This window comes from Sorex fumeus, unplaced genomic scaffold (genome assembly GCF_029834395.1).
Source record: "Sorex fumeus unplaced genomic scaffold, SorFum_2.1 ptg000010l, whole genome shotgun sequence".
Lineage (NCBI taxonomy): Eukaryota > Metazoa > Chordata > Mammalia > Eulipotyphla > Soricidae > Sorex > Sorex fumeus.
The window spans coordinates 29,757,088-30,041,589 of NW_026606067.1; the positions used below are offsets into that span (position 1 = coordinate 29,757,088).

The following is a 284,502-nucleotide window of genomic DNA, read 5'->3' on the forward strand; positions in this document are numbered from 1 at the left end:
TCAGCCACAGGGAATGATTGGACTGATATCTAGTTTTATGCTTAATATTTATGCTATGTTCCCACTGTACTATAGCTAACCAAAATAGACACCTTTTATGAAAATGTTTTATTTCCCCTAGAGTGGTTGTGTTATAGCAGTGGATCGTGCTCGGTACCCTCTTCCTATTACTGTCTTCTGCCCAACACATAGACTTTCCTTTGTTCTCCTCATCCACACCTATACCTGTGTTTTACTGTATTTTACTATGCTGTACTATAACAGGAAAGCACTTGAAATTACTTGAAAAAGACGTGCCAGTAAACCATAGCCTAACATCTTGGAATGGATTTTGTATGAGAATTGAAATTTAGATTTAGCTCTGACTCTAACTAGTGCTATGACTTTGGGCAAGTCACTTAACTTTTCTGGCCTTCTAGTTGACTTCATAGACTAATTGCGTGAGGTTAAATTGATCTTCCAATTCAATTCCAACATTTAACTTTCTGTTAACACTCTTTTCTCCTCTGTCAGAAGTATGATTAATGAACAAATACCCTTTCTAACCTATTGGTCAACTTGGAAATTCTGGCAAAATGCCTGCCTTAAAACCATTATTTTTTGTTTTCCTTGGTCCAAGTTCAATTATTTACAGTCCTTGAGCATTTATAACATAACTTCTGTTAAACTCTTGATAAATGTGTTCTTAGTAGCCCCTATAAAATTTATATAGCCTTATTAACTGCTCTGCATATTAACTGTGTGGCAATAAAAGAGGACAGATTCTCTATGACAGCTATTCCAACGTTTCTTCTTAAAACACTAAGAGAAGAGAAAATAACAGCAAGGGAGCATAAATTGGTAGCATTTTCAATGCTTTAAGCATTTAAACCTTATCCAGCTGTTCAGGTCGATCCGATTGGCAGACGTGCCAACAGGAGGGAACATAACAGATGCGAAACAAGATATTATCAGGCTCAGCTCGAAAGCATGGCAATTATCAGTACATTATCTCCACATCAGGAAAAGACTGGATTCCCAATAAAAACTTGAATTAACCTATCATGACCTTCCAATGCAAATAAATTAAAAACATTTGACTGTACTATATCCATCCAGATTTCTCACAAGTAAATTGATTTACTTATTCCATGCATTCTTTTATACATTGGCATGCTAATCATACCCCTGTGCTACAGAATTATAGGTACAATTTTGAATGATTTCATATCAAAACAACATCTAAACTTAATCCAATTTCCTAGTTAAAATTATCATGGTAACAGTTATTAAGTTTTTAGTCCTGAAAATCTGATATGGAAAATATGGTATAAATTAAGTATACAAAATATTTCTATTTTAAGTTTGTAACTTGTATTGCACCACTTAGTTCCCATTTAATATAGAACATGACAGTCAACTTTCAATTATTTCACTCTGTCTTTCTCTGTTTTTCTGTCCCCTGCCATAGTCAATCTGTTTTCAGATGTTTCTGAAACATTTTTCTCCTTAGAAAATGCTACTGAGCTACCCTAAGAAGCTAAAGATGGAGACAGATAGTACAGGGATAATTCAATTTAAAAGAGCAGACAGTAGTACAGCCCCCACACCATATATAGACCCCCCTATCCCCAAGTACAGCCAAGAGTGGCCCTGAGAACAAACCCAGGAGTAAGTCCTGAACAAAAATGGGTGTGTCCAATCCCGCACCCCAAAGAAACTAAAGAGAGTTACCATATGATAGATCCAACCATACCACTATTGAGTACCTATTCCAAAACATGTAAAGAATATTAAATACATAAAGTCATGACCACATTGAAACATTAATTAGAAAATCTAAATTATAGAAGCGATCAACTGCTCTTCTATTGATGCCCTGATAATGAAAATGTGGCCTCTTTATACAATGTAATAAATACTATGCAGGTTTAGAAATGATGAAACACTTCCATTTAACAACAGAATGGTTAGTGCTCAAGGTAATTTTAAAGTATAAATAAGCCAGAAAAAAAAAGAGAAGCATTATACGATTTCTCCTATCCTTGCCACACAAGGGTAAAAATCTAATAAATAGATCAAACAAAATAAAAATAACAAGTCTTTTCAATGGAATGAAGATTACCCGAGGAAAAGATAATCAAAGAAATAAGACATAGTGTTTAAAGGGGTTAATAGAATTAAAACCTGTATAAGTGAATGAATAAAATTAATTTATTTTATCATCATATATATGGTTCCCTTCACAGCACATATTTCAAGAAGATAATGAATTTCTTAAAGCAAATTTAAGCATTTATAAGAGGGGAAGAGGGAATCAGCTGCAGAGATCCGCGTTGTGATTACTGCTGCTTCACCATTGATCTTTTCTGCTGCATTGTTTCAGCAATCACTTATTTCTTAAACGGTAGCTACATATTGATTGCATTTCATAACTCGAAGCAAATACTGTCACTTGTTTTCACTTTGCTTAAATGCTAAGAATAGCCATTCTATTCTTGTTTTTAAGTAATTTATATTACTTATAAAATAAAAGAGGACAAGGTTAGGTAAGGATAATACGACAAACATAAGCTCTAATGCAGATGCTGAAGCCTCTGAAACACACAGACTAATCCCTTAGTATATGATAAATGAGAGATCTGAATTTGCCCATTGGTCTTCAAATTTGTTTGACTCTCATAGTGTTTCAAAATGTTTTACATCTCTCTGAACATTGTGCATTTTCCAGCTACTGTCTCAGTCAGGATCAATTTCACCAAAACATCAATGTTTAAGTCAGTGTGTCTGGAAACCCACAAGAATAGAAATTCTCTCTGTGACAGCATGATATCCGATGAAGTGTGCTTTTATCAAAACATCAAGAAGTAAATCCAGAGTTTATGGAATGTCAGATTTTTCTCAGGTGCTAAAACCAGGAATTGTTGCTTAGATTTAGAAAATTACTCAGAGGGGGCACCTTGAAGATGTTTTTGTCTTGTTTTGTTTTGTTTTGTTTTAGAGATATAGTACAATGAATGCCCCCATCAGGACATGTTGCTTGTAAAGAAGAATATAAAGTAGACTGTTCCCCACAAAACTTCCCTAGACATGGTACTAACCATACAGCTATACATAGTAAATTTAGCTATGAGCGATATGTATCAGTAAACTGATTGAATTTATTGAACTTCATAATCCCTTAGAGATTGAGCCTTCTTAAAATTGATGATCGTGATGACAAAGATGGACTCAGATTTTTTTCAGACTTCCTGATTTCTCAGTATAAGATGATTTTCTGTAATGTCAACATGACCAGGTTCAGATTTTGATATTTAGCTAATACATTAATATTAGGTAATATGTCACCTCCCTAAAAATACCATTTTTCTTATGAGTAAATTAATAATCTAATAATTTCTTTAGATACTCAGGATAATCAATGATGAGTCATGTTTAGAGTTGTGAGTAAATTTATCTCATGAGATTCATGTGACTTGGGAAAGTTGAAACTATTGGTTATTCTCTAGTGATGAACCACAGGAGCAGATATAACATTTAGCTACATTATTTCTTGTGACATTCTTAGTGATTCTCTCCAAAACAATAAATATATGCTTGAAATATTTGAAATCATCTGCTTCATTTTTGCTAGCTATATCTAAAATGCGCACAGATGAAAATTTCTTGAAAAAAATAAAATTCCTTGAAGAAAAACAAGGAAAAATGTTGAGAAAATATTCCAAGAGAAAATATTCATGTTTGGAATACCCAGGGAACTCCAGGAACACTGCCCGCCCGCCAATGTATCCCCCAGTACCCAGGCCAAATGGGTTCCCGGCAAGCATTAGTACTGCATCAGAAGTGGGACTTTAATTCTGCTCGGGCACTGCTGTGGCAAACTCTATCACAGGTACAACTTGGCAACGTGAAACATAGCCTCTGGGGCCGCAGTTATTTTCTCTCTTCCCAGTGCTTTGCACTCACGTCTCAGCCTCCACTACCTAATTCTGAGGAGAATATTCTAGCTATTCTAATCACATTAGGCCAACTGTCCAGTAGTCTCCTCCAATATCACCAAAATAACAGTGAACACAAGAAACTGAACAAGTCTATTATAAAAGAACGCACCCTGTGAAGATTCAGTAGAGGCTTCACATAAGTCACAAAGGAGCACCAAAGAGGAAGGTAATATTCTAGAATGGGAAATAGTGACCACTATCGACTGAGTTCATCCAGAATCCTTCCTGGCAGCGAGAGGGGTACACTGGTAGTGAACTGGAGGATCCCACCTCCACACTACCACAATGATATGAAGCAATATCGCAAATCTGGCCCACAATGAGTGGATGAAGAAAAGAGCCCAGCAGTCTCAACAGGGATGACCCAAAATATGACTCTCCAATAAAGAATTCAGAGATGAAATGTTGAGGATAATCAATGAACTCAAAGCAACGGTGGAAAAGACATCCAGTAAATTAAAGGAGGATATGAAAGAAACATTGGAATGGATAGCCAAGAAAATACAGGAATAAAGGTAAAGGTAAAAGGTAAAGGCCCTCCCGTTGATCGTCGATTTGCTCGAGCGGGCCCAGTAACGTCTCCATTGGAGACTTTGTTGTTACTGTGTCTGGCATATCGAATACTCTCGGTAGCTTGCCGGGCTCTCCGAGAGGGGCGGAGGAATCGAACTCGGGTCGGCCATGTTGGCCGCGTGTAAGGCGAACGCCCTACCTGCTGTGCTATCGCTCCAGCCCTAAATGAAATCATAAATAAGAAAACTACAAACAAGTGTCACTAATAAAATATTTCACTAATAAAGATTAAGTAAAAAAAACTCAGTGGTTGCCCTCAACAATAGAATGAATACAGCCAAAGATGGAATCAGTGAGCTTGAAGATGAGCTGGAGAAAGGACACAAACAACAACATACAATGGAAAACACCTCAAAATAGCTCTAGGGAAAATCAGAGACCTAAGAGATGAATTCAAGAGGAAGAACATAAGAATCATCGGAGTAGCAGGACAGAGAGGCAACCCCAATGAAAAAGCAACAGTTAAAGATATCATTGCCAAGACGTTCCCAGAGCTGGGAGAATGCGGGCATTCAGATCCAAGTAGCCCAAAGGGTGCCAGGTTAAAGAGACCCTAATAAAAGACTCCAAGACATATCATAATCAGAGCGATGGATACCACAGATAGAGTCACGATACTACAAGCAGCAGGTCAAAGAAGGAAATCACAGACAAAGGAGCACCCCTTGAATTTACAGAAGAATTAGGTATGTGGGCAATTGAGTGATGCTATAAAAGAGATCTGAGTAAAAGTCATGGATAATCATCTCCATTGCCCTTCTGGAAAACGTAGTAGATCCATCATGATGTCATAGGTCAGTCATCTTGGTTTTGTAGTTGAGAAGGACAGTCGAGCATTGAGAATACTTTTTCTGGCTTCTGCCTCATCCATCAGACAATACTGCTGCTCTTTTAACTTTGAGGTCTTCCTTTATTGATTCTCTGTACAGCTTTGCAAGCTGGAATGTTAGCTTGTGATTGCCTGAGGCTTGTGCCAAACCACATTGGCGAATGAACTTGAGAGTTTCCAAAGACAGGTGTCTGTTAGGGGCTTTCCCACTCTCAGCATTCTTTGTGCAGTGATGGAGGTGCTGAACCAGTTGATCGTATTCCTTGTCGATGTTGTAAATGATGACATCTTCCCATGTTGCCGCAATAGTGCCAAAGAGCTCCCAGTTGGTGGTCATTCTGGGAGTTCTCTTCTTAAACTTTGCAGTCCTTTCTCCCCACTTTATGAAGTAGAATTTTGTACGAAGGAGATGGTTGTCCGATCCTGTATGGAATTTTTGGACAATGGTGACATTAGTCACACAAAACCATCAATTGTATATGACGGTTTTATCCTGGCTCAATGGAACCTGGAAATGCAGATCCTCAGCCTGCTTCCACCAATCCCCAGTGACCCAGGGATCACACCCAGAAGCCCCACCCTGCTGGTGTCAGATAAATACCTCAGCCAACCTCCACTACCTCCTCTACCCCACCTGTATTACAGAGCCTGGCAAGGTACTCGTGGCATATTCAATATGCCAAAACCAGTAAAAACAATGTGCCTCATTCCCCTGACCCCAAAAGAGCCCCTAATACATCAGCATTAAGAAAGAGGAGCAAGGAGAGGCTGATAAAAATCTCAGGGCCAAAATGAAGGACTAAAATGACTGTCTGTACTTTCAATGCATATACACTGGCATCAGAAGCATGCATTGACAACCTGATAGTCCAAGTGCAGAAGATCAAGTGCAACATCATTGGTCTGACCGAGACGAGAAGGCATCAATCACATTATGCCATTTTTGATATAGGAGAAGAATTGTTCCTGAAAACATGCGACAATAGAGGTGTCAGTGGTATCGGTGTTTTCATCAAAACAAACTTGGCCATGAGCATTAATTTATTCAAATGCCTAACAACCTGAATTGGATGATTACACTTTAATAGATGTGGCTCACTGCCAGTAGTTTCTATCTTCGTTGTCTACGCACCAACATTCAACTATGATTAAGAAGAAATTTAAAAGTTCTACATGGAGCGGGAATAGTTCTATAAAGAAGACCACACCTTCTAAAAGATCATTGTTGGTGATTTCAATGCCAAGACCAAGAAGGTCTCCCGAAGAACTCCACATCAGGACCCATGGCCTAGAATGGAACGAACAGGGTGAGAGACTCTCTGAGTTCATCATATCAAACAAGACCATCCGTGGTAAATCACAGTTCCAGAAGGCCGAATCTAATCATTGGACAATCAGAGGTTCTACTATACTTTACCTCTTACTAAAAATTATCAGGAATAAACTCCAGTCAATCAGAAATGGATAGATGCCATGAGTTATATTAATTTACTAATTTTAAGATGATGTTGTTTATGGGTTGGAGCAATAGCACAGTGGGTAGGGCATTTGCCTAACACGTGACTGACCTGGGTTCGATTCTTCTATCCTCTCGGAAAGCCTGGCAAGCTACCAAGAGTATCCCACCCGCATGTCAAAGCCTGGCAAGCTACCCGTGACATACTCGATATGCCAAATATAGTAGCAACAAGTCTCACAATGGAGACGTTACTGGTGCCTGCTTGAGCAAATCGATGAACAATGGGAGGACAGTATCACAGTACTACAGTTGTTTATTGTTTGTATAACTATTCATATTAACTAATGCAATATCAAACACTTCTTGTTTCTTTTATATTTCTAATGACAAGATAATCTAAAATTTATCTGCTTTATAGTTGAACTACTTTACTCAATATAATGTTTTAGAAAAAAATGTAGCATATGCACTAACAGAAAGTCACAATGCAGTTAATATGTAAGTATGTGGTAAATGCAGTTGTGGATGCTACACTGTTGTGGATGCTGCTCACTGTAAAATAAGCATAAAGAACTCAACTATTGAAGGTAGGAATTTCTTTTTTTTCTTAATTTGCCTAACTCTGGCAAAATAATAACCTGCCAAGTATACAGATTAATACTAAGTAAATGTAGTACAAATCCAAATGAAGTAAATATACTAAAGCACATAATTTGCAAAATTTTCTCTACCTCCTAATATAGAAGAAAGGTAATTCTTCTCTGAATACATTTGGGCACCTCCCTGACCTCCACTGAAACGCATATTGTTACTCAGAGATCTTTATACAAATTTACACCTTGTGCTTTAAGTTGCACTAAGCATCTATTCAGTACTATTCCATTCAATTAAAACCAGCCTTAAGAACTACTTGTTTCTTAAAATAGTGTGATTATAAATAGAACAACATTATTTAAACTTTGTTATTTTGAAATTTTGGGTGTAAAAGAAAATCTTACCTAAAAATGCTATAGGGAGTTTCTGTAACTGTAATTTACCATCCAGGGTCGTTTGTGGAGCCACATTACTTCCCTAGGCTAGAACTTGAAATGCACACACACATATTCCTTTTCTATGTGTTGGCTATATGCTACATGTCACAGTGCATCTGGTCAATAGCTAAATAGATCCAATTACACTTCCCTTATTCACAAAATAAAAAAGATAGCAATGCCTCTATTTCTTACTTTATGTGAAGTCCATTGGTGATATCTGTTTTTGTTTGTTTGTTTTTGCATTTAGGAATTCAAGAAGATAGATGTGATAATAGGTGTTAGATTTAGTAACATGCTCTGCTATGTATGATTCACATTAGCTCTAATGATAATGAAGCCCTTATGATAATGAAGGTCTTCCTAACACATTTTCTATCCCATTGCCACTACTTAATATATAACTTGAAAATGAGCTTATTACTGCCTTTCCCTTTATGTCAGAATATCATGTCCCTAGAACTAAGATCATACTGATTCCAATGGCAAAATTTAAGATAATCCTAGTATACTGCCATTCAGAAACTTCCATCTTCAATCCATAATTTACCTGAGTTTCTTCTTTCATTTCTTTTCTGAAATGAACATCAGTTTTCTGAGGAGAATGTCTTTAGAGAATAATTGAATACCTGTCTGTGAAGTATTTAATATCCCTTTCTCTGCGAAGCCTTGCTTAATTCAAATATCAAAGGGCTAAATTAAATCTGCATGCAGTTATTTGTATGTATACCTCCTCTATCAGACAATAAATTCCTTGAGTCAGAATACATAATTTATTCATTTATGCCCCAAAACCTACTTCAGGGTTTAGCACATAATGAACTATCAAAACTGTTTAATACGTAGTCAACACTATCTGTATAAATGAAATGTCACAGAGTTGTTTTGTAAGCAGCCATAGTAGGAAATGAGATAATCAAAGTGGTATGAAAACTTATAATCAAGGACAGTCTACTTCCACCTCTTCTCTAATCATGCCAATCCACTGAAAAAAACTAGATAGTATAACTTTAATAAAAAATAATAACTATAATGACAAAATTTTAGATATTATCTTTTATTTATATTTAATTTTGATATTTTATTCAAATATGACACTGAATCTGCAGTTTTGAGGACAAGTTAGAGTTAAATTTTTCAATTATAAGGAAACATGTTCTTAGAAATTAAACTATTAATTACCTAGCACAAAGATTATGATCATTTTTATGAATATTTAACTTATATTTTAAAAGTTTACTGATATGAAAATATCTGGGAAGAAATAACTTACATGTTGGCATATATAGAAAATTGGAAAAACTGTACTGTATAATCCAGCATTCACATTAACTAGTCTGGAGGAAACTAGTGAAAAATGTGAAGTTCTTACTATAATAATAGTGAGGGGAAAACCTGTCTAAAGGTAAGTGGTTCGTTCAGATATAGTGATCGGTGAACATTTCTCTGAGAAATATCCGAGGACCAAATCTAATATTGGGAGCTATAAAGGATGTAGAGGTTAAAGGTACTCAGAAAAGGATATATATGAGGACAGGAGATAGGTTAAGGGTATAGACCCTGGATTGAGGTAAGAGCCTAGTAATAGGCTCTGGTTTTAGCTTTAAATATAATATGAAACCAGTGGAGAATTTTATACTGCAAAAGCATGTAATCTCATCTGCATTAAAAATTAATTCTCAAGCTAGAAAGATAGTATAGCTGTCAAATCACGTGCATTATACCCAGCCAACCTAGGTTCAATCCTTGGTACTGCATTTGGTCACCAGAGCACTGACAGGACTGAACCCTGAGCACAGAAATCAATCTCTACAAAAGCTGGGCATGACCCAAAAATCAAGCAAACAAACATTCTGGCTGTTTCATGAAGTAAAAACAATTATTTAGTTGAGAGAAGAATCAATTTGCTTTGCTAGGAGTGGTATGGCTACCCATGAGGCATTCATTATACCAAACACAGTAACAAGTCTCAAGATGGAGACATTACTGGGCCCGCTCGAGCAAATCGATGAACAATGGGAGGACAGTGTTTGTTTGTTTTTGTTTGCAGGAATGGTACTAGCAGTTAGAAGAAGGAAATTGGTAGCAGGTAATACAGGACAGGGAATAAGGTACTATTATTCCCTTGCTCTACTCTCTGGCAAACAGGTTTCATCCTGTTACCAATACCGTAAGCTTTAGGCCCCTGAGAAGAAATTCAGTATAAAACCTGAGCACCATAGATGGTGAATCAAAATGCCACTTCTGCGAATATATCCCGAGGATGCAAAAAAGCACAGTAGAAAAGACATCTGTACCTATATGTTCATTGCAGCACTGTTCACAATAGCCAAAATCTAGAAACAACCCAAGTGCCCTAGAACAGATGACTGGTTAAAGAAATCTTGGTACATCTACACAATGGAATACTATGCAGCTGTCAGGAGAGATGAAGTCATGAACTTTCCTTATAGATGGATTGACATGAAGAGTATCATGCTAAGTGAAAAGAGTCAGAAATAGAGGGACAGACATAGAAGGAATGCACTAATTTGTGTAGTATAAAAAAACATAACTTGAGGCTGACACCTAAGCATAGTAGATACATGGGACAGATAGATTTCTCTATAGCTGGAAGCCTGCCTCATGAGCAAAGGGGAGAAGGCAGCTGGAATAGAGAAGGGATCACTAAGAAAAGGATGGCTGGAGGAATCGGTTGGGATGGGAGATGTGTGCAGAAAGTAGATAAAGGACCAGACATGATAACCTCTCGGGGTCTGTATTGCAAACCGTAATGCCCAAAAGTAGAGAGAGATTATGGGGAATCATGTGTACCATGGAGGCAAGGGAAGGGTGGGAAAGGAGGGGGTATACCAGAGATGTTGGTGGTGGAGAATGTGCGCTGGTGGAGGGATGGGTGTTTGATCATTGTGTGATTGTAACTCAAACATGAAAGCTTGTAACTATCTCATGGTGATTCAATAAAATTAAAAAAAAAAACTAAAGAAAAAATGTAAAGGAGATGAAAGAAGAGGTATGGATAGTACAACGGCTAAGGTGCTTATCTCACATATAATCAATGCAGGTTCAATCTCCAGCATCCCATATGGTTCTTTGAGCACTTCCAAGAATGACTCCAAATGCAGAGCCAGCAATAGCACATGGTCAGTGCCAGTGTGGCTAACCCCTTCACCACAAATAAAGGAGAAAAGAAGATGGAGAAGGAAGAGGAGAAATTTTCAGGATATGTTTTTAAATAGTGTTAATAGAAATAACTTCAAAACAAATATCTCACTCTGAAGAACAGAAAGATTCAACACAAATTATTAGTTTCCTTGACCTGATCAGTTAGATGAGCAGATGTGTCATCACAAATATGGGATACTCAACAGTTTTCATACTGATGTATGTAAGCTATATTTCAAAAGGAAATTTAAAAAATCAGGAGATACCAGCTTGTGAAGAAAAATTCAGAGTTCTACTTGGGATATATCAGGATACTGATCTGAAATTAGGTGATTCTTTTTTTTTTTTTTTTTGCTTTTTGGATCACACCTGGCGGTGCACAGGGGTTACTCCTGGCTCTGCACTCAGGAGTTACTCCTGGCGGTGCTCAGGGGACCATATGGGATGCTGGGAATCGAACCCGGGTCGGCCGCGTGCAAGGCAAACGCCCTACCCGCTGTGCTATCTCTCCATCCCCTAGAAGGTGATTTTTAAAGGTAAAAATATGTATTTCAGATTCAATAGGTTCAGTTGAGGAAACATAAAGAGTTCATGGAATTGTGTCCTGAGCACATAGGTATTCAAAGGTTAATCAAGTAGAAGAAACTTCAGACATTTTGAAGGAGCCACAGTCAGTTAAAAAGAAAATCATAAGCATGAACTCCCTCTGTATTTGTGAGTATTACATTTAGGGCATTTGCCTTGCACACAGCTGACCCAGGTTCGATTAGTCTGCCCCTCCCAAAGACCTCTGCAAGCTAACGAGAGTATCCTGCCCACACGGCAAAGCCTGGCAAGCTCCACAAGCCGTATTTGATATGCCAAAAACAGTAACAAGTCTCACAATGGAGATATTACTGGTGCTGATCGAGCAAATCGATGAACAAGGGTAGGACAGTTTGATGCTACTACTTTGTTGTTGTTAGTGAAACACTATGAGGTATGTTGTAGACTTACAAATTTACATGCTTGGATTTTAGTTATACAATGATCAAGTATTCATCCCTCCACCAGTACCCATTCTCCACCACCAATGATCCCAGTACCCCTCCTACCCCCACTCCCCTCCCACCCCAACCCACAAATGTGGCAGGGCATTCCTTTTGGCTCTCTCTTTCTTGTAGGGTGCTGAGTGGCCAACGTGATTGGTCTATAGTCTAAGCACACATCTCACATCCCGAGTGAGTCCTCCAAATACCCTTTACTTGGTGTTCCTTTCTCTATATATCAGCTGCCTTTCCCCCCAGCATGTGCTGCCAAATTCAAAGCTGTGGAGCAGTCCTCCTGGTACTTATCTCAACTATTCTTGGGTGTTCGTCTCCACTTCTGTTACTTTACATTCCCCAGATGAGTGAAGTCTTTCTTTGTCCTCTTTTTTTCTGACTCATTTCACTTAGCATGATATTTTCCATGTAGAACCACGTGTTTGCAAATTTCATGACCTCATCTTTTCTAAGAGCTGCATAGTATTCCATTGTGTAGATGTACCAAAGTTTCTTTAACCAGTCATCTGTTCAGGCACTTGGGTTATTTCCAGATTTTGGCTATTGTGAACAGTGCAACAATGAACATACTAGTGCAGATGTCATTTCGACTATACTTTTTGCCTCTCCAGGATATATTTTCAGGAGTGATATTGCTGGTTCAAATAGAAAGAAGCTCAATTTCTAATTTTTTGAGAATTGTCCATACCGTTTTCCAAAAGGGCTGAACCAGTCGGCATTCCCACCAGCAGTGAAGGAAAGTTCCTTTCTCCCCACATTCACGTCAACACTGTTTGATTTTGTCCTTTTGGATGTGGGCCAGTCTCTGTGGTGTGAGATGATATCTCATTGTTGTTTTGATCTGCATCTCCCTGATGATTAGTGATGTAGAGCATTTTCTCATGTGCCTTTTAGCCATTTGGATTTCTTCTTTGAGAAAGTTTCTGTTCACTTTATCACCCCATTTTTGATGGGGTTGGATGTTTTCCTCTTGTGGAGTTCAACCAGTACTTTGTATATCCTTGTCATCAACCCTGTATCGGATGGGTATTGGGTGAATATCCTTTCCCATTCTGTAGATTGTTCTTGTATTTTGGTCACTACTTTTGAGATACATAAGCTCTTAGTTTAATATAGTCCCATTTATTTATCTCTGTTTTCATTTGGTTGGTCAGTGGTATGTCATATTTAAAGATACCGTTAGCCTCAATATCAAAGAGGGTTTTGTAGACCTTGACTTCAATGCACCTTATGGTTTCTTGTCTAATTTTGGGGTCTTTACTCCATTTTGATCTGACTTTTGTGCATGGTGTTGAGGTCTAAGCCCTTTCATTTGCATGTGGTTGTTCAATTATGCCAGCACCATTTGTTAAAGATGCTTTCCTTGCCCTACTTCAAATTTCTTGCTACCTTATCAAATATTAGAAGTTCATATATTTGGGGTTGTGTAGAGGGATATTCCACCCTGTTTTGTTGGTATGCGGTTATGCAGTTGTTCCAGTTGTTCCAGTACCATGCTGTTTAAATTGCTATGGCTTTGTAGTAGAGTTTGAAATTGGGGAGGATTCCTCCCACTGTCTTTTTCCCAATAATTGCTTTAGCTATTCATGACCATTTCTTGTTCCAAATTTTAGGAGTGCTTGATTCATTTCTTTGAAGAATTTCGTGGATATCCTTATAGGGATAACATTGAACATATATAGTGCCTTGGGTAGTATTGCCATTTTGGCAATGTTAACTATTCCTATCCATCAACTGGGGAAATGTTTCCAATTCCTTATATCCTCTTTTACTTTTTGGAGTAGCATTTTGTATTTTTCTTTGTGGAGGTCCTTCACCTCCTTAGTTAGACTGATTCCTGGGTACTTGATTTTCTGTGGCACGATTGTGAACGGGATTGCTCTTCTCATGTCTCTTTCTTCGGTCTCATTATTTCTGTATAGGAAGGCCATGGGTTTTTGGGTATTGATTTTATAGCCTGTGACTTTACTGTACAAGTCTATTGTTTCTAGGAGTTTCTTGGTAGAAGTTTTAGGATTCTCTAGATATAGTATCACATCATATGCAAATAGTAAGACCTTGATTTCTTCCTATCCTACCTGGATGCCCCTAATTTATTTTTCTTGCCTAACTGCTATTGCAAATACTTCCAGTACTATGTTGACCAGAAGTGGCAAGAGTGAGCATATTTGTCTTGTCTCTGCTCTTAGAGAGAAGGCCCTTAGTTTTACCCTATTGAGGATAATGCTTGCCATAGGTTTGTCATAGATGGCTTTGATTATCTTGAGGAAAGTTCCTTCTATGTCAATTTTGCTGAGAGTCTTCATCATAAACGAGTCTTGGGTCTTGTCAAATGCTTTCTCTGCATCTATTGATACAATCATATGGTTTTTATCTTTACTTTTGTTGATATGATGGATTATGTTGATTGATTTCCAAATGTTAACCCATCCTTGCATCTCCGGGATGAATCACACTTAGTCGTGGTATATGATCTTTTTGATGAATTGTTAGATTCTTTTGCTAATATTTTGTTGAATATCTTCACATCCGTGTTCATCAGAGATATTGGCCTGTAATTTTCTTTGTTAGTGTTGTCTTTGTTGCTCTTGGTATTAGGGAGATATGTGCTTCATAGAAACTGTTTGAGAGAGCTCCTTTTTTTTTCAATTTCCTGGAAAAGCTTGAGGAGTACTGGCAACAGATCTTCTTTAAATGTTTGGAAGAACTCTGGGAACTTTTCAGCAATGATTTATTTAACCATGGCTTTTTCACTGGAGTTGTCTCCATGTCTTCTGGTACTCTGATGATTCTAATGTTGTTCCTCTTAAAGTCATCCTCTAGTTCTCTGTTTCACCTTAGAGCTACTCTGAGGTCTTTTCCCATTGTTTGTTGTTGCCTGTTTGATTTCTGTTGCTCATATTCAAGTTCACTAACTCTGTCTTCAGTTTAGTCATTCTACTGCTGAAGGCACCCATTGAGTTTTTAATTTCATCTACTGAATCCTTTATTTGTGACATTTCTTTTTGTAGCTTTCTTATTTCTGCTCTCATTTCTTCCTTTATTTTCTCGACTATCCATTCCACTGTTTCTTTCATTTCTTCCTTTAATTTTCTGGATGTCTGCTACATTGGTTCATTGAGTTCCTTGAACATCCTCAGCATTTCATCTTGGAATTCTTTACTGGAGAGATTATCAAACTGTCAAACAAACTGTCCTACCGTTGTTCATCAATTTGCTCTAGCAGGCCCAATAATGTCTCCATTTTGAGACTTGTTGTTTCTGTGTTTGGCATATTGAATATGTTACGGATAGCTTGCCAGGTTTTGCCGTGCAGGCGAGATACTCTCGGTAGCTTGCCGGGCTCTCCAAGAGGGGCGAAGGAATCGAACCCAGCTTGGTTTGGCTGGCTGCGTGCAAGAAAAATGCCCTACCACTGTGCTATAGGATCGTGTTTGTGGGTAATCCCTGTTGAGGATTCGGGACTCTTTTCTTTGTCTTCTCCTCATAGTGGAGATTTTCGCTGCTTCTTAATGCTGTTGTGGTTGTACAGAGGTAAAAACCTTGCAGTTCACTAGCATTGTTCCCTCTTTTTGCGGGAAGAGATTCTGAATAAGGTCGGTCGATGGTGGTCACCCTTCTCCACCTCTAGAATATGTCCTTCCTCTCAGACATTATTCTGTGGTTTATAATAGGCATCTAGTGAAGCATTGAAGGAGGTGCTCTTTTATATTGGGCTTATACACCTTGAATACACTGGTCTTTTGTTTGAATTGGAGTAGGTGCTGGATTATTATCGTATTGTGTTTGAGGCAGTTAGGACCTTTTCCACAGAATTAGGTGATAAATGTTGGGATGTGAGTCAAGATTGCTGGGAGTGAGAAATACAGCTGTGTCCTCACAGAAGGCTACGCCCTCTTTTGAGGATGCTACATCCCCTACAGCAGAGGCCAAATTCTGAGCCTGTCCGGGTGTTGGTCCACAGACCTGGGCATGTGCAGAAGAAAGGTGGGGACTGGGTGGGCGTGCACTGTGGAACTCAGGGGGTGGCCTCAGGGAGCTGTCCAGGTGGCAGGCAATGGGAGCTCAAGGCCAGATGGGATGGGGGAGCACAGATGGACCCATCTGTTCAGAGGAAAGGCGGGGGCTGAGAGTGCTTCTTTTAAGGGTGATGAAGTAAAGTCAACTACATCAGAGCATGCTGAGAGGGTAACTAGTAATTGTCCCTGAGAAATATGGCAGTCACTATGATAATGAATTATTGAAAACAAAAGACTAATTCCCTGGAAGAAAGTACATTCGGGAAAGTGAGCAAATGGAAGTTCCACATAGACAATTTTAAGAGGAATTTTATTACAGAAAAAGCAAAAGATATTGTGAGGGAAATGACTATCATGGGGTTTCTAAAAAATGACTAAACAGAATGTAGTTTGTAAAATTATTTTGTAGGGCCAAAAATATAGTACAGGGGAAGGCCCTTTCCTTGCCAACTCAGGCACCATGAGAGCAAGGTCAGAAATGATTCCCGAGTGCATAATCAGGGGAAGGACCAAGGAATTTCAGTATGCGACACCATACCAAAAACAAACATGTGTCATTATATGTATACCAAATCCCACTGGCCTCTTTTGCCCTCTTTTCTAACCCCTTTGATAAAATCAGTTCTTACTTTAGATTCTAAGGATTTGTTTTATTGAATATTGTTTTCTCTCTTGCAGAAGTTAATTTGGTATTTGTCTTTCTCCTTCTGACTTACTTTTTTTAAATGGACCCTACCAAGAGATATCTTTTGGGCTAGGAATAAAAACTATTGCATAAGAGAATTCTTTTCTCTTTTCTTTACAAAGCATCTCATAAAATCTGTCATGTATATTTTTAAAAGTTTTCATTCCAAGAAATTAATATTTAACTTGATATTAAAATTTTATAGTACATTAAAGAAAATACAAGATAATTTCCTTCTTATGTTGAATATAAATATTTTAGAATATCTGTAGACTATTTTACAATATAATAGTATTGTAGAATCAAAAGGAAAAATCTCTGATTACAATGGAAAAGCTGAAGCATTTCTATTTTTATAATTTGGGAAGTACTGATCAATGAAAAAATTAATCATTTGAGATTGCAATCTATCATTCTACTTTTAAAAAATTAAAATTGTGTTTATTCAAAATAATCTTGGTGATTAAAGTACTCTATATCACAAAATATATTCATATGAAAAGATTTGTCAAAATTGCCGTTTACATAACAGTGCAATTAACTATTTCACTAATAACAACTAAATGTGTTTTTAATGATGTTATAATAAACTTAAAATCTTTAAAGGAGTGATGCTGTCAAAATATAATTGTTTCAAAGTTGGAAAATAAACGACTTACCCCCAGTGTAATGTTTATGTGCAGATAAATGACTTGTGTTCACCTTGGCATTTAACAGAGAGCAGTAGGAAACATATTCTTAGTGAGGTTCTATTATCATTATCTCTTATTTTAATCACAAGCATCTGGTTGCAGATTAGTTCCTTCTCAGTAAAGAAGAAAATGGGACTGTTTTAAGAACCAATAAAGGAGAATCTGTGTGAGGCAGGCTTGAGCTCCTGTCAACATCAGCTGGCACTGAATGCCAGGAAAACCAAGAGAAAATCCTTGACAGTGTTGTAATATTGCTTTTCATAGTCTCTTGGGATCAGTGGAGAGTACTCTGGCCCCAGGGGGATTAAGTATGAAATTTCACTTCATAGCTGTCAAATAGATCAGTCCTGGAAGTGAAAATACATGTCTGATGGACTCATTAGAGAACAAAATTAGAATGAAGCTTCAGGTTATTCATTTTCACCAATACTTGACTATTGGCTCTTTGTGTGATGTGTTTTCAGTGTCACTTCAGAAAGTTTATTAGGGACACCTAATTTTCCTTCCGATTAATGTTACTGGGCCCGTTCAAGCAAATCGATGAACAATGGGAGGGCAGTGACAGTGAATTATATTTGGAACTACTGTGACCACCACATCCATCCACTGGTTCATATTGGCCCTGATAAGCCACCATCCCTTAACAGTAATTTACCATCCCACTTTACAATCTCCTTTAGCTATAATTCTTCTCAGAATTTTCGCATTTATTTGCTGAAAGAGAAGCTTTTAGCATATCACACACACTTGATTTTCCAAAAACTCTCTTAAAGAATATTTCTCAATTACTGAAAATCAGAAATGTCATAACATTAACTTCCATTTCTACACTCTATTCTTCTATGGTAGCTGGGTATGAACCATTAACTGGGCCAATCTTAGGTTATTATATTACCTGACTTGAAAATATAAATTTGATCAAGACATCTTTGAATTTATAATTAAATAAAAAACTCAAGAGATTGAAATAACTCAGTGTAGTTGAGAGGTTTGGTTAACTCACAACAAATTACATCTTTGGGCACAAGCACTAAGTATGAGTCAGTATATGAAGTTGGTAGAAGAAAATAAAGCTAATGCACCCAGGAATTCACAGCCACCCTGAGGGATCTCCAAGAACTCTGTTTCCATGAGTGGATGGACTATTTCTACAGTACTTACTCTTGGATTTCCACACATTTTCACAACTTATTTATTTATTTTGATTTTTATTAATTGAAGTAAACTAACATTATTTTCAGTTTCTTGAGTGTATTCTATGGTAAAACTAGAAGCTAAATAATGAAATATCTATTATAATTAAGTCCATTATTTATACAACTAAAGTCCTTCTTTCAGCCTAAAATCAGAGAAATGATTTTGATAAGAAAGTTAAGTGCTTCTGAAAACCATTGAAGCAAATCCCAAGTGACTGGTTTCAATCACATGTTCAAAACCATACAAACAACATAATATGCATATTTCAAAGCATGAATATGTTTAAGAGTAACAAGGATAACAGCAAGGTTTGGATGTTGTCTACTGTCTCTAGCGTACAGTTGCCAATATCTCTAAAAATATAACCACAATTTTATTCTGAGCAATAATGTACCCACTTAATCAACTCCTATTATACTCTTGCATCTAGAAATACAAACCAATAAGTAGATAAATTATGGTCAATTATATGTAGCCAGAATTGCTGTAAAGGACTCGGAGAGGCCTAAATTAAGACATGTCTGCTCAGAGGTATCTCTATCTCTTCCCCTGATATTTCTGCCCTCTTGTTTGTATCTCAGAACATAAGGGTTAGAGATCTAAAACCATCATGGTTGAGAAATCAACACACCCAGGATAAAAATCATAGAATGCTGCAGTTGCCATACCAGTTCTTAATTGCCTTTACCAACTTCACATAGAAGACAAACTTCTTTGTCAGTCTTCTATTACCTTGTATTTTCAATAATATAAAAAATAAACTACACATCCTAACTTCTGTAAATACAAAAAGACAGCAGCAGTCTATCTCTCCTACTGCCCGCGTTCAGTAGTTTCAGGCCATTTCCCCCACCCCAGGGAGGTCCATGGCGATGGGTAGGTGAAGGAAGGAACTAGAGCCAGGCTGGTTGGTGTCACTTGCAGTTTATTCCAATCCTCTCTCCATTCACTCCTGTCTCTCCTCTGTTCCTGCTCTGTTTCTTCCTCCCCCAAGCTACTTCATTCTCCTCCTCGGTCCCCCTTCATCCTCCTTCTGCTTCTGGAATCTGGATTCCCTTTCTCCTTCTCCTTCTGGAGTCTGGATCCCGTAGCCCACTCTTACAGTCTAGTTATATCCCCCAGTATGAGGGGTTGGGGTAACAATTACATATAGGTGTGGTCACAATCAATAGGGGTAAAGTTCTTCCCCTTGGGGAAAGCCACTTCTAGGACAGATTCTCATTTAGCAGGTTGACCCACCCTGGAATGGAATCCCAGGGTGTGTTTCTCCTCTCATTGTCCAACAACCATATAAGCATTCGTAATATTAATTGTTTTGTATTGGCACAGTAAGAAATACATTAAGCTTATAGAATTGCTCTCCTAGGGCCATCTCGATCTCAGTCTACAGTGCTCAGGCCAGATAGTCTTTCCTATCCCTAGCAGGGTCCTAGTCTCGTCGTTATTTTGGATCATTACAGCATTTTTCTATGACCAAGCTCTTATAGTTAAGAATCATGGCACTTTGGCTTGGCCCATTTCGATGGCAGAGTAGCTCACAGCTTGCCCTGGGTCCATTCAGTCCCTCATCAGGACCCTGCTTTTGGGGTGCTAGGAACTAAGGGCAATTGAGGCCTAAGTGGAGAAAACAGATGTTCGGTAGTGAATAATATTCAAAGCCAATTAAATCCTAAGTTACAAAAGCATAATATTAACTGTCTTCCTGTATCCATACAAAAAGGACATTGCTTTAAAGTAAACTATTCATAAGACATAAGGAGAGAAGAAAGGCAATATTTCACTCATACATATAAAATAATAGACTTCTGAGGAATCTGACCTTACAAGTTAACAGAACCTGATTAGGGGAAAAAGCTGATTAACTGGTTGGGGAGGAGAGCATAGGGAAGAGTTTACAGATAAACACAATGGAATGGAAGTGCCTCAGGAGCACTGTAATAAACCTGAGTTCCTTGTGGCAAGGTAGGAAGGACAAATCAATGTCATCCTACACTAACTGATACAATAACTTTATTTGCAAGATATTCTTCTACCACTGTGACATGATAGCAGAAGAGAAAAATGAGTGTGTTCATTACTTTGAAAAATAAAGTGTGCATCTGTTCAACTTCCATCTGTATTTCTAGATCTCATTTTTTAAGTACAGAAGCTGTTACACTGTCATCATTTGAATGAGCAACAAAATGTTACCCTATAAAAACACAAAAAGTACTTAAAGTAGGTTGAATTATGCCAAAATTTATCATAAATATGTTTCATAATTGTGCTATAGATACACAGTATATAATAAAATAAGGATGAAGTACATTTCCCCAATTGGAAGTATTTCCACGTACTTGTGTCTAAAATACTGTATATTTGTTTTTCAGTTAGAAATAAATACTCATACCACTTACTTGCAACAGAAGTAAACACATGTAACATATATGCATATTTAATGTATATAGTGAAAGCATATAAAAATATAAAAGCATAGTTTCAGAACTGTTTCCAAAACTTTAACTGTGGATTATTTAAACATCCACACAAATAACCCTATCAATCAATTCTTCTTTTTTTTAAATTCATTTCTTTTTTAAATGAATCATCTTGGGAGACATTAACAGACTTACAGACTTTAGCACTTATGTCTCAGTCATACAGTGTTCTAGTGTCCCTTCACCAGTGCCCATTCTCTACCACCAGTGATGGTGGTGTCCCTCCCACCACCCCTACCAACCCCACCTCTATGGGTGTTGTGGTTTGAAATAGAGGTATTAAATGACCATCATTAAGTCTGTCGTCTACTTTCAGAACACATCTCCCATATTTATCAGTCAATTCTTTTACTTTTAAATTCAATTGTCATTTCTTAGAGAATATTAAAAATATCTTTTCTTTTTCTTTAGCTATGGAAGGCATTTATATTAAAAGAGAAGAATCTTTATATTTTTAGAGTTTATCTATGCCTGCTGGTTAGTCCACAGCTAAAGTCATAATCCTATTTACAACATCATAATCATTTACCACACAAACAATCAGGGTGTCACTAACAAAGAGTTATGGCTTTAGGTAGGGGATAAAATATGGGCACAGATGAACTCTAAGGAAATAACGGTAACTCTCATGCAAATGCATCCAGGATAAATAACCGGGAATGAAAATTATGATGAAGCATTGTTTCCTACAAAAACAGATTTCAGAGGTATAAATAGTATCTTTTTAAAATTCTCATTGAAAGTATAATAAACAGTGTTTATGAAGAATCAGTGAAACCTTAATATTTAAAAACTAAATTTACACATGATAAAAATCAATAAGCATGAACAATATTTCAGAATTTTAAATAAATTTATGTATTTAATGTTCAAAAGAAATGCCACCTGTATACATCACACAAACTTTTTAAAATACTTAAACATTTTTCACTTTAGACATCAAATAATTTATGTGGGTCATCTTGACCCTAAGTATACTTAATTGACCCATCCGTTAATATGAATATTTAATAATCATAAACTTCATAAAAGCAACAATAATATACAAAGTAAAACATTTTTCTCTTTCTCATATATTTTTGTATTCATTGCAGCATTAAACATTAAGTACTGGCAGAGAGACAAAGTCACGCGGGTTCCGGGGCCGAGATCTCCAAACCTACTCGGATTTGGGCCGAGCATCCTCCTCCCAGATCCTCCAAATTCCAGTAGGCGGGGGTCACACCCACCAACTGGCCCCCTGGCGCTGTGTAATCCCATCAACGGCCAAGACTCAGAGACTATAAACACCAACTCCCAGAACCAGACATCCTATTATGACATCTTATTATCTCATTCCTACTTTGGACAAACTGGCAGGATACTGAATGTAGCCTGCCCACACGGCAGAGTCTGGCAAACTCCCCGTGGCGTACCCAATATGCCAGATACCAGTAACAATGATGGGTCTCATTCTCCTAAAGAGCCTTGAATATAATCTCAGGGCTAGGATGAAGGAGACATTACTGGGGCCTGCTCGAGGCAATCGACGATTAACAGGATGATTTGTGATTTTTGTGACTGCAGCATTATAAAAGCATTCATTTAAACTAAGCATTTTTCCTACTTCTTAAGGAAATAGTACATTCAAACAAGTAATGTGCTGGCAAGTATGTAGTGCTGACTGATATCCCATGTTCAACCCACAACATATGTCATATTTTCTCTTCTTGGGAAAATTTAGGAGCTGAGATGACTTATTATTGCAGAAATTCCTATTCATTCGTTGATTTGTTCATTCATGATCACTCAATGTGAACTAAGCTTGTATTAATGGCTATCTAGAAGTTAACAAAATAGGTATAAAAATTTTATTAAACATACCTTGTTGAAATACACACCTTGACAAACATGGAATAATTATAAGTGCTATGAGGAAAACGTAAGAGTACACTGAGGAAGAAGAAATATAAAGAAAGGAAAGCAAGTGGTACAGGTAATAATTAGAGAAAGTCTTTTTGAGAAGGTACTTTTTGAAACTCAAGAGATGAGAAACAGAATATGTCCAGGAATAAGATTAAGTTAGTTTTGCTCAAGGTCTTCTTAACAACTAAATTAAAATGATAAAAAGAACTATTGTTGTTTTTAGTTTTTCACAATACAAACATTTTCATCAATGAGACCCATCAGCTATAAAATCGCATAATCCTGAGCACATCAATCGTCCAAGCCCATTTGTTGCTGCCATACACCTGGTGTACATGCCACCCACATCTCCTGTCTTCAGGTATTAACTTCTCTATTTTGTCAAATATAAATTGATAAGTTGTGATGTATACAAATCTCTCACTCTGGAGAAAAATTGTTTTCTCCCTTAAAAAATGTATCTCACCTGACCTCTCTTCTTACCTTTATTTCCCAATAAACTTGTTATATTGTAAAGAAGATGTAAATCTGCTATTTGGAATAATACAGGTAGACATATGAGGCATTGTTTCTTGACATGAGAAAACAAAATAGGATACAGTTTGCTTATATATGGAGAGAACAAACAAACACAATAAATAAAGTCACTGTCACTGCCCTCCCGTTGTTCATCGATTTGCTCGAGCGGGCCCAGTAACGTCTCCATTGGAGACTTTGTCGTTACTGTGTCTGGCATATCAAATACGTCGCGGGGATCTTGCCAGATTCTGCTGTGACAGCGAGATACTCTCGGTAGCTTGCCTCTTGGGCTCTCCGAGAGGGGCAGAGGAATCGAACTCGGGTCGGCCATGTTGGCTGCGTGCAAGGCAAATGCCCTACCTGCTGTGCTATCGCTCCAGCCAATAAATAAAGTAAAATGGAAAATTTTAAGAAGAAATATGATATTGAATATGAAATAAATGGAGTAAATAGAAAGAAGTGATGCCTCTTGTCTTACATCAGCAAAATAACTTTTCAGAAGGATGGAGCAATTAAAAAGAATTATAGAGGGTCCAGTACAGTTTAAATGGGTAATTGCATTATTTGCATGTTAGAATTCTAGATTTTGTCCTTAGCCCTTATCTATCACCTCCAGAGTGCCAACAGGAGTGACCAGAGGTCACAGATCTAGCCCCCGAGAACTGCTGATTTGACTCCCAAACCAAGTAGTTAATTAGAGGAAGGGTAGGGACTTTCAGAAGATGATGGATTAAACATATTAGTTTTTCTCTGCCTTCTTTTCTAAGATCCTACTAAAACAATAAAGGATTACAAATAAACAAACAGTAAACAGCTGCATCAGAAGCATGGGGAAATGAAAAAACTGATTTCTGTTCTAAGAAAGAGATTTTGAGACCATCAAGGAAGACAAAGGGAAAGAAGTGTCAGCCCAGGAGAAACTCCTTATGATGTTAACCTACAAAACTTTTGCCTCCGGGACCTCCAGACCTCTATAGCATTTAGAACAGTGAAAAGAATTGATGTTTTGGCTCAAAACAAAAATAAAAGACGTTTTATTTAAAAAAAAATATATTCTGCAACATTTATTCAGAAAAAAATTCTGCTCACTTCACAAATGAGCACAGCATTAATTGACCTTTTTGTCATTTTCAGTATAGAGCTATACCCAATATTGCTTAGAGCTTATTCCCGCTCTGTGCACTAGGATGAGCTGGGCGCAAGGCATGAAGTTTGACCTCTGCTGTCTCTCCCAGCCCACAGCAAGAGGTCCAGTGGATGATTTGCCGGAAATTCCAGGTGTGTTCAGCATATCCTAAGTGATATAGTGGCGCCGTCAAATATAATTTTATTGAATTAGTTTTCTTCCTGTCTATATCCAGAATTATGATTACAGAATTACTTATAGTTATATCACAACTGAGTAAAACCTATGATTTCTGAACACATATGCAAAAATTGATTCTTTTTCTAGTTTTTGATAGAGGAATAAATGCTAACTTTAGTCATAGTAAAATAGTTGTTATTCTTCCTGTATTTCTTTGACTCGATTTCACATTCAGAACTAGCTTCATGCTTTTAAGAGGGACTTGAAGTTTGAGCTTCCAAATGAGAGAACACATTGAAGCTGCTTCAGGCGAAGGCTCTAATCTTAGTTTTTATTTCCTCATTAGACTAATGGCATAGGAATTAAGGAGCTTTTCTAAATGTGTGGGTCAAATGAAGGCAGAAGGGGGTCTGCTCTGCTTTACCACAGAACACTCTCACGTCCAACGTCAATGTCATATTGGAAGTCAGAGGGCTGATACAGAGGATATTGTACTTTCCTTGAAAGTTGCCAGCCTAGCTTCAGTCCCCATCACCCCATATGTCCCTCAGGTATGGCCAGGAGGAATCCCTAAGCTCAGAGCCAGGAGTAACATGTAAAGACCATCGCGTGTAACCCAACCCTCCCGCCTCCACCGCCGGAAAGAATAAACCCAACAAAGTCAGTGGTATACTCCTTATCTCAGATTTTTGCCAATATTCATGAGAGCCATTGGTTTAATACCTATTTAAAATTTTATATTATGAAAGTTAGGGCATCTTATAAAATTTTTGAGTATGTTTTTAAACAACTCAATCTATAGCTCAATAAACAGAAGAGATAGGAGTGGTGCACTCCTAACAGAGTTTATACCACAACACCCAGTTTGTCTTATACAGTGTTTCTCAGACAAACTTATATTTACACTGTATAAGTCACATTATGGTACAATTTTTTTCTTCATCAGAGGAGAAAAGGAAAAATTTATTTTATAGGAAAATGGAGACTATAGAGTCTTCGACAGGAAAACTAGAAAGAAAAATAATGTATCTTTCCATCTTAGCAGATGAATAAGTAATCCTCTCAATTATGGATACTAAAATCCAGAATGACAGTCTCCTCAGGGACAAGATATCAGAAGGACTTTGGTACAAATGATGAAGATCCAAAAGACTATTGTCTCTATGAGGTTAAGGAACATAAAGTGTGAAATGAGCAATGAAAATTACACAGAGACTCATATTATCAAAGAATTTTTTAAATTTTATTAAAGAGCCATGATTTTTAATTTTTTTTATTAAATCACTGAAATAGACCCTTATCATGCTGTTCGTGATTATATTTCAGTCACTCAGTATTCCAACACCCATTCTTCCACCAGTGTACATTTCCCAGCACCAATGTTCCCTATCACCCTTCCCCAGCCCCAGCCTGCCTTTGTAGCAGGGGCTTTTCTTCTCTCTCAGTCTCTGTTGACCAGAAACAGACAGGGATATAGAGCCATGTTTTACAAAGTTTCTCATCGTTGTATTTTAGGCAAACAATAATTAAACAACAATCCTTCCACCAGTGTCAACGTCCCTTCACCAGTGCAAATATATTCATTTTGAAATTTTTACTTCTAACTTTTTGGCTTACTCGGCTGTTGTTCATTTATTATTTGTGCTAATTATGTTTAATAAAGAAATTTTTATATTTATAACACATAATAGTGCTTTCTTGTTGATTTTTTTTTTGTGGAGGGAGTGGGGCATACCCAACAGTACTTAAGGCTTATTCCTGTCTCTGTCTTCAGGTATCGTATGTTTATCTCCAGAGAACATATGGGATGCTAAGGATCAAATCTGGGTCAATTGCATGGAAGGCAATGAGGCTATGCATTATATTATCTCTCTGTCTTCTTTACAAAAGTTTATTTATTCTTCAAGGCGATAATATATGTAGATGCCTGCACAATTTGTTGATGTGAGAAAAGTGTCAAAGATAAATTTATAATTGTCACAGTCACTGTCACTGTCCTCCCGTTGTTCATCGATTTGCTTGACTGGGCCCAGTAACGTCTCCATTTTGAGACTTGTTGTTACTGTGTCTGGTATATGGAATAAATCACAGGTAGCTTGCCAGGCTTTGTGTGTGGGCACAATACTCTCGGCAGCTTACCAGGCTCTCCGAGAGGAGCAGAGGAATCAAACCCGGCTTGGCTGGGCCGACTGTGTGCAAGGCAAATGCCCTACTGCTGTGCTATCACTCCAGCCCCAAATTTATAATTAACCACTAGTAATCTCATAAATGACTGCTATCCATGATCTCAGAAAAAAAAAGTTTGAACCAAGAGATATAGATATACTCTGGTTATTTTGGCATGACCAACCTAAAATTCTATTTCTACTAAATCAAAAAAATTCACTTCTCTAAAATAGTACAAAATGGCAATCATAGGACTCTACCACATATCTTCTGTTCTTTTTCAGTATCTTGAATTATTAGAGCATGTAAAGCATTGAGCACCTAGTCTCCTCAGAATTTACTATGACTGAAGACTAAAACAAAACTTCTATATATGCTATTTCCTTTTGCTCTTGGAAGAGTGGTTTAAGCTATTCAACAGTATTCTCTAGAGAAATAGAAGTGATTGCAGAAACTAGAAAACAAAATATTTACAAGACATACCAGTACACTAAACATTCAAGAATGAGTTGATACTGTAACTTGAACTCAAAGGCAGCCTGAAAAAAAAATCCTTTTTTTTCCTTGGAGGACCTGAATCTTTAATCTTTCAAATGGATTGAGTGAGACATGTTCACATCATGGACAGTAAATAAACTAAATTAAATCTTAATCTATACAAAAAAGAAAAATTACACAAGCATATAAAATAAAGTTTTTGGAATGTCTTGTTACAATACTCATGTTGACAAATAAAATCCCCCAGCATATTGCCCATTTTCTTCATTCACATGAGGTATTTTGGTGGTTATTTTCAATTTTACTACATTATGCAATAATAATTTCTCCTTATTGTGGGGTTCATTTATTTTTATTTACTTAACAAAAGCGTTTGAAGCTACCAGAACATTTATGAAAGTAAGAAACATTAGATGCATGGCCTGGGACTTGAAAAAGGCAAGGCAGAAACTTTTGAAGGCAGTAGGGGCCCCAGGCTGGCAACAGCTCCGAATTACTGATGAAATTTTCAGACATTTCAGGTTAGAAGGCCAGCAGGCATGGTTTCCCTGAGTGGAGACAACTGACAAGGCCACCATATCACATAAGAACTACAAATTAGCCTCTTATTTGGAACTCATTAGAGCAGCCTGACAACCCCAAGCAAATTAAGCTAATAGTTCATTAGTCCCTAATCCATTCAGCACTTCACCCTTCCTTGCAAAAAAAGGGGGGGGGGAAGGCAACTGTGAGCAAAAGAATACAAACTCAAAGGTCACAACGGTAAATCAATGAATAAATCCACCAGACTTAGGGATTAAAGCGCTAGCCCAGATGACCCAACCAGTTATGAGCTATATATGATCTTTGACAAGGAATTTTGAATGAAACTCTTAAAGACGCATGGGGATCTCAAGAAACAATGCACAACTGATAAAATACAAGAGGATATGAGAGCTAAAGGAGAAAAATACAAACAAAAATACAAGCAGAAATGACAGACTTGAAAAACCTGATAGGTAAAATGAAAACTCAGCAATTACTATGCTGCTGAGGACAAAATCAGTGAGCTCCACGATGAGGTGTAGTGAATCTTCAGACAAAAGCAGAAGCTGAAAATGAGCCTCAAAATAAACCAACAGATATCAAGAGAATATTTGAATGAATTTAAGAACAGCAGCATAAGAATCAGTGGGTTCCAGAGGGGCAGGAGGAAAACCCTGATGAAGAAGCAATTGTTTCCAGAACTGAAAATTGCATACACCCAACTCCAAGAGACCAGAATGGTACCAAATAAAGTAAGTCCAAATAAAACTACTACAAAACACACCCTAATCATAGTGGAAACCATAGAGATAAAATACTGAAAGCAGCAAGATCAAAGTAGGAAAATACTTATGTAAAGGAACAGCCATAAGATTCAAAGCAGACTTACCAGATAAACCCTTTGACCACCAAACAAAGGCAGAATATAGTGAAAAGACTCAAAGAAATGAACATCTCACCAAGAATACCTATCTCTCATTCATATTTGAAGGAACAGTACACAGATTTACAGATAAACAACTCAGGAACATCATAGTCTCAAAACCATGGTTACAAGAAGGAAAAAAACAGTCCACTTATTAATATAAGAGAATTCTCTTTAAGATACCAGCTCCTGAAATAAGATGCAACAATACTTCACAATAATAATCTCTCTCAACATTAATGTGCTTAACATACCAATTAAGATACACAGAGTAGCAAGACGGATGAGAAAATTGAATCCAACACCCCCGTGGCCTGAAAGAAACACATCTGAACATTCTGAGAAAACACAAACTCCAAAGTCAAAGGCTAGAAAACATTTCTAAAAGCAAACAATTACCTCAAAAACCCCAAAAAGCCTGGTGGCAATACCACCAGATATTGAACCGCACAGACTGAAATTTATAAAAGAAAACTAAGATCGTGTATTAATGATCAAAGAATCTGTACATCAGGAAAAACTAACACTCTTAAATGTATATGACCAAATGAGGCATCAGCAAAAACAGCTGCTAGTAGTCTTGATGAAAGGAATTGGTAGCAACATAATAGTAGTTGAGGACTTCAACACAGCTTTTTCATCTCTCCATAAATTAACTAGACTAAACCTCAGCAAGGAAATACTATATTGGAGGGAAAAAATGGAAGAGAGGGCATTAGTAAAATATATATAGGCCTTTTTTTCTTTTTTTTCTAATTTTTATTTTGAGACATCATGAGGTACAGTTGCAGACTTACAAATTTTTGTGCTTGGGTTTCAATTATACAATGATCAAATACCCATCCCTCCACCAGTACCCATTTCCCACCACTACGGATCCCAGTATTCCTCCCATCCCCATTCCCCCCCCATCCCACCCTGCCTCTGTGGCAGGGCATTCACTTTTGTTCTATCTCTCTTATTGGGTGTTGTGGTTTGCAAAAGAGGCAATGGGTGACAATCATGTCTGGTATATAGTCTACTTTCAGCATGCTTCTCCCACCATGGGAGGATCCTCCCAATACCCTTTATTTGGTGCTCCCTTCTCTATCTGAGCTGTCTTTCCCCCTAGCATGTGTGGCTGGCCTCCAAGGCATGGAGTAAAATTCCTGGTACTAATCTTGCCATTCTTGGGTGTTTGTCTCCTATTTTGTTACTTTATGTTCCCCAGATGAATGCAATCTTTCTATGTCTATCCCTTTCTTTCTGAGTTATTTCGCTTAACATGATACTTTCCATGTAGTACCACTTGTATGTAAATTTCATGACTTTGTCTTTTCTAACAGCTACATAGTACTCCATTGTGTAGATGTACCAAAGTTTCTTTAACCAGTCATCTGTTCTCGGGCACTCAGGTTTTTTCCTGATTGTGGCTATTGTAAAGAGTGCTGCAATAAACAAACAATTCATTCAAAAGTTGTATACATGTTCTTCTTCACTGCGCATGGGACGTTCTCCAAGATAGACCACATACTGGGCAACAAAACAAACTTCTATAAAATAAAGAAGACAGAAATTTTATCAACTGTCTTTTTAGACTGACAGGGCTGGATCGATAGCACAGCAGGTAGGGTGTTTTCCTTGCATGCAGCCAACATGGCCGACCTGAGTTCGATTCCTCCGCCCCACTCAGAGAGCCCGGCAAGCTACCGAGAGTATCTCACCTGCATGGCAAAGCCTGGCAAGCTACGCATGACATATTTGATATGCCAAACACAGTAACAAGTCTCACAATGTTATTGGGTCCGCTCGAGCAAATTGATGAAAAATGGGAGTACAGTGACAGTGACATCTTTTTAGACCATGATGCACTGAAAATAGAAGTGAATCACACCACACACAGAAATATGGAATTCAATCTAACACCTGGAAATTAAACAATGCATTATAGATCCGTAGGTTAGAAAGAAAATCAAGAGTAAACTGAAAGATTCCTTGAAACAAATGAAACGAAGGACTCATTTTATCAGAACTTCTTGGACACAACAGATAGTGTTAGGTGGAAAGTTCATAGCTCTTTAACATTTATCAGGAAGGAAGAAAAGGTCCCCATTAAAAACTTAAACTCACAGATTAAAATCTTGGAAAATGACCAATATAAAAGTCCAAAACAGGCAGGAAGAAGAAAATAACAAACTTTAGAGCAAAAGTCAACAAGCTGGAATGCCCCCCCAAATACAAGATATCAACAAAACCTTGAGCTGATTCTTTGAGAAATAAACAAGATCAATAAATAAGACTTATAAATCACTGGCAAGATTAACAAATAGAGAGAAGAATACTAATAAACCTAATAAAATGAAAAGGGGGTCACAAAAACTGCAATAATCCATATAATCATTAAAAATTACTTCGAGAATCTTTATGCCGTGAAACAAGAGAACCTTTAAGAAATGGATAAATTCTTGGATTCCTAAAATATACAAAGCATGAAACAAGAACATTTGGAGTAACAGACCTATTACCATTGAGGAATTTTAAATTATCATGAAATGTCTTCTAAAGAACAAAAACAAAAGTTTCCCAAAAACAGAATTCCAAACCCAGAGGGACTCACTAGTGAGTTATTTCAAATATTTAAAGAGAATCTACTGACAAAAGTTTTCAATCTTTTCCAGGAAATTAAAGAAACAGAAAAACACCCAAACAGTTTATCTGAGGCAAATATCACCCTGATATTCAACACAGAAAGAGCCACCGCAAAAGAGAAAATTACAGTTGGGTATCCCTGATGAACACAGATACAACAAAATACTAGCAAACAATCCAATAACGCATCAAAAAGATCATGGTAAAGAAGGATTAATCCCAGGGATGCAAGGATAGTTTACCGTTCACAGATTAGCACTGCACTGTAGCACTGTCCTCCTGTTGTTTATCGATTAGCTCTAGTGGGCACCATTAATGTCTCCATAGTGAGACTTATTACTGTTTTTTGGCATATAAAATACGTCAGGATAGCTTGTCAGACTCTGCAGTGCGGGTGGGATACTCTCAGTAGCTTGCTGGGCTTTCTGAGAGGGACGGAGGAATCGAACCCAGGTCAGCCACATGCAAGGCAAACGCCCTACCTGCTGTGCTGTAACTCCAGCCCATTCAACATAATACACTATATCAATAAAAGGTAAGAAAATATGATCAAATCAATGGATGCAGAGACAGCATTTGACAACTTCCAGCAGCCATTCATGATAAAAATTCTCAACAAAATAAGAGTTGAAGGAGCTTTCCGGAATATCATCAAATCTCTCTACTGCATACTCACAGCTAATAATATTCTCAATAGGGAAAAAAATAAATCCTTTCCCCCTAATATCAGGCACCAGACAAGTTTGCCAACTCTGTTGACTCCTATTCAATATTGTACTGGAAGTACTTACCACATCAGTTAGAAAAGAAAAAAAAGATATCAAATGCATCCAGCTAGGAAAGGAAGACATCAAGATTTTACTATTTGCAAATGACATAATACTATTTTAGAAAATCCAAAAGAATCTACAAAAATGCTCCTACAAACAATGGATTTGAAAAGTGTCAGGTTACAAAATCAATACTCCATTGACTATGGATTTCCTATAAACAAGTAATGAAAGAGGAGAGAGGATATTAGGAAAACAATTACATTCACAATCTGAAAAAAAAACAACACTGTCCTCCCGTTGTTCATCGATTTGCTCGAGCGGGCCCAGTAACATCTCCATTGTGAGACTTCTTGTTACTGTGTTTGGCATATTGAATACTCTCGGTAGCTTGCCAGGCTCTCCAAGAGGGGCAGAGGAATTGAACTTGGCTCAGCCAGGCTGGCTGTATGCAAGGCAAACACCTACCGCTGTGCTATCACTCCAGCACATTCACAATCATGCCTCAGAAAATCAAGAGCATCTCAGAATCAGTTAACTAAAGAGGTGAAGTATATATATATATATATATATATAGAGAGAGAGAGAGAGAGAGAGAGAGAGAGAGATATCATGAAAATTGTAAAACACTATTTCAAGGAATAAAATAGGACACGATGAAATGGAAATACATCCTCTACTTGTGAATTGGGAGAATTAACCTTGACAAAATGTCAATACTCCCCAAGCATTATACAGATTCAGTGTAGTCCCTATAAGTATACTGATGATATTTTTCAGAAAAATAGATCAAACACTCATGAAATTGATAGGGAATAATAAACCCCCATGAACGTTTGAAACAATTTTTGGGGGAAAAAAATGAGAAGCATCAACTTCCCAAACTTCAAACTGTACTACAAAGCAGTAGAAATTAAAACAGCATGGTACTGGAATGAGAGAGACCTGCAGATCAATGGAACCGTGTTAAATATCCTGACACTAACCCTCAAATGTGTGATCATCTAATATTTGATAAAGGAGAAATAAATATGAAGTAGAACAAAGAAAGCCTCTTCCACAAGTGGTGTTTGGAAAATTGGGCAGCTATATACAAAATACTGTATTTTCTTTTTAAATTTCAGCACTATTCACAGTTTCGAGAATCTGGAAACAACCCAAGCATCCTAGAACGAGAGACTGGTTAAAGAAACAATGGTACATCTACACAATGGAATCACTCTGCAGCTGTTAGGGAAAATAGCATCATGAAATTTGCTCATAAATTGATGAACAGGTACAGTATCATGCTGAGTGAAATGAGTCAGAAGGAGAGGGGTATGCTTAGAATGATCGCACTCACTTGTGGGATTTAAAAACCATAATATAACACTAATGCATAAGGACAGCAGAAACAAGGGCCAGGAGGATTGATCCACTGTTAGACGCCACCTTCACTTGCATGGAGTAGAAGGCAGCTGGTATAGAGTAGGGATCACCTTGACAAAGGTAGTTGCAAATGATCACTCCCAATAATTGTTTTGTTAAAAGTAGGTAAAGCAACAAACATAATAAACTTTCAGTATCTGTATTGCAAATCATAATGCCCAGAAGTAGAAAGACAGACAGAGAGAAAAGGAAAGTGCTACCATAGAGACATGCTATGGACATGGGGGTGGAGGTGGGGGTCAGAAAGGAATATTGGAACATATGTCCTGGGAAATGTACACTGGTGGAGGCTTGGCTGTTGGAACATTGTATGACTGAAATCCAATCATGAACAATTTTGTAACTGTGCATCTCATGGTCATTCAGCAAGAAAAAAAATAAAAACAGAAAAAAACACAAATAGGAAACATTACAACAATCAAAGTGAAAAATGTTCCAGGCTCAATTACTACTATGCAAAGTGTGAACTTGTTGTCAAGCACATAAGATAACAATAATTTAAATCATAATTTATAGTAAAATATTTTAAATGCCCTATGGTAGGTAGATAAAATTATGACTCATTAAATTTACCATTTCAATGAATCTCAATAAAGTTTAGAGTTCGACATACAATATATCATTTGGAAGTAAAACAATAATTTTACTAACTTTATTAATCTACAAACCTTGAAATACCAGTGCCATTAATAATAAAAATCTCTACTATTTAGACAGGTAATCATTTGATTACTATTTTTTAGTCGTTCCCCTTACTCTGGGTACAAAACTAAACAAGTAATGAACAATTGTATATTGACACTTTGGCCACGCTAGTGTGATGATATGTGGCTAATAAAGAAAATATTCCTTTTCATCTGTGCTGCTCTCAAAAAAAATTGTCAGCAAAGACTGAAAATCAGTATCTTTTTAGAATAACTGGAAACACATTTAAAACATCAATACACAATTTATAATACATAGATTTAAACCCTTCATTTGTCGGGTAATCAATACTACATATATCAAAGTCATTTGAGGCAAGTAGATTTGAGGGGGGCGGTATCAGACAGGGACCATAATTTTCAAAGTATCTAATATTTCAAGGTCCTTTTAATGAGAAATTCTCATCATTATCCCTCTTTCAGGAAGCAAAATTTGAATGGAACCAAGCAGAGACTTACTTTATGGTCTCTGGTTGTGTCTTTCACTAATGATTCAGAAGGCACTTCAAATACAAGCCAAGCCATAGGGTCATTATTAAGAACATTTTTCATTACATTGACTGCTTACTAGAGTTCAAATAAATCAACTTTTAAATAAATCAACTCTTTGCATACAGTAAATTAGGACTATGTGGATAGACAGTCAAGATATATATTTAGTTGTTTTATTGTGTTATTTTATTGAACTGGAGGGAAAGCACAGCAGGTAGGGCGTTTGTCTTGCATGCAGCCGACCCGGGTTCAATTCTTCCATCCCTCTCAGAGAGTCTCGCAAGCTATCGAGAGTATCCCACCTGCATAGCAGAGCCTGGCAAGCTCCCTGTGGTGTATTTGATATGCCAAAAACAGTAACAACAAGTTTCAGAAGGGAGACGTTACTGGAGATGTTACTGGTGCCTGCTCAAGCAAATGGATGAACAGGAGGACAGTGTTACAGTGTAATTGTGCTGCATTTTTTTGTGTGGAAAGGTAAGGGCTCTAGCCTATAGGTATGGTAATTTTGGGTGCAGGGTGTAAACAGTGCAGTATCTGCATAATTAGATTTGGGGGTATAAGCTTGCTGGGATTTCAATTCATGTGAGACACTAAATAATATATAGTAAAATATAATTCTGTGTGATATAGGCAAATACTCTGTATTATTTTTATGCATAATACATGCTAAATCAGAAGGTACTAAACGCCAATCTATAGATCAATATAGCCTGGCGATTTTAATTTTCACAGGTTCAAGAAAAAATAATAAAAATAAGAACAAGGTAGTGATTTTTTTTGACACTTTTAATCTTAAATGACTGTGCCTTATTCAGTTACTATTTTTTCCATACATTTTTAGTACAAATGCCCTTTATGAAATTAGGGTGAGAGCATCTGGTGAATTTAATAACTTACTAATGACAGTTTTAGGGGGAAAGTTTCAATCATACAGATATCCCTATTGAAAAATGTGAGTATTATTAGAAATACAAAAATATAAGAACCACAGTTAAAGTATTCCTACTTTCAGAAAAAAAGAATAACAGATTATTAATTCCTCTTCCTGCAACAGTAGACTTCAAAACAATCAAAAGAATTTAAACTCTAGGGAATTTTCTTTTTTTTTATCTCATTCCTGAAGGAGTTCAGGGATCACTCAGGTTTGTTTCCACAAGAAATTTTCTCCTATATCAAAGAATTTCAGTATATAATAAAAGAAAGGCATGATAATCAAAGAGTTTATTAATAAAATTATAATATATTTATTATTTATTTATTAGGCCCTCCAAGTAATGGAAGTAATAGAGACTTAGGGAAAAACCTTAGAAATTCTCTGCCAACCAGTAATGAAAGTTTAAACGCTCAATGCAAGGCATGTAACTTAACCACTGCAATATCTCTCCAAACACCATATTTATTAATATAATTTATTATCAGCTGATCACCATTTCTACTCATCATTACTTTATGTGAAATAGGAGTGGAATGACATAAATATGCTATTATCCAGATTAAATTTCAAGAATCTTCTAAATATTTTATTTTATGAACTTTATTCACAGTGCTAATAAGACAATACTAAAGTTTATTAGGATAATTTACATAAGTAAGATAATTTATTTTCAGTAGCAGAAGAAATACTGAAGATTGTTACATTCCAGATGTCTTTTAATATTTTTTAGACACACACTGTACAGCAGCTAATAATCTCTTCATAGTATAGTAACAACTGTAATAAGCCTTTTACTAAATCTTGATAATAGGTCCTAAAATTGGTTAAACATTTTACAAAGAATGGCCATATAAAATATACACATGAGGACAAGATTTCTTTACATAGTAAAAATAACTCGTTTGAATTCATCAAAACTTTTACAACACACTATTTCCCACATAATCTGTAGACTTTACCTACTGTAGTTCAACTTCACAGATTCTATTTGAACATGAAGTCTTAAAAAAATCTAGATAACTTTTATTATATTCAGTAGAGAGTTGTTGTGGTAACTCCTTTGAGGTTAGGCTGTAAAATTTTTCTGGAGGATCTGAAATATTATACTTCAAGCACTGTCAACACATAAATTCAAGAAACAAACTCGTAGCTATGACACTAAACTTTTATCCACAACACATTGCACTGTTACTTTAATCATAATGAATTTAAAAAAAAAATTCCAAGGTTTAATTGTTTTGTAGGTTCTGGGAGAAACAATTTCACATATAATCTTTTGAAAGTTTAAGATGTAAAACATTTTTTAAATGTAGGAGTATTAATAATTATTCAGCCATTAGTTAGGCTGGTTGAATTGGGCATGTACTCCACCTTACTTTTTTTTTCTCTTTTTTATAAATTTATTTATTAAATCACTGTGAGAGCAGTTACAAAACTTTCGGGTTTAAGTCTCTGTCATATAATGATGAACATCCGTCCCTTCACCAGAGCTCATTTTCCACCACCAAAAACCCCAATATACTCCCTATTCCACAACCTCCCCTACCTGTTGAGGCAGATGATTTCCACATTACGCTCTCTCTACTTTGATTACATTCAATATTTTGACACTAGACCCACCATTATTATTTGGGATTTTACCCCAACACTCGGATCTGCAGAAAAGACAACCATAGACAATTTGTTTTCTGTTTCTGGTTATGAATAACATAAGATGTCCAAGTTTACCAAAAAAGTAAATGGCCAAAAGGTAGGTATGTGGGAGACACACCCACAAACCACCTCCGGCTCAGCTATATAATTGGAGGAAAGGCCTCTCTGGTTCCTGATCAAACTGCTTAACAGCTGTGTAAACTCACACAAAGCGGGCACGGCACTCAGTGGCAGTGGCTCTATCTTTCCCACCGCCCGCATTCGGTAGTCTCACCCTTCTTCCACCCCGGGGAGGTCGATGGCGATGGTCAGGTGGAGGAAGGAAACGAGGGCCAGGCTGTTTGGTATTAGTAGCAGTTTATTCTGATCCTCTCTTCATCTCTGTCTCTGCTCCCCTATGCCCAATCTACAGTCTCATTATATCTCTCTCCAAGAGGAATTGGGGGAACAATTACACATAGATGCTGTCACAATCAATAGGGGTAGAAATCAATAGGGGTAGAAATCTTAGCCTCAGGGAAAGCCGCTCGCTCCTAGGATAGATCCTTTCTCAGCAGGAGGACCCACCCTAGAGCGGAATCCCAAGGGTGTGTCTCTCCTCTCCTTGTCCAACAAGCATATAAGCATATATGATATAAATCATTTTGTATGGATACAGTAAGAAATATCTTAAACTTATAGAATTGCTCTCCTAGGGCCATCTCGATCTCAGACTACAGTGCTCAGGTCAGATAATCTTTCCCACCCCTAGCAGGATCCTAGTCTCGTCATTACCTTTGGATCATGACAGCATTTGTCTATGATCAAACTCTTAACATATAGTTAAGAATCGTGGCACTTTGGCCTGGCCCATTTCGATGCCAGGGTAGCTCACTGCTTGCCCTGGGTCCATTCAGTCTCTCATCGGGACCCTGCTTTAGGAGTGTTAGGAACTAAGGGCAACTGAGGCTTAAGTTGAGAGAGCAGATGCCCAGGAGTGAATAATATTCAAGGCCAATCAAATCCTAAGTTACAAAGCATAATGTTAACGGTCTTCCTGTATCTATACAAAAAGGATATTGCTTTAAAGTAAACTGTTCATAAGGCATAAGGAGAGGAGAAAGGCAATATTTCACTCATACATATAAAATCATAGATTTCTGGGAAACTGTTCTTACAAATTAACAGAGTCTGATTAAGGGGAAAGCCGATTAACTGGGTGGGGAGGAGAGCATAGGGAAGACTGTTTACAGATAAACACAATGGAATGAAAGTGCCTCAGGAGCACTGTGATGTGTGTAACCAGATAATCTGTAACTCCTTGTGCTCCAACAAACAGCCATGATCCCAGTGACTCAGGACCAAATCTCGAAACCAAGCAGGTTTTGGCAGAAATGCCTCCAGATTTAATTGTTAAAATTTCAGATTCCAAAATGCAGGGTCTGGCCAAAGGCAAAGCAGCAATTTTGGGGATCTAGAAGTCTGGAGGCACCATCAGGCTGCTCATGCACTAGCCTCACAGGTACAGATTGACCTGCTGGCATTACCATACCCCTAAGGTGTAAAACATTTTGATTTGAAAATATTTATACACTAAACATGGTTAGCACCAAAAAATAACTAATGCTTCTATTCAATCACATAATTATCATTTATTTTTTGTTTTGAGAAAATGTAAAGAACTGGCTTTTGTGCTTGGCATTAGAAGTCTTAGGGAATGTGAAGAGAAAGGGACTGTCATTCATTGTTGGTTGGAATGCCAACTGGTCCAGTCTTTTGGAAAAGCAATGTGAACATTCCTCCAAAAACTAGAAACTGAGCTTCCATATGACCCAGCAACCACTCCTTGGAATATATCCTGGATATGCAAAAAAAACACAATAAGAATGACATCTGCACTTGTATGTTTATTGCAGCAATGTTCACACTGTCCACAATAGCCAGAATCTGGAAAAAACTGGAGTGTCCGAGAACAGATAAATGGTTAAAGAAACTTTAGTACATCTACACAATGGAATAATATGCAGCTGTTAGAAGAGATGAAATCATAAAATTTGGGTATAAGTGGATGGACAATGAGAGTATCATTCTAAGTGATATTAGAAAGAGAGGGACAGGTATAGAATGACTGCACTAATTTATGGAATATCACTGCATCACTGTCATTCCGTTGTTCATCTATTTACTCAAGCAAGTGCCAGTAATGTATTCATTGGTACCAGTCCTGAGATTTTAGCAGCCTCTTCTCACTCGTCCTTCCCAATGGTGTCTTATTGGAGGCTTTTTCAGGGTCACGGGAATGAGACCTGTTATAGTTACTGTTTTTGGCATATCGAATATGCCATTGGTAGCTTGCCAGGCTCTGTTGTGTGGACGGGATACTCTTGGTAGCTTGCCAGGCTCTCTGAGAGTAGTGTATAATATATATATATATATACATATATATACACACACACATATATATGTATATATACACACATATATACAAGTATATACAAGTATATGTGTGTATATATATATTTCTCTTTATGATCTGTGGTAATTATTGAAAATGGGTAGGGAATGCCTTATGATGTGTCCAGGAATATGTTCACTCATATGTGAGGCTCGGCCCGAGCGTGTGGAAAGCAACCTGGAGCATGGCAGCGATTGGGTAGTGAAGGTCAGCTGCTGGGGCTGTGTCCCTTGGGACAAGAAGGGCTCTCACCCACCCCCCTCTGGGACGCCCCAAGTGAAAACAACCTTGCATGGAGTCTGGTGGCATGATTATGGGGGCTGCATTTTATGCTCCCTTCTGGAAGCCACCATAATAAGCTACCTAGAAGAGAATCTTTGGGTATCAATGTAGAATTTCCTGTATTTCCTGAGTGGCAGCAATGACTTAAGAAAAAGGATGGTCCCTTGGCAAAACTTAGCAAGCTAAGGAAGGCAAAGTTTTGCCAAGGGACTATCCTTTTGTGTAATATAAGGTAGCATAATATGAGACTAATAAAATGAGACTAACATAATATGAGACTAACACCTAAGTTTAGTAGAGATAAGGGCCAGCAGGATCACAACATGGTTTCGAAGTCGGCCCCACCTGCTGGGGGCAAAGCAGTTGGGATGGAGAAGAAACCACTAAGTAAATGATGATTGGAGGGATCACCCGAGATGGGAGATGGGAGCTGAAAGTAGACCAAGGACCAAACATGATGACCTTTAGTAACTTCAACTCCCACTGCACTGAGATAATGCCCCAAATTAGAGACTAAGAAGCATTGTACCTGCCACAAGAGGCAAGGAGTGGGATGGGGTGGGGGTGACGGGTGGGACACAGGGAACAATGGTATTGGAAAATGTCCACTGGTTGAGGGATGGTGCTCGAGCATTGTATGACTGAAACATAATTATGCAAGTTTGTAACTGTATGTCATGGTGAAATAATAAAACGTATCTAAAATAAAAGAAAAATTTTAAAAATGTTCAGAACTACTCTCTTTGCAACTTTAAAATATACAATATACTTCACTTTTCATGATACTCTCTATGTCTATCCACTTATAAGCAAATTTCATGACTTCATCTCCCGGAACAGCCGTATAGTACTCCATTGCATAGATGACCTCTCAGTGTCTTTATTGCAAGCCATAATGCCCAAAAGTAGAGAGAGAGTACAGGGAATATTGTCTGCCACGGAGGTAGGAGAGGGTGAGGAAGGGGGAGGATACTGGGGAGATCAGTAATGGGAATGTGCACTGGTGGAGGATGTTTGATCATTGTGTGATTGTAATCCAAACATGAAAGCTTGTAACTATCTTACGGTGATTCAATAAAACTTATAAAATATATATACAATACAGTACTATCAATTATAATCACTATGATGTGTATTATATCTAGAATTGATTCAGTTTATGACTAGAATTTTTTTTTTTTTTTGCTTTCTGGGTCACACCCGGCAATGCACAGGGGTTAATCCTGACTCTTCACTCAGGAATTACTTCTGACAGTGCTTGGGAACCCTATGGGATGCTGGGAATCAAACCCGGGTCGGCTATGTGCAAGGCAAATGCTCTACCTGCTGTGCTATCACTCCAGCCTCTATGAATAGAAGTTTGTATCATGATTACCATCTCCCATTTTATCCACCCATCTCAGGTAACTGTAGTTCTATTTCTGTAAGTTTATTTTATGTTATATTCTATGTACAATGATGTCATGTAAAATTTGTCTTTTCCTTTATTACTTATTTCATCTTGCCATATTTTGAAATATATTAACCCTTAACTTTCATATTTCTTGAAAATTCACAAAATTCAATAGTGATCCTACCTAAAATCATATTTTGCGACTATCATTTTAATTTTATTATTTTAAGTAATAAATATTTTATTCACACATTCTGAGGTAAAGGTTGTTTTTTTTTTAACCCAGGTATAGTTTTACTGATTATTTCTTTTACTAATCAAATCGCTGTAAGTAAAACATAACATTTTTAAACCTTCAGTATAAATGTAAGCTTTTTTCTTTGCTTTTAATTTTTTAAATAATGTAGGAGTACTGCTATTTGTTCAGCCATTGATTTAAACTGATTGAATTGGGCATGAACTCCACATTACTTTTTCATTTTATTTTATTACCATGAGATAGAGTTACAAAGCTTTCATGTTTGAGATTCAGCCAGACAATGATGGAAAACCATCCCTCCGCCAGTGCACATTTTCCACCACCAATGTCCCAAGTATCACCCCTCTTCACATACATAAACTTCTAGTCCTCACCCTGCCTCTATGGCAGACAATTTCCCCAATACTTTTACTCTAATTTGGGGCATTAATTTTGCTCAAATTTTCCCACCACCATTCAAGCATACGTGCCAGGGGCAGACACTAGATAATATATTTTCCTTAGATCATTTGCGATAGCACAGCAGTAGGGCGTTTGCCTTGTGCACAGCTGGTCCGGCCGAGCCCGGTTCGATTCCCCTGCCCCTCTCAGAGAGCCCAGCCAGCTACTGCGAGTATCTTGCCTGCTCGGCAAAGCCTGGCAAGCTACCTGTTATGTATTCAATATGCCACACACAATAACAACAAGTCTCACGATGGAGATGTTACTCAGGCCCGCTCAAGCAAATCGATGAATAATGGGAGGGCCGTGAAATTTTGAATATCACAAGAGCTCACAAGGGCACAATTGTAAATGTAAATTTCTAGATTGTGAAGTGTTGGGTTCCAGAAACATCTCTGTAGGGCACTAATCCATTTTGGGATTCAATTGGGTAAGGGCTGTTGTTGCACTAAGATGGCATCCAGAGGCAAATTGTGGGCGTGACAGCCAGTCTTCTGGGCAGGTGGTGACTTGGAGAGGGACATCCCAAGTCCTCTGCCCCCATGCGCTCAGAGATGTAGTCCTGGAATCCGCATACCTGGGCCTTGCTTGTGGAAGTTCTTGGTCACCTGGATTCCATCTGGAGTAGGTGGGGAGACTGCATCTGCTCCATCTGGGGTGTCTCGGTGACATTGGTTTGGTATATCCCATCAACTTTGTCTTCCCTGTTTCATTTGGGTAGATAATAACTATTTGTACATGAAAATGAGAAACCAACAATATTACCTTTATGCAGAACTGGACTATGGTGAGGACATACTATACAAACTAAATAAGTACAAGGATGCTTTAAAATACAACCACCAAACTTTCAAATACAGAAATAACTAGCCATGCTTTTATAAAAAGGCTACAATGGGGGCTGGAGTTATAGCATAGAGGGTAGGGCGTTTGCCTTGCACACGACTTACCTGGGTTCGATTCCCAGCATCCCATATGGTCCCCCAAGCACTGTTAGGAGTAATTCCTGAGTGTATGAGCCAGGAGTAACCCCTGTGCAATGCCGGGTGTGATCCCCCCCCCCACCACCACCACCAAAAAAAAAGGCTACAATGTCTTCTTTTCATTATATATAAGGTTTTGGAAGTTTCTAAGTGAGCCCATGATCTTAGTGCACTGTTCTTTCCAGATGAAGAATTATTTTTAGTCTTACCTCAGATGATGTTTTGTTTATTACTGCCTCCAGATCTTATCTCTGTAAAGTTTCTTTAAATTCTTTTCTTTTCCTTTTCAGAAAAAATTATCTAGCTAAAACATAGATACTCCTGCGTCTTCAAATTTCCTTTAGCCCTGGGCTCTCCTCATGAGGCTTCTAAGAAGAGGGAAAAGAAACCTCCGTATACATTTTTGGTATTAGGCTACTAAAAATGAATAAATTAAGTTTACAGGGCTATAACAAAATGACAATGCTAGTTGCATCTGTAAGCAGAGATAAGACTTCTTTATAGAGGAAAAACTCATAAATCTTTATTATACCCATATCTGATACATTGAACCTGAGAGTGATTAGAAAAGTCATTTGGGGGAAAATTTTAGTTTTAAGTGTTAAAACCAGGGGCTGGAACGTTAGAACAGCGGGTAGGGCATTTGCCTGGCACGCGGCTGACCCGGGTTCGATTCCCAGCATCTCATATGGTCCCCCAAGCACATCTAGGAGCAATTTCTGAGTGCATAAGCTAGGAGTAACCCCTGTGCATTGCCGGGTGTGACCCAAAAAGCAAAAAAAAAAAAAATCAAGTGTTAAAACCAGATCTCTTGTTTGCACAACTCCCTTCCCAATCTAATACTTTGGTTTTTCCATTTATCATAGCAACAAGAAGTTCTGTCTCTAACCTTAACCTTGGCAATTCATTCACACACACACACACACACACACACACACACACACACACACACACACACCTCCCACTTGTCCAGTGAAGCTCTTTTTGAAATAACACAAATATTATCTATAGTAGAGCAAAACAGCTTTATGGAGAAAGAATATACATCCTATATTTTTTGTCTTTTCTGGTTATTTTACATCAAAAAAGCAAATGGAGATCTTCCAGAACTTATAGAAAAAAAGTCAAAACCATTGCTGCTCACAGAAAATGAAGTTTTCGCAGGCATGTGAACACATTTACATTTGTATAAGATTCAAATTGTGTAATAGTGATTATGTGAAACTAAATCTCATAAAGAAAATTTTTCCAGACTGTATCATGTGTAATAAAATGTTAGTGGAAATTATATGCTCAATGAAGCTAAACAGAATACAAAAATCTGGTAGAGAAGGCATGAATTTTCAAGAATAGGGCTTGATTTCTCCATAGCTTCTGTTGCAGAAGTTGATTCAGCTGATGTATCCTCTTCTTTCCTCATTTCTTGACAAATATATTCAAGGCTGTGTTGTCATCAAAAATCTATTTTCCCACACAGAAAGAAATGCGATCCTGGATCATGTCTGTGCAGATATTTATTCTCTGTTGCTGGTCCATCATAAAAGTTCACAGTATAAGTTTACCATCATATGTGTATTCTCAAAAATTGCCATTGTGAAGGTATACGATGATGCATGGCACAGGGAAGGCATGGCATGAGGCAAATGATGTTGCAAAAGAAGATTAGTGTTAGAAAGTACTATACTTCATTTGTGAATAATGGAACTTTTCCCTCTATCAAAATAAGACACCATTCACTTTCTTATTAAAATTTCCTAACTTATTGATTCAGCTCAAACCAGATATGCTTCATTTCAGAATTAAGTTTAGTGTAAAAATTACCTCCACCTCTTCTGCTCTATTACTCCTACACCGTGATCTGCTTCTGGGTCCCCAGACCTAGGAAACTTCTACTTCCTGCATCTCAAACTCAGGACACAACCCTCTGGACTCCTGATGTTGATACTGGTCTCTTTCATCTTCTAGGTATATCAATGGCTGTGAACCTCTTTCAGCCCCCCATTGCTCCAGTGCTATGACCTCTTTTTGGATCCCATACACTGAGGAAGCCCCTGCCTCCTAGCCTTTCGACCCCAAACAACTGGGACATGTTAACATTCTACACCTTCAGCCTCATCAACTCTATGGGTTGTTGGTTTTGATATCCTCCTTCAAATATTTCCATAATAACCCTCTATGCAAATGTGAATATTGGATATTCACCTGCATGATCACTGAAATAGCATCTTATAAGGTACAATATTTGATAGGTTAACAGATTATATGTAGTAAAATCTTTCTGAAAAATAATGAAGGAGATCAGATCTCTGATAATTGGGAACCTGTGTTCAAATCTCAGTCCACACAAATCTTTAAGAACAATGGGTATAGAAAGGAATTCAGCTCTTCTGGCAGAGACTCTAGTCCAGGCAAATCATCAGGCTTTCAAATAAAGGCTCAAGTTCCGTTGATGTGGAACTTAAATGAACAATCCATGCAACACCAATGGAAATAAATTGATCACTGAAACAGAAATCCAAAAAAAATCTATCTATTTTCATGCCATGCAAGTAAAAATTAACCACAGAAAAATGATGGAGACCACTTCAAACACTTGGAAGCCAAATAAAACTCTGCTAAGTGACAATTGAATCAAAGATCAAGGAATAAATAAAAGTGACAATGAAGATATAAGCTCTCAGAGCCAACTCAAAGATGAACTATTCATGGCATTAGAGATTCCGCATAAAAGAAACAACTGGAAAGAGTTAAAAACTACAATCGAAAGTGACGGCAACAGAATTCAACATGAGGAGGACCATATCAGTGATGTTGAAGACAAAATACTAAATAGCATAATAATGAAATGACAAAAGGAAAGAGAAGTAAACACATGAAATTGAATATAAGATTTGTGAAAGATAATAATAAGAATAATAATCTTTGAATCATAGAAATTTTCAGAGAGGAAAAGGAGAAAAGGGAAGAATGACGGATGAAAAAATAATAACAGAACTTTTCTATAAAGAGAGGTACCTGCAGCATTTCAAGAAGCCCAAAGAAAATGCCCTGCCACAGAGGCAGAGTGGATAGGGGGGATGGAATGGGGGGATAGGAGGGCTACTGGGATCACTGGTGGTGGAAAATGGGCATTGGTGGATGATGGGTACTCGGTCATTGTGTAACTGAAACTAAAACAGACTCAAACAAAACAGCACCAACACACAAAGCAATAAAAATGTTAAAATCAAAAGACAAAAATTACTAAAAGCAGCAAGGAAAAAGGAAATCCTCAACTACAAAAGAAACAACATAAAAATTGTAATAGACTTTCAACAAGGTATCTACTGAGCAAGGAAAGAGTTGAAGGAATTTTTCAAAGTATTGGATTTTTTTTTAAAAAAAGCAAAAGCCTTCATCCTAGACCTCACTGGATTGTTGGAAAGATACCTGACTCTTCATCCCCAGAAACAAGCCTACACATATATTCTTTAGTAATATAATACATTCTCCAGGATAGATAATGCACTAGGGCATAACACAAACATACACAAATTTATAAATGTAGAGATTGCACAAAGTACGTCCTCATACCCTGTAAAAATAAGGAGAAAGTTGAAAGTCTACACAGGACAATAACAAGTAAGGAAATTGAAATAGTAAGTAAGAATCTCCCTAAGAACCAAAGTCCTGGTTCAGATGAGTTGACTTGGTGAATTCTCTCAAACCTTCAGAGAAGATTTACTACCTTTACTCTCCCCAAACATCAAAGATACGAGAATATTTTCTAACACTTTTTATGATCTAACATTACATAATACCCCAAGTTGACAGAGACAGTTCCAAAAAAAGAAAATTTCAGATCAATTGTTCTGATGGACAATGATGCAAATATCCTTAACTTGTAGGAATATTGTCTGGTTCAGTTACTGTGGGAATTAGTACAGAGATTCCTCAGTCACCTTAGAAGTGAGCTACTGGATGAGCCAGCAATTCCACTTTGATCATCTCTCACCAGGACTTAAAAACATTTATATAAAAGGACATATTCATACCATTATTCATAGGAGCACTTAGTACAATAGATAAGATATAATTAATCTAAGTGTCTGATGGTAGCTAAGTGGATTAAAAAGATGTGAAATACTATGCAGTGGAATAGATGCAGTTTCAGGGAATTATAAACTCATGAAATTATATGCAATGTGGGTGGAACTGGCAGATAATATTTGAGTGAAGTATGCCCCCCAAAAAAGACAAACGGCTCCCCCAGGACAGTCATTAAAATCGGGGACTTGGCTATCTCCATGTAATACACTGCAGGTGTCCTCTAAGATCCTGGGATGCTCACCACCCCTGAGCCTCTTCCTGTTGGTCCCCAATGCTGTGCCCAGTCTTCTTCCTCCCCCAGGTCAGTCATTCAAACCCAGAAATTGGTTTTCCCTGGTACGCGCCCCAGGGGTCCTCTAGGACCGTGGGAAGCTCACCATCCCTGAGCCGCAAGTAGTTTAATCAGAACCAGCAATCTCGTGTAACATCTCAGTCTCCGTACCTTTGCACCAACATGAAGAAACAACACAAATACCCAACACAAGGGGAGGATGATGAAAAGAATCCATAAGCCTCAGTAGGTGCTACTCACCTAAGGGACCTCTCTGGCAAAGAATTCAGATATGAAGTTATGAAGATGTTCAATGAACTCAATGAAACAGTGAGACAGATATCCAGTAAATTAAAAGATGACATGAGAGAAACTATTGAGAAAATACAGGAAGAAATGAGAGCAGAAATTGGAAAGCTGGGCACAGAAGTGTCACGAATAGAATAAGAGATTCGCTAGATGAAATAAAAATCTCAGTCTGTGCCCTCAAAAGTAGAGTGCAACAGTTGAAGATAAAATCAGTGACTGGAAGATCAGCTGCACGAAGCCTACAGGCAACAACAATGGCAAGAGACCTCAAAATAGCTCAAGAGTGAATCGGAGTCCTAGGAGATGATTCCAAGAGGAACAACATTAGAATTATTGGAGTAACAGAAGGTCAGGAAAACAATCCGAATGAAAAAGCCACAGTTAAACAAATCATTGCTGAAAAGTTCCCAGAGCTGGACAATGCAGCCATTCAGATTCAAGGACCCCAGTGAGTGCCAGCTAAAAGAGACCATAATGGATGGGTACTTGATCATTGTATAACTTAAACACAAGCACGAAAATCTGTAAGTCTACAGCTGTACCTCATGGTGTTTCACTAATAAAATTTTTTAAAAAACATATTAAAAAGAAGACAAACATATGCTGCCCTTCCTTATTTGTGGTATATAGAATAACTGGAAGATGAAATGTAACATAGTAAAAGGGAGATTCTTAGAAAAGAAAATAGTCATATGATTTTCATCTTTCCTTCTATTAACACGGTATGTTTTATTTATTTGCATATCTTGAACCATGCTTGAAGACCTGGTATGGATCCCACTTTATCGAATTGTATTTTTTTCATAGTAATTTATCTTAATGAAAAAATAGATTTAATAATATTTAATAAAATAAAATAATAACCTCTAAGGATTGCATTTAATTTTTAACTGTTTAGATAAAAACAAATGAATGATGTCAGATAAAGGTGTATCATAGATTCCCTTCCCTAAATCTAAAACTCATAAAGGTTTTAAACCTAAAACAGTCATCATTTGATCACTTAACATCCTGTTCCGCATCAATATGCTCGAGTAGGCACCAGTAACATCTCCATTCATCGCTGTCACGTGCTTGTGTAACCCAACGGCATCTGCTCATTCTAGGAACATGAAGAGCCTCAAATCGATCTTTCAGGATTTTGATGAAGAAGTCTGACCATCACATAGGAGGGTGGTCATGCAAACTTTTGATGTCCTGAGAAATCCAGTGTGTAATATCTCTAGTCCAGTAGTCATCTCCAAATCTCATTACGTGACCAGCTCATCTGATATTTGATGCCCTGAAAAACAAAACAGCGTTTCTGTTTCTTGATCATTGATGGAGGTCAGAACTCCGGATTCCTTCTCTCACTTGAGTGAAGTGTGATACTCCAGGCATAGCTCTTTCTATTCATTTTTGGAAGATCCAAATAGCATTCTTATCCTGTTTTAATAGGGCACATTTCTATGAGGCATATGTTAATACAGGAAGAACAGTGGAATTGAAGAAATGTGCCCTGAGTCGGAGGTTCTTTATTCTCTTATCTGTTTCTTTGATGCTCTTGAAGGCATTCCATGCTGCTCTCTTCTTCCTGCTAAACTCAGGTACCAGGTCATTCGTCATGTTCGCTTCTTGACCTAGCTACACATAACTGTTGCATTTGGATATGTTCATTCCATTGAGAGTGAATGGAACGTCAGGAACGAGACCGTTTCTCATAAACATTGTCTTTGTGAGATTCAACTGTAGTCTGACCTTTCCACACTCATGGTTGGAGTCAGCCACCATTTGTGCCACTTGGCTAATGTTTGTTTTTATTAGAACAATGTCATCAACTAAACGGAGGTGGTGTAGTTGCCGACCGTCTATCTTCACTCCCATTCCTTCCCATTCCAGTCATTGCATGACGTTCTCGAGGGTGAAACTGAAGAGTTTCGGTGAAATGGTATCACCCTGCCGAACCCCTCTCTTGACATGGATGATCATTTCCTTGTAGAATGGTGAGATCCTCGTAGTGAATCCGCAATACAGCTCGCGAAGGATCGTGATGCATTGAGTTTGAACGCCCTGTTTGGTTAGGGCATCAATCATAACAGAATCAAAGGCATTCCTTAAATCAATGAACGTTAGACAGAGCGGCATCTTGAACACCTGAGAAACCTCAATGAGCTTGGTTATTGTGTGGATATGGTAGATCGTACTGAATCATTTTCAGAAACTGGCTTGCTCACATGGTTTTCCTTCATCTAGTGTTCTGCCAATCCTACCTAGGATGACTTGAGTGAACATCTTGTAGACAACAGACAACAGGCAGATTGGGCGAGAGTTACCAATGTCGTGGATGTCTCTCTTCTTTTAAAGTAGAAAAGTCCTGCTGGTTTTCCATTGGGATGGAAACTTGTATTAAGACAGGTAGCTTGTGAAGAGCCAAGCCAGTGTATTGATGAGTACTGATGGCAGGTTCTTCAGGTTTTCGGGTCTGACCTTGTGTGTGCCCAGTGCTGTTTGCTTCTTTACACACAAAATGGTGTGTCAGATTTTGGAAAGGAGAACATTAGGAAGGGCATATCCATCCTGCGGAATTTGGTATGTGGGCAGGTAGAAGTGCCTATCGAAGAGATCTGAGTAGAAGTTATGGATAATCTTCTCTATTGCCCTTCTGGAAGATGTGATAGTTCAATCAGGATGTCAGAGGGCAGTCATCTTGGTATTGTAGTTAGCAAAAGACAGGTGGGTTTTATGAATGCTTTTCCTAGCTTCTGCTGCATCTGCCAGCACTGCTGCTCTTCTCTCTTTGTCTCTCTTTGAGTTCTTCCTTGATCACTTCTCTGCACTGCTTTGTGACCTCGGACGTTCACTTGTGGTTGCCTGAGACTTGTGCCAGTCCACGTTGGTGAATGAGCTCGAGGGTTTTTGAAGACAGGCATCTTTTTGTGGCTCTCTCTCTCGGTGTTCTTCTCACAATCATGGTGCTAAACCAGTCAATTGTATTCTTCGTCAATGTTGCTATTGACGGCATCTTCCCATGTTGCCACAATAGTGCCAAAGATCTCCCAGTTGGTAGTCATTCTGGGAGTTCTCTTCTTAAACTTTGCAGCCCTTTCTTTCTGCTCTGTGAAGTAGAATTTTGCACAAAGGAGATGGTGGTCTGATCCTGTTTGAAATTTTCGGAGAACAGCGACATCAGTCAGGCAAAACTGTTGATTGAATATGATGTGGTCAATTTCATTGTGGAACCGTCCACCAGGAGACTCCCATGTCCAACATTTAGATTTGGCCTGTGAGTTACCATGGATGATCTTTATCTACATGATGATCTCAGATAGTCTCTCACCCTTTTTGTTCCATTCTAGGCCATGGGTCCCAATGTGGAGTTATCGGCTGATCTTCTCGGTCCTATCTTGGCATTAATATCACAGACAATGATCATGTAAAAGGTGTGTTCTTCTTTATATAACTTCTCCAATTCCATGTAGAACTTCTCGATTTGTCCTTCATCATAAGTGGATGCTGTTGCGTGGAAAATGAAAATAGAAACTGCTGGCAGTGAGCCACATCTATCCAAGTGTAATCGTCCAATTCAGGTTGTTAGACATTTGAATGAATCAATGTTCATGGCCAAGTGCATGTTGACAAGAACACCAATATCATAAATCATAAAATTCATAATTTTATAATAATTATAATACAATCATAAAATTATAAAAGAAACTAAAAAATATAGGAATGTAGATTCACTTAATAAACTTCGACCAGGAACAATAAAAGAAAGGTTTCACTTAGAGACTCTTTTCTGATCAACACTCACACTGAACTAATACTAGAAAAAGAAAGAGTCAAGCAATTACAGTTCTCAATCATGATCATGATTCTGTTGTTCATCAATTGCCTCGAGCAGGCACCAGTAATGTCTCCTTCGTCCTAGCCCTGAGATTTTAAAAAGTGCCATATTCAAGGCTCTTTCAGGTTTAGGAGAATGAGACCCATCATTGTTACTGGTATTTGGCATATTGGGTACGCCACTGGGAGTTTGCCAGACTCTGCCGTGTGGGCAGGTTACATTTGGTAGCCTGACAGGTAGTCCAAAGTAAGAATGAGATGATAAGATGTCGCTTCCGGGAGCTGGGTTTTAAAGTCTCTGGGTCTTGGCTGTTGATGGGATTACATGGCGCTGGGGGTCAGTTGGTGGGTGTGACCCCTGCCTACTGGAAGATGGAGGATCTGGGTGAGGATGCTCAGTCCCAATCTGAGCAGGCTTGGAGATCTCAGCCCCGGGACCTGCATGCCTTTGTTCCTCTGCTGGTACTTTCCTACATGTGGAGAGTGGTCTCAGCATGGTTGTGGCTGGTTCTGGAGGTCTTCGGCTGCCAGAGATTTGGTCGGAGCAGGGAGGGACTCAACCTGCCCCCCTCAAAGGGGCCCCTGCGAGGACAGCCAGGCACGGGGGCAGGAGACTCTGCGCTGTTCTCTTCTGGGAGTTAGGTTTTATAATCATAGTTCTCAAAAATATAATACAAGTATGGAGAAAAGTAAATAATATTCATTTAAGAATAAATCACTAAAATATTTGTAAAGCATCCACTATAATATCAAAATTATTGACCATTCTTTAAACAAGGTACTGTGAAGTTCAGCACTTATATAATCCAGACAACTGCAAGCGTGTACAATTACTTAAAGAAAGCTCTGCCCCAAAGTTTTTCTTTTTTAATTTTTATAATTTTTTTTACACTAGCAGAATATAGAATGGAGTGCAATAACTAACCCATAGTAGTGCCTCAATATTGGTGGAGAGAATTTCAGGGGAAATATAGTCTCACTTTGTCAGAAGACTTAAGATATGAACAAAGATGCATTGTAGCACTGCCCTCCAGTTTTTAATCAATTTGTTCAAGTGGGCACCAGTAACGTCTCCATTGTGAGATTTGTTCTTACTGTTTTTGGCGTATCGAATATGCCACGGGGAGCTTTCCAGGCTCTGCCGTGCAGGCAGGATGCTCTCAGTAGCTTGCTGGGATCTCCAAAGGAACCAAGGAATCGAACTCAGGTCGGCTGTGTGTAAGGCAAACACCCTACCTGCTGTGCTATCGCTCCAATGAACTTAGTAATGCACAAAAAGGACAAATGAACACAAATTAAGAATTGATTGCAGCTAACTGTGCAAACAACTGGAATCCAATAACTCATAACATGAAAAACTGATTAAAAAATCCTATGTGACAATTGCAGTTAAATTAATGTTTAATAAAACATGAAATATAAGAATAAAAGCAGGTGGGGCTGGAGAGTTAGCACAGCAGGTAGGGCATTTGTCTTGCACGCGGCCAACCCGGGTTCAATTCCCAACATCCCATATGGTCCCCCGAGCACCGCCAGGAGTAATTCCTGAGTGCAAGTGCCAGGAGTAACCCTTGTGCATCGCCGGGTGTGACACAAAAAAGAAAAAAAAAGAATAAGAGCAGGTAAGTTTCTTGCCTTGCATATGGCTGACCCAGGTTGGATCCCTGGTTTCCCAGATGGTCCTTGTAAGGGTAAGGGTAATCCCTGAGTACAGAGCCCAGAGCCCTGAGTGTGCTGGGAGTCTCACCTCCAGAAAACGCTGAATACAAAAGAGACAAATAAATATTACATTATATCGGCTTCAGTGGTATTCTCAGTGATTTGACTTCACTATCAAAGAAACAAAAGCAAAAACAAACAAAAAGGACAACATTAATTTTAAAAGTGTCCACAGTGTGAAAGATGTCTTTCTGGATTAGGGCAAATATTCACACTCTATATTTAACAAAAAGATGATATACAATATATGGAGAACCTATCACTTAATCACTTAATCACTTAACTTCCCATTAGTCGTCGATTTGCTCGAGCGGGTGCCAGTAACGTCTCCATTTGTCCCTGTCGCGTGCTAGTGTAGCCCAATGGCATCTGTTCCTTCATGTTCCCGGAGCGAACAGATGCCATTGGAGAACCTATAAAACTTAAAAATAATAATTAAAAAAATCTAAAGGTAGAAAGAATTGCTTAATGGACACTTCTCCAGGGAAAACATCCAAAACATCGGAAATCAAGAAGTTCTAGTTGGAAAATCGAGAAAATAGAACCATATATATTGCTGGTAGAAATATAAGGCATTTCAGAATGTGTGGAAAACAGTAAGGAGAGTTTACAAAGAGGACAGATGGTGGTGAGAGAGAGAACTTTTGCACAGTCAAGTAATGTTACTCCTAGGTATTCATCCAAGTAACACAGAAACATTATTTTGAAATGTGTTATGCTTACCTATATTCCTTTCAGCACTATTTATATGGCCAAATCTGGAAATAACCCAAGTAACAAATGATAAATGAGTGTATAAAAATGTGTTATTTAAATCCAATGAAATACTCTTCAGCCAGAAAAATATGGAAGTTTGCTTTTTGCTACAAAATGAATATGAATGAGAGTAGAGGGTGCCATGCTATGTGAAAATAAGTTAAAAGAAGGGTAATTATTGTTATCTAAAGAACAAAACAATATATAGAAACATTTTCATGAAAAAGTCCAATAAAAATATAATCTTAAAGGGCCAGAGAAAGTGCAGCAAGCAGGTAAGGCTCTTGCCTTGCAGAGTCTAGCTAAGGTTTGAGACCTCTCTTTACATATGGTTCCCCAAACACCCCCAGAAATGATCCCTGAGCATGACTGAGCGTGGTTCCAAACTAATAGTTATAAGTAAAAAGTAGCATGAAAGTGCAGGCTACCAAGCGGACAGGAGATAAAGCTGAAAGGGTCCAAGTGGATTGTGGTAGATAATATTGTCATTTTGATTATGGGTGCGCTGATGTAACAATGTACTTCCAAAGCATTTAAACATATATACTCTTCTCAATTTGTTATCTCCAGTAAAGGTTTTATAAAAAGGCTTTACCATACTGGTGCATGTACCTCCTCTAGTATCTACACATGCCCTGAATAGCATTAACCTCAATGGCGCATAACTACTTGATTGTTCCTGTTCTTCCAGGCAATTAGAGCTATGAAAATAGATTTTTTAATCAAGACATACAAAAATACTCCATAAACTTTCTGTGTAAAAAATAGAAGCATTTCTCAAGAGCACAAGAGTAACTTTAAAACTCAGCAACACATCACTTATAAAAAGAAAATTTATAAAAATGAAAAGCTACCTCTTCCTGGATTGGGTATTATACTAGAATAAAGAACAAGTCACAACCAACATTATTGAGAAAACTGAAGAAAAAACAAAGATGTATATACAAATTAGGGAATTTTTTTTTTTCTTTTTGTGTCACATGGGTGATGCACAGGGGTTACTCCTGGCTCTGCTCTCAGGAATTATCATGTCTGGCAGTGTCATGGAATCATATGGGATGCTGGGAATTGAACCCGGGTTGGCTGCATGCAAGGCAAATGCCCTACCCTCTGTGCTATTGTTCCAGCCATGGAATTTTGTTTTATGTTAAATTAATATTTATAACTTGGTACAGTTAGTTACTGTTTATAACTTGATATGCTGAGGCTTTAAGAGATTGGACCTATTCAAGGGAAATATATTGAAGCAATTTTGGTGTTAAAAGATCTTGATGATTATCATTTCCTCTCAAATGATTCAGAGGAAAAATATAGAATGTATGTCTTTGTATACTTAAAAATAAAAAAATGATTAAGCAATTAGTAGAAAAAATTTTACACAAAAATTCTTTATACTATTCTTGCACTCTAGTAAATTTTCTGTAGTTTTGAAACTATGACAAGCTAACAATTTATAAAAGCAATCAAAGAAACTTCTTTAAAACAAATTTATTTTAAATTAAAATGAATGTTTCTGGTGACCAGCTGAAAACTGAAATCCTGATATAGAACATAAGGCTTAGATAATTACAGTAAATTTATTAAAATTTTACAACTTTAAATACTAAAAAAATTTAAATAACTTTACAATGAGAACCAACATTTATTCAAAATATGTTTCTCTTTAGGGGAAAGTGAAATTGGACAGAAAAGCAATTTAACTCTATACTTTAAAATTTCCTTATCAGAGGGTTTTGATTTTATTTTTATATATTTGTTTATTTATTTATTAAAAAATCACCATGAAATACAGTTACAGATCTTACTCTATAAAATACAGTTACATGAAATACAGTTACAGATCTTACTCTATAAAAGTAGAAAATTTCCTTGAAACTAAAAACTTTTTTACAAACAGAGATGCCCATATTTTTAGAAATGTTAAATTATCAACTTGAAATATAATCCTTCTTCATTTGCTGAAATTCAAGGAATAAGGGGAAATATTGAAATGCATGGAGTCACAGATGAAGTCAGAACCATGGAGGGTAAAGTAAAAAAAATCAAAGTAATCTCAGACTCATTTCCGGTAGAATTCACAAGCAGAAATTTTTGAATCAATATGCATCAAGGTTTAAAAGAAAGGTGATTCAAGAAATTACCCTCAGCATTATTTCACTCAAATATAGAGGTTTCATACATTCTCAATCAAAAAGATACTCGGGCTAATAGAGTTCTACCTGAAGGGAAAAAGAAAAAAACTTTGAAAATAAAATTCAATCTAACAAAAATTAAAAGAGAAATTCTGCTGAATGACCAACCTGCACCTTTTCCTAGCTAGAAGACAGTGCAGAAATATATACTGAATTTAACTAAAAGCAAATTTTGATCCACCCTTTTAAACTAGATAACTTTAAAATCATCCATAAATATAATTAAAGAGTTCAATCAAAATAAAAGTCTCTGTATCTTAAACTCACAGTAAAAATAGCAAAATTCCAGTTCTAAAAATTTAGTCCAGGTTAGATTTAACTATATAAAAGCCTTATAAATAAAAACTACAACATATGTATGATGAGATATATTTAATACTTTGTAGATCACGTGCTTAAAAATAACCCCAATAAATACATTCTTATCGTTCATCAAAGGAATATAAAAATTATGTCTAAAACTAAATCATAGAGTTTAAATAATTGTTTGCTATGCCTTATTATCTAGTTACTTTTTCAAACAACTTTTATACAAATTATTTGTAACTATATAAATTGCCAGTATTTCACTGGTTTTTGTGAGAACCCTTTTCTACAAAACGGCAATTCCACAAAATCAAAAATATCCTATGGTAAAATATACCAAATATGAGATTTTCTTTTGATTTATTTCAACATATTTTTGTAAATTTAGCAAATAAATTTAACTTTTTGTTTTGCTTTGTTTTCAGGAGATACTTGGTGGTACTTGGGAATCATTCCCAGTAGTGCCTGAAGAACTGTGTAATGGGAATCAAATACTGAGTACCAACCTCATGTATATCAACATTTTGAAATAATTCCTTGAACCCTAAAAATAACTTTAATTTTACAAGGCATAAATCGACTTTATAAAAGCTTATTACTGTGTTTTCTTCAAGATTCATATTTCAAACTATATATTCTTGTGTATTTATAATACACAAAGAAAAGCTTATAATGATGCTAAAATGTTTTCAGAGCATTATAATTTTTGTGGGCATCTTGAGCTTCCTTTTCTAGTAATTGTTCATACTGTTTCAATTTTTTAAAACAAAATATATAAATTTTAAAGAATAGAGTAGCAAAAATAAATATTCTTAGATAAGAAATAAAAAGAGAATATTACAAGCGGCCAACATGGCCGACCCGAGTTCGATTCCTCTGCCCCTCTCGGAGAGCCCGGCAAGCTACCGAGAGTATTCGATATGCCAGACACAGTAACAACAAAGTCTCCAATGGAGACGTTACTGGGCCCGCTCGAGCAAATCGACGATCAACGGGAGGGCCTTTACCTTTACCTTACTAGTATTTAAAGCAGGAATTGTTCAATATGTAGGTTCAGAGGGGAAAAAATCATGTTGAGTAAAGTAAACTAGAGTTAGAAAGAGTCATTTCTTATTGAGTGATCTGAATTATCTGTGGTATATGGAACAACTGGAGGAGAAAATGTAACGCAGGGAATGGGAATGCCTAGTTCACACTTGACCTCAGAATTTAGGGAGGAGAAGGGCAGAAAAAGAAAAAAATCAAGAGCAGAAGAAAGATGAGAAAGAGAAATAATGGAGGAACATTAGTCAAGGGACTCAGGTAGGCTGATAATATTGGGAGAATGGTGTAGCTGTATATCCAGAGCATTAACTCAACAACACCGAGAACATGAGATCTAAACTGTAAGCACCCAACATTAAAACGTGCCTGTTAAGGTGGCATGCAGGTGTGGGAGGGCTGGGAGGAGCATGGAAACCCTGGTAGAGGGAAGCTGACACTGGGAGTAAGATGAGAGTTGGAATATTATATGCCTAAGACTCAACTATAGATAACTTTAAAAACCATCATTCCTTAATTTTTAAATAGGCTAATTGTGACAGTAGAGTGGGTACAAGTTTTGGCTTTAACATAGCTGACCATAGCTTTGATACTTAGAAACCCATATGGTCCCTGAGAATGCCAGGAATGATCCCTGAGCATAAACCCAGGAGTAAGTCCTGAGCACTGCTACATGTGACCCACATTTAAAAAAACACCTGATAATTAAATGATAAGTTGATAAGTTAGAATGCCAGGAGTGATCCCTAAGCACAAACTCAGGAGTATGTCCTGAGCACTGCTAGGTGTGACCCACATTTAAAAAAACTGATAATTAAATAAGTTGATAAGTTAATTTGATAGTTTGCTTTATGAATTGTCTAATATTCATTAAGGTTTAGGAAATGGTGTGCACAGGATAACTTATCTTTGATTTATCCATTGATCTGCCAATCAGCAGTATTGTCGTTAATTTGGGTACCTATTATCTAGATAAACCTAGTGTCCACTAGATCTTAAATCAGAATCAGAACTGCATTTTATCAAGATCCCCCAGAAGGTTAAGTTGAAACTCTATAAATTGGGCCTAGCATGTACAAGGCACTGAGTACACCACCAGCCCTCTCCTCCTTCCCTGCCCCGGAACACAAGGACACCCTACACACCACTGCAGGGTATGGCCCGGGTGGTCCCTGAAATAGATTTCACAAAGTCCTGTAGATCATTATTCTGTGGGTTTGTAATAAAGGAAAAATATTTCTAACCCAAAATGAAAGTTATTACAGAATTTAACTGATTTACTAGAGCTAAGGGAGATTATTTCAGGTGTGTCTGGGCACCAACACATTTTATAACGTTTTCAAGATAATATCAGGCGATATTTGGTAAAACAGACAAAAGATTGATAGTCAAACCAGAGATAAAGTAAGTGTTACTTGTTTACTAGCTTGTTTCCTTAAAGTGAGAATATGAAGAATGAGGAAGTGTTTCCAGTATCTGCAGTGGGGTGTGGAGGGTGGTATTACCTGAAAGATTTATCAGCACATTTAATTCTTCTTCTGAAATATCTAAGCTTTGTTGACCAGCAATGATATCAAAGGGAGATTTATTGTGATCCACAATATTAACATACTCAATTTCTGTTACAGTGATTGAGCAGCTGGACTTCTTGAGTGAGGATGAGAGAAGGAAAGGTGACTAGCTAAAGCTTTTATTATATAGTTGGGGGAAAAACGGTTAATATATCATTGAAGTTCTCTGTGATGTCTGACCTAAAATTAAAAAAAAAACAAGAAAATATTAACTCAACTGTTTCTAAATTCTGAAGTACTGGCAGTTAAAAAGATACCAGATTTCTAAACTTAGAGCAGTTATCTTCAGGTAAGAGAGTATATTAGAAAATGAACATTAGATTGTCGTCAGTTTTGATCTGTCACAGTTCGTTAATACCAATGTATTAATAATATTTGTGTATTCTTTTCATCCAAGTTTTCCTACTTTCAATAAAGGCTACTTTAAGTATTAACAAAACAAACCATCTATGAGTTAACTTCCATTTAATTCACATGGAACTCAATAGTCATATGCTATATCATGTTTCTTGAATTTTAAGATAATAATATACAACTCCTTAGGATAGAAAAGTCAAAACCAAGCAGGAAAAAGAAGGCACTACTGCCTACTGAATACTTTTTTAAAATTTTTATTGAATCACCATGAGATACACTGATATAGCTTTCATTGAGCTTCAGGCATACAATGATCAAATACCCATTCCTCTACCAGTTAACATTATCCACCACCAATGTTCCCAGTATCCCTCCTGCCATCCCCAACCCACTCCAATCCCTGCCTCTATGGCAGACAATTTCCTTCTTACTTTAAATCTAATTTGTGTCATTATAGTACTTTGGACAAACTGGCAGGCTACCGAATGTAACCTGCCCACACGGCAGTCTGGCAAACTCCCCGTGGTATACCCAATATGCCAAATACCAGTAACAATGATGGGTCTCATTCTCCTAACCTTGAAAGAGCCTTGAATATGGCACTTTTAAAAAAAATCTCAGGGCTAGGACGAAGGAGACGTTACTGGGGCCCGCTCAAGGCAATCGACGAACAACAGGATGGTCCTCATCTTGATCGTGATAGTTTACTATAGATACTGAAAGGTTTTCATGTTTGGTCCTTTATCTACTTACAAACGATACCTGAAATCATAATTGACTTAGTGGTGCTTTCTCACTCCCAGCTACCTTCTCCCCCAGCTCATAGGGCAGACTTCCAACCAGGGAGGAATATTCCTGGACTTTGTCTCTACTGTCCTTAGGTGTTAGTCTCATATTATGTTATTTTTATATTCTACAAATTAGTGCAGTCATTCTGTCCCTCTCTTTCTGACTCATTTCACTTAGTATTATATTTCCATGTCCATCCATTTATAAGCAAATTTTGTAACTTTATTTTTCCTAACTGCTGCATAGTATTCCATTGTGTATATGTACCAAAGTTTCTTTAATTAGTTGTCTGTCCTCGGGCACTTGGGTTTCCAGATTCTGGCTATTGTGAACAGTACTGTAATGAATAAACAGGGTAAAATGTCATTTATACTGTTCTTTTTTTGCATCCCCAGGATATATTCCCAGAAGTGGTGTTGCTGGGTATATGGAAGTTCAATTCTAGGTTTTTGAGGTATGCCCATAGAGCTTTCCAGAAAGGCTTGACAAATCAGTATTCCAATCAACAATGAAATAGAGTCCTTTTCTCCTCACATCCTCTCTAGCACTGGTTGTCCTTGTTCTTTTTGATGTGTACCAATCTCTGTGGTATAAGATGATTTCTCATTTGCATCTTCCTGATGATTAGTAATGCAGAACATTTTTTCATGTGCCTCTTGACCATTTTTATTTCTTTTCTGAGATGTTTCTGTTCATTTCTTTTCCCCATTTTTTGATGAGCTTGGATGGTTTTATTTGGTATAGTTCTACTTATGTCTTGTATATCCTAGATATTAACTACTTATCTGATGGATATTGGATAAATGTTTGTTCTCATTCAGTGCACTCTGTATTTTGGTCACTGTTTCTTTTGAGGTGCAGAAGCTTCTTAGTTTAATGTAGTCCCATTTGTTTGTTTCCACTGCTTGGTTTCAAAGAGAAAAAAATCCTAATAAACAGAATCAGAAATGAAAGGGGGACATCACAACAGAAACTACAGAAATTCAAAGGATCATCAGAGATTACTTTGAGAATCTTTATGCCATAAAACAAGAAAACATCAAGGAAATGGATAAATTCCGGATTCTTATAGCCTCTGGAGGCTCAATTAAAAGGACTTGGAGTACCTGAACAGACCTATCACCATTGAGGAAATTGAAGTGGTATACAATTGTCTTCTGCAAAACAAAAGTTCTGGCCCAGATGGATTCACTAGTGAATTCTTCCAAATCTTTAAAGAGGACTTACTTACAATTTTTTCAAGCTTTCCCAGGAAATTAAAGAATAAGAAACATTTCCAAACAGTTTCTTTGAGGCAAATATCACCTAGAAACACACAAAAAAATTACAAGCCAATATCCCTGGTGAACACAGATGCAAAGAACCTCAACAAAATCCTAGCAAACAAAAGCCACCAACTCATCAAAAAGATCATACACCATGATCAAGTAGGATTCGTCCTGAGGATGCAAGAATGGTTTAATGCTCACAAGTCAATCAGTATAACACAACATACCAATAAAAAGATGAAAATCATATAATCATAGCAATAGATGCAGAGAAAGCATTTGACAAGATTCATCACTTGTTCATAAAAAAAATACTTTCAATAAAATTGGAATTGAAGGAACTTTCCTCAGTGTTGTCAAAGCAATCTACCACAAGCCCACAGAAAGCATTATTCTGAGTGGGGAGAAACCAAAACGTTTTCCTCTAAGATCAGGGATAAGACAAGGATGCCCACTCTGGTGACTTTTAAGCACTGAAGTTCTTGCATTAGTAGTAAGACAGGAAATGATATCAAGAATTTACAGATAGGAAAGGAAGAGGAAAGAGATCACTATTTGTGGATGACATAATACTATACTGACAAAATCCTAAAGACTCTACTAAAAAGCTCCTTCAAACAACAGAATTGTGTAGTAAAGTGGCAAGCTACAAAATCAACACCCAAAAGTCCATGACTTTCCTATATAAAATAATGAAAAGAAGAAAGAGACATTAAAAAATACAACCATGTTTACAATAGTGCCTCTCAAAATAAAGTACCTTGAATTAAGCTTGACTAAAGAGGCAAAGAAGTCATTTCGACTATACTTTTTTTGCCTCTCTGGGATATATTCCCAAAAGTGGTATTCCTGGACCAAATGGGAGCTCAATTTCTAATTTTTTGAGAATCGTCCATACGGTTTTTCAAAAGGGCTTAACCAGTCGGCATGCCCACCAGCAGTGAAGGAAAGTCCCTTTCTCGCCACACCCATGCTAACACTGGTTGCTTTTGTTCTTTTGAATGTAGGCCAATCTCTGTGGTGTGACATGATATCTCATTGCTGATTTTATCTGTATCTTCATGATGATTAGTGATGTAGAGCATTTTCTCATATGCTTTTTAGTCATTCAGATTTCTTCTTTGAGAAAGTTTCTGTTCATTTCATCACCCCTTTTTTGATGGGGTTAGATGTTTTCTTCTTGTGGAGTTCAAACATTGCTTTGTATATCCTTGATATCAACCCCCTGTCAGATGAGTACTGGGTGAATATCCTTTCCTATTCTGTAGATTGTCTTTGTATTCTGGTCACTATATCTTTTGAGGTGCAGAAGCTTCTTAATTTAAGATAGTTCCATTTGTTTATCTCTGTTTCCACTTGGTTGGTCAGTGGAGTGTTGTTTTTGAAGATACCATTAGCCTCAATATTGTGGAGGGTTTTTCCAACTTTGTATTTAATGTACCTTATGGATTTTGGCCTGATGTTGAGATTGCTAATCCATTTTGATCTGACTTTTATGCATGGTCTGGAGCGATAGCACAGCGGGTAGGGTGTTCGCCTTACAAGTGGCCAACATGGCCGACCCGAGTTCGATTCCTCCGCCCCTCTCGGAGAGCCCGGCAAGCTACCGAGAGTATTGGATATGCCAGACACAGTAACAACAAAGTCTCCAATGGAGACGTTACTGGGCCCGCTCGAGCAAATCGACGATCAACGGGAGGGCCTTTACCTTACCTTTACCTTTATGCATGGTGTTAAGTTGAGGTCTAAGCCTATTTTTTTTTTGCATGTGGTTGTCCAGTTATGCCAACACCATTCGTTGAAGAGACTTTTCTTGTTTCACTTTACATTTCTTACTCCCTTATCAAAGATTAAATGTTAATACATTTGGGGTTGTGTGTACGGATATTACACCCTGTTCCATTGGTCTGTGGCCCTGCCTTTTTTCCAGTACCATGTAGTTTTAATTATTACCCCTTTGTAGTAAAGTTTGACATTGGGGAGGATAATGCCTTGCCACATCTTTTCCAAAAGAATTGCTTTAGCTATTCATGGGTTTTTGTTGTTCCAAATGAATTTCAGGAGTGCTTAATCTATTTCTTTGAATAATTTCATGAGTATCCTTATAGGGATCACATTGAACCTATATAGTGCCTTGGGGGATAATTGCCATTTTGACAGTGTTAATTCTTCCTATCCATGAGCAGGGGATATGATTCCATTTCATAGTGTCCTCTTTTATTTCATGGAATAACGTTTTGTAATTTTCACTGCAGACGTCCTTTACCTCTTTAGTTAGACTGATTGTGAGGTATTTGATTTTCTGGGGCACAATTGTGAATGGGATTGTTTTTTCATATCTATTTCCTCTCTCTTATTACTTGCATATAGGAAATCCATGGATTTTTGGCATTAATTTTATAGCCTGCTACTTTAGTGTACAAGTCTATTGTTTCTAGGAGTTTCTTGGTAAAGGATTTAGGGTTCTTGAGATAGTATCATATCATCTGTGAATAGTGAGAACTTGATTTCTTTCTTTCCTATCTGGATGACTTCAATTTCTTTCTTACTTAATCGCTATTGCAAATACTTCCAGTACTATATTGAACAGAAGTGGTGATAGTGGGCATCCTGTCTTGTCCCTGATCTTAGAGGAAAGACTCTTAGTTTTTCCCTATTGAGAATAATGCTTGCCATGGGTTTGTCATAGATGGTTTTCACTATCTTGAGGAAAGTTCATTCAAAACCCATTTTGGTGAGAGTTTTCATTATAAATGAGTGCTGGATCTTGTCAAAAGCATTCTCTGCATCTCTTAATATAATCATATGGTTTTTATCTTTACTTTTATTGATATGATAGATTATGTTTATTGATTTCCAAATGTTAAGCCATCCTTGCATTCCCAGAATGAATCACACTTGGTTGTAGTGGATGATCTTTTGGATAAGTTGTTGGACTCTATTTGCTAATATTTTGTTTAGCATCTTCGCATCCATGTTTATCAGAGATATTGCCCGATAGTTTCCTTTGTTGGTGGTGTCTTTGTTTGCTTTTGGTGTTTGGGAGATATGTGCCTCATAGAAGCTATTTTTGGAGAGTTCCTGTTTTTTCAATTTCCTGGGAAAGCTTGAAGAGAACTGGAAACAGGTGTTCTTTAAATGTTCGGAAAAATTTACTGGAGAATCCATCTGGGCCTGGGCTTTTGTTTTGGGGAAAACTTTTGATTAGAGTTTCAATTTCCTTGATATGAATGGGTCTATTCGTTATCCCAAGTCTTCTTGGTTCAATCTTGGGAGATTATAGGAAACCAGGAATTTATCTATTTCTTCTAGGTTCTCTTGTTTCATGGCACACAGGCTCTCAAAGTAGTCTCTGATGATCTTTTGAATTTCATTGGTTTCTGTTGTGATGTCCCCTTTTTTATTTCTGATTAGGTTTATTAGTGTTCTCTCTCTTTCTTTGTGAGTCTTGCTAGTGGAATATCAATCTTGTTTATTTTCTCAAAGAACCAGCTCTTTCATAACCCCATGAAATTCTTCAAAAAAATAGATCAAGCACTCCTCTCAAAACTCAAAATACCTTTTGGATTGTTTTTTGGTTTTCCATGTTAATTATTTCTCCTCTAAGTTTTATTATTTCTTTCCATGAGCCAAGTATCGGTTCCTTTTGTTGGTCTTTTTCTAAGATCTCGAGCTGTGAGCTCAGGTTATTTATGTAGGCCCTTTTTTCCTTCCTTAGGAATGCTTGCAAAGCTACACATATTCCTCTTAACACAGCTTTAGCTGCGATCCATAGGTTCTGGTAGCTTGTTTCTTCATTCTCATTTGTTTCCAGTTATCTTTTGATTTTCTCTTTTTTTTTTCTTTTTTAAAAAATCTTTACTGATTAAAGCACTGTGGATTGCAACACTAATGATGGTTTCAATTGATTTTCTCTTTGACTTTCTTTCTGACCCACTCGTTATTCAACATTGAGTTGTTTCATTTCCAGGTGCTTGATTTATTTTTCGATGTCTTGGTGTGATTCGTTTCTATCTTCAGCGTATCATGGTCTGAATATATTGTTTATACAACTTCTATCTTCCTGATTCTATTGAGGTATGTTTTGTGGCCTAGCTCATGGTCTATTTTGGAAAATGTTCTGTGTGCACTGGAAAAGAATGTGTATTCTTTCATTTGGGGATGTAAAACCCTGTATAGGTCAATTAGTCCTCTCTCTTCTATTTTTTTCTTCAAAGCCAATGTTATCTTGCTGAGTTTTGTTCTTGTTGATCTCTCCAGAGGTGATAAGGCAATGTTGAAGTTTCCAACTACTATTATGTTGCTTGCAATGTCCTCCTTAAAATCAGTTAGCAGTTGTTTTAAATATTTAACTTGTTCCTCATTAGATGTGTTTACATTTAAGAGTGTGATTTTTTCCTATTGTACATATCCCTTGATAAATAGAAAATGTCCTTCGCTGTCCTTTTTAATCTTTTTCAACCTGAAATCTATGTTGTCGGATACTACTATGTCCACCCCAAGCTTTTTGAGGAAGCTGTTTGCTTGCAGGATTGTTTTCGTTCCATTAACTTTGAGTCTATGTTTCTCTGTCTGTTCAGATGAGTGTTTTGTAGAAGAATGTTGGTTTTAGTTTCTGAAACCATTTTGCCATTCTGTGTCTCCTGATTGGTGCATTTAGACCTTTGACATTGAGAGAGATTATTGCCATGGGGTTTTGTGCCATCTTTCTGTAGGGGTTGGTTGTACTTATAATTGTTTTCCTTCTTATCTTACAGGAGCTCCTTTAATCTTCTTTTAGGATTTGATTTTGATTTCATGAAGTTCCTGAGCTGTTGTTTATCTATAAAATGGTTTATCATTTCATCGAGTTTGAGTGAGAGTTTAGCTGGATAAAGTATTCTTGGTGAAGCATTCATTTCATTGAGCTTTTTTTTTTTTCACTATATCTCGCCACTGCCTTCAGGCTTGGAGGGTTTCCTCTGATAGATCTGCTGTGAATCTAAGGGGTGCTCCTTTGTATGTGATTTCCTTCTTTGACCGTGCTGCTTGTAGTATTGTGTCTCTGTCCACAGCATCCGTCGTTCTGACTACAATATGCCTTGGAGTGTTTTTATTAGTGTCTCTTTTAGCTGGCACCCTTCTGGCTCCTTGGAGTTGGATGTCTGCATTATTTAACTCTGGAAACTTTTCAGCAATGATCTCTTTCACTGTGGCTTTTTCATTGGGTTTGCCTCCCTGTCTTTCTGGTACTCCGATGATTCTAATGTCATTCCTCTTGGCATCATTCCCTAGATCTCTGAAATGCCTTAGAGCTATTTTGAGGTTTTTCTCATTGTTTGTTGTACCCTATGCGATTTCTGTTGCTCATCTTCAAGCTTACTGATCCTGTCTTCGACTGTAGTCATTCTATTGCTCAGGGCACCCACTGAGTTTTTAATTTCATCTGCCGTATCCTTTACTTGTGACATTTCTTTTTGTAGCTTTCTTAACTCTGCTCTCATTTCTTCCTGTATTTTCTCGGCTATCTATTCCACTGCTTATTTCATTTCTTCCTTTAATTTTCTGGATGTCTGCTCCATCAATTCTTTGAATTCCTTGAACATCCTCAGCATTTCATCTTGCAATTCTTTATTGGAGAGATCATATTTGTGGGTAATCCCTGTTGAGAATTTGGGACTCTTTTCTTCGTCCTCTCCTCGTAGTGGAGATTTTTGCTGTTTCTTCATGCTGATGTGGTTGTATAGAGGTAAAACCTTGAAGTTCTCTAGCACTGTTCCTTCTTATTATGGGAAAGGATTCTGAATAAGGTCGGTCAATGGTGGTCACCCTTCTCCCTTTCTAGAATATGTCCTTCCTTTCAGACATTATTCTGTGGTTTATGGTAGGCAGTGAGTTAAGTGTTGGAGGAGGTGCTCTTTTATATTGGACTCGTACAGCTTCTGGGGTACACTGTTTGTTTGTTTTTTTGTCGAAATGGGAGTAGGCCTGTGGATTATTGTCCTATTGTGTTTGAGGCAGCCAGGACGTTTTCCACAGAATTAGGTGATGAAGGCTGGGATGTGAGTTGAGAGGGCTAGGAGCGGGAACTATAACTATGGCCACACAGAAGGACACACCACTGTTAGGGACGGCCACGCCCTTTACAGTGGAGTACACACCCCCAGCCAGTTCAGATACTAGTCCACTGACCTGTGGTGACCTGTGGGTGGGGGGGTGGAGACTATTTGGGCTGGCTCTGACTACGAAAGTGGAGGCAGGTGCCCCAGGCCTGTCAGTGGTTGTCATTAAGGGACACTGGTCTGGGTGGGGAAGGGGCGCCAAGCAGGCACAGACCTATGGGGTGGAGGTGACAAGTAGGTGGACTGGTGCTCCCTGCGGAAGTTATTTTGATCAATTTTAAAAGCTAACTTAATTGATTTCTTCAAACTGTTTTTTTTATTAGAAAAAAAGTAGTTTAGCAGTTTGCTGAAATAACTAACAAGTTTCTACTTTTTAGTTATGCAACATTTCTTTATAAATCTAGGAATATATTGACTGCAAATTTAGAGTTTATTCCTTTGTTAACATTTTAATTTATTCATTTAAATACTGAAATAAAGAATCTTATTATAAGGTTTCCTTACATTGTATTATTACCAACTGATATTCACATGTATAAAATATTAGATTTTAATAAGTGTCATTGTCATTATTATTAAAAAACCATGATCCATGATTTGATTAACATATTCTTTATACTATTTATACCCACTCCACTGACTAAAGCTTGTTAATTTCAAAAACAAATATACAGGCAATTGTCATGCATAAAAGAATTAGTGATGAAATTCAGTTCGCCTCTTTCTTCACTTAAAAAATATACTTGAATGTAGCTATTATCCTAAGAAGAATTTCAATGAAGTATGTAATTTTTAAGCAATTAAAACTGGCAAAGGTAAGTCTCAAAGGGCAACAATTTTAATGAATATTTCAGAAATAAAATTTAAAAACTGTTTGTTGGAACTGAAATATGAATAAATTAAAATAAAGATTCTGACCTTTATATGCCTATTTATGCTCAGTGAAAAATCTGTAGAAAAATAATTTTCAAAATGTGTCAATGTTTTAAGAAAAATAAATGTTAATACCCCAGGAGATATTTTAATGGCTAGACTTTGGAAACAATTTCCCCTTTTACCTACAGTATGAATAGAAGCTATACTTTTTCTTATTTCTCTTGTTCTTTCTTTTTTATGTTACAAGAATTATAAAAGTGTGAAAATTTCATGGGCACAATACTATCACCACAACAATTCCTGTGTATTATCCATAGCCTTCAAATGAAAACAAGTGTTTTTACCACAGAGGGAAGCAGTGACAAGAATAGCAATGGCAGAATCCCAGGTGAATGAGTCTAACAGAAGATCAACTCTATGTTTCAAGTGCTCTAAATCTGAGAAGCATACTTCTCTGTCTATTATGCAGTATATATGAATATATATTATACAGATTTACATATGCATATGTACATATGTGTATGTATATATTTAACCATACCACCATAGTGTCCATATGCCTCCAGACAGTCCTTTGGACTCTTTCCTACATTGATTCTTCTTTCCACCACCTTTTCTGGAAACCTCAATACTCTGATCTGATTTCATGAATTTTTTTCCCTTTGGCTTTGTATGTACCTTTGTCAAATAAAAATAAAAGGGATTAACCTGTGTGCTTTTGATACCAGTGGATTAAACTAGAGATTGTCATGCTATACAAAACAAATGAAAAGAAGGGAAAATAATTGATAATGTAACTGATGGTTTGGAATATGAAGAATTGAAACAAGGAAATAGAGAATGTACGATAATAATAAACTTTTAGAACATGACTGCAAAGCTGAGGGTACTAGCAGGTAAGGGTATGGATGGAAAGGGAGCTATAGGCAGTAGAAGAGCAGGATGGCACTTTGGCGGTAGTTGTGATATGGTAATTTGTTTATGTAATATAAACACATTAATTTACCACAAGAAAAATGAATGAAAGATTTCATTCATTTCAAGGACAACACTTCTACCTACACTGAAAAATACATGATAAAGAAAACTTCATATAATGTAGATGCCCTTCAGAAAATTCAGAAAAATAAAGGGTCAGTGTGAACACCATCTGACCCCTTATAACAAAATCAAGTTGTCATGGTACCTGAGATTAATTGATGGTAATTGAAAGGAAAAAGAACACATTGAAATTAGTACAATTTTATGCTAAGCATAAATCAATATGATAGACCCATTTTACTTAAAATATGTTAAAATTTCAATTTAAAGTAAGCAACACATAAAAAAGACACAAGAGGCTGAAATTTGGTCATCAATTTTATTTATTTTGTTCATTTAACTATACCATTCCGTCAAATTATTTATACATGATACTGTTAATTTTATTAAAAATTCATTTATGTTGCTTTTATATTTTAAGGTTAAGATTCACAGCAATTAAAATTAACACCCTAAATTATTTCATGATAGGAGCCAGGGTGATAACAAAATGAGCAGAGTGCTTCTCTTGCATGTCGTCGACCAGGGTTTAAGCCCCAGCACCATATATGGTGCCCCGAGCCATGTCAGGAGTGATCCCTGAACACAGATACAGGAATAAGTCATGAGTACTGTCTGGTATGCCCTACAAAACTACACACACACACACACACACACACACACACACACACACACACATATATATATATGTATTTGTGGCCATATGTAAATATGCACATATGTATTAAATTAAAGGGATGAATCCGAAATTAGAAATTAATTACATTTGTGCAATGTAAAATATTTTTAAAGTAACCTATACCATCAAGTCAATGTAATTATAGAAAATTGTAGGTTAACATTTATACGTAGCACTGTAGCAGTGTCCTCCCGTTGTTCATCGATTTGCTCGAGCAGGCATTCGTAATGTCTCACAACAAATCATGAGACTTGTTGTTACTGTTTTTGGCGTATTGAATGTGTCACAAGGAGCTTGCCAGGCTTTGCTATGTGGGCAAGATACTCTCAGTAGCTTGCTGGGCTCTCCAAGGGGGGCGGAGAAATCAAATCCAGGTCAGCCATGTTGACCCCGTGCAAGGCAAACACCTTACCCACTGTGCTTTTGCTCCAATCGTCCTAGTTATTAAATAAAAAGCATATTCTTAATGACTACCAGGCCAAATATTGGGAGATAAAATAGAATAGTACCTTGCATTATATTAATGCGTACAAGAATGTTGATAGACTATGTGTAAACTATGACCCACTTAAATTGCATATAGTAATAATTACTATATTATATATAAACATAGATATTGAATGATAAATAAAGAAACATGTTTCTTTAGGAATTCCAATCATGAAGGATTTAAAAGTTTATCCCTAAATAAGGATTACAAAAAATCATTGTATTTTCATTTTCTTGCCCTATTGTATAGATTACTGAGAACTAGATATATAAGAAAATAGAGATGTATTTTCCAATCTAAGAGTTCTAAATAATAAATGAAACTTTAATTAGTTACATAGTTTAATAGAAAACTTCTAATGCAGGAAACAAGAATTTTATTGTTTTGGCTAACTGAATAAGAAATAAGCTCACAACTTGGGACATGAAGATACAATTCACCTGAAGATTTAAAAGTGTGACCAAAAAATGTTACAAATTCTCTTAACTCTGAGAATTCATTAATAAACACTTCACATCTTTTAATTAAAAGTCAGTTATTACAAACTAAAACTTCTAGTAATTATGTTAGAATCAGGCTGCTCAAAATCATATGAGACAAGACTCCTGAACTTGTGTACTATGGAACTATGCATTCCAAACAAATATATAGCCCTCACCATATCTTCACTCTTCAGAAGCATTTATTGAATGCTCACAATGTTCTGAGCCTAGTTCTGTCACTTAGGATGTACCAAGAAATAGAAAAGGTTGAGTTGTTTCTTTCCAATTAAGAGTGAGGAAACAAAAAAAGTGAATATTAAACAAAATAATTCACCTACTGATCTGTTCTATAAAAAAAATAAAATAAACCTGATTAAGAGTTTCAAGTGACCACGGCTGACTTGGAGAAGACCTCTCCAGGAATAAAGCCTATGATGAGGTTAGATTGAATAATATAAAGAATTACTAACATAAAAATAACTGTGAAATTTTTGTATTAGGTCCCATAACTTAAAGACATTGATTCAGAAAATATATATGCACACCTGTGTTTACCAAAGCATTCAGTACAATAATCAAGATATGGAAACTATTCAAATGCCCAATAATAGGTGAGCATATGAATAATATATGTACATATATTCAATGAAATATGAAGCAGTTGTAGTTAACTGTAAGTTGAATGTGACTGGAGTGTATTATGCAAAGTGAAAGAAATTAGAGGGAGAACAAGCACTGTATGGAATACAGAAAAACAAGACAAGGACATAGAACACATCAAATGATGGGAGTCACTTGGTCCTGGATTACAGAACTGAGAATGCCAAGGAAGGGTCTATTGGGTATGTGTGGAAAAGAAGAAAATGGAATGGACTAGAAGTGAAACAAAGACATTAACAGAGGGTCTTGGACACTATGCTATTTTGTAAATGGATAAAACGAAGGTGGGTGTGCCATGATCTTGGGACATATGCCCCAAGAGAAAGAGGTGAAATGATAAGGGAGCATTAAGAACATTCTCAATAGTAACTAAAAAAAAATACTTCATTATGTTTAAGAACAGAAAGACAGTGCAGTTATTATTTAGAATAAGACGAGGTTGGAAAGATGATAAGGAATAAGTCAAATAATGTGTGATTTTTTTGTAAAGGCTTTTTTTCCTATTTTCACTAACTGTGGTGCATTTAAGCAAGAAACTCACAGGATACAATTTATGGTTCAAATTATGGAAGATATTATTTACTCCAACTGAACTATAAATAATTTTATAAGTATATATATTTACATATATATTTAATTCACTCACTGACAATGCACAGTAAGATTTGGCAGAAACTGAGCATAGCAACACTTTACATAGGTAAAATTGTATACAAGTAGATGACAAACACTAAGCTCTAAGATAATTTTGAGCAATAATAAAACATGGATATGGGGTCAATTTAAGAGGTAAAATCAGAAGAATTTAAAGAATTTAAAGACTGTCTGACATGGTGCATGGGAGACAATAATACCATTCCTGAATTTCAGATATTAATGTTTGACCAGGGCTGGAGCGATAGCACAGCGGGTAGGGCGTTTGCCTTACAAGTGGCCAACATGGCCGACCCGAGTTCGATTCCTCCGCCCCTCTCGGAGAGCCCAGCAAGCTACCGAGAGTATTGGATATGCCAGACACAGTAACAACAAAGTCTCCAATGGAGACGTTACTGGGCCCACTCAAGCAAATCGACGATCAACGGGAGGGCCTTTACCTTTACCTTACCTTAATGTTTGACTAGATAGCCAGAGAGATAGGAAGAAGGAGGTACAGATTAGCATAGTAAATAAGTAGAATCAAGGGGATTGTAATTAAACAGACTTATTTATGATTACACCATAATTTTCATATATGAATTAAATAATATGAAAATAGAATGCATTAATATACTCATGACATTTCATATATATTATCCATAGCTGGGAATTACAAGAATATTTAAATTATTTTTCCGGTCATGAATTTTATTCATATTGTAATTTTTTCTTTCGTCTAACTGGTAAAGGAATTATTTAATATTTGGCTGTAAATAAATACCACTCTCCCCAACTCTAGAAGAAGCCCTAAATCCCTATATTGGTGACAAGGAGTATCAACCAAGGACCATCCCAGCTACCACTGCCAGTCATTAGTCTCCAAATTACAAGGAGGAACCCTGAACAAGAATGATGACACAAATATAGGGACCTATAGGGAACAGAAAAAGTAGCATGGAAGAGGTGGATCTTAGAAATACAGTCTTAGAAAAAGACGAAGAAGCTCAAATCAATTACTTAACCTCACCATTTGAGAAATTAGAAAAAACCACAGACAATGAATTCTAAAGGAAGTAGAAAGTAGAAGAGAGAAAAAATAAACAAATTAAAAATATAAATTGGTGATATTGGAGGCAATGAAATAATACACAGGGTCACTGAAACCAGAAGTTGGCTTTATAAAAAAATTAACTGTGAAATCGTTGGCTAACTAATGAGGACAAAAAAAATAAATTTTATCAGAGAAAAGATAAATTACAATACATAGCTCAGAAATACATAAAATCATAAGAGACGACAAAGAGCAACTTTATGCCACTAAATTGGAGAACCAAAAGTACTAACACTGGTTCATATGTCATCAAGAATATATCAAGGGCTGGAGCGATAGCACCGTGGGTAGGGTGTTTGCCTTGCACACGGCCAACAGCTGGTTCGATTCCCAGCATTCCATTTGGTACCCCAAGCACTGCCAGAAGTAATTCCTGACTGCATGAGTCAGAAAAAAAAAAGGGATCTTACATTAAGATCGAATAGATTCATCCAGGGATACAAGTGTTGTTCAATATAGACAAATAAAATATCACTTAAATACCTGATCAAGATAAAATTATATGATTATATCAACTGATGCAGAGAAAACTTTTGAAAATATCCAGTCATAACAAAAAGTCTTCACAAAATAGAAAAAAGGAAAATACCTCAATATAATAGTGACTGGGACCCCAGAGATAGAACATCCAGGAAGGAATCTGTCTTGCATGTGGCAAGAGTTTGTTTAGTCCCAGTTCCACATCTACAATAATGACACCTGAGTACAAAACCAGGAGAAAGCACTGAACATAGTCTGGTGTGACCCCAAAACAAACAAGATAGCAGTGTCCCTATAACAAACTGCAGGCAATGTCATATTAGTGGAGACTAAATGACTTTGCAATAAAACACAGAGAATTAATTTCTATTTTCTCCACTATTCAATATAATTTTAGAAATACTTGCCACAGCAATGAGGCAAGAAAAAGAAAATTTAAATTTTCTGAGACTAAATGAAGCTGCAGTTATTTGAAAATAACTTGAATATATAAGTAAAACTCAAAAACTCTAAAAAAAAACTCTGAGAAATAAATCAATACAGAAAACTATCAGACAACTAAATCAAGATGCAAAATTGGTTCTATTTCTATTTGCAAACAAAGAAATAGCAGAGAAGAAAATTTAAAAGACAATTTTATTTAAAAAGGTATTCAAAATCATCAGATAATTACAAATTAACAAAACATCAAAGTCATGTATGTTATTTTGATAGAAATAGATGTGAACATCAAAACTAGAAAAAAATTCATGGCTGTGGTATCAGAGAATGTACGTTGTCAAAATGACCATCCTATCTAAAAATTTACACAGAATCACTGAAATTGACAGTAAAATATCTATAGCTTTTAATGCAGAGAGAGAAGGAGATTAGAAAAGGAAGTGCATGGCATAGAGACAGGCTGGAGGATGGGCTGTGAGAGAAACTGGAGGAGACATTGATGGTGGGAAATGTACACTGGGAGGGATGGGTACTGGAACATTGTATGTCTAAAATCGTGTATCTCATTGTGATTCAACTAAAAAAATCCTAAGCTTTTCTTAATGAACTTAAAATGGATGCTATAAAATTTTATCTGGAATCAGAAAGTCCTTAAATAGCCAAACCTATTCCCCAAAAAACAAAGGATTGGAAATACTGCATTACATGATAGTGAATCTTACTATAATCCTAAAATCAAAGGAATAGTACTTGAATGACAAAAGGTTTTCTGACCAATGTAATAGAATAGAGATTTATGGACTCTTTAATAAATGATGTTGGGAAAACTTGATAGTCACTTATAAGACATCTGCATCTGTATTTCATACTAGACAAAGAATTTAAATTCAGGATGGCTAAAGAACTTAAATTTAAACCAGAATCCATAAAACACAATAAGTAAAACATAGACAGATTTCTCCAGGATTTGGGTCATAGTGGTGTCTTTAATGATTTGAATCCATCGGCAAAGACCACAACCAAGACACAAAAACATTCACTGAAAACAATGTATGTTTCTGTTATTCCTTGCAAAACTTAATAATAGGTAAGTTATGAAATCAATGCAGATGTCCAACAAAAGACTTATGGATTATGAAGATGTGATATATATGTATAAATGTATATGTATTCCACACAGTGGAATACATGCAAGGAACAATGAAATCATCCAATTTTCTACAATTTGCTATGATTTGTTGCAACCTGAAAGGAGATTTCATGTTGAGTGAAGTAAAATAGGACATAAAAAGGTCAAACAGAGAGCAATCTCACTAACCTCCATAAATAGAATAGCTGGACAAGGAAATGCAGTGTAGTAAAGGGGGATGATCTAGGCACCCATGACCCCAGATTACAGGGAGGACAGAACAGTGAGAAAAAAAAAGAAATTGAAAGGGAATGAAAAAGATTAGCTCTGCACTGCAGCACTGTAGCACTGTCCTCCCGTTGTTCATCTATTTGTTCGATCGGGCCCAGTAACGTCTCCATTGTGAGAATTGTTGTTACTGTGTTTGGCATATCGAGTGTGTCATGGGTAGCTTGCCAGGAAAAAGATTAGAAAGAGAATTAAGAAGGGAACAGGGGCAGGTTCCTCAAGCACACTGTTAGTATGGGGCACTGGCATTGCTATATATTCCAAATCACAGACTCAACAAAACTGAAAAAATGGATTCAAACTACAACAATGCACCTGACCAGGAGGCAGGCTTGGTCTGAATAGAGGAGAAGGAAACTTGGGGACACTGGTGGAGGGAACTTGGTAGTTATGATTGATTAGTGCTAGAATACCGCATGTCTAAAACTCAACTATCAATAATGTAAATTATGGTTCTTTAAATGCTTTTAAAAGACAGCAAAACAAAGCCAAATAAATGGGATCATATCAAACTAAAACATTTTTGAATGGCAAAAGAAATATAAGTTAATTTTAAATCAGTCCAGATAACAGCTGCTGAAACTTTGTTCTTAGCCACACCCTTCCTGGTAGACAGACATCAAGGCTGACAACTCTAAGACCTTTTAGAAATGGAGGCAGCAGTTTCCTCCACCTTTCAGCTAGGTCCAACCTGACCCTAGTCTTCTGTGCAAAGAGGCTACATGACAGTTCTTCCAAATGTTGTAGTACTCATAGCACAGTTCTAGCATACCATACCAGATTGGTAGGACACATGGAAGCCCTCCAAGCTAAATGAGTGAAAATGGTACTGAAGGGCTCATCTAGCATGTACCAGCTCAGTAAATCTGTAGACAATGACTTTAGTGATACCATTGTGAGGATGTTTAATAATCTTAAATAAACAAATGCACGGGCAGTCAGCAATGCCAGCAAAGTGAAAGAAAGCATGAAGGCTGAAATGAGAAAACAGCAAGTGAAAATGGAGAACATGATAAGTGATAGAAAAGTACTTAGAAACTCAAAGAGCAGATTAACAGCAACTGAACAAAAAAAAAATCATGGTTCCAATATGAGATGGAAGACACCATATAAATACAACAGAAGGTAAAAAATAATTTGAAACAGAAAAAGCTTTCAGCATATCAAGTACTAAGGGATTACTTAAGAAGGAACAATATAAGAATCATCAGAGTTCTCAAGAAGCAGGAAGCCTAATTTGAAGAAGAAACAATAGTAAAAGAAATCAAAGGAGGAATTTCCTACTTGAGGATTACAGGCACCTACATTCAAGAGGGCTGAAGGGTCCCAGAGAAAACAGATTCAGCTAGGAAAACTCCTAGAAACATTGGGCTCAGAATGTGAAAAAAATGAAAAAGAAAGAAGGCAGAATAATAATAACAGCAATTTCAAAACATGAAGACGTATAAGATTCACAGCAGATCTATCAAATGTGGCTCTCCAAGCCCAAAGAGAATGAAGGACAATGTATAAAAATATAGCAAAATAAACATCTTACCAAGAATATACTAAGGAATGATATAGAGCTTCATGGGCAGGAAAAAACTTAGGAATTCGCAAACTTGAAATTTTGTGCAATTTTGTAGGTAGTGCTAAACCATGGAACAAACTTCCCAGCATATAGAACTGAATACGGCTATACAGTACTTATGGTCATCCTCTATTCTATTTTTAAAAAGGTAATTTTACTCCTACCTTTGCTAAGGAAATTTATACATTTTCAATAATGAATTAACATCTCATTTATATTGAACATTCTATGTCAAAGAAGGTTTTGTATCCATAGAGATATTTTATTGCAATCTTTTACTTATTAATGCAGATACTTCAGCACTTTCTCTGATATAATATTTTCTAGTATAAAACCAGTATTTCCTTTCTTAGGATAAAACACTATATTTTCATGGGCTCACTCAAATTTTTTTCTCTTCTTTTTAAGTATTAATTCATCCCCTCTTACTAAAATATCAAAATCATTTTACTTAAAGTAAATTTTTATAAAATGATTTTAATATTTTTACACCCATGGCAGAGCCTGGCAAGCTCCCTGTGGCATATTTGATGTACCAAAAACAGTACCAAGTCTCACAATAGAGACATTACTGGTGCCCACTTGAGCAAATCAATGAATAATGGGAGTACAGTGATATTATTTTTAATATTTAAAAAATATTTTTACAGAATCTGGATAAATAATAGATCATTGAGGGTGATTGCCTTGCACATGACTGACCCAAGTTTGATCCCGAGCACTCAGTATAGTTACTGCACCCGCTTGAAGTGATTCTTGAGCACATAATCAAAAATAACCCCTGAGCACTCCCAGGTGTAGCCCATAACAAACACACACACGCGCACATACACACACACACACCCCCCAAAATACTTGACTAAAATGTCACTATGCCTCTATCTCTAACTATATGCTACCCAGTATAGTGGAAGCTATTTCCTAAAATGTGTAAACACATACCTGTTTCTACCATTAATAGAAAGTACAATCATTAACAAAAATAAAATTACTCACAGTTTATTTTATAAAATTTTATTACACATGGTATAATCTGCATGTTTATTTATCTCTGTAACGATTTTATCAAAGTGTATCATTTTAGAATTATATACATCAGCATAACAGGGAGTTATTGATAGAATAAATTGACATTTCTGAAACTAAATTCAGTTTTAATCAATCTAAAAGTGAGGTAGAAATTTACATTACTAAGGATTTTCAGGTGTTTATGTGCACTCTGACATTTACAAGTATCTGACTGGAATTTAAATTTAAATTCTCAGGCTATAGAGCTAGCTCTCTTATTTTATATTACTAGCATTTGACAGTTTCTGACCTAAATTTAGTGCTCCCATATATTTTGTTACTAAAACAATGATTTCCATTTATTCAAATTTAAATTGAAATGCATATTTATCTATAAAGATTTATCCTAGTATAGCATTTTTATTATCTGCAAGTCTATTTGTTTTAGCAATAAAAACAGTGAAATTAAACAGTTCTTTGGATTGTCGCATTAGGAAGCACCTGAACTTTTATGTAATCCTTTGTTGTGAAAATATGTAACTAAAAGGAGGGCCAAAAACATTATATGTTTTCTACTAAAAAAAAAAACCCTTCATAAATGATAGATTCTCAATGTAATTTCATATTCATAGGTCATGAGGTATACATGGGGTTAAAGTCAAGAAAATTTAGGGAAAGGGAGACATATAAATATTACATATTAGTACAACTAATATTTAAATTTCTGATCAAACTGACCTACAAATGAACACAAACATTTCCTTTAGCTAAGTAATCCTCCAAGCTATTAATTCTCAAAGATCAAGGAATATGACTTATGCATCACTTTTTCCCTAGAATTCAGCCCAGTACTTATATGAATTGTCATTTATCAGATCCCTACTACAACTTCATGCAAAATTCATAATAAAGAAAAACTAGCTTAGCAGGCAATAGCGGATGCCAGGGCCACTCTCTGGTTACGCTTAATCTAGTGATGCAGACCTGATAGATCAGCATGTACGATTCTCCAAAGGCCCCCAGGAATATCCCAGAAGTGCTATGAAACCACCATGTTTAATGCTTTTGATCAAAGACAAGGTTAAACGGTAAGAGGAATCAAACTCAAGACATCATATTTGTTCAACACATTTTTTTCCACATCATCATATCCCAACAGTCATTCTGATTTTAGTAATGCAAAGTTCTCTGCATATACTCAAAAGGAAAAAAGTAAATCATCATTCAACGTGTCAAAAAGTATCTGATTAAAATCTTACAATTATGTGTTTGTTAGGAGATGGTCTTGAGTAACTGAAATTAAGATCCCAGATTAACACATTCTAGGGTTGGGTTTAGAAGAGAGCTTTTTTATTTAACTTGTTAGGGGTATACCTGGTTACGCTCAGGGATTACTCCTGCCTCTGTGCTCAAGGATGACTCCTGACCATACTAGGGATACGTATTGAGTGCCAGTGATCAAACCCAGGTTGGTCATGTGCAATGCAAGCTCCCTACCTGCTGTGCTATCGGTTGGCCCTCTGGAAAAGGGTTGCCTTGAACACAGCTACAAGAAGGAATATTAGCTTGGCATAAAATTTTATAAATAGCTATCATTTTATGGTCCAAGAAAAATCTAGTGTAGTTTCCTGAATTTTATAAAACTGGGTATGTGTTTTATATTTAAGTTATTCCTTTGTAACTCATGTTTTTGAAAAAAGTGATAATGAATCTTTGTTTTAGCTTGTAAAGAAAAATTTCCAAGATAATAATTTTTAATGAATAAAATTAAGAGCTGTACATATGATTCTGTGATAGAACACCTATTTTGCACTTGTGAGGCCCTTGGTTAAATTGCAGGAAGAGAAATTTTATAAAATGATTTACCTAATTCAATTAATAAGTTTAAATAGTGAAACTGGAAAACTAATTTTTAGGTACCTAGTAAACTGATCAAAAAAAAACCTCACAACATAAGGAATCAATATGGTATTGAAGCCTTCTGGTTATTATCAACCATCTTCTTCTGTGTTCTACTTGATGATGCATTCTGAGTGCTCTGAAAAACATCCAAAGCAACTGCATTGTCAGCACATGTACTTATGCTGTGGTCTGGGAACCATTCTCTGTCTCCTGAAAAGAAGTAACAATAAAAGTGATATGTAAATTTTAAAAACGATAAATATGTGTCATTAAATTTATTTCTCACTGAATAATATGTGTAAAATAAATTCTGATTAATTATAAAACGGTCCTCCATTGTTCATCAATTTGCTCGAGAGGACCCAGTAACATCTCCATTGTGAGACTTGTTGTTACTGTGTTTGGCATATAGAATTCATCACGGGTAGCTTGCCACGCTTTGCTGTGCAGGTGAGATACTCTCGGTAGTTTGCCAGGCTCTCCGAGAGGGGTGGAGGAATCAAATCCAGGTCGGCTGCGTGCAAGGCAAACGCCCTACCTGCTGTGCTATCGCTCCAGCCCAGTACGAAATTATTTTATACAATATGACACTATTTTATAATTATATACAAATTATTGTATTATATAGCTTGGGCTAGAGCGATAGCACAGCGGGTAGGGCGTTCGCCTTACAAGCGGCCAACCTGGCCGACCCGAGTTCGATTCCTCTGCCCCTCTCGGAGAGCCCGGCAAGCTACCGAGAGTATTCGATATGCCAGACACAGTAACAACAAAGTCTCCAATGGAGACGTTACTGGGCCCGCTCGAGCAAATCGACGATCAACGGGAGGGCCTTAACTGAACTACTAGGATATCACACATAAACTTGGATAGAATCAATTGTTTTCTAAAACATACAACAGAAAGTATGAAACTTTCTATATAAAAAAATACATTTGAATACATACATATAGAAGCAAGAATTGAGCTATCATAATATATATACCCAGTAATCCAACTTTTATCTGTCCACAAATATAAAAACATTTCCTTGAGAAAACAAACAAATCATTATGAACAGCAGTATTTAGTATCATACCTAAGATATAGAATCAGCATAATCATCTAATGACATATAAATGAACTATGACAGTGTGGTATGTATACACAATTGGATATTGTGCTGCTACAAGAACAATTAAATCACACAATTTGCTGAAACCTGGATGGAATTGAGAGATATCATGTTAAGTTAAGTAAGAAAAAACAGCAGTGGACAAACAGGACGATTTCTTATATACCTGTGATCACAATCACGGTCCTCCCGTTGTTCATCGATTTGTTCGAGCGGGCCCAGTAACGTCTCCATCCTGAGACTTGTTGTTACTGTGTTTGGCATATTGAATACGTCCCGGGTAGCTTGCCAGGCTCTGCCGTGCGGGAGAGATACTCTCGGTAGCTTGCCGGGCTCTCATATAGAATAAATAGAGGAGGGGTTTAAAGTGCTAAAGGACAGATACCTACATCACCCTTGAGCAGAGAGTGTATGAAAGAGGGACAGGGAAGGAAAGATATTGAAAAAAGAGTAAGAGTAGGTACATGGGAAGTAATGGAGGGGGCAGGTACCAAGGCAGGCCTTGGCTGCATCCATGGTGTAGAGGAAAGGCACATTCATTTAACCAATATATAGCTCTCTCTATCTATATATCATAGAATCAACAACACTGAAAGCATGATATTCAATCTACAACACCAAACCTAAAAATACAGCTATCAAGGAGGAAGATGGGGGGGGGGGGGGCGTGTAGGAAGCTGGGACACTGGTGGAAGAAAGCTGATACTAGTGTGCTAGTGGTGGGCTTGATAATGGAACATTGTATGCCTAGAACCAAACTATGTATAACTTTGTAAATCATGATGCCTAATGTGAGGAACAGGTCTAGATAGCTTTTTCAGATCGCCTTACAGGAGCCCGCATTGCAAAATAACTGGTTGTTTTGCCCCTGAGCAAGGAATTCGGATACAAGTACTAGAAGGGTGGGGGTCAGACCAGATAACCGGATGTCTCTCACAAGACCCATGTTGCAAGACCCAGGACTGCCCTAAAAAGCAGGACATTCCTAAGCACTGACGCAAATGCTGATCTTTAAACTATAGGCTAAGAAGTGATGTACCCTTAATTGGATTGGTTAGGAAAGGATCTGTTATTACAAATCTATTGGTTATGAAATGTGCGGGCTCTGCTGTAACGGTCGGTGAAGGCCTATATAAGATCTCCTTTGAAGAAGTTCGGGGTCTTTACCCAACCTGCCAGACCTGTGTGTCTGTGTAGGCGGTGGGACCCTGGCTAGTCAGTCTTACAATAAACCCTGCTTGCTGTTTGCAGTCTCTGGAGTCTCTTTGTCGTCAAAGGGAGATTTCGATCCGCGCACTAACACTAATAATAACATAAATTAGGAAATTATAGATATATCCTCCCAAAATCACAGATTCTGAAATTTTGAGATATTTAACATACTATTAAGGGTGGTATATTACAAGTATCATACTGTATAATATCTTTAGGGGCAGTCATGTACCTACTCTTACTCTTTCATTAATATCTTTCCTTCCCTGTTCCTCTTTCATATACTCTCTGCTCAAGGGTGATGTAGGTATCTGTCCTTCAGCACTTTAAACCCCTACGGCTCTCCCACTCGCCGGCCCAGGCCATGGGGCACAAGGAGGAGGAAACGAGGGCCAAGTTGTTTGATTGATCAGATGCTGCTTATTCCATTCTCCCCACACACCTGCCCCAGTCTCTCTGAGCCTCCCATTCTAGTCTCACACTGCTCCTTATTCCCGTCTCCTTCTGTCTCTCTTGCTCATCTCCCCATGCTCCATCTTGCAGCCTGGGCTCTCTCTCTCTCCATGAGCCTGCTCCTGTATTTTTCTTCTATATCCTTCTATCTCTGTTCCTCTCCACGCTCCATCTCGCACCCCAACTCTCTCTCATCCCTCCAGCTCTCTCCCTCTCTCCAGCTCTCTACCTCTCCAACTCCTCCTGGCTCTGGGCTGACACTGTACCCAATCAGGTAGCAAAATCAACATAAGAAAGCCCATCCTGACTGCCAGGCTCAAGGGCAGAAATACCACCTAGGGGTATTCCAAAGCCCTTCCTCACTACCCAGGGGCAAAACATCTTTTAAGGTGTTTTTCTCCTTTGCTTAGTCCAATAACTCAATCAACATCTTAATATTATTTTTTTTGTTATGGACACAGTACATTGAAGCTTGTAGGGCAGCTCTCTTGGGAACATCTTGCCACAGACTCAGACTACAGCGCTCAGGCCAGATTAATCTTTCCGAACCCTAGTAGGGTCCAAATCTAGTTATTACTTTTTGGATCATGGCAGCATTTGTTCATGATCAAGCTCTTAACTTATAATTAAGCATTATGGCACTTTGGCCAGGACCATCTTGATGCAAGGGTAGCACATAGCTTACGACTTGCCCTTGTTCCATCCAGTCCCCCATCAGGACTCTGCTTTTGGGGGTGATAGGAGTAAGGGGACCTGAAGCTTAAATTGAGAGAACAGATGCTCAGGAGGAAAATATCACTGAGAGTCATGTTACAAAAGCATAGCATATACTGTCTTCTTGTGTCCATACAAAAAGGACACTGCTCTGAATTAACTTTGCAAAGGTCTTAAGGAGCAGAGAAAAACAATATTTACAAGTCAACAGAACACAAAGAAAGAAGTTACAAATAAAAATGGAGGAATGGGAGCACTGTAATGGGAGCAACCCAATAAACCTAAACTATCTGAGGCTATGCAGGGAGGACAAAATGATGTTATCCTATATCATATAATACTTAGCAATTAATTTGATAATTTATTAAGATGAAGTCATAATTTCAAAATAATCTCTCTAGTCCATATTAGTGATTTTATTATATTATGATGGTAGATATATTGGGCTGGAGCGATAGCACAGCGGGTAGGGCATTTGCCTTGCACGCAGCCAACATGGCTGACCCAAGTTCGATTCCTCCACCCCTCTCAGAGAGCCCTGCAAGCTACTGAGAGTAGCTCGCCCATATGGCAAAGCCTGTCAAACTACCCATGATGCATTCGATATGCCAAACACAGTAACAAGTCTCACAATGTTCCTGGGACCACTCGAGCAAATCGATGAACAACAGGAGGACAGTGACAGTGACAGTAAATATATCATTACATTTTATAAATATATGCCAACTCACGTACGATTAATAATTTCAACAGGAGAAAAAAATGACTCTATTGTTGAGTAGAATTCTCAATACTTACTTCCTAAAAATGCAAGCAAACTGTTCATAAAAATTGTTATAGAAAATTCTCTGCTTGATATTGAGATCATCTTATTTCATGTCTGAATTTACCTGCAGTTGTAATCCTAGTACTAGAATAGCTGCATTCCAAGCTATGAGAAGGAAATAAGTTGAGTCTTTCATTTTTGTCAAAGTTAAGGAATATTTCAGCTTCTTGATCTTGATGTTGTTCAGTCACAGACTTACTTCTGGGATATATTTTATGTAACAACTAGGAAACAAAATATTCAACAAAATTAAGTTTATTTCATCAGCACGATGAAACAAATGATTTCGTTGTAACCTACTATTTTCTTGGCATGAATTATTCTGCGCTTGGTAGTTTAGATTCTAACAGTAGAGACAGAAAAGTATTACTGCATTTATCCATAGTAAATTCTGACAGTGTATAAAAAATAACAGAAATTACATAAAAGTTGTCAGAAATCCAAAACACAGACATAAATTGATGAAACAAATAAAAATTTCTTTCTCCTCTCCTTAGTTTTATTCCTTTTTTTATTACCTGCATGTATATTTCTGGGGGAAAAAATTCTCTCATATGCTCTGCTTTTGCCTATGTATACAATGATTTCAAAGATGAAATTAAAATGTCAATCTGATCTGTCCAAAATTGTAAACAAATTCAAGTTAAAATAGTCACTGAGAAGCAGAGAAGATGAAAGGAGGGGAAGGGCAGGGAGGGTAGAAGAAGGAACGTGGGGGCAAGAAGAGGAGGGAGAGGGGAGGGGAGGGAGGAAATTTAGGCACAAATGTGCTAAATAATAGCTGAATATATGTTGCCAGAAATTGCTAGATCTAGGATTTGAATATAGATCTTGCTTATTGACATGTAGGCTAGTGTCACAACGCTACTTTAAAATATTCTTTCATCATAAGGATAAATACATATAGGATTAAAATATCTAAACTTTAGTAAGAAACAGATTAGTGATTCAGAAGTGATCATTTCTGATACACTGCAATTATTAAAGGCCCTCCCGTTGATCATCGATTTGCTCGAGCGGGCCCAGTAACATCTCCATTGGAGACTTTGTTGTTACTGTGTTTGGCATATCGAATACTCTCGGTAGCTTGCCAGGGTCTCCGAGAGGGGCGGAGGATTCGAACTTGGGTCGGCCAATTATTAGTGTCTATTTGCATTAATAGCTCCCAGTGCATTGAATTACAGCACAAATGCAGTTTGTTTCAAGGGAATAAATCATAATGATAGGTTAATGTAACTATTAAAACTCATGGATAATATAAATTATGAAATACAAGCAATTTTTTTTATAAAGTAAAGCATCTTCTTTACAGGCAAATTCAAATCTACTCATGGCACTTTCCCTGGCCTCCTAAGACAATGATCACAACATGTTGAATCTTTTTAGCTTGAACAGAGCTCAGATTTTTATTGGACAAGTGCAAATTGGTAAGAGTTATCTGAACTGTGTTTGGCAGATACAATGTTCAACATGGGTCTGTTTGTTTATTTGTTCGCTGGCAAGTTTGTCTTTTTTTTTTTTAGGCTTTTGCTGGACATACAAAGACAAATGTTGGCAGTTTCAAAACCAAAAGCAAGAGTTTCTGACTCTGAGCCAACCTCATTCCAGTTTCCCACTTTATGAAGAAATTAAGTGTAAAATTAAGTGTAAATTAAGTTTAACAATTAAGTGCAAAATAAACTGTGACACACTCAAAATAGAGGTTAAATAACAACTCCCAAAAATCAACTCTTCTGCCCACTTTAATTTTTTTTTTTTTACAGAAACAGATTCTAAGTAGTTTTGGCTCAGTGAATAACTTCCACAAGGACACAAGGAGAATGGGAGCAGTTGTCTAGACACCACAGATGATAAAGAGGTTATTCAACCACTACTTATAAATTATTGTGTCTTATGACATACAATTAATCACTCATTTTTGTAATAGTAGTCTGAGGGATAAAAGTGATCAATAAAACAGGCCAGAGAGAGAGAGAGAGAGAGAGAGAGAGTGAGTAAAGGGGAGTGCTCCACCTAGCTAATTCCACACTCAACGGTCCCCTGAGCATCACAAGTGCAGTCCTCAATCCCCAAGCACTGCGGTATATAGCATCAACAAAGATGTTTCTGGAAGTTCTTGGCACACAGAGATTGAAGTTCTAGCACAGAACCGCTAGTCAAGGGGGCTAAGAATTCTTGGAAGTTTCTCCAAAGTCTCCTAGACATTTCTTGAAAGAGCCCCTGAACCCAATGATTAATAAAATGTTAAAATTTTTACTTAATCCTGGTTATAAAATGAGACTTTTTAATAACTTTACTATATAGAATTTAAACCCACAGTTTTATTATGGGTTGGAGTGATAACATAGCTAGTAGGGCGTTTGCCTTGTGCCCGGCTGACCCAGGTACGATTCCTCCATTCTCTTGGAGTTTCCGGTAAGCTACCGAGAATATCCCACTCTCACGGCAAAGCCTGGAAAGCTCCCCGTGGTGTATTCGATATGCCAAAAACAGTAATAAGAAGTCTCACAATGAAGACATTACTGGTGCCTGCTTGAGCAAATCGAGAACGGTGCTACAGTTTTATTATTTGGCAATTATGCAATAGTTTGTCAATAATGGAATAATGAGTTGTTTTAACAATATTTTTCTAGGAAAAAACAAAACACCTCTATTTGTTTATTAGTCATATTTCTCAAAGTCCTAAGGTTTACCTTGCATAGTTTATACAACATTACGTCAGAGAAAGTGATGCTATGTATCTACATTTATATCATGTTAGCCAATGAGATGCTTTACAGTAAAAAATACATTTAATATATAAAATTATTCATAATTACTAATTTATAAAATAATAGTATTTTTATTGTCTGGAACCTGAGATGAGTCTTAATGTATTATTTGTCTGGAAAAAATTTACTATCATATAATTTTCCATATTAGAATTTGTTCTCTAAGTCACTAACATTATTTATCTGAGTTATTTTAAACCATCTTGTTTAATGTTAGCACATTGTAACCTCTTTGGGAAGTCGCATTTAAGAATTTATTGTGTCAATATACATTTCTAGTGATGTTTCTTGTTAAATTTTAACAAAATAAACATAATAGACTTACCAGTGGTGACTCTGTAGTTTTAGACTCTTCAATGTTTGGCCTCTCATATATATTACTAATTTTCAAGGATTCCTTGGTATCTTCAGGTAATTTCTCCCTTATGGAAGGTTTTGTTAAAGTTGTATCTTGCAATAAATCCTTTCTCTCATGTAATATGTGGGAATCCTCAGAACTCTGGTTTTCTTTAATATGTATACATTTATCTTCAATATTTCTTTCAAACAATTCATTTTCCTCTATTTTTACAATGGTAGGAGAAAAAAACATCAGGATATATAGAGTTGTTAAAATCTATATTTAAAGTTCCTGTTTTTGAAAAACACATAAATATTTTATAAAGTGACTAAAATCTTCACAAGCCTATTAATTAAATTATTCAAAAAAGCCAAAGCTCTTATCAATGCACACAATTTTACCAACATTTATTTATGTGTATGTGAAGTCAAATAGTTTTATTGAGGGAATATACATATCCTAGAGGTATTGCTGGATTCCTCAGGTACAAAGGAAGAAAAAGGATGCTTCACTCCTCGCAGGAAAAAAAAAGAAGAAGAAATTCAGATCTGAACAATTACAGATGGGTATTCCAAATTGATTGTTTTGCTTTGATTCTTTGGAGGGTTGGGCTCCATGCAATAAAGTTAGAGGAATCTGGGATTGATCTCTGGGCCCAGTTCATGACACACATGTACTCCAGACCTTGGAACCATGTCCCTGGTCCTTATATTTCTTTAGTTTGTTTTCGTTATTAAAAGATATACTAAACAATTTTGATTAATGTTATTGTTTATATACAGTAATCAATTGCTATTCATAAATAAAAAACTTAATGAGTTAGACTAATGAAGACACACAAAAGCTTTGGTTAGAATACAATTTTTATTTATCCCTCTTCAAATTTTCTTGCAGTTTCCTGCTTTTTTAGCCTTGCTCATTCCCCTACTTAAGTTTTACAATAGAAACTTTTTAGGAATAATGAAGAGGGAACCTTATCTCCACATCTCATCTCTTTCATTAATATTCCTTCTGATAAGGAGGGAACAAAAGGACATCTGCCAGATAAAAGACCAGCAACATTTAGGGGCACAGAAACTGCTTAAGCTGGGACACAGGCCTCTGGAACACTACAAAATGAGTAAGATTATATTAGTCACCCAGTCATTATGTCTCCTTTAAATAAATCACTTTTTTAGATCATTGGTTTTCAATCTGAATGCACAATGGAATCATCAAAAGAAACTCTTTAAAATAATTGTCAGTGTACGAGCGTGACCCCAAGCCAATTGAATCAGACACTAAGTATCAGAAACAGAATTTCCCCCACCAAGTTTCCAAGTCTCCAGTTCTCCAGGTTAATATAATATGTAATCGGAGCTGTAAAATATTAGTCTATATTCTCTGTAGCACTGTAGCACTGTCCTCCTGTTGTTCATCAATTTGCTCGAGCAGGCACCAGCAATGTCCCCATTGTGAAACTTGTTACTGTTTTTGGCATATCGAATACACCATGGTTGCCAGGCTCTGCCATATATTGAAAATATTTTTTCAAAAATATTATCTTCACATAGTATAAGGCTAATACTCAACTGCAGTAAAAGGGGCCAAGAGGATTGATCCACTGTTGGTAGCCTGCCTCAAATGCTGGGGGAAAGTTGGAACAGAGAAGGAACCACAATGGCAATGATAGAAAGGATAATTCTAGATAATAACTGCATGCTGAAAATAGGCAAAGGAACAAAATGAACAATCTGATCTCAGTTCCTGTACTGCAAACCATAATGTCCAAAAGGAAAGAGAAAGAAGGAATGAACTGCCTGTCATTGAGGCAGTCCGGCAGGGGAGTCAGGGGGTGGGCAGAAGGGAAACTGAGGACATTGGTAGTGGGAAATGTACACTGATGGAGGGGTGGCTGTTGGAACATTGTATGATTGAAACCTAACCAAGAACAGCTTTGTAACTATGTATCTCATGGTGATTAAATACTACTAATAATAACAAATATATAAGATATGAAAGACAATTTTTTTCACATTGCTTTCTATTTACTACTTTTTAAAATTAGTATTTTTAGTTTTATTTGGGGGCAATATTTAGCAGCACTCAGGGCTTATTCCTGGCTTGGCACTCAGGGATAACTTTTTGCAGGGTTCTAGGGGTTCTGAAGATCCAACTCAGCCTAGCAGTAATTAACATAGGAGCCCTACCCACTGTCCTAATGCTCTGACCTCAACTTCCATTTATAAAAAATAAAATACACTTGGCTTTCCAGACTGAATGCAATTAAAATTAATTACACAATTAAACCTTTTCCAATATATGTCTTATTCCTTTATTTTAAATTGTATTGAATCATCATGAGATAGTTACAAGCTTTCATGTTTGGGTTACAATCACACAATGATCAAACACCCATCCCTCCACCAGTGCACATTCCCCACCACCAACATCCCCAGTATACCCCCCCTTTCCCACCCTCCCCCTGCCTCCATGGCAGACATGATTCCCCATAATCTTTCTCTACTTTGGGTCATTATGGTTTGCAATACAGACCCTGAGAGGTTATCATGTTTGGTCCATTATCTGCTTTCAGCACACATCTCCCATCCCAACCGGTTCCTCCAGCCACCATTCCCTTACTGTCCCTTCTATATCTTATTTCTTTAAACTGAAAATGTAAAGTAGTAAAGGCTATGGTTAAAATAGTCTCTTGAGGTAAAAATTTTGCTTTGCAACCCAAAGACTTACTTGTTGCAGTGTTTATGTAACTAAGCAATTACACATGACATTTAGAACTTCTACTTCCAACAAATCTTAATATAAATTTCTTAAGTTGCACAAGTACTATAAGAAATGCAATAACTTACATGTCAAAAGCTTTTATATAAAAACTTTATAAAGGTTATTAAATTTAATAAAACTTTCATGATAGTACTGTACATTTATTCTATACTTAAATAGCTATTACCCGGTATTTTATTTAATTATTGCCATTTTTATATCTAAATGTATACAACTGACCTTTAATTATTTTTGCAAGATCATTTTGCAAAATTCCAGTAATTGGGTTCATTGATGCTGAAAAAGTGACAATACAGCTTTTCAATAGCACTCAAAGTGTAATTCAGATAGCACAGGAGTGATGCAATTTTGAATTATTTATTGGAATATTGATTAAATTATAAGTATTTGATGTTATATTTCAACATCCAAAAGCCAATTCAGCTAATGCTAATGCATTGACAGGATAAAAAGAGAAACAAATAAGGCTCATATCACAAGATTTGGAAAAACAATTTAACAAAGCCCAAGCTTGATATCTGGTGCAACATATGGCACCTTGAGCACCATAGAGGCCATACATGGAAACAGTACCAATTCCTGAGCATTACTGAGCTAAAATGACTGACCTAAAATCATCCCAAAATAAAGATAAAATAGAACAGAACTTCTCCATCTTGACAAGATCTACAGACCAAAAAACTGTAATTCTCTATTTTATTTTGTTTTGGGGCCACACTTGGCAGTGCTCAGGGCTTACTTCTGGCTCTATGCTCAAGGATCACTCCTGGACCACAGGGGATCCTGGAGATTAAACTTAGGTTGGCCATGTGCAAGGCAAGTGCCCTGAATGCTGTACTATCCCTCACACCCATACCTCCACTAGTAACTTTTTTTTTGTTTTGCTTTTTGGGTCACACCTGGTGATGCATAGAAGTTATTCCTGGCTCATGCACTCAGGAATTACTCCTGGCAGTGCTCAGGGGACTATGGGATGCTGGAAATCGAACCTGGGTCGGCCACATGCAAGGCAAACTTCCTACCCGTTGTACTATCACTCCAGTCCCAACCACTATTATAATTTTTAATGATAAAAAATTAGAACATTTAAATTAAAAATGATAAGGAGCAAGGTAAGTGTTTCCTTAACTTATAAATATCATATTGGAACACTTAGTTTATAGAGTAAGATAAGAGAAAATAAATGACATACAAATTAGAAAAGAAGAAATACATCTGAGTTTGATGAAATTATTATCTGCATAGGAAGCCGAAAACAAGCTATAATAAAATAAACTAATATGTGATTTTATTAAGGTTTTCAGAGAAAATACAAACACACAAAAATATTTTACTACATACCCACAAGAAACAAATGGTTTTTAAAGTTAAAACTACGATAAGAGAAGGAACACATGGAGGGTGCGGGATCCCGGAGGAAAAAAAAAAAGAAAAAACAGGTTCCAAAAAGAGCCGAGATCACCCGCAAGTTCCAGATGGAGTAGGTGCCGCATCCCGCCTCCCCCAGATGGAACCCCGGTGACCAGAAGCCTCTACAAACACAGCTCAAGTATGCGGGAACGAGGACTTTTTCTCAAAATCGCGCGGCCGCTTACACGCCGCGCGACATCTCTCTATATACAAAGTGATCAATGAGAAGTAAACCACCCAATCTTTCTCCCTGAAAATCAGAGTTAAGTTTGGAGCACGGCCACAGCCCCAGAAACACAAGGACTTAATGCAGAACCCAGCAGCTTAGAGCAGAAAAGTTAACGGACGATGCGTTAACCCAGGCCATCATTTCTGCCCAGCGGGGAAAGGGTGTTGCCCCATTCGCCCTCTCTTCTCTGGAAAGAAGGATGGCGGCCGCATGGGAGCCATGTGGACAGCAGGTATGAGCCGGTGGTGTGGGGGGCGACTAAAACCTCACGAGAAGGGGGGCATTCCGGTCCGTCCTTCACGCCCTACCGAGGTCAACAGTTGCCCCACACGAGCGGCTCCCCAGCATGGCCACAGACCCAGAAGCAAAAGGACTTAATGCAGAACCCGGCAGCTTGGAGCAGAAAAGTGAAAGGACTATGCGTTAATCCAGGCCATCAAGTCTGCCGGAGGGGAAAGGGTGTTGCCCTAGTCACCCTCTCTTCTCTGGAAAGAAGGATGGCGACTGCATGGGAGCCTTGTGGACAGCAGGTATGAGCCGGGGGTGTGGGGGCGACTAAAACCTCATGGGTCAGGGGGCGTTCCGGTCCGTCCTTCACGCCCTACCGAGGTCACCAGTCGCCCCCCGCGAGCGGCTCTCCAGCACGGCCATGGCCCCAGAAGCACAAGGACTTAATGCAGAACCCAGCAGCTTGGAGCAGAAAAGTGAACGGACTATGCGTTGATCCAGCCCATCAAGTCTGCCGGAGGGGAAAGGGTGTTGCCCCATTCGCCCTCTCCTCTCTGGAAAGAAAGATGGCGGCCACATGGGAGCCTTGTGGACAGCAGGTATGAGCCGGGAGTGTGGGGCCGACTAAAACCTCATGGGAAGGGGGGCGTTTCGCTCCGCCCTTCACGCCCTACCGAGGCCACCAATTATCCCCCACTAGCGGCTCTCCAGCACGGCCAAGACTCCAGAGCACAGAAACCAATTTCTTAACTATCTGACTTTCAGTAGAAATACTTCCAGGGTCAATAGGTAAAATAGCAGAAATCCAAAACCAACATTTAATTCTTGAACCCAGCTGTAGAAAGCAAATCACTTCACAATTCTTTTTCAGCATGTCTGATTTTGGGGGGGGGGTAAACTCTAAATAATAGTGGTGAATCTTTTATCGAAACAATGAATCCAATCAAAGCAGATAGAGTGTTAACTAGAATTCATCTGCCTCACAGGGACGGGGAGGGGTGGGGGGTGATGTTTTATTGGGGTTCTTCATGGTAAAAAATAAGTATTGGTAAAGGGAAAGGTGTTTGATATTTGCATGACTGAGACATAAACCTGAAAGCTTTGTAACCTTTCCCACAGTGATTCAATAAAAAAAAAAGTTAAAACTACTGGAAAATTTATATATGCAACCCTATTTCAAAATTTTCTGGTTTTGTAAACAGAAAACGGGGAGATGTTGGAGTACAAGGAGCTTAGGTTTGTCAGGTTGCACCCATCACAGTGCTCCTGAGTCATTCCCATTACTAGGTTTGTCTGTAGCTACTTCTTTGTGCTCTCTTCCCCAACCAATTTGTAAGGTCTCATTCTTCTTGGACACTGAACTTGTATTGTAAGTCAATATTGCCTTTCTCCTCTCCTTATGTCTTTTGAATTGTTTACTTTAATGCAAAGTCCTTTTAGTATAGATACAGGAAGACAATTAATATTATGCTTTATATCTTAGGATTTTATTGGCTTTGAATATTATTCATTTCCGGGCATCCGCTTTCTCAACTTAAGCCTCAGTTGCCCTTACTTCTTAAGGCCCCAAGGGCAGGGTCCCGACGTGGGACTGGATGGAACCAGGGCAAACCGGTAAGTTATGTGCTACCCTGGCATCGAGATGGGCCAGGCCAAGGTGCCACGATTCTTAACTATAGGTTAAGAGTTTGATCATAGGCAAATGCTGTCATGATCCAAAAGTGACGACGAGACTAGGATCCTGCTAGGAATAGAAAAGATATCTGGCCTGAGCACTGCAGTCTGAGATTGAGATGGCCCTAGGAGATCAATTCTATAAGCTTAAAGTATTTCTTACTGTGTCCATACAAAATGATTTATATTATGTATGCTTATATGTTGGTAGGACAAGGAGAGGAGAAACACATCCAGGAAATTCTGTTCCAGGGTGGGTTGATCTACTAAATGAGAATCTGTCCTAAAGCAGCTTTCTCGTGTCCTGACTAGCTTGGATGAGACTGAATATTTCTCCCCTTCAAGTGCCTTCAGTAAATAATTTCAGTATATTGTAAGAGACAGCTTCCCTTTTCTCACAGAAACCTAGCTGGTCTTAGATATGCAAATCTCAGGTGCTAGCCAGTCCTGATCTTTGGGATGTGGATTCCTGGTTCTAGCAGGCTAGTCTTTGTGATGCAAAGCTCAGATACTTGTCTTTGGGATGGAGATTCCAAGCTCTAACAGACTGGTCTTTGGGATGCAAATCCAAGTGCTTATAGCTTGCAAAAGGTTTCAGTCTGGTTTTGTATCTTCTTTCCAGAGGCCAAGATTACTGGTCTGCAGATGTAAAGAAAAAATGTATGTTTTGCTGCCTCAATGTTCTTTCTATAACTCCTTTTGATGACATCACTGTATTGTGCCCTTTCGATGTACCATGATCTATTAAAGGAGATTTTCGGGGCTCTCTGGGTGAGCACGTGCTTGAGAGATCCTGGAGCCTCCATGACATACATCTCTTCCATGTAATAAATTGCTACTAAGACCAACCAGCCTGGCCCTCGGTTCCTTCCTTCGCCTGACCATTGCCATTGACCTCCTTTGAGTGGGGAAACGGCCTGAGACTACCGAATGTGGGTGGCGGGAGAGATAGGCCACTGCCGTCCCCTTGCCTGTCTTTTTTTGTGTGTTTACACATCTGGATACAAATCTAGCCAAATAAAAGGAAAGTTATAAAAATATATTGAGAGAAGGGAAGTTATTACCAAGTAGATTTCATAGAAAATTACTGTTAGGATATGTTTTCAATTTGATCTATAGATATAATACAATCACAAATATCAGGAACTAATTGTATGCATTAAGATTAAATTAGGCACAGCCCGCCCCCAAGGGCCTGGGTCCCTCTCTGGGCACGCGCAGCTAGAAACAGCCCCTAGACAGCCGGTTTTCAACCCCTGATCTGCGTGGGACGGGCACAGAGGCCCAGCTCTGGGCAACAAAGCTGAACGGCTCCAATTCCAAACAGGAGACATTCCCAACTCCTCGCCCAGTGCCAGGGACTCTTTCCAGCACTGAAATATTTTCCTACTACATATGCCATAGGAACCATAAGCTAACTTCTTAGATGGAAACTTATCTATTTTAGCTCAGCCACTAGAAACACAGTAGCCAATAACTCATAAGCCTATCTTAACTCACACTGCATATCAAGCAGAATAGTAACAGTGAACGTGAAGGACTAAACCACACCTCTCACAATGGTAAAGCAACGCAAAAGCCCACCAAACTTTCATATTGAAGAGTCTAGCCCAGATGACACCAACAGTACTGTAGTGTTAGACAACCTCTCTGACAAGGAATTCAGAAGGGAGCTACTTAGGATGCTTAGGGAATTAAAAGAAACAATGGAAACCAATGCCAATAGAAGACAAGAGGATCTGAAGGCAGAAATGAGGAAAATGCAATCAGAAATGTCAGACCTGAAAAACCTCGTAGGCGAATTGAAAAGCTCAGTGGAAGGCCTCAGAAGCAGAGTAAGAGCAGCTGAGAACAGAATCAGTGAGCTCGAAGATGAAGTTCAGAGACTCTCCAGAAAAGAACAGAAAATGGAAAAGAGACTCACAATTCGGGAACAGATGGCAAGAGAAGATCGTGATGAAGCCAAGAGGGGTAACATAAGAATTATTGGAGTCCCAGAGGGACAGGAAGAAAACCTCAATGAAGAAGAAACTGTCAAAGAAATCATTGCTACAACATTTCCAGAGCTGAAGAAAACTTGTGACCATATTCAGGAGGCCCGAAGGGTACCAGCTAGAAGAAATCCGAATAAAAATACCCCAAGACACATTCTGATCAAAATGACCAAAACCTTAGACAGAGACAAAATTCTGAAAGCAGCAAGATCGAAGAAAGAAATCTCTTACAAAGGAGCATCCTTAAATTTCACAGCTGATTTTTCTGATGAAACCCTCATGGCCCGAAAACAGTGGTGGGACATAGTAAAAAAACTCAATGAAATAAATGCCTCCCCCAAAATACTTTTCCCAGCAAGACTCTCATTCATAATAGAAGGAACAACACACAGTTTCACAGACAGACAACAGCTCAGCAACTTCATAGACTCAAAACCATGGTTAGAAGAACAACTAAATGGGCTACTTTAAGGCAAGAAAGGCCCCTCAAATACACCAAATTTTAACAGAACAATGGGACAAAATCCCATAACAATAATCGCTCTCAATGTCAATGGGCTAAACGCACCAATTAAAAGACATAGAGTAGCAGGATGGATTAGAAAATTGAACCCAACATTCTGCTGCCTGCAAGAAACACATCTCAATAGTCAAAGCAAACACAGACTCAGAGTCAAAGGCTGGAAAACAATCCTACAGGCAAACAGCTCCCATAAAAAAGCTGGGGTAGCCATCCTTATATCAGACCACATCGATTTCAGAGTGAGGAAGGTCATAAGAGACAGTGAAGGCCATTTCTTATTGATCAGAGGATCTGTACAACAGGAAGAACTTACAATAATAAATGTATATGCACCTAATGAGAGACCAGCAAAGTACTTAAAACAACTACTCATAGATTTGGAAAAAGACATCAATAGCAACACAATACTAGTGGGAGACTTCAACACTGCTTTGTCACCTCTTGATAGATCAACCAGACTCAAGCTTAGCAAGGGCATACTTCATTTGAGGGAAACAATGGAAGAAAGGGACTTAGTAGATATATACAGGACACTTCATCCACAAAAAGCTGAATACACATTCTTCTCAAGCATACATGGAACATTCTCCAAGATAGACCACATGCTGAGCCACAAAACATGCCTCCATAAAATTAAGAAGGTAGAGATTGTATCAACAATCTTCTCAGACCATAATGCGCTGAAATTAGAAGTAAATCACACACAAAAACAGAAAACTAAATCAAACACCTGGAAATTAAACAGTGCACTATTGAACAACGAGTGGATTAGACAGGAAATCAAAGAGGAAATCAAAAGATTCCTAGAAACGAGTGAAAATGAGAACACGAGTTACCAAAACTTATGGGACACAGCAAAGGCTGTGTTAAGAGGAAAGTTTATAGCTCTACAAGCATTCCTCAGGAAGAAGCAGCGAGCACACATAAGTAACCTAACCTCACAGCTTAAGAGCTTGGAGAAGGACCAAAAAAAGGAGCACAACCCGAACAGGAGAAAGGAAATAATAAAACTCAGAGCAGAGATTAATAAGATGGAAACCCAAAAAACAATCCGAAAGATCAATGAAACCAAAAGCTGATTCTTTGAGAAAATTAACAAGATCGATAAGCCTCTAGCAAAACTCACAAAGAAAGGGAGAGAGAAAACCCTAATAAACCGAATCAGAAATGAAAAGGGGGTCATTACAACAGAAACCACAGAAATTCAGAGGATCCTCAGGGAGTACTTTGAGAAGCTTTATGCCACGGAACATCAAAACCTCGAGGAAATGGATAAATTCCTAGACTCCTACAGACTCCCAAGGCTGAACCAAGAAGACCTGGAATACCTGAACAGACCTATCATCATCAAGGAAATTGAAATGGTAATAAAAAGTCTCCCCAAGCACAAAAGTCCTGGCCCGGATGGATTCACTAGTGAATTCTTCCAAATCTTTAAAGAGGACTTACTCCCGATGCTCTTTAAGCTTTTCCACGAAATTGAAATATCAAAAACACTTCCGACCAGTTTCTAGGAAGCAAATATCACACTGATACCAAAAGCAGACAGAGATACCACAAAGAAAGAGAATTACAGGCCGATATCCCTGATGAACACAGATGCAAAGATCTTCAACAAACTACTAGCAAATAGAATCCAACTACTCATCAAAAAGATCATACACCATGACCAAGTAGGATTCATCCCAGGGATGCAAGGATGGTTTAACATTCGGAAATCAATCAACATAATCCACCATATCAACAAAAGAAAAGATAAAAAGCATATGATCATATCAATAGATGCAGAGAAAGCATTTGATAAGATCCAGCACCCCTTTATGATGAAAACCCTAGCCAAAATGGGTATAGAGGGGACCTTCCTCAACATAATTAAAGCCATCTACCACAAGCCTACAGCAAGCATCATCCTCAATGGGGAAAAACTGAGAGCCTTCCCTCTAAGATCAGGGACGAGACAGGGATGCCCACTCTCTCCACTGCTGTTCAATATAGTACTGGAAGTACTTGCAATAGCGATTAGGCAGGAAAAAGATATTAAGGGCATTCAGGTAGGAAAGGAAGAAATCAAGCTCTCACTATTCGCAGATGATATGATACTCTACTTAGAGAACCCAATAACTTCCACCAAAAAACTCCTAGAAACAATAGACTCGTATAGTAAAGTTGCAGGTTATAAAATCAATACCCAAAAGTCCATGGCTTTCCTATACGCAAACAGTGAGAGAGAAGAAAGCAACATGAAAAAAACAATCCCATTCACAATTGTGCCCCAGAAAATCAAGTACCTAGGAATCAGCTTAACTAAGGAAGTAAAGGACCTGTACAAAGAAAACTACAAAACGCTACTTCAGGAAATAAAAGAGGACATGAGGAAATGGAAAGATATCCCCTGCTCATGGGTCGGGAGACTTAACATTGTCAAAATGGCAATACTACCAAAAGCATTGTATAAATTCAATGCAATCCCTATAAGGATACCCATGACATTCTTCAAAGAAATGGAGCAAACACTCTTGAAATTTATATGGAACAATAAGCCCCCACGAATAGCTAAAGCAATTCTTGGGAAAAAGAAAATGGGAGGAATCAACCTCCCGAAATTCAAACTGTACTACAAAGCAGTAATAATTAAAACAGCATGGTACTGGAACAAAGGCAGAACTGCAGACCAATGGAACAGGGTTGAATACACTGACATCTCTCCTCAATCATATGCTCATCTAATCTTTGATAAAGGTGCAAGTAATGTGAAGTGGAGTAAGGAAAACCTCTTTAATAAATTGTGTTGGCATCACTGGACGGCTACATGCAAAAAAATAGGCTCAGAACTCTACCTAACACCATGTATAAAAGTAAGATCAAAATGGATTAAAGACCTCAACATCAGACCAGAAACCATAATGTACATTGAAGATAAAGTTGGCAAAACCCTCCATGACATTGAAGCTAATGGTATCTTCAAAGACGCCACGCCACTGGCCGAGCAAGTGAAAACAGAGATAGATAAATGGGACTATCTTAAACTAAGAAGCTTCTGCACCTCCAAAGAAACAATGACCAAAATACAAAGACAGTCTACAGAATGGGAAAGGATATTCACCGAATACACATCTGACAAAGGGTTGATATCCAGGATATACAAAATACTGGTTAAACTCCACAAGAAGAAAACATCCAACCCCATCCAAAAATGGGGCAATGAAACGAACAGAAACTTTCTCAAAGAAGAAATCCGAATGGCAAAAAAGCACATGAGAAAATGCTCTACATCATTAATCATCAGGGAGATGCAGATCAAAACCACAATGAGATACCATCTCACACCTCAGAGACTGGCCCACATTCAAAAGAACAAAAGCAACCGATGCTGGCGTGGATGTGGCGAGAAAGGGACACTCCTTCACTGTTGGTGGGAATGTCCACTGGTTCAGCCCTTCTGGAAAACAGTATGGACGATTCTCAAAAAATTAGAAATTGAGCTCCCATTTGACCCAGCAATACCACTCCTGGGAATATATCCCAGAGAGGCAAAAATGTATAGTCGAAGTGACATCTGCACTTGTTTGTTCATTGCAGCACTCTTTACAATAGCCAGAAACTGGAAGAAACCTGAATGCCCAAGAACAGATGACTGGTTAAAGAAACTTTGGTACATCTCCACAATGGAGTACTATGTAGCTCTTAGAAAAGATGAAGTCATGAAATTTACATACAAGTGGTACAATATGGAAAGTATCATGCTAAGCGAAATGAGTCAGAAAGAGAGGGATAGACATAGAAAGATTGCATTCATCTGGGGGATATAAAGTAACAAAGTATGAGATTAATACCCAAGAATAGCTGAGATCAGCACCAGGAGGATTACTCCATAACTTAGAGGCCAGCCGGGTATCCTAGAGGAAAGGGCAGTTCAGATAGAGAAGGGAGCACCAAATAAAGAATGTTTGGAGGATCCTCCCAGGAGGGGAGATGCATGTCGAAAGTAGACTATGGACTGAACATGTTTGCCACTCAATGCCTCTTTTGCAGACCACAACACCCAAAAGGAGAGAGAGAACACAGGGATTGCCCTGCCACAGAGACAGGGGTGATGGGGGGATGGGGGTGGGAGGGATATTATCCATGGTGGTGGAAAATGGGCACTGGTGGAGGGATGGGTATCTGATCATTGTATAATTGAAACCAAAGCACTAAAAATTGTAAATCTACAACTTTAAAAAAATAAAATAAAATAAAGGGAAAAAAATCAAAAAAAAAAGATTAAATTAAAAATTTATATTATGAGTCAAAAGGTTCAGAATGACCAATAAAATATTTAAGGAAAAAAGATTAGCACTACCAAATTTCAAAATTAAATTGCTATCTTAATTAAGACGTTAGATTATCCTGAATATGTGATTCAGGTGATAATTTTTAAGATGCATCACAAAAGGCATAAATCTTAAATAAAATAGTTAATAAGCTAGACCTGAATAAAACTTCCATTCTATGAGTAAACTCTTGCTGACAAATAATGACAAGCCAAGCCATGTACTGGGAGAAACTATTTGCAAAACATATACATGATGACAGTATAGTTATGTTAAGATAAACTTAAATTTTAGCAATAAGAAACAGTCAAGACTTTTCTATGTGGAAGGAGGAGAGTAAAAATAAGTCACATACTCTAGGGTCCTCTTTAAGGAGGTAAAACTTAAATGCATGTGTATACATACACAAATATATATATATATATAATGTATATATATATAAGCTTATATTGAAAGAATCCATATTAGGGTATAAAATTTTTGCTTGCTTCAGCTAACTTGCAAAATTGCTTTCTGTAAAACTGCTTGGCTGCTTTGCACCTGGGGTGGGGGGGACTTGGAATGTGAACAGGGCATAACTTCTTTCTAAACCAAGTGTGACAGGATTCAGGTGTATTTACTATTCCTGGAATGTATTGTTTCACTAAAGCACCCTGCAGACTTGGGTAAAGGATAACTCAGGATGCGGGTAGATTGCCCATTCCAGGAATGTATTGTCTCAGCAAAGACCCCTGCAGATGTCATGGGTAATGGATAACTCAAAATGCGGATGGTTGGGGAAGATTACCTAAGGCTTAATGATACTGGCTATAACCTTACTTGTGCTGACAATCGATGTATGATGTACGTAAATGCTGATCTTTGAATCTATAGGCTAAGGAGTGATGTACTTTTAAATGGATTGGTTAAGAAAGTATATGTTGTTACAAATCTATTGGCTATGAAATGCGCGAGCTTTGTAATGGTTGATGAAGGCCTATATAAGACCCCCTTTGAAGAAGCTCGGGGCTCTCAGCCACTGCCCACTCTGAGGTATGCTGTGGAGTCCTAGCATGCTGGTCTAAATAAACCCCGTTTGTACTCCTGCAGGAATAGTGTCTGTCTGGTCTCTCCACGCCTCCCAGGGCCAGGGGACTCCTGATCCCAACAATATCACTGTCACTGTAGGGGTCACTTTTCTCCTGTTGTTCATCGATTTGCTCGAGTGGACCCAGTAACGTCTCCATTGGAGACTTTTGTTGTTACTGTGTTTGGCATATCCAATACATCACGGGTAGCTTGCCAGGCTCTGCCATGCAGGCGAGATACTCTAGGTAGCTTGCCAGGCTCTCCGAGAGGGGCGGAGGAATCAAATTCGGGTCGGCCATGTTGGCTGCGTGCAAGGCAAATGCCCTACCGCAGTGCTATCACTCCAGCCCATAAGCATATATATATATAAGCAACCCAGCAGATCTTCACTACCTCTACTACCCAGCCACTACCACATTCCAGGATACTTTCTGGACACTTGGGCCGAGGCTCACTCATGAGTGAAGCCCCACAGAACCAGGGAAGCGGAACTCTGTGACCTTGGACTCCAGGCTCAATGGACCCGGGAACAGAGATCCTCTGCCTGCTCCCAGCAGCCCAGCAAACCTCCACTACCTCTACTACCTCCACTACCCAGCTGTCACCACGCTCCAGGATGCTTTCCAGACACATCATAAAACACTTAATAAAAGATTACCGCATCATATTTGATGGGGTTCAAATGTGGTTTGAACCATGGGAACATTTGCAAAGACAATTAAAGACCACCCTAAAAGCTCTTATCCCTCTTGGAGAGGCTGGCAAGCTACCAAGAGTGTCCCACCTGCACACCAGAGCCTGGAAAGTTATCCATGGTGTATTCCATATGCCAAAACCAGTAAATACAATGGGACTCATTCCCCTGACCCCACCAATACGGTAGCATTAAGAAGGATGAGAAAGGAGAAGCCGATAAAATCTCAGGGATGAACTAGGCTGACAAAATGAAGAAGGACAAAAATGACTGTCTGTACTTTCAATGCATGTATGCTGGCATAAGATGGGTCCATCGAGGACCTGATGGTGTAAGCGTGAAAGATCGAGTACAACATCATTGATCTGACCGAGACGAGAAGGCATCAATCACATCATGCCGTTTTTGACACTGGAGAAGAACTGTTACTCAGAACATGCGACAAAAGAGGCATCAGTGGTGTCAGTCTCCTTGTCAACATGAACTTGGCCATAAACATTGGCTCATTTGAATGCCTAATAACCCAAATCAAACCATTACACTTGAACAGACGTGGCTCACTGCCAGCAGTTTCTACCTTCAGTGTTCAATTATGATGGAGAAATTGAGAAGTTCTACATGGAGTTGGAGAAGTTCTATAAAGAAGACAACACCTTCTACAAGATCATTGTCGGTGATTTTATTGCCAAGATAGGACCTAGAAGATCAGCCAAGAACTCCATCGGGACTCATGGCCTAGAATGGAATGAACAGAGTGAGAGATTGAGTTCACCATGTCGACCAAGACTATCCATGGTAACTCACAATTCCAGATGGCCGAATCTAAATGTTGGACATGGGAGTCTCCCAATGGACGGTTCCACAATGAAATTAACCAGATCATATTCAATCGACGATCTTGGCTGACCGATATTGCTGTTGTCCCAAAATTCCAAATGGGATCAGACCACTGTCTCCTTCATGCAAAATTCTACTTCATGAAGCAGGGGGAAAAGGGCTGCAAAGTTTAAGAAGAAAACTCCCAGAATGTCCACCAACTGGGAGCTCTTTGGCACTATTGCGGCATCATGGGAAGATGCTGTCACTGACAACATTGAGGAGGAATACGATCAACTGGATCAACACCTCCATGATTGTGCGAAGAGTGCTGAGAGAGAGAGCCACAAAAAGACAACAGTCTTGGAAAACTCTCAAACCCATTTGTCAATGTGGCTTGGCACAAGCCTCAGGCAACCACAAGCGAATGTGGGAGCTCACAAAGCAGAGTAGAGAAGCGATCAAGGAAGACCTCAAAGAAAGAAGAGCAGCAGTGCTGGCAGATGTGGCAGAAGCTGGGAAAAGCATTTGCAACACCCACCTGTCCTTAGCCAACTAGATGACTGCACTCTGACATCCTGATGAATCTATCACATATTCCAGAAGGGCAATGCAGAAGATTATCCATGACTTCTACATGGATCTCTTCGATAGCCATGTCCACCTGCCCACATACCAAATTCCACAGGATAGATATGTTGTTCACAACGTTCTCCCTTCCAAAAATCTGACACACCATTTTATCTGTAAAGAAGCGAACAGCTCCCAGCCCACACAAGGTCAGAGCCAAACACCTGAAGAACCTGCCATCAATACCCATAAATACTCTGGCTTGGCTCTTCACACACTATCTGTCTGAATGCAAGGTTCCGTCCCAGTTGAAAACCACCAAGACTGTACTACTGTACAAAAAGGGAGACATCCACAACATTGGCAACTACCACCCGATCTGCCTGTTGTCTATCGTCTACAAGGTGTTCACTCAAGTCATCCTGAGCAGGATTGACAGAACACTAGATGAAGGACAACCATGCGAGCAAGCTGGTTTCCAAAAAGGATTCAGCACAATTGACCATATCCACATGATAACCAAGCTCATTAAAGTTTCTCAGGAGTTCAAGATGCCGCTCTGTCTAAAATTCATTGTTGAGACTGAAGCAGTCATCGAAGCCCTACCCAAACAGGGTATTCAAACTCAATATATCAGGATCTTCCGTGAGCTGTATTGCAGATTCACTACCAGGATCTCATTATTCTACAGGGAGATGATCATTAACGTCAAGAGAGGTGTTTGGCATGGTGATACCATTTCACCAAAACTCTTCAGTGTCACCATCAAGATGTCATGCAACAACTGGAATGGGAAGGAATAGGAGTGACGATAATGTCATCTGCTTTGCTGATGACATCGTTGTAATAACACCAAACATCAGCAAAGCGTCACAAATGCTGGCTAACTTCGACCATGAATGTTGAATGGTTGGAATATAGCTGAATCTCACAAAGACAATGTTTATGAGAAACGGTCTCATTCCTGACGTTCCATTTGTTTTCAGTGGGATGAACATCTCCAAATGCAACAGTTATGTGTACCTAGGTCGACAAGTCAACATGACAAATAACCTGCATTTGAGTTGCACAGGAGGAAGAGAGTGACATGGAATGTCTTCAAGAGCTCTGAAGAAATAGCTAAGAGGATGAGGAACATCTGGCTCTGGCACATCTCTTCGATTCCACCATTCTTCCTGCATTAACATACGCCTCAGAGACCTGGACCCTACGTAAACAGGATGAGAACGTTATTCATGTCTTCCAAGGAGGAACAGAAAGAACTATGCTTGGGATATCACGCTTCACTCAAATGAGAGAAAGAATCTGGAGTTTCGACCTCCATCGACAATCAAGAATCAGGGACGCTGTTTCGTTTGCCAAGGCATTGAAAATCAGATGGGCTGAACATGTAATGAGATTTGGAGACGACTGCTGGACTAGAGCCATCACCAACTGGATTCTATGGGACATCAAAAGACTGCATGGCTGCCCACCTATGAGACGGTCACAATTCTTTGTCATGACCCTGGAACGATTGTTTTGAGGCTGTCCATATTCCTAGAACGAGCAGACGCCATTGGGCTACACTAGCATATGAAAGGGACAAATGGAGACGTTACTGGTGCCTGCTCAAGCAAATTGATGAGTATCAGGATGTCAAGTGATCAAGTGATATAAGCATACATGTACAAATCAGATAATTTTCAGTATTTTAAAATATTTGGATCAAGCTCTTCAAAACCAAATTTTCTAATAATAAAATTAAATGGTGAACAAATAAGACATTCAATTTTAAAAAAAATCTATCACAAAGTTTGCAAAAGGCCTTGACAGCTCATCAAATGTTACATATATTTATATATACACATATGCACATTGTATAAAAATATATTATATAGAAACAGGGAGAGACATCAACATCAGATCATTAGGCAACTACAAATGAAAACCAAAAAGAAATGTCACTATATAAGCATTGAAACATAAACATACAGAACATTGACATTACCAAATGATGATAAGGCTAAGGAGAATAGAGACTCAGTGTGAGAGAATATAAATATTATAGGGATTTTTAGAAACGAACTAAAAAATTTTATTTCTTAGTAAAGTAAACATATTGTACATGTTTTAATAATCATGTTCCTTGATATTCAGCCAAAGAGACAGAAACTTATATCCGATCAAACCGCAACGACTGTAAGAGGGCTTGGCAGGAGTAGGGCAGGGGAAGGCAGAGGGATATGAGAGGGAGCCTGGGAATATTAGTGGAAGAAAGTTGGCACTGGTGGTGGGGTGGATGCTACAATATTGTTATGTCCAAAACCCAACAATGAATAACCTTGTAAAGCACAGTGCTTTAATAAAAAATTTAAAAATACTTTACTAATAATTGAAACAATGTATCATTGCAAAAATTTGGATGTAATCAAAATTTTGTAAAATAAGCGAATGTGCAAATAAGTTTTATTGTCAATACAACAGGTAAAGGTAAAAGGTAAAGGCCCTCCCGTTGATCGTCGATTTGCTCGAGCGGACCCAGTAACGTCTCCATTGGAGACTTTGTTGTTACTGTGTCTGGCATATCAAATACTCTCGGTAGCTTGCCGGGCTCTCTGAGAGGGGCGGAGGAATCGAACTCAGGTCGGCCATGTTGGCCGCTTGTAAGGCGAACGCCCTACCCGCTGTGCTATCGCTCCAGCCCGATTGACAATAAAATGAAAGTATCTGTAATGGCATAAAAATTAAGGGGGTAATTTAAATATATACTTCTATGTGAGAAACCAGCTTGTAAAGACTTCATACCTTATGATTCCAAATATATGACATTCAGGCAAAACATAACTAGGTAACAGTTAAAAATATCAATGATCGCCAGGGCTAGAATGAAGTAAAGCAAGTAAAGCAATGCACGGATAATCTTTAGTAGAGTAAAACTATTTTAAATGGTGAATAGATTTAATTACACACCTTTTGAAACTAACTCACACAGTGTAAGAATATAAACGCTAGGTGCATACACTGTCTGAGCCCATGTGCTGCTTGTGCACGTGTGGCCAAGTACATGCGTTGCCTTAGCACATGTGGTGCCCACATCTCCCCTCTTGAGATGTGTACTTTTTTTGTGTCTAATGCTGGGATGTGTCTGGGAGCTCTCTCTGCCCCTGGAGAAGCCCACGTTCTCCCTTGAGCGCTTGCTTTACTCTCTCTCTCATTCTCTCACTCTCTCTACACCTTCAAAAACTTTCAAATAAAATCTATTTTACTTCAAAAAAAATACAAACTAATGCAATCTATAGACTTTAAGAAATGATGTACATTGATATATGTTTGTTGATTATTGCCAATGTACCAGTTTGTTTTGGAAAGTTTTTGGGGAGAAAAGGTGTAGACTTTAGGTTCATGGGGACACTCTCTATTTACTTTCTAATTTCTATAGTGAAGCCAAAATTAAAAAAGATTATCGATCTATTTATCTATCTATGTACTTGTAAAGTAACATTTATGTTAGTCTTTATGGTCACTGTTTCCTCAAAGACTAAAGGAATGTCATTGTCCATTGAAGCTTTTGTGATTGGGTTTTGGTTTTTTTGTTTGGGGGCCACATCTGATGGTACTCAGGGTTCATTCCTAAATCTGTACTCAGGGAATCACTCCTGGCAGTGTTCAGAGCTGAACTCCAGTTAATTGCCAGAAAGTTATGCACCTTAACTCCTGGTCTCTGGTTAGGTTTGCTTTATTTTGTAATTGGAACATTAATTGGAATAAATTTAAGAAAAAACAATCAACACATTAAAGAATAAAGCTTCTTCAATAGCATAAATAATATTGGAATATTGGACTGATATTGGAAGGTATAAATAATATTGGGTAAAGATATAAAAATCAGTAAATACAGTAATGCTTAAGAAAACCCTATTCAATGTCAAATTGCCACAATTCAATGGTAATCACCCAGACTTAAGTAAAGTAATAAAATTAAGAATTTTGGATAAACCATCATTTCAAAATCTGAATAATTCGATTTTTTTATTTTAAAAATCTTTATATGAGCTCTGACGCTCTGGATGATGCAACAGTCTATTGTTGACCTAATGATTTTGTGTCTCAGCAGTTTAAAATGACAAGACAGCAGGATTACCACAAATCAGTTATGTATCATTTGCTAATAAATCAAAAGATAATCACCAGTTTTACAACTAATTATTTAAAATAATACTCTCTTGTATCTCTCAGACTCAATATCAACTATACAGATTACATAAATATTAGCACTGTAGCACTGTCCTCCCATTGTTCACCGATTTGCTCAAGCAGGCACCAGTAATGTCTCACAACAAATTGTGAGAGTTGTTGTTACTGTTTTTGGCATATTGAATACATCACAGAGAGCTTGCCAGGCTTTGCCGTATGGGCGAGATACTCTTGGTAGCTTGCCAGGCTCTCCAAGAGGAACAGAGTATTCGAACCCAGGTCGACCATATAGAACGCGTGCAAGGCAAATGCCTTACCCACTGTGCTAACATAAATTTTAAGCATATAGAATATAGTATTTAAAATTAAATCTGGAAATAATCTACTTTTTACATTTTGCTTAATCAAAATGAGGTCTAAGAAAATAAGTAAAAATTTTCAAGGTCAGAAAGTAATTTAATGCAGAAGTGGAACCACATATGACACTCCAGATGAAGCTATTTTTCTGTGACTGTCTTTCATGATCTCACTACTTGGAAACTAAAACCAGATATTCACATATATAATTCCAAGTATGCTGACCTTAAGGAGCTAATACTAATACTAAAGGAGCTAATACTAATAAACATACAACTATATAAACATGAAGATTTGTTTTATTCTGGATGTATAAATTGTGTTAAACTTTATATCGAATTTGAATTGCTTTGAAATATGACAACAAGGTATTGAAACTTAGTATCAATAATATTTGTATCACTAAAATTTGCCCAACACTATCTTAAATGTTAGCCTTATCCACCATAATATTTAGCGAGACCTGGATTGGCTTTTTCTTACTTCTTGATACAAATACTATTATAGGCAAAAGGAGTGTTTTCAAGAAATTTATATATTTTTAAACCAATTTTCTAAAGCAGTAAGAATATCTAATATAAATATAAAGTAGTAAGAATATCTAATATCTAATATAGTTCTATAGCTACTGGTTTATTATTTGTCATTAGTAATATTATACTGCACTGTAGCACTGGTCCTCCCATTGTTCATATATTTGCTCGAACTGGCACCAGTAACATCTCCATTGTGAGACTTGTTACTGGTTTTGGCATATCGAATATGCCACAAGGAACTTGCTAGGCTCTGCCATGCAGGCAGGATACTCTCGGTAGCTTGTTGGACTCCCTAAGAGGGATGGAGGAATCAAACTTGGGTCAGCTGCATGCAAGGCAAACGCCCTACACACTGTGCTATCACTCCAGCCCAGGGCGCTTCTCAGCCTTTTGGCTGAGATCAAGTGTGTAGTAATATTATACAACAAGGAAAAATTACCTTTTGGGTTATCTTTACAATAAGAAAATCTGCTGCTCAGATGAAGATGTAAAAGGTCTGTTTTCATGAAAACATGTCGATGGAGAATGTCATTTTCATGTAGAAAGGTATTCCTAGAATCATGAAATGTATAACTTTCAAATTGAGAGGAAAACAATGGAATAAATTTTTAGATAAATCACTGTCCTGTCACTGTCCTCCCATTGTTCATTGATTTGCTCGAGAGGGCCCAGTAATGTCTCCGTCGTGAGACTTCTTGTAACTGTGTTTGGCATATTGAATACCTCATGAGTAGCTTGCCAGGCTTTGCTGTGTGGTCGAGATACTCTGGGTAGCTTGCTGTGCTCTCTGAGAGGGGTGGAGGAATTGAACCTGGCTCAGACAGGCCAGCTGTGTACAAGGCAAATGCCCTACCACTGTGCTATCGCTCCAGCCCGTTTAGATAAATAATGTTAAATAAACAAATCATATTTAAAAAGAAAGTTAAAAATCTCAGCTTAACAAAATAAACATAATAAAACTTTAAGGGCATATGGTTATTTAAATCAATGTAACATTTGTTTTTACTCTAAACATCTTATTTATGAAAAGTAACAATATTATGTCATAGGTTTAAAAGAACAAGGTAATCGGGCCAAACAGATTCAATTGCAGAATTTCAACTAGAAAAATTCTTTTCAAAACATTTGGAAATAATTTTAGTTCTTATTTTATTTAGTGTATAAATGAATAATTGAAAGCAGTGTCATTAAACATTACTTTATACATAATCTACCTATTAACTGAAAATTAATATGCTCTGTGTGATATTTATGTTTCAATTCTAATTATAATTGTGTACTTTTTTTTGCTTTTTGGGTCACACCTGGCGATTCACAGGGGTTACTTCTGGCTCTGCACTCAGGAATTATCCCTGGTGGTGCTCAGGGCACCATATGGGATGTTGGGAATTGAATGAGGGTCGGCCACGTGCAAGGCAAATGCCTTAACCACTGTGCTATCGCTGCAGCCCCAATTATATACATTTTTTATACCTAAATAGTTTCTAGACATTTAGTGTATAGATATTTCTAAATCTAAATGCCCGGACATTTCTAGGCATTTTAAATACCAAACATTTATATTAGTCCTATGGTGTTATTGTAAAATAGTCCTGAATTATGTTTTTTTTCTGAATTATGTTTAACCAAAAATGTCTTCTTGTATAACTTATGATTCTTAGAAAAGAAGATCATTCAGGCCAGAGAGATAACACAGCAAGAAAGGTGCTTGACTTATCTTGTCCATGCTAGATTCTGTCCTCCACACTCTTTCAGTCTTCGAAGGACAACTCCCCCCACCCTGCCAGTACGTTTGAGTGGATAAGCATGGTTAACCCCTCAGCATGGCTGGGTGTGGCTCCTCTTCTTCCCTCCCCTCAAAAAAAAAAAAAACTCCTCAAAATTGTCATTTTATGATTCTTCTTAGAAAAATAACTATTGGTACCTACAACCTATTTTGAAAAATTATTATCAAATCATGATCAACTTTTAATGTGTTCTCTCACATAGTATATGGAGTTAAATATATAGAGAACATGCATGCAATTTTATTTCTCTGGGTATATAGAAGTGATTATGATAACCTTTTGTCCAGAGGTTGTCTCCTGCCCAGAGTGCACTACACACTAGGTACCTGTATCTGTGGATCCAAACAAACAGCTTTTCAAGCCCAATGGTATTACTTGGACCCAATGTATTCCAAAATGCTTACAAGGGCCTATATTGACTTGAAAATATGAATAATTTTGTATAGGGGCTACATGATAAAACTTCATTGTTATTTATCTATTACTATAATTTATATTTGAAATACCTTATAATCTAAGCTAAATTTTCACCCAAAAGATGTTGGATTAATTTTTAACATAATAATCAAGACTTAGTGCTATAAATATTTTGGGAATGATAAAATTTTATCAAAATTATTTAAAAAATGAATCATTACAATTACTTTTTCATTACCCAGGATGTAATATATGGCTTGAAAGCTCTTTCCATTCTCAATCTAAACACTAAAATATAACCAGCTATTTTTATTTAGGTTTTATATCAATCTGAAGTAAAAAAATCGAAACATCACCTTTAGACAAAAATATAAAGTTCATGTAATATATAGCTTCCTTGATCAATTATGTCAAATAATAATTTTTAAAGTCAGAAAAATCTATATCCAATAACTTAGATATTAGTCTTGCTTTTTAAGCCTGTGTTTTCTCTTGAACATGTAACTTTTCCCTTTCTCTCCCCTTACCTCTTTCTAAATAAATTTCAATGAAAATCATCTTGCTTCACAAAAAACTAATTTACATATTAAATAAGATAAATTATGCTATAACACTGAAATATAGAACTTAACCATAATTTATCATTTAACTTAACCATAATTTACCATTTATTTGAACATTTATAGATATTTAAATAAACATCAAAAGTAAATTACCTTTGTTGGCAGTCTGTATCAGCTAATTCAACTTTGTAAGGCACAATATTTCCCATTTCTTGGAATTCTTCTTCAGAAGTCTTAATGAAGTTCATGTTACATATTATTTGCACGTTAAAAGAAATTATTATACATTAATCATCTAATTTATGGGCATTCATTAGAATTTTCTTCATAAAAATCATGTCATAAGATCTCTTAATCTATATCATGAAACTAGACTTATAGATATAAATTAAGTAAAAACTTTTCATGACATTTTCTTTTCACTCACTACTAATACACCCTGGCCCACAATAACAACTAACTTTTATATTATTATTATTATTATATACTTATTAAGAATTAAGTAAATTAAGGCCTATGATATTTTCAGTTCTCTAGTCTACATGTCATAAGGTCATTTTGTGCATTAACTTAATGAAGAACACAGACCCCATATATGTGTAGCAGATGCATATGTGCACATGTATGTATACATGTATACATACATGATGCACATGTATGTATATAAGGATATATGTGTGTATTTATTTAATAAATATCTTAAATTTATCTGGAGAATAAATAAAAATGTTTCAGAAGAAAAACAGACATTATTAAGTTAAAGCAGAAAGCAGTATTCAGTGTGGTTTTTCCTTTATTCTAGCGCTTTTACTATTACAACCAGATCAGGAAAATTGTTGAGGACAATTGATATATCTCATTGTTGAATTTCCCCGAATAGGCACTGCTATTCATGGGAAAAATAATTATGGGTATGAGTAGTTGTACCCTCAGATGCAATTGCGAAAGGTGCTTAGTGTTTGTTTGCTCAAAGATTTTTACGGGGTAGGGCATCATGGATAATTCTTTCCTGAAAAAGGGTAATGTGGGCAAAATACATTTGGTGAACCTCTGCACATGATAAGAAAGTGAAAAGAAAACAAAACAACAAACAAAATCGTTTCCCCAGTAAGTTTTATATATTGTTTTCCGTTTTGGGGGAAATGCCTGCTATACTCCAACCTCTGTGCTCAGGGATCACTCCTTGATGGTACTGAGACAATGGTATAAGGTGCTAGGGATTAGACCTGGATTAGCTGCATACAAGGAAATCACATTATCTAGTGTAATATCTCTCTGGTCCCATGCTAATAATAGTGGGACAGAAGATATTACATTATATTATTATCATTATCATCATCATGATCATCATCATGATCATCATTATTGTTGTTTTTTTTTTTATTTGGCGGCTGGCATATCCAGAGTTTTTTAGGGCTTAATTATAACTGTAGTTGTGTCCTCAAGGTTCACTCTTGGCAATATGAAGTTCTATCAATTAAACCCAGTTTGGCTGCATGCAAAAATATCTTGCCCATTGTACTATCTCTACAACTCAGTTTTTTTTTTTTTACAAATTAAACATTCAACTTTAAATCCATAGCTTCTTCCGCTGATCATGTTAGGTGTCTTGCAGAGGTTTATATTTAAGTTATTGCTATACTATTTAAATCATAATACAAACAATATACAGTATTGTCCTTGCTGCTCCTGCAGGGAATTTAAGGTTTATTGAACCACTCCAATGCAACTGAGGCACACCCAATTCCCTCAGGCACTAATAATTCTATATTGCTTTTCTCTTTCCTTTATGTCATTTGTATGGTTCATTTAGCAATGTCCTTTTTGTATAGACACAGGAAGACAGTTGATGCTATGCTATTTAACATGGGAGTCAACTGACTCCAGAATAATATTTACTCCAGGGCATCCGTATTTACTTAAGCCTTAGTTCCTACAACTACAAGAGCAGGATCCCGAAGAGGGACTGTTGGACACAGGGCAAGCTGTGAGCTACCCTGGCATCGAAACTGGCCAGGTCAAGTGCCATAATACACAACTATAAGTAAAGAGCACAATCATGGGACAAACTCTGTCATGACCCAAAAAGAGGTAACTGAATAAGGACCTGCTGGCCATAGGAAAGACTAACCTGACCTGAGGACTGTGGACTAGAATATATATTGAGATATTCCCAGAAAGAGTCAAACTTTAAGCTTAATATATCTCTTACTGTACTCATACAAAAATGACATTGCTAGAAATATTATAAGAAGTAAATTTACTATAAATGTTTACGTTCAGGAAAAGAGAAAGTAATATATCCTGGATGGAATCTCACCCTTGGGTGCATCACCTAGTAATCTTGAGTAAACTCCTTAGATGAGATTTTGTTTTTGAGTCAACCTTTACCTCTCTTTGTTGTTATGTTAATGTTCAGCCCCATCTTTGTGTCCGCACCCTACATGATTTTGACATAACTATGCTGTAATGGGCTAGGGAAGAAGAACTACACTGGCAGAGACTTGTGACTAGCAGAGAGACTTGTAGCTGGCATAGGAACTTGTAAATGGCAGACTAAACTCTGGGAAGGAATGCTGAGAAGGAGATGAAGACTAGATGCTGAAGACTAGATGCTGAAGACTAGACTAGACACTGAGGGCTAGATGTTGACGAGAAGGTAGATGACGAGAAGCTGAAGATGAGGAGGAGAACTGAGACTTTTGAGACTTTGAAGTCTCTGAGGAGACTAGGATGATGGAACTCTGATGACAGGGACTAGGATCAAAATGACGGCTATGACTGCGCCATAAAGGGAGAGATTGATGATGCCAGGGAGAAGAGAGAGATAAACTACCACTACCGACCGACCAGCCTGGGTCCTGTTTCATGTTTCGTCACTTCCCTAGACCTTCACCCGTGGTCAGATTCCTGGAGCGGTGGCTCTTGGCCACCAAAGGCTTGAGTCCTGCATGTCCAACCTGTTCGGGCCCACCAATTTTCTCTCTTTTTTATTGAAACTTACAATAAAATATATTGTATTTCTATATGCAAGCAAAAAACTCAAAGAATTAGTTATTCTTTGAAATAGAAAATAAGTGATGTTCAAGAATACTGACATACAAACCTTATTAGACACATATCAGATATAAGATTGATCTTTCTTACAAAAAACATTGATAAAATAAAAATTAATCCTATACCAAATCATTTATATAAGAAAAAATTACTAAAACACTTTCTATCACAGTGGCTGCTTTAAAATATTAAAAGTTCATCTAAATATTCACTCTATCTTTACATTAATACTGTTTTAAAACTATTGATATGTTTAAAATGCTTCTTAGGATCTCCTGTTAAACTACATTAAATTATAGAATAAGTTCTATTGAAGGTAATATGCAGTTGTAGCTGTTAAAAATTTCCTCTTTGTTTAGTAATATGTTATCATGTTTATGCACTTACATCATTGAGCTCAATTATTTTTAGAGTTGGTTCAGATCTCTCTATTTTTAACTCCTCCTCAGGCAGAAAACTAGCTTGATGTTGCAGTTTCTTCCCTTCAACTAGCAAATAAGATTTGAAAATATTATCAACAAAGTAAATTTATCAAATAATTTCCTGGGTTCAAATAATATAGCAAAAATATGACTATCACACTGAATATCTATAAAACTATAAAAATTAATTTCCTCAATTCAGGAAAAATACAGATTTTAATAATACCTTTTAAATGAATTTGAATGAACAAAAGGTAAATTTAGAGAACAGTAAGAAGAGATTGTAGGATTTTGACATGGAAACAGTTTAATTCAGTATAGTACAGTTTTTAAGAAGCAGATGCTGGTTAATGGTTGGCATATGTAACTGAACTAATGAATCTGGAAGTATATAAGAAGGTCTGAACTAACCATCGCTATTTTCTTTACTCTCATTATGAGGACACTGTGTTTCACTAGTAGTTTTACATGGTGTTATGAATGTATCCGGTATCGTATCTTGAAATTTTTCCTGTGGAGTTCTGCAATACAAAAATAAACAAATTAAATTGCTAGCATAACTTATCTTAAGCTTTTCAGACAAGAAATCATCTATATCACAAATGAGTGAATATACAATATAAAGAAATCTTAGGAATATCTCTAACTCACTAAGGAAGATATGCTTCCATAATCTATTTTTTAACTGAGTCACAGTTACAAAACTTTCATGTTTGAGTTTCAGTCATAAAATGATCAAACATCCATTCTTCCACTAGTGCATATTCTCCACCACAAATGTTTCCAGCCCATCCCCTTTCCAACCATCCCCTGCCTCTGTCGCAGACAGTTTCCCCCATACTCTCTATTTTGGGGCATTAGGGTTTACAATACAGATACTGAGAGATTGTCATATTTGGTCCTTAATCTACTTTCATCACACATCTCCCATCTCGCTTGATTCCTCGCTTGATTGTCTTAGTGATCCTTTCTCTATCACAGCTGACTTCTCCTCCAGGTCATAAGACAGGCTTCCAACCATGGAGCAATCTTCCTGGCCCTTGTGTCTACTGTCCTTAGATATCAGTCTCATATTTTGTTATTTTATATTTCACAAATGAGTGCCATCATTATATTTCTCTTTCTAGGTTTCTGACTCATTTCACTTAGCATGGTGCTCTCCATGTCCATCCACTTATAAGCAAATTTCATGACTCCTAATAGCTGCATAGTATTCCATTGTACCAAAGTTTCTTTAACCAGCCATCTGTCCTTGAGCACTTGTGTTGTTTCCAGATTCTGGCTATTGTGAACAGTGCTGCAGTGAACATACAGGTGCAGGTATCATTTCTACTGTGCTGTTTGCATCCTTGGTGTATATACCCACAAGTGGTATTACAGGGTCATATGGTAGCTCCATTTCTAGTTTTTGAAGGAATGCTCATATTGTTTCCCAAAAAAGCTGGACGAGTTGGCATTCCCACCAACAGTGAAAGAGTGTCCCTTTTCCCCCACATCCATGCCAGCCCTGAGAAAGACATCTATAGCAACACAATATCAGTGGGAGATTTCAACACCGCTTTATCACCTCTTGATAGATCAACCAGACTCAAGCATAGAAAGTATATACCTTATATGAGGAAAGAAATGGAAGAAAGAGGCTTAATAAATATATACAGGACACTTAATCCTCAAAAAGCTGAATACACTGTTTTTTTTTCAAGTGTGCATGGGACATTCTCCAAGATAGACTGCATGCTGGGCCACAAAATATACATGTATAAAATTAAGAAGACAGATTGCATCAACGATCTTCTCTGACCATGATGCTCTGAAAATAGAAGTGAATCACACACACAAACAGAAAATCAAATTAAACACCTGGAAATTAAACAGCTCACTACTAAGCAATGACTAAGAAAGGTGACTAAGAAAGGAAATCAAAGAGGAAATCAAAAGATTCCTGGAAACTAACAAAAATGAAGACACAAGTTACCATAACTTATGGGACACAGTGAAAGCTGTGTTAAGTGGAAAGTGTATAGCTCTACAAGCATCAAGAAGGAAGAGCAATCCCATATAAGTAATCTAATCTCACAGCTCAAGAGCTAGGAGAATGACCAACAAAAGGAAACCAACCCAGGCAGGAGGAAATAAATTATAAAACTTAGAGCAGAAATTAATGAGATGGAAGCCCAATAAACAATCAAAACAATCTTAATCTACTAAAATTACTTTGTAAATCAAATTACCACACAATATTCTTCAACTTCATTTTCCGTTATTTTTGTTTAAGGTGAAAATAAAAGTCAGTATTCTCATAAAAGCCACGTGGAGTCTATATAATATATTACTCTATTTAAAAGTTCATTTATAAATGTATGTTCATTAACATTAACACAAAACTTAAAATGTATCAGAATCTATTCAAATTAAATTTTGGATATTAATTAATGTAGGTATGTTGAAAAGTTTCTAGTATTACCTTGATTTTACAAATGAGGAGATTAATACACAGAAGGGAACTAATTAAAAGTTTATCAGGGAGAGAAGAATTTAACCTAAGCATTCTATCCCATGGAACTTACGTACTTAGGGTGTCATAAGAGTTCCAAAAAACCAACAAATTAGTTATAAAAGTGAGTCAGAGGTTTTATAAAGAAGGAACTTGGTGAACATTATGTTGACCAGAATAAAATACACAAATAACATATATCGTGATATCATGCACTTGAGAGAGGCATTTTATTATTGTGGCACTTTTCTTCAAAGCATATAGCTTTACTCTAAGTTGGGAAAGATATCAGATTGACCCCCATCAAATTTATTCTGTAAAACTTGTGGCAAGTACTCTTCAAAAATGTCAAGTGGGGTAGGGGAGAAAGTACAGTGGTAGAGGTACTTGCGATGCATGCAGCCCACCAGGTTTAATGCTTGGCATATAGTTTCCCAAGCTCTCCCTGCAGGTATCCTTAGACACAGCTAACACAGTTGATTATTTTGCCCATCCGCCCCCCCCACCACACATAAACACACACACACACAAACACACACACACACACTCACACAAGTGAAGGTTTTAAGAAAAACAGTGGATAATAATTTAAAGTTTGAGCTGTTCAGGTATTTTTTTTAGTTTTTTGTTTGTTTGTTTTTTTAAAGCAATGTGAGATCCTGAATTGTTTTTCTGGATTAAAGTAAAAGATTTTAATGGAAAATTTGCCAAATCCAAATACATTCTTCAGTTTAGTAAAAGATATTTTCTCAATGTCACTTGTGTTTTGATAAGTCTACTTTGAGATGGTAACATTTTAAAAAGTTGAGAGATAGATGTGAAATTTTCATACTATTTTGTCATTTTCTGTATGTGTGACTTCAAACATTTTAAAACGCAAAGAAATATTTTTAATAAAATAATAGTTGATGATAGTTGAAGGGCAAAATTAACCAAAGAACAGATGCTCCAAGAGGAGGAACATGAGAACTAATTTTAAAAATTCAGAAGGAGTGACATGTAGAGGAGAACTTTTATTTGCCCAGATTGTCTTAATAGTATTAGGGCAAGATTGGAAACCACCCAGAAATGAATGTTTCAAAGATAGAATGGTCCTCAACAGAAGGTAGATGAATTATGTATGACCAAAGATGAAGTAAAGACTTTGTTTCACTCCTCAGAAATGAAGACAGATGTTCCTATATGTTCCCAAGAAATAGCTGACACCATGTATATTCATAGCACTATTTGCAAGACAATAAAAATTCTTAAATTCAGTCTCTCAGTTTCTACATAGAATTTATGAAAAAAATTGATTTTATCACTGAATCTAGAACATTCAAAGGCACAATAAATAATTAAAAGTATTCCTATAGAGCAAACTGAGTTAAAAATCATTATGGCATCTCCCAATGGGAAAGTTGACAGTAAAATTATGAATTATTGCTCTGGGGCCAGAGTGATAATACAGTGGATAGAGCATTCGCCTTACATGCAGCCAACCCTGGTTCAATCCCCAACATCCCATATGGTCCTCCAAGCACTGCCAGGAGTAATTCCTGAGTACAGAGCTAGAAGTAACACCTGAGTATCCCAGGGTGAGACCCAAAAAAACAAACAAAAAAAAATTACGAATGACTGACTATATGGGTCCTCAGCCATAATTTCTGATTTACTATAGAACAGTTAACCTTTATCATGAAATAATATCATTTTCATTAGATAATTTATGTAATGTTAAAGTAATGATATATTCTTAATGAAAATATATGTAAATTCTATCTATAATCCAATAAAATTAAAGGTCTAATTAACTTAAATGTGTATTGCTTGAAAAGAAGTATAGCCTCATCTTTATGATAACAATAAAAATTGACAGCAATATCTCTTCAAAGTATTGCATTAATTTTGTTATTGCTTATAAATTCTGTAGTATTTGTACATTCTTTCCCACACATTAATTTCCATTTCTCAGGGGAAACCTCAATCAATGCTCCTGTGGTGTACCCACCTAATATACTGAAATAAAATAGAATTCTATTAAAACAGTAGATACTCCTTTGTTAATTAATATTGCTTTTAAATGATTCATACTAATGCGAAGCACATGTATAAAAGTACTACATAAAAGCATGTCACAAAGCAAGGAACAAAAATAGTTTTTATATTTCATATTTATAATATAAAATGTCTTAAAATAGTTTTTATATTTCATATTTATAATATAAAATGTCTTAAAGTACCTTCTGTATTTCTTAAGCCATAATTTTTCCATATAGGATAAACTGTCTTCTTTAAACTTGATTTCCAGTGGTTCTCTCCAAATTTTCAGATCAGTTTGCACCTCACATACTTCCTGTGATTCTACAACAAAAATAATATACAAAAATGTAACCTAGTCTATAAATTATATTTTCTCTAAATGTCTAGAATGCAGTATTTTAGGCAAATGTGTTCTTATATTTATCTATATAATTCAAAGATATAATATTAATTAATACAAGTGTAAATTTTGATATTTGTTAAATATTTGTATAGAATATTTGTATAGAATATTTTAATAATCCCCTTAAATAAATGAATCTTACAATCACCAGTTTTGCAAAGTATCTAATTCTTTTAAATTACAGATAAAATCAGATTCATTATGTATTCTATAAGTATCACACGTAAAGGCATGTATTATATCCACTGACACATTATGGGAAGAAGAAACTAAATAACTAAGATTGTCACCTGCAGGTGACAACTATCCTCATGGATTTATATTTACATGGCAATTTATTTCAAGATGCTAGATATGTTTCTGAAGTACTACTAAATTAAAACACTTTACAGAGATATTTAAAACTGATGAAAATTTCTGGGAAACAAAGTGGTGTAAATACAGAATTACTAGACTCTCCAACTTTCCCAGATATCGTCCCTGCTTACAAATTTACCAATCATGCAGGGAAAATGTTGAAAGAGAAAAATTAAATCAAAAACTTAGAAAATAGTATTTAAAGTCTCTATATGTACACAATACCCTCATTATTCTTTAGATTTTAATCTTTAACTTCCAGAAAGATAACTACCAATAACAACAACAAACAAACAAGAAGGTTAAAAGTAACCCACTCCACTTCTTCCCTATAGTATGGAGAAAGCAGTTGGAGGCAGACATATCTGAGGATCATAGCCAGAATCCACAAAACAGGGAAAATAAGCAAGTAAGACATGAAACAATGAATTTCATTTCTATAAGTCCTCCTTCCACACCAAAATTATTATTTCTCAACAGGAAAACTGAAGGAAACTTATGAAAATTCACTTTTTCTTTTCCTGGCTAGATCATAGAAAAGTGATTCATTGCTTGAGAAATAAATTCCCAAAGGCTAGAGAGATAGTATAAGATGTAGTAAGGTATCTGCTTTGTATGTGGCAGACCCTAGTTCAATTCCCAACACCTCATATGGTACTCTGAACCCTGAGTCCTACCAGGATTGATCCCTGAGTGCAGAGCCAAGAGTGAGGCCTGAGCTCACAACCATATGTAGACCAAAAACTGAGGGAAAAAGAATTTATATTTACATATATTATATATACATATTTCTATATATAGAGAGAGCCCACACCTCAATAGAACAAGGGAGAAATACTTTTGGTTTGTGGTGCACAACTCTTCCAGTTCATTATTAATGGTATATTACTAGAAAATTAATATGGTGGTAATGTCAATTTGGTTAATTTACTTGTGAGCATATTAATAATTTAACCAACCGGAAAATATACAAAACTATTTTCTAGAATATTTATCAGGTATTTAGTGCATTAAGAAAATGCATCTTTAGAATTTTTCATAGAAAATATATCTAGAACATGCAGATTTGTGAGACATGCTTCCCTGAAGAAAAACAATTCATCTAAACTATGTAACTTAGATTTTGGATTTCTCCCTTGTTTTATTGTTCACTCTATATTCTGTGTGAATTTGTGTAAGATAATCTAGTATTTAAGAGTATTTCCCTTTGCTAGTGCAAAAATCTTATGAAAATATACCTGAGGTGTTTAAGGAATAGTCTTCAGAAATAATAATAGGTGGAGTAATAATAAAAGGTGGTTGAATAATAGGTGGTTGAAATAATAAAAGGTGGAATAATATTACAGATGCTGAGATCATAAAGGAAATGGACTTGAGAGAATTTCTAGGACACTATAAATACTTTTCTTTCACAATGAAAGAAACCTGCCTTTAGAATATAGAAATAAAAATTAATTTTAAATCAATAAAATAATTAAAAGACTTGGTAATTCAAAGCATGTTACTAAGTGGCTATGAGCCAGGAAAATATATTTTTTGAACAAGAGATTCACAAATTCAATATGCTATTTTATCTCAATTAGACTAACAAAAATTTTAATTTCTCAATTTAAGAATTGGTGAAAATGAAAAGCAGCCCAGACAATATATATATAGCCTAAATGCTATGAGAGAGTGTACAAATAAACTGCAAATCAGTATCTACAACTTATATCAAGATGTACAGCTGTCTTTCAAACTTATAGAAAGTATTACATAAGTTTTGTTATAACAGTAAAATTTTATGTATTCATATAAAGTACTAAAAACTGCAGTAAATTAATTTTAATTAATTTAGAATATTTATTTTTTTAATTTGATAGAGAGGCCAGAAAATATGTCAAGGCAATGCTTTCCATATGTGCACAGAGCAACCTGTGTCTTGACATGCTTCCATACCAGATTATTTTATAGTATTTGTAAAGTGCTTGCATTGAAGTTATCTGCATACTGATGATACTAGATTTCACTTACATAATATTTAAGAGAATTAAAAAAAAACAAAACCCCACCTTAGTTATGTTCTTTTATTTTTATTTATTTATTTATTTAATTTATTTTATTTATTTATTTATTGAATCACTGTGGGAAAGGTTACAAAGCTTTCAGGTATAGGTCTCAGTCATGCAAATATCAAACACATTTCCCTTTACCAATACTTATTTTTTTACCATGAAGAACCCCAATAAAACCCCACTCCCCACCCCTCCCAGTCCCTGTGAGGCAGATGAATTCTAGTTAACACTCTATCTGCTTTGATTAGATTCATTGTTTCAGTAAAAGATTCACCACTATTATTTAGAGTTTACCCCCCCCCCCCCCAAATCAGACATGCTGAAAAAGAATTGTGAAGTGATTTGCTTTCTACAGCTGGGTTCAAGAATTAAATGTTGGTTTTGGATTTCTGCTATTTTACCTATTGACCCTGGAAGTATTTCTACTGAAAGTCAGATAGTTAAGAAATTGGTTTCTGTGCTCTGGAGTCTTGGCCGTGCTGGAGAGCCGCTAGTGGGGGATAATTGGTGGCCTCGGTAGGGCGTGAAGGGCGGACCGAAACGCCCCCCTTCCCATGAGGTTTTAGTCGCCCCCACACCCCCAGCTCATACCTACTGTCCACAGGGCTCCCATGCGGCCGCCATCTTTCTTTCCAGAGAAGAGAGGGCGACTGGGGCAACACCCTTTCCCCTCCAGACAGACATGATGGCCTGGATTAACGCATAGTCCATTCACTTTTCTGCTCCAAGCTGCTGGGTTCTGCATTAAGTCCTTGTACTTCTGGGGCTGTGGCAGTGCTGGAGAGCCGCTCGTGGGGGGCAACTGGTGACCTCGGTAGGGCGTGAAGGACGGACTGGAACGCCCACCTTCCCATGAGGTTTTAGTTGCCCCCACACCCCTGGCTCATACCTGCTGTCCACAGGGCTCCCATGTGACCACCATCCTTCTTTCCAGAGAAGAGAGGGTGACTGGGGCAACACCCTTTCCCCTCCGGACAGACATGATGGCCTGGATTAACGCATAGTCCATTCACTTTTCTGCTCCACGCTGCCGGGTTCTGCATTAAGTCCTTGTGCTTCTGGGGCTGTGGCCGTGCTGGAGAGCCACTCGCGGGGGGCAACTGGTGACCTCGGTAGGGCATGAAGGACGGACCAGAACACCCCCCTTCCCATGAAGTTTTAGTTACCCCCACACCCCCGGCTCATACCTGCTGTCCACAAGGCTCCCATGCGGCCGCCATCCTTCTTTCCAGAGAAAAGAGGGCGAATGGGGCAACACCCTTTCCCCTCTGGGCAGACATGATGCCCTGGATTAACGCATAGTCAGTTCACTTTTCTGCTCCAAGCTGCTGGGTTATGCATTAAGTCCTTGTGTTTCTGGGGCTGTGGCCGTGCTCCAAACTTAACTCTGATTTTCAGGGAGAAACGTTGGGTGGTTTACTTCCCATGGATCACTTTGTATATAGAGAGATGTCGGTTTGGAGGAAAAGTCCTAGTTCCCGCATACTCGAGCTGTGCTTGTAGAGGCTTCTGGTCACCGGGGTTCCATCTGGGGGAGGCGGGATGCGGTACCTACCCCATCTGGGACTTCCCGATGATCTCGGCTCTTTTTGGAACCTGTACTTTATTTTTTTTTCTTCGGGAGCTGTGGATCCCCGCCCTCCATGTGGCCCTTCTCTTTGGCTGTATGCTGTAAAGATGGTGCTGGGGGGCAGGCTGTGGGCATGACTTCTGGAATCAGAGGTTACCTGGGAGTTGTAGTTCCAGCAGATTTGAGGAAAAGTCCTAGTTCCTGCATACTCGAGCTGTGCTTGTAGAGGCTTCTGGTCACCGAGGTTCCATCTGGGGGAGGCGGGATGCGGTACCTACCCCATCTGGGACTTCCCGATGATCTCGGCTCTTTTTGGAACCTGTATTTTTTTTTTCTTTGGGAGCTGTGGATCCCTGCCCTCCATGTGGCCCTTCTCTTTGGCTGTATGCTGTAAAGCAGTTATGTTCTTTTAGAAGCTACAAGAGCAGTGGTTACTCTTTTCCCCCCATCTATAAGTATTTTTATATATTAACTAATCTTAAGAAAATAAAAGCATTAGTAAATTTATACCTATTATGCCCACATATTATGTACATTAAATACTCTGGGGTAAAAACAAACCACGTATCAGCAAAGTTATATCTTAATAATATTAAGTATGCTATAGTAACTATATTTATATATGACCTCTCTTTCCTTTCTTTTTTTTATCACACCCAGCGATGCTCAGCAGTTACTCCTGGCACTGTACACAGGAATTATTCCTGGTAGTGCTCAGGGGGAACCATAAGGGATGCCAAGAATCAAACCCGGGTCGAACACATGCAAGGCAAAGCCCCGATCCGCCTGTACTATCACTCCAGCCCCATGACCTCACTTCTATTTTTAAAAACACCTTTACTTGTTATGATAACGTACTTTACCAACTTGTCTCTCATACATATTTGTTTGTTCACTGAGCAGGCTTGACTTTCCAGGTCACAAAGACATAACTCTCTGTCCTGCTGTTACAATTCTCCCTTGCTTTCTAAGGCCTAGCCAGCTACACCTACCTTCAGTTCCATTACCACAATTATTGCTCCTCCATCATAAAGTTTCTGACACACTATTTTCTCTCCACTTTCTCCAATACATTTTCAAATTCCTACTGAATTCTTGGCTCCCTGGAAACCCTTTTACTAACTATGTATCAATGAGAATCCTGACAGGCTGGGGCCAGAAAGACAAGATTCGGGATAAGTAGCCGCATGCAGCCAGCATCAGTGTGATTCTCAGCAGGAACAAAATGGCTTTTTATGGCAGAAATGATCCATAATCACAAAGCCAAAAATAAACCCTGAGCACCACTAGGTGTAACCCAAATCCAAGGCAAACAAAATTACTGGGCAATGGGAACAAATGGTGTTCAAGCATCTGTAAGCTTAAATCAGAATAGCTGTTCTCAATCTTAGAGAAACAAAATAAGAAACCTTATAATAAAACATTGAAAGCAATGGTTATAGAAGAGAAGTTATCTGAGTGGTGCAAATTGCGTGGTGAAAGAATGAAGTCATTGTAAAATCTCAGCACAGAGACTAAAGTTATATTTCAGCAGTTCTACTCTCATCTTTTTATTTTGATGTAACAGTTAAAAACATCAAACATCTTTGGTAACTTCATTTTTACTAGGTTGATATGGTTTCAAGTGAATATTACTGAACACAAAATGAATAATGAAGTGCACCATTTGGTGGTGTCCAGCTGGAGTCACTTCTTTTTCCATTATATACTATTGTTCCTTGGTCAATTGTACTCAACCAAAACAGTTAGTATAGTAGTCTGTTTGTCTATGTAGCGCTGATAACTCCCCCAAAATGTCTACTAATGCAGTTTCAACTCTAAGAAGCAGTACTGTAGTCTCTGTAGTCTCATAAAATACTAATATAGCACTTAGTAAGAGAAACAATAAACCGCAGATGTTCTTTCACAGATGGAACCAGTAGTGAAACTTTTTCAGGTTATTCCCCAAATTTCCAAGCCAGTTGCTTCTAGATAGTCCTGCTCATGCTAATATACTAATTGTCTGAGGATGTTACAATTAGCATACCACTTTAATTATAAAATAAGTTTACTGGCTGAAGGTAATGTTGTGCAAAATATAATGGTAATAAATTAGGCTTCTGCTAGTAGAAAGAGGCATGGTAAGCAGCAGAAGAAAATCTGTATTTAATTATATAGAATTTTTCTCCATTATGACTATTGTAATCCCTTTTCATAATGGAAATATCTAATAAATTATGCTGTAATATCAAGAGAACCTTTTCACCAAGACCTCTTATCATTACACCCTCAATAAAAAAATCAATCACCATCTTCTACACTATATCAAAACAATCACAGTCCTTTCAGACGACTAGAAAGCAGAATTAATATAGGTCTGAAGTAATACTGAGAAGTTATGCTGTTATTATGGCCATGAAAAATCAAACTTTTAAGATTTTAGTGTTCTAAAATAAAACACATCAATTTGTTTTTGTATTGTCTATGACTTTTCTGGCTACAATGGCAAATCTGAGTGTTTCTAAGTGAATATCAAATACTGGAATATTTACTATAAATATTTTGAAAAAAATATTCTCAAACTCTGTGATAGACTAATAATTTCCTTACCTGGCAAGAGTGTTTTCCCCAGTAAGAGATTACATACAAAAAAATAGCTGCAATTGACATTATCATCATTCTCATATGATCAAGTTTGCTATAACTGATACTCAGTTTTAAGACCAATGATTTCTGCATCACTTAGGTTAGCTAAGAGGAAATAAAATTAAAATATTCCTATATTTTTAAAGCACTTGATAGTAATATTGATCTCAGAAATCCACAGAAACATGATTTTCTTTCTTGCACGATAATTTGATGTTGGATGGAGACAGTTCTAGCATCTTCTACTTAGGCACTACCTTAGCAACCTTTATATCACAGTTAAACTACCAACACAGTCTAGTATATCTGCCTCTTTACTAAGCATATCCTCTCCAATGTCAGCTAGCTGTATTGGAAAAATAACCATAAAATAGTCGTGCAGTTTTACTGCGGCACTCTGCCATAAATATCTAAGACTCATTTTTGAACCATGGTCTCCAAGTATCAGAGATAGAGACTTGAAAATATCTGGAATTTTTCTTATTTCATGTGTTTCCTGTAATTGCCTTAAGTTTCTGTAAGGAAAGCTTGAACAAAGATACATAAGAAACTCTTTTAGTCACACTAGAAAATCCCCTAAAATGACAAAGGTGCCTTGTTCACTGAAGGACCCCAAATTTGTGGGCTGGCTCTAGTTCCCAATATAGTGGTTCATGTTGTACCAGCCCATCATTCCAATATGTTCTATTTAAGTGCAAAAAGAAACTTTATGACTTTTTAGAATAATAACCATTACACATATCTCTTCGAATGAAAGCTTTATAAGTCTCGTCTGCCCACTTTTTGGCATGTTTTTTACAAATCCAGGTTTTTGTAATTCTGCTTAGAAACAGATAGTTCAATTTTATTGAAGCATTTCTATCTATCTTCAATATAGAGAGGCTATCATACAAATATCAGGGTATTAGTAATTCCTTTTCTACAAAAGGTTTCCTGGTACCTCGTGAAGGATAGAGTTAAAAGATAACTTAATAAGTTACACATAATTAATTCAGACACTCAATTAACTAACTTAACAAATTGTTAATACAACTCCTGAAGTGCGTGAGTCAGCATATGAAGCCCATGTCTTATATGAATGTATCTATATTAATTACTCCAATATACTCTAGTCCCGCACTTTATCTTCCATAATATTACACTATATTTTGACTCCATCCAACACCAGCACACATGTGTTTGGTTTTAACATACTTTCTTGTACTCTCTTATATTATTCTTTTATATATATATATATATTCTCTATCCCTCTCGGAGAGCCTGGCAAGCTACCAAGAGTATCCCGCCCACATGGCAGAGCCAAGCAACCCCTCCCACCCATCCCCACATATTCGATATGCCAAAAACAGTAACAATAACGGGTCTCATATCCCTGACCCTGAAAGAGCCACCAATACGGAACCATTGGGAAGGAAGTTAGGAGAGGCTGCTAAAATCTCAGGGCTGGGACGAATGGAGACGTTACTGGTGCCCACTTGAGCAAATCGATGATCAATGGGATGAGAGTGATACAGTGATACAGTGAATATTACACTATAAAAATATCTTACTATACATGTGTTCCAGATCCTTCTGATACGAATTTGTAAGATAGTACAACGAAATTGTATTTTTCTCTTGGTACAAGCTATACACTTCATAAGGATTATTATAATTATTTCAAACAGATTATTTTCATTAAAGAACCATTACTTAAAACGTTACAGTTGAGTTTTAAAAAATTATTTATCATTATTTTTCCTTTTTCTTTAGATTTTATTTTATTTTTATCAAGTAAATCACAATATTTGATTAATTTAATATTTGAACTCTCATCACACCACCATTACACCTTCCTACCACCATAATTTTGATGTTTCCATCCTGAACCCCAACCGCTTCCCCAAACCAGAACCAAAATAATTATTTTATATTGTTTTTTGGGGGGGCTGGAGCGATAGCACAGCGGTAAGGTGTTTGCCTTGCACGCAGCCAACATGGCCGACCCGAGTTCGAGTCCTCCGCCCCTCTCGGAGAGCCAGGCAAGCTACCAAGAATATCTCATCCGCAAGGCAGAGCCTAGCAAGCTCCCCGTGACGTATTCAATGACACCATCTTTGAATCTGAATCTCCTGAGCTGAGCAGAGGGACACGGATGAAGAGACACAGAGATGGATTATGCTAATCTTTTAAATTAATCTGACCCCATTTTAGATTGTAAATCCAAATTAAATTGTGACTGCACTGCATTGGCGCATTACTACTTCCCACTGTTCTTAGAGCCAGCCTTCTGTATTTGAAGGACATCTGCATATTCAACCAAACATAGGCCAAAATTAGATTCCATGTAGGCAGACCTATAACAAATGTTTTTGTGCCAAACAGATATATTTATTGATGTTATTCTCTAACAACATAGATCACCAAATATTTGCACATCATATGCATGAATTAGGTATTATAAAAAATTTAGAGACTTTGTGAAAGAATATTTGAAGATAATGTTGGTTCAATGCAATTACAATGTATATGTGTGTGTGTGTGTGTGTGTGTGTGTGTGTGTGTGTGCAGTTTGAACATCCATGGATTTTGGTGTTTGTATACAGGTATAGGAGGTTAGGGTCTGTATTCTGGAGTCAACTAATCACAAAAAATAAGTAGCTATTATGCTCCTTGTGTTAAAAAATGATTGAGATACATTTTATATCACTTTTATCACTTGTCATCCCGTTGATCATTGATTTGCTCGAGCGGGTGCCAGTAACATCTCCATTACTCCCTGTCACATGTAGCACAATGATATCTGCTCGCTCCAGGAACACAAAGAGCCTCAAAACATTTGTTCAGGGTTTTGACAAAGAAGTCTGACCATCTCATAGGTGGGTATCAAAAATAGACCACCATATATTTGCACATCATATACAATAAATTAGGTGTTATAGGTGTTATAGCCACACGTCCTTTTGATACCCCTTGGAATCCAGTCAGTAACAGCTCTAGTCCAGCTGTCGTCTCTAAATTGCATTACATGTATGACCCATCTGATTTTTAATGCCTTGGCAAACGAGAGAGCAGCCCTGATTCTTGATCATCGACGGAGGTTGGAACGCCGGATTCCTTCTCTCACTTGAGTGAAATGTGGTATTCCAAGCATAGCTCTTTGAATTCCTCTTTGGGAGACACAAACAGCGTTCTCAACCTGTTTTCGTAGGACCCAGGTCTCTGAGGCTTATGTTAGTACAGGAAGAATGGTGAAGTCGAAAAGATGTGCCTGGAGCCAGAGGTTCTTCATCCACTTAACAAAATCTTTGATGCTCTTGAAGGGGATCCACACTGCTCTCTTCCTCCTGCGCAGTTCTGGAGCCAAGTCGTTCCTCATGTTGACTTCTCAAAGGTACACATAACTGCTGCATTCAGAGATGTTCATTCCATTGAGAGCAAATGGAACATCAGGAACTAGTTCGTTTTTCATGAATATTGTCTTGGTGAGATTCAGCTGTAGTTCGACCTTTCCACACTCACAGTCAAAGTCGGCCAGCATTTGTGCCACTTGGCAAATGTTTGGTGTTATTAGAGTGATGTCATCAGCGAAGAAGAGGTGAGGTGGTGTAGTTGCCACCTGTTTATCTTCACTCCCATCTCTTCCTATTCCAGTCGTCTCATGACATTCTCGAGGGTGGCACTAAAGAGTTTTGGTGAAATGTTATCATCCTACCAAACCCCTCTCTTGATGTCAATGATCACTTCCTTGTATAATGGTGAGATTCTGGGGGTGAAAGTGTAATACAGCTCGCAGAGGATTCTGATGTACTGAGTTTGAATGCCTTGTTTGGCTAGGACTTCGATGACAGCTTTAGTCTCAATAGAATCAAAGGCCTTCTTTAAATTGATGAATGTTAGACAGAGCAGCATCATGAACTCTCACAAAACCTCAATGAGCTTGGTCACCATATAGATATGGTCAATTTTGCTGAATCCTTTTCGGAACCTGGCTTGCTCACATGGTTGTCCTTTTTCTAGTGTTCTGCCTATTCTATTCAGGATGACACGAGTGAACAACTTCTAGACAATGGACAACAGGCAGATTGGGCGATAGTTGCTAATGTTGTGGATGTCTCCCCTCTTGTACAACAGAACAGTACTGCTGGTTTTCCACTGAGATGGAAACTTTATTCAGACAGGCAGTGTGTGAAGAGCTGAGCCAGTGTATTGATGAGAACTGGCGGCAGGTTCTTCAGGTGTTCAAGTGACCTTATCTGGGCCGGGTGCTGTTTGCTTCTTTACCGATGAAAGGGCGTGTTGGACTTCAGAAGGGAGAATGTTGGGGATAACATATCCATTCTGTGAAATTTGGTATGTGGGCTGATGGACTTGACTACTGAAGAGATCTGAGTAGAAGTTGTGGGTAATCTTCATTGCCTTTCTGGAATATGTGATAGATCCATCAGGATGTTGGAGGGCAGTCATTTTGGTCTTGTAGTTGGTGAAGGACAGGCGGGCGTTGTAAATACTTTTCCTGGCTTCTGATGAATTGGCCAACACTGATGCTCTTCTCTCTTTGAGGTCTTCATTTATTGCTTCCCTGTACATCTTTGCAAGCTTGGATATTCCCTTGTGGTTGCCTGAGGCCCGTGCCAAACTACGTTAGGGAGTGTGCTTGAGAGTTTCCGAAGACAGGCATCTGTTCGTGGCTTTCCCACTTTCGGCATTCCTTGCACAGTCATGGAGGTGCTGAACCAGTCGATTGTATTCCTCATCGATGTTTTCAAGAATGGCATCTTCCCACGTTGCCACAAGTGCCAAAGAGCTTTGCAGTCCTTTCTCCCTGCTTCGCAAAGTAGAACTTTGCATGAAGGGGGCAATGGTCCAATTCCATTTGGAATTTTGGGAAAACAGCAAAATTGGTCAGGCAAAAACATCAATTGAATATGATGTGGTCAATTTCATTGTGGAACTGTCCAATATTTAGATTCGGCCTTCTGGAACTGTGAGTTACCATGGATGGTCTTGGTCGACATGATGAATTCAGTCTCTCACCCTGTGTGTTCCATTCTAGGTCAGGGATCCCGATGTGGAGTTCATCAGCTGATCATCTCGGTCCTATCTTGGCTTTCAAATCACTGACAATGGTCTTGTAGAAGGTGGGTTCTTCTTTATAGAACTTCTCCAGCTCCATGTAGAACTTCTCAATTTTTTCTTCATTGTAATTGGATGTTGGTGCATAGAATTAAAGCTGCCATATTGGGGACTTTTCAGAGTCAGGGGAATGAGGCTCATTGTTTTTGGCATATTGAATATGCCACGGGTAGCTTGCCAGGCTCTGCCATGAGGGCGGGACACTCGGTATCTTGCCGGGCTCTCTGAGAGGGATGGAGGCTTAGGGCGGCCATTTTATATACCAATATTTAAAACATTTCTAATATTCAAATACTGACATATATTGTAGCACTGTAGCACTGTCCTCCCATTGTTCATTGATTTGCTCTTGCGGGCTCCAATTATGTCTCCATCATGAGACTTGTTACTGTCTTTGGCATATCAAATAAGTCACAGGTAGCTTGCCAGGCTTTGCCATGTGGACAGAATACTCTCAGTAGCTCGTCAGGCTCTCAGGGAGGAGTGGAGGAATTTAAACCTGGTTGGCTGATTGCAAGGCAAGTGCCCTACCTGCTGTGCTATCGCTCCAGCCAAATTGATAAAATAGTTTCACAATTATATCATGTTGAGGTCTCAAAAGCCAGCCTGACTAAATCCCCTGCCCCTGAAAGAAAGAGCTGGCCCTGTTTACAGGGGTCCAGGGGCTTGCTCCAGCACTGCACACACGCAGGCACTCTGGTTGAGGATGAGGGATGTAATAGTTAGCATCTGCCTGAGCTAATACACCTGGCCTTGAAAGAGGGAGTTGTAAATCATTGACTAACATCTGTATTGGGCCTGACAAGGTAAATGTGATACACGTAGATTCCCCCTCTTGAAATGGATGTATAAAACCCCCTGTGTGAGAGCTAATAAACGGATTGATGCTTGACCACCAGCTTTCTTCCCGCCGTTCTTTCTTGGTGGAGGCGGGAGTCCCGTGGTTCTTTCTTGGTGGAGGCGGGAGTCCACGGGTGCGCAGAGGGCCAGGGCAGAGACTTCTCCCCTTCGCACTCCCTCTTCTATAGGGAATAAGTCCGGCGACCAGGGGGACCATACTCCAGTGTGTCAGGGTCGACTGGCCAGGACCCCAACAATATTACAAGTGGTTTATAAAAAAAACGGTTAAAAGTTATAAGCATCCATTGCCTACTGGATAAGCTAAATTTAATGAATTAGAATATAGGGAATATAGTTCTTTCACTTATCAACTGCGGGAATTCAGGTGCAGTCATATTTATAGAATACAATTTGACAAAGCTCATCATAATTTACAAAATAAGGAGTGACAACTAACATAACATACCTACATTTACAATTTTGTTTTTAGATAATAGCATAAGAGTAAAAATAGCTAATTCACTATAGCATCTATTACAATAGAACTAGAAACAAAACATCCAAAATAAATTTCTGATTAAATCATCATAAAGCAATTAAAATATTATATTTGTATTTATTTATTTTTGACAATACCTAATTGTTTTCATAACCCTGTGCTCAGGGATCACTCCTAGAGGTGTTCATGGTGCATATGAAGTTTTGAGGATCAAATCAAGGGTAATTGCATAGAATGCAAGTATCTCTACCTATCTCTGTATTACAATTCCAGCTAAATATATCTGTATTTATATGAAAAGTTACATCTGAGATCATCTAAACAATAAAAAAGCTAATAAATTATAAATACACTATCATCCTCACTTGAGTTTCTGTGTGGATGTAAATATAATTGTGTCTATTGAAAAATATGTACTAACATGGTAATATTAGTGGTAAATAAAGTTTTCAGTGTTGGAAAATTAGTCATCTCTAGGTAGGAAACAAGTTTATTTTCATCTTGTTCTCAGTTAACTTTTGTTGAAATCAAATATTTAAAATGATAATTATACTATTTGTATACTTCTGCTGCTTAGACAGTAGAAAATGTCAAATTGCTTTTAATGTTTCCTCAAACCAAAACTGATATGATTTATTTAGTAGTTAGGCTGCTACAGAACAGAAACTTAGAATTATATCAATCTACAAAGCGATATTAAAAGCACAAACTATAATATTGCTAATGAAAGTTACATTATAGCACAAAACTAAAGAGAGTATTAGAATTTAGAAATATGAACTAAATTACATAGTGAACAGATGTGTAAAAAAGTATTTGAAAGAAAAAATACAACTTAGTAAAACAATCTTTTCTAGTTAGAAAACAGCATATGGTACATTGACATAAGAAATTTTACACTGTTTAAAAAGGAGAAATTAAAAATTCTACTATTAAAAAAGAATAAAGACTAAAACTCAGATGTTTCAAACAAAAATATATTGAGATTTATTACCATTAAATATTATTTTCAATAAAAGTTAATTGGAACTTTTTTCAAGACTCTTTATAAAAAATTTAATGTCAGATAATTTAAAATGTTTTCCTTCGAAAAATGCTAGGAAACTTAGAGAGTAAAAATATACTTCAGCCATATACATCTTGAATTTTTAGAATATGAGTGTGAATATAATTAAGTATAGAAAAGATGTGTTTTCTCAGGAAGAAAGAAGATGTATCAGTTCTTCCTTTAAAGTTCTCAGTGTCCTTGAAATGAATTTTACGAAACACAGTTTTTAAAAGTATAAACTTTTGTGGTCAGAGGGTAGGGTCTTTCCTTACACACCGTGGAACTGGGATGCATTGGGCACCTCATAATAGTCCTCTGAACCACCCCAAAATTGAAATGTATTCATTTATAGCCTGTATATTCATAGCAAACAAGCAAATATCACCAATGCTAATTCAGAGTTTATTAAATATTAAATCACTAGCCAATGTGGTTTAATAGTCATCAAATTTTTGATATTACTTTGAAAAACAATATCAAATTTCTATCCTAACAGTTTTGACCATTGCAAATTCACATTGGAAATATTCATAGAGCATACACAGTCAGTAAATTTCTATTTATTTTAAAACATACATTTTATATAAAAAATTAATTGTACCTGGTTTTGTTACTTGTAAATTTAGTTTCCTATCCTCATCATGCTGTGCAGTTTTCCACTGATGTAAAGACTCCTGAATGGACTGGGCAGAAGCTTCCTCATCAGATAACTCTTCACACAAAAGTCTCTCTTTAGGAGTTTTATACCCTGTATCTATTGCTGTTGAAACTTCTACCTAGAACAATTAAAAAATTATTCAAGTGAAATTTGATAATTTTCTACATCTTAAAACACAAGTAGAAACAATGTCTATTTATTGTAAATTGCATATTTTAAAAGAACAGAAAGTTTTGAAGTTTTATTTGATTGAGTGATACCTTAAAACTCTATCAGCAGATATTATATTAAAACTTTTAATATCTGAAAAGTGGCTTTTTCAGAAATTAAAACTGGAACCTATAGAACTGAGAATTTATCAGTATGTTATTCACCAGAATTCTCCCTAGTAAGATGAATATTGCCTGCATTCTAATCTAAACTTGTTTTCTAATATAAACCATTTTTTTTCTAATATAAACAAAAGGTATCTAGGAAACTTCCAGTTGCCAAATACTAGCTGTTGGTCATAAAACTATAGATCGGTACATCTTCAATTAAAAATGAAAATAACAAGAAAATACTTAATTCAAGTAAACAATAATTGTATGGAAAAAAATTGCAGAGCCGTATTCAGGGAAAGAGAATGGTATATGTACTTTAAAATGCAGTTGACTGACAGTAGCATGGACATATAAGTTGTTTGGATTGTTATTTTTTTAAATAAACTCTACACATAAGGACAAAGTGGCAGGTTACAAAGGTCTTTGATAAAGAGGAACTTAAACTTATATGAAAAATGCAAAGTCACTGAAGTATCACAGTATAACGGAGAAAAGTTCATTCATAGGCAAATAAATCAATTAAACCATCTGAAATATTCATAATAATGGTAGTGATCATTATAATATTATTAAGATTTAGAAATTCCAATCAACATTGCATCTATTCATGGAGGGAGGGCATACTTCGACTAGCACAACTCAGGGGATGGATCAGAAGTCCTTCATGTAAAGACCTTTAGACCATCTCCCCAAAGTACATTATATTTCTGTCAACAAATATATTCTTTAAGCTGATAAACAGAAAACACTCCAATTATACCCACCATTAGTCACTAGTAACCCCCTGAACCACTCCAGCAGTCCGAGGGGTAGAGTAGGGGATAACCACACAACTTGGAAAAGAATATGAATGTGCCAATACATACATATAGGTATAAATATGAAGAACAATATTTTTCAAAATTGTTCACCTAGGAATAGTAGTATTTTATCATCCATATAAATATATATGCAAAACAATGCTTTTCAAAATTGTTCTTTTTTAGATCGAGGCCTTCCAAATCCAGTGATTCTATACTGTGGCTCAGTGATACAATGCAGTTTGTACAGGTGGTGGCGGGGACCACCAAAGCTAGAACTGGTGGTAACTCAGTGGCCCATGTAGTAAAGGGGATTGAACTCAGAATTTGAACTTAGGTCCTCACACATGCAAAACATGTGTCCCACTCCTTTGTTCTCTCTAAACTTTCAAAATTGTTCTTAAACTTCAGCTTATACTGACAAAAAGTTAGAACACTATACATACTTATTTTAAGTGCTGTTACATAGCCCATTAATTGAGTATCTTACATCCACTATCACATGCAAAATAAGAAGGTAGTAAAATATACTAATAGGGAAATAAAAACCATTTTAACCATAAAAATTTTGAGTAATATGGAAAGTATTTCAATATTTGCATAAAGAGCTGTATATTCTCAAAACTGGAAATTTAACTGACTCCCCGAAGGAGTAAGGAGATGAAAAACGCTTTTCACTTTAGAAAACCTATACACCTTAAGAAAAAACTGATTTCTGTATGGGTCCCAAGCATTTCCCTACAGAGGGAAGGGCACAAGGCTAACCTGGGTTTGTTTCCTGGAACCTTATATGGTTCCCAAAGCTCTACCGGAAGTGATTCCTGAGTGCAGAGCAAGAAATAAGCCATGAGCACTGCTAGGTTTAGCTCAAGAACAACAACAACTAAATTGATTTCTGTATTTGAAATAATATTTGGAGAAGAATGACCAAATGATCAGGGTTATTTTATATGATAGATAGCACTGTATTTGGTATATATATTTAATATATATTAAAATAATATTTTCCAAAATTATTCACATAGAAATATAATCATTTTCATATATTCATAAATATATATGAAAAATGTTTTTCAAAATTTTGAAAATGAGCTTAGAAGAGAAAAGATGATAGGAAACAACTTTTCTTCTTGTCTTGGAAAGATAGAAGGTAGGTTCCCAGCAATATTCACAGTAGCAAATATAATTTAAGAAAATTTAGTTCTAAAATAGTGAGTTTTGGGAGTATATGGGAATAACATTAACAAGTATGCAGTGAGAAATATTTAAGTGTGTATGTACCTATTCCACACTGATGAAGCAGCACTGGAAACTAAATGACTTATTACAAAGTTCTTCATGGAAACTGTGTCTGAAACAATGAATAAGAAATATGACATTGACATTCTGTAGTTATGGCTCTCCCACAGTTGCAATTGATAGGAAACCAGGATTTATACTGTCTCCCTAATAGTTCAGCCCGAAATATCAAATATCACTTCTACTCAGATTCCAATATGACCCTGTCCAATGCTAAAGGATCTAATTTAATTTGAAAAGGCAAATAAAACTCAGTGTTTTATATATACTATCCCTAGACCACATGATATTTCTAAAAGATGTATTTTAATATACCCACTTTCCAGAAGTGAAGAAGAATCAAAAGACTAGGGACTGGATATATGGCTCCTACTTTGCATGTGGGTGATCTGGGTTTATCCCAAACACTGTCTGGTTCCCCCAAGCACTGCCAATAGTGATTCCTGAGAATTGAGCCTGGCACCTGAGCACCCACTGGTATGACAAAAAAAAAAACAACCTACACATAAATAAATAAATAAATAAATAAATTACTAAATGAATTTCCTGATGGTATGATCTTACAAGAAAACTGGAGACAGTGTTTCAAATTCAGGATTCAGTCTCTGAAATAAAAACTCTTCAAGAATGACATCCCTTGCCAAGAATATACTTGATATGGCTTGGATCCTTGAGAAAATTGCTAAAATAGACATCAGACTTTGGCACTACAGTGACTTCTGCAAGCTTTAGACTTTCTGGCATAGAAAACTACATTTCAAGACCATAAACTAAATGTAAGGGTAAATTAATAAACACATTTTAACAAAGTTGTCCAGTGTTTCTGATTCTTACTATACCTGTGGAACAAATGTTTTTCAGCAGAGGTGAAACTGAGCAAATAACGGAATCTTTCTTTAGTCTTAATCTTTCTTTAAGCTTTCCACTGCACACAGATAACACAACTGAGTGTCCACAGCTGATGCCCAGAGAAGTATACCCGAATAGCCAGCATCACTGAGTAGTTATTAAAATAAAACATGTCTAAACCCACCTCAGATATTAAACTCAATTATGTATATCTACTTAACATTTATTTAACAGACTTAATTTAGACTCCTGAATGAAACTATTAACCCTCATTGCATTTTTCGCCTGTTAATAGGGTATTGACCAGGGTAATATTACAAGCTGATTGTGATTGTAAGATAAGATAGGGTATATATAAAGGATCAACTGCATTGAGTATTTATTAAAGGTACCTTTTAATTTATTACTATTATTGATAAGATGAATGAGATAAATGGCAGTTTAATAGAAGGATAAATTTTTACATTTCTAAGGAGTGGTTGAGAACAAGAAACTTGGAGTAAGCATCTGGATAAGGATCTAAGCTCCACTATTGATGATGACTTGGATAACTAAATATCTCTCTTGATCAATAGTTTCTTATCACGGTCCTCCCGTTGTTCATTGATTTGCTCGAGTGGGCCCAGTAACATCTCCATTATGAGACTTGTTGTTACTGTGTTTGGCATATTGAGTACCTCATGGGTAGCTTGCCAGGCTCTGCCGTGCAGGCGAGATACTCTCAGTAGCTTGCCGGGCTCTCCAAGAGTGGCAGAGGAATCAAACTCAGGTGGGCCATGTTGGCTACGTGCAAGGCAAACGCCCTAATGCTGTGCTAAAAGATAAAAAAGAAAACATAATATGTACAAAATATTTAGGATAGTGTCTGGGAATCGTATATCAACACATAATTTGTATTACTGGGTTTGAGTCACACAGCAGTGCTCAGTGGGTACTCATGGCTCTGTGCTCGGGAGTCACCTCTGGCAGAATTCAGGGGACTATTTGCAGTGCCACAGATTGATCAGGGGTCAGCCATAGTGCAAGTACAAGTGCCTTATCTCCTACACTCCCCACTCCTGGCAACTGGACCTCACTCAGTGATTGTTCAAAAACATTTTTTATGTCTTCTATAAAAAATCCACATAAATATATTAAACTTTCCTGGACTAATCAAGCATTTTAATAGGTCCTTGAGTGTAGAGGCATAATAATAACAGTGTATTTTTATTTTCATTTTATAATTTTAAATCAAGTCATATATAAGTTTATTCCTGCATTTTCTCAATTCTTTCTTCCTTATATATTCCCTTTTCCTTTTCTACTTGGCAAGATTTGGCTTTGTGTTCAAGGATCTTTTGGGGGTCATTGTCCTGTTTCAGTCTGGTGATAACTACCTTACTCTCGTGAATTCATGCCTGTACAGCTGTGCCGTCTGCTTTCTCCCACTGGACGTCTTCAATACAGATGACATATTTCTTCTGATAAACATGAACTATTTTGTTATTTTTCTGACTTTTGTAGTGACCTCTCACAATCTAAACCTCTGAGTTGGGGTATACCACACGTGACACTTCTATCTCACCTCTTTGGAAAGGGGGGGACGACTCGAGCTTTCTGCGAATGTGGGAACGTGCATTGAAATGCCTTTTATGGTTCTTGCTCTTGCCACAAGTCCCAAGAGGATTGAATTTAATTTTGGTTGTTACCACTTCAGTATTAGCCACTGAGGAAAAGGGAGCCGCATGCTACTTCACCTTCTGCCAGAATATATTTGTTCTTTTATCATGACTTTGAATCTCAATAGAGCAAATTTCAAGTCTGACTCTGTCACCAAATACTGTATGGCACTGACCAATTATTCATGATTACTGAACTACAAAGGAAAACTAAGTGGGATTTAAAGGAATTAAAACTGATGTGTCTCTTCTTATTTGAGGAAAGTTTATTTCATAAAGAATCATGCTATAATAAAACAGATATGAGAATGAAAATTCACTTAGAAAACTGGGATCAGTATTCAATGTGAGTAACTGCCAAAATTTGGTATAAATCCTATTTTAAATAACTGTGAAATTGTCACCTAAAGTGTTTGGAAAGGTTTTGTATTTCTAGGTTTTCTGAAATCATAGCTAATAATAACTAACTAAAAATTGTTATTGTTTTTTCAAAATTTTCTCATACTCATTTTCTGAATTGATGTAAATATCTAATAAAGTAAGTAAGTAAGTAAAGGCCCTCCCGTTGATCATCAATTTGCTCGAGCGGGCCCAGTAACATCTCCATCGGAACTTTGTTGTTACTGTGTTTGGCATATCGAATACGTCACAGGGAGCTTGCCAGGCTCTGCCGTGCAGGCGAGATACTCTCGGTAGCTTGCCGGGCTCTCCGAGAGGGGCGGAGGAATCGAACTCGGGTTGGCCATGTTGGCTGCGTGCAAGGCAAACGCCCTACCGCTGTGCTATCACTCCATATCTAATATGCAACATAATCAAAGCATCATTCATCTAAATATAGTATTACTCAGAATAATCTCTTTAAAATATTTATAATAAATGTGTGATTAATATGAAATACTTCATAATCAACAATGCAATAAAATCATTTGTAAATCTCTAAGTATGTAAATGGCAGCTGCCGAGATCATGTGTGATATAAGACTATTATATTTTCTTCTGCTTACCTTCGAGCTCATTCCCTGCAAAAGTAAAGATTCGGTTTTATGATGATTTTTACTAATCTCCTTAGAAAAATGATGTTTTTTGCATTCATTTGGATCATCTTCTTTAATAAACTGATGTGCAACATCTAGTACATTGGATAATCTTTGAGATTTGTCCTATTAAAAAGAAATAAGATATAATTAACAGTCTAATAAGTCATCATAAGCAATTTACATATATCAAGTAACACATTATCAGTCTATGGCTTCTAAATTTCAATATATTTTATTTATACTTAAAAAATTGACATATAAATTAATATTATAGTTACCATCTACTGACTAATAATTCATCTAGCTTCCACAAGTATTATACCAAATATCTCAAAGAACACAGCATTCAATCCTCATTACAACTCATTTTGGTGATAAAATTCTGAGACTTCACATAAATATCCTTTTTTTGCATGGAGGCAGAGATGGAAAGTGATCTTAGGTATATACCATTCAAATTGTGGAAATCCTTTGCACTATGGAAACCTCAAACAGATGTGCTATTTTGAGCAAAAAAAAATGCCTAAAGAAGTGAGAATAATTAACTTGGTAAAGACTGAATAAGTAACAATGTGTATTCTTCAGTGATAAAAATATGGAGGGAAGCATTTGCTGCTTTAAAGTGCACAGCAGAAAGCAGCTTTACCTGTAGATCCATTCCAAACTCCCAAACTGTTCTTCATGTCTGACTGTTCATGAGTTTGACTCTAGGAAGGTCCACTCCTCAGTATTCCCTGGACTACCATCTCCACATTCTTTGCTAAGTTGACTCCTACCTTCCCTTCTCGGATTCATTCCAACTTACATTTGTTCAAAATTACTAGGAGTCTTTTTCTCTACCATTTTAATAACTAGTCTGAGTTTACAGATACCAGTCTTTTGTATGTTACTATTCTGTTGATTGTCTATACTGTTGTGTAATAAATATAAGTTTATAGTAAAAAACAGTACCAAGTTTTCAATTGCTATATACCCAACAAAATCACTGGACTATCATCCATGATTTAAAAAAATATGATGCTGAAAAAGAGAGAGAATAAACAGCTGATTTTATTTTATTTTATTAGTAGTTTTTTTATTGAATCACTGTGAGATAGAACCTTACAAAGCTGTTCATGATTGGATTTCAGTCCTACAGTGTTTCAACACCCACCCCTCCACCAGTGTAGTGCATTTCCCAGTACCAGTGACCCAAGTTTCCTCCCATCATCCTCCACCCCACCCCATCTGCCTCTATGGCAGGTGCTTTTCTTCTCTCTCTCTCAGTCTCTCTCTCTGTCTCTCTATGTCTCTGTCTCTGTCTCTCTCTGTACCTACTCTTGGGCATTGTGGTTTGCAGTATTGACAAGAAAAGGTATCAAGAATATCTCTTTAGGACTGGAGTGATAGCACAGCGGGTAGAGAGTTTGCCTTGCACGTGACCAAACTGGATTCGATTCCCAGCATCCCATATGGTCCCCTGAGCAATGCCAGGAGTGATTCCTGAGTGCAGAGTCAGGAGTAATTGCTGAGCATCACTAGGTGTTACCCAAAAAGAAAAAAAAGAATATCTCTTTACCTACTTTTAACACTCATTTCTTGTCCAGAATGAATGATCATTCCCAGCTATTATTGTCATATCGTTCTGTTCTGTTTTGATCTGCATCTCCCTGATGATTAGTGGATGTAGAGCATTTTCTCATGTGCCTTTTAGGCATTCAGATTTCTTCTTTGAGAAAGTTTCTGTTCATTTCATTACCCCATTTTTTGTGGGGTAGGATGTTTTCTTCTTGTGGAGTTAAACCAGTGCTTTGTATATCCTTGCTATCACCCCCCCCCCCGCCATATTGTATGGGTATTGGGTGACTATCCTTTCCCATATGTAGATTGTCTTTATATTCTGCTTATTGTGTCTTTTGAGGTGCAGAAACTTCTCAATTTAAGATAGTCCCATTTGTTTATCTCTGTTTCCACTTGGTTGGTCAGTGAAGTGTTATCTTTGAAGATACTGTTAACGTCAATATCATGGAGGGTTTTTCCAACCTTGTATTTAATGTACCTTATGGATTTTGGCCTGATGTTGAGATCTTTAATCCATTTTGATCTGACTTTTGTGCATGGTGTTAGGTCCAGGTCTAAGCCCATTTTTTTGCATGTGATTGTCCAGTTATGCCAGCACCATTTGTTGAAGAGGCTTTGTTCCACTTCACATTTCTTGCTCCCTTATCAAAGATTAGATGTTCATATATTTGGGGTTGTGTTAGTGATATTCCACCCTGTTCTATTGGTCTGTGGCTCTGTCTTTGTTCTAGTACCATGCTGTATTAAAAGCATCCAAATAGGAAAGTAAGAAATCAAGCTCTCACTATTTGCAGATTACATGATACTTTATCTCAAGAATCCTAAATCCTCTACGAAGAAACTCCTAGAAACAATACACCTGTACAGTAAAGTCGTAGGCTGTAAAATTAATGCCCCAAAATTCATGGCCTTCTTATAGGCAAATAATGAGATAGAGGAAAGTGACATGAAAAAAACAATCCCGTTGGCAATTGTGCCCCAGAAAATCAAATACCTCAGAATCAGCCTAACTAAAGAGGTAAAGGACCTCTACATTGAAAACTACAAAACACTACTCCGTGAAATAAAAGAGAACACGAGGAAATGGAAACACATCCTCTGCTCATGGATAGGAAGAACCAACATTGTCAAAATGTCAATACTCCCCAAAGCATTATACAGATTCAATGTGATCTCTATAAGGATACTGTGAAATTGTTCAAAGAAATAGATTCAGCATTCCTGAAATTCATATGGAACAACAAACACCCACGAATAGCTAAAGCAATTCTTGGGAAAAAGACATGGGGAGGTATTACCTCCCCAACCTCAAACTCTACTAGGAAGCCACCTGGTCCCTTTAGCCAAGTATTACAGGAAGTAGCCTGGGCACTGCTTGGCAAGCAAACCACAATGGCCAAAAGGGAATTCAAGTGACCAATCACAATCAAATTAAAGACAGGATGATTTACAGATTGTTCTTACACTCATCAACCCTACAAGTTTGTAAAGACATAACTTTTTAATAGCAAGTTTAATACTTGCTTTGATCACGTATACCATATATTTGTTCCTCAAACTATAGTTGCTAAATAAGCAGAATCATATTACTCAGAACCTGATTAAAAACATCAAATCTCAGCTCCACTGAAAACCTACAAAATTGGAACCTGTAGTTTCCCTTTTTTTTAATGCACATTATGGTTTATTTGTATGCATATTGAGGGTTTAGCATCATGTGTCAGAACAGTAAACAGTTGTGGTCACATTTGACTAAACATGTCTTGCTTCCCTTTTGTGATTATAAACTCCATCCAGGGGCAGCCATATATTATTCTGCATTATTGTTTCACATCACCTTCTTTCAATTTGCACCTTGCAATACTGTCCTTCACACTTTGCAACTAGAACATTGCTTGACACTGGTTAAGTACTTGAGAAATGTTGGTTGAAGCATATTTAACTGACTGAGACAAAATGACTAAATTTTATTTTAACATTCCTTCTTTCTACTGAAAATATATTACCGAAGTCAGTGCCAACACAGTCAAATCAATGCCACTATTAGTAATAGGACAAAAGGACAAATAATTAAAATAAGACAGAACTTGGGGAGCTAATGTGAAAAATATGTATCAAGCTGAGGAATATCATAAAGCAGCACATTCAAATGAGTGTTATCATTTCACCTAGACCTCAATATATTTACTGTAATGTTATCAGTATTTGAATTATTTGTCTCTTACTTGTCCATAAGAAAGAGTAATTCAAATACAATACATAAGTAATTCAAATACAATATCATCAAATTCTTAAAACATCTCAAGACAGAGACGGAGCTAGCTTTCCATCTATACTATAATGAAATAGTGAATAAATAATTCATCCCCATAGAAAAAATATTACAGTAAATTGCTTTTTGGTTTGTTTGGTTTAATTTTGGACACATCTGGCTGTGTTCAGGATTTACTCCTGGCTCTGTGCTCAGGAATCACTGCTGGTGGTGTTTGTGGACCATATGTGTTGCCAGGGATTGAAACTGGGGGTGGGCTCACAAAGGCATACAATAAATAAAAGCTAGCAAAACAAATTCAGAAATATTTGCTCAAGAAAAATAATGACTTTACATAAAGCAAGAGTTTATGTTTTCTTTATATAGGGCTGTTCTTATCTGCTATTTTCCTTCCCAAATGTGCCAGAGTTAATTAGGGAAAGAATGGTTTTGTTGCAGACATACTTCATTCTCAGTGGAAGCCAGAATTTTGAAACTGCAGTGACATATGATTAAACAAGTAAATGTGGCTGCAAATTAAATCTCATGATAGTCTGAGATTTTAGTCCCAATAGGGACAAGCAGTCTCACAGTCAAAATTTTAATGGGATAATCCTGAAAATGTTAAAAAATGACTGATTAATAAATGGAGATAATTGGTTGGACTAAAAATAAGGTAGCTCTTATTAAAATTAATTTGACAAATGATTTAAAATATGAATCACCTGTGATTCAATTATCCACAGAGAGTTATTTATTTGAAAATTATAAAAATAATTATGCTTATTTCAGTAAATAATTATAATAAATAGACAAGCATCAGAAGCAGTGTAATTGATGAGTTGATGAACTGATAATTAGACAAAAAGACATCCTATATATACAGAATGGAATATTTTTGTTAATTTGTTATTTGCAAAGATATGAATGGACCTAAAAATAAGCATGCTTAATGAAACATGCTACGTGGAAAAAGAAAAATAGCCAATAATATCATGTGTTGTATATAAAAATAACAAATAGTATCATGATCACAATCATCCTGTTGTTCGTCGATTGCTTCGAGCAGGCCCCAGTAACATCTCCTTCATCCTAGCCCTGAGATTTTAAAAAGTGCCATATTCAAGGCTCTTTTAGGTTAGGAGAATGAGACTCATCATTGTTACTGGTATTGGCATATTGGGTACACCACGAGGAGTTTGTCAGACTCTGCCGGGTGTCCAAAGTAAGAATGAGATAGTAAGATGTCACACGGCCGCAAATGCATCCACGCGCTTCCGGGAGCTGGGTTTTATAATCTCTGGGTCTTGGCCGTTGATGGGATTACACAGCGCAGGGTGCCATGTGGTGGGTGTGACTCCTGCCTACTGGAAGATGGAGGATCTGGGTGTAGGATGCTCAGCCCCGATCCAAGCAGGCTTGGAGATCTCAGCCCCGGGACCTGCATGCCTTGGTTCCTCTGCCAGTACCTTCATGTGTGTGGAGAGTGGTCTCAGCATGGTTGTGGCTAGTTCTGGAGGTCTTCGGCTGCCGGAGCTCTACCCAGGGCAGGGAGGGAAACTCAGCCTGCCCCTCTCCAAGGGGTCCTGGCAAGAACAGCCAGGAGTGGGGGCAGGAGACTCTGAGCTGTTCTCTTCCAGGAACTGGGTTTTACAGTCTCTGGGTCGTGGACATTGATGGGATTATATGGCGCCAGGGGGCCAGTTGGTGGGTATGACCCCTGCCTACTGGAAGATGGAGGATCTGGGTGAAGGATGCTCAGCCCTGATCAGAGCAGGCTTGGAGATCTCAGCCCCGGGACCAGCATGCCTTTGTTCCTCTGTCGGTACCTTCATGCGTTATACTATTAACCATTATACTATTAACAAATAGTATAATGAACTAAATTAAAATACAAGTAACATTTTAGATTACAACACTAAATGTATAGTTTTCTGAAAAGAGAGAAAGCAGAGGAGAATATCAGGTATAAGGGAACACATTTTGATGAAGGATAAGATTAGACTTTAATTCTAAGCTTGTTGTAGAATATATTAAAATAGTTTTATGCTATACATGTAAAACATATTGTAGTACATTGTACCTCAATAAAAAATTAAAAAATAAATATACATAGATAGCACTGCACTGTCCTCCCATTGTTCATCAATTCGCATGAGCGGGCACCAGTAATGTCTCCATTGTGAGACTTGTTATTACTGTTTTTGGCATATAGAATACACCAAGGGGAGGTTTCCAGGCTCTGCTATGTGGGCAAGATACTCTTGGTAGCTTGCTGGCCTTTCTGACAGGGACGGAGGAATTGAACCTGGGTTGGCCACATGCAAGGGAAACACCCTACCTGCTGTGCTATTGCTCCACAAAATTGAGTGAATACAGAATAAAACTAAAGAACAGAAACACACATCACAAACACACATTTACAAATTGGAAAAAAAGGGGGGTTGGAGCTATAGTACAGAGCGTAGGGCATTTGCCTTGCATGCGGCCAACCCAGGTTCAATCCCCAACATCCCATATGGTCCTCCAAGCACCGACAGGAGTAATTCCTGAGTGAAAGGCCAGGCGTAGCCCCTGAGCACCGCTGGGTGTGACTCAAAAGGGGGTGGGGGACAATAAATCTTGAATGTATCCAGCAAAACAGAAATCCAGCTCCACAGGGAAAAACAATTAAAATGACAGTGGATTTCTTGGAATAGGGTATCACTACAGACCCTACAAACACCCTAAGGATCATATGGGAGAGCTAGAGAGAAGCTCATCAGGCTGATTGCAAGGGGCCTGGGTTTGACCCACAGCCCTTCATGGTCCCCAAGCACCACAACGAGAATCCCCAAGCACAGAACCAGGAACCACCCCTGAGCCACTGTTGGTGTCACCCCAAAACAAAAACCAAGCCAAAACAAAAAGGAAAGAGGGACTGTTTGTATCCTTTATTTTTAAGTTTCCCTTGATTTATAATTTTAGCTCCTTAATTTTAATATAATTTATATTCTTTATATTTCTTATTTATATCACTGTAACTGTCCCAATTTTTAAAAAGTCATTCTCATGTGTAGAATAATAATGATTTCAATGTGCATTTCCTGGTGTCTAATGATACTGAATTTCCTTCCGTGTGTTTATTTAGTTATCATTTTTTCCTCTTTGGTAAATCAATTTTTCATGTCTTTTTGATTGATTTCCAAATATCAACCTATCTCTGCTCCCCTGCATTAAATCCCATTGAATATAAATCCCTGCTTATAATTTTATGTATTATTGAACTCTAATTGCTAATGCTTTATTAAAAATTTCTATATACAAATGAGGATATTGATCAATAATTTTCTTTTAGGGGGAGTTTTGTTGGTGTTGGAATAATATAATTTCATATAAGTTTCAAAAAGAGGGGTAGATTTTTCTGTTTCTGCCAGATGTTATGTAAAAATAGTGTAAATTCTTCAAATGTTCTCTGAATTCTCTAATAAAACCATCTGGGCCTGGAGACGCCTTTCTGGGGAGACTAAAATTATGATTCAGTTTCCTAACAATTATGGACTTACTCAAATTATTTGATCTTGGTTGTGTTACAGTCGTTTGTATTTTTTGAATAATTGTTTCCTTTTGTCTAGATAATTAAATTTACTGGTGTAAGTATGTTCATACATTGTTACAAAGGCTATGTAAGGAACTTTGCAACTGTACCTCATTGTGATTCTTTTTTTTAAGGTATGTAAAGAATACAAAGGGATGCAAAAAATCTCTTAGGGGTATTTTCATATATATAAACAAGTCTCACAATGGAGACAATATACATAGATAAAGCAAAAAATAACATTTAATGGCATATCTTATATGTGCAACTTTATTTTGCTATATAAATGTAGTAAAACATTATTTAGCAAATACTGCTCAATAACATTAGGAAGAAAATCTGATTTTCAAATCAAAGGGAAAATGTTTGAACATAAAAGAGTTTTCAACATAAAACTACCTATTTTCATCTTAAAACTTTATTCAGAATTGGCACATAAAATACATTGTGTACTCATGCAGAAAAAGCAAACCTAATTTTTAAAAATGAGCAGAAGACTTGCATAGATGAATAGATATTTCTTCAAAGACAGATACACAAATGACTCACAGATACATGGAAAACATATTCAACATTATTGATTACCAGAATCACAATGAGATACAACCTTGCACCTGCTGGAATGGCTTATATAAAAAAGATTGAAAAACACAAGTCTGGAAAGGCATATATAGAGAAAGAAAATCCAATACACTGTAGGTGGAAAGTAAATTACCATAGGTTCTATAGAAAAGGTTAAAAATTCCTTAAAAATGGAAACAGCATGTGATAGAAGGATAGCACTTGTAGGTATTTATCTGAAAACTATGAAAACAAAAATTTGAAAAGCATTTGCATTTTTCTGTTTGTAGCCACATTATTAACATTATTTACAACAGCCACCCTATTTGTTCACTGACAGATGCTAGGATAAAGAAGTTGCAGCTTATATATTATGCAACGTAATAATATTCAGATGAAAAGGTACATTTTGGTATAAATTGGATGGAATTTGAGGTGATCATACAGTGAAATAAACAGAAAGTGTGATCAGAGTTATGACTCAAGGTGAATACTACATGCTTTGTCTGTGTGAGACCTTGAGTTTGATCCCCAGTCAAGGGGTGGTACCATAGATATTGCCAGAAGAGGCCCTGACAATAATAAGTGAATGGACAATGAAGAAAATGAAAAAAAAATTATTGGATGCTTTAACTCGAAGTATAAATACATTTAAAAAAACAACAAAATTAACTCCTATGTTTTTGAAAAACTGCTGGCAATCAGATGGAAATAAAAGGGAAAAGAAACAGGTGATTGTAGGCATGGAAAGAGATTTTTATAACTAGGAGATACCATTGATGTGTTTTATACACATACAGGAGTTATAAGTTATTAACTCTGGAATTTTCCAATATTGCTAATAATTTACAAAATTAAAAAAATATGTATTTCACAAGATGGTAATAATGAATTTTATGTAGCACTGTAGCACTGTTCTCCTGTTGTTCATCGATTTGCTTGAGCAGGCCCAGTAACGTCTCCATTGTGAGATTTTTGTTACTGTGTTTGGCATATCTAATATGTCACAGGTAGCTTGCCATGCTTTGCCATGCAGTCGAGATACTCTCGGTAGCTTGCCAAGCTCTCTGAGAGGGGCAGAAGAATCGAACCTGGGTCGGCCGAGTGCAAGGCAAATGCCCTACCCACTGTGCTATCACTCCAGCCCAATAAAGTTTATACATAGGATATTACCAAGAAGGAAAAGTTAGTAAAAGATCAAAAAATATAAAGATTCTAAGATTTAAAAGTCTGAAATCTGGGAAACAAAGTTCCAGAAAAAATAAAGTATCTTAAATATACTTTTCTTTTAATTTAGTGTAAAAACATGTGTATGTGCAGCAATAAATTTTATTGTGTAATGTATTTTCCCAATATATTAATGTATGACAGCACAAAGGGGTAAATAGAAAATTGAGCAAAAAATATATAAATTTATTTTAGTAGCTGTAAAATAAATATTGTATTATCTAAAACAATTTCTAAATACATGAATACAAATTTGTGCATACATTCAAAGACACATCAAAAATAATGTCAATGATACATTAAACAAATCTTTGCTGGGTCAAATGGGAGCTCAATTTCTAGTTTTTTGAGAATTATCCATACTGTTTTCCAGAAGGGATGAACCAGTTGGCATTCCCACCAGCAGTGAAGGAGGGTCCCTTTCTCGCAATTCCACTCCTGGGAATATACCCCAGAGAGGCAAAAAAGTATAGTCGAAGCAACATCTGCAGTTGTCTGTTCATTGCAGCACTGTTTACAATAGCTAGAAACTGGAAAAAAACCTGAGTGCCCAAGAACAGATGACTGGTTAAAGAAACTTTGGTACATCTATACAATGGAGTACTATGTAGCTGTCAGAAAAGATGAAGTCATGAAATTTACATACAAGTGGTACTACATGGAAAGTATCATGCTAAGTGAAATGAGTCAGAAAGAGAGGAATAGACATAGATTGTATTCATCTGGGTAACATAAAGTAACAAAATAGGAGACTAACACCCAAGAAGAGCTGAGATAAGTACCAGGCAGATTACTCCATGGCTTTGAGGACAACTGCACACGCTAGGGGAAAAGGCAGCTCAGACAGAGAAGGCAGCACCAAATAAAGGGTGTTGGGAGGTTCCTCTCAGGATGGGAAATGCGTGATGAGAGTAGACTAGAGTCCGAACAAGATTGCCACTCAATATCTCTTTCGCAAACCACAGCACTCAAAAGGAGAGAGATAACAAAAGGGAATGCCCTGCCACAGTGGTGGGGTGAGATGGGCGATAGGGGGGTGGGAGGGATACTGGGACTGGTGGTGGTGGAGAATGGGCACTGGTGGAGGGATGGGTATTCAATCATTGTATAACTGAAACCCAAGCACAAAAATTTGTAAGTCTATAACTGTACCTCATGGTGTTTCACTAATAAAAATTTAAGAAAAAAAAACTATACATGTTTAGTGTAAAAAAAAATCTTTGCATCTCTTATTACAGTGGTCAAGAGTCTTGTCTTGCAAGTGGCATGGGTTGTTAACCTGGATCGAATCACCAGCACCACATATAGTCCCCCAAGCACAATCAGGCAGTCTTTGGGCAAAGACACAGGGGTGGCCCATGAGTACTGCTAAGCCTGGACAAAAGTTGCTTTCTGTCACATCAATAATTATATTATTGTGGATGTGAATGAAGTATCAGAGAGTAAGCTCAATGAGGTAAGCACATGCATTGTAGTCAAAAACCTCAGTCTTGGTCCCCAAACCCAAAATAGCTCACTGAAAATTGGTCCAGGAGTGAGCCCCATATAGAGCTAAAAATATCCATCATCAGCACTTCTAGGTGTGATCCCCAAATTAGAAAAATAAAATGAATGGACCGATCATTCAAATTTAGAGGAAATGACTATCAGACATTTTTGAAAACTAACAACCAAATATATGTCATATATAATACATTTTAAATTAAAAGAGTAATTTAGAGATACAATTCTGCAGTATAGCACTTGCCTTGTGTGTGTGAGGCCCTAGGGTTGATCCTGGAGACTGGAAAAAAAAAGAGATCAGGGTTAAGTTAATAGGTTAAAAAATGAAAAACAAATACTTTGAATAAACATAACAATGCTGTGCCTATATTAATAATAAAAATATTGTACCAGAGTAAATAAAATCAGAAAATATGAAACAGCCTCAAAGTATCAATTAAGGCAACAATTAAGCAAATTAAGCAAATGAGAAAAATTATTATTTAAAAGTATATATAGAAATACAAATACAATTAAGCAAATGAGAAAAATTATTATTTAAAAGTATATATAGAAATACAAATCTCTGTGTCTTAGAAATTAATAAAAGAGCTAGGCAGAAAAATCAGAAAGGAAATAGAAAAAAATCATCAAGTAATTTAAACTAAATAATATTTAAAGAACCCAAAACTTTGTAACATCAAAATATAAATTATTTTCAGGTTCACATGGGAGACTTTCCAAAACAAACCACATGCTTTGTATCGCAATACACGCACACACACACATTTCAAGTTCTTAAATGTCATTTCCTTCAACATGACTTTCTTATATTAATGAGAAAAAACCAGTCTGTATTCTAGAACAAAATTGCATGATGACCTAAATTTATTATACATTAAATTTATCATTTCATCATTTAATTTTCCCACTTTTACTGAGACCATCACTGCCAATACTGTTAATGATTGTTTCAGGCTGCATTGTTCCAACACCACACCTGCTATCAGAGTGTCTTCCTCCCTCTACCAATGTACCAAGGATCCCTCCCATCACTCCTTATTCCTTCTTTGGTGATCTCAGTTTCATAGTCTAACTCTCCTTTGGTCATTTGTTGTTTTCTTACTATGCTTTGTTATAGTCCACATATGATACAGATCATTCTGCATCTGTCTCTCTAACTTGACTTCATTTGACATGATCCTCTTTAGTTCCATCCATGAACTGGCAAATTGTATGGTTCATGTTTTCCTTATAGCTGGGTAGTAGTCCATTGTGGATATATATTACAGTTTCTTTATCAATTCATTCATTCTTTGACAATTGTGCTACTGTCAGATTTTATTGGGGATGGAGTTCCCAAGCAGTGCTCAGGGTTGAGGTGACTCTTCCAGCCATCAGCCATCAATTTATTGCTAAAGACCAGGCATGTAGTGTTGTTAAAGCTCTTTTGATGCCAGGGATCACTAAGATCAACCTGGTGGCACTCTGGGCCCTCCAGAGCTATCGCAGGTAATGCTAAGAGACCATGAAATACCAAGGATTAAATCCAGGATTATGTTCCAAGTATCCTAATGCTTGTACTATCATGCCCAGTTTCCAACATTATTTTATTCCTTTTCTTTCTTCTTTTTTGTTTTATTGACTCACCATGAGGTACATAGTTGTTGGATAACATTGGGTTGTCCTTGCTCCTCCTGCAGGAAGCTTAGGTTTATTGAATTACTCCCACAACAGAGCCCCTGAGGCACACCCAATTCCATCAAGCACTAATTATCCTATAATGACTTTCTCTTTCCTTTATGTCTTTTTGCATGATTTATTTAGCAATGCCCATTTTACAAAATAGACAAAATATATACAAAAAGAGAGTTGAAGCTTATTGACTCCAAATAATATTTACTCTTGGGAATCTATCATATGTACCTGGTTTAAGCCTCAGTTTTCCTTACTTAACATCCCCAAAAGGAGGGTCCCAACAAAGAGACTGGGTGGACCCAGGGCAAGTTCTAAGCTACCCTGTTATTGGAAAGGGAGAAGCTAAGTGCCATAAGTATAATAAATTAGGAGCACAGTCATAGAACAAACTCTGTCGTGACCCCAAAAAAGTAGTAACTGAATAAGGATCCTGCTGCGGTTAGAAAAGACTAACCTGGTCTGAGGACTGTGGTCTGGCACATAGAGTGAGATGTCCCCAGGAAGAGCCACCCTTTAAGCTTAATATATATCTCTTACTGTGTTCATTCAAAATGACTAGAAATATAGGAAGTAAATTTACTATGATTGACTACGTAGATTACTAGCTGAGGAAAGGAGAAGACAATATACTCTAGATGGAATCCCGCCGTGGAGTGGATCTCCTAGTAATCTAGAGTGCTGAAGCCTCAGATGAGATTTCATCCTTGAGTTAATCTCCTAGAACTTTCCCATAAGGAGTGGCTTTACATCTGTTGGTTATGACAATGTTCAACCTCACCTATATGTTCCCCAACTTGTTTCTTCTTGGAAACACACACAGTTGTTCATGGCTGGATTTCTGTTGTAACTGAATGTTGTAATTGAATGTTCTGACAACCCTCCCTTCATGAGTATATATTTCCCACTACCACTGTCCCTAGTTTCTCTCCCACTACCACACCCCCTTTGCTCAGACTTCCTCTATAGCAGGAACTTTTCTTCTTTCTCTTTCTCTCTCATCTCTGTTCTCTAACTCTGTTTCTGTCTCTGTTTCTGTCTCCTGTCTCTCTCTCTCTCTCTCTCTCTCTCTCTCTCTCTCTCTCTCTCTCTCTGCCTGTCTTTCCTTCTGAGCATCATGGTTTGCAATACAGGTACTAAAAGGTTATCATTTTTGCCCCTTTGTCTAATTTCAGAGCTCAGTTCTTGTCCAGAGTGACCATTTCACTGTCACAGTGGTCCTGTCTCTATCCTAACTGCCCAACACCCCACCACTTGCAGTGAGCTTCCAATTCTTGAACAGTACTCCTGGCGCTAGTTTCTACTATTCATGTGTATTAGTCTCATACTATGTTTTTTTCACATCCCACAAATGAGTGCTATCATTCTATCTTGATCTCTCTTCTTTTGACTCATTTCTTTCAGCATGGTACTTTCAAAGTCCATCCATTTATAAGCAAATACCATGACTTCATTTTGCCTGGTGGCTGCTTAATATCCCATTGTATAGATATACCATACTAACTTTATACAGTCTGTTCTCTAGCACTTGGGTTGCTTCCAGATTCTGGCTATTGTGAACAGTGCTGCAATGAACATTGAAGTGCAGAGGCCTTTCTGCTATGTGCTTTGTGGCCTTTGAAGTATATTCCCAGGAGTAGTATTTTTGGGTCATATGAAAACTCAATTTCTAGTTTTCTCAGAAATTCCCATATTGTTTTGAAAACAGACTAAACCAGTAGATATTCCCAGCAACAATGAAAGCAAGTTCCTTTCACCACATCTTTGCAAGCACTGTTTTTTTTTTCTGTTTGAGAAACTGTCCACAGACAATATCTTTGTAAGATTATATCTTATTGTGTATCTCTCCAAATTAGTGATGCATAGCATTTTTGGTCTTAAATTGACAGAGATGAAAATAGAACATGTCAAAAAATTAGCTCAGAGGCTTAAATGATAGTACAACAGATATGGTATGCACCTTGCACACAGCTGACACAGATTCCATACCCAGCTTCCTATATGGTCCAGAGCGCAACCATGACTGATCTCTGAGTACAGTGACTGGAGCAAGGCCTGGTCACTACTGATTGTGGCCCCAAAACAAAAACAAAAATGTAGCTCGATTCAGGGAGAAAGTCCACATGCATGATGGAAACTTAGAAGATCAAAAGTAGAGCAGCAGGAGAGTTCACAGGTAAACCTGGAGGAGAGGAAGGACAGTGAGCAAGAGGGAGGAAAAAAAGTGGAAAAGAGAGAGAGAGAATGATGGGTAGGGAGACAGAGAGATTAATACAGAGAAATCTAGAGAGAAACTAAGAGTCACCAAAAACTCCTTGGCAGAGAGGAGATCCAACACAAAGCTCCAGGTTGCAACTGGGAGATAGGAGGATAGATGCCACAAACTCAACTCTGTCATGGATCAATTCAGGGAGTCTTATAGTAATGTGAACAGTATAAGTATACCTGAAACTGGTCCATTGAGCTCCGCCAGTAGTAATCTCTGAGCTCAGAGCCAGGAGTAAACCAGCAAGCACTGGCAAGAGTGTCCAAAATACAATAAGAAAATAAGAAAATAATAGTAAAATATACCCCCCCAAAAATTATCAAGGGCCAGAGCAATAATACGGAGGGTAGGACACATGCCTTCATGTGGCCAAACCAGGTGATCCTTAGTACCACATAAGATTCCCCCATAAGCACTTCCAGGAGTAATTCCTGAGTGTGGAGTCAGGAGTAAGCCTTGAGCATCACTGGGTATGGCAAAAAAACCCAAATAAATAAGTGAATAAAAATAAAATTACTAGATCCAAACAATAGAAAGTGTCATGTTCATTTTTCCATGCACAGATTTGTTAAATTTTCAAATTTGTGGGGTTTAAAAAGTATATTGAAGACCTGTGATTTAGAAAAGTATTGAACGTTGAGTTTTAGGTATATAATATTTTAACACCAATACCACCATTGGTGTTGACTTCCCTTTACAAGTATTCCTGACAATTTCCCGAAACTTGTGGAGTATTGTGTACTCCATAATAATCTTTCTTCAAAAATCATCAGGTTTTTTCTTTCTAGAAACTGACAACCTTACTCTATTACTTATGTTAGAATGGTTACTCTCAAGAAAATAGAAGTAATTTTCTCTATGAAAAGTCCAGATAAAAAGTGGCAAACTGTCCTGAACTACCATCATGTTCTTGGAGAGCATTACTGATTGGAGATTATCAAGGTTAATAAAAATTCTCTAAAGTAGGGAATGATACAGGTTAAGAAGAAAATTGTGTTGAAATATTGAGTGTACTCAATTACTGTGAACAAGTCTTTGAAAATAAAATTTAGAAAAAAGAAAAAATTCCCTGCAAAAAATATTTAAGAGCATTACTATTGGAAAATTGAAATTTAGAGCTAGCCATAAATTAGACTCTTTAAATTATAGAAGACCAGATAAATGAACTATAATCTCACTCATTTATTTTTGTTTTGGGGGTCCATATCTGGCTGGGATTGCTCTTTGTCGGGCTCATAGCTGCCAGAATAGAAACCAGATTGGCAATGTGCAAGGCAAGTGCCTGTTGTACTTTCTCTCCAGCCTCGACCTACACAAATAGTAATTCAATAATAATTTCCAAGGGGTTCTTCCCTTATTAATCTACCACAAGCAAACATACTCAATGGTGAAAAATGAAAGCCTTTTTCCTAAAATCAGGAAAAAGATAAGGTTTTTCACTTTCGCCACTTCTATTAAAAGTACTATTAGTACTTTCCATAATAACTAGGGGGAAAAAGAGATCAAGGGCATCCACATAGAAAACTAAGAAGTCAAGCTCTCTGTATTTGTAGATGACATGATACTAAAATTATAAAATCCTAAAGACTCAACAAAAAGCTCCTAGAAACAATAGATTTGTATAATAATGTGAAGGCTACAGAAATAATATGCAAAGGTCCAGGGTTTTCCTATATACAAATAACAAGAAATAAGAAATGATGATAAAAAACAATAATCCTGCTCACAATTGTGCTTCAGAAAATAAAGTATCTTGAAATTAGCTTAACAAAACAGACGAATGACTTATAAAAACAAAACTAGCAACTACAGAAATAAAAGAGGACATAAAGAAATGGAAACACATCCCCAGCCCATGAACTGGGAGGATTAATACCAACATTGCAATACTCCCCCAATGCGTTAAACAGTTTGAATGCAGTCTCTAACAGGATATCATGTCATTTTTCAAAGAAACAGATCGAACTCTTGAGATTTCTATGCAACAATAACACCCTCTCTCCAATAGCTAAACCAATCATTGGGAAAAGAAAATGGGAGGTATCACTTTTCCCAACTTTTCCCAAACTATATTACAAAGTGCTAGTAATTAAAAAATCATGATATTGGAATAAAGACAGACCTCCCAGATCAATGGAATAGATGTGAATGTTCTGAGGCATACGATCAGGTATATAAGCAAATGATCTTTGATACAGGAGTACAAAATATGAAGGGGAGCAAGGAAAGCCTCTTCAACAAATGGTGCTGGGAAAACTGGCCAGCTACATGCAAAAAGTAAATATACACAAGACTCTTTTTAATGCTGTGCACAAAAGTCAAACCAAAATAGACTAAAGACCTCAATATCAAATCTGAAACCATTGGGTGCTTAGAAGAACAGGCATTTTCAAGGATGAAACACCATTGGCCAAGCAAGTGGAAGAAAAGTAAACAAACGGGACTACATTAAATTAAGAAGCTTTTGATCCTCAAAGAAAATGATAACCGGGATAGAAAAACAACTCACGGAACTGAAAAAAATTACTGACCCAAGAATCTGCTGATGAAGGGTAAATATCCAAGGTATATAAGGCAATGGTAGAATTTTACATGAAAGAAAGCATGCAAACCCATAAAAATGGAGATGAGAGATGGACATTAACTTCCTCGATGAATAAACACAAATGACCAAATGACACATAAAAAGTGCTTTACATCACTAATTATAAGCGAGATGCAAATCAAAACAAAAGTGAGATATCATCTCATGCTGTAGAGAGTGTCACACATTAAGAAGAACAATCAGTGCTGCATGGATGCAGAGAATAAGGGATTCTCATTGACTGCTAGTGATATTATTTTAATGGCAGTGTCAATGCTTCAAAACCCTACCACCGTCATCAGTAATTTTAACTGTCCAGTAACAGTAATGGTAAATTGATATACCCATGCCTTTTTATATGATTCAGAAATTCCAGATCAAAAAATGTTCATATATGGTTTAGACCTCTACTACTACCAAAGTTTGGACTGAAAAACAAAAGTGCTTGAATGTCTCTTTTCATGATGTTAGTAATTTTTATTTTCATTCTATCATTTGGTTGTAACATTTTGGAACTTATAACCACATATATGCTGATAACAGAAAAATTTTTGTGAGAGTTTTGTTGTTTCATTTGTATGTTCTAGGAAAATGATATAGAAATGGAAAGAAATAGATGTAGAAACTAATAGATTAATGAAAATAAAGAAAGTCCTAAAAATAGAGAAGAATTCAAAGGAAATTATGAACCCAGTGGTTAAAGTGAGTGGGATTTGCATAGCTTTAACTACAAAATGATTTTAAGAAGTTAAAATTCTGTAATAATGGAATTTTAATATAGGATTTAATTTTTATTTAGTATTTGAATTTCTTAAAATTATTTTAAAAGCCAATTTAGATTTCTTAGACAGGTAGATGGATGTAAATATTATATATGTATATATTCCTATATACACATATATATGGATTTAATGTTACAATGCATCATTCATATTAAGATTTTTTTCCAAGAACAGTTTGTATTGTTTCTTTTGTTATTGACCAGATACAACTGGTTAAAAAAAATTAACAGTTTAACTATGTTTTTATTGGTTCTTGAGTTTTTCTTTTCCAGTACATTATTCTTTTGAGACAACTGAGGACCAGCTTTCTCTCAACTAAAGTAAAAATATTAGCATCTTATGAAAACTTACAGAAAAATAGCCACGAGGTCAGAGGGATATCCCAATGGGTTAAAGTGTATGCTTTGCACATGGAAAGTCAATCAGTGTATCTTGGGGTTGGTGTGACCTGGAGGGATCAGAGTGTCCTAGGGTCTGTGTGACCTGGGGGGCAGTATGACTTGGGGCGGGGGTCAGTGTGTTCTTGGGTCAGTCTGTTCTTGGTGTGTCAGTGTCACTTTGGGAAATTAGGGTATCCTGGGGTCAGTGTGACCTGTTTTCAGTGTGTCCTGGGGTTAGTGTGTCCTGGGGTCAGTGTGACCTGGGTTCAGTGTGTCCTGGGTTCAGTGTGACCTGGGGGTCAGTGTGACCTGGGGGTCAGTGTGACTTGGCGGTGTCAGTGTGACCTGGAGGTCAGTGAATCCTGGGGTCATTATGTTCTTGGTGTGTCAGTGTCACCTTGGGAGGTCAGTGTGTCCTGGGACCTGTGTCACCTGGGAGGTCAGTGCCATCTGCGGTCGGTGTGGCCTGGGCCCTGGCGTCCCTGAGGTGAGGCTATGGAGGTGTCTCTCCCTCTGGCTCAGACTGGGGGTCCACGAGCCCCTTCCCTGGGCCCGTGGTGAAGGCTCCGCCTGGCCTGTTTGAGGGTCCTGCTGGGAAGGGGGAACCGCACAACCTCGGTGGACTGAGGGTAGCTGGCCCAGAGCCATTGGGTTCCTGGCCAGAGTCCCTCTCAGTGTGCCCCCCAACAGGGTCGTCACTGAGCAGCTGATCGTCCCCCATGTCGCCCCAGCCACCAACCACAGCTCACCAGCCCACACAACAGTAACAGTGAGCATGAAAGTCTAAACTGCACAGGTCACAGTGGTAAAACAACACAGAAGTCCTCCAAGCTCAGTTAGTGAAGAAACTAGCCCAGACGACCCAGCAGTAATGAAGCGCTAGACAACATCTCTAACAATGAATTTATAAGAGAGCTACTGAGGATGCATGGGAAGCTAAAAGAAACAATGGAATGCACTGCCAATAAAATACAAGTGGATTTGAGAGCAGAAATGTGGACAATGCAAACAGAATTACAAACAGAAATTATAGTTCTGAAAAGCCTGGTAGGAGAATGGAAAAACTCAGCACAGAAACTCAGCAGCAGAGGAACAGCTCCTGAGGACAGAATCATTGAGCTCCAAGATGAGGTTTAGAGAATCTCTAGACAACAGCAGAAAATGGAAAAGAGACTCGAAATGAACCAACAGATGTCAGGAGAAAATCAGGATGAAGCAAAGAGGAATAACCTAAGAATCATTGGAGTCGCTAGAAATTGAGCTCCCATTTGACCCAGCAATTCCACTCCTGGGAATATACCCCGGAGAGGCAAAAAAGTATAGTTGAAGCGACATCTGCAGTTGTCTGTTCATTGCAGCACTGTTTACAATAGCTAGAATTTGGAAAAAAAAACTGAATGCCCAAGAACAGATGACTGGTTAAAGAAGCTTTGGTACATCTACACAATGGAATACTATGTAGCTGTCAGAAAGTATGAAGTCATGAAATTTACATACAAGTGGTACTACATGGAAAGTATCATGCTAAGTGAAATGAGTCAGAAAGAGAAGGATAGACACAGAAAGATTGCATTCATCTGGGGAACATAAAGTAACAAAATAGGAGACTAACACCCAAGAGTGCCCGAGATAAATACCAGGAGGATTACTCCATGGGCCTGAGGACAGCTGCACACGCTAGGGGAAAAGGCAGTTCAGATAGAGAAGGGAGCACCAAATAAAGGGTGTTGGGAGGTTCCTCTCAGAATGGGAAATGCATGATGAGAGTAGACTAGAGTCCGAACAAGATTGCCACTCAATGTCTCTTTTGCAAACTACAGCACTCAAAAGGAGAGAGATAACGGAGGGGAATGCCCTGCCACAGTGGTAGGGTGGGATGGGGGGATGGGGTGGGAGGGATACTGGGACTGGTGGTGATGGAGAAAGGGCACTTGTGGAGGGATGGGTATTCGATCATTGTATAACTGAAACCCAAGCACAAAAAATTGTAAGTCTGCAACTGTACCTCATGATGTTTCACTAATAAAAATTTTTAAAAAAAGAATCATTGGAGTCCCAGAAGGACAAGACAAAAATCATGACAAAGAAGAAACTGTCAAAGTCATCATTGCTAAGACATTCCCTGAGCTTAAAAGCACATTCCACCGGATTCAGGAGGTTGAAAGGGTATTAGGTAAAAGAAATCCAAATAAAATACTACAAGACACGTCCTTAACAGAATGAAGAAAGCCATAGATAGAGACAAAATTCTGAAAGCAGCAAAATCAAAGAAAGAAATTGCCTATAAAGGAGCAACCTTAAGATTGACAGCCAACTTATCTGATGAAACCCTCAGGGCCCGAAGACAGTGGTGGAATATAAGTGAAAAAAAAAAACACAATGAAATAAACACTTCATCAAAAATACTTTACTCTAATTCATATCAGAAAGAACAAAACACAGTTTCATAGACAACAACTCAGTAACTTCATAGACTCAAAACCATGGTTACAAGAACAGCTAAACGGTCTATTTTTTGACAAGATGAGCCCCTCAAATACACTTTGGCAGAAAGATGGAACAAAACCCCATAGCAATAATCTCTCTAAACTTCAATGGCTTAAATGCACCAATTAAAAGACACAGAGTGGCAGGATGGATCAGAAAATTTTACCCAATATTCTGCTGCCTGTAAGAAATACTGTTCAATAAGAGCAAAAACAGACTCAAAGCCAAAGACTGGAAAACAATTCTACGAGCAAACAACTCCCTCACACAAAAGTCGGGCTGGTCATTCTGGTATCAGATCACATTGATTTCAGACTGAAGGTCACAAAAGACAGTGAAGGTCATTTCTTATTGATTAAGGGAGTTGTACATCAGGAAGAAGTTACACTCCTAAATTTATATGCACCTCATGAGGGACCAGCAATATACTTAAAGTAAGTACTCTAGACTTGAAGAAAGATATTGATAGCAACAAAATACTAGGGGGAGATTTCAACACTGCTTTATCACCTCTCAACAGATCACCTATCGATAGACTCAAGCATAGCACGGACATACTTTATCTGATAGAAAAAAATGGAAGAAAAGCGCTTAGTAGATATATACAGGACACTTCATCCTCAAGAAGCTGAATACATATTCTCCTCAAGTGTGCTTGGGACAATGATAAACCATAGGTTGGCCCACAAAACATACCTCCATAAAATTAAGAAGATAGAGATTGTATCAACTATCTTTTCAGCCATGATGCCCTGAAAACAGAAGTGAATCAACACACACACAAAAAGAAAATCAAATCAAACAGCTGGAAATTAAACAGTTCACTATTGAATAAGTGGCTAAGAAAGGAAATCAAAGAGGAAATCACGAGATTCCTGGAAACAAATTAGAATGAAGACAGGAGTTACCAGAACTTATAGGACATGGTGAAGGCTGTGTTATAGAAAAGTTTATAGCACTATAAACATCCCCTCAGGGTAGAAAAGCAAGCTCAAGTAATCTAACCTCACAGTTTAAGAGATTGGAGAATGACCAACAAAAGGAGCACAACCCAGCCAGGAGGAAGGAAACAATAAAACTTAGAGCAGAAATTAACGAAATGGGAGCCCAAAAACAACCCAAAAGATCAATGAAACTATGAGCTGGTTCTTTGAGAAAATAAACAAGATGGATAAACCTCTAGCGAGACTAACAAAGAAAGGGAGAGAGAAAACCCTAATAAAATGAATCACAAACGAAAAGGGGACATCAAAACAGAAAGTTCAAAAATTCAAAGGATCCTCTGAGATTCTTTTGAGAATCTTTATGCCACAAACAAGAAAACCTCCAGGAAATGGATCATTCCTTAATACCTATACCCTCCTGAAGCTGAACAAAAAAGACCTGGAGAACCTGAACAGATCCATAACCATCAAGAAAATTGAAATGGCAATAAAAACTCTCCCACCAAACGAAAGTACTGGCAAAGATAGATTTACTGGTGAATTTGTCCAAATCTTAATTTTTTTAAATTTTTATATATTTTATTTTCATAAAGTAGTCCACAATATCATCCAAATCTTTAAAGAGGACTTACTTCCAATCCTTTTTAAGTTCTTTCAGGAAATTGAACAATCATAAACATTTCCAAACTATTTCTATGAAGCAAATATCACCCTGATATCAAAAGCAGACAGTGATACCACAGAGAAAGAGAATTGCAGGCCGATGTCCCTGATGAACATAGACACAAAGATCCTCAACAAAATCCTAGCAAAAAAGGAGACAACTGATCATACACCAAGTAGCATCTATGATCAAAATGATCATACACCAAGAAGGATTCATCCCAGGGATGCAGGGATGATGTAACATTAGCAAGTCAATCAACATAATCCATCATATCAATAAAAGAAAAGATAAAAAACATATGATCATATCAATAGACGTAGAGACAGTATTTGACAAGATTCAGCACCCATTTATAATGAAAACCCTCACCAAAATGGGCATCGAAGGAACTTTCCTCAGTATAGCCAAAGCCATCTACCACAAGCCCACAGCGAGCATTATTCTCAATGAGGAGAAACTAAAATCCTCCCTTCTAAGATTGAGGACAAGACAAGGTTGCCCACTCTTATCAACCCTATTCAATCTAGTACTGAAAGTTCTTTCCGTAGCAGTTAGGCAAGAAAAATATATCAAGGACATACAGATAGGAAAAGAAGAGATCAAGCTATAACTGTTTGTAAATAATATGGTACGAAGAAAACCCTAAAGATTCTACAAAAGGAAAGCTCCTAGAATCAATAGGTTTGTATAGTAAAGTGGCAAGCTACAAAATCAACACCCAAAAGTCTGTGGCTTTCCCGTATACTAATAATGAAAGAGAAGGAAGAGATATTTTTAAAATAACCCATTCACAATAGTGCCTCAGAAAATCAAGTACCTTGGAATCGGCTTAACTAAAGAGGTGAAGAACCTATACAAAGAAAATTACAAAACACTACTTCAGAAAATAAAATAGGACACTAGGAAATGGAGAAACATCCCCTGCTCATGGAAAGGGAGGATTAATATTATCAAAATGTCAACACTCCCCAAAGCATTATACAGATTTAATGCAGTCCCTATATGGATACCCATGACGTTCTTTAAAGAAATAGACAAAACAGACCTTCCCCAACTTCAAACTGTACTACAGAGCTGGAGTAATTAAAACTGCATTGTATTGGACTAGAAACAGATTCACAGACCAATAGAACAGAATTTAATATTCTGCCACAGCCTCTAGAGTATATGAACACTTAATCTTTGATAAATGAGCAAGAAATGTGAAGGGGAGCAAGTAGAGCCTCTTCAACAAGTGGTGCTGGGAGAACTGGATAGCTACCTATAAATAAATGAACCCTGACCTCCGTCCAACACCAGGCAAAAAAAATCATATCAAAGTGGATTAAAGAGCTCAGTATCAGGGGCCAAAGCAATAGCACAGTAGGTAGGGCGTTTGCCTTGCACGCGCCAACCTGGGTTCGATCCCTGGCATCCCATATGGTCCCCCAAGTACCACCAGGAGTAGTTCCTGAGTGCAGAACCAGGAATAACCCCTGAGCATCGCTGGGTGTGACCCATAAAGCACTGTCACTGTCACTGTCCTTCTGTTGTTCATCGATTTGCTCGAGCGGGCCCAGTAATGTCTCCATTGGAGACTTTCCATTGGAGACTTTGTTGTTACTGCGTTTGGCATATTGAATACATCACAGGTAGCTTTCCAGGCTCTGCTGTGCGAGCGAGATACTCTCGGTAGCTTGCCGGGCTCTCCAAGAGGGGCGGAAGAATTGAACTCGGGTGGGCCATGTTGGCTGCGTGCAAGGCAAACGCCCTACCGCTGTCTATTGCTCCAGCCCCCAAAAAGGAAAAAAAAAAAAGCTCAGTATCAGACCTGAGGTACATGGAGGAAAATGTAGGCAGAACTCTCCATGACACTGAAGCTAAAAACATCTTTAAGGATTAAACACCACTAACTAAGCAAGGGGAAACAAACAAAAACAAATGAAACTAAAATAAACTAAGAACTTCTTAACTCAGAAGAAACAGTGCCCAAAATACAGAGAGATGCTATGGATTGGGAAAGAATATTTACCTAATATTCAACTTAAGTGTTAATATCCTGTATATATAAGACATAAGTAGAACTATACAAGATAAAAACCTCCAACTCCATCAAAAGCTGGGAGAAGAAATGAACAGAAACTTCCTCAAAAAGGAAATACAAATGGCCAAAAGACATATGAAAAAATCTTCTACATCACTAATCAACAGGAAGATGCAAATCAAAACAGCAATGAGATATATCTCTTACAACACAGAGACTGACATACATCAAAAAAGAACAAGAGCAACTAGTGCTAGTGCAGATATGGGGAGAAAGGGACTCTCTTTCATTGTTGGTGGGAATGCCGACTGGTCCAGTCTTTTTGGAAAACAATATTGGCATTCCTTAGAAAGGTAAAGGTAAAGGCCCTCCCGTTGATCATCGATTTGCTTGAGCGGGCCCAGTAACGTCTCCATTGGAGATTTTGTTGTTACTGTGTCTGGCATATCAAATACGTCACGGAGAGCTTGCCAGGCCCTGCCGTGCAGGCGAGATACTCTCGGTAGCTTGCAGGCGTCTCCGAGAGGGGCGGAGGAATCGAACTCAGGTCGGCCATGTTAGCTGCGTGCAAGGTAAACGCCCTACCGCTGTGCTATCGCCCCAGCCCCCATAAAACTAGAAATTGAGTTTCCTATGACTCTGTAATACCACTTCTGGGAATATATCCCAAGGGTGCAAAAAAGCACAGTAGAAATGACATCTGCAGCTGTATGTTCATCATAGCACTGTTCACAATAGCCAAGAATCTGGAAACAACCTGAGTGCCGATAACAGACGTCTGGTTAAAGAAACTTTGGTACATCTACACAAAAGAATAATATGCATCTGTTAGAAAAGATGAAGTCATGAAATTTGCTTATAAGTGGATGAACATGGAGAGGATCATGCTAAGTGAAATGAGTCAGAAAGAGAAGGATAGTCAGATAATGACTGCACTCATTTGTAGAATATAAAAATAACATAATATGAGACTGACACTCAAGAACCATAGACACTAGGACAAGGAATATTGTTCCATAGCTAGAAGCCTGTCTAAAAAGCGGAGGTAGCTGGAATAAAGAAGGGATCTCTAAGTCATTTATGGTTGTAGGAATTGTTTGGGATGGGGATGTGTGCTGAAAGTTCATAAAGGACCAAATGTAATAGCCTCTTAGTATCTATATTGCAAACCATAAAGTCCAAAAGTAGATAGAGAGAATGGGGGAAATTTTCTGCCATCGTGGCAGGGGGAGGGTTAGGCTGTGGGTGGGAGATACTGGGGACATTGGTGGTGGAAAACGTGCACTGGTGGAGGGATGGTTTCTCTATCATTGTATGACTGAAATTCAAACATGAAAGCTTTGTAATTTTATTCTGATTCAATAAAATGAAAAACACGGACAAACAGAAAGAAAAAGGCTAATATCGAGCTTTTTTAAAGTGGTGAAGCATAATTTGTGAACTTCCATTTCCTAGATAATGGAGAGTAGGAGGGTACAGGGTAAGATTTTGAATAAAAATATATGAATACATAGAGAAATAGGATTAACCTATATATTTAAAGGCTAAAGAAAAATTGTACCTAGGATTCATAACATAATTAAGTTTAAATCCATTTCTGCTCATACTATTTTTTAAAAACAGATACTATGTATGCAGTAGTAGTATACAAGCATGAGTGATATAGAAAACAGTTTATTGCAAAATAGAAAGGATCAAATCTGGGATAATGCAAAAAAATCATGTGGTTAAAATTTGTTGCTTATGCCAACATCATTTAAGTAGCACTTATAAGACCCATAAATTTGTTTCTTCTGAAAGTAAAGCACCAGACTTAACAATTAGAGATTTCTGTACTTCTATTCTTGCTTGACACATAAAGAGATTGAAAATAAACAAGGTTCCTGATTATAAGGTAATTTACTTTTAAATAGATAATTAATGTCAAACATAACCTATCTGGTGTCAATACTTAGTGCTATCATAATGTAAAATAATGCTTTTAAAATATAGTATATATTGTTATACAAAAAATAACATTATTGAACATTTAAATCACTTTGTATCAATAAAATAACAAAATATCATGTAGTTCTAGTTGTCTTCAAACTTTATTGCAACATTAAAAATTCTATTTAGAAAGCAATTTTGTTAGTGAGCCAGAATAGAAACAAGAACATAATGCAGGAAATTCACACCTGCAATCTTGCTTTCTATTTGAAGTTTAGAGGGTCTATAATTATGTACTATATTAATTATCTTAGCAAGTACTTGCTATTGTTTTCAACTAATATTACATGCACAAGGCATACAGATGAGTTAACTGTTTTCAGCAATTATTCATATTTGAGTTACATGAGAAATGGAAGATTTTATATGCAATAATTTGCCTAACAGATTTTAGCTTTTAGCAGACTACTTACAAATAAATGTGATATTTTATTTTTATATGCTTTACAGCACAATTCGATAATTTTATGGAGAGATCATTTGACATAAAACATAATAAAAATAAATTAATATGTGCTAGAATGTACAAAAAGATTTGTAAAACAACACAAAAATTCCCATAATCATAAATATTTTATTATCAATGTTAATGTCATGTATTATAGATTCTATCATTTAGTTTAAATGAAGATAATTTTTCCCTTAAAAATTGAGATTTTTCTCATTAACAGAGACTAGGAAATAAATCTCTTGGAGGAGAGCACAGAACAATACACTAAAGAGATGCCTACACATCCCACACCAGGCTATCTTATTCGGGGCAATCTGGAAGGGGACTGATGAGTTGCCTTCCCCACCCCAACAGAGTCCCAGTGGTGAAAAACCTTCAGTACTCAATCATCTCCATGATCCTGGTTGCTCTTCACAGGCTCAGAAGAGCCTACCCTCATGGGTGAACCTGCTGAAAAACACAAGTATGTGGAACTTTTGAGTGAAAACTCTATTCTCATATGGAGTTGGAAATGGGCCATCTTTCCCTATCTCCCTGTGCTTCTGGTAGCCTAAGAGTTGCACCAGAAACTGCCTCTGGTGCCATATAATCTCATTAACGGCCATGATCCAGAGACTCAGAAATAAATTTCTCTGAAGAGAACGACACAGAACAATATGCCATAGAGATTACTCTGGATTACAGAGTCACAATCTAGTTTTAAAGAAATAATAATAAATTAACCATATTTAAAAGTTGAGTATTCCTGGAGCATGTGACCACAATTGTAGCCACAGGACATCTCATTCTTATCCAAGAACTTAATGGCTCCAGGATGATATTCAACAAAACTTCCCATACTTTTCTCTAAGGAAATGTTTTGGATCATTTTTAGTGAGCTTTCTATAGCAAACAATACAAAATAAATTGTTTAGGTCCTGTTTTGGGGGTAGAGTTTGGGAGTAGGGTTGGAAACATTCAAAATATGGTGGTGGGTAGGTGTAAGGGTGGGGCAAGTGGTGTTGTAATGTTTCATGTAACAAATTATTGTGAACAACTTTGTAAAAATAAAATAAATTTTAAAAAATAAAATAATTAGAGATTTTATTATCTTTATTTGGATATGAATAAGTATGCATTTGAAATAAACTGTTCTACACAGGTGGGTCTGTCTGTGTATCCCTGTCCTGTTCCACCCAAAGCTCCCAATGGCATGCCACCCGGACAGCTACCTGAGGGCACCCACCGGAGTCCCACCATGCATGCCCAACCAGCCCCAGTCTTTCCTCTGCACAGACTCTTAGGCCCAGGTCTGTGGACTAGCATCCAGATTAGCTGGGGGTGTGGCTTCCACTGTAGGGGCATGGCCTCCCCTAAAGTGGGCGTGGCCATCTGTGTGGCCACAGATTTATTTCCCACTCCCAGCACTCTTGACTCATATCTTAATAGAATCAGGAACATAGAAATTATATCAACTATCTTTTCAGAAAACAATGCGCTGAAGGTAGAAGAGCATCACACACAGACACATAAAACCAAATCAAGCACCTGGAAATTAAACAACTCAATGTTGAAGAATGAGCAGGTCAGGAAGGAAGTCAAAGAAGAAATCAAAAGATACCTGAAACCAATGAGAATGAAGACATGAGCTACCAGTATCTATGGGATGCAGCTAATGCCATGTTAAGAGAAAAAATTATAGCTTTGCAAGCATTCCTCAGGAAGGAAGAAAGGGCCTACATAGACAATCTGACCTCACAGCTAAAGATCTTAGAAAAAGACCAATAAAAGGAACCCAAACACGGCCGAAGGGAAGGAATAATAAAACCTAGAGCAGAAATTAATGACATGGAAACCCAAAAACAATTCAAAAGGTCAATGAAACCAAGAGCTGGTTCTTTGAGAAAATAAACAAGATTGATAAAGCACTAGCAAGCTTCACAAAGAAAGAGAGAAAGAAAACCCCAATAAACCGAATCAGAAATGAAAAAGGGGAAATGAAACAGAAAATGATAAAACTCAAAAGATCATCAGAAACTACTTTGAGAGTCTGTATACCATGAAACAAGAGAGCCTAGAAGAAATAGATAAATTCCTGGATTCCTACAATCTCCCAAGACTGAGTCATGAAGACTTGGAATAACTGAATAGACCCATTCATATCAAGGAAATCAAAACCATAATCAAAAGTCTTCCCAAAAATAAAAGCCCAGGACCAGAAAAATTCACTAGCAAAGTCTTCCAAACATTTAAAGATGATCTGTTACCAGTTCTCCTCAAGCATTTCCAGGAAATTGAAAAACCAAGCGCTCTCCCAAACAGTTTCTACGAGGCACATATCTCCCTAATACCAAAAGCAAACAAAGACACCACCAACAAAGAAAATTCCAGGCCAATATCTCTGATGAACACAGATGAGAAGATCCTCAACAAAATATTAGCAAATAGAATCCAACCCTATTCGTTCCATTCTAGGCCATGGGTCCTGATGTGGAGTTTTTCGGCTGATCTACTGGTCCTATCTTGGCATTAAAATCATCCCTAAGAAAACAAGATGAGGACGCTATTTGGGTCTCCCAAAGAGGAATCGAAAGAGTTATGCTTGGAATATCATGCTTCACTCAAATGAGAGAAAGAATCTGTAGTTCCGACCTCCATTGATGGCCAAGAGTCAGGAACATTGTTTTGTTTGCCAAGGCATCAAAAATCAGATGGGCTGGATACGTAATGAGATTTGGAGATGACCGCTGGACTAGAGTCATTACCGACCGGATTACACAGGACGTCAAAAGACATGGCTGCCCACCTCGGAGATTGTCAGACTTCTTTGTCAAGATCTTGAAAGATTGATTTGAAGCTCTTTGTGTTGCACACGACAGGGATGAATGGAGATGAATGGAGACATTAATAGCTTGAGTAAATTGATAAGTGTCAAGTGATCAAGTGATCAAGAATCCAACAACTCATCAAAAAGATCATACACCACGACCAAGTGGGATTCATTTTGGGATGCAAGGATGGTTGAACATTTGGAAATAAATCAACATAATCCATCATATCGACAAAAGTAAAGATAAAAACCATATGATCATATCAATAGATGCAGAGGAAGAATTTGTCATGATCCAACACCCGTTTAGAATGTAAACTCTCACCAAAATGGGCTTAGAAGGAACTTTCCTCAAGATAGTCAAAACCACCAATGACAAACTTATGGCAAGCATTATCCTCAATGGGGAAAAACTAAACGTCTTCCCTCTAAGATCAAGAACAAGACAAAGATGCCCACTCTCGCCACTTCTGTTCAATGTAGTATTGAAGTACTTGCAATAGCGGTTAGGCAAGAAACTCCTAGAAACAATAGAATTGTACAGTAAAGCCACAGGCTATAAAATCAATACCAAAAATCCATGACCATCCTATACTCAAATAATGAGACAGAGGAAAGAGACATGAAAAAAGCAATCCCGTTCACAATCGTGCCCCAGAAAAACAAATACCTCACCATTAGCCTAACTAAGAAGGTAAAGGACCTCTACAAAGAAAACTAGAAAATACTAATCCACAAAATAAAAGAGGACATAAGGAAACAGAAATATATCCCCTGCTCACGGAAAGGAAGAACTAACATTGTCAAAATGATAATACTCCCCAGGACGCTATACAGATTTAATGCAATCCCTATAAGGATACCCATGAATTTCTTAAAGTTCCTTTGATCAAATATAAAAGGACACTAGGTAGTGGAAAAGTTTCCATGTTCATGGATTAGAAATATAAATATTGTCAAAATAGCCATTCTACCCAAAGTATTAAACAGATTAAAATGGAATTCCCATAAAAATTCATATAACATTCTTAGAGAACGTGGAACAAACACTACTAAAATTTGTATGGAATTCTATAACTCACCTAGTAGTAATTCTGAAGGAAAAATAATATAAAAATATTGCATCACTTGACTTTAAGTTATAATATAAAGCTATAGTATTACAAAATATATGGTATTAAATATAGACTCTCAGACAATGGAACAGAATGAGAGTTCAGAAATAAACCATCATATGTACAGAGATTTAATCAACAAAGGAGTTAGTTACATATAGTGGACTAGGGAAATTCCTTGGAAAATTGAATAAATGCATTAAAAAACTATAACTGGATATCAATCTTACAACATAAGCAAAACTTAATGTGGATTAAAGATACTGAAATTAGACCAGATTTTTAAAAAATTGAGAAAAATATAGAAAGAATTCATAATATGGAACATAAGTGTGTTTTCAATGACTTAATTAGCAAATATAATAATGTTAACAACAAAATAAATGGAACTACACAAAACTAAAAATTTTTAGGTTTAAAAAATTAAATCTTTTTAGTTTTTAAAGAAGTAAAATTTTTTGTTTTAAAAAATTAAATTTTTTCTACATAAAAATAAAAAAATTAAATTTTTTAGTTTTAAAAAAACTAAATGTAACATTCATGCTACCGTCAAAAGATACACTACTAAATGAGGGGAAGCATTTTTATTAGTTCATCTAATAAAGGACTAAAATGAAAAATATGTAAAACAGTCACAAAGTTCAACAATAACAAAAAGATCAATTCCATCAAAAAATGTGAAGAGAAAAATGGACGCTTCCTCGGAGATTATATGTGGTCAGTAAGCATATTTAAAGTTGTTCAGTATTTCTTATTTATTGTATTATCTTCAAATCAAAATGACAATAAGATACTTTCTAATACCAGAAAGAATAGCAGATATCTTAAATACTGGAAATAGCATTGATGGGATTGTGAAGAAAATAGAATCCTCATTCACTGTCCATTAGTATGTAAACTAGTGTGCGATATCTCAAATTTAAAAAATAAAAAAAGCTTTTCTGACAGTATTTCTTTTATCTGTATCCTGGTAATTCCACTTGTTGACATCTACTCATGATATATAAAAACATGAATCTTAAAAGATCTATGCAAATATATATTCACTGAAGCTCTTAGCACAATAGTCTTGAGATGAAAAGATACAAAAGAACTATGATAATAAATGGCAAAAAATGTGGTATATAATGAAATTGAATACTATGCTAGTATAGTAAAAATCGAACTCTTGAAGTGTGCTACAGTATTCAATTGAACTGGAGGGAACGAGGAAAAGAAAATAATTTAGAAGGAGAACAAATACCTAACAATCTCACATAGTTATTGTATATTAGAAAGTCAAAAATGAACGAATGAACAAAACCGAAACAAACCTGTAGTTCAAAACTCTGATTATCAAGTATTAGTGTGGTTGTAGGAGAAATGAAGAGGTGACAAGGACATTTCTGAAGGGTCTTAGGCACTTTGGTACTATTAGGGAGCAGTAGTTTCAAACATCAATATCATGAACATTTACTATTACAACGTTCATGTTTCTTAAACTATGACAAAATATTTTGAAGTCATATCAATATTTTTCTCACAAAGATGTGATAGACAAATGATTAAAATTAACAGATCCAAAGATTCTGTAGTAAATGAATAGATGTTTGACATAATTATTTAATAAATAGGGCTGGAGCGATAGCACAGCGGTAGGGCGTTTGCCTTGCACGCAGCCAACATGGCCGACCCGAGTTCGATTCTTCCACCCCTTTCAGAGAGCCCAGCAAGCTACCGAGAGTATCTCGCCCGCACGGCAGAGCCTGGCAAGCTCCCCATGACATATTCAATATGCCAAACACAGTAACAACAAAGTCTCCAATGGAGACGTTACTGGGCCCGCTCGAGCAAATCGATGAACAACGGGAGGGCCTTTACTTACTTACTTACTTATTTAATAAATAGGAAGTGACCAAAACCACAGTGAAACACATGAAAGCAAGAATTGCAAGATAGAAAGATAGAAATAGAAAGATAATTGCAAGTGTGGAATAAACTATAAAAAACTCAGAAAATTTTAACACTGCTTAAAGGAATATAGGTAGAATCTGTATCCACTTTGAAAAACAGTACTATTTCAATAAGTAATTGAAGATAGTTGCCACATTAACCAGAAAATCCACAGTTGGTATATAGATAACATAAATAAAACTAAATAACCACGTAAAAGTATCTACACTGTGTTCATAAAATCATTATTGATAATAACATAAATATCAGGTCACGGTTCTCCCATTGTTCATCGATTTGCTCGAGCGGGCCCAGTAACGTCTCCATTGTGAGACTTAATTGTTACTGTGTTTGGCATATCGAATACATCACGGGTAGCTTGCCAGGCTTTGCCCTGCGGGCGAGATACTCTCAGTAGCTTGCTGGGCTCTCCGAGAGGGGCGGAGGAATCGAACTCAGGTTGGCCATGTTGGCTGCATGCAAGGCAAATGCCTTACCTGCTGTGCTATCGCTCCAGCCCTAACATAAATATAAATATATCAAACAAAATATTCATTAAATGATTTATTCAAAAACAAAATTATTGTCTTTCTATACTATGGAATGCTATTTGGCCATAAAGTTAATAATACTGATGCATGCTGCAACACAAGATTAATCCTGAAACTTGTATACTATATATTTTTAAAGTAAGCAATAAAACCATGTATTTTGTGATTACATCTATGTGAACTACTTAGAATGTGATGTAGAGACCATGGATATTGGTGGTTGTCAGGAAAGGGTGGAAGCATTAAAGAGATAAATATATTGTCAAAAGGGTATGGAGTTTTAGTGGGGATAAAATGTTTTGAGGTGATGAAAATTTTTCTGACAGTGAATATTAACTATACAAAATACACTGAACTGCATAATTTTATGGAAGAATTTCACATTTCATTAAAATTATAGATAAAAAAGCTATTTTTAGAAAATTCTTACAATAAATGATCAACCTATGTAAGTGTTCTTAATTTTTCTATTGTGTATGCATTATATTGCTTAAACAAATCTAACTATTCAAAGTCATAATTGTAATTTCCATCAATGAGTCTATTGGGTTAATAAAATTTTCACACACATAGCTGTCATTAAACCAATACTGGCACCATTCTACTCCAAATAATAAGAACAGAAAGAGTTTGCTAACACCACACCATCAATTGTTCTATTTGATGGAAGTCTTACAGAACATTCATGCAGGTATATAGATCAGACAGAGAGGAAGGGCCAGGTTTAGAAACCTTTGTTCTACGGCAGTCAATCCCCAGCTGGTGACCCTCAGAGCCCCACAGCAGTTGTGCCAGTTACAGAACTCACCATGCTCGGGAGCTGTGGCATACGGCTAAGTATTTATAGTTCTCCCAGAGAGGTGAAATTTACCTATCAAGGGCTCATTACTGCTGTGTAAGAAGGAACATAGTTGATATATTTAACTTCATTTGTTTCCCAGGGAAAGAGGAAAAACTAACTAGAGACAAAATTATTATATATAAAAGTAAAGAATTGAGTTCATTCTCCACCAAAAAATAAAATCACATTTGTAAAATCACATACTCTATTGTGTTACTTTAAAATTTTTATATAAAAATTTATATAATCCTTAATTATTTATGGAAATTGACCACTTCATTAAAATTCCTGTAACATTTTATATATCCGAAAGTATAACAAAATATAATTATAATGGGTGCAATTTTCATCTACTTAATTTAATGTACTCCCTTGTTTCAGTACTTTTTTAAGAAAAAAGATTATTTGTATGTGCCAGGCATTATATAAAAGTATGGAGAATAAATTAATAAATACCATTGTAATGTTCTCTTTCATCATAGGCTTTGAAAATTGTCAAAAATAATATAGAAAGAGTGAAAAGTCAATAGTTTTTAAGACCTGTTGAGAAAGTCAAACAAACAAACACAAACACTCTGTTCCCATTGTTCATCGATTTGCTTGAGCGGTCCCAGTAATGTCCCTATTTTGAAACTTGTTGTTACTGTGTTTGGCATATTGAATACGTCACAGGTAGCTTGGCAGGTTTTGCCGTGTGGGTGAGATACTCTCGGTAGCTTGCCAGGCTCTCCAAGAGGGGCAGAGGAATCGAACCCGGCTCGGCCAGGATGGCTGGCTGTGCACAAGGCAAACGCCCTACCACTGTGCTATTGCTCCAGCCCTCTGCTATCGCTTCAGCCCATTGAAAAAGTAGAACATGATTATTATATTGAGGGCAATAATATAGACTTGTAGCACAAAGAATAAGAATTTTACTTTTTAGGAAATAAGTTAAAATGCCAATTCTCAGATGCATATACATTTTTGTCAGGGAGGGCAACACCTGACAGTGTTCAGGGACTACTCCTGACTATGTGTTCAGGAATCATTCCTGGAATGCTCAGGGACCATATGGGATGCCTGGAATTTGAATCACAGGTCCACAGTATGCAAGGCAAACACCCTACTTCAGTGTTATACATTTTGAAAATATTTTCCTAATCACAAGTACTAACAGTGCTTAGGATAATCATTACCTGGACTATAAAATAATGATAATTTATTATAGTTGCTTTCGAGATAACAAATGCCTCCCATCCTTACATTTCTGTCTTACTGACAAGAATTTGGATTAAGAAAATAGGAATGGTTATTTTTTTCCCTCCTTTTCCGTGCTCTTTTTCCTTTTGGGGAGGGGGGAGGGCTATATCTGTTGATGCTGCAGTGAAGGGACCATGGGGTGCTGAAGATCAAACCCCGGTCGACCACATGCAAGATGAACACCATGCCACTCTGATGCGCTTCCCATGCTCTTTTGAAAACTGTATGTCTGGGGGCAGGAGAGACAGTACATAGGTCGGTGCTTGCCTCACACAATGCCAACCCAGATTTGGTCCCCAACACAAAGTTTGGTTTCCCAAGTTCCACCAGATGCATTACTGTGCTCAGAACCAGAAATAAGCCCTGAGCACAGCTGTGTGTGGCCCAGAAACAAATAAAAGTAGAAAACAAATATGTTCAGAGAGAGAATCTCTCTGAAGGGGAAATCTATGGGAAGAAAAATAGAGAAATAGTAAATGAAATTGCCAATTTCTCAAGTTACAGCAACCTATCAGAGCTGAATTTTGTTGAGGGAAGTGTGCTGATGGGAATCTGTGTCTTCATAAAGGCCCCATATCTGGACCAGATAAATTATTGCCTCCAAGTATTGGCTGGAGAATGGCACCTCCCTCAGGCAAAGACAATTCCTATGGAGAGTAGAGTGTGATCCCTCAGCAAACAGCAATCCAGGAAGTGAAGAAAGTGACTTTCTCTGTTCTAAAATGAAGGATCTGGGTAATCGAACAAAGTACATATAAAGAACATACATTTTAAAACATATATAAAATATAATCTGTGTTTTATTTTAAAAGATATATCAGTGCATAGCATTTAAAACACATTAAGACTGTTCAAATAATCATGATATTACCTAACATAGCTAGTTGTGATCTAAAAATACTCTGAACATTCTGATTATTAATAAAATATATTCTGAATATTAATAGAATGCGAGTCCAAAGGCTTAAGCTATTCACTGCCAATTTAAAGAAAAAATACCATAAAATCAGCACAAAATATAAGCATAAATTCTAAGATTCTCCTGGAGAAATTTCTTTCCTTCAAATAAACATATGTATATATATTTCCACTTACAGAAATACATATTTATCTAGACATACTCTCTTTGGTGGACTGGAGCAATAGCACAGCGGGTAGGGCATTTGCCTTGCACATGGGCCACGTGGCTGACCTGACTTTGATTCCTTCTCCCCTCTTAGAGAGCCCGACAAGCTACCGAAAATATCTCACCACAGAGCAAAGCCTGGCAAGTCACCCATGGCATATTCGATATGCCATACAAGTAACAACAGTCTCACAATGGAGATGTTACTGGGCCCACTCGAGCAAATCAATGAACAATGGGAGGACAGTGCTACAGTGCAGTGCTACTCTCTTTGGTGATTGCAAGTAATAAAGAGACTGTAAATTTCCTCAACCAGAAAACATGAAAATTCTACCTCACTTATCTCTTCTCTCATTACTAATCTTCCTTGATTCCAAGGTCTTTCCTTTCCAATTAAGAAAATCTCCATTCCAATTTAGAAAATATAAGTATCAGAATCCATTAATGATTTACTTAATCCAACCTCGCTTTGAGTATGTCATACTTCAAAATAGAATGCCTTTTGTTTGTTTTCACTCATCTTCTACTTTATCCTGATTAGCCCTGCTGTTTCTATTTGATCAGATGTTGTTTGAAGGAAATAAGAATGTCTGATGTGTTAAAATCTTATTTTTCATTAATGTGAGTCTTTTCCACGTGGGTAAAAGAGGTTTAATTTCAACCATTACTGTTAAAATAGTTCTAAATAATAGCAGTATAATACTCAATTCTTCATAATTTCTCTTATGAATTTTACTGATATTTTGTATATAATTAAGGATTTAGTGTTGGAGAAATAGCACAGCAAATAGGGAACTTACCTTGCACACAGAGGACAGGGGTTTAATCCCAAGCACCTCTAACGCTACTTCAGGAAATAACACAGGACAAGAGGAAAGATATCCCCTACTCATGGATCGGGAGAATTAACATGAAAGAATCCATATTAGGGCATAAAATTTTTGTGTACTTTAGCTAACTTGCAACATTGCTTTCTGTAAAACTGCTTGGCTGCTTTGCACCTGGGGGAGAGGGGACTTGGAAAGTGATTTACTGTCCCTGAAATGTATTGTCTCAGCAAAGCACCCTGCAGATTTGGGTAAAGGATAACTCAGGATGCCAGTGGTTGGGGGAAATTGCCCTTTCCTGGAATGTATTGTCTCACTAAAGCACCCTGCAGACTTGGGTAACTCAAAACGAGGATGGTCAAGGGAGATTACCTAAGGCTTAATGATTCCAGCTATAACCTTGCTTGTGCTGACAATCGATATACATAAATGCTGATCTTTGAATCTATAGGCTAAGGAGTGAGGTACTTTTAAATGGATTGGTTAAGAAAGTATATGTTGTTACAAATCTATTGGCTATGAAATGCGCAGGCTTTGCTGTAACAGCCAGTGAAGGCCTATATAAGATCCCCTTTGAAGAAGTTCGGGGCTCTCAGCCACTGCCCATTTTTGGGGTATGCTGCGGAGCCCCAGCATGCTGGTCTAAATAAACCCCGTTTTTACTCCTGCAGGAATTGTGTCTATCTGGTCTGTCCGCGCCTCCCAGGGCTAGGGAACTCCCGATCCCAACAAACATTGTCAAAATGGCAATACTCCCCAAAGCATTGTACAAATTCAAAGCAATCCCTATAACGATACCTATGACATTCTTCAAAGAAATGGAGCAAAAACTCCTGAAATTTATATGGAACAATAAGCCCCCACGAATAGCTAAAGCAATTCTTGGGAAAAAGAAAATGGGAGGAATCAAACTCCCTAACCTCAAACTCGATTACAAAGCAGTAATAATTAAAACAGCATGGTACTGGAACAAAGGCATCGCTGCAGACCAATGGAACAGGGCTGAATATACTGACATCTCCCCCCAAATATATGATCATCTAGTCTTTGATAAGGGAGCAAGAAATATAAAGTGGAGCAAGGAGAGCCTCTTTAACAAATTGTGCTGGAAAAACAGGACACTGATATGCAAAAAAATGGGCTCAGAACTCTGCCTAACATCATGTACAAAAGTAACATCAAAATGGATTAAAGACCTCTATATCAGGCCGGAATGCCCTGCCACAGAGGCAGGGTGGGATGAGGGGTATGAGGGCAGGGAGGGATACTGGGATCCGTGGTGGTGGGAAATGGGCACTGGTAGAGGAATGGGTATTTGAAATAAAAAATTAAAAAAAAAGAAACAGTGACCAAAATACAAACAGTCTACAGAATGGGAAAGGATATTCACCCAATACCCATTGGACAAGGGGTTGATATCAAGGATATACAAAGTAGTGGTTGAACTCCACAAAAAGAAAACATCCAACCCCATCAAAAAATGGAGCAACAAAATGAACAGGAACTTTTTCAAAGAAGAAATCCGAATGGCGAATAGGCACATGAGAAAATGCTCTACATCACTAATCATCAGGGAGATGCAGATCAAAACAAAAATGAGATATCATCTCACACCACAGAGTCTGCCCCACATCCAGAAGAACAAAAGCAACTGGTGTTGGTGCCCATGTGGTGAGAATGGGATTCTTCTTCACTGTTGATGGGAATGCTGACTGGTTCAGCCTTTTTGGAAAACCGTATGGACGATTATCAAAAAATTAGAAATTGAGCTCCCATTTGACCCAACAATAACACTCCTGGTAATATATCTGGAGAGACAAAAAAGTATAGTCAAAATGACATCTGTACTTCTATGTTCATTGCTGCACTGTTCACAATAGCCAAAATCTGGAAAAAAAAACAGAGTGCCCAAGAACAGATGACTGGTTAAAGACACCTTGGTACATCAACAAAATTGAGTACTATGCAGCTCTTAGAAAAGATGAAGTCGTGAAATTTACATATAAGTGTTACTACATGGAAATTATCATTCTAAGTGAAATGAGTCAGAAAGAGAGGGACAGACATAGAAAGATTTCACTCAACTGGGGAATATAAACTAACAAAATAGGAGACTACCATCCAAGAATATTCGAGACAAGTACCAGGAGGTTCACTCCATGTCTTGAAGGCCAGCCACACATGCTAGGGGTAAACGCAGCTCAGATAGTGAAGGGAGCACCAAGTAAAGGGGGTTGGTAGGATCCTCCCAGGATGGGAGATGCATGCTGAAAGTAAACTGTAGATCGAACATGATTGCCAGTCAATGCCTCTTTTGCAAACCACAGCACCCAAAAAGGAGAGAGAGAACAAAAGGAAATGCCCTGACACAGAGGCGAGATGGGATGGGGGGACAGGGGATAGGAGGGATACTGGGATGATTGATCGTGAAGAATGGGCACTGGTGGAGGGTTGGGTACTTGATCATTTATAACTAAAACCAAAGCACAAAAACTTGTAAGTCCACAACTGTATACCTCACGGTGTTTTACTAATAAAAATTAAAAAAAAAAACTTAATGGCTGATAAGGCAAAAGCAAAGTTGGGGTTCAATACCTAGCATAAATCACAATTTAATTAAAAGAAAGGCCCATTAGGAGCAGATATATTACAAACCAAAATAATTGTTTGAGCATTTTGCTCATTTTTTATTATGTGTATATATATTTAGGAGTGTGATTTTTTTCCTGATGTACTGACCATTTGCTCAGTAAGAAATGATATTCACTGTATCTTATAACCTTCTTCAGTCTGAATTCTGTGAGGTTTTGTAGGATAACAACTGAATTGCTCTTTCTCCCTTGCCACAAGGAGCTTAGGTTTATCAGGTTGCACTCATCACAGTGCTCCAGAGTCACTCCCATTCCTTCCTTTATCTGTAACCACTTCTTTTTGCTCTCTTCTCCAACCAGTTAATCAGCTTTTTCCCTAATCAGAATCTGTTAATTTGTAAGGTAGATCCTTCTAGAACACTGAACTTGTAAGTTAATATTGCCTTTCTCCTCTCCTTATGTCTTTTGAATAGTTTTCTTTAATGCAATGTCCTTTTTTGTATAGATACAGGAAGACAGTTAATATTATGCTTTGTAACTTAGGATTTAATTGTCTTTGAAAATTATTCATTCCTGGGCATCTGCTTTCTCAACTTAAGCTTCAGTTGCCTTCACTTCCTAGTGCCCCCAAAAGCAGTGTCCCAAGGAGGATGGAACCGGGGAAGTGGTAAGCTATGTGTTACCCTGGCATTGAGATGGGCCAGGCCAAAGTGCCTTGATTCTTAACTATAAGTTAGGAGTTTGATCATAGAGAAATGCTGTCATGATCCAAAATTAACGACGAGACTAGGACCCTGCTAGGGATAGAAAAGACTACTTGGCCTGACCACTGTAGTCTGAGATCGAGATGGCCCTAGGAGAGCAATTCTATAAGCTTAAAGTATTTCTTATTGTGTCCATACAAAATGATTCATATTATGTATGCTTATATATTTGTTGGACAAGGAGAGGAGAAACACACCCAGGGGATTCCCTTCTAAGGTGGGTGGATCTGCTAAATGAGAATCTGTCCTAGAGTGGCTTTCCCCAGGGAAAGAACTCTACCCCTATTGATTGTGACCACAACTATGTGTAATTGTTACTCCAACCTGTTGGGGCTGGACTGAGCTGTCAGGATGAGCCCATGTAGACTGCACCGCACAATGGGCAGGAACATAGGGACACATGAAAATGGGTGAGATTTCTAAGGTGTCTTGATTAGTTTGGGTGAGGCTGAACATTTTTTCCCTTCAAACTGCCTTCAGTAAGTAATTTCAGTATATTGTAAGGGGCAGTTTTCCTTTTCTCACAGAAACCTGGCTGGTCTTTGATATGCAGATCTAAGGTGCTAGCCAGCCCTGATCTTTGGGATGCAGATTCCAGACTAGCCAGACTAGTCTTTGGGATGCAAATCTAATTGCTTGTAGCCTAAGAGAGGTTTCAGTTTTGGTTTTGTATCTTTTTTCAGGGGGCCAAAAATACTGGCATGCAGATACAAAGAAACAATGTATGTTTTGTTGCCTCAATGTTCTTTCTGTAACTCCTTTTGATGATGTCAAAATGGTACCTCTAGGTGCCATGATCAATAAAAGGAGATTTCCAGGCTCTCTATGGGGGTCACAGGTCTGAGAGAACCTGGGCCTTCCATGACATAAATTTCCTTCGTGTTCCTTGTTTCAGAGCCTCTGACTGAAGGAACATTCACACAACACCACCCCCTCATACTGGGGTATATGAGACTGTAAGAGTGTGCTGGGGGATGCAGAGGAGAGACAGGAATGAATGGAGAGAGGATTAGAATAAACTGCAACTAAGACCAACCAGTCTGGCCCTTGTTCCTTCCTTCGCCTGCCCATCACCATTGACTTCCCTGGGGTGGGAGAAACGGCCCAAGTCTACCAAACGCAGGTGGTGGGAGAGATAGACCGCTGGAATCTTTTTGTGTTCACACATGGTTTGATACTAGTATAACTACCCCAGACTATTGAAGGAGTTGTTGCTTGTAGATTTGTTTTACAGCCTTTGACTTTGAGTCTGTGTTTTCTTTAACTGTTTATAGACTTGAAAAAAGACATTGATAGTAACACACTAATACTTGGAGATTTCAATGCCGATTTCTTTATCACCTCTAGATAGATCAGCCAAACTAAAGCTCAGCAAGGACATACTTTATTTGAAGATATTTATGGAAAAGAGGTGGTTAGTAGATAAACTAATGGGGTATTTCATCCCCCAAAGCTGAATACACATACTTCTCCAGTGCACATAGAACATTCTCAAAGATAGACCATATGTTTGACCACAAAACATACCTCCATTAAATTAAGAGGATAGAAATTGTATCAACTATCTTTTCAGACCAGGATGCTCTGAAAATAGAGGTTAATTACACATGGAAAGAAAGAATCAAATCAAACAACTGGAAAATAAACAGCTCAATACAGCGGCTTAGAGAGGAAATCAAAGAGGAAATCAATGGAATCCTGAAAACAAATGAGAATGATAACAGGAGTTACCAGAAATTATAGGATATGGCAAAAGCAGTGTTAAGAGAAAAGTTCATAGCTCTACAAGCATTCATCAGAAAGCAATATAGAACTCATCTAAGTCATTTTACTCACTGCTTAGGTCTTAAAAAATGATTTCCAAACTAGGCAGGAGGAAAGAAATCATAAAACGTAGAATGGAAATTAACAAGCTGGAAGCCCAAAAAACAATCTCAAAGTTCAATGAAAACAAGAGCTGATTTTTCTGAGAAAATAATATCAATAAACCACTAGCAAGACTGACAAAAATAGAAAAAGAACCCTAATAAATAGAATCAGAAACAAAAGAAGGGATATCACAAAAATTCAAAGAATCATCGGAGATTACTTTGAGAATCTATATGCCATGAAACAAGAGAATCTTGAAGAAATGGATAAATTGCTGGATTCCTATAAGCTCCCAAGTTTAAGAAGATTTGGAATACCTAAATAGACCTATCACTATTGAGGAAATTGAAATAGTAATCAAAAGTCTCTCCAAAAACAAAAGTCCCGGCCCAGATGGATTCACTAGTGAATTCTTCCAAACCTTTATAAAGAGTAATTACTCCCAATCCCGTTCAAGCTTTTCCAGGAAATTGAAGAAACAGAGACACTTCAAAACAATTTCTATGAGGCAAATATCACCCTGATACCAAAAGCAGATAGAGACACCACGAAGGGGGAGGGGGAGAGAGAGAAAGTACATGTCCTGATGAACAGAGACGAAAAGATCCTCAACAAAATATTAGCAAGTAGAATCAAATGACTCATCAAAAAAATCACACACCACAAACAAGTAGGATTCAAACCAGGGATTTAATGATGGTTTAACTCTTGCAAGTAAATCAACATAATACACCATATTAATAAAATAAAAGATAAAAACCATATGATTATATAAATGGATTATATTAATCAGAGAAAGCATTTGAAAAGATCCAGCACCCATTTATGATTTAAAAAAAACTCTCAAAAAATGGGAATTAAAGGAACTATCATCATTATAGTCAAAACCATCTACCACAAGCCCATAGCAATTATATTATTATTGGGGAAAAACTGAAATCCTTCCCTGTATGATACAGGAGAAGACAAGTATGCCACTCTTGTCACTTGTATTCAATATAGTACTGAAAGTTCTTTCTGTAGCAGTTAGGGAATAAAAATATATCAAGAACATCCAGATAGGAAAAGAAGAAATCAAGCTATCACTATTTGCAGATGACTTGATATTATACATAGAAAATCCTTAAGATTCCACAAAATGAAAGCTCCTAGAAACAATAGGTTTGTATAGTAAAGTAATAGGTTACAAAACCAATACCCAAAAGTCCATGGCTTTCCTATATACAAATAATGAAAGAGAAGAAAGAAATCTTCAAACAGAGCAATCCTGTTCACAATCGTGCCTCAGAAAATCAAGTACTTTGGGATCATCTTAACTAAAGATGTGAAGGAACTGTACAAAGAAAACTATAAAACATTTAATTCAGGAAATAAAGGAAGAAATAAGGTAATGGAGATGCATCCCCTGCTCATGGATCAGAAGGATTAACATTGTTCAAATGGCAATACTCCCAAAAGAATTGTATAGATTCCCTTATAGCAAAGGTTTGTCTTCTCCCGAGAAGCTTTAAGAATGCTGTCTTTCTCTTTGAATTTTCCCATTTGATTATTATATGTCCTGGTGCAGTTCTGCTTGGGTTTCTTTTTCTTGGCACTCTTTGGACCTCCTGAATCTGTGCATTAGCCTCCTTCCAGAGAGTTTTGGAGTTCTCAATTATGATCTCTCCCACTGTTTTTCTTCCCTTTTCCCATTTCCTCTCCTTCTGGTAGTCCTAACATCCAGAGATTGTTTCTCTTGCTGTTATCCATTAAGTACTTTAAATTTTCTTTAATTCTAGAACTTCTCTGAATTATTTTACCAGTTCCTTAACAATGCTGGCTTGTATTTTGTCCTCAATTCATCTATATGGTTCTCTGCTTCTGCAGTTCTGCTACTACGGCTTGCTATTTTGTTCTTTCTTTCCTTCAGCTCATTTTGTATGGAAAATGTCATCCTCTGAATCTTCTGTAAGTTGGTCAAATTTCTCGTCTAGTAATTAATTTCACTGGTATATGCTTGCTAAATTTCAGTTGTAATGTAGTAACTGTTGGTTTTAGGTCTTCATCAACCAGGCTGTAGAGTTTTAATGGGCTTGAGTATTTGCCTGGGTTTCTATCTCTGAATGATACAGCAGTTTGTGTTCTTAGTTAACCTATTAATTTACTGAGTTTTATGTGGGTTAATATTTATATTCCCAAATACTTAAGAACTTATATATTCGATTGTATAGACCAGAGGGCTTACTGATCATACCTTTCTTTACTATGTAATGCAATTAGAGTATGATGAGGAGAATTGAACTAGTATGAACTAGCCATTGAACTAGTCATTCCATTTAGCTGACTGAGATACATGACTGTGTAAGGTCAGTGAAGATCCACTGGCTTAAATATGTTCATATTCAGTGTGTTCAGTAATAATCTCTCGCTGATGCACTAGCATCCACATAGTTTTGGGCTTGGAGAACTAGAGCTGATGTCAGATGGGTCGATGTCCTGATCTAGGAACTGGGGTCCACAAAGGAGAAGCCCACAGGATTCTGGGCAAAAGGTTTCCAGTCTACTCCTGGTTGTGGTGAGAGGGAGTGTGAAAGCAGAGTCCCAGTACCCAGAAGCGTATACCTGAGCTTGGACAATTAAGAGTTGACCTCAGATGAGGTGACTCCCTGTTCTAGAGGTTGGGGTCCTTGAGGGGGAAGACTGTATGGTTCCAGGTGCAAGGCTTTCCACCAGAAGAACCCACACATTTCAAGAAACATTTCAAGTACTCATTTTTGCTATGCTCTTTGTGTGTAAATTTCATTTATTTTAACTTTTAGAGATGCATGTATTTCTGCAACTCAGACTCACTAGGAAGTTAAATATCATGCTGCTATTTACGGCTTACCAACCTTTCCTCGCCTGCAATCTAACTTAAAATGTGAAGTTGGTAATAAGTAGCAAACAGTGTTTGACATAAAGCATACAACTCAAAAGTTCTTTCACTTTATCATCAAGTCCATATTTTAATTTTGGGGGGGTGTGAATGGGGAACTGTTTTGAAGACACACTATGCTGTATTTAGGGCATACTCCTGGTTCTGTGCTCAGAGATCACTTCTGGTGAGACTCCAGGTACCACTGGGTGCCTGGGGATAAAACCTGCATCAGCAGCATGCAAGGCAAGTGTCATACCCACTGTACTATTCACTCTGGTCCAATGTATTGAGAAATTTAAAAGAACATGATCTACAAAATAAAATAATTTTGTAAGATATAAAATGCATCCATTTAAAAATAATATGAAATAAGGGAAGAATGGAGCAATAGCACAGCGGGTAGGGCGTCTGCCTTGCAAGCGGCCAACATGGCCGACCCGAGTTCGATTCCTCCGCCCCTCTCGGAGAGCCCGGCAAGCTACCGAGAGTATTCGATATGCCAGACACAGTAACAACAAAGTCTCCAATGGAGACGTTACTGGGCTCGAGCAAGGGAAGGTTCAATATTTATAAAGCATCTTTGTTGTCTTGTTTTTAGTAAAAAGGCATATCACCTTTTGAATAACAACTTTATTACAGAAAAGCTTGACTCTTTTGGAACTATTTATTGACTCTGTGTGTGATGGAGAGAAGAAAAGAAAGGAGAAGATGGAGAGTGTCAAACACAAAAACTGAGAGATAAAGGTAAGGAGGAACAGAAAACTGAGAAAAAGGGGAAGGGTACACAGGAAAGAATAAGACTTAACTAGCAATAGAGTTTCTTATTGAATTTTTAATTTTCCTTTCATGATTTCCACCTAGAGGTTCAAAACACTGAGTAGATAACCAAAAATAATTGACTTCAGTAAGTATTTATATAAATAAATTTATGTAAATTTATTTATTCATAAAATAAAGTTTGTTTTGTGTTCTTAGTTACCACAATTGGGGTCATTAGCATCCTTAGATCAATATTTATGTTGAAATAACATCAAGATAAAAAATATAACAGTAATTTTACTAAATATACATCTGACAATCTCCTTTTTGCGTCCAAGGTAATATTAAAATCTCTAGTCCCAACGTATTAGATATGTACTTCTAGTTATTCTCTATAGGTTTTAAAACCAAGATTTTAGTGTTATACATTTTTGTTACACATTTACAAAATCACTCAATAAACATTAGTAAAATAAGGTACCAAAAATTAATGAAATATATAAGAAACAAAGTCATCACCAAAACTTACTGGCATATTGTCATATAATTTTTTAACTGTACCTATATATAGGGCAGGAGCAATAGCACAGCAGGTAGGGCGTTTGTCTTGCACTCGGCTAACTTGGGTTTGATTCCTCCGTCCCTCTTTGAGAGCCTGGTAAGCTACCGAGAGTATTTCATCTGCACAGAAGAGCCTGGCAAGCTCCCCGTGGCATATTCTATATGCCAAAAAGAGTAACAACAAGTCTCACAATGGAGACATTAGTGGGCCCTCTCGAGCAAATCGATGAACAATGGAGGACAGTGCTACAGTGCTACCTATAAATTTTAGCATTTTTAGGCCATGAAATATTTGAGTTTAAGAATCATAAAAACAAAACAAGTGACAACAAAAAACCCTGATACTAAACAGTAGTATCTGTGAAAAGAATCAAATCAGAAGTCAAAAGATATACCTCAGATATCTGGGCAGTTCATATACAAACAAGAAGCTAAATTAATGAAGTATAGGAAGAAAATTGCTAGGGGAAACTAATGCAAAGAAAAAGGAGATTATGAAAACTATCTCGTACCATACACAAAGATAAATTCAAAAGTGGATTAATAAAAATCCTTATTATTAGATGAAAATCCATAAATACGTCAAAGAAACATAGGCAGAGTTCAGCATTTTATTTGTATCTTTGTGGATTTCACATCATTGGCTAAAGTAAATAAAAAGACCACATTACATTAAAAAGGAAATGACTGCTAAATTAAGGACAATCTACTGAATGGGAAAATTATTCACACAGCTTATATCTGACATATAGAATATCAAATGTGCCAAATATGCCAAATACAGTAATGACAATAAGGTCTCATTCCCCTGACCCTGAAAGAGCCTCCAATCATTGGGAAAAGATGAATTAGAAGAGAATGCTAAAATTTCAGGACTTGAAGGAATAGAGGCATTACCGGCACCTGCTTGAGTAAATTGAAGATCACTGGGATGACAGTGATACAGTGATATATTTGACAAAGGATTAATATCCAAGTATAAAATCACCCCTGCAAAGACATACAGATGGTCAACAAACATATGAATCAGTTTGTCATCTTTTTTATTAGGGAAATGAAATTTAAAAGGACAAAATATCACACTTCAATAAAAGTGGCACACCTCCAAAAGTCTAAGCATGATCAGTTCTGAGAGGGAAGTGGTGAAAAATTTATCTCATTTACTGTTTGTGGACTGTTGGTTAGTTCACCTATGAAAAATAGTATGAAGACTAATCAAAAAATGAAAACTGGAACTACCATTGTTAGGGCACGGATCGTGATCTCCCTTTAACGACAAAGAAACTCCAGAGACTGCAAACAGCAAGCAAGGTTTATTGTAAGACTGGCTAGCCAGGGTCAAGCCGCCTACACAGACACGCAGGTCAGTTAGGTGAGGCAAGACCCCGAACCTCTTCAAAGGGGATCTTATATAGGCCTTCACTGGCCGTTACAGCAAAGCCCGCGCATTTCATAGCCAATAGATTTGTAACAACATATGCTTTCTTAACCAATCCATGTAGAAGTACATCACTCCTTAGCCTATAGATTCAAAGATCAGCATTTACGTACATAGGCATTGTGACTAGTGGGCATCAGGTAACTTGGACATTTGGTTATCACCTTGCTTCCTCTGATTCTCAGCCCTGCATTCCAGAGGTGGATAAGGGAATAGTTCTTAAGGGAGGTAACAGATAAGGAGGGCAGGAAAGGGAGAGTTACTAATTTATAGAGTTTTAACTCTGGAATCTCCCTCAGGGTCCCTAGGGACCTAACACCATATGATTCAGTAATTTCTAGGCATAAATCCTAAGAACTAAAATATTAATTTGAGAAGATATTTGCACACCACATAAGTTGAAGTATTACTTTAAAAGGTCAAGCTCTGGAAACAACCGAGTATGCAACAGCAGGCAATTAGAAAAAGAAATTGTATACATACACAACACTATTCAGTTAGAGGGAAAGATAAAATATTGCAATTCACTGTAATCATGCTAAGCAAAGTGATTCAGAAGGAAAATGACAAATACCAGATGCTTGCACTCATTTATGAAGCATAAAGAAAAAAAAAGGGGGGGATAGAGAATGAACAATAAAAATAGTATGTGAGATTTTGCCTATAAAATTTAGTCAGATGAATGGGGGACTCACTGGGGAAATTAGAAAATAGAGTTATATAAGAGAAGGTATCTAAGGCAGTGGGGTAAGGATAATGCACAACGGTGGTGGAAGGAATGATGCAGTAGTGTTATGTATTACATGCCTAAAATATTAAAAATACTGTAACTCATTAATACATCGATAATAAAAAGAAAAAATGATAGAAACCTAAGACAGGTAATTTAATTGGTAGTGAGTTCAAGTGAAATATATATTTTAAATAAACATGAAAAAACATAAAATTTCAGGCTGGAGCAATAGCACAGTGGTTGGATGTTTGCCTTGCGCACAGACAGCCCGGCCGAGCCGGTTTCGATTCCTCCACCCCTCTCGGAACATATCTTGCCCGCCCGGCAAGCTACCCGTGAAGTATTCAATATGCCAAACACAGTAACAAGTCTCACTATGGAGACGTTACTGGGTCTGTTGGAGCAAATCAATGAACAACGGGAGGACAGTGACAGTGACAGATATAAATTAGGTTAAAATATTTAAACCATGTACTCATTTGAAACCAAAATAGATTAAGATATTATCTAATTTTAAATGTAAATTTCAATATGGAATTACATAATATAAAAACTAATCAAGGAGTTATATTAGTTTGCCTTTTTTTTTCCTTTTTAGGAAATGTCTTAAAACAGATTAAACAACAAAAGAGAGTCCAGATTAGTGTTCAGTGAAATAATTTTTTTGATATGTATATATAGAGAGAGACTATGTGTGCATAATAGAATTTTAGAAATGAATGTAAATGTAAATAATCCTAAATTCTAGATAATTAGACAAGATTTAAATGTTTTTATGAAGTAGCATTTTATAAATAAATTACAATTAAAACTTTTTAATCTTACCTGCAAAGGAGATACTCTATGGAGTTTTAGTGCCCCCTTCTGGTGAATTTTAGCAAAGCAGTCTGAACAATAATCTTCACCACATTCAAGGCATATCTTCAAAGATACATTTTTTAAATCAAAAAATTATACAATGATCTTGAAAAAATATTTATATAAAAATTTACTTCATAACATACTTATATACATACCTAAATGTAATAAATGTAAAAAAATTCAAGAAACTAGGACAATCATTTTTCCCTATTAAAACTAATTTATAAACTGTAATTATTTTCCTATTTAAGAAGACAGTGCTTCAAGTAGGCAGTATATGGATTATATATACGTGTATTTTAATAAGTTCAAATTAAGTGATGAAATAACTAGAAACCTCAAATAAAACTACTGAATTGGTAAAAACAAAAGAGCACTAGCTCTAAGCCAAAACTGTTAGATTTCACAAGTTCCTCTATCTCTTGGAATATATTTACGAGGAACAATCAGTTTCAAAATATGTGTATACTCTTTGTCTTCAAAAATCCCCCATAAACTTCCTTGAATGTCACTACTTAACTGAAGAGTCTCAAAATATGTTTATAAGTATCCACAGAAGATTCTTCAAGGAAAAGAAAGTAGATGAAACTATATTACAATGAAACTAAATCAAAAAGAAAGTAGATCAAACTAAATCAAAATGTTTACTACTGTTAAAATAACTATGAAAATGTTTATATTTCTCTTCTAAAGTCTCAATGGAGCTAAACTGCATTTTTTAATTTAGGATAAAAGAATGTGTTCACTCTTATGTGGAATGTGGAGGAACAAAACAAAACACACAGACATCTAAAATTCCCACTGCAGAAATAATCTTGCTAAAGGGTGTCGGGTGGGAGCACGAGCACAGGGTGGGAGGAGTCCAGTGAAGCAATGTAGGTACTTTAGTGGTGAGACTGTTATGAAAATAGACATTTGAAAAGTGTGAACCTGAATCTCTAAAAGCATAATAATGTGATGATGATGCCAAGTAAGACTAGAAAAGAAGAAAATATGGAATTTCTATTTGCAAGTAAAATAGTATGCCATACCACCCCTGAATCATTCTCAAACTATGAAAAAAATTTCAAGTAGCTAAATGGCCCCTCATTTTCTTTTGTTTGACCTATCTTGAAGTGACCAGTAGCACAAATAAGCATGTGGACTTGGAGAGACAGTATGAACATTTCTCCCAGCATGCTCTCGTTTCTTCTTTTAGATACATAAAACCCACCATAGCCATCCACTCTTTCTCTTCCCTATCAGTGAAAATAAGCGAAACACAGTGAGGCCCTTGAGAGGAGGTTAACCATGATCTTCTAACTTGTACTGACTAATGGTACACTTAATTGTACACACAATGAGGCTTCTCAACCTGCAGTGATGGACTCTATTTCAGGAGATCTAGAATAAAACTTGACATGCTGCAATCACTCAGGTGATACCAGTGTACAACACACATTGAAAGACAAAGCACTAGTATAGAACGTAGAAAATGCATAGCATGTATAAATGTATAGAATGTAGAAAAGTAAAATAACTTATTTTACACAAGACTTTCATGTATTTTAAAAATTAATTATCGGTGGTATTTCTAGCACCCATTTAATAACATAGTTACTTAAAATATTGTGATCAGGTTTATTAAATTTAAAATGATTAAGAGAATACTTAGGGTCAGAGAGAGTACAACCCCAGTTCAGTCACTGGTACTACATATAGTCCCAGCACATGATCAAGAGTCATTGCTGAGCACACAGCCAGCAGTAAGCCCTAAGGACAACTCAGTATGGCCTAGAAAACAACGCACACATACAGACACACACACACACACACACACACACACACACAAATAAATAAATAAATAAAAATAAAAGTGAAAAAGACTCAAAATTTGATTAAAAGAACACAAACTTTTTTAAAACTTATTTTATTGAATCACTCTATGGTATACCCTTACAAAGTTGTTATTGATTGGAATTCAGTGCTACAGTATTCCAACACCCATCCATCCACCAGGGTACATTTCCCAGCACCAGTGTCTCCCATCACCCCTCACCCCCCATGCCCTGCCTGCCTCTATGCAGGAGCTTCTTTCCTCCCTCCATCCTGCCCTCCCTCCCTCCCTCAACTCTCTCTCCCTCTCCCTCTCTTTCTCTCCTTCTCCATCTCTCTCTCCCTTTCTTTCTCCCTCTCCCTTTCTATCTCTTCTCTCTCTCTCTCGTATAAACTTTTATATGACTAATGTGAACATTTTCGAAAGGACTATATTCAAATAACAAAAACAGCAGCAGATGTATTACAGGGATTAAGATGCTTGCCTTGCACCAAGTCAGCCTCAGCTCAGACATCACTTATGGTCCCCAGAGTACATATTGGACGTGATTCATGAGTACCAAGCCAAAAGTTAAGCCCCAGTCACCACCAGATGTGATTTAAATATCCCCCACCAAAATCAAAATTAATAACATTAACAATAACTACAATGTTTAGTGGGCACACACATACTTCTAAGGGCTTCACAAATTGTATTTCATTTCATCCTCACAGCAACTCTTCAGGGTGAGAGTGACTGTTCTACCTCTACAGTATGCCAACACCCGTCCTTCCACCAGAGTACATTTCCCAGCACCAGTGTCTCCCATCACCCCCCACCCCCCATGCCCTGCCTGCCTCTATGCAGGAGCTTCTTTCCAGTTTTCATCTCACCCTCCCTCCCTCTACTCTCTCTCCCTCTCCCTATCTTTCTGTCCCTCTCCCTCTTTCCTTATGTGAACATAAGGTAAGAAAACAACACAGTGATTAAGAGCACATTCAGTTGTACAGTTAACGGTGCTTGCTAATGACTCATATTACTCATCTCTAATACATCACTAACCATTAATTGCAGAACTAATAATTTAAAGAATCTTAATAAAATCTAGAATAAAATAAAAAACAGTATCCTATATGACTGCTGCTTTATGATTTGGTGACTATCAAAGTCAAAATCTGTTTTATGTAATTAGTAATACACAGTGTTTTAAATATTTTTGAAACAATTTATTTCTAGGTACTGTAATCTAATAAAAATTTAATAGTTTGAATCTAATAAAAAGTATGTTACTCATACTTTTCTTGGATGTTTTTAATTCAAGCAGGACAAAATAAACATTACACCTTGTATGGAATTAGTCCTATCTGCTCACCTCTTGTTCAAAAACACCAGTCTCTTAGAAAAATGATAATACAAACATCTAAATACATAATATATACATAAAGATAAAAGTCTATTGTGTTACATACATATATGATACATTATACTCATAAATATATGTCAATATTTGTTAGCAAATTTTAAAGGAAGTAACCAACTATTACAGCAGGTCAAATCTGGAATTGCAGATTTGCAAAATATATATATATATTTTTTTGTACAAGTATGTTTGGGCTTAAATATGTTAAAATGACTGCCAACTGGAAAATCATTTTAGGCTGTTTGGGTAACTGGCAGGGACATAGTAAACTGTAGATAAGGACTCTATTCCACCAGGGAAGTTTCTGCAGTGATGAAATAGCCATAAGTAGTGTAGCTAACATATTTTTTTAAACCAACATCTTTTTAATTATATGAAGGCTATAATAATTGTGCTAAGCTTTTAAAATAAACTTGATTTTAATTAAATTATTCACATTTTCCAAATTAAATGTTTTACTACTATTTATGTCAGTTTTGCATGTAGATAACCCAAATCTATTCTAATTTAATTTTAAAAATAAGAAATGTGGAAGTTTTGTAGTTTATTTTTGCCAAAAAATGTACAAAAATGTAGAAAAACATTAAAAAAAACTGTGAAGAGCAAATACCCATAACCATTATCTGCTCTCAAGATGCTAGGGAAAGTGCTTAGTATTTCATATGCTTTAAATCATTATCCTCAATGACTCAGAGATATAGACTAAATGCTATGTACTTTGTCTAACTGGGCCATGTATCCCATTGTAAATGGTTAGACAAAAAAAATAAGGTAACTAAGTCACCTGCTAGAGGCGACACAGATTTTTAGTTACATTTGAAATTTAAAGTCTCAAATGCCAGCTCTGAATACCTGTTCCCCTATATACAATTTTCCCTATTAATTTCTATTATAGGACTAAAAAAAGTTTATTCTAAATATGACAAATCTTGCTCTCAGGAATGACAGAAACTAATTATACAGGGGTTGAAAAGATACTTGGTTATCGTGTGGATATGGTCGATGGTGCTGAATCCTTTGCGGAACCCGGCTTGCTCGCATGGTTGTCCTTCATCTAGTGTTCTGCCAATCCTATTTAGGATGACTCGAGTGAACAACTTGTAGATGACAGACAATAGGCAGATCGGGCGATAGTTGCCAATGTCATGGATGTCTCCCTTCTTGAACAGTAGTACGGTCCTGCTGGTTTTCCATTGGGACGGAACCTTGCATTCAGACAGGTAGCGAGTGAAGAGCCAAGCCAGTGTATTGATGAGTACTGACAGCAGGTTCTTCAGGTGTTCAGGTCTGACCTTGTCTGGGCCGGGTGCTGTTTGTTTCTTTACCAACGAAATGGTGTGTCGGATTTCGGAAGGGAGAACATTGGGAACGACATATCCATCCTGTGGAATTTGGTATGTCGGCAAGTGGACATGGCTATCGAAGAGATTTGAGTAGAAGTCATGGATAATCTTCTCCATTGCCGTTCTGGAGGATGTGATGGATCCATCAGGACGTCGGAGGGCAGTCATCTTGGTCTTATAGTTGGCGAAGGACAGGCGGGCGTTACGAATACTTTTCCCGGCTTCTGCCGCATCTACCAGTACTTCTGGTCTTCTCTCTTTGAGGTCTTCCTTGATCACATCTCTGCACTGCTTTGTGAGCTCGGACGTTAGCTTGCAGTTGCCTGAGGCATGCGCCAAACCACGCTGGCGAATTAGCTCAAGAGTTTTCGAAGATAGGCGACTTTTTGTGGCTATCTCTCTCTTGGCGTTCCTCGCACATTCATGGAGGTGCTGAACCAGTCGATTGTATTCCTCGTCAATGTTGTCAACAATGGCATCTTCCCATGTTGCCGCAAAAGTACCAGAGTTCCCAGTTGGTGGTCATTCTGGGAGTTCTCTTTTTGAACTTTGCAGCCCTTTCTCCCCGCTCTGTGAAGTAGAATTTTGCACGAAGGAGACGGTGGTCCGATCCCGTTCGAAATTTTGGGACAACAGCGACATCAGTCAGGCAAAACCGTCGATTGAATATGATGTGATCTATTTCGTTGTGGAATCGAGCTCATTGAGGTTTCTCAGGAGATCAAGATGCTTTAACGTTCATTGATTTAAAGAAGGCCTTTGATTCTGTTGAGACGGAAGCGGTCATTGAAGCCCTAGCCAATCAGGGCATTCAAGCCCAATACATCAGGATCCTCCGTGAGCTGTATTGCGGATTCACTACCAGGATCTCACCTTTCTACAAAGAAGTGATCGTTGATGTCAAGAGAGGGGTGCGGCAGGGTGATACCATTTCACCGAAACTCTTCAGTGCCACCCTCGAGAACATCATGCGACGACTGGAATGGGAAGGAATGGGAGTGAAGATAGATGGTCGGCAACTACACCACCTCCGCTTTGCTGATGACATTGTTTTAATAACACCAAACATCAGCCAAGCGGCACAAATGCTGGCCGACTTTGACCGTGAGTGTGGAAAGGTAGGACTACAGCTGAATCTTACGAAGACAATGTTTATGAGAAACAGCCTTGTTCCTGACGCCCCATTCGCTCTCAACGGAACCACCATCTCCGAATGCAACAGCTATGTGTACCTAGGTCGAGAGGTCAACATGACAAATGACCTGGCACCCGAGCTGCGCAGGAGGAAGAGAGCTGCTTGGAACGCCTTCAAGAAAGACGAAGAAATAGCTAAGAGGACGAAGAACCTCCGGCTCCGGGCACATCTCTTTGATTCCACTGTTCTTCCTGCATTAACATATGCCTCAGAGACCTGGGCCCTACGCAAACAAGATGAGAAAACTATTCAGGTCTCCCGAAGAAGAATAGAAAGAGCTATGCTTGGAATATCACGTTTCACTCAAATGAGAGAAAGAATCCGGAGTTCTGACATCCGTCGACGATCAAGAATCAGGGACGCTGTCTCATTTTCCAAGGTGTCGAAAATCAGATGGGCTGGTGATGTAATGAGATTTAAAGACGACCGCTGGACTAGAGCTGTTACTGACTGGATTCCACGGGATGTCAAAAGACCGCGTGGCCGCCCTCCTTCCAGATGATCAGACTTCTTCGTGAAGATCATGAATGATCGGTTTGAGGCCCTTCATGTTCCCGGAGCAAACAGATGCCATTGGGCTACACTAGCACGCGACAGGGACAAATGGAGACGTTACTGGTGCCCGCTCGAGCAAATCGACGACTAACGGGAAGTTAAGTGATTAAGTGATTAAGTGAAAAGATACTGCAATTGGTAGGGTTCTAGACTTATACCTTGCACACTGCCAACCCAGACTCTATCCCTGCCACCCCATGTGTCTCCCTCAAGCCCCATCAGGAGTGATCCCTGAACCCAAAACTAGGAGTAACCCCTGAGCACTGTCAACTGTTTCCCAAAAGAGGAAACAAATTAAGTAAACAAGGTAACCCTGTGTTTCACAGTGAAACAATTCACTTAATAAGACCTGCTTAGTTTGAATTTTAAAATGTCTTTTAGAGGCTGGAGAGAAAGCACAGTGAGCAGGGCATTTGCCTTGCACACAGCTGACCAGGGTTCTATTCCCAGCATCCCAGATGGTCCCCTTAGCACCACCAGGTGTAATTCCTGAGTGTATGAGCCAGAAGTAACTGTAACTTCTGTGCATTGTCGGGTAAGACACACACAAAAAAAGTCTTTTAAAATTTAAATAATGTCTTTAAAAATGTCTTGCTTTGACCAAGCATCACAGAATTTTTTTTTTAATTTTTATTTTTATTACTGAGACACCATGAGGTACAGTTGTAGACTTACAAATTTTTGTGCTTGGGTTTCCATTATACAATGATCAAATACCCATCCCTCCACCAGTGCCCATTTCCCACCACCACGGATCCCAGTGTCCCTCCCACCCCCTTCCCCCCGATCCTACCCTGCCACTGTGGCAGGGCATTCCCTTTTGTTCTCTCTCCTATTGGGTGTTGCCATTTGCAAAAGAGGCAATGGGTGGCAATCATGTTTGGTCTATAGTCTACTTTCAGCATGCTTCTCCCATCTTGGGAGGATCCTCCCAACACCCTTTATTTGGTGGTCTCTTCTCTATCTGAGCTCCCTTTTCCCCTAGCATGTGTGACTGGCCTCCCATCACAGAATTTTTTATGTTCATTTTTTAAATGAGAAAATGTTTGCTTAAAATTTTATTGAAATTCTCCAAAGTGTATCAAGGGCCTAAATCCCAGTTGCTATTTAAAATAGTCTCCTGGCAAATTGGCTTCATAGTTAGTATGTACACTGTCACTCTCATTTATTCTTCAGCCAAGGTGTATGCAATTTATTCTGTCTAAAATGCCCTTTTTTTCCCCTTCTCTCTGAAAAATTAGATCATTTGTTTTCAGGTCAAGTCCTATCTATAAGTCCCGTATTATCCAAGTTGCCTGCCTTTTAAAAAGCAGCACTCCAAACAGAATAGGATTCATGAGAAATATTGACTCATAGCTCTCACATAAATCCTCTATTTTTTCATTTTTTGAACAGTGAGCTAGCAAAATTCAATTCCACCAGTAATTTATTTTTATCTTTCATGGTTCAACTTTAAAGATATTGGTATTCATTTATATTTTTTAAGCATTCTGGATAGGAATAATTTATTAAGTTTCACAAATTATTGCCCACCATTAGATAAAATTCATTTAGAAAATAGTATGATGTGAGAGCATTACATTATAAAAGTATAACTTTATACTGAAGACTAGGGTTTTACATTAATACAATTATATTTATTTATTACTTTTTTCAGTCTTTAAAAGAATTACCACAAAATAAGCCTAGTAATGTAGTCCCAAATCAGAACTGGTTATGGCTAAATTTCTCAAACTACAACATAATCTGCCAATTATAGTGATAATCATTAAATCATCAGCAGAAAATTATTGCCTAAGTATGTGTAGCACTGTAGCACTGTCCTCCTGTTGTTCATCGATTTGCTCAAGCGGGCACCAGTAACAGCCCACACAAATTGTGAGACTTGCTGTTACTGTTTTTGGCATATCAAATACGTGACAGGTAGCTTGCCAGGCTGTGCCGTGTGGGCAAGATACTATATTTTAAGTTGTAAGAGATATTGGGGTCACTTCAGTGCTTAATGAAAGACATAGGTCTAATGTCATCTATTACACAGAAAATTTAAAGAAATGTTTCAAATATTTTTGATGCCTACTATAAGGGCTGGGGCACAGCGGTAGGGCGTTTTCTTGTGTGCAGCCAGCCCGGCGGAGCCGGGTTCGATTCCTCCACCCCTCTAGGAGGACCCGGCAAGCTACCGAGAGTATCTTGCCCTCACAGCAAAGCCTGGCAAGCTATCCGTGATGTATTCGATATGCCAAACACAGTAACAACAAGTCTCAAAAAAATGGAAACATTACTGGGCCTGCTCCAGCAAATCGATGAACAATGGGAGGACAGTGACAGTGACAGTGACTATAAGGAAAGCCTGGCAAACTACTGAGAGTATCCCGTCTGCATGGCAGAGCCTGGCAAGTTCCCCATGGTGTATTTGATATGTCAAAAACAGTAACAACATGTCTCACAATGGAGACGTTACTGGTGCCCGCTCAAGCAAATCAATGAACAACAGGAGGACAGTGCTACAGTCTTACTGTTAGGAGGGAATAATTTTAGTCAGAAGATACACAGCAGTAAGCTAAATCCTTACCTTCAAGAAGTTTATGTTCTACTAGGTTATAAAACAAAATACGGAACTGTATAACTAATATGTGCATATTTATGAGTTACATGTTCTCTGTATATGAATTGAGCAGCTTCATAAAGCAAGAAAGTATAATTACACTGTTGTGATTAATAAAGGACTGTCAGGGAAAGTCACATTTGAGCTGATCTTTTTGATGTGGAAACTGAAAGGAGAAAATCAGTTGGAAAGAAATGAAGGTATAAATTTTGAATATGTTGTTAATTCTGCTCTTTGGACACTTCAATCTCAGCGATTTACATAAATCTCCCTCCTCTCATTCCTCTACCTATCATCTTCTTCAATTCTGAAAAAAGAACATATGGCTCTTATTTCAAAACAGCAACAATCAAGAAAGACATGCATTTGTGGTTGCATTCAAACCCAGAGCCTTTAGATTACCTACGTATTACCATCAAGGTGGAAAAGATTAAGAACAAAACAAATCCATCTAATTTCTGAGCAATTCAATTAACTCTTACATGTAAAAACAGAGTTACAAACATTTCTAACTCATTCAACTATCGTACAGAAAAGAATCTATTAACCTAGTGTTTTGTGAACGCTTACACAATAAAAATGTTGAGTAGGCAGTTTAAATGGAAAGTTCAGAGAGTGGAATGAGTTAGAAATGTAAAATTAGAAATCATCAGGAAAGGGACAGTAGCAAAACCAAGAGAGGGAATGTGATTACCTCAGGGTTCTAAGAGGCCCAGGAATAAGTCCTCTGACTCTTCGGTGTTAACAGATAAAAATAGAGAAAGCCAACAGCAATAGCAACAACAATGGCAACAAAAAAATGCTTGAGGAAAGCTAGAAAAGTGGAAAAGGAAAAGAAACCAAGAAATAATTATGCCCCAGTGGAGGTCAGAAGAATATACAATCAGATATAACTGATAAAGTTCGTAACTAGCATTGACCACTGTCATTAATAATGTGGAAATTCCTGGAAACATTGCTAGATATTAGTGACGATACAATATTGAATGGAGAGGATTAAAGAGAAAGAAAAATTACAATTTCATTTCTGGGTATATGCTCAAAGGAACCCAAAGCAGGGATTGCACATATATTTGTATGCTCATCTTCATAGCATCATTATTTAGAATAGCCAAAAGATTGAAGCAACCCAACATACCTTTCATCCATGAATGAATAGATAAAATATGAAATATACAGACAATGGGGTATCCTTAAGCTTTAAAAAGAAGGTCACCCTGATAAATCCCACAATATGAATGAACTGTGAAGACACTGTGTTATATTCAACAATAAATGAAATAATCCAGTGACCAAATAAACCCTGTGCTGACTTCACATACACAGGGAAAGTAAAATAATCAAATTTATAAAGACAGGGAAAAGAATGGTGGTTCCTGAGGCCTGAGAAGAGGGGTGGTTAGGAAGTAACTGTTCAATAATTACAGCATTTCAATCTTGCAAGGTGAAATAATTTCATGGAATTGGAAAGATAGTTTAGCGGAGCACACTACAGCACGTCCAAACCACTGCTGTCCCTACAGAGGGACATGTTCTTCAGGTGATTCTCTCTGAGGAAAGGAAAGGCCACGTATCAACAGATCTTAATTTAGCCATATAAATACATTCTAAAGAATTCTACTTCTTTTTGTCCTTGGTGAAAAGTTAAGTAGGTCCCAAATCTACATTTAACAGAACACAGGGTATTAAAAGAACCTGCTGCTAGTGTGAGCATGACCACAACCAACCTTCTGCCTCTGTAGTCTTGGGTTCCCCTGTAAAGTGGACACAATCGCAATTCTCTCAGGATTGATGGCAATGGCACATTCAAGAAAGAAGAGAGCTGTGATTTAAAATCACTTTTTTTGTGTGAATGTGAGTGCTTGTTCCTCTGGGATCGGGGATTGTAAGGAAGTGTGTCATCAAGACTTCTTTCTGGGGCAAGGCTGTTACTGACTCTCCCAAATGAGAACGGAGCTTCTTTCTTAATTCCACACTCCAGGGCCTTGACTTGGGAGGGTGCGGCCACCACCCTCCAGCCTAAATAGAGCCAAAGAAAGTCCCGGTCAGGAGGATCTGTGACTGGGAGTCACCCACTATGCTCTTTCTCTTCAAAAGTCCTATGGAATTACATTAGATTTTAAATTTTTTTGTGAAGAGGCATATAATTCAAATACCATAAAATTCACTACATTGTAGCACATAAGTGCTTTTATTAGCATTGATAATAAAAAAAAACCCTAATATCTATTGGATCTCCAGCCCACCCCACTCAACCCTATGCAACCATTGATCTACCCTTCTTCTTTAAACATTTCCCCTTTCTGGGCATTTCATATAAATAAAACCATATAATTTCAGGTCTTTTGTGCCTTGTTTTAACAGTGTTTTCTGAAGTGGGCAGTATCAGTCCCCAGGGGGTGCTAGAATGATCCATGGGGATGGTGATAGTATTAGGTGCGATTGGTAGTGGGGAGGTGGGGTTGGGTACTTTTTGTTTTTCACTTGAAGGTAAATTTCCTGGGTAGGTGCTGAGTGAATTTTTTTCTGAAAAGATGGGTGTAGCATAAATAAATTCAGAGACCACTAACTTAGCATAATATTATTGGGGTTTAATCAAGGTCATGATGTATATATTTATTTCATTTGTTTTAAATGGCTGAATAATATTCTAAAGTACACACACACACACACATATATATATCTGTTGATGGTATTTTGGGTTGTTTCAATTTCATTCATATTATGAGTAAATGCTCTCTAATATTCATATGTAAGTTTTAAGATGGATATACATTTCTATTTTTCTTATACATATACCTATAGGTGAGATTGCAGGGTAGATAGTAACTCAATGTTTAGCTTTTTGAAAAGCTGTCAAATTTTCACCAAAGAAACTGTACCACTTACATACTCGGCAACAGTATTATTTCTCCACATTCTCACACTATCTATAATTTCAATTATCATTATCCATTTATTATGGTTTTAACATGGATTATGCTAATAACTAATGATGTTAGTCATCTTTTAGGTAATTAATGACTAATAAATGACTAAATATATTCTTTGAGAAATTTTTATTCAAATCTATTGATTAATTTTTTTATTGGATTATTTGCCTCAGCCACGTGACATCTTATTATCTAGTTCTTACTCTGGAGAACCTGGCAGGCTACCAAAAGTATCCTGCCCACGCGGCAGAGTCTGGCAAACTCCCCGTGGCGTATTCAATATGCCAAAAACCAGTAACAATAATGGGTCTCATTCTCCTGACCCTGAAAGAGCCTTGAATATGGTACTTTTTAAAATCTCAGGGTTAGGATGAAGGAGACGTTACTGGGGCCTGCTTGAGGCAATTGATGACAGTGATAGTATAGCGGATAACGCACTTGACTAGCATGTGGCCAATCTGAGTTAGATTTCTGGCACCACATATCATCCCCCAAGGCCTACTAGGAACAATGCCCGAGCAGAGAGCTAGGAGGAAAAGCTGAGTGCAGTCGGGTGTGGAACAAAAACAAGATGAAACAAACTAAATATATAGATGGTGGTGATGTTGCAGATCAACTTGTTGCATATCAATACTTAATGACTTAGAGCCTATACTTTAAAAGGTCTTGGTAGAGCTATAGAAATAGCACAGCAGGTAAGACACTGGGCTTAGATGTAGTCAACCCAGGTTAGATCCCCAGAACCATGTAAGGTCCCCTACCCCAAACTGTCCCACAAGTACCACTGGATGTGGTCCAAAAGACATACACATAGATAGAGTGGTTGTGCCCTCTCCGCCCGCTCCAGATGAAACTCTGGCAGCCACGAGCTTCCAGAAGCAAGTCCCAGGTATGTGGGTTCCAGGTCTAAGACTCCAAGCCTCTCGCCAGCAGCAGAACAGTCAGACCATCCCTCCCCATTCCCCCCGCCCACTTGGTGTCCTGGCTGTCATGGCTGCAATCTGCTTCTGGGAACCATCTTAGCTCACCTATGGCCTTGGTCCAGAGACTCCCAAATGAATCCCAAAATGGATTAGCGCCCTAAAGAGATGTCACTGGATCCCAACCAGTGAACAATTGTAAATACAATTAACCACTTGTGAATACAATTTTTGAATTCCAGAAGCACGTGGAGGATTTCAAAGTTAGCACTAGAAAATAAATGACCTATCATCTGCCCCTGGCAGGCAGGCTTGAATGGTGGTGGGAAATTTTGAGCAAACTATAATGCCCCAAAGTAGAGAGAGAGTTTGGGGGAAATTGTCTGCCACAGAGGCAGGGGGAAGGATGGTATGGGGGATGGGGATACTGGGGATATTGGTGTTGGAATATGTGCACTGGTGGAGGGATGGATGTTTGATCATTGTATGGCTGAAATTCAAACATTAAAGCTTTGTAACTATTTCACGGTGAATCAATAATTTTTTTTTAAAAAAGACACACACACCTACGTACACACACAGACACACATACACATACTCATGCATAAATTTATTATATAAATAGAGAGAGAAAGAGATAGATAGCGAGGCTAATATGGAAACTTCTAATTATTTAGGTATTGGGCTTGGTGCTACAGATGTAGCAGTGTCTTAAGCTTACTTTCGCTATGCTATGCACTCAAAGATCACCTGGAGGTACTTACAAACCTAAGTCTGTCACACGCACGTAAAAATTCTTAAGATCTACACTATAATCTGTCCCAAAGTTGTGCCCTTTAAATCAGAGATTATTTTGCAATACACTTGTTAAAACTCATGAAATTGCACCAGTAAAATTTAGAGTTAAAAGAATATATTGATCTTGGGTATGATTTTAAAAGTTTTAAGAAATAAAAATGCTATTTGAGAAAAAAGTTAAAAGACTTGCACACAAATGTCTGTTGCAACCAAAAATATGTCAAAAACAACTGAAACAATTAAATGTCACTTGGCATGGATAAATTATTTTGTTATACCTGCACAATGAAATGTCTCAGTATATTAGATAATGCAAATGAACAAATGTAGTAATAGGATAGATATTCATGTGAAGCAAAATAAGCTTTACACACACACAAATACCATATAATTCCATTTACATGAAACTTAAGAATAGACAATACATGATAGTGTTAAAACAGTTACATTACTGAAAGAGGTACAAGGGAACTTTCAAGGGCATCCTATTAATTTGATAGGGGTTCATAATTTTTGTCAAAAGTCACACCTCTCCAAATTTAAGATACACGATTCAAAGTTTTGTGTTAATTTATAGCCCCAAATCAAATAAATAAGAGAATAGAGCAGAACATTTAATGATTTCATTAGAGAACCCTTCAGAAGTTTAAATTCGAGACATATAGAGAAATATGTGGTAGTGATACTCATAAATGATTTTTGTCATTGCTTTGGTTTATGACCTAAAGATGTCGCAATGTAAACATTTTGTGCTTGCAAGAATGATCCAGGGGAGGGAGGAAGTTAATGTCCTTAAACAGGAATTAAAGATTTAATGCGTTGTGTAGTTTTTGCCCTTATTCAGATATGTATGTAATTCATCATTAGTAAAAAGGAAAAACAATATATGGCTACCAAATAAGGCTACATCATTAAAAGTGTATAAAACTATGCCAAAGTGATATTCTAATTTCTTATAATATACATACTAGTAGAGCAGCTTTGATCTCACATTGTCCACAATATTTTCCTTTTATCAAAGATTTTTCACTTTGAGGAGTACTTGTCATTTTATGATTAAGTTGTTTCATTGGCTCTGTTAAAAAAAATAATGACATTTTTAAAAAGCAATGTTTATTTTTGTATAAAATAGTGAAATTTTGCACATTTCTAAATTCTTAAACCATATTTAAACATTAATTGTTTACTACAATTGGGAATGGTCAAATCTAATTTCCCCAGTAGTTTGGAAAATGCACAGTTCCATTCTTGCCATGTAAGCATTTAAAGCAATATGCAACTGCCTTTGAAATAGAAACATAATTATAGAATATAATAACTATGTTCTGGAAGGAATTCCTGTGTTATTCTTTCCCATATCTATAGATCAAATTTAACTCCACCTAGAAAAACAATTAGATGGTGGAGAGATAGTATAAAGAATAAGGCATTTCACTTGCATGCAGAAAACCTGAGTTCAATCCATAGCACCCAATATGGCCTCCTAAGCCTATCATGAGATATCCATGAGCACAGAGCCAAGAGTAACCTCTGAGCACTTCCAGGTATAGCTCCTCCAACCTCTGCCCCAAAACATCCCTCTTAAACATTTACTATAATATATATGATAAACATATGCCTAGTAAATATATATCATAATAAGTTTCTATATTTTGAACTTTTTAATCTCACTATATATATTTTTGGGGGGTCTCCTAGAAGTGCTTGATGGTACAATCCTAGGACCTGGCCAGCAGGTGCTTCTCAACTCAGGTGTGTCAAAGGCCATGAGTAACTCTGGCAATGCATGGGGTGCAGTATGTGGAACTAGGGACCCAACCTGGGGCCTTACACATGTAGACATGTGCTTCAGTCCTTTGTTTTTCTGACCCTACAAATTATTTTAACCATTTGAACTAACTTCGTTTATTCTCTATTATCAAAAAGCTTATTTCTTCTGGGATTATAATAAATTCAACATTGATAGCTATTATTACCAAAATTATTAAAACATTAAGTATACTTTAACTGTACTTTTAATTTTTGATAGTTAAATTCTAATTTATGAATTTATTCAGCTGAACTTTACTACTGATCAAGAGATTATGTTAACTTTAAGGAAAAATGCTATAAAAGTTACCAGTTTTGAAAAGTGCTTTTATTATCATCCTATACTAAATTGACATTTTTATATGAAAGATGTCTATCCAAAACAATTGTATTTCATATAAAAATATTAATAATTTGATATAAAATTATACATTTTGTAAAATTTATACTGCATAAACAATTCTAATGCTTTAATTTTCAATGCAATTCCAATTTCAATGCAATGCAGTACTGTGATAAAAAAATAGTTTACCTTGAAGCTGTTCTTTCAGTAATTTCAATTTCACTTTTCCAGCAGAAAGCTGTATTAATGAAACAGAATCTGTCAGTTATGCAATCTCTTATTCAAAGAATTTATATTACTAGTATATTATATATAATATATCATAAAGGTATTAAAATTATGCATCTTGAACAAGACTTATTTTGAGAAAATAAATTTAAATACATAGGTGATATGAAAGTATACATGAGAATATAAATTAAGAGAAAATTTATAAAAGGTGCGGGAAAATTTTAAAATCTATTTCAATCCATGCCATACATTATTTTTAAAACAAAATAAAATAAAATAAAACATATGTATCACCAAGAAGTGTTCTTTTGAAAGCACAAGTATTCAAAAAGTTGTAAAGGTTTAATCATTCCTTATCTATTTGTTCTTTATAATATAAAGTACAATATTTCTGTAGTCTGAGACAAAACTGAATTTTGTATAAACTGCTCTGCTTACATAACTGTAGAAGTCAATAATATTATCTTATTTGCCTGATCTAGGGAATCACATGTTTAAGCATGATAGATTTAACTTTCTAATACTGTTTGTGATTCCTGTCATTCCCAAGCTAAATGAAAAATAATTTGAGTCAATATAACTCACTTTTAGGAATCTCAAATAATTCTTAAATTCCTTGGAACTTGAGTTTTTATAACCATAAATATAAATCAGACTCTGATTGCACAAACTTGCCTTGGTACTATAAAAATCATCACTAAAAGTACACAAACTAGCGTGGACGGTTCACTTTTCTGCAGACTCTGTCAATTCATGCAGTTTTCAGTTTGAAATTTGCATGCTCAGTTGCCTAATTTGTACATGAGAATATGAGAACAGTGACTGCCTCTAAGTCTATGGCTGTACCAATTACAGTCATCTTTCAAAATTTAGGCCTAATTATTCTCAAAGAACCTTTTTGTTTTGCTTTGAAAGGGCATTTGTTGCTCACACACTTTGAGTAGCTACTCAGATGCCGTGTACCACACACAGCACAAAAGAAAACAGGACAGAAATAATCACTTTTTATGCGAATTATACTTTTATTTTTAAACTGACAATGTTATAAAGCTACAGATAGTTTGATCTTGTTTTTCATAACCAAATCCAAATCACCTAATATTACCTTAATGGTCCGTCCATCCTGAGGTGCAACAGGAACTATGTGATTATAGTCTACCTGGGCAATATATACATATATATACATATATATGTGTTTGTGTGTGTGTGTGTGTGTGTACTAAGGCAAAATAACCTACTACTAGGAAATTTTTATGATTTTCTTTTATTATTTTGAATAATATTTTTATGTTCAATGAAGATAGCCATTATTTACTTCAAGTGATTTCAGGTTAAAATATATTTCAATGAATAATTTGTGAGCTATTATTAAGTCTTATTTCTATCTGTTTAGTAAAGAGGTGGCTGTGGAATAAGGTTGGGTCAAGGATAGATGAATGGGTAGATAGACTGATTGGCAGATGGACATGCATATATATATATATATATATATATATCTCAAAAAATACAGTGTATAGTTTATTGACATACTTATGCTTATAGCAGCAAAGTTTAAATGGATGCAATCAGTGGAGAGAACAGATATATCATTTAGCCAAATAGACTCTAACACAATATTTAACCCATTTTACATTCACAATGTCCTTAAATTTCTCACAAATGCCACTAACTACCATTCTAAACCCAAATTTTTCTCACTTTTACAAATATCCTCATTGTTTTTTCCACAACTCTATTTTAATAAGGCACTGTGAGTTACATACAAAGTTATTTGAGTTTTTGACATACAATGTTCCATTACCCATTTTACCACCAGTATCAACTTCCTTCCACAGTATTTCTTCATTCTAAATCAAATATTCTTCTCAACCATTGCTTGTCCTTTGATCCAGACTCCTCTGTTATTCCATAGAACATTTTTTAAAAGCCTCAAACCCTTCCTAAAAATGCCTCTTTTAACAGTTCACATTAACTTGTCAAGTCTTTTTCCCAGCACAATCTCCTCTCCAGAACTTGCCTAAGTATTCAGCTCTAATTCTATTCCCTTCCCCTAGGGAGAAGAAAATACTCCCTTTCTGATCCTCAGTGGTTCTTCCGGAAAACAAACCCCAATCATCATTCAGTGAAGCTACCTCCAGGGAAGGTCCTCACCTTTAAATTTGAATTTAAGTGCTCTGTCTTTGTCCATGTGCAGGATCCTCTTCTACCTGAGCTTCAGCAATTTGTTCAGTATTTACTCTATTACGCATATGGAGAATAATTGTGGCGATTCCTATACCCATGTTCAACTGACATTCTAATACTAAAAGCATTACAGCATGCTAACAAGAACATCTAAGCAGCTCTTCAATTACTCTACGATTATAACCCAACCTAAATCTAAGCAATATTTTGAATGGTCTCAGCTTCAAAATAACAGCCAATTTGTCTTACCTTCTTTCTTTTGAGACTTCTCATAGTTGTGCACCATTGTTATGAAACAATATCAACTGGGATCATACACTACTTACACTGAATAATCTCAGGAATTATAACTCTTTTGCAATTTATTCATTCTTCACTAGACTTCACTCGTTATTCTCAAATAGCTACTCAAAGTTTCTCTATAGCTCATCACTCAATTTTACCCCGTTTTCTTCCACTATTCCTAATTTCCTCATCAATGTTACTCAACAACCCTGTCTCAGAATCAAATGAAAACACTAAAAATTTGCCTTTCCACCCACCCGATTATTTTCCATCTTTCATATCTCAGAGAGCATGTGTCCTCCATCCCATGCCAATGGTCTTCTTTAAGAAAAACCTCTCAAAGATTACACCCCTCAAAACTGGCACTTCTAATTCTCCTCTTCAGTTTTTCCTCCACTAAGGAGCCCAATACTCTGCTACAAGCCTACTCAACATTTTCCTAATTCTAAATATATATTATATGGTAATTATATCTTTCCTTAATCTCATAAACACCTGAGAGTCACATCTCTGTTCTCAGGTTCATTGCAATGTTAATCTTTACTCATTTACACCCACCCTCCTTTCTTACCACTCAAAATAATGTTTTTTCCAGTAATCAAGTCAAATTTAATGTTTTAAATCATTCTTGCTCTATATTAGCACTTTAATATGCTTTTGAGGAAATACTATAAGTGACTCCATGTACACTAGTTTATATATTTCTCATCTGTAATGCCTATTTATAAATTTGGTAGCCAAGACTTAAAAGTTTAGGCAATCTGCCTAAAGTCATGGGGCTAATCAAACAAGTCAGATTTTAATTTATATGTCTATTGCTTAATCTTGGCACCACTGACATTTTAAACCAAATAACTCTTGATATTTGGGAACTTTATTTATTTATGAGCTAAAGTAGGAAAAGCAGCTAAACTATTGACTAGCATAAATTGAGAGTATTAAAATTCTTTTACCTGCCATATTTTCTGAAGTTAATTCATACCTGTGCCTCCTTGAGGAAGCATATCTTGCACCGTTCTTAGTTCTATAAGTTCTTAAGGAACACATTTTTAAACTTAAACGACACACAAAAATTCAAATATAACTCAATCTTTGAAATTTGTAGGACGAGTATAATTTTAATGTTCTTTCACAAAACTGGGTAGCTTAGTATGTGAGATGATAGATATGCTAATTAACTCAGGAGAAATCCTTTTTCTATGTAAACACTTACCAAGTAGTCAAATTGTACACCTGATATATCTTATAATTTTCTCTGTTAATTATACCTCATTAAACTGGGGAAAGGAAAGAAGAAATTAAAAACCAACCCAAAATCTTTAACCCAAAACATCTTTTCCATGTCCCTTCCCTATTCATTCCCATAGTCCAGTTCGACCACAATTATACATGACTGCTTAATTTTCTTCCTCACAATTTTTGTTTTATGGTTTCCTTTCTAATTAGATTCTTCTTACTAAACCTATGGATTTTCTAACAGTTATCTAAATAACCACTCTGCTTCTCTAAATATAATCCTAAAAGTATCAGATAAATATACTAAAGAGTTCAGCAAAAGACCACAAAACAGAAACATCAATTTCTATGTATTTCATTTTTCACTACTTTCAAATTTTATTTTACAATTAACTTTATATATTAGTAAACAAATATATGTACAAATGAATTCTACTTATAATATATTAAAAGTACTTATATAGGTACATCATATTCAAGCTGAACTGACTCATATGAAGCATGATCAAAACAGCTTAGGTATTATTTGTTCTATGTCCTGTCAACTCCAAATGAAAGGAATATTTGAACAAGATTAACCATCAGAAATAATCAAGATAATCTTGCTGTCCTTTTTCTTAAAGCTATCAGGTAGTTTGGCCACACTGCAACTTTAAGGACCCTACCCAAGAATGGTATCTGTCCAGTGTCCAGCCAAATGGACTCACCAAAACTGATGTGAATTTTTTAAAAAACTCCTCACAGCTACTCTATTCTACCTACCCCATGCACTTTGAGGAGTGGTGAGAAATCATGGGTCTTTTATTCAGTGCCAGAACACTGCACACACACACCCTCAATGTCCCTAGTAACTAAAAGGGAAGAACTATATCTAGTCCTTCCTCTCCCACTGAAGTAACAAAACATGGAAATAGAATAGCTGGAGGCATGATAAGTAGCCTAGTGTAAATAATGAACAGATAATTACTCATATAATTGGGAATATAACGTTCCAATCTCAGTGCCTACAAAACTTAAAAAACATTTGGGAAATAAAGGAATTCAGCTTCTCTGGCAGAAAGATATAGAAGTCTAGTGAAGTTCTCAAGTTAATCATAATTCTCCAGCCTGCAGGACCTCAAATAAACAGCATCAATGAAAATTTAAGCAATAACTGGAAGATATATTCAATCAACTCAAGAATAATTAATTCAAAGTATAAAAAATCCATATAAATGAAATTGAAGATGCTAACGAATATAAAAGATGTTAGTCTCATGTTATGCTACTTTATATTTCACAAATGAGTGTAGTCATTCTATGTCTATTCCTCTCATTCTGACTAATTTCACTTAGCATGATACTCTCCATGTCCATACACTTATATGCAAATTTTATGATTTTATCTATTTTAACAGCTACATACTATTCCATTATGTATATGTACCAAAGTTTCTCTAACCAGTCATCTGTCCTCAGGCACTCATGTTTACCACCTAAGGAAAGTAGAAATAAGGGCCAAGAGGATCACTACATGGTTTGGAAGCCGGCCTCACGTGCTGGGGGAAAAGGCAGTTGGGATGGAGAAGGGACCACTAAGTAAATGGTGGTTGGCAGGATCTCTTAGGATGGGAGATGTGTGCTGAAAGGAGACTAAGTACCAAACATGATACCCTCTTAGTACCTGTATTGCAAACCATAGCATCCAAAAGTAGAGAGAGAGTAAGAAGGAAGGTACCTGCCTCAGGGGCAGGGGGTGGGATGGGTTGGGGGTGACAGCAGGAATACTGGGAACATTGGTGGTGGAAATGTGCACTAGTGGAGGGGTGGTGGCTTGATTATTGTATGAAACTTAATCATGAAAGTTTGTAACTGTATCTCACTGTGATTCAACAAAAAAAGAATTTAATAGAAAGCCAAAGTGACAGAACTCTGAATAAACAGAGCCAAATAAGTGAACTTGGAGACAAAACACAAACCAGCAACAATAATGTGCTGGCAAAAGAAAAGAGAAATAAAATAATGGAAGAGAATATTTTCATTATTAATGGAATACACAGAGCATCAAAAAAGAAGAAAATATCAAACACAGGGCAATAACATAAAACTAACAGCAGATCTCTGACAAGAAACCAAACAAGCAAGAAATAATGGAATCACATATTCAAAGTAATGAATTAAAAAAACTTTAAACTAGAGTCTACTACTCTTCAAAGTTATAATTTAGATATAAGAGAAGGAAAAATGTATTTTAAGACAAACAAGATATAGTCAAATTTGCTAGTCTGAAGGGATTGCTCGAAGACCACCTATAAAATAAAAACATTCAATTGAAAAAGGCCTAAAACCCACATAGAACAATAACAACACATCCCTTTTATCAATAACATCTCTAAATGTCAAGGGAGTAAACCCTCCCATCTAAAAGCATAGAGTGACTGAATGGATCAGAAAACAAAATCCATCTATTTTCTGCTTATAGGAAACATATGTAAATTCACATTATAAATACAGGCACCTAGCAGAATGATGAAAAGCAATTAGAATATCCAATGATACACACACAAAATCTGGGAAAAACATACCTATACCAGACAAGCTAACATTCATATAAAGATAGTAGTTAGAGATAGGAATAGACAGTACTTATTGGTTAAAGGAACAATAGAATAGGAAGTAATAACTTGTATCAACATATTTGCACCAAATAATGTGTCAGCAAAGTTTATAAGTATTCTGCTAAAATAATAAAAACATCACATCGATGTAAACACAATGGTATTGGGAGGCCTCAACACTCCACATTCAGTATGGATATAAGAGCCCTCAATAAAGAATTAGAAGTACTGGGATTAATGGATATGTGCAGGGCCCTCTATCCTCATATATGTGAACATATATTCTTCCCAAATATATATATATATTCATATATATGGAGCATTCTTCATAGTAGACCATATATAATGGAATAACTTCAACATGCATAAATTTTAAAATAGGTGAACCATAGCAACCACCTTCTCAAACAATAATGCCATGAAAATAGAAATTAAACGTAAAAAGAAGTGGAAAAACTCTAGAGTCAGGAATCTGCAAAAATAATACAATGCAAAAACAATTGGACAAAAAAGGAAATCAAGGAAAAAATTAAATAATTCTTGAAACTAATAAGAATAAAGAAACAAACTATCAGAATCTATGGAACACAGCAAAAGCTGTATTCAGTGGACAATTCATAACAATACATTAATAAAAAAACAGCAGTCAAATCAAAAACCTAAATTCACAGGTTTTCCTGTCTTTTATATGAAGTCAACTTATACTAATGCCCAAACCAAGATAGAGACATTCACTAAAGTAAATTTCACACCAATTTCTCTGATAAACACTGATGCAAAATCCTCAACAAAATCTTAGTGACCTGAGTCAAATAGTATATTAAAAAATCTTAGGCCACAATCAAAGAATGCAAGAAAAGTTTTTTATTTATTTTTTTTGCTTTTAGGGTCACACCTGGCAATGCACAGGGGTTACTCCTGCCTCTGCACTCAGGAGTTACTCCTGGCGGTGCTCAGGGGACCATATGGGATGCTGGGAATCGAACTCACATCGGCCCTGTGCAAGGCAAACACCCTACCCGCTGTGCTATCTCTCCAGCCCAAGAAAAGTTTAACATATGAAAACCAGCTAACATAATACACCACATCAATGAAAGTAAAGACAACAATCGCATGATCGTGTCAATTTATGCAGAGAAAACTTATGACATTATGCAACATCAATTCATGATAAACAAACAAATAAAAATGTCAACAAAATCGAGATGGAGGCTACCTTCTCCTAATATTAAAGACCGTCTATAATAAACCCAAAGTCAGGACCATCCACAATGGGGAAATACTAAAAGAAATCCTTCTGAATTAGGTACAGGTCAAGGATGTCCATAGTCTCCACTTTTATTAAATATAGTATTAGAAGTTCTAACAGGAGCAGTCAGGTGAGATAAAGAAATTAAGATGTCAAATTTGAATAAAAAGTTATCTACAAATATGCAGATAACAATAGAATACATAGAAAAGTCCAGAGTCCATTAAAAAAGTTCCTAGAAACAATATAACAATAGAGCAAAGTATCCAGCTACAAAGTCAACACACAACATTTTGTCATTTCTTTATAAAAGTAATGAATTAGAAAATAGAAGGCATCAAAGAGTTCACTTCATTTAAAATGATGTCAAAAAATCAAGCACCTAGGAAAAATTTTAACAACAAAAAAGTGAGACCTATAGTAACAAAATCATAAATCACTTAAGAAAGAAATAAAAGATCTTAGAAAATGAATAAATATAGTTTATGTCAATGTAATGGAAGATTAAACCATCAAGATCAAACCATCCTACCTAAATTATTGCACAGATTCAATGTAACCTGCATCCAAGATCAATAAGTAAAATTCAGGATTCCTATCAAAAAATGAGAAGAAGAATTAACAGACACTTCTCTGAAGAAGTTAGTGGATGACCAAGACACTCATTAAAAGGTGTTCATTATAATTTATTATTAGGAAAATCCCAATCATGACAATGAGATATCATCTCAACTAGTGAGAATGATGCTTATTAAAAAAAAAAACTAGGGACAATCTGAGTTGGTGAATACATGGTAAAAAAAAGGCACTCATCAATTTCTGGTAGAAATGCTGTCTGGTTCAACCCCTATAGAAAATAATATATATATTTCTCAGAAAAAAAAACTAGATCTTCCATATGATATAGTAATTCTACTTCCTAGTATACTCCCTCAAGGAACAAAAGCATTCATTCAAAAGATATATGCACAGCATTATTTATCACAGCACTTAGAAAAATTGCTAGGATATGGAATCAACCCAGGTTTCCAATTGACAGATGAGTGGATAATGAAGGTGTAGAATATATGCAATGAATTTCTATTCAGCTTCAAGGAGGGATGTAATCATGCAATTCATTGCAATTTGGAGTGGAGGATATCATGTTAAATGAAGTGAGTCAGAAGAACAGAAGAGCACAACACAAGATGATCTCATTTATCTGTGGTATGTAGAATACAGGAAGAGGGAATGCAAAGTATCAGAGGCAGGTATACCCAGATTATTATTGATTACAGAAATGAAGATAAATGGAGAGAAATGGAGGAAGAGAATAAGAGATGAATGAGAGGTAACAGAAGAAGAGTCAGAGGACTTGAACACATCAGTAGTGAGAGAAGTGGTATATGCATAAACAAAAAAACCAGCAATACAGTAAGCACTGTCTGTAGCACTGTCCTCTCGTTGTTCATCGATTTGCTCAAGCGGGCATCAGTAACATCTCCATTGTGAGACTTGTTGCTGCTGTTTTTGGCATATTGAGTACGCCACAGGGAGCTTGCCAGGCTCTGTTGTGCTGGCAGGATACTCTCAGTAGCTTGCCAGGCTCTCCAATAGGGATGAAGGAATTGAACCCAGCTCAGCCGCATGAAAGGCAAATGCCCTACCCACTGTGCTATTGCTCCAGTCCATACAGTTAGCATGAGATCCAAACTACAACAACCAACTTTAAAAATGTGCCTTTTATTTTAGGAGGGATGTCTGGATTAGCCTTTGACCCCAGAATAAAGGGAGGAGAAGTACAGAGAAGGAAATAAATCAAAGTGAAGCAGAAGATAAAGATAAAGAGAATGAATGGGGATATTTAAGTTTTTTCTGTCTACCTAATCTCACTTTCTATACCCAACTTCTATAGTTCCTGACCTTGTGTTTTTACCCTCCTACTCAACTATGAGACTGGTAATGACTGGGATTATTACTTATTTCATCATCTTTTCCTTGAAAATATGTTTTTAATTCAAATATACAACCTCTTTTGTATCTGATGAAAATCTCCTGGAGAGCAAGGACAATTGCTATTATATGACAACACATTCATTTCATAATTGCTATTAAATAAGTAAACAAGGTAGCATTTAGAATGCCTTATACTAATATCAGGAGCATGGAAAAATAGTTTAGAGAGATAGTTTAAGAATAGAAAGAGTTAAAAAAAAAGTATATCTCAGTAAGAGAACAATACTTAAGAATAAAATGCTATTATGAAGCAGGGAGAAGTGCTCTGTAAAATATTTGTAGATGCCAATTGGCCAATGAAAGTATAATGATAGCATATAAAAAGAAAAAGCTATAAGTAAACACTTACAAAGTCACAACTCTTTTTTTTAAATAATACATTAGAAAACAGTTCCCTTACATGAAGACACTCATCTGGTATAAACCTTAAATATAACGGAACATATATTAAAATACAAGTAAAAATAAAGCAATTCTATATCTAGAAAAGCTAACAATATTTTTGGTTAAATTTCTACACATACAGTATCATAAACATTTACAAATAAAATTTTTCAATATAAATATGGAAACATTGAAAAATAAGAAAGTAATAGGTAGAAAACATTTGATCCTAGGTTATATCAAAAATTCACTTAATTGTAAATTATTAAAATTTATTTTTCAGAAAAGGCATAAATACTGAGAGCTATAACATATTAACATAAAACCTAATCAAAATTAATTAGATATAAAATTGTTAAGAATAGAATGTTTTGCAGTATGAATGGGAATTCAAGATCTAAAATTTCTTGTTTTAGCAAATTGTCTGAGAATCAAATACATTTTCTTACCTTAACATTTCCTTTATTTTGTGATATCAAATGTGATTGATTTCCCAATTTTGCCATGTGTCCAGATTTCCAGTAATATCCACTTGACCTTCTATATATATACATATATAAACAGAACAAAAATATAATTACTAAATACATTTCTTTTCAAATTAAAAATATTTTTATTCCAAAACATGGAAATTCAATTGTTAACATGTAACAGACCACCACAAATAAAAACTCAACTATTAATAATGCCACAATATCCTTAACAATTCTAAAATATAGTTATACTATATTCGGGAATTTTAAATAGGAGTAACAAAAAAAGAATGCCCAAAACCAAATTTACTAAATTTGATGCATCATATCTTAACTGATATAGATTTATTGATTTTTAGGAAATTTTACAGTCTATTACATAGTTTTAGTTTCCCTTGCAGGCGGTCGACCTGGGTTCAATTCCTCTGTCCCTCTCGGAGAGCTCTGCAAGCTACTGAGAGTATCCTGCCTGCACATCAGAGCCTGGCTAGTTCCTCATGGCGTCTTCAATATGCCAAAAAACAGTAACAACAAGTCTCACAATGGAGACGTGACTGGTGACCACTTGAGCAAATCGATGAGCAATGGGAGGACAGTACTACAGTGATACATAGTTTTTAAAGCTAAAAGCTATAAATATGCAATAATAAATAAGGAAAAATAGGAAAAATAATGCCCAAAAATAAAGAGCAGATTTACTAAGTGATTTATAGTAATTCACAAATTGAACGATTATTTGGAATTCAAATCCATCCCCGTGTTTTAATAAGACAGAGATTGAAAAGTAGGGCAAAATATTTGGTTTTATTTTCAGAAATTTGATTTTTGCAAAATTTTTGAAGTAGACAGGGTAGGGGGGCCCAATCCTACTGAAAAATAATGAGATGAAAAACTTTTCAGTGTCACCCTAATAATAAACAACATAATCAAGATTATAAACGGGAATTCTGGCTGTCGCATTTATTATCAATGTGACCTTAGAAAAGAATTTAGCAGTTTTGAAAATTCAGTTAAGTTCCAGGATATTGAAAAAACATCTAATTTTTTTTTTTCTCAGCTAAGGAAAAAAACTCGTGTTTGTAGTTGATTCTCAAATGTGTTCAGAACTCAATGATAAGTAGAAGCTAAACCTAAGAACATGACGGTTAAAACAAAGAACTGGCCATTAGATTACTGAGAGAGGAGAGCAAGACCCATAGCAAACTTTGTCAACTGAAATTATATACAATTTTTAGGTGCATTGATCACTGAAAAACACAAACTTTCTATTTCAAATGAAAACAGAAATAATATTTCATTTCCAAAGTTATGTGTGTAGACATCTTGCACAGTTTTTTTTTTTTTTTTAAGAATCAGACTTTAAAGATAATTTAAACAGGAGCTGGAGCAACCAATAGCACAGCGTATAGGGCATTTGCCTTGCATGTGGTCGACCCGGGTTCGATTCCCAGCATCCTATATGGTCCCCTGAGCACCACCAACGGTAATTCCTAAGTGCAGAGCCGGGAGTAACCCCTAAAAGTTAACTTAAACAAATAATAAACATTTTGATTTTCTTTATTGGTTCAGAAAATGCCTAAAAAGGTATATGATGATGATCACTATTTAGCATCAAACAAAAGTAAATATATAACATATCTAATGTTATTTAGTACCATTAAAAAGCATACATAACGTGCATTTTCTATAGAACATTATTTGGAAGATTATTTTGGAAGAAAATTTCCCTACGTCTACAAAAATACATAATTTGACCTAAAATCACATGGGTAAAAATTTACCCGCAGACTCTTTTTCATGAATAAGCAAAAATGCATGTAAAAAAGTGTTCAAAGAAACAATTTTAAACACTAGACATTAAAGAACTGAAAAATAGAGGGCATTGTATATTCACACAAATAAAAATCAGGCCACGACTGAAAAATGGAGATTTATGTTAATGTGGCAAAAGTAGAAAAGTAGGGTGTGAATCAATTCACTTGTTTTTATAAACAAGTGTCATCTGTAAAAACATTCTAAAAAACATCTGTTACATACATCAGACACAGACATGCATGAATATATACAAGAGTTCATGTAAAGATAAAGCTGAAATAAGTGATAGAAAACTGTCTGCCTACCAGTCTAAAGCTAATGCTATATACCTTATCTCATTACTTGTTATGCATTATCATATCATTTCTGTAATAAGGAAAAAATCATCAATAAAATTAGTAAATAAATGCAATCATAATATTAAGAGTTTTCATTAACACAATTTTGAAGAGAATTTACTAAAAGTAATTTTTTGTAACACAAAATTTTTGAAAGGTTGTGCAATTCTTTGACATATAAATTCCTGCACTCCCATTTTTTAAATCAATAAATGTGATTAAGTACAAATTGGTAATAAAGCATATATTTTATTGTCTTTGTATGGCAATCTTATGAGACAAAAGGGCAAATTCAACTTATATTCCAGAATATGAATGAGTCAGAGGAATAATTAATAAAATAAGATAAATTAGCGTGTATAAGACAGTACTAAGTTCCATAGAAAATAAAAGTAAAAGCATTTAGAATTGTAATATTCCTTGTATATGTTTAATAAAGAAAGCATAGAGGAAATTCAATAATGTTGTTCAACAGAAAATATCACATTATTCATTTAGAACATTTCTTTATTAGAATAACAATTATAGATAAAATATTATTTCCATAATTTAGGTAAAAATTGTAGAAATATCTAAAACTATAACCCACGGTCTTTCTTCCTTTTCTTTGCTCCTCATTGACTGGAATTCCTGTAGTGTTTTTTCCATCTCTTGATTCTCCAACTCTAACTGTACTTTCTCCATTTTCAAATCCTGAGAATTTCTAAAGAAAGGTTTTAACATAGAATGTTCATTTGGGGTAAAACAACAAGCACAAAATAGTACAACATAAGTTCACAACATTCCTTGCCACAGGTCATAATTATGATAAATAAGTAGCAATTTCACTACTTCCATTATGTTTATTTGAAATATGGTTTCTAGAATTAACATTTGACTTCATTAATATTTTATCAAAGCAAAATATCTCTTTAAACCTTCTGTTTTTATGGTTAACTATTTAAAATCACAATTTACTTTTATACATAAGTTGTGGCTGTATATGTACACAAAAATCAATGGCACACAAATAGAAAGCAAAAGTAGAATTAATTTTACATTTTTTATACTGGTCTTATAATGGATTCAAGGAGTCTGAAGCAGAATGTTTAAGAAAATGATCCTTTTCTGTATGAGTATAATTCACATATTTTGTTGAAATCGTTATTTTGAGGTCTACATAAAATTTCTATTTTTATACCTAACACAGAGAGAGGGAGAGAAAGAGGGAGAGAGGAAAAGAGAAAGAGAATATGCTTGAGATCAAGGAGAGAAATTATCTATTACAATTTTGTTAGAATAACTATCAAGAAAATTAAGAGGACTGAGTCATTTATATCCCATAGTTTTCTATGAAGCAAATCAATGAGACATGAACTATTTTAGGATAAAGTAAAACAATCATATTTATTTGCAAACTATTATATGATATCTGAAATTCATCAAAGTTTTAACAAATTTTCACTTTATAATTTTGGTCTTTCTGCCAAAATTTGTCATAAATACTCTTGTAGATCTAAGCCAACCTAGCTCTTGGCTTACTTAATCTATCATGAATGTAAATATCTTCCTTCCTTCATTTTTTTTTTTTTGCTTTTTGGGTCACACCCGGCGATGCTCAGGGGTTACTCCTGGCTCATGCACTCAGGAATTGCTCCTGGCGGTGCTCAGGGGACCCTATGGGGTGCTGGGAATTGAACCTTTGTCGGTCATGTTGGCTGCGTGCAAGGCAAACGCCCTACCTGCTGTGCTATCACTCCAGCCCCTCTTCCTTCATTTTTACATTAGTATTTTACTATAATCAAGCAGTGTAGAAACCATATATGCTATGTTTGGCAAAAAACTAATACAAAAACAACAGAGATCCAAAGGAATTAAACTAACTTGTGTATCTGATAAGTACTGACCAAAGAGAAAAGTCAGCCAAAGTAGTTGTCAAGTGTAAAAGCATCTGCAGACATATTCAAAACTGTATGAGGCAAAGTCATTATTGTTATTATGCTCACACATCAAAATATTATATAAACCCAATAACCTCTTATAGAAGTATAAACTCTGTGAATAAGGCACAATAGAGTAGCCAGTATAAAAAGAAAGAAAAGAGAAAGAATGCGATTGAGCCATGAACCACAGAAATTTTTGAGAAATACCCAAACATAACGTGAGCTGAGATCCAGAGATAAAAAAATTAAACCAGCTAAACGAAAATAGGTAGAACAGTTTTCTAGGAAGAAATAGAAGCATGAAAGTAGAGAGAAGTGATATGTGTATCAATAAACTAGAACTTTAGCATCATCAGTTATTATTTGTAAAATGTTTAAAATGGCATAAAAAAAAGAACCCTCAAGTAGCAGCCAAATGATGAGCTACTAACTCATAGCAAAAAATTAGGATTTGTATACTATGAGAAATAAGAACCATTAAAGGATTTTACGATAACTAATCAACTTTGCATTTCAGTTTATTCTGGTCACATAATAGAGGAATTAATTAAAAACTATAAGACTACATGCAAAGCAATCAGTTAGAAGCCTAATGCGAGTAATCCTAATAATACAGTGATTATTCTGACCTGACTTTTTTCATTAAAAAAGGAAAATTGACAGAGGCTGGAGCGATAGCACAGCAGGTAAGGCGTTTGCCTTGGACCCAGCCAATCCAGGTTCGATTCCCAGCATCCCATATGGTCCCCCGAGCACCACCGCCAGGAGTAATTCCTGAATGCCAGGAATAACCCCTGAGTATAGTTGGGTGTGACCAAAAAGCAAAAAAAAAAAAAAAGGACAATTGATAATTCTAACAATCATTAGCAAAATATGATAAACCTAATGATGATAATGCCATGAATCTACACAACATTTTCTAATAGCACCATACTCCTACATAGTATTTCAAACATATAAAAATGAAATATCTAAAGATATTTAAAAACCACAAGATAATTTGGATCAAGGAATGTCAAAACTTAAATTAAAAATTGATATTCTGGTCAATTCTGTTCTCCCTTAGAGATATTTAAGAGGAAGGCATTGGAAATTTCCTAAAAGTCAAGATGATCTCAAAGAGAAACAGTATAATGAATCATCTCTATCCAAACAATGTTTTGAAATTTCCATGATACCCAGAATTACTTGAACCTGACTGAATGCACCTCTCGGCAATTCAGAGTACAAGGTACTCTTTCTGGGAAGGATAAATACAGCACAACCCTTTGTAATGATGTAAATGTATTAGGTTTTTTATAGTGCTTTTATAGTGTATATAGTGTTTTTTATTTAATTTTAATTTAATTTTCCTTAGAATAATTTTATATCTTAAATAAGTCACAAAATATTTATATAAGCTATACTGCTTTAATAATTAATAACCCCAATTTCCATTTTGCATCTTTTGGCATAAATATTTTTAGTCCTTATTCTAAAACTTTCATAATATGTAAATTTGTACTACAGACAACAATATAGCATTGTGAAGAAAATGAAAGAACAATCGAGGAAGCTGAGATCAACTCTAAACAACCTCATGTAAAAGAATTACTATTACAAAAATGCTAGTATTTATTTTTATATATCACAAATATTTATGCACTTACTTATATTTTAATTTTACTGAATTTCCAGGTTTTCCCCATGGTAAAACTATAAAATCTTTGGTGTTCATGTTTATGTTCTTGATACTTCATAAAATTATTGTGATTTGCAAAAGTTTCTGAAAAGAAAAAGAATTGTGCTAAGAAAACGCACTAATTAAAAATTTTGATATTATATATTCAGAGAAAAACCTTAAACCCACATTGGAGAGAAGATTGAATTAAAGTTTTACAAATATTAATATATTATACATATTATTAAAAAACATTTATGTTAATTAAAATATATATCACAGCACTAAAATATTTACATGAACTTATTAAAATATTGAATGATCTATTTTATGTGAAAATTAATTCACTACAATAAGGCACGTAGATGTTTCTTTTCATGTTTAAGTTCATAAAAAATATTAATCGACTCTGATCCCATCCAAAAATTGCATCCAAAATTAAACAGAGTAAAAAAATTACTTTAGAAATATAATTTAAGCTAGAAGATCTTAATATGTATGGTAAAGTAAATATTAAGGTACATGTAAGTACAAATATATCTGAATATCTTCATTTATCAAAAAAATTCTAATGATGCTCTTTATATAAGTTCAGAAATTAGCATATTTAGAATGAATGTTTCAACATAAAGGAACAAAAAAAATTTTCTTCCGGGCTCCAAATTAACTACAAATTTAAATTTTTTATAGCACCCAATGCCTTTAGCATGCCAATTATCCATGGTTCTGTAACTTTTTTTCTGTAGTCAGAATTATCAAATCACATGGACAATGGTAATATATATATTTTAATTACTATAATTTAAAATTTTGCTTATAAATCACACCCTGTATACTCTAGCTTATTCCTGATTTATGCTCAGCAATCACTCCTGGTGGTGCTGAGAAAACAAAATGTAGTACCAAGATTGAACCAGAATGTCTGATGCAAGAGGCATGCTTTATCTGGACACTAACTCTCTGGTATCTTCAATAACTATTAGATCTTGATATGAGTGTCACTGTCCCTGTCCTCCCATTGTTTATCGATTTGCTCGAGCAGGCCCAGTAACGTCTCCATTGTGACAACTGTTACTGTGTTTGGCATATCGAATACGTCACAGGGAGCTTGCCAGGCTCTGCCATGCAGGTGAGATACTCTCGGTAGCTTGTCGGGCTCTCCGAGAGGGGCGGAGGAATCGAACTGGGGCACTCTGAGAGGGGCGGAGGAATCCAACTGGGGTTGGCCATGTTGGGCGCTTGCAAGATAAACGCCCTACCCACTGTACTATCGCTACAGCCCTCTTGATATAAATAAAAGTTTTTAAATATTCATAAAGAAATATGAAAAAATATCATAATGCACAGTCTTAAAGGCCCAAACCATCTGTTTTATGTTTGTTTCCACATTTTCATAGACCCTTAAATATTCTCCTTAAATATTAATGATCTGTCTCAACTTTGTAATAAATATTGCACAAAAAGTGATGAAGAAATAAAAACACAAAGATACTTTTTCTGGTCATATATATGCTTAGAATTTTGTTTGATTGCTTGCTTATTTCCTGGAAATTTTCTTAGACTAAAATTGAGCATTTAAGAACTATATACAAATTCCATGAAACAAGGTAGATATTTATAAAAGTCACACCAAATGAGGAAAAGGAGAGAATTTAGGAAGCCAGCATATAGGAGTTGATATGTGGAGATACCGATTGGACGCATGTTTCACAAAGAACAACATTTGCATGAGGATTTTTTTCTACTTGGTTGGTATGAAGATTATGTGAATGGAAAATCAGGTAGTTTTAAAGTTTTAAAGTCTAGGCTGAGAACCAATAATGGGTACTTTAAAGGAACAATTAAATAGCAAATAGAATCCAACACTTCATCAAAAAGATCATAAATCACAACAAAGTGGGATTCATCCTAGGGATACAGGATGGTTCAACATTTGCAAGTCAATCAATATAATCAATCATATTAATAAAGAAAAGATAAAGATCATATGATCATATCAATAGATGCAGAGAAAGCATTTGACAAGATCCAGCACTTGTTTATGATGAAAACTCTCAGTAGATTGGGAATTGAAGAAAATTTTCTCAATATAGTCAAAGCCATCTACCACAAGCCTATGGCAAGCATTATCCTCAGCAGGGGAAAAACTAAGAGCCTTTCCTCTAAGATCAGGGACAAGACAAGGATGCCTACTCTCACCACTACTATTCAATATAGTACTGGAAGTACTTGCCATAGCAGTCAGGCAAGAAAAAGGCATCAAGGGCATCCAGATAAGAAAGGAAGAAATCAAACTCACTATTTGCAGATGACATGATACTACATTTATAGAACCCCAAAGCCTCTATCAAGAAACTCCTAGAAACATTTGACTTGTAAAGTTGGAGGCTATAAAATCAATACCCAAAAATCCATGGCTTTCCTATATGCAAATAATAAGAAAAAAGAAAGTGATATAAAAAAAGGCAATCCCATCCACAATCATGCCTCAGATGGGTATTTGATCATTGTATAATTGAAACTCAAGCACAAAATTTGTAAGTCTACAACTGTACTTCATGGTGTCTCACTAATAAAAATTTTTAAAAAAATCAAGTACCTCAGAATCAACTTAACCACTTAAAGGAGGTAAAGGACCTATACAAAGAAAACTACACTTCAAGAAATAAAAGAAGACAAGAGGAAGTGGAAACACATGCCCTGCTCATGGAATGGGAGAATTAACATTGTCATAATGGCAAAACTCCCCAAAGTATTACACAGATACAATGCTATCCCTATAAGGGTACCCATGACATTCTTCAAAAAAAATTATCAAACACTCCTGAGATTCATATGGAACAAAAAGCCCCAACGAATGGCTAAAGTAATTCTTAAGGGGGAAAAAAGACAGGAGGCATCACCTTTCCCAACTTCAAATTGTACTACAAAGCAGTAGTAATTAAAACAGTATTGGAACAAAAGCAGACCCACAGACCAGTGGAATATGGTTGAATAACCTTACACACACCCTCAAGTATATGATCATATAACATTTGATAAGGGAGCATCAAATGTGACGTGGAGCAAGGAATGCCTCTTTAACAGATAGTGCTGGCAAAACTGGACAGCTACATGCAAAAAAATAAAAATGGGCTCAGGCCTCCACCTAACACCATGCACAAAAGTCAGATCAAAGTGGATTAAAGACCTCAACATCAGACCAGAATCCATAAAGTACATTGAAGACAAGGTCAGTAAAACCCTCCACAACATTGAATCTAAAGGTATCTTCAAGTCGAAACAACATTGAAGCAGTAATTAGAAACAGAGATAAACAAATGGGACTATATTAAACTAAGAAACTTCTGAACCTAAAGAGAAACAGAAAATACAAAGAGAGTCTACAGAATGGAAAAGGATACTCACCCAATATCCCTCAGTTAAGGGGTTAATATCAAGGATATACAAGGCACTGGTTGAACTCTACAAGAAGAAAACATCCAACTCCATCAGAAAATGTGGTGAGGAAATGAACAAAAACTTTCTCAAAGAAGAAATCCGGATGGCCAAAAGGCACATGAAAAAATGCTCTCCATCACTAATCATCACAGAGATGCAAATAAAAACAACAATGAGATATAACTCACACCACAGAGACTGACACACATCCAAAAAAAAAAAGCAACCAGTGTTGGTGTGGATGTGGGGAGAAGAGGACTCTCCTTCACTGCTGCTGGGAATGATGCATGGTCCAACCTTTTTGAAAAAAAAAATATGAACGTTTCTCAAAAAAACTAGAAATTGAGCTCCCATTTGACTCAGCAATAAACTTCTGGGAATATATCCCAGAGATGCAAAAAAGTAAATGACATCTGCCCTTGTATGTTCATTGCAGCACTGTTTACAATAGCCCGAATTTAGAAAAATCCAGAATGCCAGAGGACAGATGACGGGTTAAAGAAACTTTGGTACATCTACACAATGGAATACTATGCAGAAAAGATGAATACTATGTTAGAAAAGAAGAAACCATGAAATTTGCATATAAGTGGATCAACATGGAGTGTATCATGCTAAGTGAAGTGAGTCAGAAAGCGCAGGACAGACACAGAATGACTGCACCTATTTGTAGAATACAAAGTAACAGCATATGAGAATAACATCTAAGAATAGTAGAGATAATGGCCAGGAGGGTGGCCCTGTGCCTTGGAAGTCGATCTCATGTGCTGAGGAAAAGGCAAGTGGGGTGGAGAAGCGACCACTAAGCAAAAGATGATTGGACGGATCACTCAGGATGGTAGATGAAAGTAGGCTATAGACCAAACATGATGGCTGCTTAGTGCCTATATTGCAAACCATAACACCCAAAAGGAGAGAGAAAGTAAGAAGGAATGTGTCTGCCACTGATGCAGGGAGTGGGAAGGAGTGAGGTAGTGCGGGGATACTGGGAACATTGGTGGTGGAGAATGGGCACTGGTGGCGGGATGGGTATTTGAACATTGTTTGATTGAAATGTTATCACGAAAATCTGTAAGTCTGTAACTGTAACTCACAGTGATTCATTAAAATAAAAAGTGCAATTAAAGTATTTGGAATTTATTCTACATTTAATAAAGTCCTTGAAAATTTTAGAGGGAAGAATAGAACATAAGTTTTTTTATTATTTTTTTAAATTTTTATTAGTGAAACACCATGAGTTACAGTTGTAGACTTACAAATTTTTGTGCTTGGGTTTCAGTTATACAATGATCACCACCACCTGTGCCCATTCTCTACCATCACTAATCCCAGTATCCCTCCCACCCCCCATTTCCCCCCATCCCACCCTGTCTCTTTGGCAGGGCATTCCCTTTTGTTCTCTCTCTCCTTTTGGGTGCTGTGGTTGGCAAAAGAGGAAGTGAGTTGCAATCATATTCGGTCTATAGACTACTTTCAGCATGCATCTCCCATCATGGGAGGATCTTCCCAACACCCTTTATTTGGTGCTTCCTTCTCTATCGGAGCTGCCTTTACCCCTAGAGTGTGTGGCTGGCGTCTAAGCCATGTAGCTGTTAGAAAGGGAAGAATAGAACATAAGTTTTAAAGTTGTGCTCAAAGATTTCAGGAGAGGGCATCAGTGTTGCAGTAACTAAATGGGTGGTCATTCCAACATCTAAGGTTACATAAAACATATTAAGTTGTTCAACACCATTACTTGGTCAGACTGTCAGAATTTCAATCATACAGCTATTTATATAAATATTTTTAAATGTCCTTTTTGAAATTCTCCAGAGTCCATTATTTGCTAAACAAACATATAAATATACTTTGCTGTTCTCATTTTGATAAAAATCATTGTGCAATAGGATTGGACTTGAAATTACTCCAAAGTAATTTCAACTCACCTACAAAAATTACATTTAGGGTATATTTTTATTTTCTTGGAGAAAATTCTGTAAGAACTTATTTTCTGAAAAGTGACTCAAAATAGAATTATAAAAGATAAACTTATATTTAGGGCTGGAGCGATAGCACAGTGGTGGGGCGTTTGCCTTGAGTGCAGCCGGCCCGGCTGAGCCGAGTTCAATTCCTTCGACCCTCTCGGAGAGCCCGGCAAGCTACCAAGAGTATCTCGCCCGCACAGCAAAGCCTGGCAAGCTACCCATGACAGATTCAATATGCCAAACACAGTAACAAAACGTCTCATGATGGAGACGTTTCTGGGCCTGCATAAGCAAATCGATGAACAACGGAAGGACAGTGCTACAACGCTGCAAACTTATATTTAAGCAACATCACTGATTATACCATAAGGCTAAATGTATTTCATCATTCACTCAATAAAGATTTATTCAGGAGTTCCTTTGTTCCTCTAAAACTGGTTACCGTGGAATTTGAGATGAGTGTTCTCATGTAAAAGATGCAAAAAGAAAAGTTACACAATGGCTTAAGGTAGAACATTAGGACAGAAGCAAGTATGTAGTAGAGATGTGAGTGACTCTCTCAGACTCATTTCTCATCTACCAAAATTGTCTTTCAAAGCTAAAATATCTATCAATAATGACTAAAGATACTACAGCAATTCAAAAATGAAAATTGACTTGATTTTAGGGGGAGAGCCTGCATCTTCTATTACCTCATTGTATGTAGTTTTTTTTTGTTTTGTTTTGTTTTTGTGTAATAGAAGATATGAAAGTTCCCTTGAAAATGTTTTCAGGGAGATGCAGAGAGAGTATAACAGGTAGGACTCTTGCCTTGAATGTACCCAACCTGGCTTCATCCCTGGCAATCCTTCAGTCCCCATATGGTCTCCACCAAACTCTGCACGGAATAGGCCCTCAGCACCACTGGGTATGTCTCCCAAACCAAAAATAATTAAAATAAATATAATGAAATAAAGTAAGTGCATCCAGATGCTAGAGATGGAATGGAGGTTAAGGCACTTCTCTTGCATGTGCCTAAAACTAGTTAAATCCCTAGCACTGCTATGAATGATTTGTGAGCATAAAGCCAGAAGTAAGCCCAGAGCAAAGCCAGGTGTGTCCTGAAAAAACATAAATAGATAAATAAATAAATAAAACTTGGGAAAAAAATGTGCTAGGTTTGTCTTCTCTAGTCTCTGTGAAAAATAATATGAAGATTTCTCAAAAAAGTAAGAATAAAACTTCCATCTGACCCAGTTATTCCACTTTTTGGCATCTACTTCCAAGACTCAAAAGTATAATTTCAAAAAGATATGTGCAAACCTATATTCATTAGAATGCTAAGTACAATAACCAGGATATGAAAATAACTCAAATGTTCAACATCAGATGAATGAACAAAGTAGTTATGGTATTAAAATTCAATACAATACAATGTAGCTTTTAAAGAAAATGATTCAGTTCGAAGAAATTTGAATGGAATGGGAGGGTATCATTTTAAAAAAGGTAAGTCAGAAGGAGAAAAAATAATAATAGGAAAGAATTTGTCTGTAGTATATAAAGAAGTTTTGTGTTTGACATATAAAGAACCAAAACAGTGAACAGAGTACTGAACAATGATAAACCCTTGGCAATCGATTAAAAAACTGATAATCTAAGAAAGAGGGTGACTTAGGGGATATTAAAAGGTGAACTAAAAGTAGCGTAAAGACATTGGCTGAAGGTTTTCAGTGATGATGACTTGTGACTCATGCACATTAAAACTGTAAACATTAACATGATTGTACATACGGCACCTAAATTAAATTATTAAATTTTAAATATATTAAAAAGTCTCCAGGAATAATTTTACTGAATAACAAGAAGTCTCTATCTTTTTAATTATAGTTACAAAATGCAGCTATCTGCTTGTCTTCAAATTTTCTCACTAAAATGCCACTATAATTATTATATTATAATTACTTTTAAAAATCAATAAAGTAGGGTTGGAGCAATAGTACAGTGAGTAGGTCAATTGTCTTCCACACAACCAACCCAGATTTCATTCCTGGCACCATATATAGTTTCCCAAGCCCTGCAGAAAGTGATCCCTGAGCACAGATCCAGGAGTAAGTTCTAGCATTCCAAGGTGTAGCCCCCCCAATACAAAAAGCAAATAAGAATAATCACTAAAGATAATTTATCTGAACAATTATATTCAATCATGAACAACTTGTAACTGTGTGTATGTGTGTGTGTGTATATATATATATATATATATATATATAAAGGATGGCAAACTACCCGTGATGTATTCTATATGCCAAAAACAGTAATAACAAGTCTCACAATTTGTTGTGAGATATTACTGGTGCCCTCGCGAGCAAATCGATGAACAATGGGAAGACAGTGCTACAGTGCAGTGTTATATATATATATATATATATATATATATATATATATATATCAAGGGATAAGAAACCTTTTAAAAATAAATGATATCTAATATATAAGTAATGTTAAAAGTCAATAGATTTAAGGTCAAAAGACATTTGTATAAAAATACCCTGAGCTTCTGTTTATCCATGTATAAAATTGCATGTATCCCAACCCGCTAATTTGCAGGATATGAAACAAAAAGTCTCTGATATGTGTCTTGTAAGCAGCAGTCTCCTTAAAAGTCCTTGAGAAAGCTTGAGGTTCAGAGAAGAGACAGGAGCTATCTCAGAATAGGAATGCAGAGAGTTTACACTCTGTTTTACCCACAACTTCTATGATTTTATCTATTTTACAATAGTAAAGCAATATTCAAACACTAGTGATTCCATATCCACCCAAAACTTTAGGATTAAAAATATGAATGAGGGCTGGAATAATAGTACAGTGTGTAGGACGTTTTTTGCCTTGAACGCGGCCAACCAGGGTTTGATCCGCGGCATCCCATATGGTTCCGCAAACACTTCCAGGAATGATTCTTGAGTGCAGAGTCAAGAGTAACCCCTGAGCAAACCTGGGTGTAACCCAAAAAGCCAAAAAAAATGATGAAAGTGAGAAATGCTTATATCATACCTTTAAGGAGATTAACATTTTCTAATTTTATATTTTATCTATCCCCACCTTTTCTCTTAACCCAGGTGTTCTCCATAAATCTCTTAGGTTGATAAAATAAAGACATCTGCCTAAGATTAATGATAAAGCCATAAATTATAATTTTATCCCCACTTCCCTTAGATTCTTTTCAGATCTGAATCCTTAATATTGTTATGCATTTTAAAAAATATTTCATATCAGTTTCTTCTTTTTCATACATTAACCTGTCATTAAAAAGAAATTTAGAATAATATCTTTTGACATCAAATAGTTTCTCAATTTTATAGCAATCATTTAAAAACCATTTTGGTGTTAAACTATTGCCATGATGTCAAAAAGTGATTGTATCTAATAGTTCCCCACACAGTTGGAAGGCAGAGGCAGGCAGCTACTCTGGTATTTAAAATTCTATGTACACATACCAATTTTCTTTATGTTTTAAGCTTTATTTTTTTTGCTGTTCTGCCCACTGAGTTTTACTCTAATGCCCAATTCAAAGTCTACCTTTATCATGAATATTTCCTCCATCAAATTTGAGCTTCGTTTACAAGAGCCTAGTGCACATTCTACACGGTAGCTATTAGCTGCCACCCTGTTGTTTTTATTCTGCCTGTTTTTATTTGTTTTTATTTATTTAGCTGTGGTTGTCCCAAAGTTGCCCAAATATTTTACAGCGTTCATGACATCATTATTTAAATTCTCAGCAAGAACTAGAGTACCAAACAAGCATATATCATCAATAATAATGTGCCCAAAATAATTTTTCACAGCAAAAAAAGTATTGTAGCCTATAAGAGGAAAAGATTTAAACCAAAGTACTTTTTCTCAGTTCAAAATAAAGTTTTTTTCTCTTTTATCAGCATTCAACAAAATACATTGGATGGATACCACTTTGAGCCACTTTGAGTCAGGTTAAGCATGGAGGAACAAGGTGAAAGAGATAAGTTTACAACCTATCTTCTCTGAACGTCTGGTGAAATACGAGAAAATTGAAAAGCAAATGAAATAATGACAGAGAGTACCACGTGTTTTTGAAGAAAAAAAGTGATAGGCTAGTTTCAAATAATTCTCTGTACTACAACTAATGGTATTAAGGGAGGTCAGCGCAGATCTCTGTGTAGTCTATATAAGATGAGGTGCTAGAGGAAGTCGAAGGGATCTGTTCTTGTTTTTCAAAGGTTGCTTAATTTCTCACAAGCATTGCTTTCATAACTTTAAGTCTGTGTTGCTTCAAATATATATATATGGAAATATATATGTATATATGTTGCTTCAAATTTATATGTAAATGTATATGCATATATGTATAAATATGCATATATATGTAACTAACTGGACTTTTTTAAACTACAAAAAAGAAATCGAACCTATATAACCAAATCACTCTAAATGGAAAGAAAAAGCTTCCACTTGTGAGATTTTTCTCAGGAACCTGGCACCCCTCCTGATCGCCCTACTTGGGAGGAATGGCCTTCAAGAATGGTGTGGGTGCTTGTGGCGGTTCAGGCAGAGGAAAGCTACCAAATAAAAAGATGCCAAAATGGTTTGTCAGCCTATCATATTTTTTTCATAAAGTACAATCACTTCGAAGAATAGAGCTAGCATTTGCAAAGGTCGCGTTTGCATGCATGCAGTTGGCCTGGTCTGGTTTTCTGGGAGTCCCCCTGGTTCACCTCGCCAAGGAACCCAGAGCTGAGAAACAGCAAAGAAACAAAGACGCGGTTCCTGTGGTCACGCCCGGGTCTGGGGGCCCGGGCAGGGCCAGGCGCTGCAGACGCGCACTGGGCCGTGTCCCCAGCCCCAGGGACCCAGGCTCCTTCCCGCGGCAAAGGAGCAGCCACACCAAGGCCCGCCACCAGCCACCGCCGTCTGCAGCCCGAGGACCCACCTGGAGACCCTGAAAAGCTGCATGCCAGACGCCTTGGGCGAGCCGCCAGGAGCTTGCGTTTTGATCTCTTTGGATACCGCGTTACCTCCGTCGCCATAGCAACCTGCCCTTGGTCCTTCCCCTGTCGGCCTGCAGAGGGAGGAAGAGAGCCCGAGGCACCCTGGAAGGGGCTGTTTCCGGAATGAAAGGACCTGGAGGACGACAGGCCCTGGGGTCTTTTTGCTCCCGAAGATCTTGCAGTTTAGGAACTGACTGACTTTTGCTAAGCACATGCTATATTCTAGACACTACTGTGAAGAGTTTTATTTGTATTTATTAATCTGTCCCTATAGTAGCCCTCTTAATAATTTTTAAAAAATTAAGACTCAAAAACTTTGAATAACAAACCAAAATTCCAAACCTAGTAAATGGTGGACTCCGGGACACTTAACCCAAGTAGTTTCAAAACTCCCATGTATATATGTTGCTTAATTGATTATCAAAGATCACAGCTGGAAAAATTATAGCACAGGTCTCTTGGTAAACCTAGAACTATTATTTAATGACCCAAATTAGTGTGTAAAGCTAATAAATATAATTAACCGACAACTACCAGATTTTCTCTTCCAGTAATATACTGTATACTTACTTCTGGCTTTCCAAAGATATTATATATTTAGGGATGTGGGATGGTGGAGAGATAGTACAATCCTTAGGGCATTCCTTCCAGGGGTGCAACCCAGGTTCAATTCCCAGCATCCCAGATGGTCGTATCACCACGAGTAATTCCTGAGCTCACAGCCAATAGTAACCTCTGATCTCACTGGGTGTTACCTAAACCGTTCTGCTCCCCTCCCCCAGCTCCCAAAAAAGATATGATTTCAGTCTCTCTCTCTTTTTTTTCTAATGCTGCAAGCAGAATGTATGATTGGGTCTACAGTTAATGAGTCTGAAACATGCATATGCTTAACTACAAAGAATTTCTTTTGCTAAAAATCTATTATAGTCTAAAAAGTAAACTACACTATTGCTTTCTATATCAATGTGCCTGCCATTCATTTTAGAAACTTTCTTGGGGGATCAGTTGTAAAACAATAACCAGCATTGATAAGAAAAGATTGTGAAAGTTTTGGGTTAAAATTCTGGGCTTTGAAGTTAAGACAAATCCAAGTTTGAGTTCTGGTCCGACTGTAATTAATTCACTGATCCTGTGACTTCGAATAAGTTATTTGGTCCACACATGAGATATTTTATTAAAAGTAACAATGTGATTAAAATTTCAGTATTAATAATAAGTACTTAATAAATGGCAAAGAAAGGAATGGTGGTCACAATGTTCCTATACTAGCTATCTTAGTACACTTGGCACAAGTTCCCATTTCCTTTCTTTTTTTTTTTTTGCAGGGGGTGGGGGTGGGGAGGGCGAACCTGCATATGCTCAGGGCTTACGCTGTGCTCAGAAATCACACCTGATGGGGTTCAGAGGACCATATGGGTTCTGGGAACAAACCCAGGTCAGCTGAGTGCAAGGCAAACACCCTATCTTCCGCACTATCTCTCTGGCCTCAAACCCTTTAAATATATTCATGACATTATCCAACTGGTTGATAAATAAAATAAGAATATTGTGTTGCAGGACTTAAAGCTTATTTTTGTTATATGCTTACATCTTTTCATTCTCCTATTCAATAAATTTTATTGAAAGTCCATAAAGCCTAAAAATACTGCAGCGAGTAGAGCATAGCTGCTTCCATCCCTGAGTCAAACTCATGTTTCCCTGTGTTCAGAAAAATCAACAAACAAATGTATCAGGTTGTTTGAAGAAAATAAATCGAAAAAGGGAAATATTGGTTCAACTCAAGTAAGATATTCAGGTAATTCTGTAAGTTTAGGGAGAGAGGAAATCAGAGTATTACGGGTCAAAGGCATGCTACACAGGAGGAACAGTACAAAAGTATTAACTCTGCCACAAGCAGCAGCATTTTTCAAAACACCTCTGAACCCCTCTGTAAATCACGTTTTTACTTCAAAATAGAAAGTTTTACAATACTTTTTAATGCAAGAGTAAAAATCAACTCATAAAAATAATATTTGAAATATTCGGGCTTATCAAAACCATTAAAATATGATCATACTTATATTTAGAAAATATTTTAAGTTATGAGCAGTTATGCAAAATAAAATTCGAGCAAAATATAATCCCTTGTCAAATTACACAGTAAAATAAAAAAATATGAAGTGCTTGTCTCTCAGATTCATAATTAATAACGAAATGAAATGAAACATGTGAAAACAATGACACCTGTCGGGATGCAATATCCTCTCTCCTAGAGCAGGTTCCCTTTAACTGACATACCAGAAATTCTGCAAATACTTTATCACATCTGCATCAGGAGCAATGTATTCCTGAGGGTTTTGCAAATTTATGCTTCATAGTACCAACATGAAGACTTGATTGGAATGTGAGTTTTCCGAACTAGGGATATTTAATTTCAAGAGATAAAAACTAAATACAATGAAGAATTGAGAGCACAGACTTACTGAATTCCAAGGATAGCTGCAAAGTCATGCTTAAAAAGACGCTGTCTCTTTTACAAACACACACACGTGTACACACACACACACACACACACACACACACACACACTGAGCAAATGAAATTTATTGAGTAACCTTATTTTTTACTTCATAGGCACTACCTGAAGGAAAATTGCTGCAGACCTCAGGATTTTCTGGTCTCTCACAGATAATAAACATTCTTAGATGAGTAATAAAAATGTCCAGCTCCATGTAATTGTCAGAATTTTCAGAACTTTGTGAGTGGTTTAGTATGAAGGATTTTCCCTTTTGCCACAGTTGGACTTGCTGAAAACAGAAGTGCTTAAAGTCAAAGCCGATGTTTCTATTCTTTATCATCTATTCTCACTTCAGCTTGATTAATTGCTCACATTAGGATCACCGCAACAAACAAGGATTGGGCTAGAAAAAAAACCCTAATTTTGACTGGGTCTGAGTCGGTCTGGTGAAAGTGGGCTTCCTCTGCTGCCTCTGCTGGGCAGCTCTGAGCTCACATTCCTTTTGATGCGGTGCTGCACTCTCCTCAGACCTTTGATTTACTGAGCTCTTAAGCATCAAGAGATTATTTTCACTTCTCCTTATGGGCTCTCAAACATCCTTCTGAACAAAATTTTAAATGACCCAGTTTCTCATACATTTTGTATGTGAGAAATAAAACAGAAATGATTCTTAAATGGAGTCGCCCCCCTCATCTGTCTGGGTAAGAGCACAGCTGAAGCCAGAGGGGGAGGTTGCAGGCACTACCTTTTAGGCATACCAATATGTGCAAAAGCTTCCACTGCCCAGAGTTTTTCACGGCATAAAAAATAAATAAAGGAAAAATACCAAAGACTAAAATTCAACCTGCTTGAATTTGTTACTAATTAGAACTGCACTGATCATGCCTCGACTGGACTGAGTAAGGATTTTTCCTATATTGACACTGAGCATCTAATACACACACATCAAGACCTTTGGGGACAGTCTCTAGCTTCCCAGTGTCACGTGTCACAAGCTGTATTAAAACCAGTTGCTGTACACAGTTTCTGTAACTCTCGGAAGGTACTGAAATTACATCAGGCTTTTGCTTGTTACTCCATATCTGACCTGTAGACAGTGCATTTTTCTTGTCTAAGTTACAGAAAATCTACTTCACTGCTTTTCTCCGACACTACTTTCAGTAAAGAAACAACAGCATAGTCAGTAACAACCAACCATTCAAATGCTTAATATTTCTGCCTATTTAGTCCACTGAGTTCTCAACTGCAGGAATCCATTGACTTTTGTCTGAACAGCTTGGAATCCATTATCCAAACTTGGATGTAAGGTAAATAAATAGCTGTATTCTTTCTCAATGCCATAGGGAAACAATGTTTAAGAGTACATACAAAGGAAATCTTATTCTTTAGGACAATATCTGTGTTTGATTATCTTCATTATCCATAATGTGCTGGTTCTGCAAAATATATTTCAATTTGTATGCCTTTTAAAATTCACTTCTTTCATATACTTTTCTTCTATGAATGTAATAATTTTATATAAGATGGTATCAGGGTTATGTAATTTTACATAAGATGGTATCAGGTTTTATTCCCAGCAATAACAAAATCAACCAATTTTGTACCTTTCCTAGAAATCTTGTTCAACAATGTTAGTATCAATGTCTATGTAGTTAATCTTTTAAAATTTTGAACCAGTTTTGACAAGCTTGTGGCTTACTCATTAATAAATTCTAAAACCAGAGAAACATGTATATTCATTATTTATAAAATATTATTTTCTTAACTAGTTGAAATCATATATTTATAATAGTAAGACTTATTTTTTCCCTTCTTTTTAAGAGTTCTTCATCGATCTGGGGCACCAGAGTTGCACTCAGTCATATGCAGTGACAAGATGAAACCTTACTCATACCAGGCTAGTCTTTGAACCATATGGCTAGCTCCAATGTTCCTCTTTTGAATAGCAATGGATCATCTAGCAGAAGCTTTTCAAAGATACTCTTTGAAAATACTCTTGATCTCTACATCACTTGGCCCCTTGAATTATTCAATCAAGATTGGGAAAAAACTTTTTAAATGCTTCTCTGTTTAGATGATCTTGCTCTGTGGACTTATTTTGAATATACTTTCTTCATACCTTGTCAGATACTGTACATAACTTCCTACCATACAGGTATGACTTTTTTTAAATTACTAAGTATCACTGAAAATTAGGGGGCAATTAAAATTATAACATTCTTTTGGGACTAGAGAGATAGTATATCAGGTAAGGCACTTGCCTTGCATGCCCCTGACCACAGTTAGATCCCAAGCACTATATGTCATTCCCCAAGTCTCCCCAGGAGTGATAACAGAACTCAGAGCTTGGGGTAATCTTTAAGCACCACCATATGTGGTTCAAAACAAGTAGAAGCCTTTTCAAAATTATTTCTCAAAATCAAATTAGAATGAAATGAATATATTTACAAATGCATGTGAAGAGATAAAGTCATAGAATGAAAGAAGCAGCATGTGGTTAGGAAGTGACATTCTCCTTTCATTACTCTCTAAGCATTGTAATTTCTGGCTGTCACCCACAACAAAGAATTCTTCAGCAAATACATTTTAATAATACAAAGAAATTATTATTTATGTTTCACGAGTGGAGGAAAGTCATCAAGGCATAAGACAAATTTCTTCTTCCTTTATACAATATTCTTTCTCACTTTAACAATTAAATGCCTAAGTTTGATGGATGAACATAACTTAATTTAATCAGGATTTAACTACTGCCTTATCACAGGCATTGTTCAAAAATATATAAAAAGAGAAACAAAGAATAGATCTCTGCCCTTGAATAAGCCTCTGTCTTTTGAAAGATGGGAGAGCTTATAAACAGTATGTAATGTCAGGTCTTTATTTAGAAATTATACAAAAATGGCATTATTGCTTCATGGCCAAAATTTCTCAGTGATTGAAATAAAGTAAGTGTGATGGAACATAAAGATAAACAGTTGTGCTATGGGCAAATTTAAAGGACTTCAAACATTTTTCAGTTCACAATGGAAACTATACCCTTCTTATGCATATAGCAACATCTTAAGGGTAATTCTGCTGATAATATAAAAGATGACTGAGCTAAAAGAACATTTTTAAAGTAATGTACTATCAATCAAATAAGCAAATGTTGAATGTGGAATAAATAAATGCAGAGGGCAAAGTTTATGTGAAATATATCATAAGAATTTGGTTAACTTTAAACAAGGACTTGGAGCCATATGAGCTGGTTGGTGAAAAGCTGAAAGCAATCTCAGAGAGGTGATAAGGAGATGGTGAAGAAGTCAATTCAGTTTTGGGTTTTTACTTGTGAGATAGCAAAAAGAAGCAATAAAATCTAAAATATAGGTTGAGTTTTTGGCAAAGTAATGAAGAATGGCCTTATATATTAAGGTGTCATCAGTATATAGAGAGTAATCAGAGTAAAGTAAGAATTGAAATTGCCCGGGGAGACTTCAAAAATAAAGTATTGAGTAGGTGATTTTCAAAGTAACATTTATCCAACAATTTAATTTTGGTGTGTATTGAATCTTTACTTGACCCTTTTAATCCAGTAGTATTTATTGAATGATCTTCACAGATGAAACCTCATGATCTTAGTGAATTTATTAATGTATCTTCCAGCATCCTCAGTTCATAAATTTGATATAAACAGCAATAATCCAATAGTTTTAAAAATAAGAAAAAAGAATTATATCCTAAAACTTAAGTTTCAAATTCTGTATGCAAACAGGACCAGTGCAGATAAAGATAAAACTCATATAATGAGATCTTTAGAAAGACATTTTCCCACACATTATTATTTGCTTTTATTTTAAGATTCAGCTTATACTTTAACATAAGAATTTAATTTATTTATTCTATCCAAAGATCATGAACTACTAGAGTGGACATCCATTAACTGCCCCTTCTCTTCTTTTCTTTGCCTGAAAATCATCTCTGAACCAAGACAACCATATTTTTTTCCAAAACCCACCCCACCCTTCTAATAGTTTTTTGGACAAAAATTCAATCTGGACAAATCCAGTTTTTCAGTATGAATGTGGAATTGACACTAAGATGGAGAAATTCTAAATGTAGCATTATACTGCCATGTGGGCCAGATGAAGGAAAGATATAAGATAGGGAGGAGACTAGAGGGATAGTATAGAGGATAAGACATTTGCTATGTGTGTGGTTTACTCTGATGCTATCTGTGGAACACTAAACGGCCCGCACAGTACTTCCAGGACTAGTACCTCAGTAAGAGCCAGGAATAAACCCTGAGTGCAACAGATGTGGCCAAAAATATAGCAAGCAAATAAATAAAAATGTGGAGGAAGAGGCAAAGAAGAGATAGACAATTTTCTGGAACTCCTTTTTTTCAGAGGACTACTACATTCTAGACTCTTGAGTTCCATGGTATACTTCTGAAGTCTTAAAAGAAATTCTGCTTTGCTATTTTAACTAGCTTGACTCTGGTTCATTTGTTCAGAAGAAAGTATCTAAATGACAGGTAGATTAACTTACTTTATAAAACAAGAGCAAAGTAAAGATTTCCAGGGACTTCATCTAAGTCTCTACGAATTTAAAATGTATATTTCTACATAGATAGGAAACTTGTTGGCACTCTTTTTAAACTATTACCTCAAAAAAAAGTTAACATCTCTTGTTTATTTTTAATCAGTTTAATTCCTTACTTTATTTGCCATAAAGATATCTGTGCCAACTTTGCTAGAAGGCAATTATTTATAATTGATGTAGCTTTAGGGGAAAGTTAATCTTTAAAGGAAAAAAAAGCTGGCTTTTCAGAGAAAAAGCCATTCATTTCTGATCCTTGCCAAGTTTTAATAAGTGCATCCTACTGTCTTCTTGAGATTTATGCACTGTTAGTTGTACTTCATTTGGAAAATTTGCATTTTTTTCGTATGCACTCAAGCTGGGATGAACAAAATAAGAGTTACAAGGTATGTTTGACATGAGATGTCTAATAGTAATTTTCCTTCATCTACTTTATTCTCTTACAGTTCTGATCCCCAAAGGCAGATAATTCATCAGATTTGTGAAATATTTTATAATAACAGCTTTATCTTTGCAAAAGTTGCTCCAAAACATTCCAAAGGAGCTGTGACAAGTCTCTAGTATAGAAAACACAAAGACTTTTAAATACTTTTTGGAAAAGCACAAAGTAGCCTAATTTTAGTTTTATTTCTTTTTCTTTTCAGTTTTTGTTCTTGTTCTTATGACCAGAGTTAATGTACATGCCTAGCTATGGTTCTTGCATTTTAGTTTTGGTGTTCAGGGATCTCACAGCAGGTTAAAATGTTTAGCAACTTGGACTAGGTGATTTCCAAGGGTCACACAATTTTAATTCTGTACTTGCATATGTGCTCACTCAAGGTCAAATTCTTAACTGGTGGTCTTCATACATTCTGATTGCAGTGCTCACCAGGGGCCAGTGTCATTTTCTGACCTTGGTACTCACACATCCTTTTCATAAGAGTCACAGGAGGTGCAACTTTTTGTTGTGTTGCTCAAACAGATATCACTGTGGCACAGATGGAAATTGTTTGAAGAAACGGGCACACAGACAGAAAAATGTGTTCAAAATCCCCTACGTTTGAGCATTGAGAACACTCAAAGGCAGATAAGTTTATAACTTAGAAATATAAATTATTGTAATAATATAAATTATTATAACATAACTTTCATAAATTGGTGATTAGAAGAGAGTGGACATACGAAAACAAAATGTACACAGGGATACAAGTGTTTCAGTCATACAATATCCATGAAAGGAATCACTATGTAATATAATCATTGTTTTAACATGCAGTATTGGGGGCTGGTCAGAGAAGGAGTAGGTGGATTGGGTGCCTGCTTTTTATGACCAAGCTGGACTTGATCTCCAGGATTCTATATGGTCCCCTGTGCACCTCCAGAGCCAGGAAAAAGCCCTAAGAATCATTTGGTATGACCCTCCTCTCACACACACAAACACATACACAAATGCATAATAAGTACAGAGATATAGTACAGCAATATTTTATTTTGCATACAACTCTTACGGGATTAAACCCAGGCACAGCATGTAGATTCTTGTAACCCAATGGGAGTGATCTTGAGCACAGTCAGGTGTGACATACCACCAAAATTTTACAATGATTTCAACAATAACATCAAGATATCAATAATTAAATGAGATGAACATTGACTTTTTCTCAAGTAATTTTATATACTTTTATTAATAGTTACCATATCTTTTCTTCTTAATATTCATTTTTATTGAAAAGTACGTTTTATCTATTTTTAAAAATGAGAATTCAACATAATTTTTTCTCCTTACTACACAATATCTCTCTTTTCTCTGAAGCAGCAATTTAAAACTGGATTCATAACCTTTTTTGGAAAATTCTGATTATTCTGACTTCACACTAAAGAAAACACAGATTCACCAACAAATCCATAGAAATATTTAGCTGCACTATTATTTCTTGGAAAGTTTGTGTTTAATAATTGAATTTAATTCAAGTAATGCAGCGCATAGCAACAGCTTTTTTTAAAATTTTTATTAGTGAAACACCATGAGATACCATTGTAGACTTACACATTTTTGTGCTTCGGTTTCAGTTATACAATGATAGAGTATCCATCCTTCCACCAGTGTCCATTTTCCAACACCAATGATCCCAGTATCCCTATGAACTCCCATCCCCCCATCCCACCCTGCCTCTGTGGCAGGGCATTTCCTTTTGTTCTCTGTCTCCTTTTGGGTCCTATGGTTTGCAAAAGAGGCATTGAGTGGCAATCATGTTTGGTCTATAGTCTAATTTCAGCATTCATGTCCCATCCTGGGAGGATGCTCCCAATTACTTGGTGTTCCCTTCTCTATCTGAGCTGCCATTTCCCCTAGCATGTGTGGCTGGGCTCCAAGCCATGGAGTGAACCTCCTGGTACTTATATCGGCTATTCTTGGTTGTTAGTCTCCTATTTTGTTACTTTATATTCCCCAGATGAATGCAATCTTTCTATGTCTGTCCCTCTCTTTCTGACTCATTTCACTTAGCATGATGCTTTCCATGTAGTACCACTTGTATGTAAATTTCAAGACTTCATCTTTTCTAACAGCTGCTTAGTACTCCATTGTATAGATTTATCAAAGTTTCTTTAACCAGTCATCTATTCTCGGGCATTTGGGTTTTTTCCAAATTTTGGCTATTGTGAACAGTGCAGCAATGAACATAGAAGTGCAGGTGTCATTTCAGCTATACATTTTTGCCTCTCCAGGATATATTCCCAGGAGTGGTATTGCTGGGTCAATTGGGGCTCAATTTCTTAATTTTTTTATTGCGTTCATCTGGGGAATATAAAGTAACAAAATAGGAGACTAACACCCAAAAATAGCCAAGATAAGTAGTAGGAGGTTCACTCCATAGCTTGGAGGCCAGCCGCACATGCTGGGGGAGAAGGCAGCTCAGATAGAGAGGGGAGCACCAGTAAAGTGTGTTGGGAGGATCCTTACAGGATGGGAGATGCATGCTGAAAGTAGACTATAGACTGAACATGATTGCCACTCAATGCCTCTTCTGCAAACCACAGCACCCAAAAAGAGAGAGAGAACAAATGCCCTGCCACAGGGGTGGGATGGGATGGGAGGTAGGGGGGTGGGAGGGATGCTGGGAGCATTGGAGGAGGGGAATGGGCTCTGGTGGAGGGATGGATTCTCAATCATTGTATAACTTAAACCCAAGCACAAAAATTTGTAAGTCTACAACTGTACCTCATGGTGTTTCACTAATAAAATTTTTTTTTAAAAATTCTACTTTTTGAGATTTGTCCATACTGTTTTCCAAAAGGGCTGAACCAGTCACCATTCCTACCAGCAGTGAAGGAGGGTTTGTTTCTCACCACATCCATGCCAGCACCGGTTGTGGTTGTTCTTTTGGATATGAGCCAGTCTCTGTGGTATGAGATGATATCTCATTGTTTTTTTTTTATCTGCATCTCCCTGATGATTAATGATGTAGAGCATTTTCTCATGTGCCTTTTAGCCATTTGGATTTCTTCGTTGAGAAAGTTTCTGTTCATTTCGTTGCCCCATTTTTGATGGGGTTGGATGTTTTCTTCTTGTGGAGTTCGACCACTACTTTGTTTATTCTTGGTATCAACCACTTGTCAGATGAGTATTGGACAAATATCCTTTCCCATTCTGTAGACTCTCTTTATATTTTGGTCACTGTTTCTTTTCAGGCGCAGAAGCTTCTTAGTTTAAGATAGTCCCATTTGTCTATCTCTGTTTTCACTTTTATGGCCAGTGGAGTGTTATCTTTGAAGATACCGTTTGCTTCAATGTTGTGTAGTATTTTGCCAGCCTTGTCTTCAATGTACTGTATGAATTCCGGTCTGATGTTGAGGTCTTTAATCCATTTGATCTTACTTTTGTACATGGAGTTAGGCAGAAATCTGAGCCCATTTTTTTGCATGTAGCTGTCCAGTTTTGCCAGCACAATTTCTTAAAGAGGCTTTTCTTGCTCCACTTCACATGTCTTGCTCCCTTATCAAAGACTAGATGATCATATGTTTGAGGGGAGATGTCAGTATATTCAGCCCTGTTCCATTAGTCTGCGGCTCTACCTTTGTTCCAGTACCATACTGTTTTAATTATTATTGCTTTGTAATAGAGTTTGAGGTTAGGGAGGTTGATTCTTCTCATTTTCTTTTCCCCAAGAATTGCTTTAGCTATTCGTGGGGGCTTATTGTTCCATATGAATTTCAGGAGAGTTTGCTCCATTTCTTTGAAGAATGTCATGGGTATTGTTATAGGGATTGCATTGAATTTGTACAATGCTTTGGGAAGTATTGCCATTTTGACAATATTAATTCTCCTGATCCATGAACAGGGAACATCTCTCCATTTTCTCATGTACTCTTTTTTTTCCTGAAGTAGCGCTTTGTACTTTTCTTTGTACAGGTCTTTTACATCCTCAGTTAAGTTGATTCCTAGGTACTTGATTTTCTGGGGCACGATTGTGAATGGGGTTGTTTTTTTGATGTCACTTTCTTCTATCTCATTATTTGCCTATAGAAAAGTCATGGACTTTTGGGTATTGATTTCATAGCCTACAAATTTACTATACAAATCTATTCTTTCTAGGATGAGGTGGAGGTTTTAGGGTTCTCTAAGTATAGTATCATATCATCTGCGAAGAGTGAGAGCTTGATTTCTTCCTTTCCTACCTGAATTTCCTTAATATCTTCTTGCCTAACTGCTATTGCAAGTACTTCTAGTACTATATTTAACAGCAGCTTAATATTCATTTGTCTTATTCTCTGTTCTTTTTTTAATCTTATACTTCTTTTGCACTTTCATTTTCTTTTTAATATTTATTTTTGTATTATACTTGGAGTTACACCCAATATTTCTGAGAACTTATATCTGACTCTTGCCAGAGACCCCTCCTGGAGCGGCTTGGCATAACCATGTGTGGTGCCAGGAACGAAACTGGGGAACAGAGGTCGGTGGCAACCAGGCCAGCATGTTAGCCCTGTCCTATTTCATTGATCTATATGACTTTTGGTATCTCTAAAAGATGTCTTTAAAAAGTTTTCTCAGTGAAAATCTACCACTGCAAATTCTGTCTTGTTTGTCTTGGAAAATCTGAATTTCTCTTTCCCTACTGAGGATATTTAGTGTCTGAAGCTAATTCTAGGATGGTAAGGAGTTTTTCCCAATTTGTTTAATATTTCACTCCACTCTTCTTCCTTACATGTTTTCTAAGGAGAAGTAGGAGAAATCGAATATGATTCATGTCTCTTCCCTGATGTCAAGCTGTTTCTGCCTCTAGCTCTCTTATCTTTGATTTCTTATGTTTCTTTAATTAGGAGTAGTCATTTTTGCATTTATACTGTGTGATGTTCTCTGGGTTTCCTAGATAGTTTTGTATCTGATATTAATTTTGATAAATCATCAGACACTTATCTAAAAAATAGTTTCTTCTGTCTCTCTTCTGGCATTCCAATGGTGCATATGTTACATCTTCTAAAGTTACCTCAACATTTTACACTATCCTATCAGTTTTGAAGTGTTATAATGAGATGAATTTGTGCTCAGGGTCTTTCTCTGCCATATAAACTATGTATAAACGTGTCCAAAGCTTCACTTATTTCTGCTACACAATTTTTTCCAAGAATTTATTTTCAATCTTTTCTTTGAATGGCCCTTTCTATTTACATAATCTATCTGTCCTTACATGGCAAAATGTCTACTTAATAAAAATAGAAGATAAGTGATGAGTCCTGAGCAGGGATTGTACTCATGGTCATGGTACTTTCTTTATATAAAATTTGTATATTTTTATAGCTATAGCTTATCATTGTTTATTTTATTTTAATCACAGTTGTTTGATGTTTCTGATTCAATAATTTCAACATTCCTAGCATAGATAAATAAGCCTAGTTTCAATGTTTGCTTTGTCAATCCAAACTCTGTTTTTATTGATGTTTTGTACCGTGTCCTATTACTTACAATTTACTTCTTGATAGCTCAGCTTGCTTTTCTTACTAATGTGTTGGCAAAGAATATGAATAGAGGAAACATTTAAGTGCTAAGAATAGGTCTTAATTATGAGCCAGTTCCTCTAAAAATTCACAGAATCTTCTCAGTTCTCCCTCATGACTTGAAGTGCCCTGCTCCCTTCTAAGCTAGAACTATCCTGAGTTAATATTTCTTTACCCCAGGTCCATGAGAAGCTGGCAAACACCAGCAGGTAGATTATAGTGATTATAGTTAACTATTTTCTCTTAAGGGTTGAGAATACTCTTGCGTATTTCAAAATGGTTTCTTAAAATTTTTTTTCAGTTATACAATGTTCCAACACCTATGCCTTCACCAGTGCACATTTCCTACCACCAATGTCCCCAGTTTCCCTCCCAGCCACCCTCCATCCTCCTGCCCCAACTGCCTTCCGCTGCCCCTATGGCAGACAGTCTCTCTCTCTCTCTCTCTCTCTCTCTCTCTCTCTCTCTCTCTCTCTCTCTCTCTCTCTCTCTCTCTCTCTGTCTCATTTTCCTTTTAAGCACTATGATCTGCAATCAAGTCTCAAGTCTCAAAAAATGGAGACATTACTGGGCCTGCTCAATCAAATTGATGAACAATGAGAGAACAGTGACAGCTCTGCAATACTGTTACTGAAAGAGTATCAAAAATATCACTTTACCTACTCTCAGTACTCAGTTTTTGTCCAGAGTGATGATTTCCAACTATCAAAATGTTGTTGTTTACTGTCCTCTTGTTGGAAACACAGAGAAATCCTTCTCCAATATTCACCGATGACATGGTAGCATTTCAGGAGGCAAACCTCAAGAAGCATAAATTCCTCTAATAACTGGAGTTCCCTACAGTTTTCAGCTCTGAGATGTCCACAATGCACCTTCAACAGTAATTTAATTAACAGTTTAAGTTTCCATACTGTGGACTGACTTCCTAAAACCTCTGTTCCAATAAGTTGTGATTCTTTAATTTTGCCAGTAGCTACTCATTTTAGGGGCAGAGGTTTGCCCTAGGACCTCAACTCTTTTTAAAGCACTGGTTTCTTTTTTTATTTATTCAGGTTTTTACTTTTTTTTTTTTGTTTCTGGGCTGAATTGTTGCTTCTTACAAGTCCAATCATAATATGGAATTGCTTTTTCACAATTTATATGTATAATGATATGTCAAATTTTTGTTTTCTTAAAAATTTTTCACAGCAGGTAAAATCATTACTACTTTAATTTATGAAACTTTCTTCTTTTTAACATGACTGGTGTTAATCATTGCCTTTTTGTTTGCAATGTTACCTCGAATTTTTCTTTAGACCTTGCTGAAGTAAACATAATGCATGTGCAAATAATACACATTTTAAATGGGTTTTTGTATGCCTGCACACAATTGTGCATGTGTTTAGGTATAATCTTCACTAAAATTAAAGCATAAAAAATTATATCATCACCTGAAAATTGTGCTTTTTCTTTGTATGGAATATTCCCATACAACTATTGACCTTTCTGCCACTGTGGTATATATTTTTCAAATTCTAGTCCATCATAAATACAAGCACATAATTTCTCCTTTTTTATGTAAAGCTTTAGGGTGAATGTACATCAGTAGTGGTAAGGAATGATAGAGCTAAATATCCAAACAGAGAATCATCAACACTGAAATCTTGAGATCCAAATCTAAATAAACAAACCCAAATGGTACCTGTAGACATGACAGGTGTGAGTGGGGGGAGGAGAGGGAATGGAATGCTGATTGGGAGAGGATGAAACTGTGTATGAATCAGTGTTGGAACACTATATGTCTAAAACACAACTATGAAGGACTGTAAATAATGGTGTTTACATAAAATAAAATTTGGGAAAAAGGTAATTTACTAAGCATAGTGTTTTGAATCTTCTTAAATTGCTAAGTATAGAAGCACTTTGTTCCTATTTGTTTCTGAGAATTCTTCCATTGAGTAACTGTACCCCATTTTGATTATGCATTCACCTTTCAATAGATATTTGACTGTGTCTACTTCTCGTCTCATGAATAAATCTTCTGCAAATATTTGTGTGTAGGTTCCTTGAAGACAGGTTTTCATTTCCCCTTGGTAAATGCTTTCACTTTTTTACCACTCTCTATTCCTTCTGTTGTTATTGTGCTGACTGGGGGCTATACATATGCTTTGTTTGTGGTAATCCATGGCTTTGGAATATCAGTGTGGTGCTCACACAGTTGGCCATGGTGCTCACAGATGGATGTAATCCTTTAATTGTAGTGCTTTGCTAACATACATCGCTAATAAGAGTTCAAAGCTTTTAGTTGCGGTGCTCACATTAATCAGTTATGTAATCACAGATAATTACTGTGGTGCACGCGCAAATGTTTGTCAGGGGTTGTATTCCTGGTCACAGAGCCAGCAAATCCATTTTAAACCAGATAATCACCAGGGGTCGGTCACAACCTTTAGTTGGAATGCACTTACACAGACATGGCTGAAGTGTGGCTTCAAACTGCTCAGCACCAGGGATCTCAAAGAGCAGACCTGTCAGGCACACAGCTAAAATTCTTTTATCATCCTCAACATGAGATATAGAACTATGGATTGCCTCATGACCTTCACACTTGCAAGAAAGGTATTTTAGCCACTGAATCATATGTTGGCTTCCTAATTTTATTCATTTTGAGCAAATGTCTAAAATTATTTAAAACTAATCAAATACAGCATAGGGTTCTAAATTGCTAATACATCTAAACTGTTAAAAGAAAAAGAATAACGCAATAAAATAGAATAATCTTTCAGAATACTAATGAGTGTTTTCTTACTAGTAAAATTGCTAGACCATATGCTAAATTAATATTTAGCTGCATAATATATTCTTAAACTTGTTCAGTGTTTTCATTAGCAATATATAAAAATTTCAGTTACCATCATTTTTTAATAAGCATGTTCTGGAAGAGACATGTAGGCTTCAATCTGTTAAACAAAGTTTAGTCATGTTATCACATCTGCCGTTAAGAAATGCTGACAATGTAGTCTGTAGCTGAAGTACGGGGTGCCCTGTGAAACTCAAATTGTATTTCAAAAGAAAAAAGGTAAAATTAAAATGTTGGAGATTAATTCATGTGAAGAGAAGGGCTGGAGCCACCTACACAGTGGGCAGGGTGTTTGCCTTGCATGCAGCTGATCCGACTTCGATTCCTCCATCCCTTTAAGAGAGCCTGGCAAGGTACCAAGAGTATCCCGCCCTCATGGCAGAGCCTGGTAAGCTACCCATGTCATATTCTATATGCCAAAAACAGTAACAAGTCTGACAATGGAGACGTTACTGGTGCCCGCTCGAGCAAATCGATGAACAACGGGAGCTACAGTGCTACAGAAGAGAAGAAATTGAACATTATTCTCATTTTGAATATATTTAAAAATCATTAACTGATTTGACATATTAGATTTGAGATATTAAATATTAAGTGGATGAAAAGGTAATCTGTTTGCTGTATCCTTCTAGTGCATATGGAGGAGTAACCAAAGATGGAGATGCAAGTTTGGAAATAATAAGTCTGTGGACAATATGGTTTGTTTGTTTTGGAGCCACACCTGATTGTACTCAGGATTTATCTCTAGCTTTGTGCTCAGGGCTTTCTTCTGGTTCTAAGCCCTGTAATTGATTCTGGTGATGCTCAAGGGGACCATTTGTGGTGCCAGGGATCAAACACAGCTTAGCTATGTATAAAGAAGGCTCCCTACCCATTGTGTTTTTCTCCCTAACATCTATATTGTTGAAATAGAAAACAGTAAAAAATACTGAGCTGAAGCACCAGTATAGTAGGTGGGACACTTGTTTTACATATGGCTGACCCAGGGTGGATACCTGGCACCCTAAATGTTCCCTAAGCCCTGCCAGGAGTGACTCTTGAGCTCAGAACTAGAAGTAAGCTTTAAGTATAGTCAGGTGTAGATCAAAAACAAAATAAAACGAGAACTAGGCAGTAAATGTAGAACAAAGCATTCATATGAAGAATCAATAATTTTACAAACGGATTTCAGAGACCAAGGTATATGTAAATAAAACTATCAGATTGTTTTTAAGTTTAAAACAAAGAAAAGTATTTTGTACCCCTTTTAAACAGTGATACACTGACTACTTATAGATTAAATTTGCCTGTCTTTCTTAAAGTCAGATGTAGTAATGATACTAAAATAATTATCAATATAAATAAAATAATCTTCCTGCTAGACTTATGTCCATCTTCAGAAAGATCCTTCTATAAAAATAAAAGGTATTTTCTATATATGGTTCCTTCATTTGAATTATTTTCAAATAAAACTTTTTATCTAGCACCATAATTTACAACTACACCCATAACAGAGTTGCAAACCGACTATGTTCCAATCCCTTTCCAACCACTAGTATCAATTGCCCTACACCAATGTCCTGTGTCCCTCCCATCCTCCAGTCTGCCTTCCTCTATTAAATAATCAACACTTTAAAGTTGACTATTGTTGTTTGGGTCCCATACAAACATAACTGATGATTCTATGGTTTATAAATTTATATAAATTTACATAGTACACTTTTTAAAACCCTATAAATTTACACAGAGTACACTTTTCAAAACCCTAAGACCAAGGGTTTTCCCATCTTCGGTATTTTTCTTTAACTTGTCACGGTATTCTGTGAAACACAGATAAGTGAGATTACCCAGTATTTTCCTATGTCCTTCTGAAATATTTCACTTAATATGAGATGATTTTAATATCAGATCGATGAGATATACATATTAGACAATAACTTGAGATTCATTAAGCATGGGTCTAGTAGTTTAGATATTTAAATATGTCTTGCACCTTTACATTAGATTAGCCTGTTCCTTAATCCTTATATTACTTCATAATATATTCTGTTATCCCCTTTCTATGGTGTTTTTGTTTCTGTAATCTAGAGACAACATTTAGGTCACAGAAGATTACAAAGAAAACAAAGATTACAATGTTTAGATTACACACTTGAAATGTTACATTCCATAGACATGCTATTCCATATATGGCACATTAGTAAGGACATCCAGTATTTATAGAAACCCTTCAAACCCTTATCATTTACTTCAATTACCATTAGATTCACAGTTCCATCCAAGTTGCAGCAAATTTCATGATTTTGTTATTCCTCAGGGCTGCATAGTATTTTATTGTGGATATATGCCAAAATTTCATTACCTACTGCTCTGATATTGAATACTTCAGTATTGATATATCTTGGCTTTTGTTCAAAGAATTACAATAAATTTAAATTAATTTCTCTGCCCCTCTCAGAGAGTCCGGCAAGCTACTGAGAGCTCTCATGGCAAAGCCTGGCAAGCTACCCATGACGTATTCGTTAGGCTAAACACAGTAACAGCAAGTCTCACAATGGAGAAATTACTGAGCCTGCTCGAGCAAATTGATGAACAATGGGAGGACAGTGCTACAGTGCTAAATTCATTTATTAATATACATATATTAATATAAATCATTTTTATTTATTTTGGGTATAAATAACAAAATCATTGGGTTCTATGGCTTTATTATTTTATTTTGAAGAATCTCCAATTTTTATAGAAGCTGAATCAGACAACATTTCCACCAGCAGTGCATGAGGGTTTTTTTTTCAACACATCTCCACAAACTTAGTTGGTTTCTAGAGTTTTTTTTCATACCCACTATTCTCATTGCTGAGAAGTGACATATCATTGTTGTCTTATTTCATTTTCTATTATTGTAATATTTTAGCACTACAAGAGTTACTTAGTTCATAAACATGTTGGGTATTTATTATTCCCAACTAAATAACTACTAAAATAACACTTACTTTCTTGATTTTTGTTGCTAGGAATGATTTTTAACTACATAGCCAGAATTAAGCCTGGGACATTGACAGATACGCCTTCAAAAACAATAACAAATGGGTATATAATGAATAAAATGATAAAATCATTTACAGAAATCAATATGTAAAAACTAGTAGGCTCAAAATCACAAGGAAGAGTATTTTTAGAATAGTCATATTAGAAAATTTGTAACTAAAAGCGATTTTTATGATGTGGTTATGTGCTAAAATACAATGGCTTAAAATAATTTTTCCTATATGTTATTTTTAATTATATTTACTTTAAAGAGATATTATTTCTTTTTAACATTACTTATCCTTGTTTAATTTTTTAAAAACATATTAGGATGCTTGTATATCTAAAATGCTCCAAGAAATAGACTTATGATATCATCTTTAAGAATATTAATTTTTTCTTCATGTTCTTGCAATTTTTTCTAGTTATTGCTTCAATTGATTCTTGATGCTGAAGTTTTAAAAAGGCTAATGTGGTTGTCTTCATTTCACTGAAGAAGAAAGTGAAGTAGAAATATTAAATTATTTGCCCATGATGGCACACCAAGTTAATGGAACAGGTGGAAATAAAATGCAATTATCTCAGTTCTATTGAATTACAAGTCACAACCAATCAAAAACATGGTAAAAGTGCTAAACAGCATAACCTTTTCATCATGTCGCAACACCCCAAACTGCCCTTAAGCATTTTGTAAAATATTTAGTTCTTTAAAAGATGTCTATTGACATTTTTACTATTTTTATAAGAGACAGATACATGAAAATAGGAAAATAAATTAAAATTTAAATTATATTCACCGCAAGTTTAAACATTTCAAAAGCTGTTAGCATATAGCTGTCTTCTAGTCAAGCCTTTCAATATTATTTAACATTCACATAATTATTATCAAAAATTTGTGATAAATATAAATCCAAAAGACATTTAATATTTATAGTTTTTCTCAACAGAAGTGAAATTCAACAGAAATCCATTGGGTGGAGTTGTACTATAAGTTAACATTTAAAAGTGCTTCTCAATTTTCTCTTTATGTATCCTCCATTTTATAAACTTTATTATTAGACACTGTTTTTAATACTATATAGATGTTTTATATCTATAATAAACTGGACACTTGTCTTAGGCATTATTTTATTCACTGATTATATCAAATATGAGCCATATGGTCATTGACACAATATAGGATTTCATAATCTTCCCTAAGAATAAAGTTTACTAGTTTCTCCCAGTACTTTATTTGATAAGATTAAGTAGAAATTAATTAATGTACAAGAACATTCTGCTATTTCTTTTACTATCTTGAACTCTTACATTTCTTATCATAAAGGGTTAAGCTGAGACTGGAGTGATATAGAACAGCTGGAAGGGCATTTGCCTTTCAAGCAGTTGACCTAGATTGGATCCCCAGGTACCCATATGGTCCCCTGATCCTGCCATGAGTGATGCTTGAGTTCAGAACCAGGTGTAAGACCTGATCATTACTGAGTGTGGCCCAAAAACAAACCAAAAAATAACCCTCAAAATAGCAACAACCACAACAACAAAAGACATAAGTGTCTAATATTCCTACTCTTTTGAGATAAAGTGCTATATGCTCTAAACAAGCAACTCATTCAGATTGAGGTATTCCAAGAGATATTGTTAAAAGTTGTCAACCATTTGCCATATATATTTGAGTGCCTCAAATATAGTCTACACCTATATTCACTATAAATTTACTTCTCTTTGGCATAATTTCTGACATAAGTGTGTACAAGTATCAAGGATACAATCCTAGAGTTTCAGATTTAGTTTTTTCTTTAAGGTAGACCTCATAAGCATCTACATATTTTACAAACATTTACAATGATCTAAGCATAACATCTAGAAGCAGCACTCTATGATGAGGTCAAAGAAGATGAGAACCTGTAGTAATTTCTAATATCCAGCAAAACAAGGAAATATATGTATGTTAATCTAGTCTCTGGTTTAATGATCCTTTTTATTATAATTCATCCATCCTTTAAGAAGAGACCTAAAATTGCCTTTTATTTTATCTCCTAACATTTATTGCCCAGCCCTCTCAAGAACGCATTTATTAATTCCCAGCTAAGAGAACAAATGCCAAAAATAAAGACCAGACAGTAGTTCAGGGATAGGAGCGCATATCTTGCATACCCAAGGCACAGAGCTATAGTCCTAGCCTACATACTCTGCTTTCACCACAAATGTGTCACTGGAAGCCCCAGATCACCACCAGATGTGTACTGGGGACCCCAACATTGTTGAGCCTTTATAGTACCACATTGACCAGCTCTAGTGTTGAATCTAGTTCGTAGATATTAAATAGTGGCCTCCAGGGGCTTAAAGTTTTTTTTTAAAAAGTTAAATTAAGCAAATATAAATAAATTAAAGTCAAAATTATGGTGGAAATTGAGCTTTCATAGAACTCAGAAACCACTTCTGGGAATATACCCCAGGGGCCCAAAAACACACTGTTGAAATGCCTTCTGCACTTCTATGTTTATCACAGCACTATTCACAATAACCAGAATCTGAAAACAACCCATGTGCCCGAGAACAGATGATTGGTTTAAGAAACTATGGTACATGCATATGGAATACTATGCAGTAGTTAGGAAAATTGCAGTTATGAAATTCGCTTGTAAATGGGTAGACATGGAGAGTATCATGCTAAGTGAAATGAGTCAGAAAGAGAGGAACAGACAGAATGACTGCACTCATTTGTGGAATGTAAAATAACATAATATGAGACTAACACCCAAGGACAGTAGAGACAAGGGCCAGGAAGATTGCTTCACAGTTGGAAGCCTGCCTCATGAGCTGGGAAATAAGGCACCAGGGATGGAGAAAGTACCACTAAGTCAATAACAGTTGAAGGGATCACTTAGAATGTGAGATGTTTGCTGAAAGTAGATAAAGAACCAAACATGATAGCCTCTCAGTATCTGTATTGCAAACCGTAATGCCCCAAAGTAGAGATAAAAAAGGAAATTATCTGTCATAGAGCCAGGGGTGGGGGTAAGGGTGGTGGGAGGGATACTGGATGGTGGGAAATGTATACTGGTGGAGGGATGGGTTTCCAATCATTATATGACTGAAACTCAATTATGGACGCTTTGTAACTGTATCTCATGGTGATTCAATAACAAATAAATAAAAACCAAAAATATAAATAATAGTATTTTAATAATCTTATTGGATTAAGTTGGTCTTAAATACAATAGGCAATAAAATATGTATTATAAAAATGTTTTGGGCTGGAGCGATAGCACAGCGGTAGGGCATTTGCCTTGCACGCAGTCAACATGGCCGACACAAGTTAATTCCTCCGCCCCTCTCGGAGAGCCCGGCAAGCTACCAAGAGGATCTCGCCCGCACGGCAGAGCCTGGCAAGCTCCCTGTGATGTATTCGATATGCCAAACACAGTAACAACAAAATCTCCAATGGAGACGTTACTGGGCCCACTCGAGCAAATCAATGAACAACGGGAGGGCCTTTTTATAAAAATGTTTTAAAATTTTCAATAGCCATATTTCTAATGACATATTCTCACTTCCAAGTCACTCCCCCAAACACAGCTGGCTGTACAAATGATTTGGAGGCTTAGAACCTGTCTAAATGCTACAGCAATAATTAAATAAATTAATATTGAGGACTCTCTGTTCTCAATGCATTACTAACACTTGGACAGAAGATAGTAAGGATATGTCTCATGTTCTTCAGTGATTATAATGAAATTTTAGAGTAGTAGACTAGAAATGAAATAGAATAAAAACTGTTTTGGGAACTTCACCCCAACTTAGACACTAAGTCCATTGTTTTATTCATTTGGTCTCAAAAGGAAATACCAAGTTTTTGAAGAGTATATCTCATAGGAATGCACAGGGCTATGATTAACTTGAATAAAGAAAATATACAAAACGAACTTTTGTAGAAATAGGCTTCACTGCTGATTTTTCATTAACCCTTTCCTTTATGTTAATACTAAAATTTACAGAGGTGAGTAACATGCTTTTAGATGTGATGCATGTGAAAGCATGTTTTTTTCAACTAAGTCTGTGAACACAAATTTTTTTTTTTGAATTTTTTTTTTTAACGTTGTAGATTTACAATTTTTTGTGCTTTGGTTTCAATTATACAATGATCAGATACCCATCCCTCCACCAGTGCCCATTTTCCACCACCATGGATAATATCCCTCCCACCCCCATCCCCCCATCCCCCCATCCCCCCTGTCTCTGTGGCAGGGCAATCCCCTGTTTTCTCTCTCTCCTTTTGGGTGTTGTGGTCTGCAAAAGAGGCATTGAGTGGCAAACATGTTCAGTCCATAGTCTACTTTCGACATGCATCTCCCCTCCTGGGAGGATCCTCCAAACATCCTTTATTTGGTGCTCCCTTCTCTATCTGAACAGCCCTTTCCTCTAGGATACCCGGCTGGCCTCTAAGTTATGGAGTAATCATCCTGGTGCTGATCAAGTCCCTGCTCCTACATATTAGATGTCACTCCTTTCTCACATTTGCCCCTATTAAACTTCCTGGTGTTTGTTTCGAGACCCAAAGAAGACATTTTTTTTCTGTACTGTTATAACCCCAAGGCTCAGTTGGCTCACCTCTCCACAGATATTCAAGCAAGAGGCTCAGTGATGGTTTGAATAAAACTTTATTTGCAATAAGCTCTCAAGTTAGACAACGAACTAATGTTCTCCATCAATAATCTCTTCTAAATATTTTCAAAAAAAATTTTTATAGAGAAATAGAATAGGGAAAAACATGTTTAGAAAGTATGAGTTCCAGCACGTTGGCTAAGGCACATTCTGACATATCTACAAACTTATCCAAAACTAGTGGTAAATTTTTGGGAAAGGAAAACTGAGAACAAGTTATTCTTAACTTTTAGTTTGGGGACAAGAATATTTGTCCTTATTTAGTGATTTTTAGTGTGTTTTTATTGTCTTCCTTATGCCTGGACAAAACTTCAATAAATTGTCCTAAATATCTCCTTGACCTTGTACCAACTTTCTATTTATGATGAGATCCAAAGAACCTGAACTCTGTAACATAAAAATAATCGACAGTTACGTTATTCAAACAATTTCTCATTTGGGACTCTTGTAAAATTTCAGTTTCCTATCCCCACATCAAAGCTACCAAATAGTACCCAAAAGGCTTGAAAATCTGGTCTGTACCAGACTTCCAAAATATTGTTATGATCCAGGAAAAAAATTAAGAAAATTTTAAAGTATTTTTTTCATTTTTTTTCAAATTTTTTTAAACATAAGCTGCATTAACAGTATAATGGGTATAATGCTTATCCTACATTGGACAATCCAGGATTGATTTCCAGCATTCTATATGGTTTCCTGAGCCCCACCAAGAGTAACCTCTGAATATAGAACTAGAGTAATACAGGAAGACCACCGTGTATAGCCCCAAAACAAAACAAAAATTTTATACTCAATACATCATTAAGAAAATGACTCATGACTTTGGTTAAGGTTATAAGTAATATTACATTTTCACTGTCACTGTCACTGTCCTCCCATTGTTCATTGATTTAATCAAGCGGGCCCAGTAACATCTCCATTGTGACACTTGTTACTGTGTTTGGCATATCAAATATGTCACAGGTAGCTTGCCAGGCTTTGCCATGTGGGCAAGTTACTCTCGGTATACAGAGTAATAAATTCTATTGATACAATAGAATTTATTATTTCAGACTAATATATTGTATTTTATAATATGTTCTATTTCAGTCCATAAAGCGCTGGGAAGGCAAGATCACAAACATGAAATAGTAGTATTAATTAAAATTGGAGAGTAACACCATATAAAGATCTATACTATGTGCAGAACATCTTTGTTTAAAGAAATACTGAAGGAAATAAAAACGTATCCAGTACTTGTTTAATATTTGGACCAAATAGCATGACCCAGCACTGTGCTTCCATAGGAATTGGTTTTGAGAAGTAACTGATTCTGCTTATTTTACAGCATCAATTTTTATAATTTATTTTTAACATCAGTAAAACCAAGCATGACATCTTTAAAGTACCTATTCTGAATAACTGTTACTATAGAAATAAATAAAAACAATTATATTTGGTTGCATTGTACATATTTTTTGAAAGACCACACCCACAGAGGTGCGCAGGGCTTATCCCAGCTCGAGATTCAGGGATCACTCCTGGCAAGGTGAGGGGGAATGTAGCAGGTGCTAGGGGATCGAACCTGTCTCAGGCAAGCACCTTCTCTGCTGCACTATCTCCTGGCTCTGGTTTCTTCCATTTTAATGTTTTGAGTCAGGTACTTTGATTCCTTTTTCGTTATATTTTCACACAGAGATACATCAGTACCTTCTTTCCATACTCTTGAGAGTAAAAGACTTGAGTCGTGTATTGAGGTTTTGAAATACGCGACTGCATAATATCCTTTTTCTTTCATACTTTACAGTTAAGATTTAGGGAAGTTCGAAGGATTATTCACTTAGAATGCTCCTGTCATCATTATCTTCTCTACATGATTACTAAGTCTAGACAGACTGTCCTTAGCCCTTAGACTCACCCAAGAGAGAGCTTAGGTCAGCTTTTCAATATTAAGATTGTAAGATAACATTGGCTCGTCCTCTCTTCTCTGTCCTTTCTCCTTTGCCACAGGGAGGTTAGGTTTATTGAGCTACACCATTTGCAGTGCTCCCAAGGCAATCCCATTCCTCTATGTTTATCTTAGCTTCTCCTCTGTGCTCTGTTTCCCCTGTCTGCTAATCACTTATATCCCCAAATCAGACTCTGTGACTTGTAAAGTCAGATTCTTCTAAGGACACAAAAAGGATTTTGTATTTGTAAGTTAAATATTTGTAAGTTAAATATTGTTTTTCTCTTTCCCTATGCATAGTTTACTTTATTTAGAGTAATGTCCTTTTTGTATAGACACAGGAAGACAGTTAATGTTATGCTTTGTAACTTGGGAGTTAATTGACTCCAAATAACTTTTACTCCTGACATCTACCATGTTTACTTGACTTAACTAACCTTATCCTTAGTTCCTAGTACCCCAAAAGCAGGGTCCCAATGAAAGGACTTCGATGGACTCAGGGCAAGCCATGAACTACACTGGCATCTAAACAGGATAGGCCAAGCACCATAAAATTTATAATAAGTTAAGAGCACGGTCATGGACAAATTCTTTCATGACCCAAGGAAAAGTATTCTGCTGGGGTTAAGAAGGACCAATTTGGCCTGATGTCCCCAGGAGGGCAACCCTTTAAGCTTAATATATCTCTTATGTGTCCATACAAAATGACTAATATTATTAAGAAGTAGAGTTTCTATTACTGTTTAAATGGTGATTGGACTAAGAAAAGGAGAGATACGCCCCTAGACAGCATTTTGCCCTTGAGCAGATCTCTTAGCTAGAGGAGATCTTTGTCTTAGAAGAACTTCCCTTGAAAAAAGGCTTTACATATGTTGATTATGCTATCTGACCTATGTGTAGTTGCTATTCTGAACCGTAGAGGTTGGGCTCTGGTCTAAGGCTGTGAGACTGGGGATTGAGAGACAAGCAAGAGTGACAGAGGAGATGGGAGTGAGGGGCAGGAGAATCTAGAAAGAGGCATGCAGTGAGACTGAAATAGGTACACGGGGAAAATGGAATAAATGCTGGGACCATGATTGGAATAAACAGCCACTGATAACCACCTAGTTTGGCGGGTCTGATCCCTCCTTCATGCATCTATTTGTGGAGGCATGCAGGGGTGGGGAAGCAGCTCATGGCCATTGAACGCATGTAGCACTACCCACACAATTTTGTGAGTGCACAAAGATAAACACACACAGTCTCTTTTTTGTTACCCATTGCTGCCCTTTTCTCCCCAGATAGATACATGATAGAGATAAGCAGATAGATATAGATATATCTACACAGGACATATCTACATAATTATAGAGATACAATATAAATATACATTTATGTATTTTATTTTATATATTTATTTTTATTTTATACATTTATTTTATATATTTATCCTTTTCATTGGCCTTTTTATTTTGATCCATTTTGCTTTTGAGCCACACACATAGTACATTACAAATTCAGAAGAGCTAATGTAAAATTATAGCATTAAAAATGACAGTCACATGACTTGATTTGGTCTGAGTATTTTTCTTTTTAGGTATATAAACCTGCATGATATATCTTATGTCCTGGAGTCATACTTGAAGTCCTGAGTCTAAACATTAGTTAACAACAAGATATTCCTTTGTTTTAATCTTCCTTCTTTGCATCTTTTGAGAGACGACTTGAAGTTGAACAAAGTCACCATGTCCTGTTTTAATAATTCTTTGCTCTCCTGGGAGATTTTCCCCTTAATGATCATTACAAAAATTATACTTCCTGAATATCTCTAAACAAGAATGATGATTCTGTGCTTCCTTTCCACAGATTTTTTACTTTTTATTGCAATGGTTTGTAACAGAGATGGTGTTGCAGGACGCTCTTCTCTGGCTCTAAGTCAGGTTTGTAACTGTGCAGGCAGCTATGATTCCACTGTTCATCAGGTCTGCAACGATGCACAACTCGGGGGGGATAACATTCACTTTGAAATGTGTGTTTGTGTGTGTGTGTTTAAGACAACATATTTACAATGATGCCAGAAAAATGTAGTATCTGTGACCAGAATGCACCTCAGTATGTTAGAGCATACTGGGTGGGTGAGAAGTCCTCTCCTCTTGCACTTGCTCCAAAAGAGCTTAAGATCATAAATACTTTTTTAAAATTCTGCAGCAGAAAACAGGCAAGTTATTTAAGCAAATTGCTAAGAGTCATCACTTTTGTTGTAACAAAGTATCTTTTAAGCAGAGAAGAGGGAAGTGAGTGGACCACACAAATTGAAGTCGAGTCTGTTATGCTCAAGGAGTAATGGCGGATTAGGTGATTACAGCTCAATAGAGTAGGATTTTAGGTAGGACTTAGTGATAGATGATTGACAGTTGTAGGTTTTTATTATAATATGTTTCTGCACACAAGAGACTCACATAAAACATATATAAAAACTTACTAAAAAATTAAAAAATAAAAAAAATTAAATTAAAAAAAAACTTACCAATAATAATGGGCAAAGCCATAATGCTAATCATTTTATATCAAGCTAGTAAAATACTGATGCTGATACATACCACATTATTTCACATTCAATGACTTAATTTATACAAGCTGTAGTGCTGAAGTAAATGTGTTAATGGCAAAAGTCTTTTTGTGGCTTTCCATCTCTCGGTATTCCTTGCACAATCTTGGAGGTGCTGAACCAGTCAGTCGATTTCTTTGTCAATATCATCAAAGACGGCATCTTCCCATGTTGCAGCAATAGTTCCAAAGAGCTCTCAGTTGGTGGTTGTTCTAGGAGTTCTCTTCTTAAACTTTGCAGCCCTTTCTCCTCACTCCGTGAAGTAGAATTTTTCACAAAGGAGATGGTGATCCAATCCTGTTTGAAATTTTGGAACAACAGCAACATCAGTCAGGGAAAACAGTTGATTGAATATGATGTGGTCAGTTTCGTTGTGGAACCATCCACCGTGAGACTTCCATGTCCAACGTTTAGATTCAGCCTTCTGGAACTGTAAGTTACCATAGATGGTCTTGGTCGATATGATGAACTCAAACAGTCTGTCACCCTGTTCGTTCCTTTTTGGCCAGGGGTCCCAATATGGAGTTCTTTGGCTGATCTTCACTGTGAGAAGATAAGACATTTCACTTTTCTCCAACTTGGATGGGAATAGAAGGTAGATACTGTTTTTCTTTAAATTTTCTCAAAGGATACGTGTGCACACACATACATACACATACACACACACACCCCTTTTTTTCTCTCTCTCTCTCTATCTCTATCTCGCTCTTTCATTTTTAAATTTTTTTTTGGTTTTTGGGTCAAACCTGGCCATGCACAGGTGTTACTCCTGGCTCATACACTCAGGAATTACTCCTGGCGTTGCTCAGGGGACCATATGGGATGCTGGGAATCGAACCGGGGTCAGACACCTCAAGGCAAACACCCTACCGCTGCGCTATCACTCCAGCCCCTTCTTTTTAGACTATGCCGTGGAGCTCAGATTTTACTGCAGGCTCTGTGAACTCAGGGATCCATATGTGGTCAGGGGATCAAACCAAGATCAGCTGTGTGCAAGACAAGTGCTCTAATCCCTGCACTATCACTCCAGCCTCCAAACTTTCATGTCACAAGAATATTACCAATTATAATATTTTGTATAAATATGGTGTTTTCATACTTTATGATTGGTAAGATACTGGTTAGTCTCAAATATTAATATTGTATTCCAAATATAACATGCAAAATGGTGAGTTGTATTGATTGCAAAAAGTCAGAGGGTAGAAAATTTTTCTGTTTTCAGAAAATTATTTCTATTTTAGAAGCCAATAAATAAAAGGGAAAAGGGGAAGGGAGCATTTTATTATACAGATGATGACAAAACTTAAAAGGCTAATAAAACACAAATTATCTTTAGGAGAACTTTCTCTAGAAATGGGTTTGCCTTTCAAAAGGAAAAATGTCTTACTGAATCAGCAACTTGGGGATTGAAGGAATCTTTCGTAGTTTATGAAAAACTAAATTTGTTGAAAATGTATATTATGTTTGCATGTTAAATGAAAATGAGTTTTAGCTCAGCAAATTGCAGACACAAAATATTAAATTGGGGGAGAAAGAAGCAAAGTACATGCTAGTAGCATCCTGATGCACAAACTAAAGTATTCATGAAGTTTGCATTGTGCCTATTTTTCTTTAGTACTTTGTTTCATTAATGTTCTCTGAGAAGAGAACAAGATAGAATGAATTCTGATTCTTGTTCTATTTCAGACTTACTCAGTCAATCAATAAGCCTCTGCATTGGGAAATTGGATTATGAACTCTCAAATTCTTCAAATATTAAGAAGTTTGTAGATGTGTCAGGATATCTACATTTCCTTTTTTTCTTTTTTAAAATTTTGTTACAGCAAATAATCATGACTTGACTATTTCTACAAAATGCAATTATTTCCTTGAAATGCAAATATATTTTAGTTAATCTATAATAAACATAAAAGGAATTAAATTATCTGAAGGAAGAGATAACTAGTTAATAATACATGTTTACTGTAGAAAATAAAATACCTCCAATCCTTAACAAAAATATCTATCTTGAATTTTTATGAATTTTTTATTATAGGATGCAAATTTTAATAAAGAGTCTAATAATGCTGTGCTATCATTCCAGCACATCTATTAAAATATATTGCATTTATTTTAAGTTGTACTTAGATCTATTGGACTGGAGTGATAGCACAGCGGATAGGGCATTTGCCTTGCACGTGGCTGACCTGAGTTCAATTCCTCAGTCCCTCTCGGAGAGCCCAGCAAGCTATCGAGAGTATCCCGCCCGCACAGCAGAGCCTGGCAAGCTCCCTGTGGCATATTCAATATGCCAAAAAACAGTAACAAATCTCACAATGGAGACACTACTGGGGCCCACTAGAGCAAATCGATGAACAGTGGGAGGACAGCGCTACAGTGCTACAATCCTCTAAGTTGAGTAAAAAGAAATAGAGTACCTGAGCAGATAATTACTATCAAGTAAATGAAAATGTCACTCAAAAGTCTCCCTCAAAATAAAACCCCTACTTTCAGCAAACCCCACATCCACATATGTTTCCTTATGACTTCATCTAAACCTAAAAAGTAGATTCACTCCCATATATGTTAAGCTCATTCAGAAAGTTGAAGAATCAGGAATTCTTCTGGTTTCTATGAAGCAAACAGTACCCTGATAACAAAAATAGGTAGAGAAATGACAAAGAAGAAACACTATACTTCAATATCCCAGATGAATGTTAATGCAATGATCCTCAACAAAATATTGGAAAACTGAATTCAGCAAGAATACATCGATTGCTACACTTTATCAAAGTTAGTAAAAGTAAAGTAATATGATCGTATTGATATAAGATCAACGTAAAGTCATATGATAATAAGATAAAACAATCTACAGGATCCAACACCCGTGTATTGAAAAAAAACTCCATAAAATAGAAGTTGAAGCAACTTTCCTTAACACAGTTAAAGCGATTTACCACAAGGCCACAGCAAACATCATGCTTAGTATTGAAAATCTGAAATTCTTTTCTCTAAGATCATACACAAGACAGTATTGCCCATCCTCGCAACTACTGTTCAATATTGAAGGACTTGCCACAGTAATTAATGAAGGTAGAGATATTAAAGGCATCCAGATCAGAAAAAAACTCAAACTCTCAGAATTTCAGAAGACATGAAAATAGGACATTATGCAATTTATAAAATACTAAAGACTCCCAAATATTTGCTCTTAGATTACTATAGACTTGTGTAGTAAAGAGGCAACTACAAAATCAACATGTAGAAATTCATAGCTTTTCTATATTAGAAAATAAAATGGAAGACATTGAATTTTTTAAAAAATTCTCATTCACAGTTGTGCCTCAGAAAATTCAAGTAACCTGGAATAAATTAAACAAAAGAGTGAGTACTATATATTATTATAGTTTTCAGAAGGTAACTTGGGGCACGTTAATGCTCAGAATGAAATAGGAGATATTGGGACAATGGTGGAAGAAAGCAGACATTCCAGTAAAAGATATGGCACTAGATTTTTTTTATAGATGAAACCCTGCCATTAACAGTTTTGTAAACCATTATGTCTAAAATAATGTAGAATTTAAATAAAAAATTTTGATTTCTTTCTGATTGGAGATCAACAGAGTTTCTTGTTAATGTTAATTTCGACCTAAGTGACATTTTCTGCGATAATTAGCTATATTTTAATGAATCTTTTTTATTTTATTTTTTTATTTATTCTGGGAAAGCTTGTAGGAGAGAGTTTTTTTAGGGCTGGAGCGATAGCACAGCAGGTAGGGTGTTTGCCTTGCATGCAGCCAACATGGCCGACCAGAGTTCGATTCCTCCGCCCCTCTCGGAGAGGCCGGCAAGCTACTGAGAGTATCTCACCCGCACGGCAGAGTCTGGCAAGCTACCCGTGATGTATTCGATATGCCAAACACAGTAACAACAAAGTCTTACAATGGAGATGTTACTGGGCCTGCTTGAGAAAATCGATGAACAACCGGAGGACAGTGACAGTGACGACAGCGACAGTAATTTATTTTTTATTAAAACACTTTAAGAGCAGTTACAAAGTTTTCAGTTTAAGTCTTGGTCATACAATGATGAAACACTTGACCCTTCACCAGTGCACATTTTCCACCACCAAAAACCCCAGTATCCTCCCCATCCCACCCTCCCCCTACTTGTGTGGCAGACGTTACTTTCTCTCTACTTTGATTACATTCAATATTTCGACACCAAACCCACCATTATTACCTGGGATTTTCCCCAACACTCAGGTCTGCCAAAAATGCAACATTAGACAATTTGCTGATTGTAAATCGCATATGATGATTTTGGAATTCTGAAGTTTTAATAATTACATCTGGAGGGATTTCTGCCAAAAGCCGCTGGGTTCCGAGCTTTGTTTCTGAGTCTCTTGGATCATAGCCAATATGCAGCTCAATCAGCAGCCAGAGGGCTTGTTCATGGGTGGTAACTTGGGGTCTCATAGGGGCAGGGGAAAAGGGCCCACTCTGCCCCCATCCTATGAGGCCTCATGTTTCTCATCACTGTGGACCCTTACTTGGCTGTCCCTAGGCCTCTAGAAGATGGTGGTGGCAGCCCAGCTGCCAGGGGAAACAGGCCAAGGCAAAAAACCCATTCCCACCTGGGGTGGTCCAGTGCCGGAAACCTAATGCATAGTCCAGATGCATTTCTGCCAAAAGCCGCTGGGTTCTGAGCTTTGTTTCTGAGTCTCTGGGATCATGGCCAATAAGCAGCTCGATTAGCAGCCAGAGGGCTCATTCATAGGCCTAATGAATCATTTTTTGTGTAACCACCACTGCCTATGTGAAAGCTCTAGAAAAAAATCTTACAAGGAAAACTTTAATAAATACAAAGAAACTGGTAGAAGGGGGAAACTCTTCTGTGAAAATATATTTTTCACAGAAAAAAAACAGAATGGTTTAGCACATCTTTTCTACTAATTCAGGCAAAAAAACACATGACATCAATAGGGAAAAGGGTAAAAAACATTTAAAAGTTAAGAAATTTCAAATTATAGTTCCACAGCAAAAATGTTTCCCTTAAAATACTATGCAGCTACAAATATAAAAGGTTAAGTTTTTCAGTTTTTGCTACTTGAATGGGACTGGATGTACCATCTTAATTGAAATAAGGAGGACTAATATCAGATGATATCACTCATTACTGGTATATAAATAACCAAAACAAGGGAATATGCATAATTTATCAATGAAAAATCTTTTATTTAAAATAAAAAACTGAAAATCCAAGCAAGGATGGACGAAAGGAGAGGTGATAGTAATGAAGAAATAGACTCAACGTGATATAGTGATGTTGGTCTTTGACAGAGTTACTAGTAAAATATGCTAACTGTTCATCAAAATTTTAAAACTTAACACTATTATAACCATGATTCCTAAACCATGATAATTGTAATAAAATAATTTTTTCTTTAGACTAGTCCCTGGTTTGAGTACCATGGTGTATTTAATAAAGTGTTTTGCAAATAAAACTTTACTGAGAATAATAAGTTTCCTCAGTTCCTTACTAAAATCTCTAGCAATGAAAGGGTCTGAAAGGAATGACAAAACTATCTAATCCTATCCTCAGTTACATGAAATGAAATTATACTCGGTGAGAAATTTTACACTTCACCATATAGAACTTTGAAATTAAAAATTAAGAGAGGTACTGCAAGGGTTAAGGCTTTGTATGCAACCCATTTCAGTTTAATGCTTGGTACTCTCTGTATGATCCCCTGAAGAATGCTGAGTGACTTCTGAGGGCAGAATAAATCCTGAGAACCACCAGCTAAAAAGAGATAAAAAATATCTAATCAAAAGATTTTGTTCTCTAACAGTTCCTGAATGTCCTATCTACTGACACCACAATAACAGCAAGGACAAGCTATTGTTCATTAAATGTGATAAGTCCAACAAAGAGAATGCTTGCTGGGTCCATAAATAATCCCTTCACATGTTGTCGCAAAGTCTATGTTCATTCAGTTTGCTGGGTGGTGCCAGATCTTCATATAGAGAAGCCCAGAAGCTTGAGGCATTTCAGTCTTGAATAAGACTTAATCGCCTCTATAATACTTTAGATTTTTCTAACAAAACTCTAGGATAACAGAAATAAAAAGGGTGTGAAATTCTTGATTTTTAGGTGCAAAATTTAATTCATTTTTAATGACTTTCATGCTAAAATATCATGTGTAGAAATGCCCAAGGTAAAATTTATTATTCTATGATATTTCTAAGACATTAAAAATAAAAACATTAGTTTATAAAAACTGAATACATTCCATTTTACAGTTACTAATATACTCACAGATAGTTTTGGGAATATCTTGAGTTGTTCTGTGACCAGCACAGTATATTTCCAATGCCCTAAATCTTTTCCTCCAAATGCCTTCAGTTTTAACGTTGGCTACCACATTATTGTTCAAGTTTATCTTAGGCAATTAAATCTTACCTCCATACCCAACTCAAAACTCAAGAGCTTGCATTATTTCCCTAGTAGAAATATTCTTATTCTGTAAAGCTTTAAGACAATGCCAAAGCTGTGCCTACTTATTGAGTTGCTTATGCAGAAAGTGCTGAGGTTTTGAATGATTCTAGAGAGTACATACACACTGCCTGTCAAAACTTCATATTTCTATTCTCTCATAATATCAGACTTCAAACTAGTATGAAGTCAGCTCACTAGAGATATTTTTCTGTCTTTTTTGTGGTTGTGAGTTGTGAGTTAGTTATAGTAAAGGAAATATGAGAGCAAACGATATGCAAAATTTGTTAGAAAGCACAATGATAGTTTCATAATTGCAGAGCAAGTAGCTTGCTCTATAATTCTATTATTTTTCTATGCCTTAACCCAGAAGATGGATTGCATCTGTAGTTCAGTTTTGATCATCAAATGAAGGTATTTTCAAGAAATTTACAGATCTTTTAAAGCTAATGTATTCATTAACTACCTTTAATATACATAATATGCATATATAATATGAATATATGTGTATATTACACATACATATGCATATATATAAAATGTTAGCCTACTACGTGTCCTTCCTAGAATGAACAGACGCCATTGGGCTACACTAGCACGAGACAGGGACAAATAGAGACATTACTGGCGCCTGCTCGAGCAAATTGATGATTAACGGGAAGTCAAGTGATCAAGTGACTACATGTCCTAATAAATGAGTCAGTAACTTCTATCTCCTATATGTGCATTTTATTTTTTATTAGCATATATTTTATTTCTTTATTTATCTTAAAATGTAGACAAAGTCACAACTGTTAATATAATTCTAGAGTTGAAGTTGATTAGATAACAAAGCTCCAATATTAAAAACTACAAGTTCAATTATTTAACGTGAAAATTATTAAATTTCACCACACAGTTATGTCCTAGTCTAAGGAATTTTCACTAACTTGGTTGTTGCTAGCTGAGCCTTTTGTGTCACTGCTTTTGTTTGTTGACTTTTATTGGCTTCTATGTCACTTCCCCAACTAATTTGGTCTGCTCCTACTAGAATTTCAGTATCCAGGAATTAAGTGTCAGGCCTCACACTAGCAAATCCATGGTCTGGGCCAATGAGTTTCATGGTGACAGTTGTGGGAGGTTTGCATGGGTACTGAAGCTTCCAGAAATAAGGTTTGTGGGGTGGGCTGTCTGTCCCTACTCTGAATAGACCCCAGACTGGGCACCAGGCACCCTGAAGTTTGGTGTTACTGAGAGAGTGTTAGTGAAATGATAGAATTGAGCCCTTACTTCTCTGCAGCAGTGTGGGGTGGGGTGTGGCCCCAGGGGTTTCTGCAGTGCAGATTCACAGCCCTCCCAGCTCCTGAGGGCACCCCAGGGTTATCCGCCTGCAGGACCTGTGTATTCTTGAACCTTAGCTGGTTGGCTTGCATCTCCTTAGAGATTCGTGAATCGGTAGAGCAAGGCTGGGGGTGGGTCACCAGGGCGGACCGGTTTGACACTGGCCTCTCCATGCTCAGCCCCATCTAGGCCCTGTATATGCATTTCAAACCCAGGTAGCATATAGACTGAGAGATTAGATGACGGTTAATAACAACTTTTAGTCTTTTCCACTAATGTTTTGACTTAAATATTGAGTAAAAGAAGTGCTTTCCCTGGTGTGCCACTAAGGCTATATTTATTTAAGGAACACCTGGGAAGCCACCAAGTTATTTTAAATATTATTATCTAAAGGCCACTGATTCATAGCATTTCACAGCCTGTATACATTTTTAAAGTTTGTTGCCAACTCAAAGTACCTGTTTATATCACAACATCTGAAAGAGTGACATTTGTTCTGCACTTAATCATGACAGCAAAATTACTCACATGAGAAACTTAATCTACCAAGTTTGTTTTGTTTTGTTTTTGCTTAACATATGCCCAAGAAACAAATAAGATCTAAGTATTATTTTCTATGTTTCCTCACTGAAAAATCATATCCAAATGTAAGTAAAGAAAACACCTATTAAAATCAAAGGTGTGTGTGTGTGTGTGTGTGTGTGTGTGTGTGTGTGTGTGTGTGTAAACCAGAGGAGGTCACATTTACAGAAATCTTTACTTAGATAGTTATCTTTTAAGATAGAGTCTTTTAAGATAGTTATCTTTTAAGATAGTTATCACTTAAGATAGAGTCTTAAGTGAAACCTTTCTGCTTTGCTCTTCTTTTACAGCAGGTTTCTTAAATTCACCTTTTCTTACTTTTGAAGGTTGTCTATAAAGGGATGAAATGTGATTCTGGGCATTGGAGAGACAAACACGATTTTCTGAATAATTTTATTCTAGTTTAAAATATCCTATAATTCAAAGGATTTCTTTCTTGTCTATTCATAGGCTAGCTCAGTCTACAAGATAAACATTTTGGAGTTAGGAGTCAAAGACTCATATGTCAATAAATAAATGATTACATTTTTCCTATAAAGCCCTAAAAATCCTGACATGCTATTCTTTAACATTTAAAGAATGCCCCTGAAGCAGTATGTAAATGAAAGCTGCCTACAGTATGTTTAAGTATTCAAAAATGAAACTGTCTCAGAGATGTAGCCGTAGTCCTGGAAAAATAAGGGGGGGGGGGGGGACTATTACACAAAAATAGCTATTTTTCACTGTATCTACAGTAATTATTTTGTATAAACATTTGATATCCTTCAACAGTTTTGTAAGAAAGAACAATAAACAAATAAAATTTAGAGGAAAGGTATTTGGTTACATTTTCTCAGCATCCTCTAGAAGAGGAATGGATCTTAGATGCAAGAATACAGCTACATTTCAGGCTATTCCAAGAAAGATACTTCATTGTTTGTCAGGCAATGATTAATTTAGATAAATATCTAGAAAAAAGAAACTTTATTGTAGCAATTTCTAGAAAACATCAACTTTATTAGAACTCTCAATAAAATGATGATTCAGGAAACTTATAATAAAAAGCTACAATGATATGTGCAAGGACTATTTGCACCAATTATTAAAGCTACATGGATTTTGTCCATTACAATGCATTACATGCATTACAATAAACTTAGTCTCTTAGTTGGGAAACTAGTTACATAGAGATAAATATATACACATACAAATTTTCTTATTCTTAATGAAAATCAAATCTGAAAAGAAGCTTAAAGACACACATATATGTATATATCTACATAAGTATCACTCAATATTCATAGCAATAAAAATCTTGATTAGCTTGTAAGAGATGTCTCCCTGCCTCATGCCAGTTTGATTTCACTCGAGCACCTTTCAGAGGGGCAATTTTCCTATTTTGTGTAATTTGCTAATGCATATTGCTAAAAAATTATTTCTATGATTCATATTCTCTAAGGGTGGGAGGAAAAATGTGTGCATAGATTCACATACACATATACATATTCTTACATAAAAACTGTAGCACTGAAACATCGTCCTCCCATTGTTCATCGATTTGCTCGAGCAGGCCCAGTAACGTCTCCATTTTGAGACTTGTTGTTACTGTGTTTGGCATAATGAACACAGGCTTTGCCGTGTGGGCAAGATACTCTCGATAGCTAGTCGGGCTCTCTGAGAGGGGCGGAGGAATCGAACCCGGCTCGGCCGGGCTGGCTGCACACAAAGCAAACACCCTACCTCTGTGCTATCACGCCAGCCCTACATAAAAACAATATATATGAATCACTTGTAATCACTTGTCATCCTGTTGCTCGTTGGTTTGCTTGAGCAGGTGCCAGTAACATCTCCATTTGACCCTGTCACATGGTAGTATAGCCCAATGGAGTCTGCTCGCTCCAGGAACACAAAGAGCCTCAAACCATTCATTCAGACTTCTTGACCAAGAAGTCTGACCATCTTGTAGGTAGGCGGCCAGGAATTCTTTTGACATCCCATGGACGTCAAAAGATGTCAAAGAGGAATTGAAAGAGCTATGCTTGAAGTACCACGCTTCACTCAAGTGAGAGAAGGAATCCGAAGTTCCGTCCTCCATTAATGATCAAGGATCAGGGATGCTGCCTCATTTGCCAAGGCGTCGAAAATCAGATGGGCCAGACACATATTGCGAGTTGGAGACAACCGCTGGACTAGAGCTGTTACTGACTGGATTCCACAGAATGTCAATATATGAATAATATTTTAATTATCATAATTTCTCTATAACCCACCCTTTGACGATACTATGTGTTGCAGCCATGCTCTTTAGCCTATTTAAATATTTAGATGTAGTCTTACAAAGATTTTATAGCTCTTCTGTTTAATTTTCTGTTTAAAGAAAAAAATGACAGTGTTGTAGTACTTGAAATAGTTCTTCATGTTGTGCATCTATCTTTGTTTGTACTATTAAGATGCTCCTTACCAAGCTTGTTTTTGTAATGTTTAACTACAAATATTTATATAACCAATGTGGAGTACATATTTATATACCAGGGAATTGCAAACTTTTGAGATTCAAGTATCTTCCTGGGCCTAGAAATCATTAAGCATACAAAGGAGCTAGATGTCTTTTATAATAAAAAATAATAGAAAATAAAGCTAATCAATTAAAATATTTATAGCAATTAAGTTCAAAACAATAATAAACACATTATTTATATATATACTATTTAAATATACTATTTTCCAGTTTATAAAAAATATAGCATAAGATCCTAGCACCACTGAGTATGGTTTATCACAATTATAAAAATAAATAGTCATATAGTACACCACTATTTCCTTATATTTTATATTACATGTTTTTTCTCTTGTTGGATAAAAACCCTTAATAATCTCATATCTCTCCCTGCATTCTGTTATGATAGCATTCGTCTTGTATCTCATGAAAACATCAGTGTAAAACTTCATAAGACTGAGAACAAAATGATAGATAGATGAACACCTCATCTATAAATAAACTATTGTAATTTTTCAGTTTTGAAACATTTGGATACTTTCTTGTAAAATAATTTTATAAATACTAGTTAAAACAAATATAATAATTCTACAGATCTTTTAAGAAAAGAGAATTTTGCAATGATTTGGTATATTGGGGAAGTTTAAATGGCCCAACATTCAAAAAATCTTTCTTCAAGTAACTTCTAGAAAATTTGGCTAAATAAAATTTCCTTTCTATTTAATATTTTGATTTTTTTAATTGCACCAGAGTAGAACTCTATCATATTATATCTCTTCTTAGATAATCAGTTTAATGCCAAGTTCAGTACTTGCAAATATATCCAAAATTCTCTTCCTGTTATTTTCTCTATTGTGAGCATGCATGGCCTCTCTTTGAGCATAGTAAAACTAACTTAGAAGGATGCGTCTGGACTGCAGTTAGCCAGAGTCCAGGTCTCTGGGGAGAAGACGCTCCTGGTGTTCTGCTATTGTCTCCCACATTACTTTAGTTGTTTAATTCAATGATGTCAAGTAAGATACAATATAAGAACACATATCCACAGTCTATTTAAAAAAATCTATGTAAATAACTCTTTATACTGACCTAATAATCAATAGGACAAACAGTAATCAGTCAGCCATTTCTAGTTCTTTTAGGTCTTATTTCTCTTCAATATTAATTGATATATGATCTTTCAATTTACATTTTATGAATCTACTTGAATCTTCTATATTTATTATTTAATAGAAAAAAACTGAATTGAAAATGTTATGACTGCTAAAATAAAACTAAACTCTTTAAAAACAGGAAGAAAGCTCCAGAATCACAGAAATATAATAATAATAGCAGTGTTCATCATTAAATAAAATTTTCTACATATACAACAATACAGAAACTTCCATCCAAAAATAAAAGAAATATAAATCAATACAAAAGTTTAACTCAGTTTTTTTTTTACAGCATTCAGCCGAAGAGAAGGACTACATGGAGGGTGGGATCCACAGATCCCGAAGGAAAAAAAAAAAACAGGTTCCAAAAAGAGCCGAGATCATCGGGAAGTCCCAGATGGGGTAGGTACCGCATCCCGCCTCCCCCAGATGGAACCCCGGTGACCAGAAGCCTCTACAAGCACAGCTCGAGTATGCGGGAACTAGGACATTTTTTCAAAACCACGCGGCCGCTTATGCGGCCGCGTGACATCTCTCTATATACAAAGTGATCCATGGGAAGTAAACCACCCAACGTTTCTCTCTGAAAATCATAGTTAAGTTTGGAGCATGGCCACAGCCCCAGAAACACAAGGACTTAATGCAGAACCCAGCAGCTTGGAGCAGAAAAGTGAACGGGCTATGCGTTAGTCCAGGCCATCATGTCTGTTCGGAGGGGAAAGGGTGTTGCCCCATTCGCCCTCTCTTCTCTGGATAGAAGGATGGCGGCTGCATGGGGGGCTTGTGGACAGCAGGTATGAGCCGGGGGTGTGGGGGCGACTAAAACCTCACGGGAAGGGGGGCGTTCCGGTCCGTCCTTCACGCCCTACTGAGGCCACCAGTTGCCCCCCACGAGCAGCTCTCCAGCATGGCCACAGCCCCAGAAACACAAGAATTTAATGCAGAACCCAGCAGCTTGGAGCAGAAAAGTGAACGGACTATGCGTTAATCCAGGCCATCAAGTCTGCTGGAGGGGAAAGGGTGTTGCCCATTCGCCCTCTCCTCTCTGGAAAGAAAGATGGCGGCCACATGGGAGCCTTGTGGACAGCAGGCATGAACCGGGGGAGCGGGGGCGACTAAAACCTCATGGGAAGGGGGGCGTTCCGGTCCGTCCTTCACGCCTTACCGAGGTCACCAGTTGCCCCCCACGAGCGGCTCTCCAGCACGGCCACAACCCCAGAAGCACAAGGACTTAATGCAGAACCCAGCAGCTTGGAGCAGAAAAGTGAAAGGACTATGCGTTAATCTAGGCCAGCATGTCTGCCCGGAGGGGAAAGGGTGTTGGTCCCTTCCACCCTCTTCCCTCCGGAAAGAAAGATGGCGGCCACATGGGAGCCTTGTGGACTGCAGCTATGAGCCAGGGGTGTGGGGGCGACTAAAACCTCATGGGAAGGGGGGCGTTCCTGTCCATCCTTCACGCCCTACCGAGGTCACCAGTTGCCCCCCGCGAGCGGCTCTCCAGCTCTGCCACGGACCCAGAAGCACAAGGACTTAATGCAGAACCCGGCAGCTTGGAGCAGAAAAGTGAACGGACTATGTGTTAATCCAGGCCATCATGTCTGTCCAGAGGGGAAAGGGTGTTGCCCCAGTCGCCTTCTCCTCTCTGGAAAGAAAGATGGCGGCCACCTGGGAGCCTTGTGGACAGCAGGTATGAGCCAGGGGAGTGGGGGCAACTAAAACCTCATGGGAAGGGGGGCGTTTCGGTCTGTCCTTCACGCCCTACCGAGGTCACCAGTTGCCCCCCACTAGCGGCTCTCCAGCACAGCCACGACTCCAGAGCACAGAAACCAATTTCTTAACTATCTGACTTTCAGTAGAAATACTTCCAGGGTCAATAAGTAAAATAGCAGAAATCCAAAACCAACATTTAATTCTTGAACCCAGCTGAAGAAAGCAAATCACTTCACAATGCTTTTTCAGCATGTCTGATTTGGGGGGGGGGGGGGTAAACTCTAAATAATAGTGGTGAATCTTTTATTGAAACAATGAATCTAATCAAAGCAGATAGAGTGTTAACTAGAATTCATCTGCCCCACAGGGACTGGGAGGGGTGGGGGGTGGGGTTTTATTGGGGTTCTTCATGGTAAAAAATAAGTATTGGTAAAGGGAAATGTGTTTGATATTTGCATGACTGAGACCTAAACCTGAAAGCTTTGTAACCTTTCCCACGGTGATTCAATAAATAAATAAATAAAAAAGAAAAAAAAGTTTAACTCAAAGTAACAGTGTGAATGGATTTAACAGGAAAACACTTAAAATAGCTGCCATAAATATAGTTCTTAAAAGGAATTTAAATGTATATCCAAATAAAATTTGAACATATAGGCATCTTAAAGTTTTTGTAAAAATACAATATTATTATTAGTAGACAGAACTACTTGTCTAGGCAAGTTTTTATCTTATTTATGTCTCTTTTTATGAGTCATTATTGCTTACAGTTGAAAACATTTAATCTACAACTTTTGGACCCCAATACGTAATTAAAATACTTGAAATGGTGGCTAGTAAAATTTTTTATTTACTTTAATTCAATGCTCTATCTCACATACACGTACAATGAATAAATTGCCAGATTGCAAAAAACTCCCAGATTCCCTGCAAATGCAAAACCATAAGATAACATCTTACCTGGCTATACTCATTGGCTGCTGTTGGCAGTACTCAGGGTACCATGCTGTATTAAGGATCAAACTTGGGTCAGCTACATGAAAAGTATGTATTCAAATCCTTTGGGTTATTCCCCAGATCTCATTCTAATTTTTTATTACTCTATAAGTTAATATTAATTAGCCCTTAAAATCCGGAAAAATTCTAAATTACCAGAATAAAAATTCAATTCAGGGGGGAAATGCATTGTGATATTTTAAAACCTCACAATTTATCCTGAGCCCAATAGCAGTTCAAATAATTGCCATTATGATTGAATGGTGGGGGTGAGGGTTAACACAGTAGGAAGTGTTGGCATGGAATTCTAGAAATTAACATGAATTCTAAATATGGCTATTTTAGAAAAAGGAATATTTGAACAATATCTTGATGCAAAATTACAACAGCTAAAAAAAGCAACTTCAATAGTTTTGTAATCTGGGAAGTGAGTGTATGACTGTAGGTATGCTAGATGACTAAGGACAGACAATTTAAGATTAGGAACTAAATTATGAAAGCCTTGAATTTGTTTAAAGTGTGCTTTACTTCTTCGTGAAAGAAATATTTTTTCTTATGAAAAGAAATATATGCTTTGGGGGGTATTTGCAGCGGTGTTGAGGGTTTACTCCTGGCTCTTTTCTCAGGGATCACTCCTGGCAGGCTCAGGTCCAGGATCAAGGTCCCATCACCCACTGCAAATGCAAGCTCCCTACCTGCTGCATTATCATATCATATATTATATATATGTCATATCATATATAAAAATATTTTTGAATTATAGGAAGAAGTCAGACTTCTTCCTGAAGATCATGAACGATCGGTTTGAGGCCCTTCATGTTCCCGGAGCGAACAGATGCCATTGGGCTACACTAGCATGCGACAGGGACAAATGGAGACGTTACTGGCGCCCGCTTGAGCAAATCGACGACTAACGGGAAGTTAAGTGATTAAGTGATAAGTGTGAATTATATGCTTTCTTTCATAGTTCAATGTAATCTTTTCTCATTGCCATTTTTAATCTATATTATGCTCTAATGCCTTTTTCAAAATTTCGTTGTTTGATCACTCTACCACAATAAAGCATTGTAATATATTCTGATGGTTTGCTTCCAAATCAGCAGCTTCCAAACCAGGAGCAAAAGCATCTCAAAGAAATTAAATTTGTTAAAAATTCAAACACATATATAATCTAGGCAAGATCTACAAAATCAGAAACTCTGAAGACATTGGAAATTCAGTGGTAGAATTCCCAACTGCTAGAAACTCTGGAGGTATGTTCCAATAATAGGTTTTAAGAAGAATTTCAGATTATTCTGATTCAAATTTGAGTGTAGGAACTATTGAGATGTAAATGTTAGTATTTGAGAATCACATACCAATTTAACCCTTTACACTTGCTGTTTGGACATGAGCAAAGTCACTTATCTTTTTAGTTCCAATACTCAGTTTATAAAGAATGTAAACATCATGTGAAAATTACAAAAGACACTGCATCTACACGAGTCAGAGAAAGTAAGATCTTAATAACACAAGCTATTATAATCACAAAACAATAACATTACTGACAGAAAATTTTCTCTGTGTATTTTTATGTCTCCAACATGAGAATTATATGATAAAGTAAGAAACGAAAAAGTACTTTAAATTTAATATGTATGTACATTTAAAAATTACTTTGATCTCCACTCATGTAGAGATTTATCAGAACAGGTTTTCTTTTCTCATTTTCTTGAAGCATAGAATACATGCTTTTTTATGTATCATTACTAAGAATAAATATTTACTCTTCAAATTGTGCACTGTAGCACTGTAGCACTGTCCTCCCAATGTTCGTCAATTTGCTCGAAGGGGCACCAGTAATGTCTCCATTTGAGACTTGTTACTATTTTTGGAATATCAAATACATCACAGATAGCTTTGCCATGGAGGCAAGATACTCTCAATAGCTTGCCGGGCTCTCCAAGAGGGACAGAGGAATTGAACCTGGGTCAGCCGGGTCGGCAGCATGCAAGGCAAATGCCCTATCCACTGCGCTAGTGCTCCAGCCCTTGAAATTGTGCATAATTTTATATTAGCTAATAATCTATTCAGGCATTATAGAGATTGTATATGAGTTAACTTGCTTGCCTTGTATGTAGCTAATGGTGCTCCTATGATCAGCACTGCATATGGTCCTCTGAACAATGACAAAAATAAACTCTGAGTGTTTTCTTGGTTCCCAAGATCAAAATTATAAACCAGTTCAAAGTAAATCTGTAAAGAAGATAGCCCCTACTCACTCCACACACACCACTACCATCAAACCATACACACATGTGTACAAAGAATAAAGCCTTTTTTTAATGATGAAGAGTCTCAAGAGAACTATATGAAAAAAACAAAACCCATTAAAATTTTTTACTCATTTTACATTTTTCTTTCTTGGTGAAAATATAACTTTAACTCATTACTATGAGATTGACAATTTATATGACAATAAACAATCAGAAGTGAAGGGCATTGAGCAATCACACTTGTCCCCAGTTTTCAAACTAGTTCTTTGCCAAAAAGACTATACAGTCTTCTAATATATTGTATATATACATATATCTATGCACATACATGCACATATATGCATATGAATATATATATATATATGATAAGAGCAGCAAGGCACCACAGCTAAGACACTTGCCTTGCAGATGACTGAACCCAGTACTGCATCAGATGTAGTTTCCTGATCTCCACCAGAAGTGATTCTTGAGCCTTGAGCATTCCCGAGCACAGCTGGCTGTGGAGCAAAAATAAGCAAAACAACAAATTTAAAGAAACAAAATTAGAGAAGGTAACAGACAAAGGAAAGAGTCATCATAATAAAACTTAATAAATTTAGGGAAACTAACTTAACACAAAGAAGCAAATGCAGTATATCAAATAAAGAACTACGAAAGAATAGGACTTTTCAACACAAATATTAGAGTCAAGAAAAATTTATATATATATATGTATATATGTATGCTGAGCATGAAGATCTGATCACACAGGGAAATTTGAAATACCTGGAAAAGCATACCAGGTAAACTAATCTTATAGAGAAAAAATTTATCAGAAATTGAAGATAACATCAAAGTAATAATTCAAATGAAAGAGGACAGAGAAATATGATTTAGTTGAAACACTAAAAAACTACACCAGAAATCTTTTAGAACAATGAGTTCAGAAAGTAGCAATATGCAAAACCAATACATATTAATCTGCTGCATTTCTACTTATAAATAATGAGTTGAAGGAAAAGGAAACTAAGAAATTAAGAAAACAATTCAATTTATAATACTTTCAAAAATATAAATACAGGGAGTTCAGGCTAACATTACGTTATCACAGTGCTCCTCTGTGTTTAGTTGTAATCTCTTTCTTTGTGTTCTGTTGACTTGTTAATATTGTTTTTCTCTTTTCCTTAAGTCCTTTACATAACTAATTCAGAGCAAAATCCCTTTTGTATGGACACAAGAAAACAGTTAATGATATGCTTTTGAAACATGGGAGTTAATTTACTCCAGATAATATTACCTCTTTCGGGGTTAGGGGAATGAGACCCATTGTATTCACTGGTTTTGGCACATCGAATACACCATGGATAGTTTCTGTCTTCGTTGTCTATGCAGCAGCATACAATTATGATGAAGGAGAAATTGAGAAGTTCTGCATAGAGCTGGAGAAGACCATCCATGGTAACTCACAGTTCCAGAAGACCGAATCTAAACATTGGACGTGGGAGTCTCCCAGTGGACAGTTCCACAATGAAATTGACCACATCATATTCAATTGACGGTTTTCCAAACCGATGTTGCTATTATCCGAAAATTCCAAATGGGATTGGACCACCACCTCCTTCATGCAAAATTCTACTTCACAGAGTGGGGAGAAAGGGCTGCAAAGTTTAAGAAGAGAACTCCCAGAATGACCACCAACTGGGACCTCTTTGGCAATATTGTAGCAACATGGGAAGATGCCATCCTTGACAACATAGATGAGGAATGCGATTGACTCGTTCAGCACCTCCATGAATGTGCAAAAAACAGTAAGAGAGAGATAGCCACAAAAAGACGCTCATCAGCTACATGCAAAAAAAAAAAAATGGGCTCAGATCTCTACCTAACACCATGTACAAAAGTAAGATCAAAATGGATTAAAGACCGCAACATCACCATAAGATACTTTGAAGACAAAGTTGGCAAAAACACTACATGAAACTGAAGCTAATGGTATCCTCAAAGATGTCACACCACTGGCCAAACAAGTGAAAACAGTCACAGACAATGGGATTATCTTAAACTAAGAAGCTTCTGCACCTCAAAAGAAACAGTGACCAAAATACAAAGACAGTCTACAGAATGGGAAAGGATATTTGCCCATTACACATCCGACAAGGGGTTGATATGAAGGATATATAAAGTAGTGGTCGAACTCCACAAGAAGAAAACATCCAACCCCATCAAAACACGGGGCAACGAAATGAACTGAACTTTCTCAAAGAAGAAATCTGAATGGGTAAAAGGCACATGAGAAAATGCTCTACATCATTACTCATCAGGGAGATACAGAACAAAACAACAACGAGATATCATCTCACACCACAGAGACTGGTCCACATCCAAAAGAACAAAAGCAACCAGTGTTGGCGTGGATGTGGCAAGAAAGGTACCCTTCTTCATTGCTGGTGGGAATGGCGACTGGTTCAGCCCTTTTGAAAAACAGTATGGACGATTCTCAAAAAATTAGAAATTGAGCTCCCATTTGACCCAGAAATAGCACTCCTGGGAATATATCCCAGAGAGGCAAAAAAATATATTCGAAGTGACATCTGCATGTGTTTGTTCATTGCAGCACTTTTTACAATAGCTAGAACCTGGAAAAGAACTTAGTGCCCGAGAACAGATGACTGGTTAAAGAAACTTTAGTACATCTACACAATGGAGTAGTATGTAGCTGTTAGATAAGATAAAGTCATGAAATTTACATACAAGCTGTACTACATGGAAAGTATTATGCTAAGGGAAATGAGTCAGAAAGAGAGGGACAGACATAGAAAGATTGCATTCATCTGTGGAACATAAAGTAACAAAATAGGAGACTAACCCCCAAGAATAGCCAAGATAAGTACCAGGAGGGATACTCTATGGCTTGGATGCCAGCCGTACATGCTAGGGGAAAATCAGCTCAGATAGAGAAGGGAGCACCAAATAAGGTTGAGAGGATCCCAGGATGGGAGATGCATGCTGAAAGTAGACTATAGACCCAACATGATTTCCACTCATTGCCTCTTTTTCAAACCACAACACCCAAAAGGAGAGAACAAACAGGAATGTCCTGCCACAGAGACAGGATGGGATGGGGGGAATGGGGGTAGGAGGGATACTGGGATCAGTGTTGGTGGAGAATGGGCACTGGAGGAAGGATGGGTACTCGATCACTGTATAACAACCCAAGCACAAAAACTTGTTAAGTCCACAACTATACCTCATGGTGTTTTACTAATAAAAATTTAAAAAAAAAAGACACTCATTCGAAAACCTGGCTTGGCGCAAGTCTCTGGCAACCACAAGCAAACATCTGAGCTCGCAAAGTAGTGCAGAGAAGCGATAAAGGAAGACCTCAAAGAGAGAAGAGCAGCAGAGCTGGATGATGTGGCAAAAGCGGGAAAAGCATTTTCAATGCCCACCTGTCCATTGCCAACTAAAAGACCAAGATGACTGTCCTCCGACATCCTGATGGATCTATCACATCTTCCAGAAGAGCAATAGAGAAGATTTTCCATGACTTCTACTCAGATCTCTTCGATAGTCACATCCACCTGCCCACATACCAAATTCTGCATGATGGATATGCCATTCCCAATGTTCTCCCTTCCAAAATCCAACATGCCATTTCATCAGTAAAGAAGCAAACAGCACCCAGCCCAGACAAGGTCAGACCCGAACACCTGAAGAACCTGCCATCAGTATTCATCAATACACTGACTCGGCTCTTCAAACACTACCTGTATGAATGCAAGATTCTGTCCCAGTGGAAAACCAGGAGGGCTGTTCTACTGTACAAGAAGGGACACATCCACGACACTGGCAACTGTCGCCCCACCTGCCTGTTGTTTGTTGTCTACAAGCTGCTCACTCAAGTAATCCTGAATAGAGTAGGCAGAACACTAGACAAAGGACAACCATGAGAGCAAGCTGGGTTCCGAAAAGGATTCAGCATGATCCACCATATCCACACGATAAACAAGCTCATTGAGATTTCACGGAAGTTCAAGATGCCGCTCTGTCTAACGTTCATGGATTTGAAGAAGGCCTTTGATTCTGTTGAGACTGAAGCAGTCATCTAAGCGCTAGCCAAATAGGGCATTCAAACTCAATACATCAGGATTTTCCACAAGCTGTATTATGAATTCACCACCAGGATCTCACTGTTCTACAAAGAAGTGATCATCGACGTCAAGAGAGGGAGGGGTTCGGCAGGGTGATACCATTTCACCAAAACTCTTCAGTGCCACCCTTGAGAACTTCATGCGACGACTGGAATGGGAAGGAACGGGAGTGAAGGTAGACAGTCTACCACCTCCGCTTCGCTGATGATATCATTCTAATAACACCAAATATTAGCCAAGTGGCACAAATGCTGGCTGACTTCAACAGTGAGTGTGGAAAGGTCAGACTACAGCTGAATCTCACGAAGACAATGTATGAGAAACAGTCTCATTCCTGATGTTCCATTCACTCTCAAAGGAATGAATATCTCCCAATGCAACAGTTACATGTACCTAGGTCAAGAACTCAACATGACGAATGACCTGGCACCTGAGTGGCACAGAAGGAAGAGAACAGTTTGGAACACCTTCAAGAACGTTGATGAAATAGCTAAGAGGACGAGGATCCTCCAGCTCCGGGCACACCTCTTCGACTCCACTGTTCTTCCTTTATTAACATACACCTCAGAGACCTGGGCCCTACGAAAACAGGATGCGAATGCTATTCAGGTCTCCCAAAGAGGAATCGAAGAGCTATGTTTGGATTATCATGCTTCACTAAACTGAGAGAAAGAATCCGGAGTTCCGATCTCCATCGATGATTGAGAATCAGGGACACTGTCTCATTTGCCAAGGCATCTAAAATCAGATGGGCTGGACACATAATGCGATTTGGAGACAACCTCTGGACTAGAGGTATTACCAACTAAATTCCAGGGAATGTCTAAAGATCACATGGCCACGCACCTACGAGGTGGTCAGACTTCTTCGACAAGACCCTGAATGATCGGTTTGAGGCTCTTCATGTTCCTAGATTGAGCAGATGCCATTGGGCTACACTAGCACACGACAGGGACGAATGGAGACATTACTGGTGCCTGCTCAAGCAAATTGATGGTATGCCAAGTGATCAAGCGATCAATATTACCTCTGTGGCATCTGTTTTCTCTACCTGAGCCTTGGTTTCCCAAAAGCAGGGTCCTGACGAAGGAATGGATGGATCCAAGCAAGCTATGAGTTGCCCTGGCACTGAAATGGGCCTGGCAAAAGTGCTGCTATAATGCTTAAATATAAGTTAAGAGCATGGTCATGGACTAATGCTGTTATAATCCAAAAAGCAATAATTAGAATCAGACCCTGCTAGATTTAGGAATGATAAATCTGACCTGAGCACTATAGTCTGAGTCTGTGGCAAGATGTCCCCGGGAGAGCCACTCTACAAGCTCAATGTATGTCTTAATGTGACCATACATAATAACTAATATTAAGAAGTATAATTAAGATGTTAATTAAATTATTGGACTAAGGAAAGGAGAAAAAAACACCTTAAGTGGTATTTTGCCCATGAGCGAAGGGCAACTGATCCTCAACCAGCCTGGCAGCCTCTTTTCTTCCTGGAGGTCCTTCTGGAGTTACTTGAATAATCCCAGC

General features: G+C 36.8%; 1 protein-coding gene and 1 pseudogene across 1 annotated transcript; both read right to left on the minus strand.

Annotated features, from left to right (window-relative positions):
- Positions 1-80,840: 80,840 nt before the first annotated feature.
- On the minus strand, positions 80,841-223,461 carry ZBBX (zinc finger B-box domain containing). Its single transcript, XM_056110561.1, is given in 17 exon segments — positions 80,841-80,992; positions 85,166-85,325; positions 88,198-88,458; positions 88,460-88,503; positions 110,024-110,157; positions 112,505-112,584; positions 115,796-115,896; positions 116,242-116,351; positions 120,547-120,667; positions 135,459-135,633; positions 141,449-141,604; positions 191,284-191,379; positions 205,852-205,958; positions 207,225-207,273; positions 217,646-217,733; positions 220,412-220,525; positions 223,394-223,461. Coding segments are annotated over 17 exon segments (2,016 nt in total).
- LOC130019908 (60S ribosomal protein L26-like) lies at positions 140,034-140,631 on the minus strand (annotated as a pseudogene).
- Positions 223,462-284,502: the final 61,041 nt, after the last annotated feature.